The sequence below is a fragment of the Notolepis coatsorum genome, assembly GCF_963971535.1.
Source record: "Notolepis coatsorum genome assembly, chromosome: 17".
NCBI classification, from domain to species: Eukaryota; Metazoa; Chordata; class Actinopteri; order Aulopiformes; family Paralepididae; genus Notolepis; species Notolepis coatsorum.
This window is the reverse complement of record NC_140181.1, coordinates 79,423,859-79,707,776: the sequence shown is the minus strand read 5'-3', so window position 1 is coordinate 79,707,776 and position 283,918 is coordinate 79,423,859. Positions and strand designations below refer to the sequence as shown.

The 283,918-nt window shown below is 45.0% G+C and overlaps 7 protein-coding genes across 7 annotated transcripts in view; 2 read left to right on the top strand and 5 right to left on the bottom strand.

Moving 5' to 3' along the window:
- Positions 1-15,207: 15,207 nt before the first annotated feature.
- LOC311244097 (V-type proton ATPase subunit S1-like protein) lies at positions 15,208-24,880 on the top strand (the record flags this gene model as incomplete). The annotated part of the gene is made up of 4 exons (XM_084333508.1): positions 15,208-15,422; positions 17,476-17,526; positions 21,338-21,581; positions 24,644-24,880. The coding sequence occupies 4 exons, from the start codon at positions 15,208-15,210 to the stop codon at positions 24,878-24,880; spliced, it is 747 nt and encodes a 248-aa protein (XP_084189634.1).
- A 17,003-nt stretch (positions 24,881-41,883) lies between these two features.
- On the bottom strand, positions 41,884-104,112 carry LOC311243849 (acylamino-acid-releasing enzyme). Its single transcript, XM_084333221.1, has 20 exons — positions 103,772-104,112; positions 100,867-101,002; positions 100,469-100,544; positions 92,955-93,030; positions 92,014-92,120; positions 91,743-91,877; positions 91,384-91,475; positions 87,712-87,749; positions 85,824-86,009; positions 84,511-84,605; positions 83,975-84,041; positions 81,487-81,575; positions 79,923-80,076; positions 78,184-78,264; positions 58,265-58,345; positions 58,063-58,151; positions 55,068-55,261; positions 54,558-54,660; positions 42,589-42,695; positions 41,884-42,260 (listed from the first exon to the last, which is right to left on the bottom strand). Exons 1-20 carry the CDS (start codon positions 103,896-103,898, stop codon positions 42,161-42,163), a joined length of 2,133 nt encoding a protein of 710 aa, XP_084189347.1. The 5' UTR covers positions 103,899-104,112; the 3' UTR covers positions 41,884-42,160.
- Positions 104,113-118,918: 14,806 nt separating this feature from the next.
- Positions 118,919-179,577, bottom strand: ifrd2 (interferon-related developmental regulator 2). Its single transcript, XM_084333264.1, has 12 exons — positions 179,092-179,577; positions 146,551-146,667; positions 145,987-146,071; positions 144,265-144,389; positions 143,713-143,870; positions 141,336-141,389; positions 139,956-140,134; positions 138,439-138,547; positions 134,826-134,960; positions 127,111-127,239; positions 126,013-126,108; positions 118,919-121,970 (listed from the first exon to the last, which is right to left on the bottom strand). Exons 1-12 carry the CDS (start codon positions 179,132-179,134, stop codon positions 121,890-121,892), a joined length of 1,311 nt encoding a protein of 436 aa, XP_084189390.1. The 5' UTR covers positions 179,135-179,577; the 3' UTR covers positions 118,919-121,889.
- A 24,901-nt stretch (positions 179,578-204,478) lies between these two features.
- amt (aminomethyltransferase) lies at positions 204,479-247,505 on the bottom strand. Its single transcript, XM_084332880.1, has 9 exons — positions 247,331-247,505; positions 240,577-240,744; positions 239,253-239,333; positions 238,704-238,835; positions 235,322-235,400; positions 232,967-233,112; positions 232,221-232,401; positions 221,787-221,942; positions 204,479-207,375 (listed from the first exon to the last, which is right to left on the bottom strand). Exons 1-9 carry the CDS (start codon positions 247,478-247,480, stop codon positions 207,200-207,202), a joined length of 1,269 nt encoding a protein of 422 aa, XP_084189006.1. The 5' UTR covers positions 247,481-247,505; the 3' UTR covers positions 204,479-207,199.
- Positions 247,506-258,415: 10,910 nt separating this feature from the next.
- Positions 258,416-268,913, top strand: LOC311243612 (uncharacterized protein). The gene is made up of 4 exons (XM_084332903.1): positions 258,416-258,821; positions 263,017-263,178; positions 265,225-265,452; positions 267,408-268,913. Exons 1-4 carry the CDS (start codon positions 258,809-258,811, stop codon positions 267,542-267,544), a joined length of 540 nt encoding a protein of 179 aa, XP_084189029.1. The 5' UTR covers positions 258,416-258,808; the 3' UTR covers positions 267,545-268,913.
- A 27-nt stretch (positions 268,914-268,940) lies between these two features.
- On the bottom strand, positions 268,941-272,870 carry hyal3 (hyaluronidase 3; the record flags this gene model as incomplete). Its single annotated transcript, XM_084333507.1, has 6 exons — positions 268,941-269,255; positions 269,565-269,654; positions 269,837-269,963; positions 270,680-270,827; positions 271,810-272,236; positions 272,643-272,870. The coding sequence occupies 6 exons, from the start codon at positions 272,868-272,870 to the stop codon at positions 268,941-268,943; spliced, it is 1,335 nt and encodes a 444-aa protein (XP_084189633.1).
- A 9,758-nt stretch (positions 272,871-282,628) lies between these two features.
- naa80 (N-alpha-acetyltransferase 80, NatH catalytic subunit) overlaps positions 282,629-283,918 on the bottom strand; it is a gene marked incomplete at its 3' end in the record, with an annotated part of 18,514 nt that continues 17,224 nt past the window's right edge. Inside the window, exons 2-3 of the mRNA XM_084332950.1 lie at positions 283,045-283,799; positions 282,629-282,777 (exon numbers count right to left, since the gene is read on the bottom strand). Coding sequence (XP_084189076.1) covers positions 282,629-282,777; positions 283,045-283,799 — 904 coding nt within the window. The remainder of the gene's footprint in view (positions 282,778-283,044; positions 283,800-283,918) is intronic.

Here is a 283,918-nt window from a genome sequence, read left to right as displayed (position 1 = left end):
TGTCATCTTGAATGTGCATAAACAGTAGGTTATGTATAATGCATACGCTCGTTTGTAATACAAGGGTCTCATTCCAAAACACTACACTCAAAAGTACCCATTAAAAAATAATAATAATAATAATGTTGAAGAATCATCAATCGATTATTCACATTATGCAGATGATTCCACTCTCACGTAATGTCAATATTTTGTAAGCAAAAGTCTTATCCAATAACTGCTATTATGCTCTACTGTCATCCCAGGCATATCATTTTGAGTAAAAGTGGACGTCGCATTTTGGATCAGATTCCTTCATTATGTTTTTGTGCTCATGCTCCAGTTCTTTCATTGTGGGGGCGGGCGGGGCTACACAACAATACACATTTCGGTTGTCTGTTTAGTGTTTACACAAAAGTGCACACAAGTGTGCGTGTGGTGTGTGCACGTGCGTGTGTGTTTGCGTGCATGCAAAGAGTGGGCTAGTGAGAGAGTGAGGTGAGCCAAGGAGTGGCTCTGGCATGGCTTTGATTATATAAAGGGCCTGTTCAGCACCCAGGTACCGTGTGACCAGGCTGAGCCAATGACTGGGCCGCAGCAGCCCTGGGATGCTGACCTCGCGAAACTGGCATAGGAACAAACGACTGGGCTTAGCTAGCACACACACACACACATGCACACAAACACACGCACGCACACAGACTCCTCCAGCCTCTTTCAGCCAGCTGAGGCCTGGATGGGCGCAGGGGAGGGATGGCTTTTTTCACTTGTGTGCATACATGTACATTTGTGTGCATTTGCTCATTCATCTGCGTGTGTGCATATGCATACACAGACGTTATTGACCTTTGGGAATTCGACTGGCGAGGCGCCTATTAAGGTTGTTGAGAGGAAAACTAACACGGTCTTAATTGTCATTACTTGTGTTTACTTACATTCAGAAATACACAGCAGATATGGACCATAAACCAGAAATGACGCCCAGGTTATTGAGCCATTGCGTTGTTGTGACGCGTCTGCTCTTTTGATGCTAAGGCATAGGCTAGACAGTAGATACAGGTGATGATTCACTGACGTCAAGTGCCCCAGCCCGCCAAACCGAGGCCTCGATCGCGACCGCCAGCTGCCCCAGGCTCTCCTGAGACACACAGCATACACCCCAAATTTAATTATACCACAACCTCAGAATTTCACTGGTTTGATTGATTGATTGAAAGGTTTATTAACAGATTGCAGAATGGGTACAGTACAGTACATACAATTGTTAAGGGGATGCAGACCAGAGAAATACTTTCGTCTTGTTTACATCAGGGTCCCCCATGTTCAATTCATCATAACATATATGACACACACGGGCGGCTACGTGGCGTAGTGGGCAAGGCGCTCGCCACGAATGCAGAGACGCTGGGCTCGCCTGTTCGAGCCCAGCGCTCCACATTGCTTTCAGTTTAGCTGGTCGTTCATACTAATACACATTGGCCGTATTAGGGGGTGGGAAACTGATGGGTGGGGATCGGGCGTTGTGGACAGCGACTCCTACATTGGAGGTAGGGGGGGGGGGGGGGGGGGGACGACGACGACGACACTGTACACTGTACATTGGAATACTGACAAAGCCATACTTGGTCATTTACTGTACAACTGGGTATACAAGCGTGTGTGCATGGACAGACAGACAGACAGACAGACAGACAGACAGACAGACAGACAGACAGACAGACATACAGACAGACAGACAGACAGACAGACAGACAGACAGAGACATACATAGCCCCAGGGCAGCCAGTAATTTAGGCTACCATGAGGCTAACGTTCAGGCTAGCTTACACACCCACATGTAGGCTGCAAAACACCCTGGAAACAACAGTGAATGACGTCACGCCCACAGCGCGCCACCTCGCCACTAACGGCTTCCATCGGTGGCCGCGGTCATTTAGCCACCGCCGTCTCTTTAATTAGATCGTCCTTCGTGTACACAACCAAAGCTTTACTCCAAAGCAATTTGATTTACAGTCCACCGGCTAACCCAAGCCAATGTCAGATCCAGAGCTTGAGCTATTGTCACGGTATTAATGAACCGTCCCACCGTCGCGTTATGATGGATTACATGAGCATGTCGGCCTGTCTTCGACAGAATTTAATTATGTTTTTGTCTTCGGGGCTCCGCATGACCGGGATGCCATCCATCTCCACTTTCCGCAAGGATTCTCAAATGTTATTCCTGTGCCCCGGGAGAGTTTGGGGAACATTTGTGGACATTGCACTGCTCCTGCCTACAGCTTACAACAGCACCCCCCCCCCTCCCTCTAATTCTCTGCAGTTTCATAAAACTTCAGGTCAGCTGTCACTCCGGGCACTTCAGGTCAGTTATCACTCAGGACACTTCAGGTCAGTGAGATGAAAGCAGAGTGAAAGATTAGCTGGACGCACATTGGCAGTTCAGATTCAGATTCAGATTCAGATTACTTTATTCACCATATTGTATATACAAATGGAACGTGATTCCACATTTACAGTGCATGATTTTTTTCACAAATAAGAATAATATAATAATAAATAGTTATAAAGTGCAAAACAGGACAGAACAGTGAGACAACGATAAGACAAATAAAGTGCAGTGGTTGGGGACATGTATACAGTGCAGCACAAGGTTCAAGTCCGAAAGTTCAGCCCTAGAAGCTCACCATAGGGGGGGGGGGGGGGGGTGGAGCAGGGGGACACCTGACTTGTGGGTGCTGGGTTGAGTGCAGAACGTGATTCGAAGGTAGAACCCGCACACTGAGGTATCATTTGGACTTGGCTCAGGAGGTAGATCGGTCGTCTGGTAATCAGAAGGTTCCTCCTGTCCTGGGCAGCGTGTCAAAGTGTCCTTGAGCAAGACACTTAACCCCTAATTGCTCCCGATGAGCAGGTTGGCACCTTGCATGGCTGCCTCCGCCGTCGGTGTGTGAATGTGTGAGTGAATGGATGAATGTGAGGAACAAAATTGTAAAGCACTTTGGATAAATGCACCATTTACCATTCTTCTTAATTCATTAGATAACGTTTCCATTCCCGACGGATCAGACAAATCAGACAAATTGACCTGAGTAAGATCCATCATGGATAGAAACGTCTGATTAATAAAGATGTCTAAATTATACCTCACGTGCAAGTTCTACCTTCAAATCATGAAAGCAGATGTTCCCACTATCATTCAGGTCCACGACCAATATTTGTACAAGGAGTAGCCTAAGCTGATGATTGATTCAGGAACCCTGGTGGGTCAAACTCAAAACATCGTTATCCTGAGTACCTGCACAATTGTCTGCAACAACATTGCTACTGGTGACGTCGCCTTGAAGGAGCAATAGGCGGCTGTTGATTTTGGCATAGATTGACTTTTAAAATCATTACATTGAATTTGACAATGCCCTTCTCAATCAGAATGCATCAAGATGCCTCCAAAGCCATGCTCTGCTAGGTAGCTAGCAGGCAGATATGTGTTAGCAGCAGGCCTTTGTGTACGGACGCAACAGTCACTAGAGGGATTGATAGACGGCTTGCTTGTTCATTTGACATGGTCATTCCTTTGATTGGATGTCGTTGTTTTAGCTCCTGCCCCATACCGGAACGACACGAAAAATATCGGTGTCAAATGTCATATCTTTTTGAGGACTATCGATTACTGTCGAGATACAGTATAATAAGACATTTTAAATGTTGCCTAAGATCCTTTAAGGTTACAAATGAGTAAGCAAGGAGCCATACTGTAGCCACACTGTAGTGTCAAAAGGCCAGTCACATTTAGCCTACAGGTAGCAGCAACTTAAATTGAGCCACACCTTTGTTATTGCTGATACAATTGAGCAATCTAGAAGTGAAAAAGTCCAAACGATTACACCAACTTTATTCTTGAAAGATAGCAAACGATTACACCAACTTTATACTTGAAAGATAGCAAACGATTACACCAACTTTATACTTGAAAGATAGCAAACGATTACACCAACTTTACTTGAAAGACAGCAAACGATTACACCAACTTTATCTTAAAAGACAGCAAATGATTACACCAACTTTACTTGAAAGACAGCAAACGATTCTACCAACTTTATCCTTGAAAGATAGCAAACAATTACACCAACTTTACCTTGAAAGACAGCAAACGATTACACCAACCTAATCCTGAAAAACAGCAAACAATTACACCAACTTAATCTTGAAAGACAGCAAACTATTACACCAACTTAATCTTCAAGAGTGCCCCATCTGACCTCCACCAAAAGAGGAAAGACAGCGGCCAAAGGTCGATTAAACCAGGAAGAATAAAGTGCCAAATTATCAGATAAATTCTGTTCTAATAATAATTCAACACTCTGCTGACTCTCAGGAACAGTGGGATGCTGTGACATCATGGCTTAATCTCTTCATCTCATTCTGGGACTGTGTCTCTCTCTCTCTGTATTCTGGCTCTCGTGCTTGTCCTTCAGAGTCATGGCTAATCCTAATCTATCTGCCAGGTTGGCTTTGGAATTGACTGATACAATATGGTTCAGGTGGCATTTGCCAGACTTGTAGATATCTGCCCCTTATTTCCTAACCAGGCCCACTGATACCTGTGACAGATGTTGCTAATTGCTATGTCGGTTAATCATCAGCTGTCTGTGACCTAGTCATTATGACCAGAAGAACTTCCGACTTGAATTTAAAAAGGAGCTTTATTCTTGTGAGGTTTCAATAAGGATGTTATTCTACAGGCCTATAGTTTAGGATTAGTAGCATTTTCACAGATGCCAGTTAACACACACATTAGCGGTCTGCATGTATGGCTTTTAAGTGAATGAACCTACTGCTACATCAAGCTTAATAATCCCTTAAAGGATCTAACTGTGAATAGAACTCCACTGTTGGCAACACATAGCCTACCGTGTTTACCCTCTACAACCTATCATCACAATCCCCACGTAGCCTACCGTGTTTACCCTCTACAACCTATCATCACAAGCCTCACGTAGCCTACCGTGTTTACCCTCTACAACCTATCATCACAAGCCTCACGTAGCCTACCGTGTTTACCCTCTACAACCTATCATCACAAGCCTCACGTAGCCTACCGTGTTTACCCTCTACAACCTATCATCACAAGCCTCACATAGCCTACCGTGTTTACCCTCTACAACCTATCATCACAATCCCCACGTAGCCTACCGTGTTTACCCTCTACAACCTATCATCACAATCCCCACGTAGCCTACCGTGTTTACCCTCTACAACCTATCATCACAAGCCTCACGTAGCCTACCGTGTTTACCCTCTACAACCTATCATCACAATCCCCACGTAGCCTACCGTGTTTACCCTCTACAACCTATCATCACAAGCCTCACGTAGCCTACCGTGTTTACCCTCTACAACCTATCATCACAAGCCTCACGTAGCCTACCGTGTTTACCCTCTACAACCTATCATCACAAGCCACACGTAGCCTACCGTGTTTACCCTCTACAACCTATCATCACAATCCTCACCTAGCCTACCGTGTTTACCCTCTACAACCTATCATCACAATCCTCACCTAGCCTACCGTGTTTACCCTCTACAACCTATCATCACAATCCTCACCTAGCCTACCGTGTTTACCCTCTACAACCTATCATCACAATTCTCAAGTCGAACGACTCCCCAAGTTACTGCTCAGCTGTAGCCGACAAATATAAAATTGCAATACCAGTCATAACTTAGCTTTTAACCTGCACTGTGTCAAGTGTATGTGTAGGATCATTTGTGGGAAAGTTGTTTTAAGATAAGATAAGATAAGATATTCCTTTATTGATGGGGAAAGTCAGGAAAGAATGATGCATTGGCCGGGAAAAGTTTTAAGTTTTAAGTTAAAACCACCTAAACGGTTTCCCTTTAACAGGTTGAGTCTGTTGTAGTCTGGCCTCCTATAAGCCAATTATAACAGACTACCGCTGCCTAGAGAGGAGGGAGCATGAACCAACCAGACAGAGGTCAGAAAGACAGACCAGAGACAGACAAACAGACCCCTGCTTTATACTGTACTGGTAACCTGCTGGACCAATAGTGGGGCAGACAGGACAGGCCAGGCAGCTCTGCTCTGTAAACTCATTGCCGGAGAATTACGTCTTTGATTAGACGATAAATGGATCGGGCCAGGATTAGTCACCAGGAGAGGGGCAGACAGACGAGCAGACACCTTGTTGTGTAGCTATGTAGGCCGGCACTCTCCTTCTCTCAAAGACTGGCGTACATCACACATAGCATTCTTTCTTTTTGACAAAGAAATATGTTGGTAATCGCATTCCGATGTCCGATCCGAGTCTGATTGCGATCCGATTCCCGATTCGTCATTTAATATTGAATATCTGCCGATGTCTCGATCTGATATTTGTATTTTCCTAGATAATATAGCAGCACAGTGCATATTTCAAGTATACTGTATTATAGTTAGTTACAGTAGTTAGTAAAGCCATTTCAATGTAGGTTAGATATGCTTGGTTGGGTGCTCCAGTAGCACACCATGTTACCGCGCTCGCGCGGGACTCCGTGCTGCGTCACGGATCTGGTTGACTCCGAGTTCGATTCCCGGACCCGCCGTCATTTGCCGAATGTCTCCCCCTGCTCTCTCTCCCGTTTCACCCTGCAACTGTCGGTCATGCTTGACCAGGAAAGCGATAAACGCTAAAAAATAAAGTTTAAAAAAAAAAAAAGGATATGCTTTGTAATTGAATAGCTCTGCTTAAAGAAAGAAAATATCACAGTTCTCCCTGGTTTTCATTCGCTTTTTCTTTTTTTTTAAACAAAAAAGGATCTGAATACCGATCAATTAAAATGAGCTGTGATCGGCTCCAATTCCAGTCTGTCCGATCTGATCGGGACATCCATAGTTGTATCTATTATGTCATAGTCTAATTTGTTGGTTAGAACAAAGATGGTGGATGTACTGTAGGTCGATGAGGCATTGCAAGCTATGTGAATGGGATGAAAATCATCATAGTTCCTAAGCAGGTGCTGTCTCTATACACAGGCACTATTGTGGATGCTCTGAAGTGTCAAGCAGGTTTTTCCACAGGATATACAAGTCAGAAATATTTTATTTCATGTTCAGAACATCTTTAGCTTGTACCTCACTTTCTAGGAGGCATACAAAATGAGCCATATTCTGTTCAAATGTCTACATCTTACATTGGTGTGAATGCAACTTGTGCCTGCTATTGTCTCCCAAGGGGGGGGGGGTATGCTTTGTTGCTTTGTGAAACAATTTAAATTGACAAGTTACAACCAGGAGGGGTACATCTCTAGCAGCTAAGCTAAGTGACATTGTTCGACAAATAAAGCTTGAGTGTTACACTCTGAGTGCATAATAGTATAAACATATTATGAAGATAGGTAGTACCATAGATATATATATGGGTAGTACTACCAGTAGAGAAGAGAAGCTATTCTCTGTCCTTGCTCCACAATGGTGGAACAAACTTTCCACCAGTCAAGACAGCTGAAACCCAACCAGTGTTTCCCTTATATGCATTCAGCAGCGGCGCTGCGCCACTGCTGAATTAGGACCGCCGCTGCTATGAACTAGACTATTAATTAATTATTTTTTGTTTTTAATAAAAAAAATTAAAATGTAATTTAAAAAAATCATTTCATTTGGGCTGTGGGGGGTGCTTAATGTAAAAGACTGACCTGAGGAACAGGCTGCAGGGAGACCATCTGGCCGCTTGTATGCGTCTCAGCATCAATGGGCCCCTACCAGTGAATTCCCCACCAAAGATATTTTCTTTCATAAGCCCAGGAAAATGAAATGCTCTAAGGCAGAATGTAGCCTATGCCACTGAGACTTCTTAGGTGTAAAGTGCTGTTGTAGTGTTATGATTTGTGTATGTTAGACAGTTAGTATGTTAGTATTTATATTATCTATTAAATCATCTATATCTATGTTCAATACAAATAGTGTACACGTGTTGAGGCATGTCATTAATCTTGACATTTACTTTGATTACAACTACACTGCAAAAAAATGTATCTTATCAAGTGAACATATCTTGTATTTGGTACAATAAGTCTATATTGAGTAGAATTATCTTGAATTATCTTATCCCACTGGCAGATAATTTAGCTTTTTTCTGATTTTGGTCAAACATTTTCTTAAAACAAGATTAAATTGACCAAAATCAAAAAGAAAATAAGCAAAATTATCTGTGGAATAAAATAATTAAAGATAATTCTACTCAATATTGGACTTATTGTACCAAATATAAGATATTTTCACTTGATACGATTTCTTTTTTTGCAGTGTACAAATATGCAGCTACCTGGGCCTCCAGAGCACTTCTAGTGTCAGCGGACACCAAAAACATCCTAGCAAATTCACACGCACATGACTCCATGAACATGAACATGAATAACCTATCTCGAACAATTCTAAGGTAGTTTTAAATTATTTCTCCGGTCTCTCGCCACTAACGCAGGAAACGCTGGTATCGAGCCCAGCTCTCGGCGTTGCTACCGGCTTGACCGGCCGTCATACTAACACAATTGGCAGTGTTAGAGGGTGGGAAAGCCGGTGGGTGGGGATTGGACGTTGTGGACAGCGACTCCTACAGGTCAGTTGGGTGACGCCGGTGCAGCGGAAACAGGAAGTAGCGGGGGCAGCGTGAGCAGCCACTGAGAGTTCGAGCTGCTGCGGTGAAAAGATGCGACAGGCTGCCTCCTCGCATACCGGAGGGGACACGTGATGCAAGGCTTCTATCCTCACTACAGCCGACCAGTGGGAGGCATAGTCTAGCAACGTTCAAGACAGGGGAGGGAAGAATTGGATAATACGAAATTCGGATGGGAGAAAAATAGAAAATAAGGAGAAAAAGTGGATACAAAAAATATAGTTATTTCTCCGGCAGCATGCGCTAATATGGATTCTGGCAGAGTGCACGCGGCACAGCACTGCTGTTGAATTAATTTTCAGGGGAAACACAACATATTTTCCGCTGTCGACTAAAAACACACTTCTTCACTCAATATCTGAAATTAAAAGACATCGTACTGTCTTGTTAAATGAGTTACTATGTTAAATTATTTCTTTATGCATTCAAGACTGTAGCACCCAAGTTCACCACTGTTTGACGAACATTGTTACTCAGCGGAAAGAGTTGCACCCTTCCTGCTGACCTGTTGTACAGAGCTTGTAATTCGCTTTGGATAAAGGTGTTAGCTAAATTACTAAATGTACATGTAAAAATGTAAATGTGTAAAAAATAGTAGCATAGTAGTAGGGCACATAATAGTAAAAAGCCAATAAGAGGGTTATATATTGTTTTTTCAGATATTGTGAATCCCACATGGTGCATTGGAGATTAGTTGAATCATCTCACTCTATGAAACATCTCTAGTTGGATTCAGTTGGTTGAGTATCGGACAATAGTACAAAGGGAAATTAATAGAGACAGACAGACAGACAGACAGACAGACAGACAGACAGACAGACAGACAGACAGACAGACAGACAGACAGACAGACAGACAGACAGACAGACAGACAGACAGACAGACAGACAGACAGACAGACAGACAGACAGTGTGAGAGATACTGCCTGCTACGTGGTCTGAGTGTGTAGCGGCCCAGTGTGAGCATGAATGAAGTACAACATTAAGTCCTTTCTTTCCCGGTGTGTTTGTCTCTGTTCCGCATCAGCAGACAATGAATTTCACAGACAATAGACATTTCCTACAAACAGAGAAGCCTCGACAACCCCTGAGACTCAACTCAACTCAAAGTTGATTTATAAAGCACATTTAAAACAACCGCAGTTCACCAAAGTGCTGTACAGGTCAATAAAAGGCTAACACAGGCAATGCAATGTGGCACAAAAACATACCATGGTATACAGCACAATACCACAATACAAGAAGTACAGTACAGAGACATTTTATTAATTTGAATGTAAATTAAAATCGGGTACCCAGCTCAACCGGAGTTGAAAGCCAGGGAGAAGAAGTGGGTCTTCAGAAAAGACTTAAACATCTCTAGGGTCTGAGCAGATCTAATGTGCCAGGGCAGGCTATTCCAGAGCCTAGGGGCAGCCGCTCCAAAGGCTCGGTCGCTTCTGGTCTTCAGCCTAGTCCGAGTTTAGACAGATACTGAGGTGCCAGCCCATGTAGAGCTTTAAAAACAAACAACAAAATCTTAAAATCAATTAAACACACTGGGAGCTAATGGAGCGAGGCCAAGACCGGCGCGATGTGGTCATGATTTTGCTTACCAGTGAGGAGACGGGCTGCTGCATTCTGCACAAGTTGCAGGCGATGCAACAGTGACTGATCGATACCAACATACAGTGAGTTGCAATAATCCAGCCGTGTGTTAATAAAAGCATGGACTACCCTCTGGAAGTCACTGGCCTCCATCTTGTACTATCCACAAAAACCGTCTCTTCTTGTGTCTCCCCCCCCCCACAGCCAAGAAAATCCCCACCAGGCAACGAGAGTCATATCAAGTAAGTAACGAATCTGTTATGGTTTGTATGCGACCCCAATAGCACAACACAAGACAGGTATGAGAGTTAGCCAAAAACTGGGTATAATTTATTCACAAAGAAAAAGCGGCACTGTCCCTTTAAGGGAGAAAAAGAATACACTGGTGAATATTCTAGAGTCCATGACTGAAGTGAAAGTTCTGAGTCTGGTCTTGGACAGACTCACCAGAACACTGCCGACGGGCAACTCAGCAAACAGGGGGTCCATGAAAAAGGAGTGAGAACATAGGCATCCGCCCGTGGAAGCATAGAGAGCGATGACGATGTCTCATACCAGGGACGATGTCTCATACCAGGAACGCTGCCGACGGGCAACTCAGCAAACAGGGGGTCCATGAAAAAGGAGTGAGAACATAGGAATCCTCCCGTGGAAGCATAGAGAGCAATGACGATGTCTCACACCAGGAACGAGGCCCACGGAGAGAGAGTAGGGCAGTAGATGGCACGACGTCTCACCCCAGAGACGCGGCGGTAGATGGTAGCAACGAGATGGCACGACGTCTCACCCCAGAGACGCAGCGGTAGATGGTAGCAACAAGATGGCACGACGTCTCACACCCGGAGACGTGGCAGTAGATGGTAGTGTACAGAACGACCTGGCAATGAGTGGAAGGCAGTCTGCGAATGAGTGGAAGGCAGAAGGCAGTCGACGAGCTGATTGCCAACCACTCTCAGGTGCGTGAGGTAGAATGTTCGGCACGCCCCCTTGTTGGGAAGCATGCAGTTCCTTACCCAGCCCTCACAGAATGTCTTGGATCTGGTTTTTGGACACCGATTCAATCAAACCCTGCCGTGGTAATTTCAGTGCAGACGCATCGGTTAGATAATTGTAGACAAAGGCACTGCGTTCTTCACGCCGGAGGTCTGCGCTGCTATGTGTTACGGAAGTATGGAAAGCCGAAAGAGTCATATTTACGCCTCAATTAATAAATAATTGAGGCGTAAATATGATCCTTTCGGCTTTCCATACAGATGGGAGGTGAGACCGTGACGACGTGGACACAACATTAAGTCCTTTCCATGAGCACACCTCTATGTGTGCTCATGCCAGGTTCGGTCCTTTTGACAAAAAGGCAGAAAAGACGTCTCGGGACGACCCGTGGTGGCCTCTAGTGAATCGTGCGTCGCCAAGACAGGGTTATATAACACTAATGCTAAAGACTTAATGGTATCAGACACAGCTGTGAAACAAACTGCAGATAACTCACTGGAAATCGAGATGTGCTTTGTGCAGCCTCTTTACGTCTGTCTGTCTGTCTGCAAAGATTTTTTTTTTTTACCACTAGTGTGTGTGTGTGTGTGTGTGTGTGTGTGTGTGTGTGTGTGTGTGTGTGTGTGTGTGTGTGTGTGTGTGTGTGTGTGTGTGTGTGTGTGTGTGTGTGAGTGTGAATATGTAATGTGTTGTGTTTAGTGTAGTGTGTGATTCCCAGAGAGCACTACGTTTTGTTTGATATCTACTGGTAGTAAAGCAACCATATGGTGTATTGTGTGTTTTCAGGTCAGGATGGTGGGCTGGGCTTAGAAAGCGAAGAGATTCATTTGACCCCCGAAGAAGAAAACCCTTTCAGGAGAATACTGCAGGTAGAGTATCTCTCTCTCTCTCTCTCACTCTCACTCTCACTCTCTCACACACACACACACACACACACACACACACACACACACACACACACACACACACACACACACACACACACACACACACACACACACACACACACACACACACACACACACACACACACACACACACACACACACACACACACACACACACACACACACACACACACACACACCATCATACAAACTCAGCCATATTGCATGACCTTGGACATGGGCATATCGTTGGGCTCTCACTATCAGTCACACTAGTGGTAAAAAAATAACATCTTTGCCACCCACTCCCATAGGACCACTCTCATTGAAAAGGCATTGAGGCCACATGTGATCAGATCCTATATTTACGCTGGGCTATACCTGTTGTTGGCTTGATCTATTTGACAGCCACAATGTAGCAATTACATCCTACAGCACAATAGAGATGGTATATTATCTAGTGTCCAAACTGTCCCAGTAAACAGTATGATAACAGAGCTGGGCCCTATTCCCCGTACCTGGTTCAACTAAGTTGATCAAGAGTCCCATTATCCAGATTCAATTAACCCGATGTTTGAATCCGGGCTTTTCCTGTTCCTCGAAGGTGGATTCAGTCTCGTTCATTTGAACCAGACTTGAGACTCAGGATAATTGCGCGCGCCCGCCTCAGCTGAAAAGACAGCAAGTGTCGATAGCAGAAATCCTGATTTTCTAACGGCATTGATTGATTGATTGATTTAAAACTTTATTAACAGATCGCAGAATGGGTACAATGCAGTACGGCTCACAATAGCCTCGCCGACAAGTTAAATGCATAATCTATAGGCAAATTTTAAGTCCCTCATTACCCCAATCAATCAGATTATATTTCTTTGAATAATCAAATGAGATCTTGCTAGCGAAAATAATTAGTTCAAATCTTTCAGAATAAGGATACGGCTCTCTTATCCATTGATGGATGTATGGTGAATGTTTTATTTATCTGGCACCGTGGTGTGACGGTTGGTCTTTATGGCTTTCACGCGGACGACCCGCGTTCGAATCCCCCCTATTTCTATGTTATTTTTTCCTTCTTGCAATGTAAATACTTCAATTTGGTGCACGTTGAGAGCTATATAAAGAATGACATCCTCAATGCATGTAGATTTATAATATTTTAACTTAAAACTAGGCTACTTTTGCGTATATTCATTAATATTATATTCCAAAAGAATTATATTGAAAACGCGGGGATTCGAACTAGGGTCGTCCAGTTGACAGGAGAGAGCACTAACCATTACACCACTGTGCCAGACGGGATATATCCATTGTGTATCCGTCAATGGACAAGAGACCCGTGTTTCGAATATTTTTCTTTTGAATGAAGTTTTATCTCTTTATTCTCAAATGCATTAATGTGACGTAAACGGCTCATTCAATTGCTCAAATCCGTCAAACAGCGCATCTCATCAGACATTTTAATCCCAGTTACAATATCACAATAACGTGTGAGTGATGATACAATTCAACAATCCTCAGATTCCTCGTAATTCATAATCCACAAAAACCACAATCCACGCATAGACACTTCAATTTTATGCTTGAATGAAACACAATCCGGGCGCTCCGTTAAGCAAATCTACAGCGGAGAATATATGAAACTAATCAGAGCCAAACGGCCGATAGGTTTCATTCATTAAAAATATCCCCGCGGGATTCACATTTGCAATGCGCCGTTATTAAAATAATCACATGCAGCGTGTAGCGCGACTCCGAGCGCCGTATATGACGTGCATTATTTTATTTAGAACAAAGTAAATCTATAGGCTGAATATGATTTATTATCAGCATTTAGTTCTATTATTATACATTTCAAAAGCCCCCTCTAGGAAAACGAAGCACAAAAACATAATTCAGAATGGTATAATGGGATCTAGACTGTGAGAAATATTTCAGGAAGCGAGCTGGCATTTCTTTGCGGGGGCGTGGCCATGGTTCATCCAGCTAACTGAACTTAACCCTGCTCCGGACCAGGTTCAAACTTTCTGATCTGTTACCATGGTGATTTAGAAAATCCGACTTCGGGGAACAGAAAGGTCTGGCTTAAGTCAAGCTATACTGAAAATTATCCGGCTAACTCAGTTAGCCAGGTACGGGGAACGGGGCCCTGGTTTTGAATGTTATCATGTAAATTACAATACATTTATTTAAAAAAAAATTACGGTTACTATGAATCAAAGGTGTGCAAGAATGGTATAGCCCCTGATAGAGGTACATACTGTAGGTAAAGTCTGTGACCGCAGTCAGGCTACAGGCTTTGTACAAATAGTGCTGGATCAGCCCTAATGCTCTCCCATGATATTCAGCTTCTGAATAAGTATCACACTGCCCTCTAGAGGACAGTACAAAAAATGCAACACTCCTACCCCCATTTCATGCTTAGATTAGATTAAAATGTATTGTCATTATACAGCACAAGCAGGGATGTGCACAGGTACGGCCGGGCTATTGTCGCCCGGTAATACAAAATTAATACATGTATACAGGGAGGGGCAAGAAAATATTTTATACTTTATATAAGGGTAGGGGGGGGGGGGGGGGGGGTTAGAGCCACAGCCCCTTAATGTTTGTGCACGGCCCTGAGCACAAGTACAGTACAACAAACAGAAGCCAGAGTGCAAATGTAGCAGTAAAGTGCAACAGCAATATGCAATGTACAGGTTAAACCCATTAAACCCATTTGTACCCATTAAACTGGGTACAAAATATACAAATGAGTGGGCTACTACTGAGTGTAGTGCTAATCAGATGTATGTACAGAGTTGTAATATAATAGATAAAGACAGTATGACTACTACTGGCCAGCAGCACAATAGATATAGATATAGTAAAGGACTATAAGTGCAGGTAAGTACAGACAGGTGAGAATAGGTTGTATAATTATTAATATTATTAATAATAATAATAATTCATTACATTTATATAGCGCTTTGCCTCCTTCACCACCACTGTGATGCCATGTTTGCTGTCGTTCTGTATGCTTATGTTGGTTAAGTTTACTCACTTGAACCCTTTCTCCCGTCTCTCTGCAGCCCTTCGGTTGGCACCAGCCTGGGATGTCCCATAGCAAGAGGAAGCTCCTGCAGTCTCTGATCGGGCCCTACGGCCCCCTGAGTGTGGCCTACAATGGGAAGACTTGCATCCTGTTCAAGGCCAAGCGCCTGGCTATCCGCTATAGGAACCACACCTTCATCGATCTGACGGAGAGAGTCTTCAGTTCCAGCACGCCTGTGGACACTAAGGGCTCCATCTGCACCAAGGAAAAGGCCACGTGAGTCTGTCCGGTCGGAGAGAGATAACTGTGTAGAAATGGTGCAACTGGTGCGGCCGGGTAGCGCAGAGGACTAAGCGTCTGTCTACCACCACAGAGACAGTGGGATCTAATCCAGCTGTGGTGCTTCCGGGTTGGCCGACCGTCCATACTAACACAATTGGCAGTGTTAGCGGGTGGGAAACCCGGCGAGGGTGGGTCCTGGTTGTTGTAAACAGCGACTCCTACAGTTCGGTCGGGGCGCCTGCACAGCAAGGGAAGAATCTAGGAGAGGTAGTGTGACCTTCCACACGTTACACTCTCCCAGTGAGAGTCCGCGCTGCCAGGTGAAAAGAAGCGGTGGGCTGGCTACACATGTGTCGGAGGAAGCATGTGATAGTCTCCGCCCTCCCAGACCGACGGTAGGGGGTAGAGTGCGCAACGACCAGGAAGGGGATTGGGAATTGGCATAACGACTAACATTGGGATGGGAGAAAAACGGAAAAAGAAAGGGGGAAAAAGATAATAAAAAAAAAATAAGAAAATGGTGCAACTGCACAGCCTTAAGTTCCCCACATTTCTAAGATTTCTTTTCACTCAAAATTAGGCCCTATGTTCCCACAGCCCTATGTTCCCACATTTCTAAGATCTCTCTTAAAATGAGGCCCTATGTTTCCACAGCGCTATGTTCCCACATTTCTAAGATTTTTCTCGAAATTAGGCTGTATGTTCCCACAGCCCAATGGTCCCACAGCCCTATGTTCCCGGACGAACCCTCTACTACCAGAGGTCAATTGGATAATAGGTTGGGTGTAATTGGCCACCAAATTAAGAGAAAGGGGGATACAATCAGATACAAATTTATGAAAAAAGGAAATGTGGGAACATAGGGCTGTGGGAACATAGGGCAGTGGGAACATACTGTAGGGCCTAATTTTGAGGAAAATCTTAGAAATGTGGGAACATAGAGCTGTGGGACCATTGGGCTGTGGGAACATACTGAAGGGCCTAATTTTGAGAAAAATCTTAGAAATGTGGGAACATATAGGCCTACTTTTGAGTGAAAAAAAATCTTAGAAATGTGGGACCATTGGGCAGTGGGACCATTGGGCTGTGGGAACTAATAGGGCCTAATTTTGAGTGTGGGAACATACTGTAGGCATGCTCCCAAATATCGAGCATACGGCTACAATGGTTTCTGCTATTATGTCGCATGTGCCACAGTATGTTTATGTTTATTAAAGGATCCCCATTAGAGACACATGAAAGATCCTCCAGTATTCAACCAGTATCGAACCTCTCTCCACTTCCAGCTCTATAGTGGCTTCCAGTTCATAAATAGAATTGATTTCAAGGTCCTGCTGTTCGCTTTCAAAGCCCTGAACCAACTGGCGCGCTCCTATATCTCAGATCTCTTCTCAGAAGCCCTTACTTACAACACCTCCAGGTCTCTAAGGTCTCTTAAGCCCTTACTTAACACTAGAACAGCCATGGAGAAAATGTCGGCTGTGCTAGTGTTAAACCACCACCAGGTCTCTCAGGTCATCTGGGCCTCCTGGCCATCCTGCGCTCAAGACTCAAACTCAGAGGTGACCGCGCTTTTGCAGTTACAGCCCCTAGACTATGGACTAGCCTTCCCTCCTTCATCAGACTCGCCCCATCCGTCGATTAATTCAAGTCTTAAAACATACCTCAATTCACTTGCGTTTGAATCTCCTTAATGGGTTTTGTGCTGCTTGTATATGTGTATATTATGTCTCTATTTTAATGTGTTATTATTCATTATTCATTTTAGCGTTTATCGCTTTTTCCTACTGGGCAGTCCAGTAGAGAGAGAGAGAGGAGGAACGGGAGACAGAGTGGGGGGAAGACATTCGGCAAATAACGACGGGTCCGGGAATCGAACCCGGGTCGGCCGTGCCGTGACTCAGCGCGTTATGTGGTTCGCCACTGGGGCGCCAAACTCTGTTGTTTTTAAACGTGTTTATAAATAAAGTTGACTTGACTTGACTTGACTTGACTTGAACAGATGAATGCATTTGAATGTGTGTCTGGTTTTGTTGTTGTACCACAGGCTCTCGTTGAGGTTTGGTGAAGTGGAGGACCTGAGAGGACTGGTCATCAGGTAGAAGCTGCTCTCTTACCCTTTAACGTTTTCACCCGTCGTTAATAAAAAACCTTTATTTAAACTCGAAAGGCAACCAAAGTTTCCCTCATTTACTTATTTATCCTTTATTTAACCAGGCAGGTCAATTAAGAACAAATTCTTATTCTCAACGACGGCCCAAAGGGTAACAGGGAAAGGGGGAAAAAAAATGTAATACAATTAAATAGAAAAGAGACAGATGGTACATCACAGATAACAAACATCAAATAAATTACATCAATCACACATCAAACAAACAACCAAATAAAATTACAAAGGGACATATATTGAGCATGAAACAGTCAAATTACAGTTAAAAGGCTGGGTGACAGTTGCAGGTGTGTGTAAACAACTCTGTGATAGAGTCCTTAAAAGTAGTGAGGGGGATCAATTTGTCCATTTTCAAAGTCTTTTGCATCTCGTTCCAACTGCTGGGAGCAGCAAATTGGGAGGAGGATTGACCAAAGGATGTGTTTGTTACCACGGGGAACATCTAGCGAGATATGGTGAGCAGCTCTGAGTCACGTTGAGTGTACATACAGAAATAAGCAAAATAATATAAAGCATATAAAATCACAACAGTAAGAGAACAAGGCGAGACAAAAGTAAGGATAACAAATCAATTAAAACATGTACAACTTGATTGACTAAGGTTGGAGATCAAGTAAAAAAAAAAAAAAAAAAAAATTATTATCTTTTCCCCCCTTTTTTCCGTTTTTTTCCGTTAGTCGTTATGCCAATTCCCAATCCCCTTCCTGGTCGTTGCGTGCTCTACCCCCTACCGTCGGTCTGGGAGGGCAGAGACTATCACATGCTTCCTCCGACACATGTGTAGCCAGCCCACCGCTTCTTTTCACCTGGCAGCGCGGACTCTCACTGGGAGAGTGTAACGTGTGGAAGGTCACACTATCTCTCCCAGATCCTTCCCTTGCTGTGCAGGCGCCCCGACCGAACTGTAGGAGTCGCAGTTCACAACGACCAGGACCCACCCACGCCGGCTTCCCACCCGCTAACACTGCCAATTGTGTTAGTATGGACGGTCGGCCAAGCCGGAGGCACCACAGCCGGATTCGTCCCACTGGCTCTGTGGTGGTGGACAGACGCTTAGTCCGCTGCGCTACCTGGCCGCCCTGAGATCAAGTTTTTAAACTTGGGAGAATCTCAAGCTTTAAGGATAGTTGGAGTTCATTCCATGAGCTAGGGGGCATCATAGCAAAATGCAGATGTACCCTGTTCCGAGCAAACTGGTCCTTCTCGACCTATCGGCTGCCTTTGACACGGTTGATCATGTTATCCTCCTGGACTGTATCCATTCCGACGTCGGACTCCGTGACCTAGCCCTGGGCTTGTTCCAGTCCCTCTTGGCTGGTCGGACTGAGTGTGTCTCCCTGGGAGGTGCAACATCCTCTACCCACCCCGTCACCTGTGGTGTCCCCCAGGGATCTGTCCTCGGCCGCATCATCAGCCGGCACGGTGTGTCGTTCCACTGCTATGCTGACGACACCCAGCTGTACATTCAAATTTCACCATCTTCACCATCATCACCCCCCACACTGACTGCTTGCCTGGAGGAGTCTAAGGTGTGGATGAACCACAGGTTTTTACAGGTCAACATCTCCAAAACGGAAGCCATGCTGGTTGGTACCCCACTCCAGGTCCGGTCATCCACCATCACCACCATCTCCTTCTCCGGCCAGGACATTCCTCTCTCCACCCTTGTCACTAACTTGGGCGTGAAAATGGACCCCCACCTCTCATTCGAGACTCACATCAAATACATCTGCAAGACCTCTTTCTTTCACCTCAGGAACATCTCAAAACTCCGCTCCTCACTCACTCTGGCAGATTCAGAGAAACTCATCCACGCCTTCGTCTCCTCCAGGCTGGATTATTGTAATGCACTCCTCATCGGGATCCTTAGTAAAAGCATTCAAAAACTGCAATCCATCCAGAATAGCACTGCTAGGATCCTGATGAGGGTGCGCAAACATGACCACATCACCCCCACCCTCAGATCACTTCAATGGCTCCCCGTGGAACACAGAATCGAGTACAAGGTCTTCCTCCTCACTCACCAGTGTCTACACGGTGGTGCCCCTGCCTACCTCAAGGAACTCCTCACCCCCCAGTCCTCCTCACACTCCCTCCGCTCCGGCACAGCCTACCTCCTCAAAGCCCCCAGGACTAAACTGCACACCATGGGCGATCGAGCCTTCTGCTCGGCCGCGCCCAGACTATGGAATGCTCTTCCCAACCACCTGAGAGCACCACAACCTGTTTTTTTATCCACTTTTTCTCCCATTTTCTATATTTTCTCCCATCCCAATTTCGTATCATCCAATTCAACCCTCCCCTGTCACGGACGCTGTTTCTTGCCTCCCACAAGCCGGCTGCAATGTGGACTAAGTCATACATAGCACAAGTCCCCTCCGGTACTTGAGGTAACAGCAGTCGCATCTTTTCACCTGCGCAGCTCGATTTCTCAGTGGCGAGGAGTAGCGCGTGGGAGGCTCACGCTGCCCCCGACACTTCCTGATTCTACTGCGCAGGCGCACCAACCGACCTGTAGGAGTCGCTGTCCACAACGCCCGATCCCCACCCATCAGTTTCCCACCCCCTAATACGGCCAATGTGTATTAGTACGGACGACCAGCTAAACTGAAAGCAAATGTGGAGCGCTGGGCTCGAACTGACGAGCCCAGCATCTCCAGCATTTCGTGGCGAGCGCCTTGCCCACTACGCCACGTAGCCGCCGCAACCTGTTAATACTTTTAAACATGGACTCAATACATACCTTTTTAGAAAGGCCTTTTATTAGTTTTTATGTCTTATTCATATGTTGTTCTGCTATGTGTTCTTCTTTTTTATATATCCATTTGTATTCTATTCTTTTTAACTCTGTAGCACTCTGAGACTCTCAGGAATGTAGGGTGCGTTATAAATTAAATGAATTATTATTATTATTATTATTATTATTACCTTAAAGGAACACCCCGTTTTTTCAAAAAACAACAGGGCTTTTGAGGTGATTAAATCACTGCGCCCAGGCAGCAGTGGTTCTGCAAAAAAAAATCTAATTTGTCTAAAATGTCTTATTATTTTTTATTTGTATTTCTCCACGTGGCAAATACACAGGAACGTTTTGGAGTTGTATTTGGAGTGTATTTCGTGACTGTTGGGAACTAGGCTACACTGGCACACCTACTTCCAGTGAATGATGCTAAGCTAGGCTAATGGTGCAGCTGTTCCCTAAGCCTAATGCATGCACAGAGAAGAAAAGGGTATGTATCTGCTTGTCTAACTCCAGGGTAGATGGCAAATAAGTAAATTTCCCCAAAAAGTTGGCCTGTTCCTTTAAGGACCAGCCAGTCACTAGGAAGTTAGGTATTCCATAAGTTCCAAAATGTCATTCCAATAATGATGTAGTATAAGGAGGTAGCTTACCAATAAGGGCCTTAAAAATGAACAAATACCAATATTTGCCGATGAGTGTCGTAACTATCATTAGTGATGAATCTGAGGGCAGAGTGACATACAGTCCAGGGTTGTATTTTCACTTGCTGTATTGAATTGCAGGTGTGTGTGTGTGTGTGCTATTATGGTAGTAGATGAGTGCACCGTGTGTGTATGTGACTCTCTCTCTCTCTCTCTCTCTCTCTCTCTCTCTCTCTCTCTCTCTCTCTCTCTCTCTCTCCCCCCCTCTCTCTCTCTCTCTCTCTCTCTCCCTCCCTCCCTCCCTCTCTCCCTCTCTCCCTCTCTCCCTCCCTCCCTCCCTCCCTCCCCCCACCAGGCTTCAGATGTCAAACACCTTCTACGAGGCGGCCGGTCAGAACTGGTTCACCCTGGACAGCGTTCACATCCACTACAACTGGACCCAGGAGGCCACGTTCAACGCCAGCGAGGTCTACGCCCCCGCCACCTCCTCCTACCACTGCCAGCACGTCAGCAGCCTCCACAAATACGACACCCTCCTGGTGCCCAGCTCCCACACCGACACGTCTGCTAACTGGCACATCACGTTCACCGACTTCCAGGTACGTTGCAGTACCGGCCGGCCCGGCGGCTTGAGCGCGTTTGACTCGTCTAGCGATGTTTACGCTGTCTCTCTTTATGACTCATCGATGTCTGTTTACTCTGTCTCTCTTTATGACTCATCGATGTCTGTTTACTCTGTCTCTCTTTATGACTCATCGATGTCTGTTTACTCTGTTTCTCTTTATGACTCATCGATGTCTGTTTACTCTGTCTCTCTTTATGACTCATCGATGTCTGTTTACTCTGTTTCTCTTTATGACTCATCGATGTCTGTTTACTCTGTCTCTCTTTATGACTCATCGATGTCTGTTTACTCTGTCTCTCTTTATGACTCATCTATGTCTGTTTACTCTGTTTCTCTTTATGACTCATCGATGTCTGTTTACTCTGTCTCTCTTTATGACCCGCATTTCATTGTATACTCGTATGCCGTGACAAATACAACTCTTGACTTGACTTGACTATGACTCATCGATGTCTGTTTACTCTGTTTCTCTTTATGACTCATCTAGCGATGTCTGTTTACTCTGTTTCTCTTTATGACTCATTGATGTCTGTTTACTCTGTTTCTCTTTATGACTCATCTAACGATGTCTCTGTTTACTCTGTCTCTTTTTATGACTCATCTAGCGATGTCTGTTTATTCTGTGTCTCTTTATGACTCATCTAGCGATGTCTGTTTACTCTGTCTCTCTTTATGACTTGTCTAACGATGTCTCTGTTTACTCTGTCTCTCTTTATGACTCATCTAGCGATGTCTGTTTACTCTGTCTCTCTTTATGACTCGTCTAACGATGTCTCTGTTTACTCTGTCTCTCTTTATGACTCATCTAGCGATGTCTATTTACTCTGTCTCTCTTTATGACTCGTCTAACGATGTCTCTGTTTACTCTGTCTCTCTTTATGACTCGTCTAGCGATGTCTGTTTACTCTGTCTCTCTTTATGACTCGTCTAGCGATGTCTCGGTTTACTCTGTTTCTCTTTATGACTCATCTAGCGATGTCTGTTTACTCTGTCTCTCTTTATGACTCGTCTAACGATATCTGTTTACTCTGTCTTTCTTTATGACTCGTCTAACGATGTCTCTGTTTACTCTGTCTCTCTTTATGACTCGTCTAACGATGTCTCTGTTTACTCTGTCTCTCTTTATGACTCGTCTAGCGATGTCTGTTTACTCTGTCTCTCTTTATGACTCGTCTAGCGATGTCTCGGTTTACTCTGTTTCTCTTTATGACTCATCTAGCGATGTCTGTTTACTCTGTCTCTCTTTATGACTCGTCTAACGATGTCTGTTTACTCTGTCTTTCTTTATGACTCGTCTAGCGATGTCTGTTTACTCTGTCTCTCTTTATGACTTATCTAGCGATGTCTGTTTACTCTGTCTCTTTATGACTCGTCTAGCGATGTTTACTCTGTCTCTCTTTATGACTGATCTAGCGATGTCTGTTTACTCTGTCTTTCTTTATGACTCATCTAGTGATGTCTGTTTACTCTATCTCTCTTTATGACTCGTCTAGCGATGTTTACTCTGTCTCTCTTTATGACTTATCTAGCGATGTCTGTTTACTCTGTCTCTCTTTATGACTCGTCTAGCGATGTTTACTCTGTCTCTCTTTATGACTCGTCTAACGGTGTCTCTGTTTACTCTGTCTCTCTTTATGACTCATCTAGCGATGTCTGTTTACTCTGTCTCTCTTTATGACTCGTCTAACGATGTCTGTTTACTCTGTCTCTCTTTATGACTCAGCTAGTGATGTCTGTTTACTCTGTCTCTCTTTAGGACTCATCTAACGATGTCTCTGTTTACTCTGTCTCTCTTTATGACTCATCTAGCGATGTCTGTTTACTCTGTCTCTCTTTATGACTCAGCTAGTGATGTCTGTTTACTCTGTCTTTCTTTATAACTCGTCTAACGATGTCTCTGTTTACTCTGTCTTTCTTTATGAGTCGTCTAACGATGTCTCTGTTTACTCTGTCTTTCTTTATAACTCGTCTAACGATGTCTCTGTTTACTCTGTCTTTCTTTATGAGTCGTCTAACGATGTCTCTGTTTACTCTGTCTTTCTTTAAGTCAAGTCAAGAGTTTTATTTGTCACGGCATACAAGTATACAATGAAATGCGGGTGGTCTTGCCCGCAACGATGTGCAATACAGTAGTAACAACATATAACAAAATCCAATAAAACAATATTGTGCAATAAACAAGTAACATAGTAGGGCATATCGGTATTTGTACATAGTTATTTACAGAGCATGAAGGACATGCTAGGTCCTGTGGTAGTGCAATACACTGTTAGCTACGGATGAGGCACTGGGTCTTTCTGTACATTGCTATTTTATACAATCTCAGGTTATACTATACTATTTTTAAAGTGACCTTTCCTTAGTGGCCATAAGTGTGGGCGTGTGCAGCATGAGTGTGTGCTTGCTCATGTTAAAGTGGCTGCTAGTGTGTGAGCGTGTACAGTGTGTGTGTCGTGTGTGTGCTCATGTGTGCTTGTGTGTGGAGAGTTCAGTGTTCAAGGCTCTGATGGCCTGGGGGAAGAAGCTGAGCCGAAGCCTCTCTGTCCTAGTAGCTGGGGTTCGCAGGCGTCTGCCTGACCTCAGCAGCATGAACAGGCTGTTGTTGGGGTGGTGTGGGTCTTTCATTATTCTGCAGGCTCTTTATGACTCGTCTAACGATGTTTCTGTTTACTGTCTTTCTTTATGACTCGTCTAACGATGACTTTATGACTGTCTCTCTTTAAGACTCATCTAATGATGTCTCTGTTTACTCTGTCTCTCTTTATGACTCGTCTAGCGATGTCTGTTTACTCTGTACACAACGTATATTATATCCATACAAACTACACAATACAATTACAAGGTATATGTTAGCAGCAGTGTGGCGTGTAAGTCGCTAAGGTGCTTTTGTGTGTATGCTCGTGTGATGAGTCTGCCCGTCAGTCTTCACTCTTATCAGTTTAGTCTCATCTGCCAGTCTGTCTCCGCCCGTCCGACCCCTGGTAAGTTAGCTCAGCCCCCTAACCTCATCTTCCTGTCCTCCGTCCTCTCCTTCAGATCCAGGCCTTCAACGTACAGTCAGACAAGTTTGCGTCGGCGAGCGACTGTGCCACGTTCCTCACGCCGGCCATCCTGATGGGCCTGGTGACCTCCCTGATCCTGCTCCTGGTTCTGGCCTACGCCCTGCACATGGTGGTCCACCTCAAGCACATCGACCGCTACGAGGAACACAAGGCCACCGTCTACTTCCCCCGCAGTCCAGAGGCCGAGCTGCCGGACAAGAACAGCCTGTGAGGGGAGGCCTGGGGAGGGGGGTGGGGGAGAGAAAGACTGCGGAAGAGAGAGGGAGAGAGGGGGGTGCGAGTTGATAAAAGAGGGGAAAAGTATCCTTAATAGATATTCGTTCATTAGTGATTACAAAACAAAATACTTTTGCCTGTTCATATGAAAACATCTATCAAGCGTTAACTACGTAAAGAAAGACTGCTTGGATACTTTTTATACCCTCTTCATTGACCTGCATCTTGGCATCCGATTTCTTTTTTCGTACAAGGCTACCGGATGTTCTATTCTCTGCCCTAGAGAAGGCTCACGATCGAACCACGTGTCAGAGGTCAAGGACATCACCAGGGGCCTGAAGGGGCGACAGCACATTACCCCAGCCAGACGCCATAAACCTCAACGAGCTAGCGACTGTAGCTAATAAGGCTAATACAAACATCAGATGTTCCCGCTGATGGGTCTGTACGACATGGCTCACGTTTCACACGACAAGTTCCCATCTCGCACACATCGAACCACGTCAATCTCCCACTACAGTGTCTTTCTTCAAATACTACTGCAAGGAATATATAGTTCAAAGAGACGTTTTTTTGTAGCTGAAATAGCCGTATTAGCTGCATGCTATAATAAGTTGATCTATCTTTGGGCTAGCACAGTGTTTTCCTAATATGGATTATGGCCAGGATGCATGAGTTGCAGTTTGAAATAATACGATGTGGAGTGAACAGGGAAATGCTTGGAGAGCGGAATGATGGGGAGCCACTGGCATCTGGCATCTGGCTGGAGGGAATGGAGCAGCACCACTGGCCCCTCAGAGCCTCTGGGGTCTCTCACCCTACCCCTGGACAAGACTGCTGCTTTGGACTTACTGTGAAACGGCCTTTTACAGACCAGTCAGACAAAAGGGGGGTTCTTAGAAATGAGCACAACACTAGTTAGCCGCGCGAGCGCTAACGACAACAAAACTCTCAAATGACTATGCTGCACAAGACGATGGCGCGGAAAGGCGCGGAAAGAAACGCGGGTCTGAGGAAGACCTCGACCCTGAGAGAGTCCAGCGTTTTGGATACAGGAGGACTTGGGTCCTCCGTCCACGTCACTGGGATTGACTGCCAAAGTGAAGACACGACAGAGTTGCCACAACGCACAGTGAAGGACAGAGGAAGGGGGGGCGGGGGGAGGGGGGAGGGGGGGGGCGATGTGAACATGAAAGCTAGGAATAACAGCTATGTATAAAACAAAAACACGTTAATGTACAGAAGTGTCACTCTGCTAAGGTACTTTTTTTTTTATATACAATGTAATCATGAAATACTATTAGGTACAGGATGAATATGCTAATCCTCATAACCAAAAGGATATACAAAGCTGTAGATACGTTAAGATCTCTATATGATCATAGCTGTTTACTATCTTCAGATATTGCACAAGTAATAAACATAGGTACAAGTAAGACATTGTGCTATGGGGATTGGTGAAATCGTCAATGCGTATGAGTTTTTCTACAAAGTATTAACAATACATATTACACTGTCTGTCTTATATTTGTTTTGACCTGGGCCAGAGGAAATACTGGCCCGGCTCCATCTAACTGTAAATTACAGTACAAACTCCAACCATAGAAGGACGATAGTATGGAATGCCGTCCAAACCCACCGGAACATATAGAGGCCGTTATTATCCCAGGAACCACACTATCAGCAGTTAATAACAACAGTTACAACTTCAATAAGGCAACACTACTGTTAAAAACACTCAGCATGACAGTGAATAGATATCTTAACATTCGATATGGCAGTTCTGTCAATCTGTAGCAGTGTGAAATGTGTTCTTTGGTCATACGTGTATCCTGCAAACTATGAAATGAGCGGAGGCGGTTTGTCCAACGGACCGACTGATGTAGATTGAACAATAAATGGTATTCAGAGGAATTGGTACGCTGTGTTGCTGTCTTCCCTTTAGGGCTGACCTCGACTAGTCGACTAATCGATCAAAAGGAGCCGTAGTCGACTGCCAATCTCTCAGTCGAATGCAATTAAAAAATATATTCTCTTTCTCTTCTATCTTTTTTTATTTAAATTTTTTTTATTCCATTTGGGCTGTGGGGGGTGCTTAATGTCTGATTTAACTTAAATCATTCCATTTGGGCTGTGGGGGGTGCTTAATGTCTGATTTAACTTAAATCATTCCATTTGGGCTGTGGGGGGTGCTTAATGTCTGATTTAACTTAAATCATTCCATTTGGGCTGTGGGGGGTGCACTGCTTAATGTCTGATTTAACTTAAATCATTCCATTTGGGCTGTGGGGGATGCTTAATGTCTGATTTAAATTTAATTTAATATTAAATTAAATCAGACATTAATAAGCACCCCCCACAGCCCAAATCAGACATTAAGCACCCCCCACTGCCAGTCGACTATCGGCAAATATTGGCCAATCAAAGTCGACTAAACAAATAGACAAAAAAAAGGCCTACTTCCCTTGCGCTGTATTACACAGGAGCCTGCTGATTATTATAAATTGTTTTAACCGCGGCCCTATTCAAACATTGTCTGGTTTAGTAAATGGTGCATTTTATAACAGCTTTTATCCAAAGCACCTTACAAGTTTTGTTCCTCACATTCACCCATTCACACACTGATGGCGAAGGCAACCATGCAAGGTGCCAACCTGCTCATGAGGAGCAATTAGGGGTTAAGTGTCTTGCTCAAGGACACATCGACACGCTGCCTGGGAGGAGCGGGAATCGAACCGAGAACCTTCCGACTACCAGACTACCGCTCTACCTCCTGAGCCACTGTACCAGCCATAACTTCACCAATCACTTTAGTATTGAGGGACTTAGCACCGTGCTGCGTCCTCTCACCAGGCTCCAACACAGTCCAATGTGTTTTAGCCTTCAGAAACCATGATATTATGTCCTTTTACAAAACAGGAAACTCACAGGGCAGTCGGATGTGTCTTCATTATGTTTTACTTCCATCTACTCCTTCCCATTCGATTGGATTGGAGCCTCATGAGAGGACAGTGGCAGAGCTTCCTATAGGCGACATAGGCGGTTGCCTAGAGCGCCACTCAGAGGGGGGTGCCAAAAACTGCGCCCAGCAAACATTTAAGAAAATACGGTCTGGAAGAGGTAGAGTTGTCAGACGAGGGTGTGTCGAAGCGAGCATTTAGTGTGCACTTTGCATTGTTTTGTTCTTGTTTGTAATAAATAAAAGTGCAGTACTTTACTGTAGAACTGCCAGGGGTGATGCTTGCAGAGGGCACCAAATGTGCTAGGTCCAGCCCCATGTGAGAGGATGTTTCTTAATACCAAAGCCATCAGTAAGATTATAAACATCATGGCAGAAACCTTTTCAATAGTGAACCTTATTTACTATAGTACCATCTTTATCCACCATGCATTTCCCCACTTTTCATCATGTTGATAAACTGGCATTTACCCTCAGCTCCTCGTTAGAGCGGCCTCAGACGGCCCCCTGCCAACTCTCGTCTGCGCTGTGTGCGTCCCCTCCTGAGTGCCATCTGCTCTCTCCTCTCACCTAATAGGTCAGTACCCTCGCTGGGACGGTTAACCTGTCAGCATTCGTCCTATCACACACCTTCATACACACCGTGTAGCCATTCAATGAACAAGAAAGACGGTATGAGTTGTCTTCATCACAAAGCTCCGCTATGATGCCCTCCCCCTCCTCGTGTACTCAGAAAAATGTCCTTCAGCACAGGCTAAATAGATACTGTAGCACAGGCTAAATACTGTAGATACTGTAGCACAGGCTAAATAAATACAGTAGCACAGGCTAAATAGATACTGTAGCACAGGCTAAATAGAGAGAACAGGATAAATAGATAGCACAGGATAAATAGATCCTGGGCTTTATTTTAAATAACAAACTTTCTAACGAAAGAAATTGCACAAAAAGTGATTACTAAGGTCAATAAAAAAAAAAAAAAAAAATTTCCTCGTTCATAAATAGGTACGCTCTGAGGACCCTAGCTGGAGCCCTCATCCAATGTCACTTTGACTATGCTTGCACTTCATGGTACAGCAACATATCCAAACAAATGAAGACAAAGCTCCAGACCTCCCAAAACAAACTAGTGAGACTCCTGCACAACCTTCACTTTAGGACTCACCTAACGCCAGCCCACTTTAGCAGTCTGGGATGGCTTAGGGTTGAGGAAAGGGTACACCAGCTTAAAATGCTACTGGTTTTTAAAGTACTGAAAGAAACGGTCCCCAAGTACCTAGTAAATTATTTTAATAAAGTAGGAGATGTCCACAAACACGCCACAAGAGGAAGCCCCACGGACCTGGTCCCGCCGAGAGTCAGGACATGCATGGGGAAAGATGCATTTTTTACTCGGCTACTGTAATGTGGAATGCCCTGCCAAAACTCCTGAACTCCCCTCTCGGATTTAAATCCGCCCTAAAATCATGGCTCAGCAGCAACTCAAATTGGTCTTAATATGGTTCTCTTTTATCATAACTTGGCTTTTATCTCTCTTTATCATGAGTTGCTTTTAAGGGTTTGCGGATTTTCTTTTAACATTAGTTGACTGTATGCGTTTTCAGGTTAGGTGTTATTGTACTTATTTTTAGGGTGTCCTGTCTAATACATGTCCATTCGTGTTTTTGTGCCTTTTATGTTCCATGTATGGACCACAATGGAAACAAGCCTTGGCTTTATTGTGTTTTATCCATTTTTGACCAGCGTGTTGACTGTTATTGTTTGTTTTTCAAATGTTTGTCCTACGATTGTGTCAAAATAAAGTATTCAATCAATCAATCAAAAGATAGCACAGGTTAAAGTTTAGTTTAGTTTCACTTTATTGTCCACAATGTGGACATTTGTCTTTGGTCTCACCATTGAACAAACTAATAAAACAACAACAATGACAGCAGACATATACAATGGCATTAGGAATGAAGGGGTTTAATATTTTTTTTAAACAAATCGGTTTACAGACGGGCATAAAATGAGCATCATCTACAGTACAACAATCACAGTCTGGATGCAATGAGTCCAAGCAGCAGAGTGTATTAAATTGACATTTTACAATTTTCCTCTGGATTGCTATGTTGACAAATTTGACTAAACTAAAAGACATTTTCTGTATATTTCATTTTAGTTCGTTTTGTAAGTACACCATATCATTTCAGTTAGTAAGTCTAGTAGTTTTATTTTTATTCATGTTTTGTTTTTTTCACACCTAGTTCTAGTTTTTAGTTTACTTTTGGTTAACTATAATATACCCTTGCTGAGAAAGATATCACGGTTCTGCTCTCACACAAAAGTGCCATAGAATCTGCCAGTAAATATTATACAATTAACCATAATGACTAAAGTACATGAAAAAGTCAAACTAAAGTAATTGACTTCAGATGAAAATAATTCCATGTTTGTGTCTCACCTGTTCCCCAATAGAGCCCTGCATATAGCTGACTGACCCAGTATTGGCAGTAGTTGCAGGAGAGACTAGTTTTGCCTCAACAACTCCAATTGTTATTTAAAGTTCAGATTCAATCATGGCCAATTATACAGATGATTACATACTCTTTTATTTGTGCTTAAATATCAATATGTTGCCGTTTGTGGCCCATATGGAAAATGTGTATACAAAGCGTACAGGTTTAATAATCCTTTTCCGCATGAGGCTACACATGGATGTTTGGTGTGCTTATTAAACCCAATATCACATACGACAGACATGTGTCCAAATGTACGTCACAGAACTGTCAAAGCTTTACAGCAACAGCCTGTTGGAAACAGACATATGAGGTGCATTTCCCACAGTCACCACAAGAGGGACCACCATCCTACTAAAAACAGGAGGTACTTCTTGAACCATACATGTGAACTGATTTATACTCGTATACAGCCACTTAAATATTTGGTATGAATTAATTAAAATAATTAGGAAATGCTGTTGAAAATAAAGTTGGAAAAAGTAAAATAACTTTATTTCAGGATGTCTGTGGAGCCTTGTTTATTCACTGTGTCCATGGAAATTATGATAAACGTATGGGTTCCAACACAAAAAAGACATAGCACAATCGTCCATTTACTTTTCTGATAACTACATCATTGCGTAACTATATAATAAATATTTATATTTAGACAAGCTTAATTTTTTGTTATTAGTGATACTCTGTAGGCCTATATACACCCAACTCCTTCAATCTAATGTGATCGAGGATGTCAGGATTAGGTAAAAATGTTTGCTCTCTTGGACAGAGGTGTTTAGCAGGCTGTGATGTACAGGTGTAGAGACAGCTCTGTGTAGGAGGGTGGTGTTTGACAGTTACAGGATCCTGCGCTTGCTGATGTCAGTAGAGTCATCTTATGGCTCACTCACTCTCTCTGAGAGGGTCTTAACATCACAACAAATCACTGTATTCTGCTGGCCCTGCACACAATACACAAAGCATAAACAAAGAGCATGGAATTAAAACACTCACGGCTTAATATTTGTGAATATGTCTCTTTGATTTTCTTATTGGCTTGTGTTTCTATGCCATTATGAACACAACAACCATTTAGTCATTTTTGCTGATGCTTCTATGCAAAGTGACAGAGCATGGTTGCTGCCACCCACTGTTAGTCAGGTTGTTGTTTTTTACACTAAAGAGAATGAAGGAAACACCAGGTGATTGTGATCAACTAGCAGATCATTATTATTAAATAACAACTCCGAGCCCATGGGCTGTGGCATTATGACATTATGAATTGAAAATGGGGGACCCTGATGTAAACAAGACGAAAGTCTTTGTCTGGTCTGCATCCCATTAACATGTATTGAGCCGTACTGTATTGTACCCATTCTACAATCTGTTAATAAAGTTTTCAATCAATCAATCAACCATATTGGTCAGCAAGACTCATCATCAGAATTCTATTAATAGCATATAATTTGCTTAAATCGTAGCAAAGGGTCCTGTACCTTTTTCTGATACTGGGTTCGCTCACAGATCTGTGCAGGAGGCACAGAAGTCAGATCTAGTCAAGAAGTTAACTTTCCATCTGCCAACGTTATGATTTAATGTGAAATAAGTTTGACAGGTATCGTTTGCTAACAGGTAACAAGAATGAAAATACAGACATCTGGTTAGACAGTGGCAATAGAACCCAAAGCTTTGCATACAGTAGCAGTCAAGACAAGACACACAGGTTTACCCCATGAGCTTAGCTTGGCCAATCAGGACAAATAATTCTCCCATGGTCTATTCTAACCATCTGAATATTGTTTTGAAACCAGTTTTGACGTTACGCTCAGACATAGGAATATGATATGACAATTGTTTTGATCAATACTATGTATATATCCACATATCCGAGGACTTGACATGGACCACGGACATAGACAGTGTAGTGAAGAAGGCACGGCAGCGCCTCTACTTCCTTAGGCACCTAAGGAAGTTCAAAGTGAGTCAGAAGATCTTAAAGAACTTATTCTACTTATGCACAATAGAGAGCATCCTGACTGGTAACATCACCTCCTGGTTTGGTAATAGCACTGCACACGACCGCCGCAGACTGCAGAGTGGCTCAATCAGGTGGGCTTTCCACTCTCCAGGACATTTACACCAGGCGTGGCAGGGCCAAGGCTAAGAGAATAGTAAAAGACTCTAGCCACCGAAACAACTGCCTCTTTGCAGTGCTGCGGTCAGGCAAGTGCTATTGGAGTCTCATGGCCAGTACAGAGAGACTCAAAAGTATCTTCTATCCCCAGGCCACCAGGATGCTCAATGACTCTATGCAACACTAACTCATCCATCTACATGCATTGCACACACATCCACATGCACACTCACCTTTAACATTCACTTTAAACACTTAACCATATTTGTATCTATTTATTACAAACATATTTGCACTACATCCATACCTCATTTTTGCATTTGAAAAAGTAAGCATTTTGTACCTCATTGTTTGCATTTTGTACTTTAGGTTGTAGCCTACTTTAGTATATTGTATATTTTGTATAGTGTTTGGACCTGTGGTGGAAATATTATCATGTCTTATTACGTGGCGTTTTAACATTCGCCGAAATGCTTGATTGTGATTAGTCAATAGCCCCCGACAGCGGTGAATCTTTTTTGCAGCTGGAGTAATCAAGCCCACTGACACACACTGTTTCAGCTGCTCAGCATATGCACAGCTGCATTCAGTCATCAGTGCAAGCTGCCGGCGATGACAGCGGGAGCGACAGAACAGAACTGCGTCTGCATTTGATCTCGTAAAATGAATTAGGTATATTGTTAGTACGTTAGCCATGTAATAAGCAGGATAATGTATAGCCTATACTCTGTCATTGTAGCAAAATAATTGACCTTCACTGACGTTTAAAACACCTCGGCGAGGCGCCTCGGTATTTTAAACTCTGTGTCGGTCAATTATTTTGCGACAATGACCTCGTAGCTATACATTATCCCTTACATATAATTCTGTGTTAAAATACATATTATATGTCTTACAGCCTTGACTAGTTAATATGATCAACTAGTATACAGCTCAGACACTAGGACGAGTGTCTGATGAATTGAAAATGGGGGACCCTGATGTAAACAAGACGAAAGTCTTTCTCTGGTCTGCATCCCCTTAATATTGTACCCATTCTGCAATCTGTTAATAAAGTTTTCAATCAATCAATCAAGTCTCTTAACAACGGCCAGTGGCTCGGGAGGTAGAGCAGTCGTCTGGCAATCCAGAGGTTCCCGGTGCTACAGTGAGTTGTCCATTTAAAGTGAGTGTGTACGTGTGGATGTGTGTGTTGTGGGTGTATTTGATAGTCTGTTACATAGTGTTATTGTTCATTGAGCATCCTGATGGCCTGGGGATAGAAGCTCCTTCTGAGTCTCTCTGTGCTTGTCATGAGACTCCGGTATCGCTTGCCTGACCGCAGCAGTTCAAAGAGGCAGTTGTTTGGGTGGCTGGGGTCTTTGATTATTCTCTTAGCCTTCCCCATGCAGCGCTTGTTGTAAATGTCTTGGAGAGTGGGAAGCCCCCCTCCAATTGTGTGTTCGGCTGAACGGGCCACTCTCTGTAGTCTGCTGCGGTCTTGTGCGGTGCTATTCCCAAACCAGGAGGTGATATTGCCAGTCAGGATGCTCTCTATTGTGCATGAGTAGAAGTTTTTAAGGATCTTCTGACTCACTTGGAACTTCCTTAGGCGCCTAAGGAAGTAGAGGTGGTGCCGTGCCTTCTTGATAACACTGTCAATGTGTGTGGTCCATGTCAAGTCCTCGGATATGTGGACTCCGAGGTACTTAAAACTGTTCATTCTCTCAATCGGTGCCCCGTCGATGCTGAGGGGGCTGTAGTCCCTGACCCCCAACCTCATAAAGTCCACAATCATCTCTTTTGTTTTGCTGACGTTCAGGGAGAGGTTGTTCTCTTGACACCATCCCACTAGAACCTTTACCTCTTCCAGGTAGGCCCTCTCGTCGTTTGCAGAGATCAGGCCCACCACTACCACTACTGTAACTCCTTCAAGCACTGCAGACACAAGTGGTTTCCTTTCGACGGGTTTATTAAAGGCTTGGTCCTCCAATCCACCGTGAAAACTTAAACAGAAACATATACGTTGCGTCAGGTCAACACAAACAATAATATACACGATATGAAAACAATACATCAGAAAAGCAAAATACAAATAAACATTAATTACCTCGTTGGCTGCATGCTACATAAAAAAGGGGTCTTGTTCTTCTGTTCTTGGTAACAGTCTTAGTGGTACACTACACATAGTCGTACACTCTTCGAATCTAGAGAGCCTGTACAACTCGTCTCACCATTCCTGCCGCTGCAGGTGTCTTAATGAGTCCCAGTCTCCCAACATCCCTGCCGCTTGCTCGCAGGTGTCTTAATCAGACCCAAATGTAACAACACAACAGCAGCCTAACGGGACACCACATATGACCAGACGTCAAAATGAATATATTATAAATTGTAGCAAATTAAATAATAAAGAAAATAAGAAATGAAACATAAATACATTCTCAAATATTACACTTACAAACTGAAATAACATAAATGATGAAACCATATAATGGCCACAGTTACACTCCCACCAAATCGCACACACGTGGGATTTCTCTGAACATAATTTGGTTATCTTCTAAATTAAACATATCTTGTGGTCATTCAGCCGCTAGTTGTGCCCCTCCTGGGAACTTGTACAGAACTTGTAAGTCGCCCTGTATAAAAGCGTCAGCTAAATGACTAAATGTAAATATTATTATTAACATAAGTTTTAGGCAAAACATTAAATTAGTCTGCTTCGAGTAGCGTTATAACCTTCTGTACAGGTATCAAGGAACACTTTTAGTTATAGGTTTACCTTTTAAGGTGGTGTCACTCACCAGCAATTTCATTTCTCACCCTACCATCTGACCCTGTGTATGGCCCTTAAACATAGACAGGTAAGTAAGAGATCATATATTTTGAGATCCTTCCTTCCTTCTTTAACATGGATCGGACCAATGCAGTCTATGCCAGGATCATCTTCCTTAATTTCTCCCACCTTGAGTTCTCCGACAGGTCGTTTTTTCTTCTTTTTTCTTTTTCCTTTTCTCTTCTTTTCCTTTTCTTTGAATGGTAACGGCATGTCGTAGTGACCATTGTTCTTTTGCGTGATGGTCTCTCTCACCTTCGACAGGCACTTGACATGTTCTTGAGACACAGGGTCATGTTCTCCAGTTTTTTCTGAGAAGTCTGATTCAAGAACTCTTATGTCTGAGGGAGTCATTTCTTTTACTTGTGTTCGGCTCACATAGTGTACTTCAGTCTTGAGATTAACAGAACGTTTCACACCTGCTGTTACTCGTCTCAATACTATGCGATGGCTGATTCCGATGTCGTCGCCGTAGTCTACGCAGGGATTCCCATGGCCAACAATACTCCATCCAAGGTCTGTACGCTGTGCATAAGGCTGACTTTCTTCGCCAGACACAACTTCCCTTGGAAGCAGGGCTTGTGAGCAGTCGTACCCAATGAGCAGACCTACTTTACAGTCCTGCATAGGTGCAATCTTTCCTTGGAGGTGCTCTAGATGGGACCACGCTTTTGCAGTTCCATCTGTTGGTATGTGTGTTCTGTTGGCTGGAATGAAATCCCGAGTATAGACTGGTGGTAACAATATCTTCTTACCAGAGTAAAAGCCACGGATTTGTAAGTTGTCTATTCTTTCAGAGCTTACTACTGTCGTTCTTGAGGTCATAGTAGAGAGCTTGACTTTGACCTTGACTTTGGTTGCTTCCAACGCTTCTGCTGTTGTGTCGCTTTGAGAATCCAACAGAGCGTAAACAAGGACTTCTTGTGTTGGTTGATCTGTGGATGAAAGCCAGACAGGAATTATTGCAGTCGTTTGTGTGTTAGCTTCATGAAGTATTACTCTATGTGAAGTAGAGTTTGTGGTTGTTTCTTTGCATTGTGTCGATTGAGGTCTTTCTTTGTACCATTGTTGACTTGTACTTGGCTTTTCTTCATTTAGCTTTAGCTTGGCTTGTGGTGGTCTTTGTCCTTCTTTGGCTCGCTCCTCATGCAGACATGTAGGATGTTGCTTGTGGCACACGTCGCACACATTCCTACTGTTGCAGCTCTTTGAGTAGTGACCAGACTTGAGACAACCAAAGCATAGCTTTCCAGCTTGAACAAACTTGACTCTGTCTGAAACAGTTTTCTCCATGAACGTCCTGCATTTATGCAAAGTATGCCCTGACTTCTCACAGAAAATACATGTTATGACAGTCTTTTCATTGGAACATGTGGTCAGTGCCTTTGCTTCAAAGCTTTGATATCTTGGGCATTTTGGTTTTTCAGTCTCACCTTGTTTTAGTGACTGTAGTGATGTAACAGGGTTGCAGGCAATTTTCGCTTCTCTTGTCAGAAACTTTACAAATTGGCTGAAGGAGGGGAATTGGTTACGCTCTTCTTCTTCTTGGATAACCATCCTGTTCCATCTCGCTGTTAGCCAATCAGGCAACTTTAAAAGAATTTTCCTGTTTTCATTACAGTCATTTAAAATGTCCAATGCCTTGATGTTGACCATGGCAGCCTCACAACTCCTGAGAAAGTCTGCAAACTCTCTGAGCTCAAAGCTGTCCTTAGATCCCATCTTGGGCCATGCTTGGAGCTTGTCTCTGTATGCTTTTGCTATTGTAAATGGATTACCATATCTCTCCTCCAAAGTCTTCCATGCTGCAACATAGGCAGATTTGGTTCCGAGTAAGAAATAGCCATCAAGTGCTTTCTTAGCTTGTCCACTTACATACCTACGGAGGTAGTATATCTTCTCCTTGTCTTCAATGCTCTTCTGATCAATCAGTATTTCAAAGGAAAGTTTCCAGTCATTGTATTTCAATGGGTCCCCACTGAATGATGAAGGTTCAGGAATTGGAATTCTGTTGACACTCAAAGCACCTGCCAGCATCTTAACAAGCTCTGCTGTACTGTCATTTGAGGAGGTGGTCACAACTTGTGGTACGGGAGACGTATACAGGGACAGAGGACTTGTGGGAGCAGGCACTTTGTTGTCTGCTACCCTCTCATGTTCTAGTACGTCTTTCCGCTCTTCTGTGGCCTCCACTTGATCGTACACAAGAATTCTTGCTCGTGCTGCATTAAGACCTTTCACTGCCTCCAAATGCTGTATCTTTCTCCGCTTTTCCTCCAGAGTCCTTTGTATAGCTCCATGTTCTTCTTCCAGTTGAGCTTTAATTCTAGCTTCCTCTTCCTCTCTCTTTATTCTTCGTTCAACCTCTTCTGTTTCTCTTTCTAAACGTTCTGCTTCTCGTTCTAAACGACGCTTTATGCCTGCTGCCTCTTGCTCAGCTATCTTCTTTTTAGCTTCCGCTTCTAGGCACTGCATTTCCAATTGTTCTTTTTCTTGTTCTTTTAACACTTCCAGAACAGCTTGGCTTGCAGCAGCATCAGCGACAGCATCTCGTCGCTTTACAGAAGAACTGCTTGAATGCACTGAGGTGCCTTTTCTGGAAGAAGTGGCAGAACCAGATTTATAAGCACTTTTCCTGGAAGAAGTGGCAGAACCAGATTTATAGGTGCTTGAGTCAAAGAGAGAGCCTGCTTCTGGCCACTCTTTCTCTCCTTCTTCTAACACACTTCCCCCCAGTCTAAATGTGGCTCTGGACACAATTATCTCAGAAATCCCTGCACACAGATCCACTCTTAGACGCGTGTCCTGGTCTGGAGTTGAGATGTCACGTAGTTGATCATAAATATGCTGCACATCATTAGAAAGACCTGTGACATCTGTAATGATATCAGTAAGCAGCTCATTAGACAAATGTTCTGTTGATTGTGATAACGGACCTTTAGAAGATTTAACTTGTGTCCTCCATTTATTGTAAATGTAATTAAATCTTTGTTGAAGCGCTTTGATCTTATCCTCCTGCATTGCTTTACCCTTCTCTGTTAGAGTTCTGGTTCTTTGAGATCGTTTTGGTACCTCTTGCTGAGCTTCAGCACCTTCTTCCTGACCTTCTTCAGGTCGGTCTTGGGAATTTGCACTATCCCTAACACTGTCCCCTACTTCAATTGCAGGCCTAATTGGCTCTGTCATTGTAAATCACTACTTTTAAATTGACCAAAACTTGTAAAGAAAAAATAGTAAATACACCTTTAAACCTTTAGCCTGTTTTGTACTCAAATTTGAATTAAATGCAGTACTCTCCGAGCAAATCAAATTGCTTAATTCAATTGGCTTTCAAAATAACCTCCACATATATATTAAGCGCTTCAGAACGCTTAGGAACATAAATATTAGATGCCAATAATAGCCTTCACCTATAAATTATACGTGCCTTTTATAGGTTATAATTTCCAAAACACACTTTAAATTAGAAATTAATTCAATCAGAAAATATTTATACTTTAACGTTGACACCTTAATGTGTACAAATGGTTAGCTTCAGTTAAATTATATAGGCAAATAAGTCAAAACGTTTTTAGCACGCACACCACAGTAATTAGAATTCACAGTCAAATATATTATAGAAACGTTTACAAAGCACTCTTCTTGACCTGACCACTCTTAACTTATAATGTCCAAGTCCTTTATGGCTTTATCTTGAAACGCTGCTCATTATACTGTGTGCATCTTCTTACTTCTTTGTGTTTATGCGTGTAGTGCGTATTGTTTGTGACTCATCTGTCCTTTGATGACGGCGCGCCGGCAGCGCAGCAAACAATTGTCGGGGAAGGTCCGCTGGACGCCGGCCTTAAACTTGGACTTGCTTCATCGCCCACTTGCATCGATGAACAGTCGAGTTTTCACTGTAACTCCTTCAAGCACTGCAGACACAAGTGGTTTCCTTTCGACGGGTTTATTAAAGGCTTGGTCCTCCAATCCACCGTGAAAACTTAAACAGAAACATATACGTTGCGTCAGGTCAACACAAACAATAATATACACGATATGAAAACAATACATCAGAAAAGCAAAATACAAATAAACATTAATTACCTCGTTGGCTGCATGCTACATAAAAAAGGGGTCTTGTTCTTCTGTTCTTGGTAACAGTCTTAGTGGTACACTACACATAGTCGTACACTCTTCGAATCTAGAGAGCCTGTACAACTCGTCTCACCATTCCTGCCGCTGCAGGTGTCTTAATGAGTCCCAGTCTCCCAACATCCCTGCCGCTTGCTCGCAGGTGTCTTAATCAGACCCAAATGTAACAACACAACAGCAGCCTAACGGGACACCACATATGACCAGACGTCAAAATGAATATATTATAAATTGTAGCAAATTAAATAATAAAGAAAATAAGAAATGAAACATAAATACATTCTCAAATATTACACTTACAAACTGAAATAACATAAATGATGAAACCATATAATGGCCACAGTTACAACTACCAAGGTTAGGAGATATGGCATTTGGCCTTTTCTCCAGTTCTAGTGTGAAGACATAACAAAGCCCTAGAGCCAATCTGTGTTTTCATTCTCTCACTAGGGCATTTATTTGTTTACCTTTATTATTATATCTGGCATCTCATGTACGTCATGTATTTAATGTTAAGTCTGACCAGACCTCTTTCTCATTTTCTCATTCTCACCCTGTCCGCCAGACTGCTTGTAAACAGTATGTCCCAGACACCAAAGTTGAATCAGTAATCTCTCTTGTATAAAAAAGTTATATCCATTAACAAATGGAGTGGATATTCAGTGTATTTATTAGATCAGGGGTTCTCAAACTGTTTTATACCACAACCATTTTATTTATTTTGTATCTATTTTTTGGCAACCCCACACTTAACTCAATGGCTGCCAACGAGTATACTCGTTATAGCCCGCCAATCGTTGGACGCCAACAACGAGTATACTCGTTATTATGATCGTTATTTCTTTTATTTCAATGACGGATTTTCTCACCATGTGACATACCCAGTTGGTGTAACTGTTCATTGCCTGCTGATAGGGCTTCATATTTCCGCCCCTCTTTTAGTACCTCTTGTAGAGGATGGCCTTTATGTTTGTTGTACAGGTCATTCCTCAGAGCATCGTGGGGTGTGCTGGGAATGATCAGCTCCATTAGACATTCATTGAGCTCTTGATCAATAAACTGGCATTTTTGAGCTAATGTTCTGGCTCTGGTCACAAAATCATCAATGCTTTCACCTGTTTTTTTGTCTATATTGCATTAGTTGGAGCCTATGGATTCTAAAGTTAACATTCAATTTTAACTGACCTTCATAGAATTCCCATAGTTTGGCTGGCTTTTTCTTGTCAGCATCACTGAGTCCACTAGCATTCAGCCGTTTCAGTCCTTCATCTCCAATGCCACGACATATTTTCCGTGCCTGTTTGGCATCGCCAACTATTTCCTCATCATCTAGGTAAAGAGACATTTTTTGTTTAAACAATGAAATAGCCTCACCCTGATCCGGGTCGGCCCAGTTCATTGTTGGCAAGTGTGATGCCATGACCACTTCTCGTTCGGGTTGCGTTTCCAGCGTGTGAACTGCTGCTGTCAGTTGTCAGCTGTCAGATTGCTTCATTAGCGCTGACGGGTTTCCTACATGCAGATGCAGAATTATCCTTGGACAATCTCCCGTCCTGCTTGTAGGCAATCCACTACTGTTACTGCTGTCACCATAAAGTGTTATCGAGACAATGAAGACACTTAGTTGCAGACTGGACTCAAGTTTACTTAGTTTGACATAGACGCTCATACATACTGGTGCACCCATATATATCGTCCGGGTCGCACCCCGGCATTATATAGTACCTACTAGGGGTGGGAATCGCCAGAGACCTCACGATACGATACTATCGCGATACTTGCGTCACAATACAATAGTATTGCGATTCGCGATACTAAATATATCGCGATACGCTGAGTATTGCGTATTTTTTTATCAAATTTAATTTATTACCTTTTTTCAACTGCAAAGTAAAACTTTGTCAACATGTTTTATCTAATAAAATAAAGTTCAGTCTGTTCATCTCACTTCAATCATTTTTATTGCAGAACATGGTATTTTCTCAAGCAGACAGATGTAAACACTGTAATCTGTGTTGCATGTACCTGACAAACTGAACTGTTTGTATTACAGTCATATTCCAACTTAACTGAATGCACATGTGTGTGTGGACTACTGTACTATTACAGGTATTGAAATGAACAATGCAACTTCCTTATACATTTTTTTTTTTTATAATTAAATATCGATACTTGGCGTCCCTGTATCGATACAGTATCGCCACCCAAAGTATCGTGATACTACTACGTATCGATTTTTTCCCCCACCCCTAGTAGCCTACCTACTGCATATCTATACAATAATGTAAAAAGTAAAAAAAAGGTTACTGTATTTGGAGGAGATGAGAAGAAACCGACACAATAATATCTTACAAATTATATCTTGTGGAAATTACTAATAGATAGAAAAAAATTACTAATTGTATTCAGCAAATGGATTTGTCTCTGATTCTGGTGAAGGGCCACTATCTTTACTGCATGTGTCTCTGTGTGTGTGTGTGTGTGTGTGTGTGTGTGTGTGTGTGTGTGTGTGTGTGTGTGTGTGTGTGTGTGTGTGTGTGTGTGTCTGTGTGGTGTGTGTGTGTGTGTGTCTGTGTGGTGTGTGTGTGTGTGTCTGTGTGGTGTGTGTGTGTGTGTCTGTGTGGTGTGTGTGTGTGTGTCTGTGTGGTGTGTGTGTGTGTGTCTGTGTGGTGTGTGTGTGTGTGTGTGTGTGTGTGTGTGTGTGTGTGTGTGTGTGTGTGTGTGTGTGTGTGTGTGTGTGTGTGTGTGTGTGTTCAGAGGTGCTGTTGGAGCCACAGCACGGTGTTGAGGAAGCAGTCTGCCTGTGTGTTCACTCTGGCCAGAGAGTGACCGTCCTCTGGGTACCATAGCAACCTGGAGAGAGAGAGAGAGAGAGAGAGAGAGAGAGAGAGAGAGAGAGAGAGAGAGAGAGAGAGAGAGAGAGAGAGAGAGAGCGAGCAAGAGAGATAGAGAGAAACAAAAAACAGGCAACAGTCAGAGACAGGCGGGCAAGAGAGAGGCAGAGGAGGTGGAAGGGGGCATGGCAAGGGGGGTGGAGGAAAGGAGGAAGGGAGGGAGAGCAAGGGGAGAAGTAGGGAAAGAGGGGAGAGAGAGAGAGAGAGAGAGAGAGAGAGAGAGAGAGAGAGAGAGAGAGAGAGAGAGAGAGAGAGAGAAACTTGAACACACACGCACACACTCCTACCTGACAGGTGTTCCTCTGCTCTTCAGGGCTCTGTGAAGCTCCAGGCCTTGGTGAGGAGACACTCTCCTGTCTCTTCCTCCTAGCATCAGCAACACAGGAGCCCTGATCTGGACACACGCACACACACAACTAGAGATGTGAAGTATGTTGCTATGTGACATAATGTCCATAGGAAGTATAAAAGCCAGGGCCCTCATTTATCAATGCTACGTACGCACAGATATGTGCGTAAACCGTGCGTATGATCATTTCTAAGCAAAGTGTGGGATTTATCAATATGAACGTGTGCTTGAGATTGTGCATACAGACAAGCTGGATGTGGCCAATTACTTGAACATTTTCTTTACAAACATAGCCACAACACTGGTTAATAAACTACCCTCCCACTCAGGGCACTTTGGGGTAGAACACATCCTAGCCTTCTACAAAAACCTAGGGGTCCGCATCCGCAAAGACGACTTCAAACTTGAAATGGTAACAACAGTTGAGGTACTCAACAAACTGAGCGCCCTCCAACCCAACAAGGCCACTGGCCATGACAATATCCAATGACAATATCCCCTCCAAATTCCTCAGCAGCCGCCATCACCCCAGTCAACACCCACATAAGAAACCTCTCCATAAAACAGGATACGTCCCCAAAGACTTCAAAATTGCGAGAGTGACCCCCCCTGCACAAAAAAGGCAGCAAATTAGACCAAGGCAACTACTGCCCTGTTTCTATCCTTACCTCCATCTCGAACAGGTCGAAAAGTACCTCGCGAAAAATCTGGCTTCAGAACATCCCACTCCACTGACACATGCCTTCTCAATTTGAACGACCACATCAAACAAGAGGTGGACGCGGGGAAAATGCTGCGGCATGGTCATGCTGGACCTCCAAAAGGCTTTCGACACTGTCAATCACTCCATTCTGATTGACAAGCAAAAAGCAATTGGTTTTGAATGATAGTTCATCAGTGAGCTGGATGCAATCCTACCTGGAGGGGAAAGAACAGATGGTGGAGGTAAACGGTACACTACCCCCCCCCCCCCCTCCCAGTGAGCTGTGGTGTTCCACAAGGAAGCATACTAGGACCGTTACTTACTTACTTAGGCCTTTTATTCCTTTCGGAACATAGGCCATTGATGAAAAGTTTCCACCCCTGTCTGTCTCCAGCTGTTTCCACGTCAGTCCCCTCGTCTTGAGTTCCTGCTCAGTGTCTCTTCTCCAGGTGTTTTTGGGTCTTCCTCTGCCTCGCTTGCCTTGTGGGTTCCAGGTTAATGCCTGTTTAGTTATTGCGGTTTTGTGTCTTCGAAGTGTGTGCCCAATCCAGCTCCATTTTCTCCTGGTCAGCTGGACCTCCACTGATTGTTGCTTGGTGCATTCCCACAGCTTGATGTTGGTGATTGTGTTTGGCCAGAAGATCCTGAGGATACGTCTCTGACAATGGTTGATGAAGGTCGGCAGTTTATTAATGATGTTAGTGGTGGTTTTCCAGGTTTCAGAGTTTTGTTTAACATGTTGAATGTTGCTCTTGCTTTTCCTATTCTTGCCCTTACAGTACGTCTTCCTCAGTCCCGCCATCCACAGCTATAACACTACCCAAGTATGTGAATTTGTCAACCTCTTCCAGTGTCTGGCCCCCGATGGTTATGGGGTTTGTGCTTTTATTATTGACTCTGATTACTTAGTTTTTGGTCCATTTATTTTGAGCCCAAGTCCAGCTGCCGTTGTTTCTAGCAGCTGGGTTTTGTCTTGCATCTGTTGATGGTTGTGTGAGAGTAGTGCGATGTCATCCGCAAAGTCCCGGTCTTCGAGGTGCTCCGTTAGACTCCACTGGATGCCAGTCTTTTTATTGGTTGTGGTTTGTCTCATGATCCAGTCAATGCATAGGAGGAAGAGGAAGGGGGAAAGTAGGCAGCCCTGTTTCACGCCGGTGAGCACTTTGAAGTGTTCTCGTGCACATCCGTTATGTAACACTTGGCATTTCATGTCCTGATACATGTTCTTGATTATGCTTCTGTATTTTTTAGGGATTCCATAGTGTGCCATGAGTTTCCAAAGCAGCTCGCGGTCTACACACTATCGAATGCCTTTTCAAAATCAATGAAATTGACATAGACAGGTGCGTGCCATTCTATGGATTGCTCGATGATGATCCTGAGGGTGACAATTTGGTCCTGAAACCGGCTTGGTTTTCTCTCAGTTCATCATTGACCCCTTTTCGCAGTCTGTCCAAGATAATGCGGTTGAACACTTTGCCTGGTGTTGAGAGCAACATAATCCCACGATAGTTGTTGCAGTTCTTAAGGTCTCCTTTCTTGGGTATAATAGCAGTCCTTCCAGTCTGTTGGTACATTTCCTTCTTTCTCCCAGATAATTTTGATCAGCTGGTGTAGCATGGTGGCTGAGGTTTCAACGTCTGCCTTTAAAGCTTCTGCTGGAATGTCATCTGGCCCTGCTGGCACAGTTGATCTCCAGCATGTGTGCAGCTGGCGGAATCTCCACCTCTTGGATAGGGGGCTCTCTGTTGAGGAGCTCCCTAAAGTGCTCGGTCCACCTTTGGTGTTGTTCTTCCTTGGTGGTGAGGGAAAACTGGTGTTTTGGGGTGTTTTTCAATGTATGTGATGTATAGATTGGGGGGAGATGGTAGCCTCTAAAGGGGCCAGGTCAGAGAGATCGAAATATGCATGGCTTGCCATAGCAGAGGGTGGTGGAAGAGGTGGTTCAGAGCGAGCAGGGTGTTCGTGTGAGTACCACACTGAGCAGGGCAGAATGTTTTGAATTCCCCAGTACATCAACAAAGATAACGGCGGGGCAGGAGACACAGGAGCAGGGCGATGGAGGTTTTTACAGTAATGAAACGTTTTGATGTGTGTAAAGGTTAAAGCTGTTGTCATGGCAGCGGTACATGACAACCAGAAGGGGGTGGGCCGTCGTTGCTATGTCGAAGATCTATAAATCGAACAGTGGTTCCGGGTAGGGGCAGACTAAAATCTGACTGAGACTAAGAGGGAAGAAACCAGAAGAGACTCTCTCCTCTCATCACGGAGAGGGGGGGGGATGCCACATCATCATTAGCTTCGGCTAACACGAGGATGGTTCAGGCTAACGACCAGGCCTGACCACCATTGGACTGAATAACAGCAGAGACGATAGCAATGAAAATACAATCTGATAACATCTGGGCTGAGGCTTCTGTTTATATCAATAAACAACGCTCTTTCAAGAAAGGTATGCTGTCAAGGTGTCGAATTCTTACGAAGGTGGTGAAACATTATGGTGGCGGATCGCACTAACGGGGAGATAAGGATTGTATCAGCCAGTGTATGAGACGTCAGGATCATTAAAAGTACACAACGCAGAGTGATTGGATGGAGAGAGAATAACACAAGAAGACGTGATACTGGCCGATTGATCAGAATCTAACAGTTGGTTGCCGTGAGCTGGATTTGCAAGAGATAAGAACGACAGAAAAATACTTTTTCAATAATGGGGCGACAGTGAACAACAGTCATTGTGTGTGGGAGAATCATGATCGAGCAAGGCCGGCCAGCCCTGGGAGAGCGCCGAGTCGAGCGGTCATGAGGCGAACCAGCGCTGTAGGAGAAACAGTGCTCAGGAGAAAGATGTGAGTTCAATGTGCACACACGGTTGTTTTGATCTTTTAAGCCAAATAAAAACGAACAGTGCATCCGTAAATAAGTAGCGACGGAGAGGCCAGCTGTAATAATATGAGCAGAGAGCCATGGTGTTTTGAAAATCGAGGGTGTTATCTACAGAGAATGAAAAACAAACGGGCCGGGGTTTTGGGAGTGTAAAGAAATGAGGAGTGGGGGGGATGCTGAACCAGACTGAAAATTGTTATGGCGGGATTGTTATGACAAGACTGTCGCCTGAGACGGCCCACCTTAACCCTTATGCCCCCCTAACGATTTAGCAGAGTTGTCACCTTAGTGCATGAAAAGATTGCATCACGTTCAAGGTCATAAAAAACTTAATTTGTAATATTTCGTTCCAATTCTTTTTTTATGAATACTACTATGAACCTAACTCAACATATCTATCAACGATTCCAAATATTTCCGTTTGTAGGGTTATGGTTAGGGTTGGGGTTAGGGTTGGGGTTAGGGTTGAGGTTAGGTTAGGGGACTGTTGAGCAAGTGTTGGGGTGGGCACGGGCACAGGGATGAGATTTTACCTTCTCCTAATCTTTCTGTCTGGGTAACCCTAACCCTAACCCTAACGGGAAGAAAAAAACACCAAGGTTTTTGCCAGGCTAAAGTGTATAACTTTTTTTTAGAGGTATTCTAATGATGATCTTTTTTTTTTGTATTTTATTTTTTTATAATTTTTTAAACAAACATGACAACACACGATAAGATATACAAGCATTATTAACAGTGCACATCCAATGAAATCCCCATATAGTTAAATGTCTTATACAGGATATACCCCCAATACCTGCTATCTAATACCCTACACACATATTCTCTAGCCTTGTACCCCCCCCCCCCCCCCCTCCCGGACCCCCCATTGGATAATCCATCCATTATCCCTTGCTCCTAACCAGACACTACCATTATATGCTAGCTTTTATTTTCTCCACCACTTCTAACCACATTGTCATTTTGGATTCATTGAGACCCAAAATTCTTGCTGTATATTCAGAGTTAAGAGATTTGATAATTGCTGGGTCACCTCTTTCCAGAATATCTTAACTGGTGGGCAGTCCCAGTACATGTGCATAAATGTCCCCTCGTCCCCATTTGTACATAAGGAGCATTTGGAGTCTTGTTTAAGACCCATTTTTTTCAATCTTATAGGAGTCAAGTATGTCCTGTGAATATAGTTAAGATTTATTTGTTGATGGTCCGGGTTCCTTGATGTAAATCGAACATTTGCCCAGGCTTCTTGCCAATCAAAATCACTTTCCAGGTCTGGTATATCCCTCCTCCAGACGGAGTCTAGGTGGAGGGTTTCATACGAGGACGTTAGTAATTGATGATACAAATCTGAAACAAAACCTCTCGATGTCTCTCTTTCATAGAAGAATTTGTGGTATCTGTGGTGTTCAATTGGTATCTTTAACACTTTGATCGCCATGGGTTAAATTCATAATTTACCATCCCTAGCCAGCTCTATTTGTCTATGGAGAAGTTCCCCTTCTTTGCAGGGCTCTAACTTTTTAAATTCTATTGCTAAATTGCCATTATTATGGCCCATTCAATGTCCTATATCCATTGTTCAGGGTGTAGCAACGATATACTTTTTCATTCACATATTCATACTAAAATATGGTCTAAAGTATCAGTATGTTTTTATCGTTTTCTGCAGCTTTCTCCAGAACTTGATTTATAGCTCCAAATGCATTATATTGATGATCAAATACAGTTTGATAGCAATCGGCGTGAGATAAAAAATTTCAACTGGACGTGGTTCTAGAAGTTACTACGTATCATCCGATATTGACCGGATGGGCGAGGGGGCGTTTATAATTCCGTGGGCAACGTTATACCATTCGTCTAGTGTGGGTCATATGGTCATCAGAGCAGTTTATATGGAATACGTTAGAAAATAACGCTGGATCTTACCATATCTTCCTCGCGCCGTTGGACGATCAGCGCGGAGTAGACAGTTTTCGATTATGGGATGTTGATCCTGATGAACCATTTCCAGGTTGTATAATACTATATACGTCCAAATAACGTTGTTTATTGAGTTAGGGCGAGCGATTGATTATCCAGTGTGTTGAGATGGGGTCCGGCTACCGATCGCGAGTGCCCGGACGGATTATGGATGAGCACTTCCTGTTTGGCGCGCCCCTCCCTCTTGGCCGATCTGCCGATCGGCCACCGGATAGCGCTCTTGAACCGTTAGACAGTTGAGTGGAGCTCACCAGTACATCTCATGTCTCCGGAGGAGAAATATGATTTCGATCACAGATTTTTGAATTATTGATATCAAAGACGAGTTACGGCGTCTTCGGCAGAATGAGCATGGCTAGGAATGACGTCTAAACACGTCATCTGCGATTAAAGTGTTAATGGAACACCGTGAGACTTCAAACATAACAATAACTGTGTGTAAAAAAAATTTGTGGACTCGGTGAGATTACATTTTTTGCGTATTTCTTCATAACTACAAAAACATCACCTAATGAGTGTATGCCTTGCTTTTCCCATATAGGGAATCTTATAGGTCATTTTCCAATAAAGAGTGCATTGTTATTGAATAAGGGAGTATGATTATGCCATTTATGTGGGTTAGAATATCTTTTTTGTGTTTCACGCCATATCCGGATCGCATGAGTAATTATGGGGCCAAATTTCCGTTCGCATTGCTTAATTGATAATTTAGTGTATGCTATGTCCTTCAGTCTATGTGGGGCTACTATATTTTCTTCTCATTTTCTCCAGGATACTAATGCTTGGGGATCAAACCATGTTTTCAATGGTCTTAAAGTGTACGCCTTAAAATAGTGGAAAAAATCTGGAAATGCCATACCACCGTCTGCTTTGTTTCTCTGTGCGGTGGATCTTTTTATACGTGGTGGTTTGTTATTCCAAATAAATGTGTATGTGGAGGAGTGTAATTTTTTGGAGGGGGTAACGGTAGCATTGAGCTGAAAAGTTGATTCTAGGTAGTACGTCCATCTTAACTATTGATATCCGTGCCTGTACTGGGTTTTTAAGTTTTGACCACCTATCAAGGTCGTCTTTGATTTTGTTTTGGATTTTTATGTAATTGTGCTTCACCGTTTGTCTTATGGTGGTGAATATTTCCACTCCCAAACATCTAAAGTGTTTTACCATAGGTATCTCTTCTGGGAGGGTTATATTTTTTTTTGCAGGGGCGTTAAGTGGAAGGAAAGCCGACTTCGGCCAATTTATCTTAAATCCCGATAAATCTCCAAAGTCCTCAATCAACTCGAGCAGATGAGGCAATGTGGTGTTGGGGTTTTGCATGAACAGTATTACGTTGTCCGCATATAAACTAATTTTATGTTGTGTGCCCTTGATTACGATTGATTCTATGGATTGGGATTGTCTTATATATTGTGCTAAAGGCTCTAATGATAGATAGAATAGTCCGGGACTAAGAGGGCAACCCTGTTAGCTAGCTGATATCGGAAAGATTCCGGAGGTGATTATACCTGTTGTAATCATGGCCGATGGGTCTTTGTATACTACTTTAATCATATCAATGAAACCTTTACCTAACCCCATCCTTTCTAATACTGCCCATAGATACGATGGGTCTTTGTATACTACTTTAATCATATCAATGAAACCTTTACCTAACCCCATCCTTTCTAATACTGCCCATAGATACTCTCCCGTTCATGCTCTCCCGACCTGGAACACCTCACGATCCAATGTCGCCCGTTTCATCTTCCGCGCGAATTCACTGCAGTGATCATGACTGCAGTGTACATCCATCCCCAGGCGAACGTCGGCAGAGCGCTAGCGGAACTACACAACCATCTGAACGCGCACCAGATCAAGCATCCGGACGCAGCCATGATCGTAGCCGGGGACTTCAATCAGGCGAATATGAAGAAAGTCATGCCGTCTTTCTTCCAGCACATCGTCTGCTCCACAAGGGGAGGAAATACACTCGACCACTGTTACACCCCGTTCAGAGCCGGATACAAGGCTGTACCGGCTCCACCATTAGCGGGAGCAACAAACACGTCGGATCACGACGCCATCTTTCTTGTCCCAGCATATAAACAGAGATCACGTGACGCCGTCGTGTCACGTGATGTAAAAAAATGGGACGACCAATCAGAGGCCACGTTTCAGGACGCACTAGATGACGCCGACTGGGGAATGTTCAGGAGGAGTAACAGTGACGTCAGCGATTTCACAGACGCTGTGGTGTCATTCATAACAACACTGGCTGATAGTATCGTCCCCACAAAAAAGGCGAGGGTGTTCCCAAACCAGAAACCATGGGTGGACAGTACTATCAGAGCAGCCCTGAACTCTCGCACCACTGCTTATAACCGGGGCAGAGAGTCAGGAAACATGGAAGAGTACAAGACAACAGTCTACACTCTTCGCAAGGCTGTCAAACTTGCTAAGAGGACGTATGCCGACAAGATGGAGGCACAAATGGCACAGAATGACACAAGAGGATTATGGCAAGGACTGAGGGCTATAACTGACTACAAAGTCAGCGCCCCCTCAACACCTTTTACGCTCGGTTTGGTGCAAACAGTGGCACTGCTAGCCCAACGGCTAGTGACGTCACTGGTGCGCCGGCTGCTGTGGAGGGGGGGGGGGGGCATCCGCGGGGGGGCGGGGATGCTCTCTCATTGACGGTACACAGTGTGAGAAGAGCATTTATGCAGGTGAACACCAGGAAGGCTGCTGGCCCAGATGGAATAACAGGACGCATACTTAAGTCCTGTGCCAACCAGCTAGCCCCTGTGTTCACCGCCATATTTAATCAATCCCTGGCGGAGTCGGTGGTCCCTGCCTGCTTCAAGATGTCTACCATCATCCCTGTACCGAAGAAACCCTCCCCAACATGTCCAAATGACTACAGACCGGTGGCACTCACCTCTGTGGTCATGAAATGTTTTGAGAGGCTGGTCAAGGACCACATTTGTGCCTCCCTCCCCAGTGATATGGACCCTATGCAATTTGCATACAGGACAAACAGGTCCACTGACGACGCGGTCTCCCAGGTACTGCACAGCACCCTCTCCCACCTTGACCGTCAGAAGGGGGGCTATGTAAGACTGTTGTTCATTGACTACAGCTCAGCGTTCAACACCATAGTCCCCACCAGACTGGTGGACAAGCTGATCGAGCTGGGTCTGAGCTCCGCCCTGAGCGCCTGGGTACTGGACTTTCTGAGTGAAAGACCCCAGGCGGTCAGGGTGGGGGGTCAGACCTCCAACACCATCACCCTGAGCATCGGGTCCCCCCAGGGCTGTGTTCTAAGCCCCCTGCTGTACTCACTCTACACACACGACTGTGTGGCCAAGTTCAGCTCCAACTCCATAGTGAAGTTCGCTGACGACACGGTGGTGGTGGGGCTGATCTCGGACAACGACGAGAAGGCCTACCGGGAGGAGGTTGAGGTACTGGAACGCTGGTGCCAGGACAACAGCCTGCTCCTGAACATTGGTAAAACCAAGGAGCTGATCGTGGATTATAGGAGAGGACAGCAGGAGACACACACACCACTGATGATTAACGGGGCTACCGTGGACAGGGTGAGCAGCTTTAAGTACCTGGGAGTCCACATCTCAGAGGATCTGACATGGTCAACACACATAGACACAGTAGTAAAGAAGGCGAAACAGCGCCTCTACCACCTGAGACAGTTAAGGAAGTTCAGAGTATCGGGGAAGATACTCCAGTCCTTCTACTCAGGAGCTGTAGAGAGCATCTTGACCGGAAACATCACTGCCTGGTATGGAAACAGCACGGCACAAGACAAGAAGGCCCTACAGAGAGTGGTGCGCTCAGCCGAGCGTACCACGGGTATTGCACTACCTCCCCTGCAGGTTCTATACAACAAGAGGTGCAAATCCAGAGCCTGCAGGATAATGAAAGACCCTCACCACCCCAATAACAGCCTGTTCCAGCTGCTGAGGTCAGGCAGACGCCTGCGAACCCCAGCTACTAGGACAGAGCGGCTTAGGCTCAGCTTCTTCCCCCAGGCCATCAGAGTCCTGCCCACTGCCCACTGCGCCACGTAGCCGCCCAGTATATATTATAGTTATAGTATTCCTATATTTTAGAGCGTCTGCCTTTTAACAACACAACACACATATCGCTGTGGCATCCAAAGTGTTAAAGGAACAGTTTACTGTTCTTGAACCAAAGCCCTATTTAGCCCCCATTTCTGGCATGATTGTCTGGCGTCATTTCTCTGATCGCTTTGCCAGTCAGAGGTTAATAATAATTTATTATTATTATAATTTAGGACCTGCTCCGAGGTCATCAATTGGCACACATGCGATGCATGCATGCAATTCGTATCTGCGATTAACCCATCCCGTCGGCGTGTTGTTTTTTAACAGCGCAGCAGTGCAAGAATGTGACAATTTGACCATGTGACCGCGGCAACGCGGGAGAGCGGCAGTGCGGAAATAGGCTGTCTCTAAGACAAACTCTAACCTTAACCAGCTCCTTAACAGCGCCTAAACTTAACCGTTCTAACCTTAACCAACTCCGAAACAATGCCTAACCTTAACCTTAACCTTAACCTTAACCATGCCTAACCTTAACCATAGAAAGAATATTGCCATTCTCTAAGACAAACTCTAACCTTAACCAGCTCCTTAACAGCGCCTAAACTTAACCGTTCTAACCTTAACCAACTCCGAAACAATGCCTAACCTTAACCTTAACCATGCCTAACCTTAACCGGCGAAAGAATACACGTAAAAAAAAAAATCACGTTAAAAAAGATGGGATTCGAACTCGTCAACAACGGACCGCAGGACCGCAGGACCGCTGCTCTGCCAGGTGAGCTGAAGCGCCGAATGAAAATCATGGCGGACATGACATAATTCCGCTCGCGCTCTACCGCTCCGCTCGCTCTGCCGCTCCGCTCGCTCTGCCGCTCCGCTCTGCGGTTGCCGCGCCTGCCGCGGGGCATGGCGCAGCCAATCAGGGAAAACACGGAAGCAAAAGCAGCACTGCTGCGCTGTTATTAAACAATAGGCATCCCGTCGGCCTTCCCCCCCAAGGGCAGCCGGGAGCAGACAGGCGTCAACGTGAGCTGCGCCAGGGGACCAATCCAAGTGCTCCTGTCCGTCTTCGTCAAGGACGCCACAGCGTTAGCGATCTTGTTGTTGTGCATGTTTTTCCATTGGGTTTATCTTATCGGGGGGGAAACCCTTGCGAGCACGGGGAGAACATGCAAACTCCACACAGAAAGGCCTGGGAGATACCCCACCTGGGTAACTGGCATCATGGAAACCTGGTCCCCAAGCGGGAATCGAACCCTGGACCTTCTTGCTGTGAGGCGACAGTGTTAACCACAACACCACCGTGCCGTTTCATTGTGATGCTGTGCCTGAGACACCTGGCTTAAAGGGACACTTTACCAAAAGACAATGCTAATTTATTTTGCACATAATCTCACACACATACTAAACAGTTTTACACACATGCATGTACTTTATCAACTACGCCCCAAAACTATGGAACAAACTGCCCAAAAACATCAGGGAAGCCAACTCGCTAGACATCTTCAAAAGACAGCTTAAAACTATTTTTTTTGCTCAGGCATTTAAATGAAACATCAGGGACATCCTGACACAAATTGTACTTTACCTGCACTTTTCTTACCCTGCCTACTTTTCTACACTTCCTATCAAATTCATGTGTCGGTTCTATGCCAATTCTATCTCACTACGTCCTCCTATGCACTGTAATTTTAAGAGCGCTGCTCTGTTGTAATTCAAACTGATGCACTGCTCTGTTGTATGTTAGATACCCTGTTGTATGTTAGAACTATTTTATGTCCGTTCTATTTTATTATCTTTAGCCTATTTTTTTACTGAATCAAACCGCACTTTTTTTTTTACTCTGTCTATTCTATTTTTATTATTTGTATTACTGAATGAAACTGTAAACAGAGCCTATTGGGATGCTAGATCCTAATGTGAAACACTGATTTACCTTACCTTGCTACCTCTCTATCTTTTTTATGCTTGCTTATGCCTGTATTTTTTACTGTTGTGAAGCACTTTGAACTGCAACTTCTGTATGAAAAGTGCTATACAAATAAAGTTATTATTATTATTACTGTAGTTTGACAGCTATTGAGAGTAAATTAGTTTGAATATGGCCACCTGTGATGTTATCGGGGACAGTGAATCCTTGTGTTATGTTAATTACAGCTCAATGAAATGATAAGGTAGCAGTCCCTATATTTCTTTCTACAGACACAGAAATGATGGCAGCCTAAAGGTTCCAGAAGCGGGGTTAAATCAATAGTGTGTGTGTCTGACCTGCGCAGCGTGTGTGATGGGTGATTTCGCCAACATGGAAGCCAGAGCTTCAGCCGTAGGGAGCTGGTCATATGAATACTGCAACCCCACACAGGAGTAACGCCTAGAGGGAGATCGAGAGAGAGAAGAGAGAAAGAGAGAGAAAGAGAAAGAGAAAGAGAAAGAGATAGAGAGATAGAGAGAGAGAGAGAGAGAGAGAGAGAGAGAGAGAGAGAGAGAGGGAGAGAGAGGGAGAGAGAGAGAGAGAGAGAGAGAGAGTGCATTTTAGTTCAATTAATTCAACTGTAACTTCCTAGACCAGGCGTATGCATGTATATATGTGTTTGTTTGTTTGTTTGTTTGTTTGTTTGTTTGTGTGTGTGTGTGTGTGTGTGTGTGTGTGTGTGTGTGTGTGCGTGCGTGCGTGTGTGTGTGTGTGTCTGTGTGCGTGCATGTGTGTGTGTGTGTGTGTGTGTGTGTGTGTGTGTGTGTGTGTGTGTGTGTGTGTGTGTGTGTGTGTGTGTGTCTCACCAGTCTACAATATCACTGGTTCCCAGCAGAGTAGCAGCATTGATGACTGGGTTCCTGGCTGCACATGCCTTGTAGAAGTCTGGGTACTGGCCAATCAGATGACAGGACAGGAAACCGCCATGGGAACCACCGATCACAGCCAGGCGTTTGGGGTCAAGGGTCGCATCGCTTTTTAGGGCAGTCAGCACAGCCCTCTGGAATCAATTGTTGAAAAACACAGAAGACCTGAGCAAAGCTTTATTATATATTATACAACAGCATGCAAATTTCTCGATTCTGATTGGCTGAAACAGTCAATTTACACGTACGTATGTATTCTTCACAATTCCACGCTCCTGGTCCCAGGACCCGCCCACAACCGAATTACAATCACTCCGCCGTGCGGATTTTTAGGAAAAAACAAGATGGCGGACAATAATCTTTAACAAATGGATATATTGATAGCGTCATAACGACTAAATATAAACCGATTCTGTCACGGCGAATGTCTTAGTTCTTTAACAATGTTGGATGATGTAATTGATGGGTCATGAGTCATTGTGGAACAAAATAAAAATCACGTGGATTGATTGATTAATTTGCCATTTATTTTTTTAATTTTTCTTCTCCTTTCTATAGAAGCAACTGGGAAGTGCGCTGTTTTAAGTGAGGGTGGACTGAATGGATATGTTGTTAACGACTAAATATAAACCGATTCTGTCACGGCGAATGTCTTGTTGCTTAAACAATGTTGGATGATAGTCATTGTGGAACAAAATAAAAATTGCGCGGATTGATTGATTGATTTACATTTTTTTTACCTACTTTCAAGCAGCTGGGAGGTGCGCTGTTTTAAGTGAGCATGGCCTATTGAATTGATTGATTGATTGATTGATTGCTAATTTTATTACTGTCCGCCTGGTTTCCAACTGGTTAAGTTTAGGCCCTCTTTCGAAGTTGGTTAAGGTTAGAGTTTGTCTTTAGAGCAGGGCGATAGACCACCAGCCCTGGTTCCAAACTCTAACCTTAACCAACTTCGAAAGAGGGCCTAAACTTAACCAGTTGGAAACAAGGCGGACAGTAATAAAATTAGCAATCAATCAATTCAATAACCCACGCTCACTTAAAAAAGCGCACCTCCCAGCTGCTTCTATAGAAAGTAGGTTTAAAAAGAAATTAACTTTTTTTTCCTATAGGGCAAAGAAAACTTTTTTTAATTTGTTTTACCTACTTTCTATAGAAGCATCTAAGAATGAAGTTCTATAGAAAGTAGGTTAAAAACTAAAGAAAAGTTGGATGTGTTAGTTGGTTGGATGTCTAGGTGAAAGACAGTTGGATGTGTTAGTTGGTTGGATGTCTTAGTTGAAAGACAGTTGGATGTGTTAGTTGGTTGGATGTCTTAGTTGAAAGACAGTTGGATGTGTTAGTTGGTTGGATGTCTTAGTTGAAAGACAGTTGGATGTGTTAGTTTGCTGGATGTCTTACTGAGAACAGTTGGATGCACTTCCGAGCTGCTTCCACATGGAGGCAACTTCTCTTTTTTGTTGTTGTGGGAACTACTTTTTCTGGCGGATGGTTTTTTCAATAAATCTTCGATTAATGTGTGTTTATTGTATAGCAATAAGGTTGGATGAATGTGCCAGTTGTATTTAAGCATTACATCACACGCAGGAGTGGTTTGTGACCAATAAACCATGCCTAGGGGTGGTTGTTAGGCCCGAGGCGCAGCCGAGGGTCGTTAGACCCCCCTAGGCATGGTTTATTGGTCACAAATCACGACTGCACGTGGTGTAAAGCTTTTATACAACTGCCAGATTCATCCAACCTTATTTCTATACAATAAACACACATTAATCGAAGATTTATTGAAAAAACCATCCGCCAGAAAAAGTAGTTCCCACAACTCCATGTGGAAGCAGCTTGAAGTGCATCCAACCAAACTAACACATCCAACTGTGTATTATTGGAATGATTGAGAGAAGTTGCCTCATGTGGAAGCAGCTTGAAGTGCATCCAACCAACTAACACATCCAACTGTGTATTATTGGAATGATTGATTGAACATTTTATTACCAGATGCAGAATGGGTACAATACAGTACGGCTCAATACACACAATTGTTAAGGGAATGCATAGGAAAAAAACGTTTTCTTCGCCTTATTTTTTTATTTATTTCTTTTAGCCTAAACTTAACCAGTTGGAAACCAGGGGTACAGTAATAAAATTAGCAATCAACCAATCAATCAATTCAATAGACCATGCTCACTTAAAACAGCGCTGCTTCTCTCTCAGTCTGACTCCCCCGCTGTTGCAGACAGGAGTGTGTGTGTGTGTGTGTGCGTGTGTGTGTGTGTGTGTGTGTGTCACAGTGTGTGTGTGCGTGTGTGTGTGTATGTGTGTGTGTGTGTGTGTGTGTGTGTGTGTGTGTGTATGTGTGTGTGTGTGTTTGTGGGTACGCCAGCGTCGGACAGTGAGAGAGAACGCTGCAGTCAGTAGCAAGAAGGAAGTAGAAATTTAAATCAATCAATTAATCTATCAATCAAACCGCGATTTTTCTTTTGTTCTAGATTGCCTCAAGACCCATCAATTACATCATCCAACATTGTTTAAAGGGCTAACACATTCCCCTTGACAGAATCGCTTCATATTTAGTCGTTTAGTCGCCATTAACATATCCATTTGTAAATATTATTGGCCACCTTCTTGTGATCCGGCGGAGTGATGTGATGTGGGTCGGTTGTGGGCGGGTCCTGGGCCAGCAGCGTGGATTGTTGCCAATAAAGACGTGTAAAATGACTGTTTCAGCCAATCAGAATCGAGAAATTTGCATGCCGTTGTATAAAAAAGCATTACACCACTTGTAGTCGTGGTTTGTGAAAAATAAACCATGCCTAGGGGGGTCTAACGACCACCCCTAGGCATGGTTTATTTTTCACAAACCACTCCTGCGCGTGATGTAATGCTTAATTATATAATGACAAGATAGTGCAGACAGATATAATGGAAGATATAATACCTGTACATCTTTTACATCCTGGTTACCGATCTGACCAATCAGAGATAAGATGCTGTCCTGCCCAAATCCTGTAGAGCCTCTGTAGTTCACTAAGAGCGAGAGAGAGAAGGGAAAAGTCCAGTTTAGCCAGTCCAGTTATGTGCGTGTGTGAGTGTGAGTGTGAGTGAGTGTGAGTGTGAGTGTGTGTGTGTGTGTGTCATACCCATTAGCACAGCATATCCCAATTTAGCCAGTCCTGCTGTAGTGACGTTCCACTCTGCAGGGAACTGGGAGTGGGGACCACCTGAAGACACACAAACACAACAATGATATCCAACATCCAACTAGCATGTCCCATATGCTCTGTAAATAACTATGTACAGATACCGAGATGTCACTCCATGTTACCTGTTACCTGTTTACTGCACAATGTTGTTTTCTTCTTTGATTCTATTATATGTACCACTGTATTGCACATCGTTGCGGGCAAGACCACCCGCATTTCATTGTATACCTGTATGCCGTGACAATTAAAACTCTTGACTTGACTTGAACAAATACAGGAAAACTAATTATCACAATGAAGCGAGCGGTGGTCGCTGATGAGGCAGGAATTCTCTGTCCTCGTCGTGGATCAAGAGGACTATACTAGCGGCCCGTAACCCTCAGGGAAGTTTACAGCTAGTTTCTCTGTCCTCGTCATGGATCAAGAGGATTATGCTAGCGGCCCGTAGCCCTCAGGGAAGTTTACAGCTAGTTTCTCTGTCCTCGTCATGGATCAAGAGGACTATGCTAGCGGCCTGTAGCCCTCAGGGAAGTTTACAGCTAGTTTCTCTGTCCTCGTCATGGATCAAGTGAATGAATGAATGAATGAATGAATGAAAACTTTATTTAACAGATTGCAGAATGGGTACTGTGGTATAATATCTAATGTTCTCATGTAAATATATTCCCCTCCCCTGTATCCCCTTACCTATGCCCCCCCCTCTCTACATTCCCCTCCCCTCTCTCCCCAAACCTGTACCCCCCCCCCCATTCGACCTATCAAATGGGACCACACACCCCCCTTGTTGAACTATAAAGGGCCCCTCCCGACCACAATCGAGGTCTTCTTACCTGGGTCATTTCAGCTGATCACCTGGGGGAAGCCCTCAGCCATTCTCTCTATGTAATTCTATCTGTTTGGTTAATAAACCCTTGTTATTATCCAAGCCTCGGTTGACTGAGAACATTCTTCATCAGGATATCTACAAATATCCCACAATTGGCGTCTACGAACTTGTGACGGACCTTCTTGCGTCCTACCGGCGTGCTGTATTGTTTCAGCTATACAGAGAAAAGTGAGTATAATAGATGGTCGACCAAAAATGTATGGCAAGGAATTAAAACCTTCCCGCTTTTCTCTGTGCCAGGTGAATATTACAGAATGTTGTCAAATATTGAGATCATGGCTGAGTAAGAATAATGTGCATTAATATATCTGATCTGTATTGAGAATCGTTACCAGGGCGCGCGTGCACCTGGGTCCTTAATCAGGCGGTTCTGAGAGGATGGGTTATATGTGCTATTCCCAAAAGTTTAGGCACAAAGGTTGAAGTGCTATTCCAGGTCGAGTCGGAGCCGACCAAAAGCTAAGGCACATAATACAGGTTGTTGAATTGCTAACCCAAGTCTAAGCTGATGCAGACTAAAAATATAGGCAACAAAAGAAGATACGTGAGCTTATTATGATGTGATCCTTGAAAACGCTACTCTGGTAAAAACGTTCTGTGATTCCTTTGCAAAGAGGCGGGAAGTTAGGACCGAGAAGCTGATGAAATCATAATTAGAAATTACCAGAGTAGCGTCATAATATTCATTGTTTCAACCTCAAACTAAGCCCACAATCTCTTCCATTCCTGAAAACGATGTATTTGGATTAAATTAACCAATTGATCATACAGATAGCGGGAAGATGATCACGCGATGTCCTAGTAGTACATGATTACGCGATGCCCCGGGAGTACGTGAATGTACATTAAACGGGACATCAGTCGCGGAAAGTACATTAAACGGGACATTAGTCGCGAGTTGAAGAGACCGAGAGTATGATTAAACGGTATATTCACATCTAATATATCGCTGGTAAATTTCGAAGTCAGGTTCGGTCGTTATGACTTTAATAACGATGTATAGTTATGTCAAGGGATAAATGCCTTGTCGCAGCAGATGCTGGTCGACTAAACGAACAGCGATCCAATACAATCAGATATACAAACACCTTAACTTATATGTATTATTGTTGTTTTGTCTGTTTAAAGTCTCGTCTGTATGTGCACAGTATGCCGACTGATATCGCGCCGAGCATTGAGAGACGAGTTAACATTATGGGAATAACATTGGGGTACAACTCGCGCGACATGCAACGTCCGGTTGGAAATTATAGTTTTATCGTTTCTATTTGTTTACGTTTCACTATGCACAAGTGACGTTCATTCGGTTACAAAACGCTGGTTTAAGTTAAATTCCAGGCTATTGAGAGCTCGCGGAACTAGTACTGCAGGATTGCAAAGCGTTATTTCCGAGGCGAATGGGAACGCACGAACGTCGCTTGGAGCGATGACGTCACGCTATGCGCGCCGTGGAGTTATGGTTTTGTCCCTATCCATAGGCGAACGTAAAGTTTAATATGCCCGAGGGCGAGGGTATATGAAATCCACGTGTAGTATATGTTTTATTTGTATATGTATGTGCGCGCTGCTATTGGAAAATGTTGAGTTGCGGTGGCGAGATGCTGAAGAGTGTTTCCAGAGTTGCATTATCCCAGACCACCGGAGAAACGAACCGAACATTGCATTGACGACACGTAACGTGCTACAGCCTCAGGAACCACTATTCGATTAAAGATACACATGGACAAAAAAGGGGGTAAGTTAATAGGGTTATTCAATAACTGAACTGAACTGTGAGGATCCAACGTCAACACAACAGCTTTCCCCGGTGAGTATGAAAATCATAAATATAGATGCTTTGATTGATTGATTGAAAACTTTATTAACAGATTGCAGAATGGGTACAATACAGTACAGCTCAATAAACACAATTGTTAAGGGGATGCAGACCAGAGAAAGACTTTTGTCTTGTTTACATCAGGGTCCCCCATTTTCAATTCATCAGGACATATATGACATACAAGACATACAGATAGTCAGTACTGCTACATCTATACATTTATGACATACCAGATTTGCAAATTCAGTACTGTTTGTGATACAAAAGGAGTCAAGAAAAGAGAGTATATACATTTGACGTAGAAACGTATACACAATTATCATCTCAGTTACAGTAAATTACAACTATCTCAGATCACTTGAATGTTTATGTTGCTTTAATTTACACATTATAAGTCACATAAAGCTAGTTTTAAATAGGATTCTAATCAACACAACCCAGACAGTCAAAGCGTCACTAACATATTTTTGTGTTTACAGGAAGCAAGCAGACAATCAGGAGAGGCAGACGGATTTACCTCTAAATTGAATTACAAAGCAGTGTTTAAACACACTTGTATCACAAAAGACTGAAACTCCAACAATTTGCATGTCAACCGAAGATGGTGTGGAGCTGAGAGACAATCGATTGACCATTTAAAACAAATCTGCATCCAAACACCCACATGTAAATTGTGTTTACAAGAAGCAAACAGACAATCAAGAGACAGAAAGGGACTGAGTTAATCTACATTAGAACAAAGCAGTTTGGAGCTAAAGGGAAATCAATTGTGAGACGATAGCAGACACTATTTAGGATGGGCACTTGAAACCCACAGGGTATGCCTACACTCTGACCACAGACTTGGTGGACCAACAGAGAACCACTTAGTTAACATGAAATCAGACACAAGTGATGATGTTGCAGTCATGAAAGTCTACCTAATTCCCATACTAACAATAACTAACCAGTTGTTTTCATCATCTCTTTTCAAGAGGCACACGAATTAGAGATATGAATTCTGAATAAAACCAGACAAAGTAGAAGTGCCCGAGATGAAAGATTAATGATGAAAACAACTTCACTTGCAATCTCCTCCTTCTATCCTCTGCTTACAACCACTAACTCCTTGCAATTTCAAGTCTTTCCATGACTGCAAAATATCAACCACAAATTGAAGCACAATTATCTAAATGTACAAGGTATACACATACATTGATCATTTAGCTGACACTTTTATCCAAAAGCGACTCACAGGTTCTGTATGACAGGACATCAAAAAGGGCACAACTCTATCAGCTGAGTAACAATGGTCATCAAAGTGTTGAGTGCTGCCATTCTCTTCGGTTCAAATAACAAACTCAGCAAGACCGACGGCTTCTCAGTTACAGTGGGTGACAATATTGTCACAAGGAAAGAAGATATTACCTACCTGGGTTCCATCCTAGAGGCAAATCTTTCCTGTGACAAAATGGCATCCAATGTAATAAAAAAAGTCAACCAACGAACTCGATTCTTGTACCGGATCTCCTCACTGGTAAACAAGAATACCCTGAAGACTCTAGCAGGAGCACTCATTCAAGGGTACTACGACTATGCTTGCACCTCATGGTACCAAAGCACCTCAAAGGCGCTAAAAACAAAATTACAAACATCTCAAAACAAACTGGTCAGACTACTGCTTGACCTTACTCCTAGAACCCACCTCACCCCTGCCCACTTTGACAACCTAGGATGGCTTAGAGTAGACGACAGAGTACAGCAACTTGCAATGGGCCTGGTCTACAAGATACACTACACGACCAAGGTACCCATGTACATGACAAAATACTTCCCAAAGGTCAGTGAATACCACGATCACAACACCAGAGGGAGCTCCACAAATCATGTTAAACCCAGATTCGGCTCAAACAAGGGACTAAACACGTTTCGCAATTATGCCACATCAATGTGGAACGCCCTACCCAAAGCTGTAAAGGAATGTGAATCACTACCCACTTTCAAAAACACTCTCAAAAAACACCTAAGGGAGACTGCAACCCGAAACTGGCCCCTGTAAATGTCCGAACACAACCCCCTCCAATGTACAGTAAATTACCAAGTATGGTCTTGTCAATAATCCAATGTACAGTGTTGTTTGTACAGTTGTACAGTGTCCCCCACCCACCCCTCCTACCCAACCCCCCCCCCCTACCCAACCCCCCCCCCCCCCACTCCTAACGAACCCCCCCCCCACCCACCCAACCACCTCCAATGTACAGTCCCCCCCACCCCCACCTACCCAATCCAATGTACAGTTTCCACGCCTAATGTACATACTCTTTTCTTTCTGGACTCTTTTTGTATCACAAACAGTACTGTAATTGCAAATCTGGTATGTCATAAATGTATAGATGGAGCAGTACTGTCTATCTGTATGTCATGTATGTCATATATGTTACGATGAATTGAAAATGGGGGACCCTGATGTAAACAAGACGAAAGTCTTTCTCTGGTCTGCATCCCCTTAACAATTGTATGTATTGAGCTGTACTGTACTGTACCCATTCTGCAATCTGTTAATAAAGTTTTCATTCATTCATTCATTCACAGTGTAGGTTAGTTTATTAGGACAAATGCATGACAGTAAGGTTAGCTAGGGTTAGAATTATTTGTATCAGTTGAAAGCAGGATAATCATTTACACAATGATTATCAAAATGCACAAGGTATATTAGAGGTAATTAAATTAATACTACTTAAGAGTAGACGAGAAAATGAATGGATGTATTTCATGCAAAATTAACTGGCTGCCTAGATTTTATGTTTTTTCCCCATGCTAAATTATGACGAGCCACACTGAGGTGTGAGGAAAGCCAGAGAAGTCGTGACGAGGTAAGTATCCTGAGGTACACCCATCGCACGCATCCTGAGGTAAGATCAACTTCAATTTGACATCACAGATTATAAAGATAAAAAGAAATTTTCTGATTCCATGCAAAGATCGGATCCAAACGATATCAAATGCATGATGGTATTACACAATGAAATGAATTAACCCAAAATGATTTTCCTCTTTAGCAGAAAGGCGTTGAATCATTTATGTGAGGAGGTTTTCTAAGGCAGTTTTTTTATCATCCTCAGATCATAAATTGGTGAGAGGACAGGACGAGTGAGACGACGCGTGACCTGAACCACGAACGACGACAGCAACCGTGGGAGAGCCGCCATCTAACCCAGCCCACAGACGTCCCCAAGAAAGTGGAGCAGGGGACCACGAAGGAGACTGACCAAGGAGACACTGACGAAGAGGAGATCAACCTTTGACGGCCTCCACCCCGGCACTGCAGACCACGGCAAACCAAACCCATCACCTGCAGATGGGAACCAAAGCCCCGACCATCAAGGTGGATTCCCATGACAAGATTCTCATCCGGTGAGAGAGACCGTCCTACTGACTAACCACTACACCGGCGGGCCCTCGCCCTCCATCAAGTGGTACCGCAATGACGAGGAGAGGACAGCGAAACCAGCACAACACATTTAAAAACGCCCTACCGCCATGTCTCAAGGCCTGAAAAAGGTCAAGCATGAGCACAGTGGCAGACATGTGATGGTGGTGGAGAACAACATAGGCTCCAGGAAAAGAGTCTGCAAGGCCACTATAGTTGACTGCTACCGGTGACCCTTGACAAGGTACACAGGGAGTGGACGGCGACCTCAAGTAGGCCCCCTCTGAATGATGGACCAGTGAATGTTCCCGACTGCATCGTCAACAAGAGACACATCATCAGAGACCTGTGAACCAAGAGACTTCTGAACACACAGTGTCCACATTGTTATGTATTTATTTAATTTGTATGTGTTACTGTTTGGCCCTGCCACACGACCGACAGAGAACACCTTGTCAACAACGACGCAACATCATTCAGATTAATACCTTCACAAGCAGGAAACTTTTCACACAATTGTATGTATCTGCAAAACGATGAACTAGGGATGTGATGAAAAGAAATCAATGAGAAAGCATTAACAATGGTTAGTAATAATGAGCTAAAATGTATTGCTGAAAGAAGAAGTGGTCACATGATCACATTACATCACATTTGAATTACTTAGGTTACAAAATTGCCTGATTCTAAGTAAAGATCAATCTTTCAATCACAGATGAAAGTGACACTCAAACTCAGGTTAAATACAACTGGATCCTAAGTAATTTCATCAAGAATCATTATAAATTGTGCATATATATATTTTTGAACAGTTTCCCATAATCAATCATGTTAGTTTTATTAACCACTAGGTTAACGGTTGTTTAAATGTTTTTGTACACATTAGCCAATAAGTTAATGCTTATGTGTAAATCCTATTCCTAATAATTATGCACACGATTTTGTGTTTTCACCCTGTGCACTCTGATCACACAGAGACAGTGCATGTATTTAATTGGTTTATTACGATGCCTGTATGCACAACCATCACATTAGCTCCCCTGAGTCACGACATGAACGACTGAAGGTATGCCAAGATATTTGCACAGCGATAGCTTCTAATGATTATGTTAATTGTTGTTTGATATCAGAGTTGAGGACCACTCATTGATATAGGTATTTTGAGCGATAAATAAAAGAAAAGGGTGATATCTATTCCCACATCTCTGATATCAAAATAACACAGACCGCAGTCCAGTCGATCATGTCATGAATCATGTATATAAATAATACTATTTTAAACTGTTATGCCAACCAACACATTGGCCAACATTTTCATTATTTTAATTATTTTCTATTTTATTCATTATCTGATAACCGATGGATTACATCGGTCCCCACTTTTACCTGTTCCAAACAACCCTGGTATATTATACATTAATCTCACCCACATTATAAGAAAGAAAAGTGAGTATTGTGGTATAATATCTAATGTTCTCTTGTAAATATATTCCCCTCCCCTGTATCCCCTTACCTATGCCCCCCCCTCTCTCCCCAAACCTGTACCCCCCCCCCCCCCCCATTCGACCTATCAAATGGGACCACACACCCCCCTTGTTGAACTATAAAGGGCCCCTCCCGACCACAATCGAGGTCTTCTCACCTGGGTCATTTCAGCTGATCACCTGGGGGAAGCCCTCAGCCATTCTCTCTATGTAATCTATCTGTTTGGTTAATAAACCTTGTTATTATCCAAACCTCGGTTGACTGAGAACATTCTTCATCAGGATATCTACAAATATCCCACAATTGGCGTCACGACTTCTCTGGCTTTCCTCACACCTCAGTGTGGCTCGTCATAATTTAGCATGGGGAAAAAACATAAAATCTAGGCAGCCAGTTAATTTTGCATGAAATACATCCATTCATTTTCTCGTCTACTCTTAAGTAGTATTAATTTAATTACCTCTAATATACCTTGTGCATTTTGATAATCATTGTGTAAATGATTATCCTGCTTTCAACTGATACAAATAATTCTAACCCTAGCTAACCTTACTGTCATGCATTTGTCCTAATAAACTAACCTACACTGTAGCACTCAACACTTTGATGACCATTGTTACTCAGCTGATAGAGTTGTGCCCTTTTTGATGTCCTGTCATACAGAACCTGTGAGTCGCTTTTGGATAAAAGTGTCAGCTAAATGATCAATGTATGTGTATACCTTGTACATACAGTACGGCTCAATACATACAATTGTTAAGGGGATGCAGACCAGAGAAAGACGTTTGTCTTGTTTACATCAGGGTCCCCCATTTTCAATTCATAGTGGACTATGCTAGCGGCCTGTAGCCCTCAGGGAAGTTTACGGCTAGTTTCTCCCTGCTCTTTTCAATAATTACAGGCCCATATCCAAACTACCCTTCCTATCTAAGATTTTAGAAAAGGCTGTCCTGGCACAGCTCCTCCCCTTCCTACATCACAACAACCTCCTAGACAAATTCCAGTCAGGCTTCAGGGCAGGGCACAGCACTGAGACAGCGCTAGTCAAAATCTACAATGACCTGCTTCTCACCATCGACTCAGGTAGCTGTGCCATGCTCCTCCTCCTGGACCTCTCTGCCGCGTTCGACACGGTCGACCACTCCACCCTGGTCGATCGTCTCGAACACAGGCTAGGTATTGGGGGGTCTGCCCTAAACTGGTTCGCATCCTACTTGAGCGGCCGCTCCTTTTCGGTCAGTTTGGGTGGACACTCCTCCCCCACAGCTAGTCTACCGTATGGGGTCCCCCAAGGTTCCATCCTGGCCCCCATACTCTTCTCCATCTACATGCTCCCTCTGGCCGAAATCATCCAGAAACACAACATTTCATATCACTTTTATGCCGATGACTCCCAAATCTACCTTCCCCTCAACCCCTCTGACACAGCTAACCTAGACTCTCTTAAAAACTGTCTTAGGGACATAAAAAGCTGGATGGCCCTCAACTTCTTACAGCTAAATGAAAATAAAACGGAGATCATTTTGTTTGGCCCCCCCTCTTCCACCAAAACACTCTCCAACAGCCTAGGACAACTCTCCACCCACCTCAAACCCCACGTCAAGAGCCTGGGTGTAATCTTTGACCCAGAGCTCAAATTCGACCGGCAGGTAAATGCCGTAGTCAAATCATGCTTCTTCCAACTCCGCAACATCAGTAAAATAAAACCAATCCTTTCACCCGTCGACCTGGAAACGGTAGTCAATGCATTCATCACTTCATGCCTTGACTACTGCAATGCCCTCTACACCGGCATCAGTCAGGCAGCCATGTCCCGCCTCAAAATGGTCCAGCACTCTGCAACTAGGTTCCTTACCGGCACCAGAAAGAGAGAGCACATCACACCAGTCCTAGCCTCCCTACACTGGCTCCCAGTCCCACTTAGAATAGACTTCAAAATCCTCCTCCTCACCTTTAAGGCACTATCGGGTGCAGCACCCCTATACATCACCGAGCTCATCACCCCCTACACAGCACCCAGGTCACTAAGATCCTCCAACCAGGCTCGGCTGGTCCCCCCCTGCACCAGACTCAAAAAGAGAGGCGATCGCTCCTTCAAGGCCGTGGCCCCCAAGCTATGGAACCAGCTTCCCCTGGAGATCCGATCTGCCCCCTCGCTGGAGACATTTAAGGCCAGTCTAAAAACCCACTTCTATTCCCTGGCTTTCAATAAACCCTGATTCTCCCACACCCTAACTCACACACTCCCATGTAATTTTATCCTGCCCCCTCCCTCTTGTATCTCTTCTTATGCTCCTCTGTCCCCTGTGTGCTACTGTACTTTGTGTTCCCCTATCCGTGTGTTGTCCTACTGTCCTATTCTCTGAATGTACCGTCTTGTCCTGCTGTGCCTTTTTGTATTTTTGTATTTGTGTATTTTATATTAGGACATTGATTTTAATCTTTGATTGTACAGCACTTTGGTTGGCTCTTGTGCTTTTAAATGTGCTATATAAATAAATTACTTGACTTGACTTGACTTCTCTGTCCTTATCTGGTCTTTCACCCTGAGCCCCTATATAACCTGACCTTCTGCCCACCATGGTCTCGTTCCCTGACTTGGAGACAACGTACAAGGCTCCAAGGACCGTGGTTATAGGAAGGGGAGAGGGGAGCAGGAGCAGCTTTTCCCCCACTGGCCTTAGCGTGTAGCGTGTAGGCTCACAAAACCTGCCCCGGTACCTCCGGCTAGAGAGTCTCTTTCAGGATTTCTATTTTATTTTCAAAATAACTTCAAGTTGATCTTAACACATTCCCGCCCGGCCACGGACATGTCCGTGTTTCGAATCCAACGGTAGAGGGCCGGCACGGTTGTTTGGGATTTTATTCCATTTTAATAACCTACTCAATGTCACCGAGCGGTACTGCAGATTTACCCCACTCTTGGAATTCTGAAAAGTGCATTACCGGCCAGATCCTCGTATGGGGCGCTGTCTCGATAATGCAGTGTGCCCTGTGGCAGAACGGTGCCTTCTTTTTATTTTTGGAATGGAGTTTACTGTTAGTTGGAATCTATACATGTAGCCTGTAGCTTGGAATACCTTTAGCGACGCCGAATTCACTATGCAGTAAAGGAATATATCATCAGCCAATGGACATATCGATCTACCAGATGGTGATCGATAACTGGGAAATCCTTTTGGGGATCCAACTGGCCCACGGTAGAGCTTTTTCACGTAAATTACATGCTGATCGGGCCTTGCTTTGATAGCCAACCAGGCGATCAGCGAATGTGGCTACTGAGGCTAACGCGGTTATTGGTAATCAATCATCAGAAACGACGTCCCCCGCCCTCCCCTTTCATGCATTCATGGTGGACCATGAATACCGACAATATGCATTTTGCGTTTTAGCTCTAGCTTCTGTAGGGCCGAAACGCTGTTCGATTTAATGTTATTAGCTTAGCGCCCTGTATCTCGCCTTCCAGGAAATATACTAGACCGAATCCCATATAACGCTTATATTCACGAGGCTATAAAATGAGAACGTATTGATGAAAAAAATATTTCTTTAAGCAATTTTGAAGGGACGGTTTATGGTCTCAATTGACAATGAGAATGGACAGATAGCAATAATATAAAGTATAGATTTAGCTCTACAAACAGCCTCACACACGGCACAATGCAAGTCTGTTTTAAAATTCTGGCCTTATAGCGTGAGATTAGACGGCCCCCAATGGCCCCGAATGTGTTAAAATGTTGAATTTATATTGATTAGAATTAATATAGAAATTAATTGGATTAAATTAAACTAGCCTTTTCTCCTTCTCCTTATCCCGTTTAACTTTTTTTGACTAATCAATTTATAAATAAATAGTTAAATTAAATTAACTATTAATAAATAGACAATGACCATTTATCACCATTAAAGTCACTTCAAGTCAGGTTCCTTAAAACAGGACCTATCTAAATGTGTTTTCACACGTCTCATCATTAGTCTACCTCTAGCTAGCCTATAGATCAGTTGTGAATACTTACCTCTCGGGGGCATAATAATAATAATAATAATAATAATAATAATAATAATAATAATAATAATAATAATAATAATAATAATAATAATAATAATAATAATAAAAATAATAATAATAATTCATTACATTTAGGGTTCACAACGTAGGGTTAGGGAAATTGCCTCCTTCACCACCACTTGTAGCACCCAACCTTGGGCTACACAGGCTCAATGGCTGCCATACACTGGCACCAGGCACACATCACACTGCACAATGGCTGAACAGCTCAGGAGACAGGGATTGATAATAGCCAATTAAGGGAGGGATGATTAGGTGGCCTTGATGTCAGAGACCTGATTGGCAATTTGGTCAAGAACGTCGGGGAACCCCCTTCTCTTTACGAAGAGGTTTATGTGGTTTTTAAACTCACTTTAACTTCACATTCTCTCAATCAGGCTTTATATGTATATATATGTATGTATGGGCTGGGGGGGAAAAATCGATACGTAGTAGTATCGCGATACTTTGCGTGGCGATACTGTATCGATACCAGAGCATGTGAGCGGCGCGGGCGGTTTTGAAGTGAGCGACGGAGTGGGTTTTAAAATCGGTCGGCGCGACTTCCGGAGCGAGTGTTCTCCTCCGCTCCAATCCGCTCCGGGCCGCTCAGACACTGATGTAATATACATGTAGTACAATGCCAAAGCAACAGGTGGCGATGTACAAACATGAAGGCCATTTTCAACCAATGAGAAGGGTGAACCGTCACTCACATCCTGCTAAGACCAAAGTAGAATCCGCCATTGTTGTTGTTGTTAGCTTACATGCTAATGTGAATGGCATCGACCATAGCAGTGTGGCTAGGCTAGCTACCATGGCTTAGTAGAGCTAGTTGAATGGATAAACGTTATTTAACATTGCAGAATGGGTAAAATTACAATACGGCTCAATACAAACAATTGTTAAGGGGCCCAGGGGGTGTAGACTGTTCAAATCAAGCTAATTTACATCATGCTCAAAAAAAAATTCTGCTGAGCGAGCTGGAGCGGGGAGCGCTTGATTCGTAAATGAAGGTGAGCGGTGAGCGGCGTGGCGGCGGGATCAACATGAACGATTAGCGGAGCGGAACAAGCCGTCTAGAGCGAAGAGCGGATTTCTCGTCCGCGCCGCTCCGCTCACATGCTCTGATCGATACAGAGACGCCAAGTATCGATATTTAATTATTCATAAAAAAAAGATATAATAATTTTTAAGTTGCATTGTTCATTTCAATACCTGTAATAGTACAGTAGTCCACACACACACACACACACACACACACACACACACACACACACACGTGCATTCAGTTAAGTTGGAATATGACTGTAATACAAACAGTTCAGTTTGTCAGGTACATGCAACACAGATTACAGCTGGACCCGCTGCAGTTCGCGTACAGAGCCAACAGATCCACAGAGGATGCTGTGAACATGGCTCTGCACTACACGCTGGAACATCTGGACTGCGCGGGCAACTATGTCAGGATATTGTATGTGGACTTCAGCTCGGCCTTTAACACCATCCTTCCACCCATCCTGGAGCACCAGCTATCCCTGCTGCAGGTGCCGGCCTCCACTCGCAGGTGGATTACGGACTTCCTGTCCAACAGGTCTCAGCGGGTGAGGCTGGGGAAGAGCATTTCCAGCTCTAGGTCCACCAGCACCGGTTCCCCGCAGGGCTGCGTCCTGTCCCTACTACTGTTCTCCCTGTGCCTCTCTACACCCTACTACTACAGAGGCTGCAGAGCTGGTGCAGCTGCAACAACCTGGAGCTCAATGCTCAAAAGACAGTGGAGATGGTAGTGGACTTCAGGAAGAAAGCAGCCCTGCCCCCTCCCAGCATGACCATCTCCCGGGATTTGAAGTGGGAGCTCAACATCACGGGCCTGCTCAAGAAGGCCCAGGGGAGGATGTTCTTCCTCCGGCAGTTAAACAAATATAAACTGCAGAGGACCATGATGGCCCAATTCTACACGGCCATCATTGAGTCCATCCTTACCCACTCCATCATCTCCTGGTTCCCCGCTGCAGCGGCAAAAGATCTCGCCAAGCTGCAGCGGGTGATTCGCTCCACGGAGAGGGTGATCGGCTGTCCCCTGCCCTCCCTCAGGTCCCTGCACGACTCCAGGGCGCTGAAGAGGGCGAGGAAGATCATGGCCGACCCATCCCACCCTGGTCACAGCCTCTTCACCCTGCTCCCCTCTGGGAGAAGGCTGAGGATCCCAAAGGCTATGAAAGCTCGTCACAGACTGAGCTTCTTCCCCTCAGCCGCCAGGCTGATCAATGCCTCAGGTCCCCCCCCCCCCCCCCCCCCCAAGTGACACTGGCACAATGACACTGACTGCACTGCACTAGTCCGTACTGGAACTCTGCACTTTATATATATATATGTATTTTATTGATTAATCCTCCACTGCACTGTTTCGTTTCTTGTCATGTGTTTGTGTTGTTTACTGTGAAAAAAGAAAAGAAAATGCATACACTGTATTGCTGCAACAATTACCAATGTGTTTTTACACAAATGGCTCAATAAAAGAATCTGAATCTGAACATCTGTCTGCTTGAGAAAATACCATGTTCTGCAATAAAAATTATTGAAGTGAGATGAACAGACTGAACTTTATTTTATTAGATAAAACATGTTGACAAAGTTTTACTTTGCAGTTGAAAAAAGGTAATAAATAAAATTTGATTAAAAATATATATATATGGGCGGGGGCGGCTACGTGGCGCAGTGGGCAAGGCGCTCGCAACGAATGCTGGAGACTGGGCTCGAACAGAATGCCTCCTGTTCGAGCCCCGCTCTCCACATTGCTTTCAGTTTAGCTGGTCGTCCACAGTAATACACATTGGCCGTATTACGGGGAGGGAAACTGAAGGGTGGGGATCGGGCGTTGTGGACAGCGACTCCTACAGGTCGGTTGGTGCGCCTGCGCAGTAGAATCAAGAAGCGACGGGGGCGGGGCCCCTCCGAAGCCCAGACCCCCGACGCTGAAAGATCGAGCTGCGCAGGTGAAAAGATGCGACGGCTGTTACCTCGAGTATCGGAGGGGACTCGTGCTATGTATGACTTAGTCCACATTGCAGCCGGCTTGTGGGAGGCAAGAAACAACGTTCGAAGACAGGGGAGGGTTGAATTGGACGATATGAAAAATTGGGATGGGAGAAAAAATTGAAAATGGGAGAAAAAGTGGATAAAAAAAAATATATATATATATATATATATATGGGCGGCTAGGTGGTGTAGTGGGCAAGGCACTCACCACCAACGCAGGAGACGCTGGGTTCGAGCCCAGCTCTCGGCGTTGCTACCAGCTTGGCTGGTCGCTCATACTAACACAATTGGCAGTGTTAGGGGTGGGAAAGTTGGTGGGTGGGTCCTGGTCGTTGTAAACAGCGACTCCTACAGTTTAGTCGGGGCGCCTGCACAGCGAGGGAAGGATCTGGAGGGAGGTAGTGTGACCTTCCACACGTTACATTCTCCCAGTGAGAGTCTGCGCTGCCAGGCTGGCTGCCGGCTGGCTGCACATGTGTCGGAGGAAAGCATGCGATAGTCTCCGGCCTCCCCGACCAACAGTAGGAGGGGTGCGCAACAACCAGGAAGGGGGTTGGGAATTGGCATAACAACTAACAGTGGGATGGGAGACAAATCGGAAAAAAAGGAGGGGGGAAAAAAGATAATAAAAAAAAAAATATATATATATAAAAAAATCGCAATATTAATATCGCAATACTCAGCGTACCGCGATATATTTAGTATCGCGATACTATCGTATCGTGACGCAAGTATCGCGATCGTATCGTGAGGTCTCTGGCGATTCCCACCCCTAGTATATATATATATTCATTCTCTCGCATATATATCTATCCACACCTGTCTGTACTTACCAGCACAGTCCTTTTTAGATATCTGTAAATACTATATATCTGTACATATCCTACTCTTACTAGTTACACTGCTCACTAGTATGACTACTACTATACTGTCTTTACACCTGTATATATTAATTAACTAATTTGTATATTTTGTACCCAGTTTAATCACCTGTACATTGTATATTGCACTGTTACATTTGCAATTAGATGTGAGTCAAGGACACCTTAATTAGTATTCGGATCAGCCATCATCAAGGTTGGACATGCTGATGAGTTTGACCCCGGGCTGATTGACTGCAATGATTTCCTTCATTTCACAGGGAAAACAGTGTGGGAATGAGAGATCCCCCCCATCTCCTGAGTCAGGAGGAGAGAGACTTTCCGCACAGTTCATCCATTATTAATAGATATAAGAGGAAAGTTCTATTTTTCCAGCTTGTATTTTTGAGGTAATGTTGGCAAAATTTCACCCATTTGGAAACTCAATGAATAAAACATATGGCCCCATCAATTTCTTCACAATTGAGAGACTACTTATAATGATAATTATTTATTACCATGAAACGGTCCATATGACTAGAGCGATTTTCATTGCCTTGACGTTTCGACTGTGAAATCTTCCGCCTTCTTCCGAAGCATTGTCACAGGTGGAGGAAATAGACACATTTCCTCAGATTCCCAACACAGTCGTAGATATAACAGAGGTACATAATTTTTATTTTTTTTATCCACTTTTTCTCCCATTTTTCTATATTTTCTCCCATCCCAATTTCGTATCATCCAATTCAACCCTCCCCTGTCACGAACGCTGTTTCTTGCCTCCCACAAGCCGGCTGCAATGTGGACTAAGTCATACATTAGCACAAGTCCCCTCCGGTACTTGAGGTAACAGCAGTCGCATCTTTTCACCTGCGCAGCTCGATCTCTCAGTGGCGAGGAGTAACGCGTGGGAGGCTCACGCTGCCCCCGACACTTCCTGATTCTACTGCGCAGGCGCACCAACCGACCTGTAGGAGTCGCTGTCCACAACGCCCGATCCCCACCCATCAGTTTCCCACCCCCTAATACGGCCAATGTGTATTAGTATGAACGACCAGCTAAACTGAAAGCAATGTGGAGCGCTGGGCTCGAACAGGCGAGCCCAGCGTCTCCGCATTTGTGGCGAGCGCCTTGCCCACTACGCCACGTAGCCGCCCAGAGGTACATCATTTTATTACAGAGCGAACAGGAAAAATAGCAGATGTCCTTTTGATAAAAACCAGCTTGCCAGTGGCCAAACTTGGTGCTGGAGTAACCGAGTGGTTTTGAACCTGGGACCATAGGATCCACAGGTAGCCACACCAACCAGCTGAGATATGCTCAGATACATTAGCAGGTGCCGGTTGACTGCAACCGACTCCTAAGTAGTTTACACTGGTATGGTGTCGGTAGCCCTCACACACCACATAGCAGCCTGTAGGGGGGAAAGGGGAGGTGCCCTGACCTACCAGCCGTCTGAGCAAAAGACACCTGTCTGTCAGCAGGTCCACATGCCCATACATGGTCTCCTTCCTGTTCCCGTCTCACCATCATCCTACTCACCTGCTGGCTATCACCCCATCACCGAACCAGGATAAGAGGCCTGCACCCCTGCCACTCCTTGTCCGAGTGTTGTTTACACCTCCCTTGGTATAAGGACTCCATAGTACTCCTAGTTTATGTGCCCAGTGACCTAGATGTCCAGGACATCCGATGTCACCCCTCCAGCCTATACCTCGACCCCGGATCCCAACCGTACATACAGTACCCACGCCATCGGCCTGTCTCTCCTACACTCCTTGTTCCCCATCTCCAGCCCCTCTCCCGACCCTTGGACCTCCCCCTTCTGCTTAATTAAACATTCTAAACCGCTCCATTCTCCTGTGCCTGTGTTCTGCTCTTGGGTTCTAGAAACACCCCCCAATAACAACGTATTTCCGTTGTACTGTACTTGTGTAATTCAATACATTTGAATCTAATCTATAATATTGGGCCTTAATCATTTTAAAGATTAATTTTTTTGGCGTTTTATCGCTTTATTTCTACTGGGCAGTCCAGTAGGGAGAGACAGAGGAGGAATGGGAGACAGAGTGGGGGGAAGACATTCGGCAAATAACGACGGGTTCGGGAGTCGAACCCGGGTCGGCCGTGTCGCGGCTGAGCGCGCTATGTGGTTCGCCACTGGGGCGCCCGGCCTTAATCATTTTAGTTCTCTATTTCATTATTCTTTTTAGACGACTGAGGTCAGTTCGTACACTTCCGCTCTGCTGTGTGTGTGTGTGTGTGTGTATGTGCACCCTTGTATGTGTGTGTGTATGTGTGTGCATGCATGTGCGTGTATGTGTGTGTGTGTGTGTGTGTGTGTGTGTGTGTGTGTGTGTGTGTGTGTGTGTGAGCATGTGAGTATGTGAGCGTGTATGTGGTTATGTGTCATGTGTGTGTGTGAGCGTGTATGTGGTTATGTGTCATGTGTGTGTGTGTGTGTGTGTGTGTGTGTGTGTGTGTGTGTGTGTGTGTGTGTGTGTGTGTGTGTGTGTGTGTGTGTGTGTGTGTGTGTGTGTTTAGGGCTGTCCCCGACTAAGGATTTGGATGGTCGACTATGATTGGCCAAAATTTGCCGTTAGTCGACTATTGGTCGACAAAAAAAATATATATATATATATATTTTTTATCATTCCATTTGTGCTTAATGTCTGAAGGAGTCGACTGAAGGCTTCTTGTCCTCTGCAAAAGCATGCAATTGGTCCACTGATGGATACATCTTGATATTTGTCTAGTCTACTGTGTTCATTAGATGGGTGAAATCCTCTTTCAGTGCCTCTGTGCCTGTTTTCATAGGCAGTCAGCCTCTGGTATGCGTGCCATTAGCGTTAACCATGCTTCTAGGCCTCTTTTCTTTTGGAAAGAATGATAAAAAATAAAAATAAAAATAATTATTTACAAAAAAATAAATTGTTGTCGACTAAGAGGTTGGCAGTCGACTACGGCTCCTTTTGACTGATTAGTCGACTAATCGACTAATAGGGGTCAGCCCTAATGTGGTTATGTGTCGTGTGTGTTTACATGTAGAGGAAGAGAGTGTTTGAAACAAGCAAGTACATTTTCAGATTTCAAAGTATTCAAAATGACTTATTAAAAACAGAATTTAATTGTCTGGCTCCACAACAGTGGGCAGGAAGCGCTGCCAGCAGCCGGAGAACTAACGGTGCCAGAACTCGAGAACTACTAGGAATGTCTTTTTTATCTACTTTTTCTCCTCCTTTTTTCTGTGATTTTTCTCCCATCCCAATTTACCTCTCGTGCCAATTCTCCCTCCCCTGTCTTGAAAGTTGCCCGTTGCCCACTGGTCAGTTGTACGGAGGATAGAAGCCTTGCATCACGTGTCCCCTCCGATACACGTGGAGGCAGCCTGTCACATCTTTTCACCTGCCAGCGTGGACTCTCAGTGGCGAGGTGTAACGTGTGGGAGGCTCACACTACCCCCGCCATTTCCTGTCTCTGCTGTGCAGGCGTCCCCCAACCAACCTGTAGGAGTCGCTGTCCACAATGTCCAGATTACCACCCACCGACTTCCACCCGCTAACTCTGCCAATGAGTTAGTATGACGGCCGGCCCAAGCCGGAGGCAACGCAGACAGCCGGAGTCGAACCCGGTGTCTCTTGCGTTGGTGACGAGCGCAATGTCCGCTGCGCCACCCAGCCGCCCTACTAGGAATGTCTGATCACTAAGTGTGTCTGACTCTTAACCACCTAACCTGCACTACAACGTATATATAACGTATGACGTATATCATGCCAGTTAGGGTATGTATTCTGCACCTGTGTATACTGTTTACTTTACTGACTCATAGTATATATTCAGTTTCAAAGTGTTATTGACCATATTAATTGTGTACGAATAATATAACTTATGGGGCATACAGACCCTCATCTGCACCTTTGATTACATTGTTTACTTGCTCACATGCTTATATTCAGTTAATTATATTGTTTACAGTGCTTATTTTATATTTGTATCTTTACTATAATTGTATTGCCTATATTTATGTCTTTCTACTATTACCCTGCTCATACCTGTACCTCCCCTCCCCCCTCCTGCTATGACGCCTGCATTTCCCCAAGGGGATCAATAAAGGAATATCTTATCTTATCATAACTTATCATAAGACACAGGAAACATATTGAGGCAATGTAAGGGGGAAACATTCTTAGTTTACATTCTAGATTTTCTTTTATACGAATTTCATGTAATCTACTACATTATTCATATTGATTTTGTTCCCATATTAATCCTCATAAAGCACAACTATAATCATAACCATAAACACTGACCATGGATGAAGACCACCAGAGGGCTTCTGGCTCCAGGGAGAGGATGAGGTTTAACCAGCACAGCGCCAAAATCTAGACCAGCTGGGCAGAAAGACAAAGAGAGAGAGAGAGAGAGAGGCAGAGAAACAGAGAGAGAATGATTAGGGCGTGTTCACACACACACATCAAAAGTGCTGCTGTGTATGGATCCGAGAGCATCGCGCTCCATCGAATAGGATGGCAGAAAATAAATAAATAAATACACAATAAGACCAAACTCAGATTCTGGGTTAACCCTTTCTCCGCCAATAACGTCATACGACGGGTTTCAAGTTCATGCGAATTCTGCCAATAACGGCGTACGACGTGATTCTGATCATAATTTCATATTTTCGCCATGGTATTCATATTTCACTCACGGAGCCTTGTCGGATGCTGTGTGAGCCAGCACAACTCTGCAACGCTTCAATACTGCCACCTGGTGGCTGATCGGCGAGTTGCAACCGGAAGTGGATCTCTTGTGATCCCGGTGCGTCTCCCTATTCCGTCCGGCCACTCGTTTATCGTCGCGGGACTCAATACACACACCGTGGATATGGATCTTTGCCATAACTCAATAATCTACATGATTTGGGCGTGTATTAGTAATATACAAACCGGAAATGTTTTTGTTTTTAATTTTCGATACAAACTGCTCTGATCAATATATCACCCATACTACATAAATCATTTAATGTCGGTCACGGAATTATAAACGACCCCCCCCCCCCCCCCCCCTCCGTTCACCCACGCATGATCAGTCATAACGTTTAGGACCATGTACAGTTGAAATTTGTTATATAGCGTGCATCGGTATCAAACAGCATTTGATAATCTAATATATGCATTTATGTCTATATCTCACGTTCTAGGAAATACTGCAGAAAACGATAAAAACGTATTTATACTCTAGACGGTATTTTCGTATGAATGTGTGAATGAAAAAGTAAAACGTTCCCACATCCTGAACGATAGATAATCGATGTTGAATGGGCCATAGTAATGTCAATTTAGCAATACAATTTAAAAAGTTATAGCCCTGCAAAGAAGGTGAACATCTCCATAGACTTACAGTACTGGCAGAGAATGGTATAAGATGATCAAAGTGGTGGCAGGGAATGGGTTAACAGGGCGTTAACTGCAAATAAATAATATTTTATGAAATTTCTTTCTTTCTACCATTTTCTCCCATCCCCAATGTAGTCGTTATGCCAATTCGCTGTTTGCAACGACCAGGACTCATACCCCACCGGCTTCCCACCCGCTAACACTGCCAATTGTGTTCATAGAGACGACTGACCAAGCCGAAGGTACCACTGACAGCTGGATTCAATCCCAGAGTCTCTGCGGTGGTAGGAGAGTGCTTAGTCCACTGCGCTACCCAGCCGCACACCAAATACAACCCTTCTTATTAAGTGCAGGAATCTTAACATCTATCTGCCAACGGGAAAAGTTTCTTTGTCAACAATGAAAAACAGTAAAAAATTTGACCATATTACAAATAAACGTTCATGGAAGACCAAGTCGTTCTCACTTCCTGTAATGTGTCACATGACCTACACTGGAGTCAGTAGCTGTTCCGTTTCCATCCCATTTGCGCAGCTTGCGATGCTTCGTCTTCCTCTATTAGAATATCTTTGGTTTACCCAGCGCCTCAGTTACTACGACAACGTTGCTTTAGAAGTCATCGTTATTACGTTTATTGTATTATCATCACTCACAGTAGAGTGCGTTGTTCTCATTCGGTGATGGGGTCACATCCATAACCTTCCACTGGAGGTCAAAGCTCTCTGTGGTCTGGTAGCGAGTCCTGTCTGAGTCTGGTAGAGTCATCCAGTCCACACTCTCACGACGATAAGGGAGGAAACCCACCCTCTACACACACACACACACACACACACACACACACACACACACACACACACACACACACACACACACACACACACACACACACACACACACACACACACACACACACACACACACACAATTAACAGATGATGCATATAAAATAGCTATCTGGCTACATGTTAGCCTAGCTTAGCACAATGAATGGAGGCATTGTCCAACTAACACCTCTCCCGAAGGCTAACCGGACATGTCCGCTTCCATTCATTGTGCTAAGCTAGGCTAACATGCAGCCAGATAGCTTGCTACTGAACGCACAGAGAGGAAACTGGTATCTATCTTCTTGTCCCTCTCTGGAGAAGACGGTAAGTTAATTTCCAAAAATGTTGGCGTGTTCCTTTAACAAGCAGAGGAAGGGTCCTGATCCTCAGTCCTCTCTGTTTGTACCCCCCTTTTATACAGAATGAGTTATCTAAAAGTAGCCTGCTTTTAACCTCTTTAAGTCCCTACCCATATATTGTAACCTTTCACTGACCTTTGACCTGAAGGTCTATTCTTCCTACCCCACCACTGACCATAACTACTGGGGTCTGTCGGCGTATCATTGTACACATATGGTATTGTACACCTACAGTGCCGATCTTACTGGACCATGCTACTGTATAACAAAGATTATTGAGGGTTGACCATTTTAGAAGACGGACCTTTAGACCTTACTGCTGAGACAAGAGTAACATAATTGTCAATTGTTTGACTCATCTGCTGTCTCCTATTATCCTATGTGTAGCTGTGACATGAAGATCTAGTGAACACCACAAGCGAGGTCAGATGTCATCTGAAGATGAACTAGGTGGAATGTTTCAACCTGACACTAGAGCAAGAGATACAATTGACTCTAGTTGTCTCTGTAGGGAGGAAATGATCAGGCTACATTACTAATGAAACATAGATAAAGATGCTATAATTCTATAGTTATTCTGGTTACATCAACAGATAACAAAAGAAATGTATATATTTATTGATATCTTCTCTCTTCTCTCTCCTCTCTTTTCCTCTACTCTTTTCCTTTCCTCTCCTCTTCTTTCCTCTTATATAAATATTTCTATCGAGGGCCATTCTCATTTAAGGCCCGTGTGTGTGTGTGTTTCGCATAGCGATAATGTTTTTGTGCGTCTGTGCGTGAGTGTGAGTATCAATATGTGCATGTATGAATGCGACAAATCCTTCAGTCATTCATGCAGCAAGTATAGCTTGCTCTCTCAGGCCTCGACCAGGTCTCAAATCAAAATGAGTTCTGTGCTTGATAACATGAAAGGCACCAGTGGTACCAAATCAAGAGCACACTGTCGGTTTGGTCAAATGGCAGTATATCTAGGAGACTTCTCCAGCTCTGGTACATGTGCATGTATGTTGTTCTAGCATGGGGTCTCTCACCAGACAGGGTGGTGAGCCTGGGGAGGAACAACAAACCACCATCAGATCCTTCTCTATGGTCAGCAACTTCCAACTACCCCACACCTCATCTGGATGCAAGGAGGGAGAGAAGGAAGGCGGGGAGAGGAGAGGAGAGGAGGGGAGGGAAGAGGAGGAGAGGAGAGGATAGGAGAGAAGAAGAGAGGAGAGGAGAGGAGAGGAGAGGAGAGGAGAGGAGAGGAGAGGAGAGGAGAGGAGAGGAGAGGAGAGGAGAGGAGAGGAGGGAAGAGGAGAGGAGAGGAGGAGGAGAGGAGAGGAGGAGGAGAGGAGAGGATAGGAGAGGCGAGGCGAGGAGGGAAGAGGAGAGGAGAGGAGAGGAGAGAGGAGAGGAGGGGGGAGGTGGGGAGAGGAGAGGAGATAATAGTTAGGACTTGTAGACATGTAATGAAACATTTGAACTTGGTGCTCATGGGCATTGAGGTAAAAATGGGTCATTTAAAGTTGTGTATGAAATGTTTTTTAAGTTGTGTATGAAATGTTTTTAAAGTTGTGTATCAAATGTTTTTAAAGTTATGTATCAAATGTTTTTTAAAGTTGTGTATGAAATGTTTTTAAAGTTGTGTATGAAATGTTTTTAAAGTTGTGTATCAAATGTTTGAAAAGTTGTGTATGAAATGTTTTTAAAGGGGCTATGTATTGCTATTCCTAGCACTATTTGGGCAACTTTACACAATTCCTGTGAGTCTATGTAACACATCTGTAAGGTTTATTCCAAAAATAATCATTGTTTTATATTTCTAATCAAGTACTCAAAACCAGCATTTTTCTGTTTTAGGATTTCAAGCTGTTATTGGCTTGGCTCCACCCATACTAGCAGAATGCTTTGAGTGACAGCCACCCACCAAATAGCTCCGCCCATCTCCCCGTCCTTCCCTCTCAGGTCTCAGGTGAAGGGTTTTTATTTCGACACGCAAAACATATACCGATTTTACTAACTAATACAACATGGCTGTACATTATGTTTGGGATCCAGAGAGCGACCCACAGTATGATTCAGAAGAAGAAGTCGAGTTGCAACAGCGAGGCTTGCAAATAGTTTCCGATTGGTAAGTTTTTTACACCGTTAGTATAATGGCTTGCCAAAAAGAGCGAGTAACGTTACTTACTTGATCGATCAGCCAGCTTTTGCTTCGATAGCTTGCTATAAGTAATGTTACCTTGTTTACCTCTGACTAGTTGTGTTTGTATTGAGCAGTTTTTAATTATGACTAGCTTGCTTCAATAGTTTGCTATAACGTTACTTTATAAAGAGCAGCAGTTATATACAGTGTACTTCTGTCGCGTCCCGTCGAACACACACACACTAGACGTTAGATTGTACTCACCCCCCAAACAATGGTTCCCCACACACACACACGTGAACGACATATCTACTTACTACTTCTGTCGGGTCCCGAATAGTAGGCACAACACCTTTCTTTAGAAGAATCCAGGATGTCACCCCAGCATCAAAAAGACCTTGATTGACAACGTCTTCGGCGGAAAAATGTGCAGTACAAACCCGAGTATGAGACGTTGCGACAGAACTAGGAGGGTCCCCAAAAACGAACTTTGTCCATTGCTGGCGAAGTTCGGCATCCACGGGAAAAGCGTGCAAAGACGTATTAGTAGTACTAGCTTTACAGCCAGGAACAGAACATGTCCTGTAAGGCCTGCGGGGTTTGCTGGGTTTGCTCATCGTGGAAGATATGAAGATATGAAGATGCAAGTGACCGCACTCCCGTTTTCTCGGCACCTCTGTATTCTCGATAGAATGGGGGCGGGCGTTAGGGGGCGGGCATTAGCTCCAACCACAGAGCCAATCGCATCACTGTGCGCTACCCAGCGGCTGTGTGACGCGTATTGGCCGTTCAAAAAAAATATGACCTGATTTACTAGACCAGGAAAGGGGCTGGGCTGAATCTCAGCAATCCGCCAATATGGTATTTAGACCCTAAAACACATTGATACAAACTCCTATTACTATAATACAATGCTAGAGACTGAAAAATGACATTTATAATACATAGCCCCTTTAAAGTTGTGTATCAAATATTTTCAAAGTTGTGTATCAAATGTTTTCAAAGTTGTGTACAGTGTGTCAAATGTTTTCAAAGTTGTGTATCAAATGTTTTTAAAGTTGTGTATCAAATGTTTTTAAAGTTGTGTATAAGCATATCTACAGTGCCACCACATGGATTCAATTGTAACTGCAGGATTCAGGTGAGTGTGTGCAAAGTGTGAATAGTTGAGTAAGTGGTAATTAAACAAGTACTCGATTACTCGTCCACATTCCTAGTAAGGATTGTATTCAGCTTGTAGATAAAGTAGGGCTGCACAATACAGTATCAATATTTATCCTATATCATCCATCTGTGTTATTATATTGTGTTTTGTTTTTTATATTGTGAAACGTGATACATTGCTCTGAATTTATGCACAACGGTAAATATTTTGTCAGATTTCTCACTTTTCTGATATGAACTATTGGAGAGGCAGGTTACGATCCTTGTTGTTACATCCACCTCGAAGAGATTCTGTGAGAGAGAGAGAGAGAGAGAGAGAGAGAGAGAGAGAGAGAGAGAGAGAGAGAGAGAGAGAGAGAGAGAGAGAGAGAGAGAGAGAGAGAGAGAGAGATGGGATGCGAGAGAGAGATGGGGTGCGAGAGAGAGAGAGAGACAGAGAGAGAGAGAGAGAGAGAGAGAGAGAGAGAGAGAGAGAGAGAGAGAGAGAGAGAGAGAGAGAGAGATAGGGGAAATATAACACAAGGAAGGATTACTGGCTCTGTGTATAATATGATGTAATGTAAATACATGACCACCACCACAAATAACCTAAGAACTTAATGCTCCCCGGTCAGCCGCCACCACAAATAACCTAAGAACCTAACACACCCCGGCCAGCCACCACCACTAATAATAACCTAAGAATCTAACGCACCCCGGCCAGCCACCACCACTAATAACCTGAGATCCTAACACATTGTGGCCAGTGTGTGTGTGTTACCTTCCAGTTCCTGTGTGCACTGCTGAAGACCACTCTCTTGCTGTCTGTGGACCAGCAATGAGATGGAAGGGCTTCATATATACCTGCAAACTCACCTAGAGAGAGAGAGAGAGAGAGAGAGAGAGAGAGAGAGAGAGAGAGAGAGAGAGAGAGAGAGAGAGAGAGAGATGGGATGACAGAGCAAGAGAGAGAGAGAAACTACGAGGGAGGACATGCTGCGTGTATAATATGACAGAAATCTACACCAATCCTGGGGTCAATTCAATTTCCAATTCAATGATGAACTAAATGTGAACATTGAAAATCGTTCTTCACCAGGTTCTTCTAATATTGGCACATGATAGTATGTTGACTGAATTGAAAATGTATTCCAAAACCGGCAATGTACGGTTCAAGAGAATACATGAGAAAATGTAGTACTACTGTATATGGCCGACTATACGACTACTATATGTATATATATATACTGTATATACTACTACATTCCAGTAGGGGTGGGAATCACCAGAGGCCTCACCATACGATATTATCACGATACTTAAGTCACGATACAATAGTATTGCGATTCAAAATATATTGCGATATGCTGAGTATTGCGATATTAATATTGCACGTGTGTGTGTGAGTGTGTGTGTGTGTGTGTGTGTGTGTGTGTGTGTGTGTGTGTGTGTGTGTGTGTGTGTGTGTGTGTGTGTGTGTGTGTGTGTGTGTGTGTGTGTGTGTGTGTGTGTGTGTGTGTGTGTGTGTGTGTGTGTGTGTGTGTGTGTGTGTGTGTGTGTGTGTGTGTGTGTGTGTGTTGTGGCAACCCCAAGCCACCACTGGGCTTGGTGATTGAAGGACGCTACGTAGCGACCCAATGGCTGGGCGCTGCCTGTCGCTAGAAGGTCATAAAGAGTGATTATCTAATCACGGCGCGGTGCACCTGTTGAGGAGGGGGAACTTAATGGAGCCGAAGAGCACCCTCTCAGTCTCTCATAGCAGCGCAAGGAGACAGGCCACAGAGCGGAGACGCCGCTCGGCCGACAGATTAATCGCTATAAAGCCATTATTGTTTATTAGAAAATAAAGAGTATGATTTTGGGAACTGCAACCTGTCTGTGTGTTGTTTATTCTGCCACCCCTACACCTGGAATTGCCACAGTGTGTGTGTGTGCGTGTGCGCGTGCGCGTGTGTGTGTGTGGACTACTGTACTATTACAGGTATTGAAATGAACAATGCAACTTCCTTATACAAAACAATAAATAAGTTATGCAGCCCCAGAGCCCTTCAACAACTGGGGGGTATGCTATGTAGTACTATATTATCAGCCTACCAGTCTGTGATGGTCTGTTGACAACGTCTAGCACTGTGGTGGTCTTCCTGCTCTCCAGCCTGTACAGCTGCAGACTGAGACACTGGCTGTGAGGCCCAAAGACCTGTCCCTGGAGGAACACCAGACTGGCTCTGTCTGGGCTGAGACGAGGACACGACACAGACATGTTGTCCCTGGATAGACATTCTGAAAGAGGAGGGACAGGTGTAAGAGAGGAGGGGGGAGGAGGGGGGAGAGGAGAGGGGAGGAGAGGAGAGGAGAAAGGAGGAGATGAGAGGAGAGGGGAGGAGAGAAGAGGAGGGAGGAGAATAGAGGAGAGGAGAGGAGGGGAGAGGAAGAGAGGGGAGGAGGGGAGATTAGAGGAGAGAAGAGGGGAGAGGGGAGTAGAGGATAGGAGGAGAGGAGGGGGAGGAAAGGAGTGGAGGGGAGAGGGGAGGAGAGGAAAGGAAAATAGTAGAGGAAAAGAGAGGAGGAGAGAGACGAGGAGAGAAGATATCAATATTGTCCCCATAGAGACATGTGTCATTTCAGCCCCATCCATCCCTCCAACCATAATGCTGTGTAGGCTAGTAGACATGTGACCACAATCTTGAGAGAAGAACTGTGTGTGTGTGTGTGTGTGTGTGTGTGTGTGTGTGTGTGTGTGTGTGTGTGTGTGTGTGTGTGTGTGTGTGTTAAGGCTGAGCCCGAACCCTGTTTTTAGGGTTCGAACGTTCGCCAGGGTTTATCGAACGAACGTTCGAACGTTCGTTTAAAAAAAAAATTTAATAAAGAAAATTTTTAATAAATTCTTTTTTTTCATTTTTTTTAATAATACATTTTTTTTTATTGTATTATTATAGATCCTACAGAGGGCGGCATTGCATAGTCTATTGGTGAAAAACATGTTTACAGTGGTGGCTGTTCATGTAAACATGTAATTAAACAAAGCACTCAGAAGAAAATAAACAAGCTACTGAATCAAAGTTACTATGATAAACAATAGCCCTTGCAGTCACGTAAGGGGCTAGATAAACAACGGCATTCGTTTTGTGGCATTAACGTTATATAGTTAGTGTTACACGTTCAATAACAGGTATTCACTCTTGGTCGACGGGGAGGGGAGCCGGGAGGAGAGGCGCACGCTCCTCAACAGACCCGTCCACCGTCTACCTCGGAACGACCGGGCTCCCAACACGCCTGCCGCCCGTCCGCCCTACCACCGTTCCGAGGTAGACGGTGGACGGGTCTGTCCACCGTGCGCCTGCTGTTGTTTCCAACGCAACCACCTCCCGCCATGAAGCTCGCGCTCCGTGGCCGAAAAAGGCTGGTATTCATTAATGATCCTTCTGCAGGTTCACCTACGGAAACCTTGTTACCGATTACTTCCTCGGCGGGGAGCTAACTACGGCTCCCCGGTAGCTACGGTAAGTCTGTTGAGGCTTCAAGCAAGCAGATCAATGGCGGCGTTGCCTGAAGTTAAAAACGAATAAACGCTTGCCGATTGGTGGTAACAGCAGAGGCGGGTGCAAGCGGTGTGACGTAATTGGCAGAATCGCCTGTCAATCAAAATAGAGCTCTGGTTGAGAAATAGTATCCCGCTGCAGCCCGGCAGACCATACTGGTTGAGCCGAGCGCCTGACGCGCCGCTTCACATCACCTCAACCCCGTGCGCATCCTTTATTTTTTTTTCACCGAACGTTCGAACCTATTAATTAAAGTCCGAATGTCAGCGTAACGAACGAACGTTCGGGCTCAGCCTTAGTGTGTGTGTGTGTGTGTGTGTGTGTGTGTGTGTGTGTGTGTGTGTGTGTGTGTGTGTGTGTGTGTGTGTGTGTGTGTGTGTGTGTGTGTGTGTATCGGTCAAATCATCAAATCAGAGAGAATATGAAGATGAACAATAACATACCACAGTGTCCATCCAGGTCAAGTTTGAACACAGCAGATCTGAAAGAAAGATTATAGATGTAAGGAAGTTAATCAATAGCATCACATTTACATTTACAGTAGTCATTTAGCTGACGCTTATATCCAAAGCGACTTACAAGTTCTGTACGACAAGTCATCAGGAAGGGCACAACTCTATCAGCTGAGTAGTAACAATGTTTATCAAAGTGTTGAGTGCTACAATGTAGGTTAGTATATTAGGACAAGTGCATGACAGTAAGGTTAGTTAGGGTAAGATTTTATTTAATTTCAGATAATGGTTGAAGAAGTGCGTCTTTATTCGACTGCGAAAGATTGGACGGGTTTTGGCTGTCCTAACTGTGGTGGGCAGTTCGTTCCACCATCACTTGAATTGAAGGGCTATTTTAACCATGTGATCTCTGTTTTGAACTGTCCACTGTTCTGTGAGATAATTAATGAGTGTAGTAAATCTGCACTGGCTGAAGTGTCCATTTAGATACTGATTAGGCACAAGCATGGAGGCTAAACATCAATATAAAGGCCTCCCTAAAGCTGGAAAGCTTGCTACTAGTTAGCCTCACTCGTTGGAACAGGTATATCCTATTAGAACAGTAATCTCCTATTAGAACAGTAATCTCCTATTAGAACAGTAATCTCCTATTAGAACAGTAATCTCCTATTGGAACAGTAATCTCCTATTAGAACAGTAATCTCCTATTAGAACAGTAATCTCCTATTAGAATAGTAATCTCCTATTGGAACAGTAATCTCCTATTAGAACAGTAATCTCCTATTAGAACAGTAATCTCCTATTAGAACAGTAATCTCCTATTAAGTTTCAAGTTTCTTTAATAGTTGTCATACAGAAGTACAGAATACTTTTATACAAAATGCTTCTTACTGTTACGCTCCAGAGACTGTGCAAGACAAGATAAGTATGAAATAAAATAACATAGTATAGTATGTAAATTAGAAGTAAAAAAATGAGGTCACAGTGTTCAGTATAGACATATGTACAATGTTCGATGCAGAATAGACGTAACTGAGTTACCATATAATATACAATACTATGCAGTGTACTAATATACAATACTATATAGTGCAAGGCAGAAATGGGATGAGGTGCAATTTAGGTACAATTTACAGTAGGTGTACGAGTTGTAGTGCAAATCCTTTATCAATAAATATAAAGTGTGTTTGTGTGATCTAAAGTGTGGAGAGTGGGTGCTGCAGTGTGTTGTTTGTTTAAGTGAGTGCGTGCGTGTGGGTGTGTGTGCTGTGTGCATTTGATGGTTGTTGTATAGTGTTTATTGTTCGTTTAGCAGCTTGATGGCCTGGGGATAGAAGCTTCTTCTGAGTCTTTCTGTGCTCGCCTTAAGACTCCGGTATCGCTTGCCTGACCGCAGCAGTTCAAAGAGGCAGTTGTTCGGGTGGCTCGAGTCCTTAATAATTCTCTTAGCCTTCCCCCTACACCGCTTGTTGTAAATGTTCTGGAGGGTGGGAAGCCCCCCTCCAATTGTGCGTTCGGCTGAACGTGTCACTCTTTGTAGTCTGCTACGGTCTTGTGCAGTGCTATTCCCAAACCAGGAGGTGATGTTGCCAGTCAGGATGCTCTCTATTGTACATGAGTAGAAGTTCCTAAGGATCTTCTGACTGACTTGGAACTTCCTTAGGCGCCTGAGGAAGTAGAGGCGTTGTCGTGCCTTCTTCACAACACTGTTAATGTGTGTGGTCCATGTCAAGTCCTCGGATATGTGGGCTCCGAGGTACTTGAAACTGTTCACTCTCTCAACCGGTGCCCCGTCGATGCTGAGGGGGCTGTAGTCCTTGACCCCCGACCTCCTGAAGTCCACAATCATCTCTTTTGTTTTGCTGACGTTCAGGGAGAGGCAGTTCTCCTGACACCACTGTGACAGATTTTCTACCTCTTCCAGGTAGGCCCTCTCGTCGTTGGCAGAGATCAGGCCCACCACTACTGTGTCATCAGCAAATTTGATGATTGTGTTGTTGTTCCGCTGTGCCACGCAGTCATGTGTGTACAGGGAGTAGAGGAGGGGGCTCAGAACACAGCCCTGGGGGGCCCCTATGTTGAGCGTGATGGATGAGGAGGTGCAGTTGCCTGCTCTTACCACCTGGGGTCTGCCCGTCAGGAAGTCCAAGACCCACTGGCAGAGGTCATAGTTCAAGCCCAGGTCTCTGAGCTTGGCTATGAGTTTGGAGGGGACTATGGTATTGAATGCTGAGCTGTAGTCGATGAACAGCATTCTCACATAGTTCCCCTGCCTCTTGTCCAGGTGTGATGCTGCTGTGTGCAGCACATGGGCTATGGCGTCCTCCGTGGACCTGTTGGGGCGATATGCAAATTGCAGGGGGTCCAGGTTGATGGGGAGGGAGGAACAGATGTAGCCCTTCACTAGCTTCTCAAAGCACTTCATGGCTATGGAGGTGAGGGCTACAGGGCGGTAGTCGTTGAGGCAAGCGGGCGTAGATTTTTTGGGTACAGGGATGACGGTGGACTTCTTCAGACAGGTGGGGATGACAGCCTGTTCCAAGGACAGGTTGAAGATGTCAGTGAATACCGGGGCCAGTTGGTCGGCACAGACTTTTAGGACGCGGCCGGGGATGCCGTCCGGTCCTGCTGCCTTCCTGATATTCACTTTTTTAAAGATCCGTCTCACCTCATGCTCTGTTACCCTGAACACTGAGTCTCCATCAGCAGACCCCCCCCCCCCCCTCATTGCTGTGGTTTGTAGGCTGGTGTTGTTATTCACAGCCTCAAACCTCGCATAGAAGGAGTTGAGATCATTTGCTAAGGATATGTCACTGTTCAGCTTGAGGGAGGTGCCTTTGTAATCTGTCATTGTTCTGAGGCCCTGCCACATGCCTCTAGAGTCAGCCTGTTCAAACTGAAGTTCAACAGTAATCTCCTATTGGAACAGTAATCTCCTATTAGAACCGTAATCTCCTATTAGAACAGTAATCTCCTACATGAACAGTTACCTCCTATTGGTACAGTTATCCCCCTATTGGAACAGTTACCTCCTATTGGAACAGTTACCTCCTATTGGAGCAGTTATCCCCCTATATGAACAGTAGTCTCCTATTGGAACAGTAATCTCATTATTGGATTAGTAGTCTCCTATTGGAACAGATATATTTTATTAGAACAGTTACCTCCTATTGGAACAGTTATCTCTTATTAGAACAGTAGTCTCCTATTGGAACAGAAATCTCCTATTGGTGGCACAGTGGTGTAGTGGTTAACACAGTCGCCTCACAGCAAGAAGGTCCTGGGTTCGATTCCCGCTTGGGGACCAGGTTGCTGTGTTGCCAGGTACCCAGGTGGGGTATCTCCTTAGATAAACTTGGAAAAACATGCACAACAGATCGCTAACGCTGTCGCGTTCCTGAAGAAGACGGACAGGAGCACTTGGATTGGTTCCCGGGGCGCGGCCCCATGCTGCAGCCCATGTCTGCTCCCGGGTGCCCTTGGGGGAAAGGACGACGGGATGGGTCAAGCGCAGAGAGACTTTTCATCTGCGACTCAGTGCATGTGTGTGTGTGTGTGTGTGTGTGTGTTCCTGTGGGTCGCCCATCTCACATGTGTGTGTGTTAATCGTATTAAAGACTTCTTCTTCTACTTGGAACAGTAGTCTCCTATTGGAACAGGTACCTCCTATTAGAACAGAACTTGAGGCCCAGTCTGAAGGGTTCATGCCACCAGCCGACAAACACCACCGCCTGACCCCCTGGAGCCCACAGTGCCTGTGGAAAGGTGCGCGCACATACACGCACACGCACACACACACACGCACACACACAAATCAACATAAGGACACGCAAGCAGGCATGACATTTGACCATGCATATACTGTACACACATACATTGAAATTAGTTTATATGTCAGAGCACAATAGGACAATTACTTTTCATATGCATGTGTGTTTTCATGCACTTGTGTGTATTTGTCCGTCTTTCTGTGTTTTCATGTCTGTGTGTGTATATTTGTGAGTGTGTGTGGGAGTCCTGACCTGTCCAGGTGAGACATGTGACGGCATCCCCTGCAGGACGTTGAGCGTCCCTCTCTCTACGTCCAACACACACACCACTGGAGTGCTCTTACCCGTCAGACCCTCCCCCCAGTCCTCACAATACACACTCTTGTCCTGGAGAGAAAAACACAACCTTGCTTTGGCTCCTGAAGATACATTCTGTGTGGCTGAACCTTTGTTAGCATATGTGTGTGTGTGTGTGTGACTGTGTGTGTGTGTGTGTGTGTGTGTGTGTGTGTGTGTGTGTTACCTTCCCATTAGTGGATGGTCCATCCTGTGATTCTGCGCTCCTGCTCCTCTCAGCTATATAAAGTAACCTGCTCTGACACTCTGACCATTCCAGACAACCAAACTGAGCTGGAGAGAGAGAGAGAGAGAGAGAGAGAGAGAGAGAGAGAGAGAGAGAGAGAGAGAGAGAGAGAGACAGACAGACAGACAGACAGACAGACAGACAGACAGACAGACAGACAGACAGACAGACAGACAGACAGACAGACAGACAGACAGACAGACAGACAGACAGACAGACAGACAGACAGACAGACAGAGAGAGAGAGAGAGACAGACAGACAGACAGACAGACAGACAGACAGACAGACAGACAGACAGACAGACAGACAGACGCACACGCACACGCACACGCACACACACAGCACACATCAACACCACAAAAAGAAGTTGGCATCTAACCAGGGTGCAAATGTAGCAGTAAAGTGCATAACAATGTACAGGTCAGGTGTGTAATATACAGTGGATATACAGTAATATACAGTGTAACAAGTGATTACATGGAATATATACAGTATAATAAAGCTAGTAAATATGTTAATCTGATGTATGTACAGAATTATTATGATACAAGTATAAATATAGTAATATACTATGGTAGTAAGTAAGCCATACTGGTCAGCGGTATTACTAATAAGAGTAGGTATGGGATATATACAGATATAGATAACGTGCAGCGTCTCCAGTGCAGAGTGGATATATATCCAGATATATTCATACAAAATATCTCTACATTTGTCCTTTAGTTAGCGTTCCTCAATGGAACCAAGGCCTTAGGCTAGCCACAAGCTAAGAGTAGTTGGTATGACAAGTGTCTGGTGTGAGATATACTGTAAGATAAATTATATTATAAATCAAAATTCTAACTGTCAGGGTATTCCCTCTGATACGATCCACTCTTACCATCCTCGTAGACTCCGCCATGTTTGTTGACTGCCGTCAGGTCAAGGCATTTACTGAGGCCCTGGCAGCCCCATATCTAAACAACAATATAGGAAAAGAATAATACATCTTACCTGATCAGTGATGAAGAGGTGGCTGAAAAGTTATGTGACTATACCACCCTGTAAAGATGCGTTTACATTCCTGTGGTTACATGTATTATTTATTACAGACTTTTAGTTTTGTAAAGCACATTGTAACTACGTACAAAATACATAAATAAATCTGTATTGATTGATTTATTGATTTATTGACTGATAGCCACCATCCACCATATTTCTTAAAGTGGGGCAACAGTGGCTCGGGAGGTAGAGCATTCGTCTGGTAATCCGGAGGTTCCTGGTTCGATTCCCGCTCCTCCCAGGCAGTGTGTCATAGTGTCCTTGAGCGAGACACTTAACCCCTAATTGCTCTCGATGAGCAGGTTGGCACCTTGCATGGTCGCCTCTGCCGTTTGGTGTGTGAATGTGTGAGTGAATGGGTGAAATGTGAGGAACAAGTAGAAAAAAGGGTAGGGACCGCACTCTAGGAATATCGTTTGTTTTAATACGCACAAAACGTTTTCGACCGTCCGGCCTTCATCAGTGTGCAATGAAGAATGGTTGCAACAAACAAGCCTTAACTAGGCTGTGATCGACATCATGACAGGTGGAAACAATCACTAATTAATTAGCACAGCCTAGGTTGACATCATGACAGGTGGAAACAATCAGTAATTAGCATAGGATAGGTTGACAACATGACAGGTGGATCCAATCAGTAATTAGCACAGGCTAGGTTGATGGGTAGACTTCTCATCACAGTGACCATGAATGCGTAATGGGGGAAGTGTTTGTTGAGGAGAGCCGCGGTGTTTGAAAGTTGGCAACAGTTAAATTATACCGGGGGTATGGAGTCAGCACCAGTGTGGGAGGCTGGCTCCCGCTGTCGTGCTGTGTATACGGGGGACGGCAAGGAGTATGTGGGATATGTTTGCTGGGTCGGAGGTGAAAATTGCCTGGTCAAGTTTGACGGCCATAAAAGTGACGTGACGATGAAAGTGTCTGACTTGCGGGTCCTTGGTGGGCTGATCTCGACGTCGGGAGCTAAGGCAGGTAGTGGCAGTGAGGGAGGTGACGAAAGGGACGGGGACGGTCGTGATAGGGGAAGGGAGTCGGATAGTGGCAGTATGGAGTGTGGTGCGGGGGGTGAGAGAGCAGGGGAGAAGGGTGGAGTAAGGTGGAGAAGGGGAGCAGGGACAGTGAGGGGAAGGGGCTTAAGAGGAAGAAGGGTAGGGGAGATAGCTCAAGTGGGTCAGAAGGCGAGGGTAGAGGGAATGATATTGCAGAAGTGATTCATATAGTGGTTAGGTTTGAGGGGGAGGGGGGAGTGAGGAAATTAGGGATGTTCGAGTTGCCCAAACTCATTGATGAGCAATTAGGTGAGGTAAAGTTTGCAAGAGTTTTGGGAGATGGGAATCTGGCCATAGGGTGTGTAAGTGTGGAGCAGGTGGAGAAGGCTAGGAAGATGAGGAGCATTGGAGGAGTTGGTATAAGTAAGGTAGTGAGAGTAGGGGAGAAGAGGGAGGGGGGGTGTAAGGGGGTGATAGCTAGGGTACCGGTCGAGGTTAGCGTAGAGCAGCTGGTGGGAGATTTGAGGAGAAACGTGCGTAATGGGAAAGTTAAGAGTGCAGAAAGGATGAAGAGGGGAGCAGATAGGATAGAGACGGAGACAGTAGTAATTCAGTTTGAAGGTGAGGTTTTTCCTAGTGAGGTGTTTGTAGGGTATATGGTGTATAGGGTTGGGGAGTTTGTTCAGAGGGGAGCATGTCTATGTTCCCCGGGTCCTATGTTCCCCCGTAGCGATAGATAGTCAGACCACCAGCCCTGATTCCAAACTCTAACCTTAACCAACTTCGAAAGAGGGCCTAAGCTTAACCAGTTCGAAACAAGGCGGACATTAATAATTAATAAAATAATAAAAATTAATCAAATGTTCAATCAATCAATCAATCAATCGGGAACATAGGACCCGGGGAACATAGAACCCGGGGAACATAGGGATGACCCCGTTCAGAATCCTCTGAGGTGTTATAGGTGCCAGGAGTTTGGGCATATAGCCGTTACGTGTAGGAAGGGACAGAGGTGTGCGAGGTGTGGCAGGGAACATGACTATGGGAAGTGTGGAGAGGGAGTGAAGCTGAAGTGTTGTAGTTGTGGTGGGGAGCATAGTGTAGCGTTTAGGGGTTGTGAGGTGATGAAGAGGGAGGTTGTGGTTCAGAGAGTGAGAAGGGAGGGTAAGTTATCGTATGCAGAGGCGGCTAGGAGGGTAGGACAGGGAAGTCAAGATAGGGTGCAGGGGTTTGGAGAAGGGCATTTGGCAGAAAGGGTAGGACAGGAGGATAGAGAGAGGGTGTGGGAGGAGACATTTAGTATTGTGGCCTTCGTGGCAGGGGTAGTTAATGCTACGGCAATGATTAAGGGCAAAACAGAGAGAATAAAGATGATTGTTAGGGTAGCGGTTCAACATTTGGGCATGGAAGGTTTGGAATGGGAGGAGGTGGTTAGGGAATTGGAGAAGGGTGTTGTGAGTAACCAAGAAGTCCAGAGTCAGCCCACAGGAGGCAAGGAGTGTCTCACAGAGGGGGGCTCAGTCAGGAAGTAGCAGCATTAGCTGCACTTCATGATGGTGAAGGGAAACGGACATTGTAGGAGGTAAAGGATACCAGAAGATGGCGGTAATGCCCCAAACAATTGGTGGCCAACTGCCGTAAAACCTCAAAAAGAAGAAGAAGAAGATGAATGCGTAATGGCTATAGGCTATGATGTAGAAACGATGCCATCCTGGATAGATATATTATGCAACAATATACACATATTACAATACAACATTTAAAAGTCTGTATGGAAATCAAGCCTGCCTGTAAGCCAATTATAGACTCAAACAATAATTGATGGTGCCTGGTGTTCTGTTCCTTTCTTTCTTACGGAACAGTTATTTTCTTTCAACTTGATTTACAGTGGCCATGGCTGAGTTAAGGCACTGCTTTGGGTAGCCCTTTTCACCAAATCTTCCCAACATACTCTCACTTCTCGGAGTGGAACTCCTTACTTATGTCCTTACTTATGATCCATTTAGTTCCGTTATTAAGTCCACAGTCTTGAAACACTGGCACATTCTATCATCAGATACAACCTTAAATCACCGCTTTCAACACCCTCCGCGCTTCACGCATAAAAGGGCTACTAACCTGAGGGACCACCTCGGTAGAGTGGACTCTAGTCATATTCACTTTTATTTATGGAAGCTTCCCATGTAGAGCATGCATATCTTGTCAAAACATGGTCAAAACAAACACATTCCACGACTCCTATACTGGGAAGAATTACAAGATCAGATCTCTAATAACGTGCAATTCCACACATATAAGTGTATTTATTATTCTGTCAGTGTAAAAATATTATGTCGGACAGACATCCCGCAAATAAAAAAAATCAGATTGAACAAACACAGAAGCAATATAAAACGGGCCGACATTAATTCTCCCGTGGCACGACATTTTTACGAAATGGATCATAAAATCAGTGACAGTGAAGTGTATAGGTTTGGAGATGGTATATCTTAATAGAAGGGGTGGCAACCATGAACAACTCCTTTTGCAGCATGAATGTGTCTGGATTCATCGGCTCAAATCGATGTTTCCATCTGGTATGAACGAAGAGTTTAATTTGGCTCCATTCGTGTAGGTGGAGTCTTAGCCTACTAACCGGTCTACTCTATAAACACTCAATGACTAGTGCACTGATTTATGAACGGTCTAAACAACCTGATACTCCCAGTGTATGTGCTACAGTCTTTTAAATGTTGTATACGTGTATATTATTTGTTGCATAATATATCTATCTATGATAACACTGTCGCCTCACAGCAAGAAGGTCCAGGGTTCGATTCCCGCTTGGGGACCAGGTTTCCATGATGCCAGTTACCCAGGTGGGGTATCTCCCAGGCCTTTCTGTGTGGAGTTTGCATGTTCTCCCCGTGCTCGCAAGGATCCCCCCCCCCCCCCCCGATAAGATAAACCCAATGGAAAAACATGCACAACAATAGATCGCTAACACTGTGGCGTCCTTGACGAAGACGGACAGGAGCACTTGGATTGGTCCCCTGGCGCGGCTCATGTTGACGCCTGTCTGCTCCCGGCTGCCCTTGGGGGGGAAGGACGACGGGATGGGTTAATCGCAGATACGAATCGCATGCGTGCCGATTGATGACCTCTGAGCTCTGAGCAGGTCCTAAATTTTTTTTTTATTATTTTATCCAGGATGGCATCGTTTCTACATCATAGCCTATAGCCATTACGCATTCATGGTCACTGTGATGAGAAAAAAGTCTACCCGTCAACCTAGCCTGTGCTAATTACTGATTGTTTCCACCTGTCATGATGTTAACCTAGCCTGTGCTAATTACTGATTGTTTCCACCTGTCATGATGTTAACCTAGCCTGTGCTAATTACTGATGGTTTCCACCTGTCATGATGTCAACCTAGGCTGTACTAATTACTGATTGTTTCCACCTGTCATGTTGTCGGTCACAGCCTAGTTAAGGCTTGTTTGTTGCAACCATTATTCATTGCACACTGATGAAGGCCGGACGGTCGAAAACGTTTTGTGCGTATTAAAACAAACAATATTCCTTGAGTGCGGTCCCTACCCTTTTTTCTACTTGTGAGTGACTTACTATTTTTGGACTACGCACCTGTCTGAGTGCAGTGGTTACCTTCTCTACTTCTAAAATGTGAGGAACAAATTGTAAAGCGCTTTGGATAAAAGCACTATATAAATGCGCCATTTATTTACCATTTAAAGTGTAAATGGAAATGAGGCTCTTGAGTGCCATATATCTAGCCTGGATCCAGTGCCATGAATCACACACTTCTGCAGAATCCTTTCCAAATTCCATAATTATATCATTCAATTCATGTGATTCTGGGGAATCCCTGTATCGCCTGAACTGAATCATAGAACACAGTGCTACTTCCACCGGGCAAACAGACTACTGACAGACAGACTCTAAATTATCACACAAGCAGACACCTTGTGACTTATAAACCACACAAGCACATTTATTACACACACCGCTGCTAACATATAATGTACCTTGTATAGTATAGTTTGTATAGATAGAATATATGTTGTGTATTATGTTTAGTCTATTATGTTTAGTTTTAGTTTATAATTTAAAGTTTATAGTTTAGTATAATTTGTATAGAATATGTGTATTATGTTTAGTTTATAGTTTATTTATAGCTTATCTAGTTTATAGTTATAGTTTATAATTCATAGTTATAGCTTATAGTTATAGTGTGTGTGTATATAGATAGAATACATTGTGTATTATGTTTACAAATCTACTACGGTTGAGGAGCCGGGAAAAACAAGCATCTCAGGTTTTTCCGAATGCATGCACATTTAAAAAAGCTGTGACAATAAAATAATCTGAATCTGAATCTGTATCTGAATCTGAATTATACAAATTTTGGAAAATGGGCAGAAGTGGGAAAATCAGGGGAGTGGATCCATCCTATCATCCAGTACATCCAGACACACCACTGATCCTCACCTCCAGGAGCTGGTGACCCCCTGTCTCCCAGTACATCCAGACACACCACTGATCCTCACCTCCAGGAGCAGGTGACCCCCTGTCTCCCAGTACATCCAGACACACCACTGATCCTCACCTCCAGGAGCAGGTGACCCCCTGTCTCCCAGTACATCCAGACACACCACTGATCCTCACCTCCAGGAGCAGGTGACCCCGTCTCCCAGTACATCCACCAGACACACCACTGATCCTCACCTCCAGGAGCAGGTGACCCCCTGTCTCCCAGTACATCCACCAGACACACCACTGATCCTCACCTCCAGGAGCAGGTGACCCCCTGTCTCCCAGTACATCCACCAGACACACCACTGATCCTCACCTCCAGGAGCTGGTGACCCCCTGTCTCCCAGTACATCCAGACACACCACTGATCCTCACCTCCAGGAGCTGGTGACCCCCTGTCTCCCAGTACATCCAGACACACCACTGATCCTCACCTCCAGGAGCTGGTGACCCCCTGTCTCCCAGTACATCCAGACACACCACTGATCCTCACCTCCAGGAGCAGGTGACCCCCTGTCTCCCAGTACATCCAGACACACCACTGATCCTCACCTCCAGGAGCTGGTGACCCCCTGTCTCCCAGTACATCCAGACACATGACACTGATCCTCACCTCCAGGAGCAGGTGACCCCCTGTCTCCCAGTACATCCAGACACACCACTGATCCTCACCTCCAGGAGCAGGTGACCCCCTGTCTCCCAGTACATCCAGACACACCACTGATCCTCACCTCCAGGAGCAGGTGACCCCCTGTCTCCCAGTACATCCAGACACACCACTGATCCTCACCTCCAGGAGCAGGTGACCCCCTGTCTCCCAGTACATCCAGACACACCACTGATCCTCACCTCCAGGAGCAGGTGACCCCCTGTCTCCCAGTACATCCACCAGACACACCACTGATCCTCACCTCCAGGAGCTGGTGACCCCCTGTCTCCCAGTACATCCAGACACACCACTGATCCTCACCTCCAGGAGCAGGTGACCCCCTGTCTCCCAGTACATCCACCAGACACACCACTGATCCTCACCTCCAGGAGCAGGTGACCCCCTGTCTCCCAGTACATCCAGACACATGACACTGATCCTCACCTCCAGGAGCAGGTGACCCCCTGTCTCCCAGTACATCCAGACACACCACTGATCCTCACCTCCAGGAGCAGGTGATCCCCTGTCTCCCAGTACATCCAGACACACCACTGATCCTCACCTCCAGGAGCAGGTGACCCCCTGTCTCCCAGTACATCCACCAGACACACCACTGATCCTCACCTCCAGGAGCAGGTGACCCCCTGTCTCCCAGTACATCCAGATTCCAGACACATGACACTGATCCTCACCTCCAGGAGCAGGTGACCCCCTGTCTCCCAGTACATCCACCAGACACACCACTGATCCTCACCTCCAGGAGCAGGTGACCCCCTGTCTCCCAGTACATCCAGACACACCACTGATCCTCACCTCCAGGAGCTGGTGACCCCCTGTCTCCCAGTACATCCAGACACACCACTGATCCTCACCTCCAGGAGCAGGTGACCCCCTGTCTCCCAGTACATCCACCAGACACACCACTGATCCTCACCTCCAGGAGCAGGTGACCCCCTGTCTCCCAGTACATCCACCAGACACACCACTGATCCTCACCTCCAGGAGCAGGTGACCCCCTGTCTCCCAGTACATCCACCAGACACACCACTGATCCTCACCTCCAGGAGCTGGTGACCCCCTGTCTCCCAGTACATCCACCAGACACACCACTGATCCTCACCTCCAGGAGCTGGTGACCCCCTGTCTCCCAGTACATCCACCAGACACACCACTGATCCTCACCTCCAGGAGCTGGTGACCACCCGTCTCCCTGATAACAGCCCTCAGCTCCCCAGATGGAGAGTACTGGCTCAGCAATCTGGTTACAACGGAGAGAGGAGCAACGCTGTAACTCACTTCACACCAAAGACATCAATACATTTATTTTCCATGTCTATTCCATTACCTTCCTATCTGCGTCAATGTTTATGTTCACTTGATCATTTTAGAGTTGAATAGTTGATTTATCGCGAGTCACAACAATCACTTAACCAGGAAATGAAGCCTAGTAGGCCTAATATCTCTCTTGACCTGAAGCCTAGTAAGCGTTGATATCTCCCTTGGCCTGAAGCCTAATATCTCCCTTGGTCTCATGGGGGTTCTCCGTTGTCTGACCAGTACATTTTATATAGTGTACTTACTCTCCGTGTGCAGGTATGCAGGGGCCTGGTGTGCTGACTACTATGATGTGATGTGAGTCGTTGGCATCTTCTTTCACAGTCCACTGCTGGCTGTAGCGTAGCCTAGAGCCCCGGACCAGGTCTGTCTGACTCCATTCTGCGACAGAGAAACGTGGTGAATGGGTGGACAGGCAAATGTATTTACAGTCGGGTCCATAAATATTTGGACATTGACACAATTTTCACAATTTTGTCTCTGTACACCACCACAATGGACTTGAAATTAAACAATGTGCTTTAAGTGCAGACTGTCCGCTTTAATTTGAGGGTATTTACATCCAAATCAGGTGAACCGTGTACTGTAGGAATTACAAGTTTCTACATGTGCACCCCTCTTTTTAAGGGACCAAAAGTAGTCACTTTAAATAATACTTGGTTGCAAATCCTTTGCAGTCAATGACAGCCTGAAGTCTGGAACCCATAGACATCCCCAGACGCTGGTGATGCTCTGCCAGGCTTCTACTGCAACTGTCTTCAGTTCCTGCTTGTTCTTACATTTACATTTAGTCATCTAGCTGACGCTTTTATCCAAAGTGACTTACAAGTTCTGTACGACAAGTCAGCAGGAAGGGTTCAACTCTTTCAGCTGAGTAACAATGTTCATCAAACAAAGTTGAAACATGGGTGCTGCAGTGGAAGAGTGCATCATAGTAGAAGACAATAAGGTTAGTGTTTTGTTTTTTTCCTTCTTTCATTTCAGATATTGATTGAAGAAGTGTGTTTTTAGTCAACGGCGAAAGATTGGTCGTGTTTCGGCTGTCCTAACTGTGGTGGGAAGTTCGTTCCACCATTGTGGAGCTCGGACCGAGAATAGGCGGCTTCTCTTTGATGACCGTCCCGGAGCTTGGATAGGAGCTCCCTTCAGTTTTGTCTTCAGCAAGTGAAATGCATGCTCAATTGGATCCAGGTCAGGTGATTGCAAATACTGCGGCATGGTCATGCTGGACCTACAAAAGGCCTTCGACACTGTCAATCACACCATTCTGATTGACAAGCTAAAAGCAATTGGTTTTGATAGTCTATCAGTGAGCTGGATGCAATCCTACCTGGAGGGGAGAGAGCAGATGGTGGAGGTAAACGGGACCCTATCCCCCCCCCCTCACAGTAAGCTGTGGTGTTCCACAAGGAAGCATACTAGGTCCGCTACTGTTCCTAATTTATGCAAATGACATGTCGTCAGCTTGTGACTGCAACTTGTTCCTGTTTGCGGACGACTCAGCCCTGCTGGTCTCTGACAAGAACAAGTTACAGGTTGAAAAAACCCTCAGCTCAGAACTAGGCAAAATCTGCATATGGCTCGCTGATAACAAACTATCATTACACATGGGCAAAACAGAGTCCATTCTCTTCGGTTCAAATAACAAACTCAGCAAGACCGACGGCTTCTCAGTTACAGTGGGTGACAATATTGTCACAAGGAAAGAAGATATTACCTACCTGGGTTCCATCCAGAGGCAAATCTTTCCTGTGACAAAATGGCATCCAATGTAATAAAAAAAGTCAACCAACGAACTCGATTCTTGTACCGGATCTCCTCACTGGTAAACAAGAATACCCTGAAGACTCTGGCAGGAGCACTCATTCAAGGGTACTACGACTATGCTTGCACCTCATGGTACCAAAGCACCTCAAAGGCGCTAAAAACAAAATTACAAACATCTCAAAACAAACTGGTCAGACTACTGCTTGACCTTACTCCTAGAACCCACCTCACCCCTGCCCACTTTGACAACCTAGGATGGCTTAGAGTAGACGACAGAGTACAGCAACTTGCAATGGGCCTGGTCTACAAGATACACTACACGACCAAGGTACCCATGTACATGTCAAAATACTTCCCAAAGGTCAGTGAATACCACGATCACAACACCAGAGGGAGCTCCACAAATCATGTTAAACCCAGATTCGGCTCAAACAAGGGACTAAACACGTTTCGCAATTATGCCACATCAATGTGGAACGCCCTACCAAAAGCTGTAAAGGAATTGTGAATTACTACCCACTTTCAAAAACACTCTCAAAAAACACCTACGGGAGACTGCAATTCGAAACTGGCCCCTGTAAATGTCCTAACAACCCCCTCCAATGTACAGTAAATTACCAAGTATGGTCTTGTCAATATTCCAATGTACAGTTTTGTTTGTACAGTTGTACAGTGTCCCCCACCCACCCCTCATACCCAACCTCCCCCCCTCACTCCTACCCAACCCCCCCCCCACCCACCTCCAATGTACAGTCCCCCCCCACCTACCCAATCCAATGTACAGTTTCTACGTCAAATGTATATACTTTTTTTTCTGGACTCTTTTGGTATCACAAACAGTACTGTATTTGCAAATCTGGTATGTCATAAATGTATAGATGTAGCAGTACTGTCTATCTGTATGTCATGTATGTCATATATGTTACGATGAATTGAAAATGGGGGACCCTGATGTAAACAAGACGAAAGTCTTTCTCTGGTCTGCATCCCCTTAACAATTGTATGTATTGAGCTGTACTGTACCCATTCTGCAATCTGTTAATAAAGTTTTCAATCAATCTAGACCTTTTATCTAGGAATAACACACCTGGCCATGTAACAGCTGAGCAGCCAATTGTGCAATTACTTTTGGTCCCATAAAAAGGAAGAAGCACATATAGAAATTGTTGTAATTCCTACATCTTTCACCAGATTTTGATGTAAATAAATACACTCAAAATGAAAGCTGAAAGTCTGCACTTAAAGCATCTTGATTGTTTCATTTAAAATCCATTATGGTGGTGTAGAGCCAACATGATGAAAATGTTGTTGATGTCCAAATATTTATGGCCCGACAACCAACCATGTGCTCGTGCGTGTGTTTGTGTACCCTGCACTGTTTACCTGCGGTGACGGTGGATATTGGAACCATGCGCCCATCCACGAGTTGTCGTTCATTAACATTGGCAGACACTAGGATTGGGAAAGCGCTACACTTGGCGTAGATTCCACTAATCACATCTGGCTCCATTCTTGTCTATTTATGGGCATGCAGAGTTTATGCAAAAGTGTCAAGCTTTCGACACTGCTTTCGGTACTAGACTAAAAAGTGCAAAGTCGTGTATCATGCAAGCAAATGACGGTTCGCTTTGTGCATACTGCTGTACAAAGTTAATCAATGCACGTGTTTTATCTAACGCCTGCCCTGGCTTGTGATTCAAAATAGTTTTTACTCTACCAGCGCCTCCATGTTGAATCCGCGAATGGATTGGATTATACACCACTTTGGTCTACTCTAGGTTACAGGAGGTGTAATAAGAGAGTACTGACGGCAGGGGGCGATAGAAACTCATAAATCAACACCTTTCTTATTTTAAGATTAGGGAGGATCATCATATCATTTACATCTTGGTAGTGGTATGGCAAAACTGAGTCTGTAGTGCGTAGGTCCTTGAGGGGGGTGTTCCAGGGGGTCCCCATCGAAAATTAATTCACTTCAATTCAATTAAAAAACAATGTACTTGCAAATCTGGTATGTCATAAATGTATAGATGTAGCAGTAGCCTACTGTCTATCTGTATGTCATATGTCCTGATGAATTGAACATGGGGGACCCTGATGTAAACAAGACGAAAGTATTTCTCTGGTCTGCATCCCCTTAACAATTGTGTGTATTGAGCTGTACTGTATTGTACCCATTCTGCAATCTGTTAATAAAGTTTTCAATCAATCAATCAATCATGTATTATACATATTCGCCCAAAAACACTTAGTGGACACAATTGTGCAACACTAGCTGTCTTAAGAGTGGAGTGTGCAACACATAGTAGGCTTATAGCTACAGTACGAATGAAATTACATGATGATAAACAATAAACTCCCAGTTCTAAAGACAAAAAAACATCTGACCAGTAATGAACTAGAATTCAAGCAATGATAAATTAATCAATAATTTTTTTTTTTTAGATTTACATTTATTCATTTTATCCAAAGCGACTTACAAATTGTGTACAAGTGAGCAGAAAGCACGTCCTGACAGCACGACGGCCCTATCCTGTGTTTTCCTCGTCTCGTGACAGCGGACCGAGGGACGTCGCGCGACGGTTAGCAGTTGAGCTAAGTCACGCACAGGTAGGGCCTGCGCTAAGCAGGCATTGGTAATGGCATGTGTGATACTGCTTGTTGTCTCGTGAGACGACCGAGTGATGTATTGGCGCAGGGGGCGGGATATTTGGGAAAACATGGTCGTCATGACTCTCTTTTGAATGTTTTTCCAGGTATCCTAGCGCGCGCAGCTAATGCTAATTCTACAATGTTGGGGCGCCGTTCCCCATGTACCCCGCCGAGGGCTGTCTTTACTGTCTTCCCTCCTCTTAACCATTCATGCTGACGGTCAATCGGTGTCTAATGTTGGGGGTTTAGCGGGGGCTTTTTTACTCTTTCAGGGCTCAGGGCAGGTGTGCTTTTTGTGAATCTATGCATTGAAAATGGGGGTCCCTGATGTAGACAGCACTAGCGTTTTCTCTGGTCTGCATCCCCTTAACAATTGTGTGTATTGGGCTACGCCATTCGCGTAAATACTTTACCCAAGGCAGTTGTCCTTCCGCGTTCGGTTTGCGCGCCCTGATTGGCCTCTCAGCGCCCAATCGCGTTAGCCCTACTATCGCTGCACTACTCGCTCAATATACTACTATCACTCAACTCGCTACCGCCGTGCATCAGCTTTCAGTTCCACAGCCCAAGTCCTCGCCCATTTCCTCGTATTGTTTTCATCTCCGCCGTGCATCATATAAAACTAACTATCACTCAACTCACTATCACTCAACTCGCTACCACCGTGCATCATATTGTAATGATCTGGGGTCTTGTGTGTCACTGAGAGATAGGAGGTGGCACCGGAAGTTACGTTGTGTTCGTGAAATATACGTGAAGGAGGGAGCTGTGTGTGTTCCTAACGAGTGAGGTATTGACCTGTATGTTACTCATTGAAGTGGAATTAAATAACCAAAAGAAACATAAACCTCTCCTCATTCTTCCTAACAATACGGGTACGACAGAACACTACATTTGGTGTCTGAAGTGGGATAAGTGAACTCGGATTGACGCGCACTGTGTACCCTGTGGAGCTCCGCTGTTTGGCTAGCTACGTCACGTTAGCTTAGCAATGACGGCAAAAGAAGAGCCACGCCACGAGATTAAACAGGAGAGGGAGGATGAAGGTCTGTCAAGTGGACTTCCAGACCTGGAAAGAATGCAGGTCTTTGCCGAAGTCGGGGTTGGCAATCTCGGAGGACGGGAGAGTGACGGCCACGCAACGGCGGCGCTGGTACTCCACCCGGCGGCGTCCGGTAGGAATCACATGCAGAGCGTGGCACCATGTGGAGGTGCACACGGCGGATGGAGAGCAGACCAGGCGCTGAAATATTCGGGTAAAGGCAGTCTGGAGGCGTTTTTTATGCAATTTGAGCTGGCAGCCGAACTGAATGGCTGGCCGATGGACAATAAAAAAAAAGGCTGCCCGTCTCGTTTTGTCCCTCACGGATGATGCCCTGGCATGTTTGAGTGCACTGGGACCGGAAGAGCTGAGAGACTATGGAGCTGTGGTGGGGGCGCTGCAGAGGCGTTTCGGTCGATGTGACAATAAAAGCATCGTGGTCACAGAGCTATGTAACCGGCACAGACGGCCCGGTGAGTCCCTTCGTGTACTGGCAACTGACATTGAGACACTCACTCATTGAGACACTCACGAGACGAAGACACGAGACATGCCCCCCGCGGTGTTGAGTGAGTACGCCAGGGATCAGTTTGTCCGCGCCATCGAGCCGCGAGACCTGCGTGAGCGGGTTCAGCTGCGGCACCCGAGCACGCTGCAGGGGGCCTTGGAGCTGGCACTGGAGAGAGAAGACCTGCGGGGCGAGACCACACAGGAGGGCGTGAGGGAGGCCCCTCCCACGGTGAGGGTTGTGAGGGAGAGCGGCCCAAGGGAGCCGGAGTGGGTGGGCGCAATGATGGAGCGGATGACAGAGCTGGTGCGTGCCGTAACATTGCAACCACAAGGAGGTGCGGCTCATTCACCGGGGCCCATGCGCTGCTGGGGGTGTGGCCAACCCGGGCATCTCCGCAGGGACTATCGCCAGGAGAGGCAGGGAAACGGCAGGGGGTCCGTGTAGATGGGGCGGAGCGGATCCCTGGCGCCATGTCCCATGCTGCTCTGCCTCCAGCGGAGGGAGCCAATCAGCACAGCCGGGGGGGTGGGGCTCTACTCCCCCCAGAAGCAGACGTTGACACTGAATCAGTCATAGTAGTGGGCTGGACGCATGCAGGCAATTTTTGCTATGTTCCCGTTACCCTGGCTGGGGCGCCGTGTTCGGCCCTGGTGGACACGGGTTCGACTGCGACGCTGATGAGGCCCGACGTGGTCCCGGTGGGGACACAGCTGGAGCAGACGTCGGTGCAGCTGAGGACAGTGACTGGTGAGCTAGCCCCCATGTTGGGGAAGGGAAAGGTGGTCATAACAGTGGGGGGCCTGTCGGTGGAGTTCCGGGTGTGGGTGGCAGAGGTGCAGGACCCCTGCATATTGGGGCTAGACTTTTTGAAGTTTGCCCGATGCCTGCTGGACCTGGGGGAGAACACATTGAGTTTCCCTGGGGGCCCCACTGTTGAGATGATATCCCCCCCACTTCCTCCGAGGTCAGCGCCACTGGCAGTGAGGGCAGCAGAGACACAGTTTAATTCTGCAAGCCCCCTGGACAGTCACGGTAGCTCCCGCTCCCGGAATACCCGCCTGAGATATTCCCCTGCCCACTCGACGGCTGAACGCTCACCCCCCATGCCCATTGCCCCTGACAGGCAGCTCCCTTCACCTGCTGGCAGTACGCCCCTGTCCCCATCTACACCCCCATTTACACCCGGGGGCTCCCTCCCCCTGGCGCAGCCTAACATGGAGGAAGAGGCTGACAGGCTAGCAATTGTGAGGGGCATATGGGAACGCAACGGTGGCCACTTGGAGCCGGAACAGCGAGAGGAGCTGTGGCAGTTGCTAAATGAGTTCAAGGACATTTTTGCACTGACAGATGCTGAAATTGGCTGCACTCACTTGGTGCATCACCAAATAGACACAGGGGACGCCCGGCCTATCAGATCACCAGCCCGCTGCCTTCCCATGGCATACAGAGAAGCTGCAGAGTGCGCCATTGATGAGATGCAGCGGGCGGGCATCATAGAGCCCTCTGCCAGTCCCTGGGCTTCGGGAGTGGTGATGGTAAAGAAGAAGAACACTCCCAAAATGAGATTCTGCGTCGACTACAGACCACTGAACAAGGTGACAAAGAAAGACTCTTACCCGATGCCCCATGTTGATGAGGCACTGGACACAGTGGCTGGGTCGTCCTGGTTCTCCTCACTAGACTTACGGGCTGGCAGGTGCCCCTCGACCCAGAGTCTAAACCTAAGACAGCCTTCTGCACACCGAGGGGGCTGTGGCAATTCCGTGTCCTCAGCTTCGGGCTGTGTAACGCCCCAGCCACATTTGAAAGGCTAATGGAGAGCGTGTTGGCTGGCATTCCTCCAGAGGAGTGCGTGGTGTACCTGGACGACATACTGGCCCACGGCAGCTCCTTCCAGGCGGCCCTCCAGACGCTGAGACGGGTCCTGGGGAGGATAGCCGAGGCAGGACTGAAACTTCACCCCGACAAGTGCCACTTCATGAGGAGAGAAGTAGAGTTCTTGGGACACAAACTGACGGGAGAGGGCATCAGCACGCAGGAGGGGAAGATAAAGGCGGTCAAAGAGTGGCCCACCCCCGCAGACAAAGAGCAGCTCGAGAGCTTTGTGGGGCTCGCCTCATACTACAGGAGGTTTGTGAGGGGGTTCTCCTGCATCGCTGAGCCCCTATTTCGACTGAAGGAGAAAGGCGCTGACTTCACCTGGACGCCTGAGTGTCAGCAGGCGTTTGACCTCCTAAAAAAAGGACTAACAGAAGCACCTGTGCTTCGACCCCCAGACCCCTCCCTGCCGTTTGTCCTGGACACGGATGCCAGCAACGTGGGTATGGGGGCCGTGCTGTCTCAGGTGGGGCCGGACGGAGAAAGAGCGGTGGCTTACTTCAGCCACACATTCAACAAAGCGGAGCGGAATTACTGCGTCACCCGCCGGGAGCTTCTGGCTATCGTTGAGGCAGTTAAACACTTCAGGTACTACCTCTGTGGGCCCCCGTTTACAATCAGAACTGACCACTCCGCTCTCCAGTGGCTGATGTCCTTTCGAGAGCCGGAGGGGCAAGTGTGCCGCTGGCTGGAGAGGCTGGCAGACTTCAACTTCACCGTTGAGCACAGGGCCGGCGTCCGCCACACCAACGCTGACGCCCTGTCCCGACGGCCCTGTGCTCCGGAGGGGTGTCGATACTGTGAGAAGAGGGAGGCAAGAGAGAGAGAGCTCCGGGAGGAGGTAACAATATGCCCCGAGCACGAGGGCGACGGGCCGGTCTGCAGGGAGCTGCAGGTGATCGGAGAAGCGGAGTGGCGAACGCAGCAAGAGCAGGACCCTGATTTAAAACCTGTTTTGCAATGGGTAGTCAGGTCAGAAGCCACCCTGGGGGGAGGTGGCAGGGGGCACCACTGCTACAAAGGGACTGTGGGCAGACTTTGCGGCTCTGCGGGTGTGGGACGGGGTTCTACAGAGAGCGTGGAGGGAGCCGGCTACGGGAGAGAACAGGTGGCGGGTGGTGGTCCCCAAAGCAATGAGAGAGACTGTTAAAAAGTTCCCATGGCACCGTGGGGGCTGGGCACTTTGGCATCACAAAGACTCTCCGCCACCTCCGTCAGGGGTTCTACTGGGGACGGATTAAAAGGGACGTAGAGGATTTCTGTCGCCGCTGCGACCTCTGCGTAGCATACAAGGGCCCACCTGATCAGTCCCACGCACTACTCCAACAGCTGGGGGTGGGAGCCCCCATGGAGAGAGTGGCGGTGGATGTTATGGGGCCGTTTCCGTGCACGGACAATGGCAATCGCTACGTGCTGGTCGCCATGGACTATTTCACCAAATGGCCGGAGGCATATGCGTTGCCGGATCAGGAGGCCAAGACTGTGGTTGACGCGCTGGTGGAGGGCATGTTCAGTCGGTTCGGCGCAGCGGAAACCCTCCACAGCGATCAAGGGAGACATTTTGAGTCACATGTCTTTGCCACCATGTGCGAGCAGCTAGGCACCAAGAAGACCCGAACCACTGCTCTGCACCCACAAAGTGACGGGTTAGTGGAAAGGTTCAATAGGACTCTGGGCAAGCAGCTAGCCATTCTCACAGCAGAGCACCAGCGAGACTGGGACACGCACCTCCCCCTCGTTCTCATGGCATACCGATCCGCTGTACAGGAGTCCACCTCCTGCACGCCAGCACTGCTCATGCTGGGCCGGGAGCTCCGGACGCCGACGGAGGTGGCGTTTGGCAAGCCCCCTGACACTCCCCCCGTTCCCCCGGGGAGGGAGTATGCCAGGAGACTCCAGGATCGAATGGAGTCCGCCCACAACTTTGCCCGGGGTCAGCTGGAAAAGGCGGGCATGAGACAAAAAAGGAACTATGATGTGCGGGCTAAGGGGAGGCATTTCCAGGCCAGGGAACTGGTCTGGGTGTATAGCCCTCGGAGGAAGAGGGGGCGGTGCCCTAAACTGGACTGTCACTGGCAAGGGCCATGTAGGGTGCTAGAGAGGGTGGGGGAGGTGGTATACAGGGTACAATTGCCGCTCAGGGGGAGGAAAGTTGCTCTTCACAGAGACAGACTGGCCCCGTACAGAGGGGATTGCCTCCCACTGCAAGACCCAGCCCTCCCAGCGGCCTCACCTAGAGACAGTGTTCCGACCACCACTGGGGCCGGATGTAACCGCCGTTCGAGGGGAGTGCACCGTGGTCCACCAGCGGGGGGTGTCCCCTCTTCCCATATGGGGGGCCCCTCAGAATCACAGACTGTGTCCCCGGTGCGGGACAGACATGGCACTCCCCGGACGGTTCCTGTTCAGCAGCAGCAGGTCGATTCAGTCCTTCGGGCAGGGACAACGCGTCCGCAGAGGCGGAGGCTGCCGCCAGGTCGTTTCAAGGACTTTGTGTAAAAAAGAGAAAAAAAAGTGTGTTCTGCTTGAAATGGAAAATGTTATTGTGAATGTGCTATTGTTGATGTGTCTCTCGGGGCGAGAGCTCAGAAGGGGGGGGATAGTGTAATGATCTGGGGTCTTGTGTGTCACTGTACCCGGGGGGTGTGTTTCCGCGAAAAAACCGAACGCGGAAGGACAACTGCCTTGGGTAAAGTATTCACGCAGCCCATTCTGCAATATGTTAATAGAGTTTTCGTTCATTCTTTCATTTATCCCTTCATGGGTGCACACCGCAGTGGAGGTTGTTACATGACTACTAGTGGAGCAGTGCTTCACTAGTAGTAGACTTTGGTGAGCAGCCACCACTGGTGTTCCGTGCTTAGTGAAGCAGGTGGCATCAGTCCTTTGCCCTGACATGGTGGAACGGCGTCCTGCCCGGCCGACGCCATGAGGCGAGTCGGCCCAGCAGGTGGCTGGTGGGCTGATGAAGCCTATAGCGCCGCGGTACAGAATTTAGCAGCGACTGGCAACATTGCTCAATTGGCTGATTTTCTGTCAAAAATGTTGTCGGGTGGTGGGGCCTTAGGGCCAGCCGACGTCAAAACCATCGCTCGTGGTTTTGAGGTTATTCAGCTTTTGACCTAGCCGCAAGCTATAACCGCAGGGAGGGCTAGGATGCTGTCAACGGTTGTTCACAGGCATCTTGGTTGGAGCCATCTCCCCTTGAGGAGGGGAGGGGTCTCCTCCTCAGGGCTCCCCTCTCCGCGGGTGGACCTTGGTCTGTCCACGGAGGCGCGGGCGGTATTTGACCTGGGCCCCACGCTGCCCCACACCGCGCAGCCAGAGGTGAGAGCACGGCCTCGCCGGCGAGGCCCCCGGCCATGTTTCCCCCACCTGAGATACCCTGGACACAAAGAAAACAGGTGATCACAAGGCCGACAGCCTGAGGGATCGGCTATATTAGATGGGCACGCCCTAAAAAAACGTTGCCATCTAGCTGTCTAGCACGCTCTCCGGTTACTCCCCCCCGCTACACTACGGGACACAGGGCTCTGATTTGTTCCCTTTGGCTGCGGGCCGCGTTCTTCCAGTGAAGAGCAAGTGGCCCCACATTTCACTTCTCATGGAGACAGGGGCTGACACCCAGTTGCTAGCTAGGCCTGGGTCTGTCTATGAGAATGCTGTGCTGTCAAGCGGCTCCCACACCACACGTCCTGCATCTGTGTTTGGTGAGCCTGGTGTTGTATCTGTCGACGGAGCAGGGTTCCCTGTATCTAAACATTTTTGTCAGAGGGGGAACTCTAGGCCCAGGAGGTCGCAGCGTGGGTTCCCCCCAGCCCCGCCCTCGCCAGGCCGGGTATTACGTTAGTGCCTCCCCCGTCTGGACTTCCGATCCTGCGGTGGTCAGCAGGCACGCGTAATTTGGGTGGTAGTAATATCACTACAGGGCTACGGTGTGTAGAGACCCACCCTATCGGGCAGTGTGAGGACCACACACCATGCATGTCCAGCTGCAGAGCAGGCTGTCCTCAGCAAGCTAAGCCGGGAAGATGCTCAGCGGGGGAGCCTATGTCACCAGGGGTGATGGCCGCTCCCCCCGTATCAGACCGCCCCTTCTGTCAGGGTCCCCCCCTTGGGTGAGATTGCCTCGTTGGTAGAGTCAGGGTGCGATATCCCGGCTCCACGAGACACCCTGCTTGCGCGGTTGGCAAGACCAGGGTTGACGACGCACAGCGGGAGGGACCGGGCCACCTATCTACGATTCCTAGCGGACCAGCGGCAGTTGGCGGCAGGGGCGCTTTGGAGTTTTACCACGTATGGCTGCAGTGGTAGCCATATGTCGGTGTGGATGGAGAGAATGCTGATATGCTATTGATATGCAAAGTAGCCCAGTGCACGCGCTTCTGCTCAAATCTTTGGCAGCCGAGTCCCATGAAGAACACATCCCTGGGTGTCAGACCCATACTGGACCTGTCCCATGGAAGGTTCAGAATGTTGACCGTCACCCACCTGTTAAGTGCTGTCAGGTGGGGGACTGGTTCACCTCCATAGACCTGTAGGATGCATATTCGCATCCCGATCCTCCCTCCTAGGACATGCCTACGCTTCCTTTTCAGGGCTTAGCGTACGAGTACCAGAGGCTGCCGTTCGGCTACTATCTGGCTCCTTGCATCTTCACCAAGTGCGTGGAGACCGCGCTGGGGTCTCTGCGTCGTCAGGGGATACGAATTTGATTCTACCCTGGACGACGTTCTGGTCCTCGGCCGGTCAGATCGCCAGGTCTCATACCAAGCAGGTGGTGGAATTCCTCACCAGCCTGGGTTTTGCTGTAGACTGGAAGTAGAGTACTCCTCTTCCCAGTCAATGGGTGGAGGACTTGGGCTTATTTCTAAGCTCAAGGTCTATATGGGCATCCCTCTCAGAGCGGCGGCAAGTGGATGTTCTCTGCGTGCTCGGGAGGTTCCATCCTAGGACGGTTACGGCGCTGTCCGTGATGCGCCTGCTCGGTATGATGGCATCTGCTCACTCCGTGGTCCCTCTTGGCCTCCTCTTCATGAGGAGGATACAAAGGTGGTTTTCCAGTATGGAAATAGACCTGGTGAGAGACAAGTGGAAGCGGCTGAAGGTTCCCATGTCAGTACTGGGGGACCTCACCAGCGGGGTCCCCATGGGCAGCAGGCTGTCACACGTCACGGTCTTCACCGACGCCTCCCTCACAGGATGGGGGGGGGGTGTGTCGGGCCAACGCAGTAGGGGGCAGCTGGCAGGTCCATGCTGGCCGGTCTGCACTACATTTCAATGTGTTGGAATTGAAGGCAGTCCTTCTGGTCCTCAAACGGCTCAACCACCTTGTGGTGGGGGCAAGCATGTTTTGATCAGGATGGACAACATGACGTCAGCGTCGTATATCGACAGACAGGGAGGAGTGCGCTCCTCCCGTCTGCACCGGGCGGCGGTCGAGCTCTAGCTATGGGCGTTTCTCAATCTGCGCAGCGCAGCCTGAGGGCTCTCCACATCCCCGGTGGGGCGGGTATGTCAGGAGCGCAAGACTTTGATCCTGGTCGCGCCGGGCCGGGGCTCAGCTGTGTGGTTCCCGGCCCTGATTCAGCTCTTGGTGGCCCCGCCGTGGCCTGTTCCACAGGCTTGGCGCACGGCGTCTCAAGCCTGTGGAACGTTCTCTGTCTCCGAGTCGGGACCTCCAACTGTTCTGGAAAGGCTGTTGGGGGCCCCGTTTGGCCTCTTGAACAGGCGCCATTGGATCGTCTGTCTTACGACCATGTTCCTTTTTTGGGCCAGCACCTCCGCTAAATGCGTGGGTGAGCCGTGTGCTCTCTCGGTGCGGCCTAAGTGCCTGTCTGTTCGGGCCGGTAACGGGGCGATTCTGAGGCCTAATCCGGTCTTCGTGCCAAAGAATATCCGGAGCTCTTTTCACTCCAGGGATATTGTCATTTGGGCGTTTCATCCCCCTCCTCACGCTAGTGGGTTGGAGTCGAGCCTTCACCTGTCGTGTCCTGTCCGTACACTGGGAGTTTACCTTAGTCGCACGCAGGTTCTCAGGGCTTCCGATCAACTGTTTGTTTGTTACGGTGGCCCTTGCGCGGGTCACATTGGTTGTGCGAGGGCATTGCCCTTTGCTACATGTTGGCTGGACAGGTTCCCCCCGGGGGCATCAGGGCGCACTCCATTCGTGGTGTGGCGGCCTCTGCTCCCCTGTTAGGGGGGGCCTCGGTGGAGGACATTGTGCTGCTGCCTCCTGGTCCTCCCCGAGTCCCTTTGTTAGGTTTTACCTCATGGACGTGACTGGGGGTTCTGTGAAACTCCCAGGCAGTCCTGAGGTCCGGGACCTCTCCTGCGTCCCGCCATCAGGTGTGTGGCGGGAGTGTGTGGGTGTGGACCGCGGGGTGGTGTCACACGTGGTCCCGCTTGCGCTGTGCGTTCAGGGGTGCCTGGTTCCCCCCCTTTTCGCACTTTGGTGGAGTTGACTGCCTCCCCCCCTTGTTAGGACGGGCGGGTGGACGGGACTCCCCTCCTCCCTGGCTGGGGCTTACAAGCCCTCAGGGGGTGCATTTGTCCGGGCCACACGTCTGCTCTGCCCTTATCTCAGTAGGCAGAGCGGGACGTGAGGCCAGTTGATATGTAAAGTCAAGATAGACTGCGCTCACAAATTATAACACTGGGTGCTGAAATCCCGTCGAGTATAATAGAAAAAGAAAGCAATACGCTTGGACCAGCACTCACAGATTTTGGTATATTTAATGGCAGCCTGAAACAAACATGTTTCGGAACAATTGTTCCTTCCTCAGTGTTGATGGCTAGCAAATGTTCTCACCGACAATATTGTTTTTATACCAAGAAAAGCAGGAAGTGACATCATCCACAGGTGTGTTGAGAATTGCTATAAGGTCTAATTTGACCCAGGAAGTACTTTGATGTCAAGAGTCCATTCTTAAGTCGAAATTACCTAAATATACAAATAAAAAATGTAGATCTAAATGTAGATAATAGATACATAAACATAAAATTGTTATACTAGAAACAAAACCAAAATTAACATCTAGTATGTATGGCTAGATAGGTACATTCTAATGCCTTATTCATTTAAAATATAAACAATAAACATTAAACAAGAACCCTAGGGTAAATAAGTCCGCCCTTTGGCGTACAGTCAAACTCTTTTTTTGAGCCTCGTAATAAAGAGGAAAACCGATGAAAAAACTAAAGTCAAAATTACCACAATATACAGATGGTAAATGTATATATAAGATTAAAATTAAAATTGTTGTTATACTGGAAACAAAAAACATAAATCAAAATAGCAATAACATCTAGTATGTATGGCTAGATAGATACACTCTAATGCCTTATTCATTTTATATAAATAAACCATAAACAATAAAAAGTAAACAAGAAACCCATTGGGTAAATAAGTCTGCCATTGTGTATGGCTATATAGATACACTCTAATGCCTTATTCATTTTATATAAATAAACAATAAACAATAAAAAGTAAACCAGAAACCCTTGGGTAAATAAGTCCGCCATTATGTATGGCTAGATAGATACACTCTAATGCCTTATTCATTTTATATAAATAAACAAACAATAAACAATAAAAACCCTTGGGTAAATAAGTCCGCCATTATGTATGGCTAGATAGATACACTCTAATGCCTTATTCATTTTATATAAATAAACAATAAACAATCAAAAGTAAACAAGAAACCCTAGGGTAAATAAGTCTGCCATTAGGCGTAAATTGAAACTCTTTTTTTGAGCCTCGTAATAAAGCGGAAAAAAAGGAAAATAAGGAAAAAACTACACCTGTTCGGTGTGTCTGAAGGTTGTTAGACTTACTAATGGCTCTTTAAAATAGATCTATAGTCTAATCATTAATACTCCCTTGTATACTTAGATACCTGTTGCTTAAAATAAACGTATTTGTTGGGCTAAATTGATCTTACTCGTATTTACTGAACCCGGCATACTTCTTTCTTTTTTTTTTTGATCCACTTTTTCTCCCATTTTTCTATATTTTCTCCCATCCCAATTTCGTATCATCCAATTCAACCCTCCCCTGTCACGAACGCTGTTTCTTGCCTCCCACAAGCCGGCTGCAATGTGGACTAAGTCATACATAGCACAAGTCCCCTCCGGTACTTGAGGTAACAGCAGTCGCATCTTTTCACCTGCGCAGCTCGAACTCTCAGTGTCGAGGAGTAACGCGTGGGAGGCTCACGCTGCCCCCGACACTTCCTGATTCTACTGCGCAGGCGCACCAACCGACTTGTAGGAGTCGCTTGTTCACAACGTTCGATCCCCACCCTTCAGTTTTCCCTCCCCGTAATACGGCCAATGTGTATTACTGCGGACGACCAGCCAAACTGAAAAACAATGTGGAGAGCTGGATTCGAACACGCGAATCCTAGCGTCTCCACACTGGTGGCGAGTGCCTTAGACCACTACACCACCTAGCCGCCCCCGGCATACTTCTTTCTAAGGATACTAAAACTAATAATCGGCCTTAATGGGAAAAGTAATTAAAGGAAGCAGGTCAACAAGTTCTCTTCATTCATACCTCTTGGTTCTATACAGTTAAAGAGGTGAATAAAATAACATTCCCTTTGCAAAAGTAGCTTATGTCTGTCACCTCCCCTGGCGGGCCTATGAACTAACTCTAGACCCACACGTGGTCCCGCTTGCGCTGTGCGTTCAGGGGTGCCTGGTTCCCCCCCTTTTCGCACTTTGGTGGAGTTGACTGCCTCCCCCCCTTGTTAGGACGGGCGGGTGGACGGGACTCCCCTCCTCCCTGGCTGGGGCTTACAAGCCCTCAGGGGGTGCATTTGTCCGGGCCACACGTCTGCTCTGCCCTTATCTCAGTAGGCAGAGCGGGACGTGAGGCCAGTTGATATGTAACATATGGTTATTCTATAACCCTAGTTACATGATACTGGCTGAGCGTCCCGCTCTTAGCGCCCTGACGTCCCTTGGATGTTTTCCGCTTATGGAAATCGAACTGGGAAGGGTGAGGCGTGACCACTTCCGGTGTAATACAGGGCACATGGGAGTGGCATGGTCACATGCAAGTGGGTGCATTTGTTTTTGTTTCTCGTGCACGCTAGGTGCATGGAGATAAGGGGTTATCTCAGTAGGCAGAGCGGGACACTCAGCCAGTATCATGTAACTAGGGTTATAGAATAACCATACGGTCCCCAGTTTGCTCTGAACAGGGTAAATCTGCATTTTTCTATGATGCCTCTCTAGCTCATGGAATGAACTCCCAACAGTCCTTAGAGCTTAAGATTCTCCCCTCCGTTGTAGTTTAAAACCTTGATTTCCAACCTTTGTCAACCAAGTTGTACGTGTTTTAATTGATTTGTTAAATGAACATTGTTACTCAGGTGATAGAGTTGTACCCTTCCTGCTGTCTTGTTGTACAAAACTTGTAAGTCGCTTTGGATAAAAGCGTCAGCTAAATGACAAAATGTAAATGTACATATATACATAGTAGGTACTAGGTAGTAGTATAGACATAGTAGCATAGTACATAATAGTAAGACACTAAGTTCATATTTTTTATAACCACATATAATATACTATAATAGTATCTTCTTTCGGCTTTTCCCGTCAGGGGTCGCCACAGCGGATCATCCGTTTCCATCTGTTTCTGTCATCTGCGTCGTCCTCCGTCACTCCCACTGCCTGCATGTCCTCCTTCACTGTCCATAAACCTCCTCTTGGGCCTTCCCCTCCTCCTCTTTCCTGGCAGCTCCATCTCCAGCATCCTCCTCCCGATATACCCCACCTCCCTCCTCCGCACATGTCCAAACCATCTCAGTCTTGCTTCTCACTTTCTGCCCCAACTGCTCAACATGGGCCGTTCCTCTGATGTAGACATTTTCGATTTTGTCCAACCTTGTTACTCCCAGAGAGAACATTAACATCTTCATCTCTGCCACCTCCAGCTCCGCCACCTGCTTGTTGGTCAGCGCCACTGTTTCTAGACCATACAGCATAGCTGGTCTCACTACCGTGGTGTATACCTTTCCATTTACTCTTGCTGGTACCCTTCTATCGCAGATCACCCGTCATCCTTCTCCACACGCACCACCCGGCCTGCACTCTCTTCTTCACCTCCCTACCACAGTCCCCATTACTTTGGACTGTTGACCCCAAGTACTTAAACTCGTATAATAGTATATTAGTTTAAATTGTTCCATTTTCATAGCATTAATTTTATAATTATATATATCAATTGTTTATTTGTCCTGTTCTGTCTTGTGACCCCAAATGTTATTGTCTGTTGATCTGCTAATTATTATATATATTTTATTTTATTAAATATTATTGTGCTCTGGTATGTGTATCTGCTATCTTGTTGTATGTTATGAAAAAAAAATAAAAAATAATGGTTCCGTTTTGGTATTTCTCTAGGAATGATTGGACACAAAGCAGTTATGAGTGTTTTAATACTCTTTATTTAATATGATCCACATGTCTTACCCATGTCTGGGGTAATGCTGCACAAGAGCCATTGATAGGTGTGTTAACCCTGTGTGTACAGTACCATGGGCACTTTATTGCTTCCCCTTTCTCTAAGATCCGAGTGTCAAACACTCAGGCGAGTATGAAGCGGAACTTCTAAAACAAAACCTCTTTTCCCCAACAACGGAAAAAAGAGATGTTGGCCTAGAACTGGGCTTAATACAGGTTTATGCAACATACTTGTACTAACTTAGCCCTTGACTAAGTGTCGCAGTATGAAAATGAGCTCAATTAGCCCGGGGGAAACTTGCCAAGTGTCACAAATATGCATGAGTGTTAAAAAAAGAAAAGGCCATTGTTTGTTGCAAATCCAGAATAAGGCCCTCTATGGAGCAGGGTTGAATAGCACTGAAAACGTCAATGACCAAACTCTTTTACTCAATGGCTCTTTTACTCTGGTAAAATCACATTTAGCACACCGCTCTTCAAAGAGTGAGTCATTCAACTTCATCACATCATAATATAATAGCCCGTTATTCAAGTACACCTCCATAATACATCTATATGTATGTCTCCTACAGATACGTCACTGCCGTCGAGGTGAAAACATCATGAATCATTCCATTCTCACATTTGTACTAAAATCTGAAGTTTACACAGTCCTCTAATTTTATGAACATGGTTTCACAATGAAACCAACTCAAAATTCAATGTAAAACTCGATTTGGAAGAGGATGTCGTTCTCCTCAATTTGCTGAAAAGTCGACCCTTCTAGAGATACAAGGTTTCCCCATGACAGCAGCGACCAGTATAAATTATAACCCCTGCCAACCCGCATAAAAATATACAAAAAGAAAAAAAAATAGTACAAATTCTCCTCTTTAGTTGTCTTCATCCCATGATTGACCTAACTCAAGCCCTGCCCTCTTTAATCAATCTCCAATTGAGGGAAGCGACAGTTGTGACAGGAGGATCGATAAAAGTGGGCATGGCTTGCTATTAGGTCCAGTGAAGTCTGTACAGAACAGTTTCTCTCCCGCTTTCAATAAATTAGAAAGTAAAATACACACAAATCAACCGGAAATGGTTAAAAGTGTTGTTTTTCCTCTTTCAAAAATATCAATTAATACAAAGATAACAATAATAAGCCGTCATGATTTCAGGCATCTTCTCTTTTGCATTTTATTCATTTGTGTGTTTTTATTTAATGATGATTTAAATAAAAATACAAAACACACACCTCTCGCGCAAAAAACACAACACACTGTTTTTTAGGTTGCATTGTTTGCAAAAGTCATTTCATGGTTTGGCAGTTCAAGTATCCATTCTGGATCATGTGAGAGAGAGAGAGAGAGAGCGAGCGAGCATAGGAGCAATCGTTGGACTGGTTCCCACTGCGGGGCAAGACAGGACTAGTCATGCTTTAAAAAGGGGAACTACACTCAATTTAAGAATTCCTACATGTTATTTCTATAGTCAGTCCAAGAATTAGTGAACATGAGAAATTCTCTCAAATCAAATAGCATTTGTGATGTCATCAGGTATTAAGGTATTATAAATGTATAAGTATAACTGTTGATTGATATGTACTGTCCCTGATCAAATAAACTGAGTAAACTAAACTAAACCACTGACAATTAATTGGGAAAGATGGTATACAGTAGGTGGCACTGAGAGCACCCAGAGGAATATTCTGACTATATAGGTAAATTACTACTGTAGAATAAAGCTCATTTGGGTATAAAACTGAAAAAACATTGTGTCCACAAATCAGTCTCAAATTCACTGTCAAAGGAGCAGCTCCAGGCTTTATACAAGGGAACACATTTGAGTATTACATCACCGGTTTCTGGCTTCAGTACAGGAGAGTGTAGCCCGTGTTCACAAATATTGATTGAACTTTCCTAGGCCATGGAAATAACATATTGGAATTCTTAATTTGGGTGGTGTTCCCCTTTAATTACAGAATCAAGAAGGGCTGATATGTAATCATTCAGCCTGGATTCCGTTAGCCATGTAGTGTTAAAGTGTCTATAGTCATCCCTGGCGTCAGAAACGGGATCTTAATCAAGTCAGTCTTTCTAACCAAGTGGATAAAACAAGCCACTGTGAAGATATTGCAGCCCAGAGGGTTTCTTCCATTCACGCCATGTTGTGTTCCCAGATGAATGAGAGCAATGCATACTAGGCAGAAACACAAAATGGCCACTACCAAACGGTTGCCAAGTGGGAGTTGTGAGAACTCCGCCTTCTCCTTTCCTTCAGGGTGAAAACTGCACTTGTGGGACCTGGGAAATCTCCAAATGCAGACTTCCGAGTGGGAAAGTTGGGACGTTTTCGAATACTCCGGTATCTCCGAATTTAAGTTCATTGGGGTCATGTTGACAAAAAAAATACATGGTGGCATTTGTAGTCTCAATTTTAAAAACACTGATTTGGGTATAGTATACACTTTTTAAAACACTGTTTTGGGGTATAGTATACAAATTCTGTGTTTTGGGTATAGTATACATTTTTAAAACACTTGTTTTGTGTATAGTATACACTTTTTAAAACACTGTTTTGGGTATAGTATACTAGTATACACTTTTTAAAACAAAATGTTTTGGATCAAGTTGGAAACTTCCCAGGTCCAAGAGGCAGCCATTTATGAAGGGGAACAGACCTAACATCTGTGGACACCTACTGTATGGAAGTGACAAGCAAATGGTGGGAGAGCAGGAAATAAGAAAGAAAGGGGTAAAAATAAAATGTAATCTCTGAGGTTGGAGGAAGAATTTAATTCCATTTTCTGTGCCTGTATCCTCCTTTGAACACTTCGTAGTCGGATAGGCAATAGCCGCTCTGCTTCACCTCTCAATGGTCTCCCCCACCTCTCATCCTCCCCTCGTCTTCCTCTCCTCTTGAATCCTCCGGCTTTCCTCTTCTCCGCTCTTTAGGCTGCTCCCCCCTCGTCACATGACGTCGGCTCGTTTGTCCCTCACTTTGTTCCTTAGCTTCGTCCGGGCCTTGAAGGCAGCAGAGTTGAACAAATGCTGTTGGTGGATGAGAGACAGAGACAGAGAGACGGAAAGAGACAGAAAGGAGACAGAAAGAGACAGAAAGATAGAGACAGAAAGAGAGCAGACCAGACAAGGTCAGAGGAGTTTGATAATATTTACTGAAGATGGCCAGATGATATTTAAACATTTAAAAACATAATACATGATCATGCGATTTAGTTTGTGTGGTGTGTTACAACAATAAATAACAAATGTTCTAAATAAATAACTGTTGAAATTGAGAAGTTTGGACAGAAAATGTGTTCAAGTCAAGAGTTTTATTTGTCACGGCATACAAGCATACAATGAAATGCGGGAGGTCATGCCCGCAGCGATTGTGCAATAATACAAGTAATAAGAATAAGACATTTGTGCAATAATACAAGTAATAAGAATAAGACATAACAGGTATAATATAATGTACATAAAGTTTACAAAAAGCATGGTAAAAGACATGCTAAGGTCCTGTGATAGTGCAATATAATGTTAGCTACTGATGAGGCACTGGGTCTTATGTACACTACTATACAATATACAATCTACAGTTACACTATATATCCTTATGCTATCTTGCTATATCCATCCATTTACTATACAAGAACCACTCTCGTTCTTTAAAAAAAAAATTAAGTGACCTTTTCATTGTGTAAAGTGACCGTTGAGTGTGAGCGTGTGCAGCATGTGTGTTGTGTGTGTGCTCATGTGTGCTTGTGTGTGGAGAGTTCAGTGTTCAAGACTCTGATGGCCTGGAGGAAGAAGCTGAGCCGAAGTCTCTGTCCTAGTTGCTGGTGTGCGCAGGCGTTTGCCTGACCGCAGCAGCTTGAACAGGCTGTTCAGTGTTTCCCCTGAACAAAAATTCAACAGCGGTGCTGTTGGGGTGGTGAGGGTCTTTCATTATTCTGCAGGCTCTGGATTTGCACCTCTTGTTATATAAGACCTGCAGGGGTGGTAGTGCAATACCCATAGTATGCTCAGCTGAGCGCACCACTCTCTGTAGGGCCTTCTTGTCCTGTGCCTTGCTGTTTCCATACCAGGCAGTGATGTTTCCAGTCAAGATGCTCTCTACAGCTCCGGAGTAGAAGGACTGGAGTATCTCCCCCGATACTCTGAACTTCCTTAACTGTCTCAGGTAGGGATGCACCGAAATTTCGGCACCGAAAGTTTTCGGCCGAAAATATGTCATTGAAACAGAAACAACCTAACAACCTTGCGTGTTGTTGTGATGATGTCGCGCTGTCGGGAGTCGCGCTTTTTCTATGTAAACTGCGCGCAATGCGTCCAATAAATGCGTCTTTAACATGCTTTATATCCTTATTTGCTATATGCCGCGGTTAATCACTGAGTGATCTAATATGCATATTATTCACATGTTGTTGTGATGATGTCGCGCTGTCGGGAGTCTCGCTGTTTCTATGTAAACTGCGCGCAACGCATCCAATAAATGCGTCTTTAACATGCTTTATATCCTTATTTACTATATGCCGCGGTTAATCACTGAGTGATCTAATATGCATATTATTCAGAGCGAGAGGGGGGGATTGTGTTTCTGCCTATGTTATGTAGTTACTCTCCCTCGTCCCCGCTGTCGTTCACACTCAGCTGTGAGAGAATTGTTGAATAGATACACAAATGTTCTAGAATGTTTGATTATGACATCATACTGAGCTGGACCTGTACTTTGTGACGTTATGTTATTTCGGGCATTCATAACATTATTTCGTGCGACTGTACATTGTAACGTTAACACAGCCCAGCTGTCAACTGTACTTTGTAATGCTATGTTATTTCGGGCATTCATAACGTTATTTCGCGCGACTGTACATTGTAACGTTAACACAGCCCAGCTGTCAACTGTACTTTGCAATGCTATGTTATTTCGGGCATTCATAACGTTATTTCGCGCGACTGTACATTGGAATGTTAACACAGCCCAGCTGTCTGTCTGTCGCGCGTCTACTGTGCCGAGTCAAGCGAGCACATTCAGCTGGGGACTAGAAAGGTGCGCTCAGTAGAGCACAGATGTCCGCTGCGCAGCCAGAGAAAAGATGGAATTAATGTACTGTATGCATTCAGAAGTGCTGAATAAATGTTTTATGGACCCATAATAGTGATTATTTATTATTTAAGTTAAGTTTTGCCATAATCATATATTTTTCCATAATCATAATGTTCCACAACATTGGTAAAAAAAAAATTCTATTCTATGAATCATTTTCGGCCTTTCGGCTTTCGGTTTTCGGCCAACTGTTTTCTATTTTCGGTATCGGTTTCGGCCAAGAATTTCCCATTCGGTGCATCCCTAGTCTCAGGTGGTAGAGGCGCTGTTTCGCCTTCTTTACGACTGAGTCTATGTGTGTTGTCCATGTCAGGTCTTCTGAGATGTGGACCCCCAGGTACTTAAAGCTACTCACCCTGTCCACGGTAGCCCTGTTTATCCACAGTGGTGTGTGTGTCCCCTGCTGTGTTCTCCTAAAATCCACAATCAGCTCATTGGTTTTACCAATGTTCAGGAGCAGGCTGTTGTCCTGACACCAGCGTGCCAGTGCATCAACCTCCTCCCGGTAGGCCTTCTCGTCGTTGTCAGAGATCAGCCCCACCACCACTGTGTCTTCCGCAAACTTCACTATGGAGTTGGAGCTGAACTTGGCCACACAGTCATGTGTGTAGAGTGAATACAGCAGGGGGCTCAGAACACAGCCCTGGGGGGACCCGATACTCAGGGTGATGGTGTTAGAGGTCTGACCCCCCACCCTGACCGCCTGAGGCCTTTCACTCAGAAAGTCCAGTATCCAGGCGCTCAGAGCGGAGCTCAGACCCAGCTCGATCAGCTTGTACACCAACAACAGTCTCACATAGCCCCCCTTCTGGCTGTCTAGGTGAGAGAGGGTGCTGTGTAGTACCTGAGAGACCGCATCGTCAGTGGACCTGTTTGGCCTGTATGCAAATTGCAAAGGGTCCATATCACTGGGTAGGGAGGCACAAATGTAATCCTTAACCAGCCTCTCAAAACATTTCATGACCACAGAGGTGAGTGCCACCGGTCTGTAGTCATTAAGACCTGCTGGGGAGGATTTCTTTGGTACCGGGATTATAGTGGACACCTTGAAGCAGGCAGAGACCACGGACTCAGCCAGGGATAGATTAAATATGGTGGTGAACACTGGGGCTAGCTGGTTAGCACAGGACTTAAGTATCCGTCCTGTTATCTAGAGCCATATGAAATCCGTTTTATTATTTTCCAAATTCCGTTTAATTTTTTTCCAAATTCAGTTTTTTCTGTTTTAATATTTCAGAATTCTGTATTTTGCTTTTTATGCTCATTTTACCATCAGAAATAGTGTCTAATAAGTGGGAATGAATAAATGTCCACAATTGAATAAGATATAACAGTCCATTTAATGTTTTTAAGTGCTGCAACTCAGAAATACAGTTACATTTTACACAATATCTTTAAAATTATATTGTGACAAATAAAAATGCACACAAAATAAAAATACACATTTCAAGTGTAAACAATAGATACAGCTAGCTACAGTACTACTGACATTATCACAATGACAATGTCAGTAGCCTAGCTATATCTATTATATTGTGATGAAAGTAATGCATAATTTAGGCACCTTTAGCCGGTGAGCTAGCGTCGCTACTGTTTGCACCGAAACCGTGCGTAAAAGGAGTCGAGTTGGTCCGCGAGAGAGGTGTCGGCACTCCCCATTGAGGGGGCGCTGACTTTGTAGTCAGTTATCGTCCGTAGTCCTCGCCATAAACCTCCTGTGTCATTCTGGGCCATTTGTGCCTCTATCTTGCCAGCGTATGTCCTCTTAGCAAGCTTTACAGCCTTGCGCAGAGTATAGACTGTAGCCTTATACTCGTCCATATTTCCTGACACTCTGCCCAGGTTATAAGCAGTGGTTATTACAGTACATTAAGCACCGAAAAAAGGTACCGCTGTGTACCGATACCAAATTCCAGGAACCGATACTGGTACCGGTTCAAATGTGAATCGTACCAAACACTAACTTCTACGTTACTGTACCTTTTCAAAACGTGAGATCTTGCTGCCTTTGACAGCAGAAGCGTCCAGAATGAGGGGCGGACCCAGCCCAAAGATGTCTCTCAACAACGGGTTGAACTGGAACCACACAGAAAATATTTATTTAGCAGATAATCTCATACTGTATCCCACATAACTGTCTTGCACAAATGTGTTTGGTTAGAGAGTTATTAAATTAGAATAATTAGAATGTGTGATGTCATTAGATTAGATTCAAATGTATTGTCATCATACAGCACATGTACAGTACAATGACAATAAGTTTGGCATCCAACCAGAGTGCAAATGTAACAGTAAAGTGTAACAGCAATATACAATGTACAGGTGATTAAACTGGGCATAAAATATATAAAGTTGTACTAATGAGATGTGTGTACAGAGTTGTAGTATAAGATGTACAATGATACAGGTATAAACACAGTATGGTAGTAAGTCATACTGGCCAGCAGCATCACTAGTAAGAGTAGGTAAGGGATATGTACAGATATAGATATAGTATCTACAGATATGTAAAAGGGCTATGTGCAGGTAAGTACAGACAGGTGTAGATAGATATATGTGCAGTGAGATATATATATATATATATATATATATATATATATATATATATATATATATATATATATATATATATATATACATTATATATACAGCATTATTGTACATGCTATCATACAGAGCTATGGGTTATATGCAGGTGTATAAGTAAATATATAGAGCGGTTATATGCAGGTATATTCAGACAAATATGGATATTTATGTATATATATGCTGTAAATATAGAAATATAAATGTAAATATGCGGTATACACAACACTGTTGTACATGCTATCATACAGAGTATATGGGTAGACTATAGTATGAGGTGGGTACGGTAGTTAAGATTATTATGATTACTATGATTACAGTATTTGATTTTATTTTATTTTATTAGGGATCAGTTGTAGACCGTGAAAGCAGTAGGTAAGTATAAATTGAGTAAGTATGATGACACATATCCGGGAAGTATTAAATATGGCTCATTGAGATAATGAAAATGAAAATACAAGTGTGTGTGTCTGTGTTTCTATATGTCCTAACCTGTAGATGGTGTCTGACTCCAGATTCCAGGATTTCTTTGAAGGCATCATAGATTTTCCTCCTCATCCAGCTGTCAATGTAAATACCCTCCACACCAAACCGGATCTTCTCCTCTGTGAAGTCCTCATTCTGGATGGAGAGGGAGGGAGGAATGGAAAGAGAAAATGCTGAAACCCTCAGGCATACAGTACAAGAGGAGTTCAAATGTGCATATCCACCACCTAGGCCAGGTGCTGGATACACAGACTTGAACAATAAATACAACTAGGGTTGGGTACTGTTCATGTTTGAACTGATACCGGTACCAGTTCCTGGAATTCGGTATCGGTACCCAACGGTACCTTTTTTTGGTACTCAACACTTTCAGTGCCCACCATCCACTTCAATGTTAGCATTAATATCGCCTAATCTATGTTTTAAATTATGGCTATGTGTCTAATCTGCCCGTTGCTTATCAATGACTCATTTCCAGTCAACATTGTCGAAGCGGATTGTTTTTTTATCGGTTCATTTCCGTTTTATAGCATTTTGAAAAGCCCTCGTTTTCAAGAAGAAAAAAAAAGATTCCATGATAGTCGCCCTGTACTGTAATATTCTAGAACGTTGTCATTTTTCGGCCTATTTATGTTTTCAAATAAACGCTAGATTATCGATAGTATATGTGTACGTGTGCACGCTGGTGCCGCAAGCTGAAAATCGATTCTCTCAGTTCCTGATCGATCTTACAGTCAAACAGCCATATCAACATATAGGGGAAAAGCTTATATCTCCGTGAAAACAGGTCTGATTATCCTAAGACTGGTCAAATAGATTCCTTACCTGAGATCAGATGGTATCCAAATGGATTATTCCAATTCCTGATCGCCATTCCAAAAATCGATCCTTTTATTTATCCAACGTGTATACTGTAAAACACATACCGTACTTTTCGGACTATAAGCCGCAGCTTTTCCCCCCATTTTTCGACCCTGCGGCTTATATAACGGTGCAGCTAATCTATGGATTTTTACAGCTAACTGGGCGCACTCCCTCAGCTCTGTGAGCGCCAGATCAAACTCCTAAATCTGCTGCAGCAGTGCACGACGTCAACCACGTCAACAAACCATTACGGCAAGAGTCTAGTGCATGAGCAGCTCAGGGCTCCTCTTTCAACATGCTGCCTACCTACTGTACCCGGCGCTGCTAACTGGCTAACGTTATGAGAGCTAACGTTGCTACCTACTGTACCCGGAGCTGCAAACTGGGAGCTGCTAACTGGCTAACATTATGAGAGCTAACGTTGCTACCTACTGTACCCGGAGCTGCAAACTGGGAGCTGCTAACTGGCTAACGTTATGAGCTAACGTTGCTACCTACTGTACCCGGCACTGCTAACTGGCTAACGTTATGAGAGCTAACGTTGCTACCTACTGTACCCGGCGCTGCTAACTGGCTAACGTTATGAGAGCTAACGTTGCTACCTACTGTACCCGGCACTGCTAACTGGCTAACGTTATGAGAGCTAACGTTGCTACCTACTGTACCCGGCGCTGCTAACTGGCTAACGTTATGAGAGCTAACGTTGCTACCTACTGTACCCGGCGCTAACTGGCTAACGTTATGAGAGCTAACGTTGCTACCTACTGTACCCAGCGCTGCTAACTGGCTAACGTTATGAGAGCTAACGTTGCTACCTACTGTACCCGGCGCTGCTAACGTTATGAGCTAACGTTGCTACCTACTGTACCCGGCGCTGCTAACTGGCTATCGTTCCTGTTTAAACAAAAATGTTAATAAATGGGAGCATCCTCAAACAGCCATCTCTTTCCCGACAATCCCCTCTGTGCACGAACCCTTACATATGGTAATTAAACATTAAAACACCTGCGGCTTATAGTCCAGTGCGGCTTATATATGTACACATCATTCAATTTAGCTGCTGCGGCTTATATTCAGGTGCGGCTTATAGTGCGAAAAGTACGGTATTACACGCTGTGCTGAGGGTCCAGAATGAATCTGATCGGCTCCGGTTACATGCGTGAGAAGTAAAATGTGGATTCCGGAGTTTTTTTTTCTCATCCATTTTCATTGACTCCAATCCAAAAGGGTGCATTACCATCTGGGAGACGATAGGGGGCGCTTTTTCACATCTGAGCGCCTGGCGGGGCAGGTTTACCAACGATAGACTCAGTTGATGAAATATGAATTCAGATCGCTAATAAAAAAAAAAAAAAAAAATCTCGTGATGGGCATTCAGGGGGCGGGCTGATAACCCGAGATATCTCGTGATGGGCATTCAAAGTGTTAATGTACTGTAATAAAAATAATTCTGTCCAAACTTCTCAATTTATTTTGAACTTTGTTTCTTTATTGTTGTAACACCACACAAACTAAATCGTATGATCATGTTTTATGTTTTTAAATGTTTTAAATATCAACATTATCTGGCCATCCTCAGTAAATACTATCAAACTCCTCTGATCTCGTCTGGTCTTTCTAAAGACCCAAGAGATGGGACAGTAATGTATATATATTTGTGGAAAAGGCTCCCTCTTGTCTAGTATATTACACTCTTATACTAAACATGTAAAGGTATTGAAATTTGGTACAGATTGATCTAGCGTGAATCGGTACTCTGTAGTACCAATGTAATTCCGTCAGTACCCTTAAAAGTAGGGCTGCACGATTCTTGCTCAAATGTGAATCACGATTTTTCTCCCTAAGAATTTAGATCACGATTATCTCTTTATTATCTTCTTTTTTTTTTAATAAAAACATTTATTGCACTCTTTCTTAAACTTAAACATAACATATATGAAAGTGCTTGACTTAAACTTAAACATAACATATATGAAAGTGCTTGACTTAAACTTAAAAGTCTGTTGTAATATACAACATAACTCAAGTCTCTTTTCCTCTCTTATGCACGTGCGCGGGACACGCATGCACTTTGCTCTCATCAGTCAGATCAGGGAGTTATGACAAGCGCACGTCATTTGACAAACGCTCCGTCAAATGACCACTTTGTCCCGACTCTAGCGTCAGAATGTTATGTGGATGGCCATTTTGGATAATCACGCTGTAAATACTTTTAAAAAAGCCTTGCTACCGGTACATACATTACAAAATTCATTCACAAATTTTCCGTGGGACTTTGGACTGTATTTGTTCAAGTTCAAGTTCAAGTTCTTTAATAGTTGTCATACAGAAGTACAGAATACTTTCATACAAAATGCTTCTTACTGTTACGCTCCAGAGACTGTGCTAGACAAGATAGTATCAAATAACATAATAACATAATATAGCATGAATTTAGAAGAAAAAAAAATGAGGTCACAGTGTTCGGTATAGACATATGTACAATGTTCTGAGTTACCATATAATATACAATACACAATACTATGCAGTGTACTAATGTACAGTACTATCTAGTGCAAAGCAGAAATGGGATGAGGTACAATTTTAGGTACAATTTACAGTAAGGTGTACGAGTTGTAGTGCAATCCTTCATCCATAAATATAAATATAAAGTGTGGGGAGTGGGTGCTACAGTGTGTTTGTTTAAAGTGGGTGTGTGCTATAAAGTGTGTGGAGTGGGTGCTACAGTGTGTTTGTTTAAAGTGAGTGTGTGCGTGTGGATGTGTGTGCTATGTGCGTTTGGTGGTTGTTGTTGTGTAGTGTTCATTCATTGTTCGTTTAGCAGCCTGATGGCCTGGGGATAGAAGCTACTTCTGAGTCTTTCTGTGCTCGCCTTGAGACTCCGGTATCGCTTGCCTGACCGCAGCAGTTCAAAGAGGCAGTTGTTCGGGTGACTGGAGTCTTTAATGATTCTCTTAGCCTTGCCCTTGCAACGCTTGTAGTAAATGTTCTGGAGGGTGGGGAGCCCCCCTCCAATTGTGCGTTCGGCTGAACGTGTCACTCTTTGTAGTCTGCTTCGGTCTTTTGCAGTGCTATTCCCAAACCAGGAGGTGATGTTGCCGGTCAAGATGCTCTCTATTGTACATGAGTAGAAGTTCTTAAGGATCTTCTGGCTGACTTGGAACTTCCTTAGGCGCCTGAGGAAGTAGAGGCGTTGTCGTGCCTTCTTCACCACACTGTTAATGTGTGTGGTCCATGTCAAGTCCTCGGATATGTAGGCTCCGAGGTACTTGAAGCTGTTGACTCTCTCAACCGGTGCCCCGTCGATGCTGAGGGGGCTGTAGTCCTTGACCCCCGACCTCCTGAAGTCCACAATCATCTCCTTTGTTTTGCTGACGTTCAGGGAGAGGCTGTTTTCCTGGCACCATCCCGCCAGGACCTTGACCTCTTCCAGGTAGGCCCTCTCGTCGTTGGCAGAGATCAGGCCCACCACCACTGTGTCGTCAGCAAATTTGACGATTGTATTGCTACTCCGCTGAGCCACACAGTCGTGTGTGTACAGGGAGTAGAGGAGGGGACTCAGAACACAGCCCTGGGGGGCCCCTATGTTGAGGGTGATGGATGAGGAGGTGCAGTTGCCTGCTCTCACCACCTGGGGTCTGCCAGTCAGGAAGTATGTATGTATTGTATGACTGTAAGACTTCAGGCTATGGAACCGTTGTTTTGTCCAGCCCCTACCTCTCATCTGGAACCCAAAAACAGGAATCTGGCGACAAGTCAACACAAAACTGATCTCCATTTTGACACAAATTCAATTACATCAGAATCGTCGTCATTTAGAAATGAGATCGCATTTATTTTTTTATTTTTTACGATTAATCGTGCAGCCCTACTTAAAAGTACTGTAAAGAGTTCGGTACCCAACCCTAATTTGCACACTGTATTCAAGCTCCAAATATTTAGTTTTGACCAACAAGGTCTACATGCTAACACTTTGACAGTCAAGTATTGTGAGCTTGAATACCGGTACATATACTGTGCATTTTGTAATGCATTTTGTGCATTATACATTTCTGCAGGTCAAAATTATATTACTTGACTATTCCATGACGTAGAGCGCAATTTCCGTGACCAATATGTCCGTGTTGAATGTCCACACATGTCCAGGTCTTGTTTTGGCTTTAGCTGAAACTAGATCTACCAGCAGAACAGCTCCCTTAACAAGCTGGTAACTAGATCTACCAGCAGAAGAGCTCCCCTAACAAGCTGGTAACTAGATCTACCAGCAGAAGAGCTCTCCTAACAAGCTGGTAACTAGATCTACCAGCAGAACAGCTCCCTTAACAAGCTGGTAACTAGATCTACCAGCAGAAGAGATCTCCTAACAAGCTGGTAACTAGATCTACCAGCAGAACAGCTCCCTTAACAAGCTGGTAACTAGATCTACCAGCAGAACAGCTCCCTTAACAAGCTGGTAACTAGATCTACCAGCAGAACAGCTCCCTTAACAAGCTGGTAACTAGATCTACCAGCAGAACAGCTCCCTTAACAAGCTGGTAACTAGATCTACCAGCAGAAGAGATCTCCTAACAAGCTGGTAACTAGATCTACCAGCAGAACAGCTCCCTTAACAAGCTGGTAACTAGATCTACCAGCAGAAGAGCTCCCCTAACAAGCTGGTAACTAGATCTACCAGCAGAACAGCTCCCTTAACAAGCTGGTAACTAGATCTACCAGCAGAAGAGCTCCCTTAACAAGCTGGTAACTAGATCTACCAGCAGAAGAGCTCTCCTAACAAGCTGGTAACTAGATCTACCAGCAGAAGAGCTCCCTTAACAAGCTGGTAACTAGATCTACCAGCAGAACAGCTCCCTTAACAAGCTGGTAACTAGATCTACCAGCAGAACAGCTCCCTTAACAAGCTGGTAACTAGATCTACCAGCAGAAGAGCTCTCCTAACAAGCTGGTAACTAGATCTACCAGCAGAAGAGCTCCCCTAACAAGCTGGGGGGTAAAAAGATTCTCAACAAAACATAACGATTAACGTTTGTATGACACTCTGTACCTAAAAAAAACGATTTGTTATGTCCTTTTTTGAAGCATTTATCAACATGGGCGCCGCCATTTTGTTTGGTGACGTCACAGTGTTGGTTTGGTCTGGCTCCTGCTGGGTAGCTGCCTAGTAAACATGGTGTCAGAAAATGCAACGTTGCCTACCAAACAACGGGACCGCGGTGGTTCTTTTTGTATTGCTCCTGGCTGTTCAAACAAATTTTACCGTGTGAAAGAGAGGAAAGTTGGTTCATTTCCACAAACTACCAGTGAAAAAAACAGTGTTGTTCAACCACCGTCGCGGGGCATTTAGCTACCTGGCTACCTAGCTCCAGTTCAGCTAACTAGCTACATGCAGCATTTAGCGAGATGGGTTAGCCGGCTAGTTGGCTTTGAATCCCGGCTGCGGCTAGGTAGCCAGGTAGCTAAATGCCCTGCGACGGTGGTTGAACTGGAGCTAGGTAGCCAGGTAGCTAAATGCCCCGCGACGGTGGTTGAACAACACTTTTTTTCACTGGTAGTTTGTGGAAATGAACCAACTTTCCTCTCTTTCACACGGTAAAATTAGTTTGAACAGCCAGGAGCAATACAAAAAGAACCACCGCGGTCCCGTTGTTTGGTAGGCAACGTTGCATTTACTGACACTCCATGTTTACTAGGCAGCTACCCAGCAGGAGCCAGACCAAACCAACACTGTGACGTCAGCAACAAAATGGCGGCGCCCATGGGGAAAACAGGGAAATTATATTTGGTTTTTCAGACAAATACCGGTAAGCAGGATTTCACATTTGATTATAGGACCCTGTCTTACACAAGGTACACAACAAACAAACAAGGATCACATTGTTCAATGCTTCATCTCGCCTTTATTAGACACCTCTGACTGTACCTCTATGTAATGTGTTAATAGACACCTCTGTACCTCTATGTAATGTGTTATTAGACACCTCTGTACCTCTATGTAATGTGTTTCTATTAGACACTATGTACCACTATGTACCTCTATGTAATGTGTTAATAGACACCTCTGTACCTCTATGTAATGTGTTAATAGACACCTCTGTACCTCTATGTAATGTGTTAATAGACACCTCTGTACCTCTATGTAATGTGTTAATAGACACCTCTGTACCTCTATGTAGTAATGTGTTATTAGACACCTCTGTACCTCTATGTAATGTGTTTCTATTAGACACTATGTACCTCTATGTAATGTGTTAATAGACACCTCTGTACCTCTATGTAATGTGTTAATAGACACCTCTGTACCTCTATGTAATGTGTAATAGACACCTCTGTACCTCTATGTAATGTGTTAATAGACACCTCTGTACCTCTATGTAATGTGTTAATAGACACCTCTGTACATCTATGTAATGTGTTAATAGACACCTCTGTACCTTTATGTAATGTGTTATTAGACACCTCTGTACCTCTATGTAATGTGTTAATAGACACCTCTGTACCTCTATGTAATGTGTTAATAGACACCTCTGTACCTCTATGTAATGTGTTATTAGACACCTCTGTACCTCTATGTAATGTGTTAATAGACACCTCTGTACCTCTATGTAATGTGTAATAGACACCTCTGTACCTCTATGTAATGTGTAATAGACACCTCTGTACCTCTATGTAATGTGTTATTAGACACCTCTGTACCTCTATGTAATGTGTTAATAGACACCTCTGTACCTCTATGTAATGTGTTATTAGACACCGCTGTACCTCTATGTAATGTGTTAATAGACACCTCTGGACCTCTATGTAATGTGTTAATAGACACCTCTGGACCTCTATGTAATGTGTAATAGACACCTCTGTACCTCTATGTAATGCAGAACCTCTCTGAAGATGGATCTCTGTTTCCTCCTGTCGTTCTTGGCTCTGTGTTTGTTCCCGTCAGTCGCCAGGCCCTTCAGAGACTCACACAGACTGTCACCTTCGTCCACCTCAAAGTCCTGCACAACAGACACCAATAGACAGACAGACTGTAACCTTTACTTTACACACAAACCACAGTAGGGAAAATAACAGACAGACTGTAACCGTTCCTTTACACACAAACCACAGCAGGGGAAAATAACAGAAATACAGTAACCGTTCCTTTACACACAAACCACAGCAGGTACCCAAGAGGGGATACTCATGCTGGCCACTAGCCATACGGTTAAAGCATGGCCGTGGCTGTACATCCGTCTTGTCCACCAGACACTTTGGCAGATAGTTTAAAGCATGGCCGTGGCTGTACATCCGTCTTGTCCACCAGACACTTTGGCAGATAGTTTAAAGCATGGCCGTGGCTGTACATCTGTCTTGTCTACCAGACACTTTGGCAGATAGGTTAAAGCATGGCCGTGGCTGTACATCTGTCTTGTCTACCAGACACTTTGGCAGATAGGTTAAAGCATGGCCGTGGCTGTACATCTGTCTTGTCTACCAGACACTTTGGCAGATAGGTTAAAGCATGGCCGTGGCTGTACATCTGTCTTGTCTACCAGACACTTTGGCAGATAGGTTAAAGCATGGCCGTGGCTGTACATCTGTCTTGTCCACCAGACACTTTGGCAGATAGTTTAAAGCATGGCCGTGGCTGTACATCTGTCTTGTCTACCAGACACTTTGGCAGATAGGTTAAAGCATGGCCGTGGCTGTACATCTGTCTTGTCTACCAGACACTTTGGCAGATAGGTTAAAGCATGGCCGTGGCTGTACATCTGTACACTTTGGCAGATAGCCAACAGTCATTCAGATGTTCTCTAAGTCTCTAAGGGTGCTTTCACGACTATCGGACCAGAGTTCGTTTTCTCGGATAGTCCGCTTTTTCTGGGGTGGTGTGAATGCTCAGTCGAACTCTGGTGCGGACCAAACACGCAAACTCTGGTCCGCCTGAAAACGTAGGTCTCGGTTCGCTTCATCGGACCAAACCAAATATAAGGGAAGTCACGACTCTCACGAGCAGAGCGCTAAATTACTACCTAACCAATCAGATCTGCGATATGAGGTAGCGTCACGAGCAGAGGCGGGTTGCTAGCTACGTTTACTGTAGGGAGGGGCTTTTAGACCCATGTTTTTTTTTTGCTTTGAAAAGAAGGACATCCTCTCAATATGCGGGACATTCGGTCAAATGGTGGGACAGTCAGGGGCGTAGCTGGGGGGGGGGGGGGGGGGGGGGGGTAGCTTAGGATGATTCCAAGGGCCCAGCACTGGGGGGGGGGGGGGGGGCCAAAAAATATCACTCGGTGTATTATTGATGCTCTCATTTATACTATGTTTGTTTCTGAAGTGTGTGTGTGTGTGTGTGTGTGTGAGATATATAGAGAGAGAGGGGGGGCTTTGGTAGACTATTGCATTGGTCCATTCATTGAAGATGAACGCAATGCGACATCCTTTACTAGGCTCACCCACCAACAGTGCAGGTGCTGAACTGCTGATCCGAATGTATAGGTAAAAACCATATTATGCGTTTTCATCAATAAAAAAATTTCCAATTTTTTTTTCGCTCACGCGCTTACGCGCGCATTCACTGGAGGCCTACAAATACATTCTTTCATGGGGCCCAGAATCTGGAGCTACACCCCTGGGGACAGTACAACCAAAAGCGGGACACCTGGTCACCCTACCACCGACTGAAAATTGTGACGCTTCCGCTGATCTGGAGTCAGACAGGGCTCGCAGTCACACACATGTGCGCGTGCACACACGTTAGGGCTCGCAGTCACACACACACATTTCCACTCTATTGTGTCCAATAGAGTAGACGAGCGCCCTTTTCGACCGCGTGACATTGTTCAGAAAGTTTAGTGCGCTTGACAAATTGCAATGTGAATGCAGACGAACCAAATGAAGAATGCAACAATGTTGCAACTTCACCCCCCGAACTACACAGAGTCCGCACCGAGTCCACCAAAACTATATGTGAAAGCGCCCTAACTCTAAAGTGGTCCGCACACGGCGGGCGAGCGACGTCGCCTGGCGATGCGATCGTCTGTCGCTCAATGACAATCGCTTGGCCCCCCACACCAGAGGCGACCGTCGCTCTGTCTAGCTGGGGGTGTGGTTACTTGTTTCCCCGGCCCGGAGGGAGATATGGGAGGACGGATCGGACGTTAGGTTGTTGTGAAGCGAGCGTATTAGCCGGTAGCCGTGTTGTGCATTACGAGGGAACTAAACCCATATTGAGCTGGAATTAAACCACCTATACAAATACAACCTTTCCTCATTCTTCCTGACATTACTGCATGACTAATCGCTACAATACGTTCATTACCACCGATTGGACAAGTATTGTTATGCACCTGCTGAGAGAGAATGTTTTTTCACTGAAGACGCTGTTCTGTTCTCAAACATCATTTTCTTTGGACAATAAACATTATAAACTACATTAGCTGCAGCCTGGACATTAAACTCTGCCAACACCCACAACTTATTTTGTTACCCGAGTATAAAAACACTAGTAGGTGCATCGTGGCGCATTGTTCATTTATTAGTTAATGACAAGCGGGCACTATAGCTTCTCCAACTAACGTTATTTATTTAAATTGTTCCTGTTAATAATAATTAACATAAGTAGCATGGTAATAATACGTAGGTTATTGATCAATGAATGTATTGATACATTAATGGTGTACAAATGATACACCAGTAGAACTTCTGTACTACTTCTACTGTAGAAGTCATGTTATTTCCTCATTGTCCTTGCTGTGTCGCCTGCCGTCGCCTCAAAAAATAGGATCGAGGTGATTTTTTGCCAGGCGACAGAAATTGCTGCGCGACCGTCGCCATGTGGGTTCTCTCATTCATAACAATGGAGGCTTAAAAAATCGGTCGCCTGGCAAAAATCACCCACCGTGTGCGGACCACTTAAGTGTCTGCTGGCTGGTGACATAATGAAGGCTGGTGGATTCTGTGGTTTACCAGCCACTATGACCGGTAGACAGAATACTTGGTGTCCTGTCCTGCAGATAATCCAGTGTTAATCCAGACCACATCTGTTGCATATGTGTGTGTGTGTGTGTGTGTGTGTGTGTGTGTGTGTGTGTGTGTGTGTGTGTGTGCAAATTAACATATGGGCTTCAAAGCTTCATTCCCACCGTGCGCAAACTTTCAGTACGGTGAGTAAATGAGAGCTATGGGGTTGATGGGTTTTCTCATGTTCTCATGACTAAATGTTCTTGTCGGAGAAGAAATTATTTTCAAAATGAATGTTGGATTATTTCTATAACCTTCTTCTCATGCTGATGGAGGCTAATCTTCAGAATAGTAAATAAGCCCTTCGTGTGTGTGTTTCTACTGTATACAGCGCCTACATGTGTGTGTGTTTCTACTGTGTATACAGAGCCTACATGTGTGTGTGTGTTCCTACTGTGTATAAAGAGCCTACATGTGTGTGTGTTCCTACTGCGTATACAGCACCTACATGTGTTTACATGTTCCTACCTCGTCTATGTCTCTTCCCAGTTCAACCAGCAGAGCGATGGTCTCTCCCACTGCGATCCTGTAGTTGACATCACTGCTCTCCAGACAGGCCTGCAGCTTAGGGAGATGGCTGAGAGAGATAGAGAAAGGGAGATAGAGACAGAGAGAGAGAAAAAGATGATGGAGGAATCAAGTTAAGATTGTGAAATGTGTGTATTTGTATTACTCAGGGATGTGATTGCGCCTTAAGAAAAAAACCTGAACATTTTCTAAACATTTTTTTTTATAAACACTCCATTTGAATGAATGAACACATTTTATTTGTATAGATTGAACTGTTCACAGGGAAGAGGAAGGTGGGAGAGGAAAGGGACAAAGAAAATGAATAATATATCTCAGTGTCCCCCTAAAAAATTTAAAGGGGGTCATCTAGACCCCTCCCAAGTCATCCTGGCTCAAACACTAACGTTAGGACCTTATCTCTTCTTCTTTGCAACCAGATTGTGCAAACACCTGTAACCGCCTCCTCTCGAAGTCTTGCCTACTGCGAAGGGCTGCAGTTGGACTAATGGACTCTTTTGCTTTTCTTTTGCTCTCAGGTGGATTTTGAGAATGAAGGTGATGACATTTCTCCATCTCAGCTTCTTGGTTATGTCTAGGTTGGCTTCTGTACCTCATGCTTGAGAGTTTGATGTTTCTACAGAGCTTCACATTAACTGGACAATGCTTGCTCTCCTTTGAGTAGTGTTGAGTGGCAGACTGCTGCACTGCTTGCAAGTAACCTTCCCTGGTTGGTCAGTTATACAAAAGCAAGCCAGTGTTGGTGTGTTTCCTAGTGTGTTGACGTCTTTACAGCATCTCGCGCCACTCAACAAAACTGCTAACATTATCGATAGCCAATGCAAATCTGCAAGAATAGCAGGTCTGATAAATGTTGCTTTCGCGTTTCGCTTAGACCAGGTGAGGAAATAATCCAAACATACATAAATCAATATATATACATATATATATATAAAATAAAATTTTTACAATTATAATTTCTTTTTTATGAATATTCTTTTATCGTGATTTTAGGTCCGAAAAAAACAGAAATCAGTTTAAAAACGGAGAAATCACATTCCTGATTACTATACATGCGAGGACCATCTTGGGTTACATCTAGGGTTACTTTAAAGGTAGGCTAAAGGTAGAATCTATAATGCCGTCAAACAACAACCTCTAGGCAAAGGAGCCCCGCTTGGTGTTACACTTTGTTAAAAGAAATGGTTTTGGTCTGATGTGTGGGTTGGAGTTGAGTGGGGATAGGCAGAAGGGTTGCTACTGCTGGCCACATCTCAGGCTCTGCCAAGAGAGGTCAGGAGAAATTCACAGTATAATAATAGCTATATTTATACATCTTATATAATATATATAAAGCTATATACGGTAGTTACTTATTATACTGCAAATTTCTCCAGACATCTCTTGGCAGAACACATAAACAAACAATAAATGAATTAAATTAAATAATTTCCATAATATATGTACACATCACTTACAGGTCTAGCAGAACAGACAGGCGTGATGCAGGACAGAGGGTGACCAGCAGGGCCCAGGCCTGCAGGGCGGCGCTGTAGAGGCCGGGGCAGCCTGGTTTGGGTGTAGGCAGAACGCCCTCTCTGTTAGGGTAGGACGACATGAAGACACTCTCCAGATGACTCATAGACTTCACCAAGTCCTGAGGGAGAGAGAAAGAGATAGAGAAGGAGAGAGAGAGACACACAGGGAGTTTTAACAAACCTGTATTACAATCAACAAATAAAAATAACTAGGCTACATAATCAATAGCACACACTGAAGAAGAAAAAAAGGCATATACCCATCCTTAGCAACTACTTAGCAACAACAAAAAGCAACACTATAAAAGACAGCAAAAGAAGAGAAAAAGACAAGATAGAAACAGAGAGAACAGTCCAGCAAATACGATGGCTGACCATCTCCATAACCACTATGAATTCACCATAATCTATATTACATATTAGGGCTGTACCGAATGCTTCAAAGCTTCGATCAAAATGTTGACATTCGAATTCTAAATCAACATTCGAATTTTTAATCATTTTTTTTTTCAATGTTTAAACCAATGGGGGTTTTCTTCACAGTTGCGGTTGAAGATTAGGCTACACTAAAATTATAATATTATACTATAAGACGTCACCATCACTTTCATACCAACCGTGCCCTTATTGGATTATTTATGTTGATGAAACTGATGAGTTACATTCATTAAAGAAAGTTGATTTAATAAAAGAAAAATACTAATTTAATCAGATTAATCACTTTATTCAAATTGAGGATTTAGTTAGACAAAAAAATTAATAAATGTGAAGTAAATATTTTTTTTATAGACATTCGAAGCTTCGTTCGAATACTTCGATCGAAGCTTCGAATGTTAAAAAATTACATTCGGTACAGCCCTACATAATATATTAACCTACTACAATCAATTAAAGATAAAAAGATAAGATAAAAATCCCATGATGTGGGATTTCTTTGTCTGCACCTAGTTCTCATCTATTTATTCACGTGCCAAGAAATACACAAAAACGTCACTCTGCACTTGAGGGCGAACACCAGAATAAATGGCCAATATAATTTAGATGTTGAACCACGCCCTCCAACGCGTGGGTACATTAGGATGTTGGTCCAATCGACCTCCCGCCCAAAGGTCTGGCGCAATCAGAAATACATCAAACCGTTTCCGTGGATCTTTAAAGAAAGTAACGGTGGCGTTTTTCGTTAGCAGTTTTGAGATGTACAGTAGGTCGCCATCGTGTTTCCCTGAACACTGCACTATATACAACATACAAACATATACAGAGCGGCGAGCAAAGCGCCTCAGTGGCTGAAACGTGAACGGAAGAGAGAGCGGTCCTCACCTCTCCTTCCTCGGCAGCAGAAACATAACAGCACACCCCGAGGGCTCTGGCACACTGGAGAAACACAGACATGGCATTCAGTTAGGAAACAAATGACATAACATTTACATTTAGTCATTTAGCTGACGCTTTTATCCAAAGCGACTTACAAGTTTTGTACAACAAGACAGCAGGAAGGGTACAACTCCATCAGCTGAGTAACAATGTTCATCAAAGTGTTGAGTGCTATAGTGTTGGTTAGTATATTAGGACAAGTGCATGACAGTAAGGTTAGTTAAGGTTACAGTTTTTTTTTTAATTACAGATAATGATTGAAGAAGTGCGTCGACAGCGAAAGATTGGACGGGTTTCGGCTGTCCTAACTGTGGTGGGAAGTTCGTTCCACCATTGTGGAGCAAGGACCGAGAATAGGGGATTTCTCTTTGAATGATGACCCTCCCGGAGCTCGGATAGGAGTGGGTCTGAGGCGGCCAGAGGATGCAGAGTGTAGGGGTCTTGAGGGTGTGTAGTTAGAGACCATTGACCGGAGGTAGGCGGGAGCCGTTCCGCACAAACAAACCAATAAAACTAATTAAACAGAACTGACAAACAAACACATTCATCAACTCAAACTTCCTCCCACAGCGACCACAGCATCTCCATGTCGGTCAGAACTACATTTCTCACGAGCTGCACCCCGACTCTGGAACACCCTCCCTCAGACCATGAGAGACTCTCCCTCACTCTCCACCTTTAAATCCCAGACTAAAAACCTACCTGTTCTCCCAAGCATTCCACCTTCCCTAAACCCATACCCATAACCACCCTCCTTCAACCTACCACCTCCCTTTTCCCTTCCCTACTTTCTCTGTCTCCTGAGATTTTATTGCCTGAAGCCTATTTTCCGTATACTCGAGTATAGACATATACACGGGTAATTGCGATGGCGATGCGATCATGTGTAGAAATGAACTGATTAGTCAGTAATGGACTATGAACAATGCCTGTCAAATGAGCCATACTATTGTCTCCATAGCTATAATACAGAACACACAATGGGTCTGCAAACATCGCTAAAATGGTCAATAGTGCTGGCGCCAGGCGGTACAGATGGGGAATAACGCTAGCGCCCAAAGAGTTAAGGAAAACACTAAATGGAATGTTAAAAATGTTATTATATTTATATTGTTTTACATTAATTATATTATATTGACTTAACATGTCAGTGACAGCATTGTGTTGTATATTTGTATTAGTTGCAGTCAGAAAGTGAGGAACATCTGATGATAATAAAACATGTTTTCAAAGTCATTGTTTGAACTGTAATGATATATTAAGTACTCATATCAGTACTATGTATGTAAGTACTTGTACTTGTTCTGAAAAAAGTGGTATCACGACATCCCTATAAATAATAATAATAATACACAAGTAAATAAGTATGAGCACATTAACTACAATGGCAACAAGTGTGTGTGTGTGTGTCCTTGATTTTAAACTTTAAAGTGAGGTCATATGCTGGTTTCTAGCTGTGGTTTATTATTATTATTAATTATTAGGGCTGGGCAATATGACAAAAATATCACATCGCAATATTTGTCTTAGTTTTGATGATATAAGGGTATTTGACGGTATAGTTTTCCAGTACAAATTACAGTGTGATGTGACATCTTTTTAATGTATTTATCTTGTAATACAATTGTCATGGTGCCATTTAATTCAAAACAGTCTATATAGGAACAGCTAAAGAATCGAGTACTGCTGACCTAGAGTTAGCTTTAGTCCGTTTATGTTTGAACTCACTGACCCCAGATGCCTGATTACTTTTACCAACGGATTTCCAGTTCCGCGTTCGCGTTCTGTGATCTGATTGGCCACTGACGTTTCTGGTCGAGCCAATCGTGTGACGCCTGTTTCTATCACCGGTTAAGCTTAGGCACTCTTTCGAAGTTGGTTAAGGTTAGAGTTTGTCTTAGAGCAGGACGATAGAACACCAGCCCTGATTCCAAACTCTAACCTTAACCAACTTCGAAAGAGTCGCCTAAGCTTAACCAGTGATAAACTAGGCGTTAGGTAGTTTGCAGGCTGTTAGAGCCGGAAATGGGCGCGTCACGCGATTGGGCGCACATGTCACATGACCAGAAACGTCAGTGGCCAATCAGATCGCACCAGAAACGTCAGTGGCCAATCATATCGCAGAACGCGAAAGCGGAACTGGAAATCTGTTGGTAAAAAACTAGACGCACCTCAGATCAGAAGACTTGTGTCATTGGTTAGCTACAAAACAGAGTCCCAGGAAGTAAAAGGTAAATGCAGTCTTAAACTAGTTCCAGACCACTCAATGTCACAACTGCTATTGACACAACTGACAAGCCTTTGGACTCAAGAGGTCACTCACGCTCTGGCGTGCGGATACGCTGGCGCAGCCGTCAATCAGGATGGTGCTGAGGATGGGGCGGAGCATCTTAAAGCCCTCCTCCCCCTCGTCGCCTCCTCCCAGCTGGACACACAGCAGGGAGAAGACCGTGGCCGCTGCCGCCTGCTCCTCTCCTCCTCCTGGAGAGACGGACCGAAACATTATATATATATATATATATATATATATATATATATATATATATATATAGTGGTATATCCTCATTTGCATTGTGACACACATGCTTCTGTCCTCTCTCCGTTTTAGCATTTAACTGATGCTTTTATCAAAAGCGACGTACAAAGGATGCCAGCAGGGCATGCACTCCCTGCAGTCAACAAGTGGTATCGATTGTCTAATCAGTGAGATGGAGTTTAAATAAGTGTTTAGCAGGTCTCAGCCGCCTTGACTGACTCTCTCACCTTAGACATGTTCTCTCTCTCTCATTCTCTCTCGCCCTCCCTCTCTCTCACACACACACACTGACTGCGCCCTCTCTCAAACTAAGACGCACCTCTGCTCTCTCCCTCTCACCTTTTTTCAGGCTCCTCTCCAGACAGTCGCTGACAGTGAGGCGTCTCTCTATGAGGAAGTCATACAGCACTCTGGATGAAAAGGCCAGTCTCAGAGACTCCAGGGCTGCTAGACGAGTCTTAGCACTGAGAGAGAGAGAGAGAGAGCGAGCGCGCGAGAGAGCGAGAGAGAGAGAGACAGACAGACAGACAGAGAGGGGCAAGAGTGAGACAAGACAAAAACTAAAAGAGACAGAAAGAGAGAGAGATCTTTTGTGAGTTGAGGACCCATTAAAAGTAGACCAGTGACCCAGTTTAGGTTTCCAACCCAATCAAACTCTGGGTCTCATTTATTAATTATTCTTAAGCACAAGTTTTGCGTTCACCACCAAATTCAAGCAAAATCAGAGGTTTACATAACATTTCTCAGATTTTCTGTGATTATATCATAGGGCTTGGCGATAAAACGATAACGATAATTATTGCGATAAATTATTTCCTCAAAATAAACATGAAACGTGGTCGCAAAGTTTCGATATATCGATTTTCCAAGCTTGGATATCAGCACACGCACTAACAACCAATCAGGAATAGAGCTACGTTACGTGATGACGCGCTTACGCACCACAGCTCCAGATGTGCTACTGTTTTGGTTTAGATTTCCGAGGAGATTAGTTTAGCAACTTTAGTTAGGAAAATGCATGAAAATTCCAGCGACAGCAAAGGAGATGACAACCCTACGCCTACTGCCACCGCAAGCCTTAGCGCCTCAAATGTAGAGGAAATTGTTAATAAGAAAGGTGTTACGACGTCGGCAGTATGGACACATTTTGGCTTTTTTAAGTCAGACAAAAATCAGAGCAGCGTTCGCTGCAAACTGTGTCGACGACCGGTGCTAACAAACACAGGGAACACAACAAACATGTTCTATCACCTAAAAGTGTATCACTCATTAGAGTACACTGAATGCAAACGGAAAGGAGTGGTGGCGTTAGCCGACAGCCACGAACAAGAACCATTGAAGTTCGTGCTGCGCCTGGAACTGATTATTATGATTATGATTATTATTATGATCCAGTGGCGGTAGGCTGCCCCCTGGTGGAATATAATAATCTATGCACTGGGGTGTTTACTGCGTAGAAGAAGGTGTGCGGACTGATGATGACATCAACTCGAGACGAGACATTCAGTTGTTTTGGTGGTTTGAAATCACGCGGCATAATCACAAGAAACATTCATTCAGACTGTGTTGGATATAACAAAATGGATTTATATGGATTATGGACTTGGGACACATTCATGGAGAATTCAAGCCGGGACCACAACGCTTCTCAAAGGGTTGGCTCGACACGGCTCTCCAACTCGTCTCGTAGTGACGTCTTCGTTCTACCGCAGCAAAACAAGTGAGTCTATTAATAGCCCGTCGGCGCCGGGCATAAGACGTTAATTAAACTTGACAGAAATAATTATTTCATGTATATCGACAATAATTATCGATATCGAGTGATATGAAAATTATTTTATTATTTTATCGCGATAACGTTTTTGGCCATATCGCCCAGCCCTATTATATCATAAGAAAGATGTTCCATCATTATCCAAAGTATGAAAGTTATAAATATTTTCATTCATTTTCTTTAGTTTTCATTCGATTTCTTTACGATTGTGTGATGGAATCTAGGATTAAGTCAAAGGATGTTCTCCTGAATGTGGACCCAGTGGACCGGACGATGAGAGCTCTCACCTCTTGTCCGTTAGATTATCGATGCACTGTTTGAGTTTATCTTCCGTTTCCTCCTGGGCTGTCAGTTCGTCCACCTGCTCCACTCCTGGAGTTTTATTAAGACAGAGGTCAGTCACCTCAAAAACACAGGTAGGGAAGTTATAATTACCTTTGAAACCCTTTCAGTACCACACTACAAAGGGTTAACCGTATGTAGTGTGGTAGTGAAAGGGTTAACCTTCTATAGTGTTGTAGTGAAAGGGTTTACCTTCTGTAGTGTGGTAGTGAAACGTTAACCTTCTGTAATGTGGTAGTGAAAGGGTCAAGCTTCTGTAATGTGGTAGTGAAAGGGTTAACCTTCTATAGTGTGGTAGTGAAAGGGTTAACACATTTATATATAGTTTTCCGTTGGGGACATAAAAAAAGGAAAAGATTTGAAATATCACAATATTGTGACTCTAGTGTTGTGATAATGTTGTATGGTGGAGCCTCTGGTGATTCCCAGCCCTAGTGTGTACATGTAGCCCTAGTGTGTGTGTGTATGTGTGTATATATGTGTGTGTGTGTGTATGTGTGTGTGTTCACCTGTGCCGTCGTCCAACACAGAGGCCGTCTCGCTGGTGCTGCTGTAGTGGCTCAGGACGTCCGATGCCAAGTCGTCATCACTGGCACCAGACTCTCCCTTCACTCCATTCTTCCCTCCTGGGAAAAGAGCATATTGTAACACAGGCTCTCTCAAACCTTGGGGTCAAAATGAATAACATGACACCGAAAACTAAACTGAAAAATATATCCAAAATACAAGCAAGAAGGGCTCAAGAGAGGTGCCTACACCCACACTGTACTGCTGCCCCAATATTAATTCAAACTAAATACTTGTCATGGACCAATTTGAAAAATATGTAGGAATCCAGGCCTGCTGTAAACGCATTTGCAAGGTTCAAATCGGATCAGAACTGTAGGAATAATGCCTGGCGGAGTCAGACACACAGACAACACTAACCCATCCATCTACATTCATTGCACACATATCCACATGCACTCACCTTTAACATTCACTTTAGACACTTCAAATACTTTTTAACAATACACCATATTTTATCTATGCCAGTGTAGCCTAGTTCCCAACAGTCACGAAATACACTACAAATACAACTCCAAAACGTTCCTGTAAACATGTTGTGACCTGTGTATTTACCACGTGGAGAAATACACAAAAATAATTAGACATTTTCGTTTTCTAAGCAGATATATACTCGGAACTATTTTTTGCAGAATCACTGCTGCCTGGAGTGGGCGCAGTGATTTCATCACATCAAAAGCCCTGTTGATTTCTGTATTTGGAGTGTGACTGTTGGGAACTAGGCTACACTGGCACACCTACTTCCAGTGAATGATGCTAAGCTAGGCTAAGCGGTGCAGCTGTTTCCTAAAGGCCTCTACATGCTACAGCAACTGCAACGCAACTGCAACACAACATCAGCACGACTTCAACGCAACATGTTGCAGAGGGTGTTGTAGAGTGTGTTGTGAGGATGTTGCGTACCTCTCCCCAAAATCGAATCTGAACAACCTTGCGTTGATGTTGCGTAGCAGTGATTGGTTGGTTAGTGAATGGGGGCGGGGCTGTCATAGAATAATATTGGTCCCGCAGGGAGGAATACCATCCTCGAGTTAACGTAATTTATACAAATGGAAGTATTGATTTCGCCGTAACAAATCATTAAAAAAATATACTGTTAACTGGAATATGTTGTTTCTTTACACATATGTTGGATTATGTAATTGGTTTGTCATGACAAACCAATAAAAAATCTCGATTTAACCGGTGGTTATCCTATTAACATAGCTACAACAACACACAGTAACGTTAATATAATTACATGCATCATTGTTTACAATGAACGGTGGGGCTAATCGAAAGGACTGGACACGGACAAGTTAAACAGCAATCAATTAATTTAATATAACAGGTAGTTCGAGCTGCATTTTCGTGCCTATCCGGCTTTGACAAGCTCTCTCTCTCCTGCCGATTAAATTCAGCAGCTCTTCCACCTCGAGTGCCTGTAGCTGCTTGCATTTGCACAAATGCGTCCATCCATGCTGCTAGCTACCATTAAAACTAACCTAAAGTTAGTTGTTCAACAATCTACACAGACACCAACAAACACAGAACCGGACTAAGTTACACAAGCAGAAAAGCATCACAAATACTTCCGGTCGGGGGGTTTCAAAATAAAAGAGCGATGTCTAAAGTACCAGAAATACGTTTATTTTGTACATTATCCAACGTTAAAACGAACCTAAACTAACGTTACAACTAACCGAAAGTTAGTTTCGGTTCCTGTTAACAAATCTTTCCTGTGACAAAATGGCATCCAATGTAATAAAAAAAGTCAACCAACGAACGCGATTCTTGTACCGGATCTCCTCTCTGGTAAACAAGAATACCCTGAAGACTCTAGCAGGAGCACTCATTCAAGGGTACTACGACTATGCTTGCACCTCATGGTACCAAAGCACCTCAAAGGCACTAAAAAACAAATTACAAACATCTCAAAACAAGCTAGTCAGACTACTACTTGACCTGACTCCTAGAACCCACCTCACCCCTGCCCACTTTGACAACCTAGGATGGCTTAGAGTAGACGACAGAGTACAGCAACTTGCAATGGGCCTGGTCTACAAGATACACTACGCGACCAAGGTACCCATGTACATGTCAAAATACTTCCCAAAGGTCAGTGAATACCACGATCACAACACCAGAGGGAGCTCCACAAATCATGTAAAACCCAGATTCGGCTCAAACAAGGGACTAAACACGTTTCGCAATTATGCCACATCAATGTGGAACGCCCTGCCTAAAGCTGTAAAGGAATGTGAATCACTACCCACCTTCAAAAACACTCTCAAAAAACACCTACGTGAGACTGCAATTCGAAACTGGCCCCTACAAATGTCCTAACCTAGTTGTACAGTAAATGACCAAGTAAGGCTTTGTCAACATTCCAATGTACAGTGTAAAATGTGTATGTGTCCCCTACCCAACCCCCCCCCCCCCCCCCCCACCTCCAATGTACAGCCCTCACCCAACCCACCCAACCCCACCCCACCAACCTCCTCCAATGTACAGTTTCTACGCCAAATGTATATACACTCCTTTTCTGGACACTTTTGTATCACAAACAGTACTGCATTTGCAAATCTGATATGTCATAAATGTATAGATGTAGCAGTACTGTCTATCTGTATGTCATGTATGTCATATATGTTATGATGAATTGAAAATGGGGGACCCTGGTGGAAACAAGACGAAAGTCTTTCTCTGGTCTGCATCCCCTTAACAATTGTATGTATTGAGATGTACTGTACTGTACCCATTCTGCAATCTGTTAATAAACTTTTCAATCAATCAATCAAAACGTTAGATAATGTACAAAATAAACGTATTTCCGGTGCTTTAGACGTCGCTCTTTTATTTTGAAACCCCCCGACCGGAAGTATAAATTATGCTTCTTTTTCTGCTTGTTATCAATGGGTTGGTTAAGAAGGGAAGTTTCAACTATCTAGGGAACCTAGCTACATCCGGGGTACAATGTTGCATAGGCTGCACATCGATGTTGCAGAAGCATAAAGGCAGAGTGTCTGCAACACTGTTGCGTTGTCGATGTTGTGTTGCAGTTGCTTCGCAGTTGCTGTAGCATGTAGGTAGAGCCATATGAAATCCGTTTTATTATTTTCCAAATTCCATTTTATTTTTTCCCAAATTCCGTTTTTTCCGTTTTAATATTTCAGAATTCTGTATTTTGCTTTTTATGCTCATTTTACCATCAGAAATAGTGTCTAATAAGTGGGAATGAATAAATGTCTACAATTGAATATGATATAACAGTCCATTTAATGTTTTTAAGTGCTGCAACTCAGAAATACAGTTACATTTTACACAATACTTTTCAAATAATATTGTGACAAAATAAAAATACACATTTCAAGTGTAAACAATAGATACAGCTAGCTACTACTGACATTATCACAATGTCAGTAGCCTAGCTATATCTATTTTATTGTGATGAAATATAGTAATGCATAATTTAGGCACCTTTAGTTTAGTTTATTTCGTTTATAAAGGACAGTGTATAATGACAATCGTTTGCATTAAACAAATGGATTGCACCAGATTTAGCAAGAAGCTATCATTTCCATCTATAGTCCTATGTACTGTAAAACGTTTCATAGCTATTTAAGTGTATTTAGTTTATAAAGGGCAGTGTATATAGACTCGTTTGCATTAAACAAATGGATGGGTGCACTAGATTTAGCAAGAAGCGATCATGTCCTAACGTTATAGCTATTTAATCACAATAGTGTCGCAAGTGTTTTTGTGGCTCCAGTCCACGGAACGTTGACAGAATTAGCAAAACACCTTATCGCCGGAGGCATAAAAGTCATTAGGATACTGTTCTGCTCTGAATTGAGGGCTTATTGGGGAATTTATTAGCTTCTTGACGATGTAAACACCGAGGCAGCGAGACGCTTGGGAGACTGCCTGTGTTGTGTGTAACCCGCTCTAGCGTCCGCCTCCCCGGTCGCGTGTGCACCAAGCGTTCCACCCAAAAACGGAATTTCAGTCCAGATTAGGCCAAATTCTGCAATATTCCACGTTTTGCAGTTGATTCCATTTTTATTGGTCAATTCCGCGATTCCGTGAACGCGGATTTCTTATGGCTCTACATGTAGGCCTTAAGCCTAATGCATGGGTATGTAAAAGGGTATGTATCTGCTCGTCTAACTCCAGGGTAGATGGTAAATAAGCTAATTTCCCAAAAAGTTGGCGTGTTCCTTTAACCCAATAAACAAACTCCATTTTCCTAAAACAAAAGCCTCATTGTGTATAAACATAAAAATGCCTTACTGGCACAATCTTGTTGTAACCAAGAGATTTGCTGAAAAATATATGTAATTTTTACATGGATTACAAGATTTCAACTACAAAACAACGTTCTCTTGGGCATTTCCTGGTTGTTAAACAAGGTAGGTAAATACTTCACCTACAAACACAATAGTGTTCTGATGGCACAATATTGATGTAATTAAGAAAGGTGGAAAACACTTTTTAAATGCATAGGTTTATGAAGTAGGCAGAGCTAAAGCACGGGCCACTGGGGTTGTCAACAAAGAAAATAAATGATGGAACAGACTAGTGGCGCAGGGTTGTTTGAGTAGGACACCATGACTCAATGAGACCTTCTGATGGTAGGTGGTCATAAGAAGTTCACAGACATCATCGGACTCTCTTCCCTCAATATAGGATGGAAACAACGTTGGGCACCCCTGCTTAATAATAGTTGATACTGTAATACTTGCTTTGGTTTGGTAACGTATGTTTAAAACTAAACTTACAGTTTAGTAAGTTTAGTACAGGCTACATCAGCAAAAGATAGAAATAATAATTAATAAAAATTATTGATAAATGTTTTTCTCAGACAAGGACTTTTAAGAAGCCACAAGACCTTTCAGAAAACCTATATCTCTACCCCGTAGGTCTCATTTGCCAGCTGCACTGAAACTTTGCACACGGTGCAAGTTAAAACTGTAATGTTTTAACAGCCTTACAACCAAGGGGGAAATCCTGGAGTACAAGGGTTAATGAAGGTGACGTTAGTGCAGGCTAGCTCTGTTCAGCTGTCCTGTCCCGTCAGTAACTCTACACCACCAGGACTCTCCTTAGATAGCCACACACACTGGGAATCAGTGGCCGTCAAAGCTATAGCTGGGTTTGCAAGGCGACTATACAGTATAGGCTGTGGTTTGGCCTGAACTGACTGAAGCTTTTGCTTCGAAAACATGTTTGTTCAAGGCTGCGATTAAAACTTTTTTGAATCTTGAGTGCTGGTCCGGCTTCCTCCTGCTTTTTTTCTATACCACACATCCTGACATACAGACACTACAAACACCCACGTCCACACACCAGTACATAAATCCACTGACACCAATGATGGAAGGACCACAATGGAAACAAGCCTATGGCTTTATTGTGTTTATTTTGAATCCTGGTAAATGGTGATATGTATACCTGTTCATCTTGTGTTCAAATGTATACGTGTCAGGGTTCGAAATTAAGGGGGGCTTGGGGCAAAATGCCCTTGAAAATTGACCAAATGCCCTCGAAAATCAGTTAAGGGGGGCAAGAAAAGCCCCAGACAGTTTACTAATTATATATATGCTCTACAGTGCGAGCATTTCTCGTATTTGCCCCTAATAATATGTGTGCGAGAACCGGAAAAATCATTTACTCGCAGTGTGCAAGTGAAGATTACAAACAGCTCCGCTGTTAATAGTTCAGAAACTACAGGTCCCACATTCCACAAGGCGCAGGCATAAACGTCCAATCACAGTAGTTTCCTGCAGTGACGCGGCTGGTTTCATGAGAGTGAAAGGAAATGAGAACAGTACGCGCTGGAAAACAAAGTCACAGTACCGGCATAGGCAATTTATGTATTCAGAATCAGACAACGCAAAAAAATCAGCCAGCCATGAAGCCCATTCATTTTTATTTTGATCAAAAGAGAGACGAGGAGAAAGAGGAATCCGGCGAGGCAGCTAATGTTACTAGGGCTATAAATCACTGCAGAAAACGATAAAAACATATTTATACTTTAGACCGTATTTTAGTATGAATATGTGAATGAAGTATAACGTTGCTACATCCTGAACGATAGATAATTGACATTGAATAGGCCATCGTAATGTCAATTTAGCAATACAATTTAAAAAGTTATAGCCCTGCAAAGAAGGGGAACTTCTCCATAGACAAATAGAGCTGGCAGAGGATGGTATAATGATGTACATAAGCCTGGCAAAGAAAGTGTTAATACATTTTGTCCAGGGAGCCGTGGCTAAAGAGCCGCATGCGGCTCCGGAGCCACAGGTTGCCGACCCCTGGATTAGCCCCACCGTTCATTGTAAACAATGATGCATGTAATTATATTAACGTTACTGTGTGTTGTTGTAGCTATGTTAATAAATTCTGAATGGCATTAACGTTAGTTGGGTGGCTACAACGAATTCTCACAAGCTGGCATCGTAAAATATCAACACCAGCCATGGGTATACTGTTTACTAAATTGTGGAGGCTTTTAATCGTCAAGGTAAGAGGATTTGAAGGCGTATGCTATGGAAGTCTTCCCCTGCAGCTCCACTTTGTTGAAATGATAACTAGGGCTATAGGGCCTAACAAAAATAATAGTTGGTTTCAGGTTGGTTGTCAGTTTGGCCATGGGTAGGTAGGGAATTTTTTTTATTTTTTATTTTTTTTATTCTTTCCCACGGCGACTATGGATAGGGAATTTCTTTATTTAATTAACCCTTTCACTGCCACACGACAGAAGGTTAGCCCTTTACTATCACACAACCGACGGCGATGCTCCATCATTAGCATCATTAGCTCCGCGGATGCGGAGCTAATGATGCTAATGATGGAGCATCGCCGTCGGTTGTGTGATAGTAAAGGGCTAACCTTCTGTATTGTCACAGTGAAAGGGTTAACCGGCTGTCGTGTGGCAGTGAAAGGGTTAAAATGTTCACAACAACATGGATGCATGTACTCTGCCAGCATGTTTAATATCCATAATACTAAATGTTTGACTAAGATTTCTATGAAACTTTATTCTATAAAAAAAAAAAAAAAAAAAAAAATTTAATATATAATTTTTTTTTTAAACTCATAAAATATATTGGGTCGCACCTAAATCGGCAGGGTCGGTCGGCAACCTGAAACCAACCATTATTTTTGTTAGGCCTAGGATAACCACCGGTTAATTCGCGATTTTTTATTGGTTTGTCATGACAAACCAATTACATAATCCAACATAGCCTATGTGTAAAAGACTAACATATTCCAGTTGACCGGATTTTTTGTTAATGATTTGTTACGAATAAATCAATAGTTCCATTACGTTAACTATCGAGGATAGTATTCCTGCCAATATTATATAACAGCCCGCCCCCATTCGCTAACCAACCAATCAATGCTACGCAACGTCAACGCAACGTTAGATTTTGTTGAAAGGTACACAACATCCTCGCAACACACTCTACAACACCCTCTGAAACATCTGCAACCATGTTGTGTTGCAGTCGCGTCGCAGTTGCTCGAGCATGTAGAGCCCTTTAGGTTAGCCACGTTAACGTGAGCTATATGGAAAAACAATGTAACGTTACTGGTGAAAAAGTGATTTACCTTGGAATACTTCTTTGCCAACTTGCTGTACTTTGCTTGCAGGTCTGCAGCCATTATTGCTGGATTATGAATAGCCCCAACTTTAGCCAAGGTAACGTTAAGCTAAAACTAGCTTTTCAGCTAGTTCTTCAGCTAATGCTAATAAGACCAGCAAGCAAGCACATCAGAGCTCCCTGTCACACCACTCTGTCGGGACGATGGCATTTAAGAAAGTATCTGCGGTTAAAATGACAAACAGCATTGACACTTTAATTCACGGTCGATTAAAAACACGTTTGTTTTATAATGCTCACTCTCAGCAGGAGGATACCGCACGTGTTGTTGATAAATTACGTCATATGGGATCGGAGCATAGAATTGAAGCATACTCGCCAGCATTTTAGGCTGTATCGGAGGCATTTCCGATACTGGTATCGGTATCGGAACAACTCTAGTAAGAGTCATTAACAGCACCTGTGAGCAGGCTGCTCTGTAGTAAGTCATTAACAGCACCTGTGAGCAGGCTGCACTGTAGTAAGAGTCATTAACAGCACCTGTGAGCAGGCTGCTCTGTAGTAAGAGTCATTAACAGAACCTGTGAGCAGGCTGCTCTGTAGTAAGAGTCATTAACAGAACCTGTGAGCAGGCTGCTCTGTAGTAAGTCATTAACAGCACCTGTGAGCTGGCTGCTCTGTAGTAAGTCATTAACAGAACCTGTGAGCAGGCTGCTCTGTAGTAAGAGTCATTAACAGAACCTGTGAGCAGGCTGCTCTGTAGTAAGAGTCATTAACAGAACCTGTGAGCAGGCTGCACTGTAGTAAGAGTCATTAACAGCACCTGTGAGCAGGCTGCACTGTAGTAAGAGTCATTAACAGAACCTGTGAGCAGGCTGCTCTGTAGTAAGAGTCATTAACAGCACCTGTGAGCAGGCTGCTCTGTAGTAAGTCATTAACAGCACCTGTGAGCAGGCTGCTCTGTAGTAAGAGTCATTAACAGCACCTGTGAGCAGGCTGCTCTGTAGTAAGAGTCATTAACAGCACCTGTGAGCAGGCTGCTCTGTAGTAAGAGTCATTAACAGCACCTGTGAGCAGGCTGCTCTGTAGTAAGTCATTAACAGCACCTGTGAGCAGGCTGCTCTGTAGTACAGTAAGTCATTAACAGCACCTGTGAGCAGGCTGCTCTGTAGTAAGAGTCATTAACAGCACCTGTGAGCAGGCTGCTCTGTAGTAAGTCATTAACAGCACCTGTGAGCTGGCTGCTCTGTAGTACAGTAAGTCATTAACAGCACCTGTGAGCAGGCTGCTCTGTAGTAAGTCATTAACATTAAAGGGGAACTATTTTACTATTTCTTTCACTATTTGGGCACTTTTACACAATTCCTGTGAGTCTATGGAACACCTCTGTAATATATATATTTTTTTTATTCATTGTTTTGTATTTCTAATCAAGTCCTCAAAAACAGCATTTTTCTACCTCAAGATCTCGAGCTGTTTTGAGCCGTGTGTGCTTTTCGTCGCCCCCCGGGGTCCAGCCACTGTGTGGAGCTCATCTTGTATCTCAACATTAACATGCAGCAGTGACTATATGACATCACATATAGGCACATTTTCAAACGACTCAGTTCAGTGAGGGTGAATATTGTGAGAGGAGAATTGGAAGAATGCGCCAATATGAGAATTTTGAGACATAGATCATATTAATATAAGTTCACATAGCTAGGAAACAATGCTAAACACTCAAAAAGGCCATTTATAAGATAGTTCCCCTTTAAGAGTGGAACCCTCGATGATTTTGGAATAGAAATTATATATATATATATATATATAAGAGCTGGGCCGTTAACGCCGTTACCGGGCTAAGTTAACGGCGGACTGTTATCGCGTGATAAATAAATTGCCGCCGTTAATCTATTTTCCAAGTTGGGTCTCCTCTCCTCTCTCTGTCTGCACGAGAAGCGAGCTGCAGCGACTCAGCAAGCCACACACCCAAAATACACATACGGGTACTTAACACTTTGGATGCCCAACCCGAGGTCTCGTTTTTTTTTTATTAGCGATCTGAATTCATATTTCATCAACCGAGTCTACCGTTGGAAAATCAGCCACCCCAGGCGCTCGGATGTGGAAAAAAAGCGCCCCCTATCGTCTCCCAGATGGTAATTCACCCTTTTGGATTGGACTCAGTGAAAATGAATGAGAAAAAAAGACCCGGACTCCACATTTTACTTCTCACTCATGTAACCGGGGTCGATCAGCTTCATGCTGGACCCTCAGAGCAGCGGGGATTATGTGTTTTACTGTATACGCGAATTTTCGAATGGCGATCAGGAATTGGAATAATCCATTTGGATACCATCTGATCTCAGGTAAGGAATCTATGTTACCAGTCTTAGGATAATCAGACCCGTTTTCACGGAGATATAAGCTTTTTCTTTTTTTGTGATATGGCTGTTTGACTCTAAGAGCGATCAGGAGGAACTGAGAGAATCGATTTTCAGCGCGCGGCACTAGCGTGCACACGTACACATATACTATCGATAATCTAGCGTTTATTTGAAAACAATTCATAAATAGGCCGACAAATGACAACGTTCTAGAATATTACAGTACGGGGCGATTATCATGGAATCCTCTTTTTTTCCCGTGAAAACGAGGGGTTTTCTAAATGCTATGAAACGGAAATTAACCGATAAAAAAACAATCTGCTTCGACAATGTTGACTGGAAATAGGTCATTGATAATGCGACGGGCAGATTAGACACATAGCCATAATTTAAAACATAGATTAGGCGATATTAATGCTAACATTGAAGTGGATGTGGGCATTCAAGCACTAAATGTGCGGCCCCTGCTGGGCATTCAAAGTGTTAAGGGAGGGGCCTGTCCGTGGCTCCGTGTTGAAGCGCGGAGGACAGAGACCGAGCTCTGCGATCATCATGGCGGAGAGAACAAAACGAAAGTCTGGGTACACTTTACGAAAGTCGATGCCGACAACGCACGTTGCCACAAGTGCAATAAAACATTTGCAAGTAAGGGTGGCAATACAAGCAATTTGTCAAAACATCCGTTGTCAAAACATAACATTAGTCTGCAGAAATGCGCCGTTTTCGACTGCTTTGCTCGCAGTGTTCCATCTCCATCCACGTCCACTGCAGGTAAGCCAAGATACAGAGTTAGCTAGGCTAATAACGAATTATTACGAATAGGCTAATAAATAAAATTATTGCTTAGCTACAAATATATTTGAAAAATGACAACTTTTTATAGAGGCTGCAGCCACCATGTCCCAGCCCACCCCTCCTCCCTCTACCACCACCGGGGTCCCAGCTAGGCTTGGGCGGTATGACGGTATACCAGGGTATTTCGAAATCCCGTCGGTATGATTTTCAATACCGTGACGTCACAGACTGTGCGCCAATGGTTGTAGTGCACAGCACGCACCAGCAGAGGGCAGGGCAGTCTGTCTTTCCCTCTCTCTGAGCTCAGCAGAGCCACACGCGTGTTCGGTCGGTCTTCCATCTCGCGTGTGTGTTAATCTGCACAACAAATAAAGACTTATTCTTCTATAGAATGCGGTTATGGACCGGTGGCAGTCTGTTTATTAAGATCGAATGGATGGACCATGGGTCCACTAACTTCCAGACATTGGATGATTGAGGAATCGGGAAAGAGCGTTTTTCTAACGTTTTGAAATGGATTCGTGCATGAGTGGACTCGGGGACACGTTGTTTGGGTAAGTAAGTTATGTTATGTTGCTGGGATATAAGATATGATGGGATATAAGATATTCATATAAGATATGAATGCTGAGAGTGTATGTTTGGTAAAATGTTCCAGTTCGACTGTGTGTGTGCGTATTGGCTTCGCGATTCACTACATGGGTTTAACGGCTTAAACTGGGTTTTGATTATCACTTAATCAATGCAGAATCAATTTTGTGCGTCTGTATGTGTAGTTGTGTACTACTGTCGTGAGTTTGTGACTCACATTGCTCTAATTTCAGCCTCCGTTATACGTTATTTGTTCCGTATAACTCGTTTCATATCCGTGTCTCAAATGTGCGCGCTGTTTTTTTTACTTTGGCAACACAGGTTGCTAAGGAATTTAGGTTTGAGGTTGAAGAAAGTGCACTTTTAAGTTGAAAGAACGGCCCTGATGTCAACATGTTTCAATATAAGCATTATGTATGGTGATAACGAGTATATTGTTAACTTAGCTCTGCCTTCGGCAGACTTCAAATGAGCCATTTTAATCTAGATTAACTCCAGGATTGCAGATAGATTAATCTAGATAAAAAAATGTATCTAAGCCCACCTCTAATATATATATATATCAATATCCTAGTTGTACAGTTCCATGTTCCAGACAACTCATGTAGCAATGCTTCAGCTGCAAGGCTTTGGGGCAGGGCTGGGCAGGTTGGCTAAAGCTAAGCTAACCCTATAGCTCCTGCTGGCTCAGGACTTTCTACTGTTTGCAGGATTACTGCGACTAGAGACCATTCATTCAGATGTGCGTGCGTTTGCGTGTGTGTGTGCATGTACGTGCATGTGTGTGCATGTGTCTCCAGAATGGTCACTCATTCAGTATGAGTGTTTGTGTCCAGAATGGTCATTGTGCGTTTGTGTGTGTGTGTGACGTGTGTGTCTGTGTGGGTCAGCCAGTTTATGTCAGGGTGATCCTGAGGTCACAGTGATTGTTGCGGTAGTGCAACATGGTAAATGCATTCTGTCCCGTGGATCAATTCTAATTGATCAATTCTTTAATGTTGGCTTTAACCAGGTTGCCATGCAAGTTGGCCTCCTCTTATACATTACATTTACATTTTGTCATTTAGCTGGCGCTTTTATCCAAAGCGACTTACAAGATTTGTACGACAATCAGTAGGAAGTAGGGGTGTAACGGTACACAAAAACCACGGTACAATACGTACCTCGGTTTTGAAGTCAAGGTTCGGTACGGGTTATCGGTATAGTGGGGGAAAGTTTGGCTTTCCATGTTCCACTCAGGGGTGATGTAGTGTGCAGTAACTAATTGTACTTGTAGGGCTGTCAACGAATATTCTATATTGAAATTAATAATCGACTTGTAATTTTTTTTTATAATAATAATTATATTAGATTGTGAAAAAAAACGGTACGGTACACACTGAAATGGTTCGGTACGGATACGTGTACCTTTACACCCTAGGAAGGGTACAACTCTATCAGCTGAGTAACAATGTTCATCAAAGTGTTAAGACTTGAGTGCTAGTGTATAGAGTGTATATTAGGAAGAGTGCATGACAGTAAGAAGGTTACACTACTTACGTTCACGGTGGTTCATCACTGACGACATTGACATTCTACACTTTGCACAGAGACTGTAAAATCACTTTAGATAACAGGGACAGTTAAATGCCTGAAGGTTAAATGTAAAACCAGGTTACTGGTTTAATTAAACCGGTTCAAAGTTGGCAGGCAAGAGAAATCCATCCCAGAGATGCATTTGAATACATTTTCAAAACGGCAACTGGACCCCGGCATGAACTGCTGGTGCAAACAGCGACTAGACCCCCAGAGCGCAGTTCAAAGCTGGCCTGTGTGACTGTAAACTGGGCTAAAGTTGAGCCGGCTGACCTGAGCAGAACCAGCTGTACAATCAGACCCACTGTTCCCCGTCCCTCTCACCTCTTCACTAGAAGCGCTGTTGAAAGGAAACAGTAACAGCTGTGAGGTATCATGGTTCTTTGCATTCATGAGGAAGTAATGTAAAATCTCTCAACATCTGTAATGGATATCACCAGCTGGCTACCAGACAAACAAGTTATTAAACTAGTTTGCTACAATTGCATTTTAACCCAAATCCTGTTGTTATGTGGTGAGGATACAAAACATACAAAACACTAACATTAACCGAGTTCACATGGAGAACAGGCGTCTAGTGAACTGCAGACACCATTTCCTCAACAATTTTCAACAACATTTATTAAGTAAAACATTTATTAATTAATTAAAGGTTGAGAAAATAGTAAACCTCCTCCAGGTGACGCCATTGGGTGGCCGAGCTCTCGAGAAACAGAACATGTCAGGGCTCCAGACTAACTTTTTACATTGGTTGCACCAGCACATAATTTAGGTGCACCCAAAAATGTCCACTGCGCCTTTTGCCGCTGCAATAATACATTTTAAGCGTTACCTTTACCATTACCTTTTTTGTCAGTTTCCATACACATAAATTATTGTAAAAAATAACATTGTATTACAGTTAGCTCGCAAAGTCCAATCCTTCACCTTTTTATGTCTATTACATTCAGCTCAGCTCCAGTTAGAGCTGTCCCAAGCCTGTTTTTGGGATTCGAACATTCGCCAGGGTTTTTCGAACGGATGTTCGAACCATCGTTTTTAATCACGCAAACAATTTGCTCCTAATTAGGGAGGTGTAGTCTGACGTCACTTTGGACCGCCTGCGAGGTCCACCCGTATAGGGATTTATCTTTGGGAAAATGGATTATCGGCTATTTTAACAATTCTACCTCATGAACATTTGGAAAGCTTTCCATTTTTGCACAAAACGAGTTCCCTTTTATCACTAACATTATTTGTTAAGCATTTTGGTTGAAATAAAATTCAGCGATTATTTTTTTTACAATTAATTGCGAATATTTTCATGTTGAGCTATAGATTGTGGATGAACAAGCACAGAAAGGTACATCATGCAAATGTTGATGCTTTATTTGTTTTAAACGAGACAATTTAGAAATGGGCAATTACATTGTGTTTTCAAGATGATGGGCTGGCCGGAAACAGCAATCATGTAACCACTACACCTCCCTATAGACCAGGAAGTAACCACTACACCTCCCTATACATAGAACACTAGATAGCTTAAGACTTAGTCACCAGCATCACTGAACCGCCGCCATCTTGCCCCAGTCAGCCTTGAGTGAGGGTGAGTGATCTGCACAGACAGAAATACTCATAACTCGCTGAAATATTGACGGATTTACAAACGGTTGGTTTATTACAAGCATTATTAACGTGGCTATGATTCAATCGGTTTGTAAAAAAACATCTTTAACATTTTTTATAAGTATGCAGTATCATAACTACATATTTGATGTTTATAGCAAACCAACCCGTTTGAAAATCGGTAAAGAATTGAGCAATCTATGGTTATTTAAATAGTACATGCACCAGACATTAATGTTATCAGTAGCTGAGCTGCCTGGGGCAAGATGGCCGCCCTACGACGACGTCGCTCTCCATTGGCCGGCAGCACGGGTAAGCTATCTAGTGTTCTATATATATCTAGGTCCCTATAGACCAGGAAGTAACCACTACACCTCCCTATAGACCAGGAAGTAACCACTACACCTCCCTATAGACCAGGAAGTAACCACTACACCTCCCTATAGACCAGGAAGTAACCACTACACCTCCCTATACTAATAGTCTTTCTGGTATTTTATTTTGAAAAATGGCCACTTCCGCCGCGCCTCAACCCAGCGTAAGCGTACTGTCGAGTCTTGACTAGCAAAGTTTAAGCACATAGCGCACATTGCTGCGGTTGAGTAGTAGATGTACCTACTTACTGGTCATGGAAGGCTTGAATAACGTTTAAATGATAATCCATTTTGTGAATACTTGTTGAAACAGCTTTGTTGGCCGACGGCTCCTGCTATCTTAACGTTAGCTAAAGCTAAAGGGCTGCGCCTGCGGTCTAACGTTACATAGCTTAATTAACGTGTATAACATACCTGTGTAACGTTAAGCAGCTTGTGTTCCGCTGGGAAAGCATCACTGCATACACTTTGTTTAATCCAAACGTCCATTCGGAAACGTTGTATTATGAAACCAGTATGAGACGCTGTGTTTTTTTTATCGTTTCAATTCTCACATGGCTTTTTTGTTCATCCCGTCATTCAGCGAATAATAATGGCAGGGTGATGATCAGAGCCAATCAGAGCCAGATCGGGGCTGGTCTTTGCATAATGCACGTGTTATAGCAGAGTTTTTTTTTTTTTAGAACGCACATGGCCACGGGGGAAAAAACGATACACACACAGACAGACCTGCTGGGAGCTGGGAGCACCAGTGCGACAAGGGAAAACATCCAGTCGCACAGCTCTGAGATTTGGTCGCAAAATGCGACCAAAACGGGCGCACCCTGAAGCCCTGCCATGTCGTTAAGTTTCATGTCCAATTATCACAGTCCTTGTGAAAAACCATAGGGAGTACAGGGAAGCTTAGCTTGTTGTGCTTCACAGAGTCTTGGCTGAATGACAACATCCTGGACAGCACCAATCGATCAGGATGGCTTCATGGTAGTGCGTACCGACAGGAATAAGCTAAGTGGCAAAAGGAAAGGGTTCATTCCAGTTGGTGTCATCCTGGTCACATCACCATCCTGGTCACATCACCGTTAAAGAATGCCTCTGTTTCCCGGACATTGAAGTATTTGTGCTACAGTAAGTACGACACCATGACCATATTATCTACCGGGAGAGGTAACATGTGTTAGTGTTGACCGTTTACATCCCACTGAGCGCAGTGGTGGCGCAGGAGAGTGACGTTGTTCACTCCACGGTCGCAGGACTTCAGACAAAACACCCAGATGCACTCATCCTCATCAATGAACAACAAATTAAGACTGGTCGGACAACACAGAAGCCCTCTACAGGAAAGGACAGAGCAGGCTGTTCTTCCTGAGGAGACTCGGGTCCTTCAATGTGTGCAATAGACTGTAGTAGCAAGTGTCCTCTTTTTATGCCGTTGTATGCTGGGAGGGGGGGGGGGGGCTACATCAACTCAAGGGACACCAACAAACTGAACAAGCTGGTGAGGAAGGCTAGCTCCGTGGTGGGAGTCAAGCTGGACAAACTAGAGGTGGTGGCAGAGAGGAGGATGAGAAGGAAGCTGGCAGCTATCCTGGAGATACCCTCAAACTAGGGCTGGGCGATATATCGAGTATACTCGATGTATCGCGGCTTGTTCTACGTGAGATGTAGTAAATTACTATATCGTGAACATCGAGTATTATGTTGTCACTTCGCGGCTGATATGAGACTTGCTTTAGTGCAGATCGTTCCTCTCATTTCATTATAGACAGACCAGCGCGGACCTTAAATGATATGCAATTGTAATTTCATTACACAGACCAGCGCGGAGCTTCAATGACATGCAATGGGCTAACGTTAGCTGATAAGTTAAACCATAATAGGCTAAGCTAACTAGCGTTAGCTCTTAGCTGCTAGCGTTAGCTCAAAGCGGACTCCACGATACTAGTTCCATTAGTGAGAAAAGGGGGTGAGTTATATTGACGACGCTTGACAACAGAGGTTTAAAGATAACTTCATATGTATTGGTTATTCGTTTCTTTCATCCAGTTTCAATCTCCGTGTGTTCAACTTCCTGTTTACATTTGAGTGTGACATCATCGCCTACGGCAGCTTATACGCTCAAAACGCAAACGCGTTCCCTCTCTCTCTCTCTCTCTCTCTCTCTCTCTCTCTCCCCCTTCTCCCCCTTCTCTCCCTCTCTCTCTATCCTTCAACTCCACTCCTTCTCTGTCTTCCTTCTTTCTCTTTGGACCTGAGATGTTAAGTTATCTCAGTATTCAGTAGGCATTGATGTAATACCTGAAATATTCTAAAATCATTAAGTCTGCTATAAGCCATTATCACTTTGTAAGGCTTTGTGTGTGATTATTATTTTCTCACAGTAGTGTGTATATATCTATACATATCTATATATGTGTGTGTGTTTGGCTAAAGTGGATAGAAAACACAGTACTGTGCAAAAGTCTTTGGCACCCAATAGTTTGTATATAAATTGTCTTAGATGTAAATAAAAATTTTTATTAGTGTGTTAGTAGACTACTCTTAGTACATTTTCATTTAATAATTTTTTAAAGCATCTTCATGGTTTAATAATGGAAACATATTTTTCAGGGACTTATTATAATCATCATATTGGCATGACTGTATGCATCAAAGGTAGAGCCATATGAAATCCGTTTTATTTTTTTCCAAATTGCATTTTATTCTTTTCCAAATTCCGTTTTTTCCGTTTTAATATTTCAGAATTCTGTATTTTGCTTTGTACGCCCATTTTACCATCATAAATAGTGTCTAATAAGTGGGAATGAATAAATGTCCACAATTTAATAAGATATAACAGTCCATTTAATAGGGCTGTCTTAAATACTTCAAAGCTTCGTTCGATGGGCATGGGATTCGAATATGAAAATAAAATTTGATTATTAAAAAATATAAAAATATAAATGATATATATATATTTTTTTGCAAAATCAACTCTGCCTCTCTTTGTTAATTACAACAAGCAATGCTGTTTGTTATTTAAGATGAGGTCGGACTCGGCACTGACAGATTTGTGTTCATTGTGCTGCTTTTATAAAGCCTCAAATGACGGCTTACAATATTTCATGAAAGCAAAGTGTTTTGTTTGTCTAAGATTTAAAAAGGTTTAAACTTTACAGCACTGACAAAGTTGAACAAAGTGATGTACAAGTCCCACAACATTAAAAAAAAATATTGCTCAATTCCGCGATTCCGTCCGCGATTCCGTGATCGCGGATTTCATATGGCTCTAATCAAAGGGTTAAATCAAGCATTTTTAAGTGCTTTAGAGGAAATGTCAAAATATCGCGATATATATCGTGTATCGTGATATGGCCAAAAAATATCGCGATATCATTTAGAGGCCATATCGCCCAGCCCTACCTCAAACCCCCTCTATGAGGAACTAGCCAAGATGAGAAGCACGAGTAGGGATGGGAATCGAAATTCCTAATTGGCCGATGCCTGGAACCGTGTGCCTCCCGTGACTTTCGATTCCCTTATCGCTGCCAGGTTTTCAAAACAACGTTAGCGTTAGCATGTAGCCATGGCAGACTTATTTGATTTCTTAAGGGCTCGAAATTGCCTGGATTTTGGTAATATGCTCCCGAAATGCTCCCGCTGTTTGGCTACTTCTATGTGCAGTGAAAACTACTTGAATGCTTTAGAACCTAGTCATTGATTTAGGTCAGGGTGAGCTAAAATTAGCCGCGGAGCTAACGCTATCTAGCATGAGCTAACGCTATTTAATCAAGCTCACAAAGAGAGATAAACAGCTGACAGCGGATAGTACAGGTACAAATACAATAAAACAGCAGGTGGGGGCTGTTGTGTAAACCTTGTACTCTTTAGTTCACATATAATAAGAGCTGCAGTGTTTATTTACAAGTCTACACTGTAAGCCAGGAAGTACCATGGTGGTGCAACATACAAATGTGTCCGTGTAGCAACACAAGCCAATAACTTAAAGGACAGGGGCCCGGGGAGGGAGCTCTGTCTCTGTGTCTGTGTGTGTGTGTGTGTGTGTGTGTGTGTGTGTGTGTGTGTGTGTGTGTGTGTGTGAGACAGAAGTCGGAGGAATAACAACCTGTTATTCAATAGATTAAATTAGTTTAAGAATAAAAAAATAAATACATTTTAAGAGAATCTCAAATACATTATTTTATTTAAGTGTAGGCTATAGTTAATGTTTTATTTTTTACAGTTTTTGTATTTTTCTGACATGGGGGCTCAACAATAAATGACAATCAGAAATGTCAAGTTGCATGTTGTTATTCTAACCAGCTTAGACCCCTACGCTCTGCATCTTCTGGCCGCCTCAAACCTACTCCTATCCAAGCTCCGGGAGGGTCATCAAAGAGAAGTCGCCTATTCTCAGTCCTTGCCCCACAATGGTGGAATGAACTACCCACCCCAGTTAGGACAGCCGAATCACGTCCAATCTTTCGCCGTCGACTAAAGACGCACTTCTTCAACCATTATCTGAATAAAAAAAAATATATCTAACCCTAACTAACCGTACTGTCATGCACTTGTCCTAATAAACTAACCTACACTGTAGCACTCAACACTTTGATGAACATTGTTGCTCAGCTGATAGAGTTGTGCCCTTCCTGATGGCTTGTCGTACAGAACTTGTAAGTCGCTTTGGATAAAAGCGTCAGCTAAATGACTAAATGTAAATGTAGTTCTGTTGCATTTCCAATTTATTTATGTAAATTATAAATTGATCAGGTATCGATAAGGGTATCGATAAAGAATCGAATCGATAAGCAGAATCGATAATGGAATCGTATCGATAAAATCCTATCAATTCCCATCCCTAAGCACGAGTCAGCCAGAATCATACACCCAGACACTCCACCAACCGCCTTTTTTCTCATATTCAGATTATTTTATTGCCTATATTTATGTATTTCTTCTAGTACCCTGACCATACCTGTACCTCCTCTCCCCCATGCTTCAGACACTGGAATATCTTATTTTACATGACCTCCTCACAACAGAACCATAGGATTAAGGATTAAAAATCAGCTAAATGCCTTTTTGAGTTAATTTGAATGGTTCAAAAACATCTACAGCAACCGTGAAATGCAGGAGGTTAAGCTAATGTTAATCTCTTTTCAATAGTGCTTTAGACTTCTACGAGTGCTGCCAAATCCATTAGTTGCCAAATCTGTTCCAAGTCCCACGTATTAGATTAGAGTAAAGTTTATTGCCATTGGACAGGGTACAAGTACAGAGTACAACTACATTAAGTAAGCAAGTGCAAAGGAGCAGCAAAGTGCATTGTAATGTACATACTGTATGTGTATAACTTGTGTAGTGTATATACAAAATAGATATATGAAGTATATTATATGAAAAAGTATATACTTATGGGTTGACACTACCGTGATAAACTAACACTATGGGTAACACTGCCCTTCCAAATGGCAATGTCAATCTGTCATCAGTTTCCACTGTATTTAGAAGCACAAACACAGGTGTAACCAGAGATATAGAATAATGAACTATGTGGGAGCAGGGAGGTGTAGGTCATTTTGTCAATGGTGGTGGTGGGTGTGTCTGTCTGGAGGTGTGGGAAGAAGGGTAATTAATATCACCTGTGTCTGGGAACCACTCAGTGTTTGTTTGTTACAGAGAGAGGGTGAGGCAGGGTGCCTATATTTCTGTTGACCGCATTACGTTACCCAGTTACCATCGAAATCATATAACATCTGCAAGAGCATGTAACCGAAGGCTGAAATAAACACCCTTGAATTGCAGCTACGGACTCAGGCTCATTCATTGGACTCGCGTGTCGGACAGATCTCCCTGCCCAAGCCCTCTCAGCGGCTTTTTACTTGTCACTTTAAAATAGTCGCGTTACAAACTACCTATCTATTCATTATTATATATCTATGGTTATACCTGTGAATACCCAGAGCCATTTATTAACAATCATAATCTTTACCCATCTGTAACAGGACAAAATTAAATACTTTCTTGAGTCCTTGAGTTCCCCTCAGAACAGCCCAAACCCACCCAATTTTCTGTTGTCGACTAAATACACACTTCTTCAATCTATATCTGAAAGAAAAAAAGAAAACGTAAAAATAATATCCTATCCTTTGTACTGCATAATACTATTAAGGCTGAGACGATATGCCATTTGGAAGAATTGATAAATCGGGACAAAATCATCGATAAATATCAATATTTTATACACATTTTATAATAATAATAATGTAATTTAAACAACAAATGTATGTTTATTTTGCAGCAATTATGTCGTTCCCGCCATCTTCTTTAGTGTTACAGATTTCCCCATTCAAAACTACCACAGTGATCCTTCTCATTTTATAGTCGGTGGTCTCTGGATGTGATGGAGGAGTGCACTGCATATTGAATGCACAGTGCAGAGTTTGCAATTCAACTGAATTTAAATGAAATGGGGATGTTTTAAGTAAAACATGCCACAATACCTAGTATTTCCTAGTATTTTAGTATAGTATAAAGTAGGGATGCCCCGATCGATCGGCCACCGATCGTTATCGGCCGATAATCAGTATAAATATGCGATCGGGGAATTCCGATAATGAGTCATATTCGCCGATCGCGGAAACTGATCAAGTGGATATCTCACTCGCTTGTCTCAGACGCACAGGACCTGCAAACTGCTCCTCCTCCCTAGCCCCGCCCGCCTCCGTGTAGAGTTTGTAAACAAAGAGGTGCGGCTCCTCTGCTCGAGTCTGTAGTGCATTCGACCTGCGCTAACGTTAGCTACCTAGCTATCGTTACTGTTTAAACAAAATTACCCAGTCAACTATTCACGTTTAGTAGGCATTGTCTAACGGTATTTAGCCGGCTAGCTACCGATAGCTCCTGATATCAACAAATGATCCAGAAAATCTAGTAGTCCATGTTCATACCTCCGGTAGCTTGCGTTAGCTTGCGTTAGCTGACGTTAGTTTACTGTTCAAAACGAAATGTCCCATTGAACTAAAGTTCTGTCTTAACACTTTGACTGCCAGGGGGCGTCTTTAGACGTCTTTGCTGGCCATGCTAAAGTTGCCGGGGGACGCTGTACGTCGTCTTTATATCAATATTTCAAAAATCTGCGATCGGATTCATAATGTCCCTCCGCTGGCCTGAGACACAAGTGTGATCTCCTCTCAATCCTCTAGCGGTTCAAGACCGCCATCTGGTGGCCGATCGGCAGATCGAAACCGGATGTCAACCTTTAACCCGGTAGGACTCACTCCATATGGGGTCCGGGCACTCGCTAATGTTAGAGAGACTCCGTCTTCACACAGTGAACATCGATCGCTGCAAATAACTCGAAAAAACAACATGATTTGGACGTATATATTATTATACAACCTGGAAATGGACCGACTATTTCAACATCCCATAATGGAAAACTGTCTACCCCACGCTGATCGCCCAACGGCCCGCGGAGACTGGGGTGAGTTTTAGCGTGTAATATTACCGTGTTCGACACTAACTGCTATGATGAACATTTGACCCACATTAGATGATTGGTATAACGCTGCCCACGGAATTATAAACGCCCCCTCGCCCATCCGGTCAACATCAGATGACGTGTAGTAACTTCTAGAAGTACGTCTAGTTGGAATTTTTTATATCGCGCTGATTGCCATCAAACTGTATTTCATCATCAATATAATGCATTTGGGGCTATATATCACGTTCTGGAGAAAGCTGCAGAAAGAGATGAAAACATACTTATACATTAGACCATACTTTACTATGAATATGTGAATGAAAAAGTTTAACGTTGCTACACAATGAACAATACATATAGGACTTTGAATGGGCCCTAATAATGGCAATGTAGCAATAGAATTTAAAAAGTTATAGCCCTGCAAAGAAGGGGACTTTCTCCATAGACAAATAGCGCTGGCAATCTATGGTATATCATTAATTTAACCTTAGGCAACCAAAGTGTTAACGTCATCTAGCCGGCTAGCAGTAGCTACAGATAGCTCTTGATATCAATGTCTTATAACATTGATTTAATGCGTATTCGAGCTGAGGGCTTGCTGAATGTGAAATGACCAAAGCATAACGTTACCAATAGGGTCCCGCTGCAGCACAGGAGAATCCTTTTTGGAGCTGGAGGCTACTAGAGTACACACAGACAGTGGAGCTGTTTGCAGATAGCGAGCATTTTGACTTGTTGCGTGGTGGCGATGTCTCGCAGATAATACAAGTACAAGTCTAATTATATAATATATATATTTTATTAAAAAAAAAGAAAAAATTTATATATAATCTTTAATTTCTTTTTAATCAAAAACGATCGTATCGGATCGGTATCGGCCGATATGGCTCACGACGATCGGTGATCGGTATCGGTGGCAAAAAACGTGATCGGGGCATCCCTAGTATAAAGTATTAAAAAAAATTATAAAAAAGGAAAATTCACTCTTTTTTTTATACACATGCAAACAAATCATTAGGTAATGCCACTTATCGATTTCACGCAGTTGTTATCGATAAGTGGTCTGAGCCTTAAATACTATTATGTACTAAGGAATCTACCTTGCCTAAATTACTACCTAGTACCTACTATGCCAATATGCACTCAAGTTTGACACTGTTTGACGAACAGAGCGGTCTCTTCCTGCTGACTTGTTGTACAGAACTTGTAAGTCGTTTTGGATAAAAGCGTCAGCTAGATGACTAAATGTAAATGTCCTAACATTCTTTAACAGTTCCTTTCAGTTGTAATTCCTTGTGGCAAAATAAACATGTCAGTCACCATAGATCTATTCTCTACTTTACTTCCAGGAGCCAAAGCATTGACCCGGCAGGACTTCACTAAGGAGAGCGACGAATGGGAGAGCGGATGCCGAGAGGAATGTAGCCTACAAAGAGGGAACATTATGGAGCTTTCCGGGGCAAAGAGCCGACGTCATAGCTAGTAGGGGTGGGACGATACATCGATCCAGATCGATCTATTATCAATAATCAAATAGGATCGATGCCACGTAAAAAGATCGATTCATATTGCGATACTCTTATTTTGAAAATCCGGCGACGGCGACGTCATCGCCCCGCGCCCAGTGTTGTGAAACTCAAACTCCGTTTAACATCAACAGCTGCCAGTAGCGTCTAGAGCGTCACTACTAGAGCAAGACTAGTGTGCCTATTCTGTGACCCAAAACATGTCCCTGCTGTTTTATTCCACAACGGGTCCAATGCATCTAACCTGCTTTGCAATCCTCGTCACTCCATTATGCCCACGTCGCGTTAAAGATCGAAGATAACGTTACTTTAGCGTGAGCTAACAAGCTAACCCAGAGCCATAGGCAGAGAGAAGTGGGGACTGGGAGGGTGCATTCTCGGGGATAGCCCCACTAACAGGATCTGGCCGGTACTGCACCTTGGGACTCCCAATATGCTTTTCCAGCCAAAATACAGCTCTGTGACAGTGAATAGGATATTAATATCGAGAAAAAAAAGAAATGAACCAAAAACAGTGAACAGGAGGTCTATTTGTATTAAAAACAATAGATTGTTTTTCATTTAAATGTCTGGAAGAGCTCAAAAAAAAAAATGTCATGATATTTCCATTGCCTTTTTTGTTTGTTGATTTAAATGTTACTGATTGTATTAAATGGGCACATAATATCATCTCATATCGATCGCAGGCACCTGAATCGAATCGTATCGTATCGTGGCAGACTGTGTGATATCGGATAATATCGTATCTTTGTCCAAAGAATCGATATCGTATCGTATCGTGATTAAACTGGTGATTCCCACCCCTAATAGCTAGACAAGCTTTCTTGGTCATTTAATATCCAGGGATATTTAGGGTGTCGGCACACTAGACGGGGATCTGGTAGAGACCAATGGGAAGACGCACCCCTGCTGGTCAGAGTTCAGCCTCTTGGTGCAGAAACTCATCTTCAGATCCCTGGCTTTTAAAGTGCTTTACGTGGCAACGTAGCCGGTGGGTTCCAGCCAGGGTTAAAGGAACACGCCAACTTTTTGGGAAATTCGCTTATTTGCCATCTACCCTGGAGTTAGACAAGCAGATACATCAGGGCTGTACGCTAAGCTTTTTCACTAGGGGCACACTTGCCCCTAAATGAGAAATTTAGGGGCAAAAAATATTTTTTAGGGGCAAAATTTTAAATAACAATTTTACCATTATTTATATTGATTGTTTTTAATTTTAAAAAAAAACGAAAAAAAATTATTTTATATAATTTTTTTTTAATAAAATATATATATTATATAATCATACTTGTAGTTGTATTATCTGCGAGACATCGCCACCACGCAACAAGTCTAAATGCTCGCTATATGCAACCAGCTCCACTGTCTGTGTGTACTCGAGTAGCCTCCAGCTACGGCCAGGATTCCCCGGAGATGCAGCTGGACCCTATACTGTAGCCTCCAGCTACGGCCAGGATTCTCCGGCGCTGCAGCTGGTCCCTATTGACTATATTCAGCGTGCCCTCAGCTCGAATACGCATCGACTCAGTGTTATAACTAGACATTGATATCAGGAGCTATCTGAACTATTTAGTTTAATGGGACGTTTCGTTTTGAACAGTAAAGCTAACGTGAGCTATCATGCACTACTAGACTTACTGGAGCATTTGTTGATAGCTATCAGTAGCTAGCCGGCTGGCAGGCTCACCGAGGTTCCAGTGTCCCACTAGAGACTAGTGTTTACAACAGCGGGAGGGAGGAGGAGCAGCAGACGCCGCAGCTCTCTCCGTGTGTCTGAGTTCAGTTCAGTTCGGCTCACTATAGGAGGTCGAACGCGTCGAAAATATGAAGCAATACTAACGTTACTTTTCTTCATAGCTAAATCAGACAGTCAGCCAGTCTATCAGAGTGAGTGCTCAGTCGATTGTTCCCGCTGATCATACCTGCTGAGTGCTCACTGCTCAGCTCGCGTGAGTGACGTCATCGCGTCATCACACTGCCTTGGATAATTTAGGAGTGAAATGCGAATGCAAGGCTTGAAAGCACTACTCGCAAGCCCGCCCCCAGATAATATTTACCAATCGCAACGGCCAATTAAAGGGGCAATTCGCGACGAGATCATCGCAGTGTACAGCCCTGTACATACCCTTTTCTTCTCTGTGCATGAATTAGGCTTAGGGAACAGCCGCACAGTTAGCCTAGCGTAGCGTCATTCACTGGAAGTAGGTGTGCCAGTGTAGCCTAGTTCCCAACAGTCACGAAATACACTCCAAAACGTTCCTGTAAACATGTTGTGAACTGTGTATTTACCACGTGGAGAAAATAAATTTACGTTTTCGTTTTCTAAGCAGATATATACTCAGAACTATTTTTCGCCAAATCACTGCTGCCTGGGTGCAGTGATTTAACCCTTTAATCGCCAAGGACGAGTTAACAGTCTGTTGTGGCCAGCATCCTCTTCTATGCTGTGGCATGCTGGGGAGGCTACATCAACTCAAGGGACACCAACAAGCTCAACAAGCTGGTGAGGAAGGCTAGCTCCGTGGTGGGAGTCGAGCTACCTAGACTTGAGGTGATGGTAGAGAGGGGGATGATAAGTTAGCTGGATGCCATCATGGAGAACCCCTACCACCCCCTCTACGACGAGCTAGTCAAGATGAGAAGCTCGTTCAGCCACAGACTCATTCCCCCCCGACACTCAACTAACCGCCTCGGACAGTCCTTCATACCAGCGGCCATCAGGCTCCACAACAGTGGGCAGCGACTAGCAGCCTCCAGGCCCCACAACAGGGGGCAGCGACAGCGACTGCTACCAGACATTGACCTGGGACTTATAGGAACCCAAGGGGGACAAAGTAGACTACCCTGGTACTTTGATTAATGTATACTCAGTAGATAGTAAATTATAACACTACCTCATGCATACTGCACCTTATGTGACACTGTGAATAATGTGAATATTCCTCAGCTAGTCAGATAGTAAATTATATTGACCATATTGATCAAATTGTTTACACTGCCTGTGTTGTCTTTTACTACCTGTATACTGTGTTGTTTTACTACCTGTACCCCCCCCCTCCCCCCCATGCTGCTATGATGCCTGAATTTCCCCAAGGGGATCAATAAAGGAATATCTTATCTTAACACGCCATGCGTAATCTGCCAATGACGCCGTAACACGTCATTGAGATCAATATTTCAAAAATCTGTGATGGCAATCATATTTCACCCGCGGAGACTTGAGATCTCCTGTTGATCTCCTCTCAACTCTCAAACGGTTCAAGAGCGCCATCTGGTGGCCGATCGGCGGATCGCCCAAACAGCAAACCGGAAACCGAAAGTGGTGCTCATCCAAATTCCGTCCGGCCACTCGCTATAGCTCCCGGGGCTCCATCTCGACACACTGGATAATCAATCGCTCGCCCTAACTCAATAAACAACGTTATTTGGACGTATATAGTATTATACAACCTGGAAATGGTTCATCTAGAATGGATCAACATCCCATAATAGAAAACGTTCTACTCCAAGCTGATCGCCCAACGGCCCGAGGAGACTGGGGTAAGTTTCAGCGTTTATTATTACTGTGTTCGATACAAACTGCTCTGATGATCATATCACCCACACTACATGAATCATCTAACGTTGGCCACGGAATTATAAACGACCCCCCCCCCCATCCGGTCAACATCAGATGATGAGTAGTAACTTCTAGAAGCACGTACATTTGAAATTTTTTATCTGGCGCCGATCGCTATCAAACTGTATTTGATCATCAATATAATGCATTTTTGGCAATAACTCACGTTCTGCAGAATGCTGCAGAAAACGATAAAAACATATTTATACTTTAGACCATATTTTAGTATGAATATGTGAATGAAAAAGTAGAACGTTGCTACATCCTAAACGATAGATACTTGACATTGAATGGGCCATAGTAATATCAATTTAGCAATACAATTTAAAAAGTTATAGCCCTGCAAAGAAGGGGAACATCTCCATAGACTTTCAACAGTGGCAGAGAGGGGTATATGATCAGAATAATCCCTGGCAGATAAAGGGTTAATCACTTCAAAAGCCCTGTTAAAAAAAAAAAAAAAAACAGGGCTTTTGAAGTGATGAAATCCCTGTCATGATAGCCCGAAAAACTTTGCATTTACACCAGACCTCAAACTTGAGATAAGTCACTCTTGTAACTAAGTCGGTATCAGTCATCCAGTTTCCCAGTGATCAACCTTCACACTCGTGCTCCCACACACACAGGCAGATCTTGGTTACGTGGAAGGGTGTGCTCCCAGATCACATGGTTCGCCTCCACTCAGTTACTGTATACTTTTTTTTGTTTTTACCAAATCTTTTTTCAAGAGTTACTGTATACTGTGAGAAATCATTCAAACGCTTGACAGTCGAACCGGAGGCATGCCTAGGGGTTAGGACAGACTTGCCTCTTGTCTATTAGAAGAACAAGGGGGGCGGGAACTCTTCCAAGCCATGGCATGCGGGTGCAAATTTCCTTGAACAGATGAGAAATATAACAGGCGGCTCATACTATATGAGAGCTTTAATGGTGACAGAATACAAGAGCGACAACTACAGTATGACAAAGAAAAGAATAACGGTTGTAAATAATCGAGGCAAGACGGAAAGCATGAAAACAGGAATCTCAATTATGACTGACGTAATGATACTGGGCACCCGAAAAAGAATGATAATGTTAAGAAACTTTTTATTAATAATAATTAAATAAATAAAATAGAAATGTAGTGGGAGGGGCGCCAGGGTGGTGCACCACCTAACTGCGCTGCAGTGCAACCCGGCCATCCCGGGTTCGACTCCCGGACCCAGTGACCTTTGCCGCATGTCCTCCCCCCATATCTTCTCCCATCCTTCCTCTCTGCCGGTCTGTCCAATAAAGCAATACAATCAGGGACCGAAACTAGAGCGCCGACCGCCATTTGCGGGCAGTTTTTACGTTTGGCGCCTCCCACTTAGAGGACTGACCGCTGTGTGGCGGCCAATCAAATGGTCATGTGAAAACCGAAAATCATGATCCAATTCTGAGCGGAGTTCTCACTCGCTGTCTGAGCACAGACACGTAGCGCATTGCTGCTCCTAAACCTCCCCTACCTGTTTCTGTATGCTGCATGTAAACAGTCACCGTGACTGATGTTAGTCTAGTCAGAGAGACCTCCGTGAGCTGATGTTAGCTACTGTTACAAAATGACCCAGTCAACTATTCACTTTTAGTTTAATACATGAGGCATTGTGTAACGTTATCCAGCTGGCTAGCTTCTGATAGCTCCCGACATAAACAACTGCAAGTGTCCAGTTACATCGCATGAGGGCTGCAGCGCTGCTGACTAGGGTCCAGGTGCAGGGCAGGTGAATCCTTTCATGCTGAATGTAAGAGTTTAGGGTCCAGCTGTAGCGCCGGAGAATCCTTGCTGGAGCTGGAGGCCACTAGAGTATACACACAGACAGTGGAGCTGTTTGCAGACAGCGAGGTGGCGATGTCTCGCAGATAATACAACTACAAGTATGATTATATAATATATATATTTTATTTAAAAAAAAATTATATAAAATAATAATAATTTTTTTTTATCAAACAAAAGTTGGCAGGTAAGAAATCTGCTTGGCGGGTAGATTCTTCCCATCTACCCGCCACTGGCCGGTGAGTCAAAAAGTTAATTTCGCTCCCTGAATACAATGTAATTTTTGTGGGAAATGGGAATAAATAAATGTCATTAATTAATTAATTAATTAATTAATTAATTAATTAATTAATTAATTAATTAATTAATTAATGGAAATACAGCAACGGCAGGATGAACAAGGATTAACAAATTGGAAGTCACTGGTTATTACTGGTGTTGATGATGACAGCCTCAGAATATATTATTAGACTAGCATGCAGCCGGATAGCACCCCTTACACATAAGAGTATTATTAGACTAGCAATGCAGCATGATAGCACCCCTCACACATTGAGCAATGAGGTCAGACTAGCGCGACGGAAGTGCTATATCAAATGCATGAGGTGAATGTCTTCCCACTGACACATGGTGGAAAGCTATCCAGCGGGACTCGTCGGTGCCAGACTTAGCCTGTCGGATCCAAGTGACAATGAGGTCAGTGGAAGATGATGAATGGATGGATGGATGGATGGATGGATGGATGGATGGATGGATGGATGGATGGATGGATGGATGCAGGAGTTCAAGCAGGGTGAACAGCCATCGGCCGTGCTCTTTTGAATGAGAAATTAACATCACGTCTTCAAGGTCCAAGCCGGGGCGGAGGGTTCAGCATTTTGGATGGAGTTTAAGCTTGGCATGTGAAAGAGTCAAAACTCAAAAGTCAGAACAAATTCAGAAGATAAACGGAGAGCATTTGGTGCTCTCTCTCTCTCTCATAGACTTCATATTGTTTCACACAGCCTACCTGTAGGAAGGAACCAGGAAGAGTTGGCAACCCAAAGAAAGCCATGTGCGAGAGTGGCGTTTCAAGTTGTGTGAGGGTGAATGCCAGGGGATGGAAATGAAGCTTTGCATGAACCTTTGAACAAGGGTTAAAGCCGGCTTGCTGTGGTTGCATTAGCCGTGTGCGTGGCTGGTGGGGTTAATGACTGCGGAATGGCATTTGAGCTTGATCTGAGGTTAGAATTCAAGTTCAGGTTCAAGCGATTAATGCATTGTAGATGGGGTTAATCTTCAGTTCAGCTTACTCTGCTGCACACACACACACAAAGAACACTATTGGTAATGGTATTGGGTCAATTCAGCGTCAGAGTTCTTCTTAGAAAGCTGGAGCCACTGCCAGTGTGGGGTACAATTTGAGGACGGACAGGGTTCAAGGACAGGAAGAGGAGTTACCTTTCAACGACTGAGGGCTTTTAGCTGACAGGTGCAGCTGAAGAACCTCCTGTCGAAGAGAACCTGGCAGGGAGGAAGGGATGGAGAGGGAGAGAGAGAGAGAGAGAGAGAGAGAGCGGATGGAAGGAGGGGTGTATTGTAAGGATGGTTGGAGAGAGAGGATGGAAGGAGGGGTGTATGTATGGATGGATGGGTTGATGGACAGAGAGAGGATGGAGGGTAGGTGGATGAATGGATGGAGAAAGAGAGGATGGAGGGTGGGTGAATGGAAAGAGGGTGGATGGTTGTATGAATTATGGATGGAGAGAGAGAGGATGGAAGGAGGGAGTGGGTGTGTGCATGGATGGAGAGATGACGGAAGGAGGGGTGTATGGATGGATATAAAGAGGACAGAAGGAGAGGGTCGGTAGGATGAAAGGCAAAATAATGATCATGTTGATGGAGAAGAAATTCAAGAAAACATCAGACTAGAACTCCGATATCCCATTCAAAACACCAATGTCCTGCTTTCGCACAATACTTCAAGCACTGGTTTATAACGCAGCAGCACCTTGAAAACATGATTCAATATGAATGTAGCCCACATTCTTGCATTCTACATCAAAATAGCAGCAAACACTTGACTCAAAACTGTCAGCCCAAATGGGCTAGGCTATGGACCTCTCTCTCTGCCATCATTATCTATTTTTTGCTGCAGGCATGTACAGGGAGCCGAGTGTGTGTAGGCGCTGTGCACGTGATATGTGCATGCATCCCAACCCACAGCACTCCACAGGTGGGGGGGGGGGGCGAAACGCCCTGTCAGGCACATGCAGGATCCGCACTGTGGCCCCCCGATCTGAGCGGCTGCCCAATCACCACTACTGTACAATGTCACGAATGCACTCAACACCCACTCACATGCAGCAAACTGTATTCGTTTCCATGTTATGTCATCATGTGTCATCATGTCATGTGAAAATGGGACCCGGGCCACGGATCCGTGCAAAGAAAGAATAAGCCTTTCATTGCATGTGTCAGGCCAGGGCACCTCACAGCGATTTTTGTTTTTTACCTGACATAAGCTATTTTTCAGAGACAGGACAGTGGACACCAACTACTAAAAATAACGCCCGGTTTGCTTTACATGTGATCAGCAATTACTGAGGCAAAGTCAGCTACTACTACTACTACCACTACTAACAATCAGCAAGCAAACGCTGCTGTGGTCTCTATAGTTTAACTACTGTAACTAGCCACACCTTTACAACAACTTTATATCACATGGATCACGTTTTATGTCCAAATTAGTAAAAAGCGGCTATCATATCGCAAAGTTGTCATCATCATAGCTGTTAGAACATGCACCGCAGAAACAAGGAGATCCCATAATACGAGCGGATCATTACATTATTTTCTAAGCAGACAGTCCCCAAAACTATTCTCATAATAACAAGTTAAACGTCATGGGGGGAGCAACAAAGTCTGACACTTGTTTATCTTCTGCCGCCATATGGCAGGAGGAGTACGTTGCTGGAGTTGACAGCTAGTAGCAACAACAACAGGCCTAATGTTAGATATGATCAGCCTTGCTCGTTCGAGGTGTGGCGAGAATCGATCAAACTGTACATCCTCATCTCTTACATGTTTAACTGTCAATTCAAAGTAGTTAGCTCTTCGAAGACTGACGATTTCTTGGCGGAAAGTAAATAATCGCTTAGCTAAGCTGTCTCGCCCGACATAATTGCCACTTACCCGGCTTACTTGAGCCACGTTTCCCCTTTTTATTCCGTGGCATTCTGGAGCAATGTGCTCTGAGCACAAGTCACAACAACAAGCGAGCCGCCGGTAGGTGACCAGTGGAGCTGTCAGATCCCCTCGACAGGTCGTGCGAAGGCAGCAGCAGGCGACCAGATGATCTTCAGGGTCTTTTCTTCTCCCAAAACTCAACCCCGGCCCGGACACCTGCTTTGTGTTGTTTACACTTTAAGCTAACGTTTAGTTAGCTTCTCCAGCTAACACCACCACCACGTTTACAACTCTTCCCGTATTCCGTCTTCTTGGCATTAGAGTTGTCCCGCGGCGAGGGGAAAGTCAGTTTCTTTCACGTATCTCACTATCTATTATCTGTGAGTGTCCCCGGGTAATCTATATCTAATACCAGGTTGAGAAGGTAAGTATTTTTCAAAAAGTTTAGAGCGGAGTTTCGAGCACGTTGCTGTTGCGAAGTCCACCATCTTCTCCTCGGTAACCACTGATCAGACCGGGAGCCGTGGTTGCCAGGTTTATTTCCGTACCACCCCCTCTCGACACTGCAGCTAAAAGCGACTTCCCTCCGAGGCGATAGTATGCAGCTGCAGAGCCGCAGAGCCAGCGTTGCTCTCAGGGCCGCGCTGTGAGGGCCGCTCAGCAGAGCCACCCACCGTATTGCACTGTGCGGGCACAGCTGTGAGATCCGCGCGAGGCCAGATATCTTGAATGAATGCGTTTATTTATTTCGAACATAAATTGAAAAAAAATAATAATAAAAAAAACTAGAAGACAATTCCGCGCAGGGAAATTGTGAAAGTGTGGGTGATGCCTGTGCACCACCGGCCAACAGGATAGGGTCTGTATTGTCTCTGTATTGTCTCTTTCCACAAAACGGTAGGCAAGGCACCTTGGTTTAGAAATGCAGGCTTCATTATCTATGTTGTTTAGTCTATCTGTTCAGTACTGTTCAGTACTGTTTCAAGATGCACAATGAGATCTTCTGAGAGAATTGTTGAATAGATACACAAATGTTCTAGAATGTTTGATTATGACATCATACTGTGACATCACAAATGTTCTAGAATGTCCTATTATGACATCATACTGTGACATCACAAATGTTCTAGAATGTTTGATTATGACATCATACTGTGACATCACAAATGTTCTAGAATGTTCTATTATGACATCATACTGTGACATCACAAATGTTCTAGAAAGTTCTATTATGACATCATACTGTGACGTCACAACGGAACATGTTTGAGGTCCATTTGAATAATATAAATAATATGTTTGGTAAGGCTGTCCCCGAAGCCTGTTATTGGGATTCAAACTTCGTAAGGGTTCTTCCAACGGACCTTCGAACCTTTGTTTTTAATTAAAAAATTAAAATAAAAAAAACGTAATTTATAAAAAGAAAAAAGAAATTATCCTCAAACTAAATCCTCAATTTGAATAAAGTGATTCAAACTTCATCAGGGTTTTTCGAACGGATGTTCGAACCTTCGTTTTGATGTTTCTTCTTGACTTGTTTAAAGAAGACATGTCCGGCCCATGGGGACATTAACGTGTGTTGTCGGGCCTTACAAATACATTTGATTTTGATTTGATTATCAATAAGGTAGGATATCTGGAACACACAAACACACTATTTTTTAAATCACATGCCATGAAACTCGGGACCTGGCTGAATTTAAGACTGCACAAATCATGTTTAAAGCACGAAACAATTCACTCCCGGGTAACATCCAAAAATTCTGTTATAGAGAGGGGGGTTACAATTTAGAGGAGAGTCTAACTTCAAGAAACAGGCTGTTCATTCAACAATGTATGTATATTTCAGTTTGTGGAGTGAATATGAGTTGCATAAGATAATAGAGTGTGAAGGTATACTGAATCCTGTCTATGTATGTCATGTATGTCATTATATGTTATGATGAATTGAAAATGGGGGACCCTGATGTAAACAAGACGAAAGTCTTTCTCTGGTCTGCATTTGTGTGTATTGAGCCGTACTGTATTGTACCCATTCTGCAATCTGTTAATAACGTTTTCAATCAATCAATCAATCAATCAATCAATCAATCAATCAATCAATCAATCAATCAATCAATCAAGGGGGTAGGAATACATACGTTTACACTTCATCCTCCTACTCCTATATTTGTTTTTTAATCTGTTTATTACTTGTTTTTTATTATTATTTATTTTCAATTTATGTTTGAAATAAATAAACGCATTCATGTATTGTGTGAGCAAAAGTATAGTTAATTTACTCATACAGTATGTACATCCTCTGGGCTGGCCTCGCGCGGATCTCACAGCTGTGCCCGCACAGTGCAATACTCCAATTCAGCCATTAGTGGCGCTGGCTCTGCGGCTCTGCAGCTGCATGCTTCTCCTCTGAGTGAAGGGTTGGAATTCCATAAGTACAGTTACTCTTTCAAAATTAGCATCTTCTCACCAGCCCAGTTTTTTACAGATATTCTACACCTGACAAGGGAAACCTTTGTTGATTCTGTTAAACACTATGTGACAGGAATCTTGTTTAGATGATATATTTTAATCAAGCAATATAAATTAAACTAAATGTATCATACATGATTGGCAGGAACGCTATACAGCAACGCTATACATTGAAAATGCTTCTAATTAGATTAGATTAAAATGTAAATGTTAATGTCATTATACACATACACAGTACAACGGAAATATGTTGGCATCTAACCAGAGTGCAAATGTAACAGTAAAAAAAAAAAAAAAAAAAAAAATTGACAATTCATCATTGTTACATGAAAATATGTTTGCACCAGATTTAGCAGAAGCTAATTTCCATCTGTAGTCTATCCAGCTGCTAACTGTATTTGAGTGAGTTAAGTCTTGGTGTTATGGTAGACTCAGACCTAAGCTTTAAATCACAATCAACAAGTTGACAAAAACATAATTCTTCCACCTTAGAAACATAGCTAAAGTACGGCCATTTATAAATCAAAAGGACGCTGAAAACCAGATCCATGCCTTTATCTCAAGCCGACTCGACTACTGTAATGCACTCCTTACCGGCCTCCCGAAAAAATACGATGATAACTATTTTATTGCAATGCACTATTGCATTATTTTATTCTATTTTACTAACTATTTTATTGCACTGCACTATTTTACTTTGTATCAGTGATAATCAAACCGTAAACAAAGACGCATATTAACACTTTCAAGGTGGTGGTATAAGTTAAAAATTGTGGTGTCGAAGTAAAAAAAATCCTATCTGGGCTAAGCCCCGGATCTCCTACAATCCTAAATCCGCCCCTGGTTATAACTAAGAGTAGGTAAGGGATATATACATATATAGGTATAGTATATACAGGTATGTAAAAAATATTATATGCAGGTATATTCAGACAGATGTGAATAAATATATACAGTACATATATATATATATTTTAAAGATATGGTATACAGCATTATTGTACATGCTATCACAGAGTTATATGGGTAGACTATTAGTTTGAGGTAGGTAGTTATGATTACAGTGTAAGGCAGGTGTTGACAGTGAAGGCAGTAAGGCAGGTATAAATGAAGTATAGGCAACAGAGTTCAGAGTTCATACCATATGGATAACAGACCCTAGACTCGAGTATAGGCAATGGGGTTCAGGGTGTATATGTGTATATGGGGGTGGGGCTGTTATCGTGGTACTGAGCCTACAGTACATCACCACCCTCTGCATTGCTTTCTGGTCTGAGGCAGTGCAGTTGCCACACCAGACTGTGATGCAGTTGGTGAGTATGCTTTCTATGGCGCACCAGTAAAAGTTCACCAGAATCTGTGGAGACAGGAGGGCCTCAGCAAGAAGAGATGCTGGTGAGCCTTCTTGACCAGTGACAAGGTGTTGAGGGTCCAAGAGAGGTCCTTGGAGATGTGGATACCCAGGAATTCGAAGCTGGAGACACGCTTGACCTCCGTCTGGTCTTCTTGAAGTCCATGGTGAGCTCCTTGGTGTTGAGGGCCAGGGCCCTGTTCCTTGTACCTGGTTCAACTAAGTCGATCAAGAGTCCCATTATCCAGCTTCAGTTAACCCGATGTTTGAAGCCGGGATTTTCATGTTCCTCGAAGGTGGATTCAGTCTCGTTAACTAGAACCAGACTTGAGACCCAGGATAAGTGCGCGCGGCCGCTTCAGTTGAAAAGCCATCACGTATAGATAGCAGAGATCCTGATTTTTTAACGGCATTGATTGATTAATTGATTTAAAACTTTATTAACAGATTGCATTACGGCTCAATCGCCTCGCCGACAAGTTAAATGCGTTATCTATAGGCTAATTTTAAGTCCCTCATTACCCCAATCAATCAGATTATATTTCTTTAAACTTGCCTGCTGGCAGTAGGTTTATGGAATGGATAATCAAATGAGATCTTGCTAGCGAAAATAATTAGTTAAACTGTTATACGGAATAAGGACACGGCTCTCTTACCCATTGATTGATGTATGGTGGATCTTTTACTTATCTACACTGTGGTGTAACGGTGTCTGCTTTTGACTTTCACACAGGCGGCCCGGGTTCGAATCCCACTTCTCCTAGTCTTTTCCTTCTTTTTGCAATGTAGGAATAATTCAATTTGGTGCACGTTGAGAGCTATATAAAATTTATAATATTTTAACTTAAAACTAGGCTACTTCTGCGTATAATCATTAATATTATATTCCAAAAAATTATATTGGAAACACGGGGTTTCGAACACCGGTCGCCCGGTTGCCAGGATTGTGCACTACCGCTGCGCCACTGTGCCAGATGGGATAAATTCATTGTTTATACATTAATGAACGAGAGACCCGTGTTTAGAATATTCTTTATTTTGAATGAAGTTTTATCTCTTTATTCTCATTCATTAATGTGACGTCAACGGCTCATTCAATTTCTCAAATCCGTCAAACAGCGCATCTCATCAGACATTTTAATCCCAGTTACAATATCACACAAAATCCACAATCCACGCATAGACACTTCAATTTTATGCTTGAATGAAACAAAATCCAGGCGCTCCTCTCCTTCCTCGCTCCTCATCCACAGCGGAGAATATGAAAGGAATCAGAGCCAAACGAGCGATAGGTTTCAATCATTAAGGATATCCCCGCGGGATTCACATTTGCAATGCTGCGCGTTGTTAAAATAACCACATAATGTGTACATCGCACCGAGCGAGCGCCACGGTATAATATAACGTGCATTATTTAGGACAAAGTTAATTTAGTATCAGCATTTTGGGTCTATTTTACATTTCAAAAGCCCCCTCTGGAAGAATGGAGCACAAAAACGTAATTCAGAATGGTATAATGCAGATCGTAGACTGGGAATAATTTCCGGAAACGGGCTGTCACTTCTTTGCGGGGGCGTGGCTATGGTTCATCCGGCTAACTTGAACTTAAACCCTGCTCTCGACCAGGCTCAAACTTTTTGATCTGTTGTCATGGTGATTTAGACAATCCAGCTTCGGGGAATGGGAAAGTCCGGCTTAAGTCAGACTTGACCGAAAGTTATCCGGCTAACTCAGTTATCCAGGTACGGGGAACGGGGCCCAGGTTGTTGTCCTTGGTGTTGAGGGCCAGGTTGTTGTCCTTGGTGTTGAGGGCCAGGTTGTTGTCCTTGGTGTTGAGGGCCAGGTTGTTGTCCTTGGTGTTGAGGGCCAGGTTGTTGTCCTTGGTGTTGAGGGCCAGGTTGTTGTCCTTGGTGTTGAGGGCCAGGTTGTTGTCCTTGGTTTTGAGGGCCAGGTTGTTGTCCTTGGTTTTGAGGGCCAGGTTGTTGTCCTTGGTGTTGAGGGCCAGGTTGTTGTCCTTGGTTTTGAGGGCCAGGTTGTTGTCCTTGATTTTGAGGGCCAGGTTGTTGTCCAGGTGCTGGACCTCCTCTCTGTAGGCTAACTAGTCATTGTTTTTTATCCCACCACTGTTGTGTTCTCTGCAAACGGGATAACAGTGTTGGTGTTGGTACCATGTACAGGAGTGCACTTGTGGGTGAAGAGGTAGTAGAGAAGGGGGCTCAGCACACAGTCTTGTGGGACGCCAGTGTTCAGGGTGAGGGTGGAGGAGGTGGGATTGTCTATCCTAACAAACTGGGGTCTGTTAGTTAGGAAGTCTAGTATCCAGTTGCAGACAGAGGGGTTGATGTCGAGGTCCTTGGTTTCCACAAGGTCACCAAGTTTGGAGATGAGTTTGGAGGGGATGATGGTGTTGAATGCTGAGCTGAACTCGAAAAACATCATTCTCACATGGGTGTTGCTCTCATCCAGGTGGGAGAGGGAGGAATGTAGCGCTGAGGGGATGGCGTCCTCCGTGCTCCTCTTCTCATGGTAGACAAATTGGTGTTTATCCAGTGAGGGTGAGATTTGAGGTGAACCAGGACCAGCCTCTCGAAGCACTTCATGATAATGGGGGTGAGTGCAACAGGGTGGAAGTCATTGAGGCTTGTGGCAGAGGAGTGTTTCTGCACTGACAAACTGATGATGGGACGGGGCGCCCGAGTGGCGCACCACGTTACTGCGCTGCAGACCTACACGGTCGACCCGGGTTCGTCTCCCGAGCCCGGGCGTACATTTGCAGCATGTCCTTCCCCCATATCTTCTCCCGTCCTTCATCTCCTCTGCTCTCTATCGGTCATGTCTGACCAGAATAAAGCTGTAAAAATGCTCAAATAAATCTTTAAAACATTTTATTAAAAAACGATGGGACAACTGCCTAGGCAGGTTGAAGATGTCAGTTAATTAAGACCTTGGGCAGCTGTTCAGCACAGTTCTTTGAGCACACGGCCGGGGATGCCATCAGGGCCAGCTGCCTTACGTGCATTAGTCCTGCTCAGTGCGACATACATGTCGTTGGGGGAGTAGGGTATATCTGCAGAGCCACAGAGCCCAACGTCTGGGCGGGGCTTCGTGACGTGGACGGGTTTGAGGCGGGGCTTCGTGGCGTGGACAAGTATTGTGGCCTGGACAAGTCTTTGCACTACTGCGCATGCGGATGAGGGGGGGGGCTCTCTCTCTCTCTCTCTCTCTCTCGTTTACGACATACACAACTTTCGTCTTGTTTACATCAGGGTCCCCCATTTTCAATTCATCATACATCTAGACATTTATGACATACCAGATCTACAAATATACTAGACATTTATGACATACCAGATCTACAAATATACTAGACATTTATGACATACCAGATCTACAAATATACTAGACATTTATGACATACCAGATCTACAAATATACAGCACTGTTTGTGATACAAAAATAGTAGAGTATATATAGTAATAATAGTGTATATACATTTGAGGGGGAATAAACTGTACATATACAGCACTGTTTGTGATACAAAAATAGTAGAGTACATTAATTAACCTGGCACACAACATACTTGTTCACATGTCATTTTTCTTTCACTCTAAAGGAAATATGTCTCACATACAGTAGACCCCCCAGTACTTTGTGGAGACGAAGATGATGAGTACCAGTCTTCTCCTCAGACATATAAAATCAGTTTTTCAATACAAGTACGACTCAAGACACATAACATTAGTATGCAAAATAAAAAATGAACACAGATTTGAGTGTGAATGAAAACTTTATTTTAACAGATTGCAGAATGGGTACAATACAGTACGGCTCAATACACACAATTGTTAAGGGGATGCAGACCAGAGAAAGACGTTTGTCTTGTTTACATCAGGATCCCCCATTTTCAATTCATATCGACATAGGGACATACAGGTATTTAGTACCGATACATGTGACATATACGGTATTCAAATATACATATACTGTAAGTTGTTGAGCCACAGTTTCTAACCTGTAACATATTCCTCAAGAAAAGGCACAAGGGTAGATCAAGGAGAACATTGTCGTTGAAGTTGTGAAGAGAGAGCGAGCGAGCGAGAGAGCCCCCCCCCCCTCATCCGCATGCGCAGTAGTGCAAAGACTTGTCCAGGCCACAATACTTGTCCACGCCACGAAGCCCCGCCTCAAACCCGTCCACGTCACGAAGCCCCGCCCAGACATTGGGCTCTGTGGCTCTGCAGATATACCCTATTGCGTTGGGGAGAGAGTGAGGGGTTGGAGGTTAGCAGGGAGAGCAGCCTTGATGGGCGCCTCCTGCTTGTCCCTGTCAATGCGGGTATATAAGTTATTGAGCTCAGGGAGGGGTCAGTGGTCATAAAATATGTTGTCACAGAAAAACAGACTACTGACGGATAGACTCACAAAGCACCTCAAGTGACTTACACACAAGCACACTCATTACACACACACACTGCTGCTACTTACACTGTAGAATCATTTATATTTCTCTTTTTAATTGATCAACATATACCTTGTATTGTCGTTTGTATAGATAGAATATATGTTGTGTATTATGTTTAGTTTATAGTGTATTCTGTTTACAAATCTACTACGGTTGAGCCAGGAAAAACAAGCATCTCACGTTTTTTCTGAATGCATGTACATTTAAAAAAGCTGTGACAATGAAATTATCTGAATCTGAATTAAAAAAAAATTATAATAAAAAAAAACATATTTAGCTTATTGATTGATTGATTGATTGAAAACTTTATTAACAGATTGCAGAATGGGTACAATACAGTACAGCTCAATACACACAATTGTTAAGGGGATGCAGACCAGAGAAAGACTTTCGTCTTGTTTACATCAGGGTCCCCAAAACAAAATTGTCAATGAGCATTTGGTCTTTTTATGAGGGATTGGACACTTACACACCACCCAGATAATCCACCTCAACAACAACCTGCTGACCTGTAAACCCACCCTCTAGTTTCTCGCTGCATTTAAGTATTAATTTGCACCTGTTGACTTCACTGGAAAGCATTCAGGTATCCAGTTACAAGCATTGGGGGAAAGAAGGGCTTCCTTCTTCTTCTTCTTCTTCTTCTTCTTCTTCTTCTTCTTCTTCTTCTTCTTCTTCTTCTTCTTCTTCTTCTTCTTCTTCTTCTTCTTCTTCTTCTTCTTCTTCTTCTTCTTCTTCTTCTTCTTCTTCTTCTTCTTCTTCTTCTTTCTTTTTCCAGGGATGGGCAGGTCACTTATTGCTATTATCAGTGGGTGCTCTTCTTTCATTCTCTGTACACGACCAGACCATCTTATACAGGCTTTACTTCAATGATCCCACCCACTCCTGCCATCTGTTTCACCTCCTCGTTTGTCCTTTTTCCTTTGAGTGAGATGCATTGAGTCATAACATTAACATTCTCATCTTTGCCCTTGTGTCTTAACATTAACATTCTCATCTCTGCCCTTGTGTCTTAACATTAACGATAGGTTATGTATATAACCTAGTTATATGAGTATTGGCTGAGCGTCCCGCTCAAGCCTATTGAGATACCCCTTATCTCCTTGTACCTACTGTACACCACCACAAACACAACTTATACACCCACACCTGACCGGGTCCCGCCTCTATGGAGGCGTAGCCTATAAGACCATGGTCCTGGTCACCAAACACCCTTCCTCGCCAAAATCCTGTTCCAGTAAAAGATCCCTCAAAAGGGAACTCAGGGCCGCTTAGAGCGGGACGCTCAGCCAATACTCATATAACTAGGTTATATACATAACCTATCGTTATATTTCGTATGGCTTATCGCGTCCCGCTCAAGCCTATTGAGATATGGGTTAGAGCGGACGCGAGACCCGACAGATGTACCCCCTGAGGACCCGTAAGCCCACATCAAGGGGTGCGGGGAGCCCTGTCACCCCATCCTTCCTAACGAAGGGGGGGCGCAGTCAACTCCACCTGAGTGCGAACAAGAGGGAACTAGAACCCCTTGAACACACAGCACAGGCGGAACCACGTGTGACCTAACACACTGTGGCCCATACCCACACACTCCTGCTACCCTACCAAAGGACAGGAAGCAGGAAAGGCCACAGACCCCAGAACCGCCAGGGAGACAGAACCCCCGGTCATGTCCATGAGGTAAAACCTTACAAAGGGACCCGGGGAGGACCATGATCCTCCACCGAAGCCCCACCCAGGAGAGCGGCAGAGGCAGCCACCCCACGAGTGGAGTGCGCCCTGACGCCCCCAGGGAGATCCTGCCCAGCCAACGTGTAGCAGAGGGCAATGCCCTCGCACAACCAATGGGACAGGCGTTGTTCGATAGTGCCTTACCGGCATGAGAACCACTGTGACAGACAAAAAGCTGAACGGTGACCCCGAGGTCCTGAGTACGGCTGAGGTAATTCCCAAAGCACGGACCGGACATGACAGGTGAAGGCCCGCAACTAACTCACTACCGTGAGGAGGCGGATGAAACGCCTGAACCACAATATCCCTGGAGCGGAAGAACTCCGGATATTTACAGGCACGAAGGCAGGATTAGGCCGCAGAGTGGCACCGCAATCGGACGAAAGACAGGCACTCTGGACGTACCGAGAGAGCACAAAGCACACCCACGCGTCAGCGGAGGTCACGGCCAGCAAGAACGCGGTCTTGAACGACAGCTGTTCCAACGGCGCCTGCTCGAGCGGCTCAAACGGGGCCAAGGACAACCGACCGAGGACCAATTGAAGATCCCAAGTCGGAGCCAAGGAGCGTTGCACCGGCTTAACGCGTCGAGCGCCAAGCAGGAAACGCTTCACAAGAGGGTGGCTGAACAAGACATCCCCTCAAATGCCTCATGATAGGAGGATATAGCTGCTGCATATACCCACACCGTCGAAGCCGACAGTCTATCAAGGAGAGACTGGAGGTAACTAAGGACAGCATCCAGGGGGCAGGAGACTGGGTCCCGGCCCCCCGCCTTACACCACACTTGGAACATATGTCATCTGCCCGCGTAAGCACGACAGTGGAGGGAGCATGCGCATTCCGGATGGTAACACCATCAGGATCAAGAACCTGCGCCCCTCAACGTACCCGTCCCAACAACTGACCTAACAGATGTATGGGGAAGAATCCCAGGCGGCACGGCATCGGTCCCAGACCTGCCTGGCTATGTCCGGACGTAATCCCCACCTGTCAGGATGAGGACCGCCCGCGACAGTACACCTGTATCCACATTCTCCCTGCCTGGGATGTGGGGAGCCCTCAAGCAGCGCAGATGGAGGACGCCCATAGCCAGCCGCCCGCCGCCTGGTGCAGACGGGGGGAGCGTACTCCTCCCTGTCTGTCGATACACGACACTGACGTTGTATCGTCCGTCCTGATCAACACCGTTTGAGGACCAGAAGGACCGCTTTCAACACCAACACATTGAACGTAGCGCAGACCGGGCAGCATGGTTTGCCAGCTGCCCCCTACTGCGTTGGCCCGACGCGTCACCAGCGAGGGAGGCGTCGGTGAAAAACATGACGTGAGACAGCGCCGTAACCGTCCTAGGACGGAACCTCCAGAGCGTGTTGACAACACGCTCTGAGAGGGATGCCCATAGCCCTCCAACCGTTGACTGGGAAGAGGAGTACTCTACTTCCAGTCTACAGCAACCCCAGGCTGGTAGGGACCTGCCTGGTACGAGACCTGACGATCCACCTTGACCGCGAAGGACCAGAACGTCGTCAGGGCAGACTACACTCCGTAACCCCTGACGACGCAGAGGCCCCAGTGCGGCCTTCACGCACTTGGTGAAGATGCGGGGAGCCAGAGAAAACCGAACGGCAGCCTCTGGTACTCATACGCTAATCCTGCAAAGGAAGCGTAGGTAAGCCCTAGGATGGAAGATCGGAGATGCGCATACGCATCCTACAGGTCTATGGAGGAGAACCAGACCCCCACCTGACAGTGTTCAACAGGTAGGAGACGATCCAAAAAATGCTGAACCTTCGCATGGGACAGGTCCAGCCTGGGTCTGACACCCCCCCCTCCCGATTTCTCAGGCACCAGAGAACACCGGGAGGAGAACGCCACGACGATGGCTTGCTTCGTCCACAGAGATTGGATCTCGTTGACCAGAGCTGTCACTGCTGGAGACCCTGACAATAGGGTCTGTACCAAACCCGAAAACAGGTGGGGTTGTGTAAACACAAGTCCCCGCCTCAGCGTTCTCTCCATCCACCTCGACATATGGTACTGCCGTAGTCATTTGTGATGACACTCCCAATGCACCCGCCGCCATGTGGCGCAGGTCCGCCAGGAACTGTAGATAGTTGGCCCGGTCCCACCCGCTGTGCGTAGCCAACCCTGGAACCGTGCGAGCAGAGCGTTCCGTGTCGGGACATCTGACCCTGACACCACCCATGAGGCAATCGCACCCAAGGGGGGACCCCGACAGAAAGGGCCGGTTTGATACGGGGGGCTTTCTAGGTGAAAAAAGCCCCCCCACTGAACACCCCTCCAGAACATGCTGAGGAGTTGTTCTGCAGCCGGACATGCAAGGTGTAAGGACCCCATGGCTTCCTACACACCGTAGCCCTGCAGTGATATTACTACCACCCAAATCACGCGTGCCTGCGAGACCACTGCCAATCTTTCAGGAGTGGGAGGCACCAACATGATACCTGGCCTGCCGAAGGCGAGGCCGGGGAAGCCCGCACTGTGTGCCTCAAAAGGTTTCGAGCCCCCCTGCTGACAACACTTATAGTTGACAGACGTAACACCAGGCTCAACCAACACAGCTTATGGTGTGGGAGCCGCTTGACAGCACAACATTCTCACGGACAGACCCAGGCTCAGCCATCAACTGGGTGTCAGCCCCTGTCCCCATGAGAAGCGAAAAGTGGGGCCGCCCGCGCTTCAACGAAGGCACGCGGCCCGCAGCCAAAGGAAACAATCAGAGCCCACTTTTTCCGCTGGTGTTGGGGAAGGGAGTGATCGGAGAGCGAGCTGCTCGCGGCAGGACGGTGACGACTTGTTGTTCAAGCCGAACCCATCCAACATGGCCGATCCCTCGGCCGCCAAGGCTGTCGGCCTTGTGGACACCTGTCGATTCAACGCCCAGGATACCTCCGGCGGGGGAAAACATGGCCGCCTGTCGAGGGCCTCGTCATCGCCGCTGACGAGGCCGTGCTCTCTCTTCTTCTGGCTGCGCGGTGTGAGGCGGTGTGGGGCCTAGGACAATACCGCCCGCGCTCCAGCAGAAGACCAAAATCCCCTGCGGAGAGGGGAACCCTGAGCGGTTATAGGTTGCGGCTGGGTCAAAGCTAATAACGTCAACAACCTTGCGCGATGTGTCGACGTCGGCTGGCCCTCAAGGCCCCGCCACCAGACACCATTTTTTTAATAGAAAAAACAGCAATTCGAACACAGTTCTAATCGCTGCCAATTCCATACCGTGGCGGTACAGGCTTTAGCAGCCCACCAGCCACTCGCCAGGCCGACCCACCCAAGGCTGTCGGCCGGGCGGGGCACTGTTTCAATATGTCAAAAGCAAAGGACTGATGTTAACACGGAGCACCATTGGTGGTTGCAAACAGCAACCTCCACTGTGGTGTGCACCATGAAAGGGTTAAATGAATAAAAGAACTAAACCACAAAATACTGTAGAATGAGCAACCCCATATACACAACGTTAAGGGGAGGCGGACCAGAGCGAACTAGTCCCGCCTTCATTCAAAATATTCACAACAGCACACCAGCCCTAGCTTAGCCCATTTACCAAAAAAGGTAAACAAAGCCCCCCCCCCCCGCATACTCCCCCAATAGACACCGATTGACCGTCAGCATGAATGGTTGAGAGGAGAGAAAGCTGTAGCATAGACAGACCTTCTCATAGCAGAGTGACAGAACAAAACAGTAGCCCACTACACTACTACAGCCTAGCGTGAGGCGATGTGGAACCCAGATCAACAACCGCCTGCGCACAACACGCAACATGTTTACAATGTCGGCTGGACCCATAGCCCCACTACCCGACGCCAATGTGGATAGGAACTAGCCAGCTGAGCCCTAACCCGCCGTTAAGTCCCATCCTGCAGTAGTATAGCTCTACTGCTACACCGCCGAGCTCACGCATCGGCTCCCAGATGGGGACACCGTTCAACAGACCCCGCCGGAACACAAAGGTAACGTACCTGGCTAGGCTACCTAGCCACGGCCTACCCTGTTGTCAACCCATTTACCCGTAAAAAGGTAAATAGGACTCAGCAAAACCCCCACATCAGCTACCGACTGACCTTCATTGATGAACCGGGCAAGAAGAGGGAGAAGTGACAACATCTCACGGCGGAGACATTAGAACAGCGTAGCAGTAGAGTTCAGCATGTAGCATTAGTATTAGCATGTAGCTAGCATTAGTTGTTTAACAGCACACTTGCAGGACCGTTTGGAACCCGTTCACCGCAGTGAACGTTCACCAAACCATCCCCCCCTGGCGCCGACACACAACATGGTTGTGTAACAACAACCCAGCATTACTAACACTAATACCCGTGCCTAATGACACAGGGCTCACCGTTGTACAACCCGGCTCGATAGCCAACCTTGTACGCTGCACCTTGATCTGGCTGCCGACAGATGAGGAACATCAACATAGGCCCGTCGTGTCGCTGAAACATGCCTCGAAGATGCCAGGGGCACGCAACCTCCGGTAAGCTTTCAACATTACGCAATTCCTCCAATCTTTTTCATACTACTAGTTACATAAGGTGCATTGCATCCAATATGATGGAACGAAAATAGAGGAAGGGTGTTTGGTGACCAGGACCATGGTCTTATAGGCTACGCCTCCATAGAGGCGGGACCCGGTCAGGTGTGGGTGTATAAGTTGTGTTTGTGGTGGTGTACAGTAGGTACAAGGAGATAAGGGGTATCTCAATAGGCTTGAGCGGGACGCGATAAGCCATACGAAATATAGCATGCTCATCTTGCCCTTGTGTCTTAACCATAACATTATCATCTCTGCCCTTGTGTCTTAAGTAACATTAACATTCTCATCTCTGCCCTTGTGTCTTAAGTAACATTAACATTCTCATCTCTGCCCTTGTGTCTTAACCTTAACATTCTCATCTCTTCTTCCTTCATTCGTAGGCCCCAAGTTTATGCACCGTACAGCAAAACCGGTCGTAACATGGTCTTGTACGTATATCTTGACTTTCAGTTTAACTGGTAACTTCTCATCACATATTACTCCAGCCACCTCACGCCACTTCAGCCACCTGGCCTTAATTGTAGCTCATATCGCTTTCTCGCAGCCTCTTCCATCACACTGCCAAGATACTTAAACTCATCGACCTGTAGCCTTTCTCCTAAATCTTAATTTTCGACTTGGGTCCTCTTGTGCTTACCATGATCTCACTTTTGTTTTACAGCATTCACTCTCAGGCTCAGCCCTCTCTCCTTCAGTGCGTCTTGCCATCCCGCTAGCTTTTCTTTTAGCTTCCTTACTCCACCGATGTAACCACATCATCTCTCAGATCATCTCATGTCCCTCGAGTTTGCTCGGAACAGGGTAAATCTGCATTAATTGCTATGATGCCCCCTAGCTCATGGAATGAACTCAAACAGTCCTTAAAGCTCGAGATTCTCCCCTCTGTTGCAGAGTTTAAAACCTTGATCTCCAACCTTTGTCAATCAAGTTGTACATGTTTTAATGTTTAATTTGTTATCCTCACCTTTTGTCTCACCTTGTTGTTTTATTGTTATGATTTCTTTTTTTTCCCTTATTTCGGCGTGACTGTAAATGAGGGAAACCTCAGTTGCCTTTTGAGTTTAAATAACGGTTTGAAATAAAATAAAATCTGCATATACTGTGTAGGATCTCCATTGGTAGCCTTTTCACTGATCACATCGTTGACCACTTGAAACAAGGGCTTCCAAAATACCCAAAATAGTAACAAACAAGCTGTTATGGTTTGACACCGACCCCAAACGCAACGACACAAGAGAGTAGGATTCAGAGTTGCCAAAAACAAGGGCTTGTTTATTTACACTAAATAAACAGCATAGAACTGGTAGAGTTCAAACAAAGACTGGAATACAAGCAAGGATGAATGTTGCTGCTCTGCAGCTTCTCCCGGGATGGTAGTCTGGGGAAGCAGACGATGACGTCAGAGCCGCTCTGCAGACTTCTCTCGGCAGAATCTCCGAGGTGGTTGCGGGACCGAGAGGGAGAGAGGGAGCGAGTTAGCTCAGAGTGCAGTTGGAACAGAGCAGGTGACAGGAGAGGTGACTTGTACCCAAAAACAGAGTTATCCAAGTGACTGAATCTTCGGTGTATATACACACTGTGAGTAACGTTCCAAACACAATCCCACGTGATAGAAATCTTCGGTGCAAAATAAACACTGTGAGCGAAGTCCCAAAATACAAATCCAAGTGATAATATCTTCGGTGTGTAAACACACAGTGGGCGATGTTAGGCCAAAATATTATCCCAATGAAACAATCCAAAAAGGGCTAAACGCTGGGTGAGTGACTGTCTGATAAAGCAGGAAATCTTCAGTGTTATATAACACACGAAAAACGGAATAGGATCAAAGACAGTCATAAAAACTCACCCAGGCACTGTGCGTAAAGAGCGTTGGAAACAGAACGGAGCGAGCGCGTCGCCACGGGAAAAGGGTGTCCAAGAGGAATGCTTCTTGAATATCCTGGAGGCAAAGCACAGGGAAAAAACAGCAGGCAAGGCAGGAACGGCGAATGCAACTGAAATATCAAAACGATCCAACAAAACTTGAATGGGGAAACGGGGTATAAATAATCAGGGAATGCTTAATTGACAAGCAGTGACAGCTGAGGGATGTGATTGACAAGCGTGTGGTTGGGGGAGAACCAATCAACGACGTCTATGGGAAGAAGCGTGTGAATAGGGGAATGCAATGATTAACAGAAAACTAAAGGAAACAGAGCGAGTAGGCTTAAAGGAACAGAGCGAGTAAGTGAGCAATGGACAAAAACCTCACAGTACCCCCCCCTCCACGGGAGCCACCCGGCGACCAGGCCGACCCGGCTCGTCAGGATGGGCACGATGGAAGTCAGTGATCAAGCCGGGATCCACGATGAGCTGCCGGGAGACCCAGCTACGCTCCTCAGGGCCGTAACCCTCCCAGTCCACCAGGTATTGGAACCCCCGGCCCCGCCGACGAACGCCCATCAACCGGCGGACCTGCCACTGGGGGTGACCATCCACCAACACGGGAGGTGGAGGATCAGGAGCTGGAGGCATCAGGGGACTGAGGGAGACGGGCTTAACCCGGGAGACATGGAACACGGGGTGAATGTGCATGGACGCAGGAAGTTTCAGGCGTAGGGCCGCCGGACTGAGTACCTTCAGGACCTCGAAAGGTCCGACGAAACGGGGGTTGAGCTTCTTGGCCGAGGACCGAAGCGGGAGGTCCTTTGCGGAGAGCCACACCCTCTGCCCAGGGCGGTAAGTCGGCGCAGGAACCCGGCGCCGGTCGGCCCCACGACAGTCGCGTTCAGATGTCCGGAGCAGCGCGTTCCTGGTGATCTCCCAAACTCGTCGGCAGCGGTCGAGGTGGTCCTGCACGGAGGGAACTGCCACTTCCGCCTCCTGTGCGGGGAAAAGAGGGGGCTGGTAGCCCAGGGAAACCTCAAATGGTGAGAGGCCGGTGGCGGAACTGACCATTGAATTGATGGAGTACTCAACCCAGGGAAGGAAACGGCTCCAGGATGCCGGTCTCTCGGCTGCCACACACCGAAGAGCAGACTCCACGCTCTGGTTCATCCTCTCCGTCTGTCCGTTAGTCTGGGGATGATAACCAGAGGAAAGACTGACCGTCGCCCCCAATCCCTTGCAAAAGGCCATACCTGGGAGGTGAACTGGGGCCCCCGGTCAGAGACGATGTCCTGGGGAAACCCATGAAGGCGGAACACGTGGTGAGTCAGGAGGTCCGCCGTCTCGGCCGCCGAGGGAAGCTTGGAAAGGGCCACGAGGTGAACCCCCTTGCTGAATCGATCCACCACGGTCAGAAGGCAAGTGTTCCCCTGGGAGGAGGGAAGACCGGTGACGAAGTCTAGCGCCACATGTGACCAAGGACGGCTTGGAACGGGAAGTGGCTGTAAGAGTCCGGAGGGTGCCTGGTGCGAGGCCTTGCTGCGGGCACAGACCGCGCAGGCCAATACGAACTCCTTGACGTCGTTCCGCATGGTGGGCCACCAGAAACGACGAGCCAGGAAGGAGAACGTGCGATGGACGCCCGGGTGGCAGGCGAACCGGCTGGTATGGCCCCAAAGCAGCACCCGGGACCGGACAGAGTCGGGGACGAAGAGACGATGAATCGGAACGTTGCTTGGAGCACGCTGGAAGCGTAGGGCACGTCTAACCACACCCTCGATGCCCAAGGTGATGGCTCCAACCACTCGGGCCTCCGGGAGGATGGGAGTCGGGTCCTCAGAGGGTGGAGCCCCCTTGGAGTGTAACCGGGACAGGGAGTCGGCCTTCGTGTTGCGGGAACCGGGGCGGAAGGTCAGCGAGAAGTCGAACCGACTGAGGAAGCTGGCCCATCTTGCCTGCCGACCGTTGAGGCGCCTGGAAGCGCGGATGAACGTCAGGTTCTTGTGGTCCGTCCAGATGGTAAAAGGCTCCTCGGCCCCCTCTAGCCAATGACGCCACTCCTCCAACGCAGCCACGACCGCCAGCAGCTCCCGATTGCCGGTGTCGTAGTTCCTCTCGGCAGGGAGGAACCGACGCGAGTAGAAGGCACAAGGATGTACCTTCTGGTCCGAAAGCGAACGTTGGGATAAGACAGCGCCCAGTCCAGTATCCGAGGCGTCCACCTCTACAATGAACTGTCTCTTGGGGTCAGGGTGGAGCAGGATAGGGGCGGAAGTGAACCTCTTCTTGAGGGAGCGGAACGCAGCACATGCCGCTGGGGACCAGTCGAACGGCAGAGCGGGAGAGGTCAGTCTGGTAAGTGGCTCCGCCACTTGACTGTAGTTCCGGATGAACCTTCGGTAGAAGTTGGCGAACCCGAGGAAACTCTGTAACTCCTTCCGAGTGGTGGGTTCAGGCCAATCCTCCACAGCTTGGATCTTGCGAGGATCCGCTCGGGTCAAGCCCTTCTCAACGATGAAGCCCAGGTAGTCGACGGAGTCGGAGTGGAAACGGCACTTCTCCGCCTTGACGAAGAGCCGATTGTGGAGGAGGCGCTCCAGCACACGGCGGACATGCTGGATGTGTTCCTCGAGGGTCCTGGAGAAGATGAGGATGTCGTCCAGGTACACCACCACGAACACCTCCAGCATGTCACGAAGGACGTCGTTCATGAGTGCCTGGAATACCGCCGGGGCGTTGGTGAGGCCGAACGGCATCACTAGGTACTCGTAGTGGCCCCTGGGGGTCTTGAAGGCGGTCTTCCATTCATCGCCCTCACGGATACGGACAAGATGGTAGGCACTCCGGAGGTCCAGCTTGGTGAAGACGGTAGCCTGGGTCAGTGGCTCGAAGGTGGAGTTCATGAGAGGTAGAGGGTACTTGTTCTTGATGGTGATCTCGTTGAGCTGGCGATAGTCGATGCAGGGTCGCAGGTCCCCATCCTTCTTCCCAACAAAGAAGAAACCGGCCGCCACCGGGGAGGAGGAAGGCCGAATGAGTCCTGCTTCCAATGACTCAGAGATGTACAGATCCATCGCCTTCTTCTCCGGAACGGTCAGACTGTAAAGGCGGCTGCCGGGAAGGGGAACCCCTTGGCGGAGGTTGATGGCGCAGTCGTAGGGGCGGTGAGGTGGAAGGGCCTGAGCCCTGGATTTACTAAAAACCTCCAAGAGGTCGTGGTACTCGGGAGGTATGGAAGAGAGGTCCGGAGGCGACTCACCAGCGGACCTCCGGGGCGGGGGACAGGAGGCCGCCTGCAGGCACAGGGCGTGACAGGAGTGACGTCATGCGTCCGGGGAATCCGGGGTACCTCAGGAGGTAACAGTCGGGTCCTCTCGCGCCTTCTCTCCTGGAGGCGTCCGTCGATGCGGATGACGAGGCTAAACAGGTCCTCGAGGGAGTCGGGCACCTCCCTGGTAGCGAGCTGGTCCCTGACCGCGTCACTGAGCCCCCTCAGGAAGGTTAGGCGAAGTGCAGGGTCGTTCCATCCACTCTCCACCGCCGCCAGTCGAAACTCCAGGACGTAGTCAGTCACCCCGCCGCTCCCCTGTCGGAAGGTCCCCAACCGGGCTCCAGGGTCCAGACCACGGGCTGGATGGTGGAACACTCTGCGGAGCTCCGCCACGAAGTCTGGATAGGAGAAAACAAAATCTGCATCCATTGCCCAGGAGGAAGTGACCCACTGGGCAGCCCGGCCTGAAAGCAAGTTTGTCATATAGGCCACTTGGGACCCTCTAGCAGTAAATCGGCTTGGTTGATGACGGAAAACCAACTCACATTGCATGATGAATGTGGCACACTCCTCGGGATTGCCGTCGAACAGCCGTGGGACGGAGAGACGGGGTTCCCGAGGTGCGGGATCGGGGTACGTGGGAACTGCTGGGGCTGCGGGGAATGCTCCTGAAGGAAGTGAGGGGAGTAAAGCGTTAACGGTGTCGCTCAGCGAGTGAAGCTGAACGAGAATACCAGATTGTTGTCCTGCCAGAGCGGCCAGTGACCCTTGAATAGGCTGGACTTGTTCCCTGAGATCCTGCACCGCAGCCGCAGCCCTCTCTAGTTGGTGACTGTGATCCTTGGTCAACTCGATCTGATTAGCTAGTGCGGTTCTGACCCTCTCTGTGTCGGCTGGGGTCGTCATTTTGGTTGGATCGTAATGTTATGGTTTGACACCGACCCCAAACGCAACGACACAAGAGAGTAGGATTCAGAGTTGCCAAAAACAAGGGCTTGTTTATTTACACAAAATAAACAGCATAGAACTGGTAGAGTTCAAACAAAGACTGGAATACAAGCAAGGATGAATGTTGCTGCTCTGCAGCTTCTCCCGGGATGGTAGTCTGGGGAAGCAGACGATGACGTCAGAGCCGCTCTGCAGACTTCTCTCGGCAGAATCTCCGAGGTGGTTGCGGGACCGAGAGGGAGAGAGGGAGCGAGTTAGCTCAGAGTGCAGTTGGAACAGAGCAGGTGACAGGAGAGGTGACTTGTACCCAAAAACAGAGTTATCCAAGTGACTGAATCTTCGGTGTATATACACACTGTGAGTAACGTTCCAAACACAATCCCACGTGATAGAAATCTTCGGTGCAAAATAAACACTGTGAGCGAAGTCCCAAAATACAAATCCAAGTGATAATATCTTCGGTGTGTAAACACACAGTGGGCGATGTTAGGCCAAAATATTATCCCAATGAAACAATCCAAAAAGGGCTAAACGCTGGGTGAGTGACTGTCTGATAAAGCAGGAAATCTTCAGTGTTATATAACACACGAAAAACGGAATAGGATCAAAGACAGTCATAAAAACTCACCCAGGCGCTGTGCGTAAAGAGCGTTGGAAACAGAACGGAGCGAGCGCGTCGCCACGGGAATAGGGTGTCCAAGAGGAATGCTTCTTGAATATCCTGGAGGCAAAGCACAGGGAAAAAACAGCAGGCAAGGCAGGAACGGCGAATGCAACTGAAATATCAAAACGATCCAACAAAACTTGAATGGGGAAACAGGGTATAAATAATCAGGGAATGCTTAATTGACAAGCAGTGACAGCTGAGGGATGTGATTGACAAGCGTGTGGTTGGGGGAGAACCAATCAACGACGTCTATGGGAAGAAGCGTGTGAATAGGGGAATGCAATGATTAACAGAAAACTAAAGGAAACAGAGCGAGTAGGCTTAAAGGAACAGAGCGAGTAAGTGAGCAATGGACAAAAACCTCACACAAGCACCCTTTAGCCAATTGGCATGAACACACACACACACACACTTGACCTCTATGCCAAATTCCAACCTCCTAGGGCGAAACTGTGGCCGCTAGAGGGTGGGGACATCTTTGTGGACATAATATAGAGCTGCTGGTCACAGCTGAAAAAAGGCTAGTATGTAATGAATGTGTAACAACATTTCTGTTGTTCTGTAAAGTAATTCAGAACTGCAATTGTTACCCTTGTGCACCCCTAGTCGCTTTTTCTACTTTTTTGAAATATTTTGAGTGTGTGTGTGAGCACAGCGGTGTCTGTGTTTATTATTATTTCATGAAATTGGGTAAATATCTTAATTTTACATATATGTTCATTGTGTGAAAAGCTTATAACATGAAACACTCTAGAAATAGTAGTTACAGATTTAGTGACTCGTTCACCCCTAGTTACTTTTTCTACTCCCATCCACTTCAACGTTAAAACGGCATTTTTAAGCATTTTTAAATCTGCTCTTATTCGTTCAATTCTCTCTATATCTTGCCATCCTTTGCATATTCCACGAGATAAGGACCTTGTAATTGCCGGGATGTGCTGTTACCGATGTAAAACTCATGGTGGCGTCATCGCTCCACAGATAACTTTGCCACAAGTCAGGGGGAGGTGAATTAGGCTGAAGCGGGCTGCTGGTGATTGAAACTCGGCACACAGGTTTTGTGGTGGTGGGGGGGGGGGGGCGAGTGGATTTTCAAGACAGAACCAGAGGCGAACCGGACCGCGCCGTCCACAGCGCGCCACACGCCGAAAAACAAGACCCCCATAGCCGGCACGCGCCAACGAGGAAGTGTACTGCGCGGATCACCTCTGGTTCTTGTTTCACCAGCGAGCCGGGCCGAATATTCCTGCCGGAGCAGCACATCGACGCGCCCGGAGCATAATGCAGGTCAGTTGACCACTTGGTAAAGTTTCGCCTCAACGCCGTTTCTGGTCGAACTAGTCATCGAATCTTTAATATTTTTTTTTATTCGTATTCAGAGGTAATTCGTCGAGATATTTCTAATTGGTATTTATCAAAAAGAAATATTAGAAATATGGTCAAACAACATGTATCCGTTTTTTTCGAACTGCTGAGCGCTTCGTAACGTTCGCCTCAACGCCGTTTCTGGTCGAACTAGTCATCGAATCTTTAATATTTTTTTTGATTCGTATTCAGAGGTAATTCGTCGAGATATTTCTAATTGGTATTTATCAAAAATAAATATTAGAAATATGGTCAAAAACAACATGTATCCGTTTCTTTTGAACCGCCCTCGCAGTTGACCACTTGGTAAAGTTTCGCCTCAACTCCGTTTCTGGTCGAACTAGTCATCGAATCTTTAATATTTTTTTTAATTCGTATTCAGAGGTAATTCGTCGAGATATTTCTAATTGGTATGGTCAAAACAAACATTTATCCGTCTTTTTCGATGAAAAACTCCGTGGTGGTGGGGGGGGGGTGACTCGGGGAGTGAGTGGATTTTCAAGACAGAACCTTCGCCTCAACGCCGTTTCTGGTCGAACTAGTCATCGAATCTTTAATATTTTTTTTTATTCGTATTCAGAGGTAATTCGTCGAGATATTTCTAATTGGTATTTATCAAAAATAAATATTAGAAATATGGTCAAAAACAACATGTATCCGTTTCTTTTGAACCGCCCTCGCAGTTGACCACTTGGTAAAGTTTCGCCTCAACTCCGTTTCTGGTCGAACTAGTCATTGAATCTTTAATATTTCTTTTGATTCGTATTCAGAGGTAATTCGTCGAGATATTTCTAATTGGTATTTATCAAAAATAAATATTGGAAATATGGTCAAAAACAACATTTATCCGTCTTTTTCGATGAAAATTTTTTTTTTTTCAATAAAAACTGGCGTGGTATCAAACAAACACTAATTTAAGTGGTTAAAATTCGAAAATATGTGTAATTTTTTACAGATATCTTGAGAATAGGCTATGAATGTTAAACATGGGTAAAAAAATGTTTTAAAAATAGTAAACAGTTAAAATTATATGGCTTTAAACATGATGTATCTTTTCCTCTCCCTTAAGCCCAGTGAGCTCCCTCATCGTTAGGACAGCACAATTAATAAGGGGGAAAAGGCGTAGGAGTATATGAGGACAGTAATAAACATCTGAAATACTGCTGTGCTGAAGCACTTCGTTTTTTACCCTTTTTGTATCAACCATATTAACATCTAAAATACTGGATTGATACGTGTATTTTATGTGTATCTGCCAATTTCATGATTCTGTCTATTTTATGTGTATCAGTGACAATCAAACTGTAAACAAAGAGGCTGATTAAGATGTTAGATCCTAATATGAAAGATTATGTGCTATGCCTTATCTTGACTTTGTCTATTTTATGCTCATTTGATGCTTATTTTATACCAAATGTTATGTCTGCACTTTATGCATTGCTCTTGATCTGCCAATCCTGTGCTCATTTGATGCCTGTCTTTTTTTACTGCTGTGAAGCACTTTGAGCTGCAATTATTGTATGAAAGGTGCTATACAAATACAGTTTATTATTATTATTATGTTAAATGCATGTGGTTAATAAGGGCATTATTTAAAACAATTGTAATTGCACCTTTAACGATTCTGTCTCTTTAGATTGTTTGTATGGACGGTTTCAGTGTAATTGTGTTGCTAGGTAACAGCTTGAACCTTATGTTTATTCCCTGGTAGATTTGATATTAGCAGAGACATTTAAAAAGCTTACCAGGTCCTTCTCACTTCCTGCAATTTGTCATGTGAGCTACACAAGGTTGGCTGCCCCCTGACCTTAGGAGTCTATAGAGCGGGCACAGACTCCATTCACCCCCAATGACACATGTAGAGGTTTTGGTTGTACAGTATGTGGATATTGTTTTCTTTACCATAGGAATCAAGGTGTTCCCATACAAGTTAAAGGTGTTTTTTGACACTAAATCTATTTTCCTGACCTGTCGATCCAGCAAAAACATGTTTGTTTGAGACGTGTCCAGCAATCTCAGTGATGACGATATCGCCAGTGTAAAGGTCCCAACCACTTAGGAGACCCGGAACCAATCCATTTTGACCCCGTTGGCACTGCTTTGAATGCATTATCTTTTCTTATCTACCATCTTTGATCAGCAGACACTGCAACAGGAAGTAAACTCCATTTAGAATGTTTATGTTGTCAAGTTGAAGCCTCCTATCTGACGCTTGATTCTTCTCTCAGACCAACACGGTATTGTGGCTGTTACTAGCCTATTTTGTTTCTTGGAGAAGCCAGCGTATTACTACGCATTGGGGGGCAACTAGCTAACTAGTTCCAAGATATTGCATCAGTCTAAGAGAATAATCAAGCATTCTGTTGTGGATGGTTAAAACATTTGCTTGCATGCTGTGGTGTGTGGATTAAATGTTTTCTGTTACCCTGTGTGCTGCCTCTCTGAATGTCTCCATAAGTCAGCTAATGGCTATGCATTGATTGTACTACTGGCCAGTATTTAATACCGCTTTTAGTAAAAAATTATAAAATCTGAACTATCCCTTTAAGGCCCAAGATACGGGTGGGTGATATGGCCAAAATATCATCACAATATTTCTACACATTTTCACAATTCATGATATACATGTATCGAACCAGCTGGTAACAATATAGTACTTGAATTACAGCTTTTAATAGGTGTACAATTATTATGTTTTTTTTAATGATTACAAACATTTGAGCTTATCAAACACAAGCTGCCTAACAGTAATGTATCAGCATCAGGAGTGTCAGAGCGGCTGTGGCAGCAGCTATGAATATAAATGAAGCGTGGATTGTGCAAGAATAGAACATCATCTCCCCGTGAAATACAATTTGAACCGTTGGCGATCTAAGATTGTCAACCATCTGTAGTGTGGTAGTGAAAGGGTTAACCGTCTGTAGTGTGGTTGTGAAAGGGTTAACCGTCTGTAGTGTGGTAGTGAAAGGGTTAACCGTCTGTAGTGTGGTTGTGAAAGGAACCATCAAGATGAGAGAAAAAAAATATTCAATAGAAAACACATTTTCTAATGATGTGTAATTCATTTCAAATATCTGATTACATGGGGGTGAAATCTGAAATGGAAGTTAGAGAAACATTAAATCCTTCAATCCACAAAAGTACAAACCCTATTCAGCCACACAGTTGGTCTTTTTACAGCAGGGTAAAAAGTTGGTTGACAATACAACCAACAAATGACAACATATAAATTAGTAGCATTATTTAAATATAAAAAATCTACATAATTACTTTGATAAATTAAGGCATTCAGCAGTGCATAGTCCAAAACTATATTATTTGGTGAAATGAAAAGTATCAATACATTATAGTTGCAGTAGTAGGACACAGAAGATAAAGGCCAGTTAACAACAGTAGAAGAGCAGCAAAGAGTCGTTACACCATAGAACTGAATGGGAGAGACTTTCCTCGTCACGGTAACGTCCTGCGGTACACCCAAGAAGGCTGCCATCCAATTCAATAATGTTGTCATGAAAATTTGCTTTTCACAGCAGCCATTTTGACTCGTCATAGATGGGTAAACTTACAAAAGGTGTATCAGGAGATACAGAATATTCATTCTTCTTTATAGATATAGAATATTTGATATATTATTATTATTATTATTATTATTATTATTATTATTATTATTATTATTATTATTATTATTATTATTATATAATCTATGGTTACACCTTTGTTCACCCATCTATGACACGTCAACATGGCTACTATGAAGAGAGCAGTGAGAACTCAAATTCAAGAAAGTGGACCTAAAATGTGAATGGACATTCTAGCCATTACATTTCAGTGCATTACACCTGTACCCTAAGCTTTGTTTACTGTAAGGTACAAGATGTTGTAAATAGCCTGGTTTCCCCCAAAGATAATGTTTGCTTTTCTGCATGCATTGTAAATAGTTTGATTGACTGCCCCGTTGAGGAAAACCAGCTAATGATTAAATTAAATTTGGTCCCATAATACTATCTCAGTAATAATAATACAATAGACACAATACAGCAGTGGTGTAGTCACAGTTAAGGAGCTTTACATACAGTGTGATCCCAACGTTTCTATAATTATGCCGACGGTAATTAGACTCATACTAGACAGGGTTGTGCTCAAATAAATTTCGATTAAAAATGTAAACAGATATTGTGATTCATTGGCTAATGATAGAATCTTCATTCTCACTTGTTTCTTAATATATGGATATGACAACCTTCTCATAACAAAGGTTTTCCAATATTAGACATTTTAATAAAACCCCACTTCCTGAATTGAGTGAATTGGAGTCAACCTGCTCATAGGTGAGTGTACAGTATACTCTCAAAATCAGTGCTTTTCAAAACTGTGGATCGGGACCCACGTGTGAGTCTGGGGAAGATAAAAATGGATCCCCAGATTCTTCCTCTGGAAGTAGTATCATATGAATTTAAACTCCACTGAAAAGTAGACATGCAGAACAAAACACAGTATGCTAGTAGTTTAGCAGCAGTCTAAAGGCAAATGTTGTTCTGTTAGACTAGCCTACACGATAATCTGCCTAATTTAGTCGTAAGAAAACAACTCCTTGTTCTAAACACCCAGAGAAAGAGGCGGGTATACAACGTACACCCTTGACTTCACCACTCCAAAAAAGGTCCGTGTCTCGACGGCGGGTGCACCAGCATCAAAACAACCATTTGGAATCATCTCATTTTGGTCCAGATTGGTTAATATCATCATTAGTAAACATCTATTCAACACAATTGTCAAAATTCGATAGACTGTTTTACATCCAGAATTCTTGTAAAATCTAAGATCTCACTCTCTCTCTCCCTTCCACACCACACACACACACACACACACACACACACACACACACACACACACACACACACACACACACACACACACACACACACACACACACAGCTATATTAAAACATTGTGTCATTCTTGTGTTTATGTAGCCAGGGTTATTTTGCAGAGCGTAGGGGACAATCCGTCTTTAGCAAGGACCTCTTGCAGGCGGGTGTCTAAATGTGTAATGGAGTTGAGACCAGGGAATAATAAACTCACACTGGTGTGTCATCGCTGGAAGTAAACACAAGGGGGCAGCATGGCTGAACACGCAAATAGTCTCAGCATGGAATGTATAAGCCTGCTCCAGTGTGTGTGTGTCTGTGTGAGTGTGAGTGTGTGTTGCGTATGTCTTTGTGTTTATGTGTACGTGTGTGTCTCCTTGTGCGATTGTGTGTTGTGCATGTGAGTGTATGTCTTTGTGTTTATGTGTATGTGTGTCTCCTTGTGCGATTGTGTGTTGTGCATGTGTGTGCATGCTTTTGTTTGTGTCTCATTGTGAGTGTGTGTTGTGCACGTGTGCGTATGTCTTTGTGTTTATGTGTACATGTGCTCTCCTAGCCAGTGTAGTAGTTGGTGGGTACGAAGGGCATCTTGGTGACGACGGCGGGCAGCGACTTCTTCCTGACCTCCACCTGCAGGGCCGTCCCGTTCTTGGCGAACGCAGCGTCCACGTAACCCATGGCAACGTTCTGCTTCAGGCAGGGGGAGGGGCAGCCGCTGGTCACCTCACCTGGGGCAACAGGAAAATACAACACAATAAAAATCAGACACAATAATAAAGGAGATAAGACTAAGAGAAGAGAAATAAATATGAATAATAAATGTTTCACATAATATGATGTTGCATAACCAGACCTTTATCCGGTTCAGGAGAAAAGGGTCTGGATGTTAGCTAACGTTTATCCTCTGTGTCCCCAGTGGAACACAGACAATGATGTGGGGATGCAGGTTGTGTGTGAAGGGTAAGGAGTTCCCTCTTCATCACTCACAAAACAACCAGAGTTCACTCTCTTCATCACTCACAAAACAACCAGAGTTCCCTCTCTTCATCACCCACTCACAAAACAACCAGAGTTCCCTCTCTTCATCACCCACTCACAAAACAACCAGAGTTCCCTCTCTTCATCACCCACTCACAAAACAACCAGAGTTCCCTCTCTTCATCACTCACAAAAACAACCAGAGTTCACTCTCTTCATCACTCACAAAACAACCAGAGTTCACTCTCTTCATCACTCACAAAACAACCAGAGTTCCCTCTCTTCATCACCCACTCACAAAACAACCAGAGTTCCCTCTCTTCATCACCCACTCACAAAACAACCAGAGTTCCCTCTCTTCATCACCCACTCACAAAACAACCAGAGTTCCCTCTCTTCATCACTCACAAAAACAACCAGAGTTCACTCTCTTCATCACTCACAAAAACAACCAGAGTTCCCTCTCTTTATCACTCACAAAAACAACCAGTTCCCTCTCTTCATCACTCACAAAAACAACCAGAGTTCACTCTCTTCATCACTCACAAAAACAACCAGAGTTCCCTCTCCTCATCACCCACTCACAAAAACAACCAGAATTCACTCTCTTCATCACTCACAAAACAACCAGAGTTCCCCCTCTTCATCACACAAAAACAACCAGAGTTCCCTCTCTTCATCACTCACAAAAACAACTAGAGTTCACTCTCTTCATCACTCACAAAAACAACCAGAGTTCCCTCTCTTCATCACTCACAAAAACAACCAGAGTTCCCTCTCTTCATCACTCACAAAAACAACCAGAGTTCACTCTCTTCATCACTCACAAAAACAACTAGAGTTCCCTCTCTTCATCACTCACAAAAACAACCAGAGTTCCCTCTTCATCACTCACAAAACAACCAGAGTTCCCTCTCTTCATCACTCACAAAAACAACTAGAGTTCCCTCTCTTCATCACTCACAAAACAACCAGAGTTCACTCTCTTCATCACTCACAAAAACAACAAGAGTTCCCCCTCTTCATCACTCACAAAACAACCAGAGTTCACTCTCTTCATCACTCACAAAAACAACTAGAGTTCCCTCTCTTCATCACTCACAAAAACAACCAGAGTTCCCTCTCTTCATCACTCACAAAACAACTAGAGTTCCCTCTCTTCCTCACTCACAAAACAACCAGAGTTCCCCCTCTTCATCACACAAAAACAACCAGAGTTCCCTCTCTTCATCACTCACAAAAACAACTAGAGTTCACTCTCTTCATCACTCACAAAAACAACCAGAGTTCCCTCTCTTCATCACTCACAAAAACAACCAGAGTTCCCTCTCTTCATCACTCACAAAAACAAACTAGAGTTCCCTCTCTTCATCACTCACAAAAACAACTAGAGTTCCCTCTCTTCATCACTCACAAAAACAACCAGAGTTCACTCTCTTCATCACTCACAAAAACAACTAGAGTTCCCTCTCTTCATCACTCACAAAAACAACCAGAGTTCCCTCTTCATCACTCACAAAACAACCAGAGTTCCCTCTCTTCATCACTCACAAAAACAACCAGAGTTCCCTCTCTTCATCACTCACAAAACAACTAGAGTTCACTCTCTTCATCACTCACAAAAACAACCAGAGTTCCCTCTCTTCATCACTCACAAAAACAACCAGAGTTCACTCTCTTCATCACTCACAAAAACAACCAGAGTTCACTCTCTTCATCACTCACAAAACAACCAGAGTTCACTCTCTTCATCACTCACAAAAACAACCAGAGTTCACTCTCTTCATCACTCACAAAAACAACCAGAGTTCACTCTCTTCATCACTCACAAAACAACCAGAGTTGTTTGTGTCTCATTGTGAGTGTGTGTTGTGCACGTGTGCGTATGTCTGTGTAACTATAGGGTCCAGCTGTAGCGTCGCGGGTGTATATATGAATTATGAATGCCATGGCGAAAAAATTAAATATTGATCTAAAAAACGCTGGACAGCGATATTGGCAGAATGCGCATGGCGGCCAATAACGCTGGAGAAAGTGTTAACGTTTTTGGTGGAGAAAGTGTTAAGATCATCTCCTTTGTGTTGTTGTTGTTTACTTTTAATTTTGTCTTGCTTATTTTAACTGTTACTCGTAGATACCCACACTTGACGAGGTTGTTTAGTTGAAGAAAGTTGATACGTGTTTAAATTGATTCAACCTCAATTATTTTACAAGTTTTAAATAAAGGTTTGATGATGATGATTATTATTATGACGATTCAAAGAGGAGTTATTCTCTGACCTATGACCTCTCGGTCTTAAATAATTTGTCTGACAGGGGCGGCTACGTGGCGTAGTGGGGCAAGGGGAGATGCTGGGCTTGCCTGTTCGAGCCCAGCGCTCCACATTGCTTTCAGTTTAGCTGGTCGTTCATACTAATACACATTGGCCGTATTAGGGGGTGGGAAACTGATGGGTGGGGATCGGGCGTTGTGGACAGCGACTCCTACAGGTCGGTTGGTGCGCCTGCGCAGTAGAATCAGGAAGTGTTGGGGGCAGCGTGAGCCTCCCACGCATTACTCCTCGCCACTGAGAGATCGAGCTGCGCAGGTGAAAAGATGCGACTGCTGTTACCTCAAGTACCGGAGGGGGCTTGTGCTATGTATGACTTAGTCCACATTGCAGCCGGCTTGTGGGAGGCAAGAAACAGCGTTCGTGACAGGGGAGGGTTGAATTGGATGATACGAAATTGGGATGGGAGAAAATATAGAAAATGGGAGAAAAAGTGGATACAAAAAAAAAGAAAATTGTCTGACAGGAGGACAGAGACCAGACCAATAGTTACAGTATGTCCAGAACAGTGTCCTCAACTCAACACATCACCCCAGTCCTCCACTCCCTTCACTGGCTGCCAATAAACCAGCAGATAAACTTTAAGGTTCTCCTGCTGGTCTACAAGGCCATTAACCACTCCGGCCCGGCCTACAGTACCTCCAGGACCTCCTCTCCCCTCAACCTGCATCTAGGTCACTTAGGTCTGGCAGCCAAAACCTTCTCGTCATGCCACGCGCCAGGCTGTCAACCATGGGGCACCGTGGTTTTTCCACACTGGGGCCACGCCTGTGGAATCAGCTGCCAGGATCCATCAAGGCCTCAAGACTCCTTTGCTGCCTTCAAGGCCAGCCTGAAGACTCATTTATTTTACTCTGCCTTCCACTAAGGCCTGTTTCTACTGCTCCTATGTTTTTACTTTTAACCTTTTATTTTCCCTTTAGCTGTGAAGCAACTTGAGATCACGTTTGAGTTTTCTATATAAATTAAATGTATTATTATTATGAATAATAATAATAATAAGACACAGGCCTTAACCCTTTCACTACCACACTGCAGAAGGTTAACCCTTTCACTACCACACTACAGAAGGTTAACCTTTCACTACCACACTACAGAAGGTTAACCTTTCACTACCACACTGCAGGTTAACCTTTCACTACCACACTACAGAAGGTTCTGTATCGTTAGGGGCTCAGCTTGGCTTCGCCTTCTGCACTATCTCGCGTACGTGCACGCGTACTGAATAAACCACAAATGTACCTCTAATACCAGTATTAGTCTGACCACACCCCTCATCAGCTTACCTTCATAAGCAGGTGTGTGGTCACCTGCTCTCCTCCTTCTCGCTTTCACCACAAGGAAGTGCCTCGGTAGTACCCCACTTGACGTGTCGTTGATAAGTTGAAAAGAGTTGTGACTAGGTTTACATTGTGCCTAACCTTTTTCTTCTCTCACTTGTTTATATAAGAAAAAGGTTTGGGTCATAATGTATTCCGCGGAGAGTAGACCCGCTAGACCTACTCTTCACCACCGATTCTCCATTCCCGCCTCCGTCGTGCGTTCCGGTGCTGGGCTGTTGCCACTCTCGTGGTTGCCGACCCAGCCCGGGAGACTGCCGGTGGATAGTTTTCCTCACCGACGAGCCGAGGGTTCGGAGCCGTCGCTCCGGCGATGGCCTGATCTCGACTCTGGTTCCTCTGTTTCTGGGGAATCGCCCGTTGATGAACGGGGGATTGTCTTAGAGCCAGGGGATTTGCGACGAAAACTTTTTGCGTCTGCTCGCTCACGTCGTCACATGGTGGCGTGCAGACGCGAACGGCCTGGGTTTGGGGAATTGCTGGAGACCAGCGAGGCCGCGTCCGACTCTGGATTTCTGATGGAAACTGAAGACTTCATGGAGGAGGCGGACGGGTTCTTGTATGATGGTCCCGTGGAGGAGAGTATCCCTCCTCCGGAGACCCCGGGGTGGGGGGAAATGGCTCCACGGGGCGCCTTGTTCGAGGATGTCGGGGAACCACCTTGGCCTCATCAACAGGATGCCCTACTGTCGGCCGCATCGGATTGTGGCTCCTTGACCAGTCGCAGCCTGCTGTATGCGAGGGATGCGGGGTCGGTGGAGGAGGGTCCGCAGGGGGAACTGCGGGCCTTGTTTCCCGAGCTCATGGCGGTAGCCGCCGCTGCAAACGGTGTGCCGCTGCCGCAGCCATTGCCTGCTCCTGTCCCTGATGACCTCATAGGCCATCCCTGGCAGCGTCCCCCGGTGAGAGGGGTGGACGTTGTCTACCCATTTTTCCCATCGATGGGGGCCTATGTTCGTCGGGGCCAGGCGGTCTCCAACATCATGGGACTGACTCCCGCCTACGTACCAGTTACGCGGGTGTCGGGGTTGGTCAAAGGTATGGGGGAGGGCGTACCTCGGCTTGACAATCCGATGGCCGCGCTCCTCTGTCCGGATATGGTGTGGGAGCCCCTATGCAAGCCGGTCCTCCAGGGGAGGTCGGCTAGGCGATTGGCTTATTGGGGTGACCAGTCATTTATCGCCGGTACACAGTCGCTGGCTGCGGCTTCTAACATCGCCCACCTGGCTAGATTTGTATCGGGGATAATGACGGGCGGCGCGGATCTGAACGAGGTGAGGTGCGATCAGATCACCCAGGCTGCGGGAGCTGTGCTGCACCTCTCCCAGGTGCTAGCCATAGCCATGGGTAAAGTGCGCGCCCTGGCCACCCTGGGCCAGCGTCACCTTTGGCTGGAGCAGGCTCGTGTACCTGAGAAGAAGAGAGCCCCTCTTCTGACGGCCGACCTCTCCGACGCTGGCCTGTTCGGGAAGGCCCTGCTATTGATGACCTCAACATGCAGAGAGATGGCAGAGGAGAGATCCATCCTCCAACCCCATTTTCCGCCTCCCGTCCTTGCCGGTGGGGGCAGAAGGCTTCCGCGACGTCGAGCTGTCTCCGTCGCCGCTACCACTGCTCCCGCCGCCGCTGCTGGCCCTGCCAAGAGGGCTAGGAGACGAGGCGACGCTTCAGCCACCGCCGGCCCATCCCAGACCGGAGGAGACGGTAGGGAACGTCGTGTCCAGCAGACTGTAAACTACCGTCCCTCCGGGGCTCCCCGGGGTGGCCAGACTCGAGCGGCGCGAGGTGGCAGGCGCCGCTGAGTGACTTTTCCCCCTCTGTGTCCCCTCCTCTACACCCTCCCCGGCCCCCCTATGATTTTGTGCCTTGATCACATATTATTTATTTAATAAAAAAGTTCCCTGATATAAGGGGGACTGTGGTTGGCCGAACAAACTGTGTGTTTCTTCAATACAAATCATGTGGTGGGGTTGTGTTTTATGAATCTACCCTGTTACGTTGGGGGAATGAGTTGTGTTGTGTTACGAGTTTTTAAGCAAGGTCTGCAACTTACACTCGGTAATAGGTTCTATTAGCTTGATGCTCCACATGCAATTAGAACTGGTGATATTCCATTGCTTTAACTAAGTATGTGTTCACAACGCTGTGTTGTTAGTTGCAGTAATGCTCGTACACACTTTTCATGGCCTCGCCATTACTCTCGTTCAACGTCTTCCTATAGCTTAGGCTGCGGGTATGGGATTCACGCACAGGCGACTTGTGTTTTTTGTTGTAATCCCTTTTACACTTTGTGGGTAGCTAACATTGTATTAGCTTATGCTATATGTGTTTTGTTCTACCAGAGGTTTTCAAAATGGCTACGGTTGTTTTCTGTGTGTAGGGATAGAAGGTGTGTTTTTCGGGAGGGGGTGTCGGATAAACCCCTCCTTTACCCACTTGATTGGTTTAGAGGTTGTTGACCCTCCTGCTAAGCCAGTCAGGGCCAAGCCAGTGCTTGGCGGGGGAGGGGGGGGGGGGGAGGGGTATTCTACCGACTCCTGTTATGACAGGATCCGGTGGGTTTTCCCCGCCCGTTATAGCGTTGTTGCTATGGCGACGCCTTCCATGAGCTGGTGTCGTAAAGATGTCGAGGGTAGAGCGCAGGACTTAACCTGCTGCGCTCGTTTTTGTGTCAAACTTGAGTCTGTTGGTCACGTGTCTCACAGTTTACATATCTTTTTCTTGACCGTGGTCTCATGTGGGAAGGTGTTTCTGGGGGAATCTGGTCTTACACTCTGATTAAGAGGAGTGACTGGATTAAAATCATGTGAAAACACAGGGTTTTTTACTCCCAGCTGTGCAGTTAGGTCATACATGTGATGCCTTTTCTTTATTTTATAAAGAGTTGAATGTTCATTCATGGAGTTGATTGCATCTCGCCCCTCTTGTCGTTTCCCTGGGCGTCTTGGGGATTCAATATGGTGGTCTAGCCGGCCTATTGTTGATGTGGGTATGTCCAAACGCACACATAGTGCTGGCTCAGGATGTGCTTTGGCCGTTGCTGACTGGCGCGCCTCGTTTGCTTTGGTGAAACAGCGTTTTTATGGAGCAATTGGGATGGGGGTTTTTCCTCTTCCGACATCCTGTGTGTTGTCGATGGGTTCCCGTTCATGTCAGGGGATGATGACGGAATGGGTCTGGGCATATGGGAAGGGTCTCACGCCCTAGGGGTGGGCCGCCGGACGCGGTTCATACCGACACGTCTGGGTGGCGCCTTCTTTTTATGTTGGGATCAGACGCGCATATCTGCCCCTTCTCCTGGGGTTGGCAGGTCGGCGTGGTTAGGGCACGGGACTGGTTCTGGTCGCGCTGGTCCAGATCAGTGCACCCGTTGTCCGCTGGGGATGCAGATCTGCTGTTCTGGTACCCTGAGGGACTTAGGGTTTTTTCGGGGGGAAAAATGCTAGGTCGATCCGGGTGTCACAGGGTTGTGCGTTATGGGACCCCTTGTTGGTACCGAGTGCGGGGTGCTGGGGGCTGGTCTTCCATATTACGCTCTTCTCTTGCGTTTTGGCGCTGAGGAGCCTGTTGGGTGGGGTTAACCTCCTTTGGGATCCTGTGCTCCCCGTATCGCCGGGCCCGGTCCGGGGTGATGCCCGTTGACCTGTAGGCCCGGGATGGCCCTGTTGGGAACCGGAACGCGGGCTGCGGTGGTACCGCCGGTGCGTTTCGGGGTTTTCCTGAGGGGTTATGGGACCAACCGTTGCATGGGGTGATGCCTGGGTGGTTGGTTCTCTGGTGTGTTGCTGCAGTGTCAACTCCCGGTTCTCCGGTTGAGGGTGCCCCTGCACGTTCATGACGTCTGCCGATCGTATGGGCTTTTCTGTGGGCAGCTGTCAGGGGCCGTGTGGTCTACGGATCCCGCTCCTGACGTGCTGTTGAAAGCTTGGTTATGCGACAACGCCAGCATACGCCCCTTCCGCCGGGGCGGCTGTTTCGGCTGTCCTTTCTGGCGCCTGCCTCGTCCGCAGTTGTTCCAGGCTTGGGTTGACAGCCTGTTGCCTGGTCTTCCCCGGTGCACTGCCTGTTCCGTTGGTTAACTCTTGTGTGTTATGGCCATGCTGTCTGCCTGTTGCAGGGCTTGTGTTCCAGGCGGTGTGCTGTTGAGGGGGACAGGGCCCGCTCGGCTGAGGGGCCTTTGTCCGAATACGCTGGCGATGTGAGGGGCGGGGTCACTAGGTGCCCCCCTGGTGGGGTCTTGATGCTGGCATCATGGACTTCTCCGGGCCCCCATTCCGGGGGTCCAGTCCCTTTGGTGGGTCTGGGTCTTCCTTCGCGCTCCGCTGCTACGGCCTTGCCACGGGGTTGGGTTTGCCCTTGACCCCGTGATTCTGGGGGCAGTAACGAGGTTGTTCCTCCGTTCGTTCCCGGGTGGCATGCGGGTTGTGCGTGTGTGTAGTCGTGGGGTCAAGCCACGGTCTGCTCACCCTGTGCGTTAAGTTGCTTGAGAGCTCTTCGCACGGTCGGGTCCGTCGCCTTCCCGTGAAGCCTCTAATAGGGGGGATACCCTCCATTAGGGGGGGTCGGGGGGGCTCGGCCCTCCCTGTTCTGATGGTTTTGGGGGGCTGTCAGCGGGGTGTATTTGTCAGCCAAGTGGCTCCGCTTGGCCTCCCTTGTGCAGAAGGCGAAGCCAAGCTGAGCCCCTAACGATACAGAACGTTAGGTTATGACTATAACCAAGTTCTGTTAGTTAGGGGCGATGCTTGGCTTCGGACGGCCGCTGCAGCCCTTGACCTCACCTTGTGGTGAAAGCTTGGGAAGGAGGAGAGCAGGTGACCACACACCTGCTTATGAAGGTAAGCTGATGAGGGGTGTGGTCAGACTAATACTGGTATTAGAGGTACATTTGTGGTTTATTCAGTACGCGTGCACGTACGCGAGATAGTGCAGAAGGCGAAGCCAAGCATCGCCCCTAACTAACAGAACTTGGTTATAGTCATAACCTAACGTTCTATTTCATTCTGGCCTCCGCTCAGCGTCAGTCTGCACTAACCTCACTTCGTGCACATGCACTGAATAAAAAATCCACAATGTACCTTTACATACCAACATTCGTCTGGCCACACCCCTATCCGCTTACCTTCATAAGCAGGTGTGTGGTCACCTACTCGCCTCCTTCTTCACTTTCACCACAAGGAAGTGCCTTCGGTAGATACCCACACTTGACAAGGTTGTTTAGTTGAAGAAAGTTGATACGTGTTTAAATTTTTTCTTGCTTTTTTCTTCTCTCATATATTTAAAAAGAAAAAAGCTAAGTCATAATGTTTACCTCGGAGGGTCGCGCTCGCAACGTCACCCTTCACCAGCGGTTCTCTGTCGTACGTCTTGGAGCGGGGTTGAGGCCTCTCTCGTGGTCGGCAGCCACGCCCGGTAGGCGTCCGATGGATAGTTTGCCTCTCCAAGGAGCTGGTGCACCAGCGCCGTCTCCTGTGGGATGGCCTGGTTCCGGCTCTGGTTCCTCTGCTTCCGGGGAGTCGTCCGCTGTTGGGCGGCCGGCGCCTTTGGTTGCGGGGGATTTGAGACGCAAACTTTTTGCATCAGCTCGCTTCCGTCGCAAGATGGTGGCTTGTAGACGCGAATGGCCTAGCTTTGGTGAGTTGCTGGAGCCGGATGAGGATGCGTCTGATTCTACATGGCCGATGGAAACAGAGGACTACATGATAGAAGCGGACGGGTTCTTGTTCGAAGGCCCGGTGGAGACATGTCTCCCGCCCATCCAGGTAACACTGGAGGGGGGTGAGATATCTCCTTGGGGTTCCTCGTCCGCAGATGTTGGGTTAGAACCTCCGACTTGGCGGCGGGATGCCCTGCTATCAGCCACATCAGAATGTGGCTCCTTAACCAGTAGTCTGCTGCATGTGAGGGACGCGGGCTCGGTGGGGGAAAGTATGCAGGGGGAACTGCGTGCTTTGTTCCCCGAGCTCATGGCGGCGGCGGCAGTCGCAAACGGCGTGCCGCTGCCGCAGCCACTGCCTGTTCCTATCCCTGACGATCTCATAGGTCATCTATGGCAACGTCGCCCGGTGAGAGGGGTGGACGTTGTCTGCCCATTTTTCCCCTCAATGGAGGCCTATGTCCGTCAGGGACAGGTGGTCTCTCACATCATGGGCCTTACTCCCGCCTACGTGCAAGTCACGCGGGTGGTGGGTTTGGTAGAAGGCATGAAGGAGGGCGTGCCTCGGCTTGATAGGCCGATGGCGGCGCTCCTTTGTCCTGAGGTGGTGTGGGAGCCGTTACGGAAGCCGGTTCCCCAAGGGAAATCGGCGAGGCGGTTGGCGTTTTGGAGTGACCAGTCATTTATCTCTGCGACGCAATCTCTAGCTGCGATTTCCAACATCGCGCAGCTGGCGAGATTCATGTCCGGGATACTGACGGGCGGCACGGAGCTGACTGATTTACAACATGATCAGCTCGCCCAGGCGGCAGGAGCCATCCTGCATCTGATTCAGCCGCAGGCTATAGCCGCTGGGAAAGTGCGTGCCCTGGCCACTCTAATCCAGCGCCACCTTTGGCTGGAGCAGGCGCGTGTGCCGGAGAAGAGGACTCCACTTCTGACGGCACCCCTCTCCGATGCTGGACTATTCGGGTCGGCACTGCAGCTGATGACCTCAACCTGCAGGGAGATGCAGGAGGAGCGCTCCGTGCTCCAGCCTCATTTCCCCCCGCCCGATGTCGCCGGTGGAGTCAGACGGCCGCCGCGTCGTCGAGGTTCCTCCGCCGTGGCCGCCGCTGCTACCACTGCCACTGCTGGACCTTCTGCGAAGAAGGCCAGGAGGAGAGAGGGCGCCTCCGCCACTGCAGCCGGCCCATCTACGCCCGGAGGTGACGGTAGGGATCGTCGTGACCAGCCGCCGATCGTTTACCGTCCCTCCGGGGCTCCACGGGGTGGCAAATCCCGAGCGGCTCGTGGCAGGCGTCGCTAAAAATAATTGACTTTTTCCCTCTGTGGTCCCTCCCTGTTCCCTTCCCGGCCCTAATATGATTGTGTTGAACGAAATAAAGAGTCCCTCCTAAAGGAGGGACTGTATTTTTTGTTACAAACTGTGTGTTTATTCACCAAACATATGATGGGGATGCAACGTGTGAATCTTTCGCTAGTATGGGTTTGATAGAAGGGCTAGACGTTACATTCATGTTAGAGCTTAAGCAAGGCCTGCAACCTACACTTGGTTGAAGACGTTTTTTTTCTGCTTCTACCTGAATCTTCACATAAAGGTAGAGGTTAGTTGTGTGCTCTGTTGCTTAAACAGTGATATTGAGCTGCAACACTATTGTGTTGGTTGCAGTAATGCTCGTATGAAAACGTACCGCGGCTCAGCCGCTCTCTCTCTCTATCAGATTTTCTGTGTCTTACAACATAGATACGGGTGTCGGGTTCACACATACACAACTTGGCCTTGCTATAAACCCTGTTCACAGATGTGTCTGTTCATTAGCATTTGCTACTGAAGGTATCATATGGCTGTTTGTTGTTGTCGTATGCAAGGGTTGGGCTTGCGAGGGGGTACCGGATAAACTCCTCCTTCCCTCTTCTGATGGTCAGGGGGTTATTGGACTTTCTTTTCATTCGGTTAGGGCCAAGCTGTTAGGCAGCTTGGCACGGGGGGGGGGGGGGGGGGGGAGGGTTTCCCAGACTCCGCACCTATCACAGGCGGTTGAGTCTTGGGTTTCCCCCCGTCATAGCAAACGTCACTAGGCACGTTTCTATTGGACGACGGCTTCCGTGAGTTTTAGACCCGTATGTAGGGTCTGTTGTTGTCAAGTTGTTGGGGCAGAGCGTAAGAACTTACTGTTCTACTACGCTCGATATACGTGTAACTTGAGTCTGTTGGTCATGTGACTCAATGTTACCGTGACTTTTTAATCTATGGCTCACGTGGGAAGTCTCTCTGAGGAGTCCCGTCTCTCCTCTGTGGTGAGGGTGGCGGGATGTAAAAATGTAAAAAAAAATTACCCTCGGCTGCGTCACGTGGGATTCATGTCAGTCGGTGTTTCTTTCTTTTTTAATAAAAAAAAAGAGAGTGGAGAATATGAAGCACGACAAACTTCTTGTCGTTCTCCCAGGCGACTTGAAGGAACAATGTTGGGGTCTGGTTAGACTATCCATTGATGTGTTTGGGTCCCGATGCATACATAGTGCTGGCTCGGGGGGTTTCTGTTAAGAATCATGCGGGAGGCTAGTACGCCTTGGTTGCTCGTTATTAAAACAGCGTTTTTATAGGGCAACTGGGATGGGGGATTTTTTTCCTCTTCCGAGAGCCTGTTACTGGGTCTCGACGGATTCTCGTTCATATCTGGGGGATGTTAACGGAATAGATCAGAACATAGGTAGAGGGGTCTCACGCCCTTGGGGTGGGCCACTGAGCGCGGTACAAATGGGACCATCTGGGTGGCGTCCTCTTTTCATGTTTTAGATCGACACGCATACCTACCCCCTCTCCTGGAGTGGGCATGTCGGCGTGGTTAGGGCACGGGACTGGTTCTGGTCGCGCTGGTCCAGGTCAGTTAACCCGTTGTCCGCCGGGGACTCAGATCTGATGTTCTGGTACCCTGAGGGACTTGTGCTTTTTTCGGGGGGGAAAATGCCGGGTCGGCCCGGGTGTCACAGGGTTAGGCGTTATGGAGACCCTTTGTTGGGTACACGTTGTACCTGGCACTATCATAAGGGGCTGGTTCTCCTTTCTTTCGCTCCTCTCTCACACATGGCGAAGAGGGGGCTGTTGGGGTGGTCTTCTGGACCTCCTCTGGTAACCCTGTGTGCTTCCCGAGCCGCCGGGCCCGGTCCGAAGTAATGTTTAGTTGAAACCGTAGGCCTGGGATAACCCTTTTTTGGAAACTGAAACACTTGTACTGCGGTATAGCTGGTGTATACCCGCAGGTGTGTTTTGGAGTTTTTTCTAGAGGGGATATGGGAACAACCACTGTATGTGGTACCAAGAGGGTGGTTGATTCCCTGGTGTGTTGGAGCAGAGTCAACTCCCGGGTTACCCGGTTGAGTGTGCCCCTGCACACTCAAGTGACTGCCTGGTGAGGTCTTGATGCCTGGCGTCATTGACCTCTCCGGGCCCCCTTTTTCCGGGGAATCCAGTCCCTTCAGTGGGTCTGGGTCTTCCTTCGCGCTCCGCTGCTACGGCCTTGCCACAGGGTTGAGTTTGCTTTTGACCCCGTGATTTCTGGGGGCAGTAACGAGGTTTGTTCCTTCCGTTCGTTCCCTGGTGGCATGCGGGTTGTGCGTGTGCGTAGTCGTGGGGTCAAGCCACGGTCTGCTCACCCTGTGCGCTGAGTTGCTGGAGTTCCTTTTCGCACGGTCGGATCCGTCTCCCTCCCATCCTCCAATAGGGAGGGTATCCCTCCATTAGGGAGGGTCGGGGGGCTCGGTCCTCCCCGGTCTGATGGTTGTGGGGGGCCTCAGCGGGGTACATTTGTCGAGCTTCTGGCTTCCGCTCAGCTCCTCTTGTGCAGACTGACGCTGAACGGAGGCCAGAATGAAATAGAACGTAAGGTTATGTATATAACCAAGTTCTATGAATTCTGGTGACGCTCAGCGTCAGGACGCCACTGCGGCCCTTGATCTCGCCTTGTGGTGAAAGTTTGGGAAGGAGGCGAGTAGGTGACCACACACCTGCTTATGAAGGTAAGCGGATAGGGGTGTGGCCAGACGAATGTTGGTATGTAAAGGTACATTGTGGATTTTTTATTCAGTGCATGTGAGGTTAGTGCAGACTGACGCTGAGCGTCACCAGAATTCATAGAACTTGGTTATATACATAACCTTACGTTAACTCTTTCACTACCACTACAGAAGGTTAACCTTTCACTACCACACTACAGAAGGTTAACTCTTTCACAACCACACTACAGAAGGTTAACCCTTTCACTACCACACTACAGAAGGTTAACTCTTTCACTACCACACTACAGAAGGTTAACCTTTCACTACCACACTACAGAAGGTTAACTCTTTCACTACCACACTACAGAAGGTTAACCTTTCACTACCACACTACAGAAGGTTAACTCTTTCACAACCACACTACAGAAGGTTAACCCTTTCACTACCACACTACAGAAGGTTAACCTTTCACTACCACACTACAGAAGGTTAACCTTTCACTACCACACTACAGAAGGTTAACTCTTTCACAACCACACTACATAAGATTAACCTTGGATGTGTAGTCATGCAATTCATTTTTCCTACATGCTCTTGTTGGTTATTTTGTTGTGCATACCTTCAAAACTCCAATTTTAGAAATTATTAAAAATAATGTAATCAACCCCAAATTGGATGATGTAAAAAGAAAAATAAAAAAAAATAAAAAGGGCTCTTTTCAGCCCATAGACACCCATACACACCCCCCCCCCCCGCAAAATTGGCCCAGCAGCTACGTAAACAAACTGGGTGGGACCTCTGTAATCTATATGGATTCACACAGTGGGTCATTCTCTGACCTATGACCTCTCCGGCGGGGTTGAGGATAGGTGTGTGTTGTCTGACCGGGGGTCCCGTGGACACCAGACCAACTCTCTTCCTGGCCGTCTTGGCCTTGATCTGAGGAATGATGATGTCGGCACCTGGGAAGTCCTTCGCCTGACGACGACGCTTTCCTGCATGAAGAGGATCCATTGATTAAACAAACACAGAGAGGATAATATAGTATAGGTCTACAGGAATAACTAACACAGAGAGGATAGTATAGTATAGGTCTACAGGAATAACTAACACAGAGAGGATAGTATAGTATAGGTCTACAGGAATAACTAACACAGAGAGGATAGTATAGTATAGGTCTACAGGAATAACTAGCAGAGAGGATAGTATAGGTCTACAGGAATAACTAACACAGAGAGGATAGTATAGTATAGGTCTACAGGAATAACTAACACAGAGAGGATAGTATAGGTCTACAGGAATAACTAGCAGAGATGATAGTATAGGTCTAGAGGAATAACTAACAGAGATGATAGTATAGGTCTACAGGAATAACTAGCAGAGAGGATAGTATAGGTCTACAGGAATAACTAGCAGAGAGGATAGTATAGTATAGGTCTACAGGAATAACTAACACAGAGATGATAGTATAGTATACTGTAGGATGGTCTACAGGGATAACAAAGAGATAGTATAGTATACTGTAAGTCTACAGGAATGATGCCCCCTAGCTCATGGAATGAACTCCAACTGTCCTTAAAGCTTGAGATTCTCCCCTCTGTTGCAGAGTTTAAAACCTTGATCTCCAACCATTATCAATCAAGTTGTACGTGTTTTAATTGATGTTAACCTTACTTGTCTTATTGTTATGATTTTATATGCCTTTTTTGCTTAACTATGTATGTACACTCGACGTGAATGTAAATGAGGGAAACCTCAGTTGCCTTTCGAGTTTAAATAAAGATTTACATTTACATTTAGTCATTTAGCTGACGCTTTTATCCAAAGCGACTTACAAGTTCTGTACGACAAGCCATCAGGAAGGGCACAACTCTATCAGCTGAGCAACAATGTTCATCAAAGTGTTGAGTGCTACAGTGTAGGTTAGTTTATTAGGACAAGTGCATGACAGTACGGTTAGTTAGGGTTAGCCCTTGTGGCTTCCTGGTCATGAAAACTACTTTCTTGTGTGTGTGTGAGCACAGCGGTGTCTGTGTTTATTATTATTTCATGAAATTGGGAAAATATCTTCATTTTACATATATGTTCATTATGTCAAAGGCTTATAATTTGAAACACTCTAAAAAAAAAGTTATAGTGGTTAGAACCAACGGTGGACCTGGGATCACTTTTCCTCTCCACCGCTCACATGTTAAAAGGCATTTTTAATCTGCTCTCATTCGTGGGGTGCGAGCGAGTTTTCAACACAAGTGCACCATGAGAACCACCTCTGATCCACTCCCCCTGGTATATAGCGTGTCACACGCTGAAACACGAGCCCCCCTGGCCCGCCTCGCTTCTATGAGGAAGTGAATTTCACGGAGGACCTCTGGTCGTCTGCCGACCAGCGACCAGTGTTCAGCATTCTACCGGGAGATTTACTAATGCTTGCCCGCAGGACTTTCTGGTAATAATAAGCGCCTACTAACGTTTAGCGTCTCCGCTATTTCTGACCGAATTAGTCAACCTTTCTTTTTTCTAATGGCAGATTCTTATTCAGAGGTATTTCGTCGAGTTTACATACGCTGTAATGTGGTATCAGAAATGTATAGAAATATGATAAATATGGCTATTTATCCGGGTTTTTTTCGATAAAAACGGACGTGGTATCAAACAAACACAGATTTAAGTGGTTACAATTCCGAAATATATGTAATTTGTTACAGATATATTGAGATTAGGCTATTACTGTTAATCATGGGGGAATTTTTTTTTTAAATAGTAAACAGTTAAAGTTATATGGCTTTGATCCAAGGCCCATTTTTGTCAAAATCCTTCAAAATCCTTAGGGAGCCAAATTTCTTTTTTAATAATTGTATTTTTTTTTATTCAGATAATGGTTGAAGAAGTGAGTCTTTAGTCGACGGCGAAAGATTGGACGTGATTCGGCTGTCCTAACTGGGGTGGGTAGTTCATTCCACCATTGTGGGGCAAGGACTGAGAATAGGCGACTTCTCTTTGATGACCCTCCCGGAGCTTGGATAGGAGTAGGTCTGAGGCGGCCAGAAGATGCAGAGAGTAGGGGTCTTGAGGGTGTGTAGTTAGAGACCATTGACCGGAGGTTTGAAATGAAATTAAGTAAGTACTTGTTGAAGTCCCACAAACAACTAGTGACACTTTTTATTATGACATCCTGTTCTCTCTGTCACTTGTAGGATATAAAGGATTAAGCATATGTTTATTGTATATATCTGTTTTAAATCTAAGCATATGTTAAGAGATGACTTAAGCGTCAGTGATTATGAAGAATGTCTGTGTATTCTTCCTCCTACTTGTGTAAAACTGTAAGAACTATAACTATAGACTCTAAAACAGTAACTTGTGTAAACTACCATATCTTGTGTAGTCCTGGAGAATGGATAGAGAAGGGGCCTCTTCTCTTACTGTTCTGTGATGCCAGGAATGTGGCCTGACCTTGACGGTGGGTGAATCGCTGCTGCAGGGTTAACCCTTGCAGTTATGGGGCAGAGAGCTATTATACACTTTAAAAAATTACATATATGATGTGTAAACATATCAATCAGTGTTTAAGTATATGAGTATTGAATTGTACATGTATATATATGCTATATCTGCTTTCTGTAAAATTTAGATCATTGCAAACATGCATAAAACATGACGTAATAGGGGCTTTCCACAGCCACAAGGAATCTATTACTTTCCCAGTTACTGTAACAACTAGAAGGGGAGGAGAGTTCATCCTTGCTGAATTGTGTGTTGATTGGCTGGTGGAGTAGACAGGAGCCAATGGCAAAGATACAAGTTGGAAGGAGGAGTGTTTTTCTGTGATACTATATGACGCTACGGACCTGTGTATATAAGTGACTGCTCCAGTCTCGTCGGGTCAGATTTTCGATTTTTAGACTTATGACACCATTCTTAAAGCGGCAGACACTGTTGAGCGATGTATTGGAACAGAGTCTGTCTATTTTTCAGAGTGGAGTCCCTATGACAAAACTCTGTTTTTTAGATGCTATGCTATGCTAGAGAGAGATGTTTTGTTTTATACTTATTTTTACTGAATTGGACATTTCCAAGACAGAATCTTTGTAACTTACTTTTTCTAATTAAACCAACTTTGTTAAAATACTTATTGAATTCGTGGACTGCTTTCTTTCGTGCTGTTCTATCACAATGGGTCACGACGCTGGCCTCGCCCTGCTCTCATCTGAGGTAACTCGGTATAGCTATATTCTGGAAGCCATGCAGATCGAATCAATTGCTGGTTACTGCTTTTAGCTAAAGTTATATAAAGGATATAATATATATATATATGGCACTGTTTGTTGTTTGCAGGCGCCGGTATCTCTGTGTTCGACGGGCTCCATTGGATTTGTGGGAAACTGAGAGTCTAGCCACTGCAGGGCCTGACGATCGGGCCACGGATTGATGGACCTGTCGAACTGATAAGAGGTTATGGGGCTTGCAAATGATTATTAGTGTTATTGCGCTAATATTACACTATGGGCAGTAGTAATACTTATTAAAAGAGTAGTAATATCATCAGGCTTACAAATGATTAGCATTACAGGCTTTTCCTAAAAAATTATGATAATGGTGATGATAATGATAATGATAATATAATGACTATTATTATAGGCAGAGTTCTCCCAGACATACATTCGGTTTATTACAAACAAAGAAGAGGTTAACAACTCTTCTACGCTTATATTTCATATCAACTGGATATAACTAACTAGTGACTATGAAGTAAGCGTGATTAGGAATAGTAATTGACCCGAGAACTTGGCGAGTTTAGCACCTCGCTTGGGGGATATCGGGCGGCCACAGGGCTCCATCTCGAGTAGGTGATTTGAGATAGATAAGAGACACCCGTAGGCTTTCAACATGGCGTCCCTGAGTTCGGGCTGAGATCGGTATGAGATACAGCCAAATAAAAGAAACTAGAATATTGATAACGGAGAACCCTGAAATGAACAGATTACAAAAGTGAGTTTAAACCTTACTTACCAGACAAAGGATATTGATCTGTATGGCCCTCAGTGGAAAGCAGTGGCAAATTAAAAGGCATCTGCGTTTTTGTGGGCATTGCTGGTGGAGCGGTTAAGGCCGCAAAGTTGGATTAAAGAAAAAGAAGTAAAAGAAAACCCCCTCTCTAATGTCTGGAGACGGCTTAAAGAGACATCAGCGCAGCCATACAGGCTGGCATTGTCGGCTAACGAGCCAGTGCTGACTGGAAGCTAACTGGCCCGAGTCTACAGGAGGCTACCTAGCCGGAGTCAACAGCCGGCTAACGAGCCAGTGCTAACTGGAAGCTAACTGGCCCGAGTCTACAGGAGGCTACCTAGCCGGAGTCAACAGCCGGCTAACGAGCCAGTGCTAACTGGAAGCTAACTGGCCCGAGTCTACAGGAGGCTACCTAGCCGGAGTCAACAGCCGGCTAACGAGCCAGTGCTAACTGGAAGCTAACTGGCCCGAGTCTACAGGAGGCTACCTAGCCAGAGTCAACAGCCGGCAAAACGAGCCAGTGCTAACTGGAAGCTAACTGGCCCGAGTCTACAGGAGGCTACCTAGTCGGAGTTAACAGCCGGCTAACGAGCCAGAGCTAACTGGAAGTGAACTGGCCCTAGCCAAACAGGAGCTAACAGCCGGCTAACGAGCCAGAGCTAACTGGAAGTGAACTGGCCCTAGCTAACAGGAGCTAATTGGAGGCTCCCTAGCCAGAGCTAATTGAAGGCTAACTAGCCCGAGCTAACAGCAGGCTAAATAGCCGGAGCTAACAGCAGACGCTAGCTCATGAGAAGCTGGCACATGAGATGCTAGCTCAGGAGAAGCTAGCACAAGAGACGCTAGCTCAGGAGAAGCTGGCACAACCGACGCTAGCTCAGGAGGAGCTGGCGCAGCAGATGCTAGCTCAAGAGAAGCTAGCACAGGAGATGCTAGCTCAGGAGGAGCTGGCACAGCAGATGCTAGCTCAAGAGAAGCTAGCACAGGAGATGCTAGCACAGCAGATGCTAGTGCAACAGACGCTAGCTCAGGAGAAGCTGGCGCAACCGATGCTAGCTCAGAAGAAGCTGGCGCAACCAACGCTAGCTCAGGAGAAGCTAGCACATGAGAAGCTGGCACATGAGACGCTAGCTCAGGAGAAGCTAGCACAAGAGACGCTAGCTCAGGAGGAGCTGGCGCAGCAGATGCTAGCTCAGGAGAAGCTAGCACAAGAAAAGCTAGCACAAGAGATGCTAGCACAGAAAATGCTAGCACAGCAGATGCTAGTGCAACAGACGCTAGCTCAGGAGAAGCTGGCGCAACCGACGCTAGCTCAAGAGAAGCTAGCACAAGAGAAGCTAGCACAAGAGATGCTAGCACAGAAGACGCTAGCACAGCAGATGCTAGTGCAACAGACGCTAACTCAGGAGAAGCTGGCGCAACCGACGCTAGCTCAGGAGAAGCTAGCACAAGAGAAGCTAGCACAAGAGATGCTAGCACAGAAGATGCTAGCACAGCAGATGCTAGTGCAACAGACGCTAGCTCAGGAGAAGCTAGCACAAGAGACGCTAGCTCATGAGAAGCTGGCACAGCAGACGCTAGCCCATGAGACGCTAGCTCAACAGATGCTAGCTCAGGAGAAGCTGGCGCAACCGACGCTAGCTCAGGAGAAGCTAGCACAAGAGAAGCTTAAACGACACCACATGGTACACACAGGAGAGAAACCTTACTGCTGTGGCCAGTGTGGAAAGAGCTTCAAGAGAAAGACTCACCTTAAACGACACCACATGGTACACACAGGAGAGAAACCTTACTGCTGTGCCCAGTGTGGGAAGACCTTCAAGGCGAAGGAAGAGCTTAAAAGTCACCACATGGTACACACAGGAGAGAGACCTTACTGCTGTGACCAGTGTGACATTAGCTTCAAGAGAAAAACTCACCTTAAACAACACCACATGGTACACACAGGAGAGAAACCGTACTGCTGTGCCCAGTGTGGGAAGACCTTCACGGCAAAGTCAGAACTTAAAATACATCACATGATACACACAAGAGAGAAACCTTACTGCTGTGACCAGTGTGGAAGGAGCTTCAAGACGAAGGCAGAACTTAAACAACACCACATGGTACACACAGAGGAGAAACCTTACTGCTGTAACCAGTGTGGGAAGAGCTTCAAGAGGGGCAAAACTTAAAACACATCACATGATACACACAGGAGAGAAACCTTGCTGCTGTGACAAGTGTGACAAGAGCTTCAAGACGAAGACATAACTAAAAAGTCACCACATGGTACACACAGGAGAGAAACCTTACTGCTGTGACCAGTGTGGGAAGAGCTTCAAGAGAAAGGCATACCTTAACCGACACCACATGATACACACAGGAGAGAGACCGTACTACTGTGACCCGTGTGGGAAGAGCTTCAAGAGAAGGTCAGAACTTAACCGACACCACATGATACACACAGGAGAGAAACCTTACTACTGTGACCAGTGTTACATGAGCTTCAGGGGAGAGGAAGAGCTTAAAAAACACAGATGGCAGAAACAGCCATGCAAGGTGCCAACCTGCTTAACGGGAGCAGTCAGGGGTTATGTGTCTTGCTCAAGGACACTTCGACACACTGCCTGGGACGAGCTGGAATCGAAGCGGGAACCTTCTGATTGCCAGACGACCGCTCTACCTCCTGAGACACTGTTTATGCAGTGTGAAAGTGCGGTCAAGACTGAAGCTTCACTTAAGGAGCAAGGGTTGAATCATGAAGATTTTCAACGTGAACAATCCATAGATCCAGACCACAGGGAACTGACGGTGGAGGAATCACCACAAAATGAGGAGGAGGACGCAGACATTCAGACCGGGGATCAGAACCCGAGGCCACAGATGACACCTTCAGGTGAAACTGAGTCTGAGCCTGAACATGATGGGGAGCTAAGTACCACTGAAACTGAACACAGTTCTGATTACTCAACATCTTCACCAAAATATCAGCCGCGTCCATGGCGGTGGTCTCGCTGATCCCGGATAAATACCAAGCAAACACGGTGCGCACAGCTCAAATGGAAGCATGGCCACCACACTATCGTAATGGCTGGGGAAACCTGTTCGAGGAACCCGAGCCCACTATGGTCAGAGACCTCCGTGTTGTAGCACGTCGGTACAAGAGAAGAGACCTCACTGTTGTAGTGCTTACGTCAGAACACAAGAGGAGACCTCCGTGTTGTAGCACGTCGGTACAAGAGAAGAGACCTCACTGTTGTAGTGCTTACGTCAGAACACAAGAGGAGACCTCCGTGTTGTAGCACGTCGGTACAAGAGAAGAGACCTCACTGTTGTAGTGCTTACGTCAGAACACAAGAGGAGACCTCAGTGTTGTAGCACGTCGGTACAAGAGAAGAGACCTCACTGTTGTAGTGCTTACGTCAGAACACAAGAGGAGACCTCCGTGTTGTAGCACGTCGATACAAGAGAAGAGACCTCACTGTTGTAGTGCTTACGTCAGAACACAAGAGGAGACCTCCGTGTTGTAGCACATCGGTACAACAGATGCAAGTCTTCCCGCCGGCTACCAAGCAACGACGTGGCCCCTATCCTGTCGGGCTGTCCAGCCAGGGAACAACAGATGCAAGTCTTCCCGCCGGCTACCAAGCAACGACGTGGCCCCTATCCTGTCGGGCCGTCCAGCCAGGGTACCAGGGAACCAAGATGACAGAGGGGGTGTTGAGAGTCACAGCCATCATGACCCCGCAATTGCCATCTCGTCCCCCCGTACAGACGCTATTAGGACAGTGGAAAGTGACCGACCAGGATGACAGAGGGGGTGTTGAAGTCCCACAAACAACTAGTGACACTTTTTATTATGACATCCTGTTCTCTATGTCACTTGTAGGATATAAAGGATTAAGCATATGTTTATTGTATATATCTGTTTTAAATCTAAGCATATGTTAAGAGATGACTTAAGCGTCAGTGATTATGAAGAATGTCTTTGTGTATTCTTCCTCCTACTTGTGTAAAACTGTAAGAACTATAACTATAGACTCTAAAACAGTAACTTGTGTAAACTACCATATCTTGTGTAGTCCTGGAGAATGGATAGAGAAGGGGCCTCTTCTCTTACTGTTCTGTGACGCCAGGAATGTGGCCTGACCTTGACGGTGGGTGAATCGCTGCTGCAGGGTTAACCCTTGCAGTTATGGGGCAGAGAGCTATTATACACTTTAAAAAATTACATATATGATGTGTAAACATATCAATCAGTGTTTAAGTATATGAGTATTGAATTGAATATGCTATATCTGCTTTCTGTAAAATTTTGATCATTGCAAACATGCATAAAACATGACCACAGCCACAAGGAATCTATTACTTTCCCAGTTACTGTAACAACTAGAAGGGGAGGAGAGTTCATCCTTGCTGAATTGTGTGTTGATTGGCTGGTGGAGTAGACAGGAGCCAATGGCAAAGATACAAGTTGGAAGGAGGAGTGTTTTTCTGTGATTACTATATGACGCTACGGACCTGTGTATATAAGTGACTGCTCCAGTCTCGTCGGGTCAGATTTTAGATTTTTAGACTTATGACACCATTTTTATAGCGGCAGACACTGTTGAGCGATGTATTGGAACAGAGTCTGTCTATTTTTATTGAATTCGTGGACTGCTTTCTTTCGTGCTGTTCTATCACAATGGGTCACGACGCTGGCCTCGCCCTGCTCTCATCTGAGGTAACTCGGTATAGCTATATTCTGGAAGCCATGCAGATCGAATCAATTGCTGGTTACTGCTTTTAGCTAAAGTTATATAAATGATTTTTTTTTATCCACTTTTTCTCCCATTTTCTATATTTTCTCCCATCCCAATTTCGTATCATCCAATTCAACCCTCCCCTGTCACGAACGCTGTTTCTTGCCTCCCACAAGCCGGCTGCAATGTGGACTAAGTCATACATAGCACAAGTCCCCTCCGGTACTTGAGGTAACAGCAGTCGCATCTTGTCACGTGCGCAGCTCGATATCTCAGTGGCGAGGAGTAACGCGTGGGAGGCTCACGCTGCCCCCGACACTTCCTGATTCTACTGCGCAGGCGCACCAACCGACCTGTAGGAGTCGCTGTCCACAACGCCCGATCCCCACCCATCAGTTTCCCACCCCCTAATACGGCCAATGTGTATTAGTATGAACGACCAGCTAAACTGAAAGCAATGTGGAGCGCTGGGCTCGAACAGGCAAGCCCAGCGTCTCCGTCATTCGTGGGCGAGCGCCTTGCCCACTACGCCACGTAGCCGCCTTAAATAAATAATATAATATATATATATATGGCACTGTTTGTTGTTTGCAGGCGCCGGTATCTCTGTGTTCGACGCGCTCCATTGGATTTGTGGGAAACTGAGAGTCTAGCCACTGCAGGGCCTGACGATCGGGCCACGGATTGATGGACCTGTCGAACTGATAAGAGGTTATGGGGCTTGCAAATGATTATTAGTGTTATTGCGCTAATATTACACTATGGGCAGTAGTAATACTTATTAAAAGAGTAGTAATATCATCAGGCTTACAAATGATTAGCATTACAGGCTTTTCCTAAAAAATTATGATAATGGTGATGATAATGATAATGATAATATAATTACTATTATTATAGGCAAAGAGTTCTCCCAGACATACATTCGGTTTATTACAAACAAAGAAGAGGTTAACAACTCTTCTACGCTTATATTTCATATCAACTGGATATAACTAACTAGTGACTATGAAGTAAGCGTGATTAGGAATAGAAATTGACCCGAGAACTTGGCGAGTTTAGCACCTCGCTGGGGGATATCGGGCGGCCACAGGGCTCTATCTCGAGTAGGTGATTTGAGATAGATAAGAGACACCCGTAGGCTTTCAACAGTACTGTATGTATGTATGCATGTATGTATGTATGTATATATGTATGCATGTATGCATGTATGCATGTATGCATGTATGTATGTATGTATGTATGTATGTATGTATGTATGTATGTATGTATGTATGTATGTATGTACAGTTTTATAGGAATGATGGCCACTGTGTTTTTATTTGCTCTGTTCTGAAACAAATACCCTGAATGCAGTGAATGCAGTTTCTAGCATTCTAGTGTGTTGAAGAGGATAGCAGAAAGAAAATAATTTAAATAAGGATGCTGCTCTTTACAAGTAGAATGATTCCTGTTGTTATTCAGTCTTATGGTGAGATATGAACAGTCTCCAATGTATCCTACCTCCCAGGATAAATGTGAATTTAAACTCTAAACACTCACCTAAGGTCCAGACCAGGGTGGCCTCCACAGGTGTGGTGTTCTCATCAATGTCGTTGCCGTAGAGACAGAGCCCCGCCTCCAGCCTCAGGCTGTCCCTCGAACCCAGACCGGCCAACTTCACCTCGCTGTTGGCCAGTAGCTTCTCTGTCAATTCAACCACCTTGCTCTGAGGCACTGAGATCTGGGGGGGAAGAAGAATCAATATATAATGACTGACTTAGAGAGAAAGAGAGAAAGAGAGAAAGAGAGAGAGAGAGAAACAGACAGAGAGAGAGAGACAGACAGAGAGACGGACAGACAGACAGACAGACAGACAGAGAGACAGAGAGACAGATAGACAGACAGACATAGAGAGACAGAGAGAGATACAGAAAGAGAGAGAGAGAGAGAGGAACAGAATGGACACTTGGGCAGAAAGAAATAGTCTGAACGAGAAAGATTAATGATGAACAACAGACACCTTCCACGGAATGTTTAGAACACCCATTTTTCCACCATCTTGGAAGAAACAACAGTTGCTACTGTATGTGCGAAACGACAGTTGCTATGTGTTGATGTATGAGAAATATATCAACAAAGGTGTAATATTTTGATGTCTTATTATTGGATCTTCAAGTCACAGTGGAACAGTAATATCATGCTTTTCCGATGTTTTACCTACTCTACCACTGCATGGAAATTAGGCATTTCCTTTTGAAAGTGGTCAAATGATCATGAACATTAAAGAAACAGAAAGACAAACGGACCTCCACCCCGTCCTCTCCAGTGTAGCCACAGCGGGTCACCCTGCAGCCCTGGATGCCAAACAACGTGGCCAGGGTAGAGGTCATGAAGGTCAGCTTACTCAGGTCCTCCTTTAGCCCTGCCTGGAGCACCTGAGACATCGACGGACCTGGCAACAGGCAGTCAATAATAATCAGTCAGCCAGTCATTCAATAATAATAATAATAATAATACATTTGATATACGCTTTCCACAGTGCTCAAGGACGCTTTACATTGTGGGTTAAAAACAGCAAAACAACAAACAAAACAATTATGGGTCAAAGCAAGAGTGAAAAGGTGGGTTTTGAGGCTTTTTTAAAGGGGACATGCATTGCTATTCCTAGCACTATTTGGGCAACTTTACACAATTCCTGTGAGTCTATTGAACACATCTGTAAGCTTTTATTTAAAAAAAATTCATTGTTTTATATTTCTAATCAAGTACTCAAAAGCCAAATTTTTCTCACTTTGGATTTCAGGCTGTGTTGGCCCCGCCCATAAGCACTTTGAGTGACAGTCATCCACACAGTCTGCGACTGGCACAGAGAGAAATAGAGAGACTGAGGGAGATACTAATTAATTTCGCCGCGGGGGAGCATAATCCCACGGGACAATGCATTGGTAACTTGTTTCAAATGACAATATATACCCCTGTGATTATTATTGTACGGATCGGAATACGGGCGTGCGTGTGGGAGCATGCGCAAAGATATTACAGTGATATGCTGGTGCTCGACTGCGAGGGAGATAGAGAGAGAGAGAGAGGGAGAGAGAGAGAGGGACACACGGAGGCACGGAGCATGGGTCCCCCTCTCTATCTCTCCCTCTCTCCCTCTATCTCTCTCTCTCCCTCGCAGAGTCGCAGTCGAGCACTTTCTCGTTTGAGGAAGTGTCGGGTTACACTATCTGCCTCGCTCTGTTTGAGGAAGTGAAGATTTTCCACTCGCTCTGCTGTCGCTGTCAACCATAGTTAGTTCTGCAAATCAGTGCTATATTAACGTCAGCAAAACCGTCAAATCAGAACAGCTTAGGCGCTCCAGTAGCACACCACATAGTGCGCTGAGTCGCGAAGCGGTCGCCCCGGGTTCGATTCCCCGACCCGTTGGCCATATGCCGCATGTCTTCCCCTCTTCTCCTCCCGTTTCACCCTCTCTCCTCTATCGGTCTTGTGTGGCCGCTGTCGGTCCTGCGTGGCCAAAAGGTCCTGCATTGAACAAAAAAGCTGAAAATGCTATAAATAAAATCTTTAATTTAAAAAAAAATCAGAACAGCTTAGTTGAGTGAGGGAAGATCTTGTGAACTCGAGACTAGACTGATTAGTCAATATGGTAATTAGAGACACAGACCCATTGATACTAACCCCTATTACTATAAAACCATGCTAATGCATGTCCCCTTTAAAGGACAGTAGGGTGTTGGCAGGTGGGTTTTGGGGGCTGTTTTAAAGGACAGTAGGTTGTTGGCAGGTGGGTTTTGGGGCCTGTTTTAAAGGACAGTAGAGTGTTGGCAGGTGGGTTTTGGGGGCTGTTTTAAAGGACAGTAGGGTGTTGGCAGGTGGGTTTTGGGGCCTGTTTTAAAGGACAGTAGGGTGTTGGCAGGTGGGTTTTGGGGGCTGTTTTAAAGGACAGTAGGGTTTTGGCAGGTGGGTTTTGGGGGCTGTTTTAAAGGACAGTAGGGTGTTGGCAGGTGGGTTTTGGGGGCTGTTTTAAAGGACAGTAGGGTGTTGGCATTGTGGATGTGGCTGGGGAGGGCATTTCGGAGGAAGAGGGCAGCTGCAGCAAAGGCCCTGTCGCCCCAGGACTGGAGCTTGGTCCTGATGGGATGTAAGAGGTTGGCGTCAGCAGACCTGAGACAACAGGGAGGGGTGTGGTGGTGGTGGAGGTCAGATGGGGAGCCAAAGGAGGTCGTGAAGGACAGGGGTCATGTGGTCAGAGCAGCGGGTGGAGATGAGAATGCGGGCAGCGGACTGACTAACTAACCAACTAACCAACAAGACATGGGCAGACCTAACGACAGGCAGTCAATCAACCTATTAACTAACTAAATAACAAGACATGGACAGGCCTTAACATGAACTAACTACATGGATGGGTGTAATGGCAGGCAGAAAGTTAGTTTGTTAGTTCATTTGTTTGTTCGTTTGTGTGCATAAACTCTGCATAATATCAAAATGATGTAAGTAAACCACTATGATTTACAGTACAAAAGGTTGGTCTATTTTTATAAAACTAATGCCAGGTAGTCGATCATTAACCCTTTAGGCTCCGTCTATAACTGTAGTATAAGATATCAAGCTAACCGGGACGAGGTGACTCATAAGGACGTGACAGACGTTACCTTGCAGAGCAATTAGAGCTTCGTCCAGGAACTCCAGATCCACATCATAACCTGCTGCCTTGAAGTCTGCCAGCCTGGCCTACAGTACAACACACACACACACGCACATTATATATATATATATATATATATTCAATGGATCAATAGATTAGATTAGATTCAAATGTATTGTCCTTATACAGCATAAGAGTACAGTACAACGAAAAGAAGTTTGGCATCCAACCAACGTTCAAATGTTTTTTTCTTTTTTTATTATGTTTTTTGGTAGGTTTTTATTGGTTTTTACTACCGGGCAGTCCGGTAGAGAGAGAGAGAGGAAGAATGGGAAATAGGCGGGGGAAGACATTCGGCAAAGGTCGCCGGGTCGCGTCTATGCTTTTACCAAACGGTTCGTGTTTCCGCGTTCCCGTTTTGCGCTCTGATTGGCCACGCACGTTTCTGGTCATGTGACATGTGCGCCCAATTGCATGACGAGCAGTGTCTTAGCCCATTTCCGCATTGAACAGCCTGCAAACGACCTAACGCCTAGTTTATCACTGGTTAAGCTTAGGCGACTCTTTCGCAGTTGGTTAAGGTTAGAGTTTGGAATCAGGGCTGGCGTTCTATCGCCATGCTCTAAGACAAACTCTAACCTTGTCCTTAACCAACTTCGAAAGAGCGCCTAAGCTTAACCGTCCAAAGAACTTGCCGTCACACGATTGGGCGCACATGTCACATGACCAGAAACGTCAGAGGCCAATCAGATTAGCAAAACGCACAAACCGTTTGGTAAAAGTAATGAGGCCGCCGGGTCCGGGAGTCGAACACAGGACGGCCATGTTGCGACGCAGCGCAGTAAGTGGTGCGCCACTCGGGCGCCGCGCCCCGTAGTGCAAATGTAACAGTAAAGTGCAACAGTAATCTACAATGTACAGGTGATTAAACTGGGTATAACATATATAGATTAGTATTACTGAGTAATAGTAAATAGTTGTAGTATTAATATGTAGTGATACAGGTATAGTATCTACAGATATGTAAAAATGATTATGCAGGTATGTACATCTGTCTGTCTACCATCATATGAGCAGAATCGAATTCACCACGGCCAGCATTAGTCGACATTGAAGTAAACCTTGCCCCATCTGTCTGTCAGTGTCTATCCATCTACACCAGTGGTCCCCAAACTATGGCTTTTTTTTTTTAAGATGGCAGCATCCCCATTGTCTGTGCTGAATGTTTGTTAGTGTTTGATATTTTTTGTTGGTTTTTAGTACTTTTAAACATCCATTTTTAGTAAGTAGTAGTTTTCATTTTATCCTGTAATTTTTTCATTCACCGATTTGTGGACTTTTTTTTGTGTCCTGAAAGGCGCCTTATAAATAAAATGCATTATTATTATTATTATTATTATTATTATTATTATTATTATTATTATTATTATTATTATTATTATTATTATTATTATTATTATTATTATTATCATCATCCAGGAGGTAAAAGACACTTTGGATAGTAGGGACTGCATCTCTGCCTGTCCTGACCAGGAAACACTTTGCAACTGTGATCTCCTCTGGCAGTAGTTGGATATTGTAATGTGTGGCGAGGGGTTGCAGGAATTCCACTGGGGGAAACTGGTCTGAGGCTGGATAACATGCCTGTATGCCTCTCATAAATTGTTCTCCAACTCATGATAACCTGCTCTCAAGCTCTTGCAGCATTCTGTTGAGGACTGGATAGAACAGTCTCTGTCTCAGCTGATCTCCTGAGCTGAGGTCTGAGCTTGTGCCACAAGATGACTCAACTACATACTCGTCCATCCTTTTCTGCTTCCTCCTTTGGCTGGTAGTATGTTCCTCAATCCCAAGGCTATTACCTATGGCCTTTGTCCTGTCATACATGTCCACTGCCATCTCTGAGGTGCGATAACCTTTTTTTCTTTTTTCTTAACTTTTATTTATAGCATTTCAGCTTTTTCTGGCCATGCAGGACCGACAGAGGGAGAGAGGGAGAACGGGAGGAGAGGTAGGGAAGACATGCGGCAAATGGTCGCCGGGACTGGGAAACAAACCCGGGGCAACCGCTTCGCGACTCAGCGCGCTATGTGGTGTGCTACTGGAGCGCCCCAGGTGCGATAACCTTTGAGTGTGTCCTGGGTGGTCTGTAGGTACTGTATATTTATTTCATAAATAGTGTTATTTATTTCATTAATAGTGTTATTATTTATTTCCTGTTTTTTTCTGTTACAAACTGACCCTGGCCCCCACCAGAGAAGGGAAAAGTTATGTGGCCCTCACAGGAAAAAGTTTGGGGACCCCTGATCTAGCGTCTCTACCACCTGAGACAGTTAAGGAAGTTCAGAGTATCGGGAAAGATACTCCAGTCCTTCTACTCAGGAGCTGTAGAGAGCATCCTGACCGGAAACATCACTGCCTGGTATGGAAACAGCACGGCACAGGACAAGAAGGCCCTACAGAGAGTGGTGCGCTCAGCCGAGCGTACCACGGGTATTGCACTACCCCCCCTGCAGGTTCTATACAACAAGAGGTGCAAATCCAGAGCCTGCAGGATAATGAAAGACCCTCACCACCCCAATAACAGCCTGTTTCAGCTGCTGAGGTCAGGCAGACGCCTGCGAACCCCAGCTACTAGGACAGAGCGGCTTAGGCTCAGCTTCTTCCCCCAGGCCATCAGAGCCATGAACAATGAACATTGAGTGCTCAGAACATTGAACTGTCCACACACAAGCACACATGAACACACACACGACACGCACACTGTGCACGCTCACACACGAGCAGCCACTTAACACTTTAACATGAGCGGGCACACACTCATGTCGCACACACGCACACTTATGGCCAAAGGAAAGGACACTTTAAATTAGAATAACAGGAACAGTGTATTGCACTACCAAAGCTAACTAGCATGTCCCATATGCTCTGTAAATAACTATGTACAGATACCGAGATGTCACTCCATGTTACCTGCTACCTGTTACTGCACAATGTTGTTTTCTTCTTTTGATTCTATTATATGTACCACTGTATTGCACATCGTTGCGGGCAAGACCACCCGCATTTCATTGTATACCTGTATGCCGTGACAATTAAAACTCTTGACTTGACTTGACTTGATCTACACTATCTAGACATGTCTGCCTGTCTCCCTGTCTCCCTGTCTGTCTGTCTGTCTGTCTGTCTGTCTGTCTGTCTGTCTGTCTGTCTGTCTGTATGTCTGTCTATCCATCTATAGACATGTCTGCCTGTCTCCCTGTCTGTCTGCCTACGTTCACAAGAGAGCAGTCTTTGTTGGCACAGCCGGTGTTGAAGCTCTAACCTGTCTGTCTGTCTGTCTACAAACCTGTCTGTCTGTCTGTCTGTCTATCTGCCTGTCTCTGTACCTTCATGTGGGCGGAGTCTTTATCAGCACAGCCAGCGTTGGAGACCACATACAGGTAGCCCTGGTCTGTCTTGGTGACGATGAGGTCGTCCATGATCCCTCCCTTCTCATTGGTGAAGAGGGACAGCGTGCCCTGTGGGGTGGAGGGAGGGAGGGAGGGAGATAGAGAGATAGAGAGAGAGAGAGAGAGAGAGAGAGAGAGAGAGAGAGAGAGAGAGAGAGAGAGAGAGAGAGAGAGAGAGAGAGAGAGAGAGAGAGAGAGAGAGAGAGATGTTCACTGACTGGTGTGTATCAGGCTGTGTACGTGTGACCCATGTGTCAGGCCATGGACAGGTGTATCTGTGTTGTGTGAACATAATACATGTAACCCAGGGTTTCTCAGACAGCACATACACACTGATGACGGGTCACTCTATTCGGACACGTTGCGGACGGTGCGAGAGGCTCTGGATGTAGTAGTCGTCTCCTGGAGCAACACAGTTTTGACCAACCTTCTCATAAAGGACACAGTGATGAGAAATAAGAGTTCAGAGTTCATCATTATTCTCACCTGGTTGTCCTTTAGCTCTGCGATGTCCGCGACCACCAGAGACTCCATGAACCTCACCCTGTCTCTGCCGTGCACTTTGGACTGGGAGGGAGAACGAAGACAAGGGTACAGTTACTGTATATACAGTCTTATGATACGACCTAGTATTACTGTACTTGGCATTCTGATGTGTGCACGATCTTTTTTTTTTTTTTTTTTGCACATGCAACTTCCCCCGAATAATTCTTAGCCTATTAATCCCTACATGCTTATTTCTGCACTTTGATAAGTGTTGTTCTTAAAGCTCTGTTATGTTGTGTCGTGTCCTGTGTTGTGCTGTTTGTGTTCATGTTGATGATTGCATGGTACAGCCTGCATGGGGGCGACAGTGGCTCAGGAGGTAGAGTGGTCGTCTGGTAATCAGAAGGTTGCCGGGTAGATTCCGTCTCCGCCGGCAGCGGTGTCTTTTAAGAGCTTTGGATAAAAGCGCTATATAAATGCAGTCCATTGCAGTCCATAAAGCCAAAGACACCTTTCCATAAATGGATAATAACGTTTTTTAAATTCTAATTCTAATGAATGTACAGTATGCCATCAAGGTTGAGATGAATGTGTGCACGTGTGTGTGTGTATGTGTGATCATGCTTGTGTATGCATGTGTGATCATGCTTGTGTATGCATGTGTGATCATGCTTGTTTATGCATGTGTGATCATGCTTGTGTATGCGTGTGTGATCATGCTTGTGTATGCGTGTGTGTGTGTGTGTATGTGTGTGTGTATGCATGTGTGTGTGTGTGTGTGTGATCATGCTTGTGTATGCATGTGTGTGTGTGTGATCATGCTTGTGTATGCATGTGTGTGTGTGTGATCATGCTTGTGTATGCATGTGTGATCATGCTTGTGTATGCGTGTGTGATCATGCTTGTGTATGCGTGTGTGATCATGCTTGTGTATGTGTGTGTGTGTGTGTGATCATGCTTGTGTATGTGTGTGATCATGCTTGTGTATGCGTGTGTGTGTGATCATGCTTGTGTATACGTGTGTGTGTGTGATCATGCTTGTGTATGCGTGTGTGTGTGATCATGCTTGTGTATGCGTGTGTGTGTGTGATCATGCTTGTGTATGCGTGTGTGTGTGTGTGATCATGCTTGTGTATGCGTGTGTGTGTGATCATGCTTGTGTGTGATCATGTGTGTGTGTGTGTGTGATCATGCTTGTGTATGCGTGTGTGTGTGTGATCATGCTTGTGTATGCGTGTGTGTGTGTGTGATCATGCTTGTGTATGCGTGTGTGTGTGTGTGTGATCATGCTAGCTCGTGCACGCCTAGCACCCCCTCCCCTCACCTGTAGCATGTGGCTGACGTCGAAGATGGAGCAGTGCTCTCTGGTGTGCATGTGTGAAGCGATGTGACTGTCTCTGTACTGGACGGGCATACTCCAGCCTGCAAACTCCACCATCTTCCCGCCCTGGGCTTTGTGGAAGTCATACAGAGCAGTCTTCCTCCAGGGGTCCTGGGGACACAGGGGCAGTATGAACTACAGGGATCATAGGGGGGGGTCTTAGCCATGGTCTTTAGAAAGTAAAGGTCTGGGCGCCCTCGTGGCGCACCGCATAGTGCCTCGCACACCTACGCGGCCGTCCCGGGTTCGCCTCCCGCTCCCGGTGACATTTGTCGCATGTCTTCCCCCACCTCTTCTCCCGCTCATCCTCTCCTCCTCTGTTGGTCATGTCTGACCATGAAAAAGCAATAAATGCAAAAAAAATTATCTTAAAAAAAGAAAGTAAAGGTCTAGACGTTGATGTTGTTTCCTCTACAACAATGCGTAGATTCAGCGCCATGACAGTGCTGGGACTAGGATTCTATTTCAGTGAATGAAACGGTTAGAATGCTGGTGCCAGTCAGCACTGCAGTGGTCGTTTATTTCCGAATCTGTGACCAAACCGTCCTTATCTAATAACCCCCCCCCCCCCCCCCCCCACCCTAAATAAACAATACTCCGTAGTCTATGTCCTGGGTCACTCGGCTGCCTTTTAAAAACAGAGCCACCCCCCCATGACAAGTGGTATAATTTACACACCGATAGGGATTCATAGAAATATTCATGAAATAGCTTAATTGTGATTCTGCATCGATTTCCTATTCCAGGTGTACAGTGTACACAATTGCATCAAATCAAAGATTGCAACGTATCGAGAATCACTTGATAAATATACTGTACTGTGGAACTGCAGTGTCGTCCTTACAATGTACAGTAGGTATGTCATACATTTTGTGCAACAGGTGCAATGCTGTTTAGACAGTGAGGTGGAATGAATGAATGGGATGAATTAATGAATGCATGAATGGGATGAATTAATTAATTAATGCATGAATGGGATGAATGCTTGTGGGCCAACTTCACTCTATTCAATTCAATTCTGGATTTCTGTCCTAACCTTTGAACCGGCCAGCGCAGGGGGGGCTTATCAGGGTAGCAGCAATGCATCATAGGACAGAGTGACAGCGATTTCTAATAGGTTTGTTACGAAACCATCAAGTCCAAAGTCAGCTGTCTCATGTTCTGAATGAAGCGTGTGTGTGTGTGTGTGTGTGTGTGTGTAAGTGTAATCAGCATGTACCAGTCATATACCTAAGCAGGACACTGTAATAGATAGAAGGGGTGCGAGTGGTGTGACACTACAGGGATTCATACATCTCCTTTATCTCCTCAGTGTTAGACTAAGACTCCCAAGATGCAACACTGAACGTCACAGGAAGTCCTTCATTCCAACAGCCATCAGACTATACAACGCCTCACTGAGCACAGAGTAACAGTACAAACCTTTTCTGCCTGGACTTTTTACATTTTACATCTACATTTTACATTTTCTTACTGTACATTTTACTGTATATTTTTGGCTGAATATTTTAGAATGTATATCCTTGACTGTATTTGTATTCTTATTTGTGACTTTTGACTACCTAAATGTTTATTGTTTACTGTAGTGCTGAACTTCCCTCGGGATCAATAAAGTACTTCTATTCTATTCTATTCTATTCTATTTATTCAACTAGGCTACTGACTCTGGAGCAATGGACATTCAGTGCCAAGGAATTTACAGCAGCTCTTTCACCTTGATCTCTGTGTAGCGGTGGTCACTAGTTACCAGGAGGGACTTCACAACTCTGCACCTGGCCTCCCGACAGCCCTCATGCTCACCATGTGACCACGTATGTTAAATAGCACGGCCTTATCCATTCTGCCACCCGAAAAGGATCCAATTTAGGTGGTAAAGTATTTAACTCAGGAGTGAGTTTACACCAAGGGGAGGGTATTTAACTCAGGAGTGAGTTTACACCAAGTGGAGGGTATTTAACTCAGGAGTGAGTTTACACCAAGGGGAGGGTATTTAACTCAGGAGTGAGTTTACACCAAGTGGGGGGTATTTAACTCAGGAGTGAGTTTACACCAAGGGGAGGGTATTTAACCCTCACTGTCCCGTCATCCAAACTCAAACGTTTTGGTGACCGGGCATTCTCACGAGCTGCACCCCGACTCTGGAACTCCCTCCCTCAGACCATCAGACTCTCCCTCACTCTCCACCTTCAATTCCAGACTCAAAACCTACCTGTTCTCCCTAGCATTCAACCTTCCTTACCCATAACCACCCTCCTCCAACCCACCACCATTTTCCCCTGCCCTACTTCTCTCCTCTCCTGCCCCCCCCCACCCCCCTTGGTTTTCCCTTACTCTCTTCCCGACTGTCTCCCCTACTCACTCCCGTATTTGTTATCCGTTACTCGTGGTTTTATGTTCCTGTGTATTCTTATTGTTCTCCGTTTCCCTGTGGTTCTATGTTTCTTTGTTTCTTTTTTGCCTATTGTCAGCGACTTTGGGTCTTTGAAAAGCGCTATACAAAATAAATGAATTATTATTATTATTATTATTAGTTGACACCAAGTGGAGGGTATTTAACTCAGGAGTGTGAGGACACCGAGGGGAGGGTATTTAACTCAGCAGTGAGGTTACACCAAGGGGAGGGTATTTAATTCTACCTTGTTACATCTGCACACTGCAGATCTCTGACCTGAAACGACGGACCTCAGTTGCTGCAAGTGTATACTGTATGTGCGGTATAGCTAATGCTATATTGATGATTATTTCAGTAATCGATTCATAAAGCGATGATTTTATTGATTAATCAGTGCATCATGTAAACAATAACGTTTCATTCAAAGAAACAGAGATTTTTGGGCGGCTAGGTGGTGTAGTGGGCAAGGTGCTCGCCATCAACGCTGGAGACGCTGGGTTCGAATCCAGCTCTCGGCGTTGCTATCAGCTTGGCTGGTCGTTCATACTAACACAATTGGCAGTGTTAGGGGTGGGAAAGCTGATGGGTGGGTCCTGGGCGTTGTGGACAGCGACCCCTACAGTTCGGTCGGGGCGCCTGCACAGCGAGGGTAGGATCTGGAGAGAGGTAGTGTGACCTTCCACACGTTACACTCTCCCGGTGAGAATCTGCGCGGCCAGGCTGGCTGCCGGCTGGCTGCACATGCGTCGGAGGAAAGCATGCGACAGTCTCCGGCCTCCCGGACCAACAGTAGGGGGGAGTGCGCAACAACCAGGAAGGGGGTTGGGAATTGGCATAACGACTAACAGTGGGATGGGAGAAAAATCGGAAAAAGGAGGGGGGGAAAAACATTTTTATAAAAGAAAATTTAAACAGATATTTACAAGTTAAAACGTTTTATTTTCTAATGAACTTCAACAGAGTCTTTCCAGAACATGTTTGAACAATCTTAGTCCTTCTGAATGAAATGATTCTTCTTCTTTTGTATTTCTGTCAAATTAGACGCTTTGGAACACGGTGGTGTAGTGGTTAACACTGTTGCCTCACAGCAATCTGTTAAATAAAGCTTTCATTCATTCATTCAAGAAGGTCCTGGGTTCGCCTGAGGACCAGGTTGCTGGGTTGCCAGGTACCCAGGTGGGGTCTCTCCCGGGCCTTTCTGTGTGGAGTTTCCATGTTTCCTCTGTGCTCACAAGGGTTTCCCCTCCAGAAAAAGAGATAAACCCAATGGGAAATAAAGACATGCAGAACAGATCGCTAATGCTGTCGCATCCCTGATGAAGATGGACAGGAGCCTATGTCTGCTCCCGGCTGCCCCTGGGGGGAAGGATGATGGGATGGGTCAAGTGCAGAGAGGCCCAATGCATGTGTGTTCCTGTGCGTCTTACATGTGTGTGTTGCTGCATGACAAATAAAGACTTCTTCTTCTTCTTCTTCTTAACTGCCACCAGTGAAATGGTTCGAAGCATTGGCGATGAAGTTATTTTTAAATCGGTTAGTTTTTGTAATGTAATTATTTGATCAGTCGATACATTTTTCGGGGTCAGATTCTATACAGTACATTGCAGATCTTATCATGCACTGTTTTCCATCATCTGTTTGTGGCAGCACACCACAAGATGTCTCAAACTGACACAATAACATATTAACAGTTCTTAGCTTAGCACAAATTTATGGAAGCGGATATGGACCAGCTAGCCTAGCTGCTGGCCAAAAACACCTCTCCCGGAGTTTTAAGCTAGGCTAGTGGTCCGTATCCACTTCCATTAATTTGTGCTGCTAAGCTAGGCTAGCTTGCAGCCGGATAGCTTTTTACTAAAATACACAGAGAGGACATTGGTATCTATCTTCTCATCTGACTCTGGAGTAGACGGTAAACCCAATTTCCCATAATCTATAAGCGTGTTCCTGGTATTTCAAGGACAACCCTACATTCAACCTTTTGAATATTTCAAAACAATTACACTACGACACATCCTTGGAGTATGTCTCCTCTGGTATACTGTAACATACTGATGGGTGAGAGGATAGATGGAATGGCTGCTACAAATCCGAGACCTTGTCGACAGTTATATGGTTTGGCGGCTGGAATCCACACGTTGCTCTGGATTTCAGATTCAGATTATTTTATTGTCAGAGCTTTTTTAAATGTACATACATTCATAAAAACGTGAGATGCTTGTTATTCCCGGACCCTCACCTGTAGTAGTTTGGTAGACAACAATACACAACAATCTATACAATACAAGGTAAAAAAAAAAAAATACAAATAAAAAACAGTGGATAAAATATTAAAAATGTATTGGGTTGTTCCTTTAGGAAAACAGCAGACTTTCATTTGGGTCACGTTGGTAGCTGGTGGGCGGGAACAAGCTGACGCAGTAAGGTCTCTAAAAGTTACTTAATTTGAAGCCCAAATAAAAAAGACATTAGCAACTTCAGAGGCCAGAGGGCATCCAATAGCATTGTGAGGCTGAACAACAAGAGCCATTGACTATGTAAATGTATTTAATTTTTTTTTTAACATTTGAATAGCTCAAAGCTAAACTAGATGTTGTAATTATGCGCTGAAATTTTACTGAAATCATCTACTAATCCTCCACTGTTGCTGTGCTCAAATGTAAACTGAAATCAACTACTAATCATCCACTGTTTCTGTGCTGAAATGTAAACTGAAATCAACTACTAATCATCCACTGTTTCTGTGCTAAAATGTAAAGTGAAATCAACTACTAACCATCCACTGTTTCTGTGCTGAAATGTAAACTGAAATCAACTACTAATCCTCCACTGTTTCTGTGCTGAACTGTAAACTGAGATCAACTACTAATCCTCCACTGTTTCTGTGCTGAACTGTATACTGAATTCAACTACTAATTATCCAGTGTTTGTTCTGAAATGTAAACTGAAATCAACTACTAATCCTCCACTGTTTCTTTGCTGAAATGTTGTGGACCTGATGGACTTTACTACCAGAGGAGTTAAGACTCTTATGTGTCTAATGTGACATGCGTGCACGGTGCATGTCAAGGTCAAGGTGGTCTGCATGTGTATCCAGCCTGTTGGTGTGTGGGAGCCTGTGGATTTAAAAGGCTTTGATAGAGGACTGCTGTTTACATTGTACAGTGGCTTCCCTCTCCACTCTTAACATCGTGGGGCAGTTGTTAGAATAGAACAAGGTGGTTGGTACCTTGCATTTATTTACCTTGCTTATGCTGAATGAGTTAAGACTAGTCATTCATGTACATTAATGGTGAGCAGATCTCTGGTATTATATAAAATATATGCTACACAATAGTATATAATAATTACACAATATTATATGTTGGCACTGGCAGTACAGTGTTTTTAATCCTTAAAAAGTCTGGAAATTATGGGCGAGAATCTTGTCCATATCCCATGCTGCGCTGCCACCACAAACAACCTGAGAGCCTGTGGAACCATATTAGGCTATAGTAGTCATCCATGACTAGATAATTGCTCAGTGGAGTCATAATTTAGGATATTGTTGATTTAATTGACAAGCTTAACTATAGTGCCAAAGGACACTTTTTTTTATTATTACAAATTTGTTTATGCAGTACAACAACTAATGACTAATAACTCATTCTGTATAAAACGTTATATAACGTTCTTCTAACTGACCTTAGTGCGCTATCAGGACAGCCATAATCTGCCTGGTGGGATAGCCAGCAGGAATGAATGTTCATCTGAACGGAGACTCCCAGGCAGAATCACATTACAAGAGATTTCCTGAATGAATCTAATAGAAGACTGACTAACACAGTCATCAGAAGTCAGTCACTCGTGGTTTTATTAAAATCATCTGATGCCCAATGGAGCACGTCGTAGGGGAAGGGGGAAGGGGGCGGGCAGCTTGCCTTGGACAGATGTACATTAGAGTTGCATGAGCAAACTGCTGTGACACAAATACAAAAGGACAATGTAAGGCTAATAGTCATCGTTATTACAACGTCACTCACACTAGGGCTTATGATGTAGTAGTAGTTGTTGTTGTTGTTGTTGTTGTTGTTGTTGTTGTTTACTGTTTACTGTAGAATAAACATGCAATTATGGCTTGTTTAGTTGATCCTCACACACAGTCTATCTACAAACAATCTAATCATTTTGAGTGCAATTATAATTGTTTTCAATCATGCCGTCATTAATCACGTGCATTACATGTGTGTGCATTAAAAACTATTAACTTTATGGATTGGACACACGCGTCATTCATTGCAATGTGGCTGGTTGATGGTCCAGTACCTCGGAACTTGAAGCATGTCTCTGCTGCTGCTGCTGTTGCTGCTGCTGTTGCTGCGCCGCGGGTCCGAGTCCAGCGACCCGCACACACTCCGTCGGAACCCGGGACCCGAACCCCAACCGCCCTCCCCGACCCAGCATCCGTGTCCACATCGTTCCGTCCTCTCGAACCGGTGAAATCCCCCAAACACGTTATACTTATACTTCGTGGTGTTGTTCAACTCTCTGGACTCTGCACTTTCCCTCGAATTTCTGCTTTCACGGCAAAACATCAAACAATGAAACAACCGTGAACACCAGAGAGAAGCAAGGGATTTTGGGAGGTGTAGTTCATGAGGGGGGTGTCCTGCTCTAACGTTAGCCTACACGCAGAGTTAACGTTTCCTGGAGAGAGTTAAATAAATCATTTTCTGTCCTGTACTGTGCAGGACAGTGATTAAACAGTAGCAGGACAGTACATCACAGTGATTAAACAGTGCAGGCCAGTGATTAAACAGTAGCAGCGCCAGCAGGACAGTGCAGGACAGTGATATAAACAGTAGCAGGACAGTGCAGGACAGTGCATCACAGTGATTCAACAGTAGCAGGACAGTGCATCACAGTGATTCAACAGTAGCAGGACAGTGCATCACAGTGATTAAACAGTGTTAAACCACTCTAGTCTATAAACCAGCTGAATAATTATGTTCATTTCACGCAGTGGTGGAAAGTAACTACGTATTTTTTATTCAAGCACTGTACAATTTGGAATTTGTTACTCAGCTGATAGAGTTGTGCCCTTCCTGATGACTTGTTTGTCATACAGAACTTGTAAGTCGCTTTGGATAAAAGCGTCAGCTAAATGACTAAATGTAAATGTAGCGTACTTTACTTGAACACTTTAGGGGACTTTTACTGTACTTTTACTCCATTACATTTCAAATGAAATATGATAGCCTACTTTTTACCTCACTATTTATCTGAACTCTGCAGTTACTACTATAAAAAAAAAAGATTGCACCAAAAACATGGTATACATTAATTCAAACCTTTATTTATACTAGGAAGGCAACTGAAGTTTCCATAATTTACAGTCACGTCGAGTTTACATACAGAGATAAGCAATCATAAATATAGCATATAAAATCACACAGCATATAAAATCATAGAGAGAGAGAGACACACACAGAGAGAGAAAGAGAGAGAGAGAGAGAGAGAGAGAGAGAGAGAGAGAGAGAGAGAGAGAGAGAGAGAGAGAGAGAGAGAGAGAGAGAGAGCAAGAGAGAGAGAGACACACACAGAGACAGAGAGAGATATAAATCAAAAGGATGAATGAATGAATGAAAACTTTATTTAACAGATTGCAGAATGGGTACAATACAGTATGGCTCAATACACACAATTGTTCCTCTGGTGTTGTGATCGTGGTATTCACTGACCTTTGGGAAGTATTTTGACATGTACATGGGTATCTTAGTCGTATAGTGTATCTTGTAGACCAGGTCCATTGCAAGTTGCTGTACTCTGTCGTCTACTCTAAGCCATCCTAGGTTGTCAAAGTGGGCAGGGGTGAGGTGGGTTCTAGGGGTAAGGTCAAGTAGACGTCTGACCAGTTTGTTTTGTGATGTTGGTAATCTTGTTTTTAACGCCTTTGAGGTGCTTTGGTACCATGAGGTCCAAGCATAGTCGTAGTACCCTTGAATGAGTAATTTGCATAAATTAGGAACAGTAGCGGTCCTAGTATGCTTCCTTGTGGAACACCACAGCTCACTGTGATGGGGGGGATAGAGTACTGTTTACCTCCACCATCTGTTCTCTCCCCTCCAGGTAGGATTGCATCCAGCTCACTGATAAACTATCAAAACCAATTGCTTTTAGCTTGTCAATCAGAATGGAGTGATTGAAAGTGTCGAAGGCCTTTTGTAGGTCCAGCATGACCATGCCACAGTATTTGCCTGCGTCCACCTCTTGTTTGATGTGGTTGTTCAAATAGAGAAGGCATGTGTCAGTGGAGTGGGATGTTCTGAAGCCAGATTGGAATTCGTAGATTCGATTTTTTTCCCGCCAGGTACTTTTCGACCTGTTCGTAGACTATTTTCTCCATGACTTTCGAGATGGAGGTAAGAATAGAAACAGGGCGGTAGTTGCCTGGGTCTAATTTGCTGCCCTTTTTGTGCAGAGGGGTCACTCTCGCAATTTTGAAGTCCTTGGGGACGTGTCCCTGTTTTATGGAGAGGTTTATTATGTGGTTCTGACTGGGGTGATGGCGGCTGCTGAGTCTCTGAGGAATTTGGAGGGGATGTTGTCATGGCCAGTGGCCTTGTTAGGTTGGAGGGCGCTCAGTTTTTTGAGTACCTCATTGGTTGTTACCATTTCTAGTTTGAAGTCGTCTTTGCGGACCCCTAGGTTTTTGTAGTATGCTACTATGTGTTCTACCCCATAATGCCCTGAGTGGGAGGGTAGTTTGTTTACCAGTGTTGTGGCTATGTTTGTGAAGAAGATGTTTAAGTAATTGGCTACATCCAGCTTGTCTGTGATGAGCGTGTTGTCCGTCTTTATGTTTATGTTTGAGAATCTGGTTTAAATTTTTTACTGCAGCCTAGTTGATTATTGAGTAATTCACGTGGTTTGTTTTTGTTTTCCTCAGTTTTGCATTGATGAAATTTTTTTTGCGGTTTTGATCATGGTGTTTTTACGTCATTTCTTAGTCTGTTTCTTTGAATTTTTTGTTCAACCACGTGGGCTTGGAGTTCACTGTTTGAGCTTTTGGAAAGCTTTGTCTGACTTTTATGAAGTTCAGAGCATTTTTTGTCTCTGGTTTTCATAGCGGCCAGTATTTCAGTGTGCATCCATGGCTCAAGGAACATCAAGCTAGACATTCCCATTCAAATCTGGCTCAAAATATTAGACTCCGTCATAGAACCCATTTCCCTGTATTGTTGCGAGGTCCGGGCCATCATGCAAACCAAGATTTCACAAAATGGGAGAAACACCAAATTGAGACTCTGCATGCAGAATTGTGCAAATCCATTCTCTGCACCCAACAGAAAACACCAAATAATGCATGCAGAGCAGAACTAGGAAGATACCCACTAATTATCAAAATCCAAAAAAGAGCATTTATATTCTATAATCACCTAAAAGAAAGTGACCCAGACACACTCCATAACAAAGCCCTCACCTACAGAGAGACCATTGAGAGATGCCCACTCAGCCAGTTGGTTCTGGGACTCTGCTCACAAACACAAGCAGAGCCACCAGACAGAAACCACACTGGACTGAACCAAATTATAAGAAAACAAAAAGAAAACTATCTGACACATTGGAAAGAATCAACCCAAAACCAGAGCACATTGGAATGCTATTTGGCCCTAAACAGAGAATAAACAGGGACCCTGATGTAAACAAGACAAACGTATTTCTCAAGTTTCAAGTTTCTTTAATAGTTGTCATACAGAAGTACAGAATACTTTTATACAAAATGCTTCTTACTGTTACGCTCCAGAGACTGTGCAAGACAAGATAAGTATGAAATAAAATAACATAGTATAGCATGTAAATTAGAAGTAAAAAAAATGAGGTCACAGTGTTCAGTATAGACATATGTACAATGTTCGATGCAGAATAGACGTAACTGAGTTACCATATAATATACAATACTATGCAGTGTACTAATATACAATACTATATAGTGCAAGGCAGAAATGGGATGAGGTGCAATTTAGGTACAATTTACAGTAGGTGTACGAGTTGTAGTGCAAATCCTTTATCAATAAATATAAAGTGTGTTTGTGTGATCTAAAGTGTGGAGAGTGGGTGCTGCAGTGTGTTGTTTGTTTAAGTGAGTGTGTGCGTGTGGGTGTGTGTGCTGTGTGCATTTGATGGTTGTTGCATAGTGTTTATTGTTCGTTTAGCAGCCTGATGGCCTGGGGATAGAAGCTTCTTCTGAGTCTTTCTGTGCTCGCCTTAAGACTCCGGTATCGCTTGCCTGACCGCAGCAGTTCAAAGAGGCAGTTGTTCGGGTGGCTCGAGTCCTTAATAATTCTCTTAGCCTTCCCCCTGCACCGCTTGTTGTAAATGTTCTGGAGGGTGGGAAGCCCCCCTCCAATTGTGCGTTCGGCTGAACGTGTCACTCTTTGTAGTCTGCTACGGTCTTGTGCAGTGCTATTCCCAAACCAGGAGGTGATGTTGCCAGTCAGGATGCTCTCTATTGTACATGAGTAGAAGTTCCTTCTGACTGACTTGGAACTTCCTTAGGCGCCTGAGGAAGTAGAGGCGTTGTCGTGCCTTCTTCACAACACTGTCAATGTGTGTGGTCCATGTCAAGTCCTCGGATATGTGGGCTCCAAGGTACTTGAAACTGTTCACTCTCTCAACCGGTGCCCCGTCGATGCTGAGGGGGCTGTAGTCCTTGACCCCCGACCTCCTGAAGTCCACAATCATCTCTTTTGTTTTGCTGACGTTCAGGGAGAGGCAGTTCTCCTGACACCACTGTGACAGATTCTCTACCTCTTCCAGGTAGGCCCTCTCGTCGTTGGCAGAGATCAGGCCCACCACTACTGTGTCATCAGCAAATTTGATGATTGTGTTGTTGTTCCGCTGTGCCACGCAGTCATGTGTGTACAGGGAGTAGAGGAGGGGGCTCAGAACACAGCCCTGGGGGGCCCCTATGTTGAGCGTGATGGATGAGGAGGTGCAGTTGCCTGCTCTTACCACCTGGGGTCTGCCCGTCAGGAAGTCCAAGACCCACTGGCAGAGGTCATAGTTCAAGCCCAGGTCCCTGAGCTTGGCTATGAGTTTGGAGGGGACTATGGTATTGAATGCTGAGCTGTAGTCGATGAACAGCATTCTCACATAGTTCCCCTGCCTCTTGTCCAGGTGTGATGCTGCTGTGTGCAGCACATGGGCTATGGCGTCCTCCGTGGACCTGTTGGGGCGATATGCAAATTGCAGGGGGTCCAGGTTGATGGGGAGGGAGGAACAGATGTAGCCCTTCACTAGCTTCTCAAAGCACTTCATGGCTATGGAGGTGAGGGCTACAGGGCGGTAGTCGTTGAGGCAAGCGGGCATAGATTTTTTGGGTACAGGGATGATGGTGGACTTCTTCAGACAGGTGGGGATGACAGCCTGTTCCAAGGACAGGTTGAAGATGTCAGTGAATACCGGGGCCAGTTGGTCGGCACAGACTTTTAGGACGCGGCCGGGGATGCCGTCCGGTCCTGCTGCCTTCCTGATATTCACTTTTTTAAAGATCCGTCTCACCTCAGGTCTGCATCCCCTTAACAATTGTGTGTATTGAGCCGTACTGTATTGTACCCATTCTGCAATCTGTTAAATAAAGTTTTCATTCATTCATTCTGAGCACTGTAACTGACCCAAAACTAAGAAGATCCTTGACTTATAGGTACAGACTAGCGAGCACAGCCTAGCCATCGAGAAAGGCTGCCATAGGCAGACCTGGCTCCCAAGAGAAGACAGACAGAGCTCCACTTCTTAACAACCTGCCCACTATACCAAGACATCAGAGACATATACTTCCCACAAATTGTAAACACCCAAAGAGACTTAGAAAACATGGCAAATAACTCAAAACTCCCATACCTGCTGGGAGAAATACAACAATGTGCAAACACAGCAGCACGATTTGTGAGCTGCTGTGAAAAGAAAAGGACATCTAATCGAATACAACCACCATAAACACTGTCAATCACACAAAAAAATCCTTCTGTACTGAACTGATTTATTCTGATTTCTCTGTTTGATTGTTTTGTTTTGTTTGGCTTTGGCAATGTAAATGTTTCCCATGTCAATAAAGCCCATTTGAATTGAATTGATTTTGATTAATAGAGAGACAGAGAGAGAGAGGGGGAGAGAGAGAGACAGAGGGGGGAGGGAGAGAGAGAGAGACAGAGAGAGAGAGCAAGAGAGAGGGAGAGAGAAGAGAGAGAGCGAGAGAGGGAGAGAGAGAGAGAGAGACAATTGGGTCAGACAGAGTCATTAATACATTTGCTATCGCACCAGCTAATGGGGATCCCTAATAAAATCAAATCAAATCAAATACATTTGGTGAAGAGGTGAGATTTGAGTAGTGATTTGAAGGAGTCCAGGGATGTAGCGTTGCGGATGTCTGGAGGGAGGGAGTTAGAGAGGGTGGGGGCGAGAAGGCTCTGGGACCGACAGTGCGCAGGTTGGTGGTGGGGATGGAGAGGATAGATAGAGAGATAGATAGAGAAAGAGAGAGAAAGAAAGAGAGAGGGAGGGAGATAGATAGACAGAGAGAGAGACAACTCACAGACTGTGTCACACATTAAGCATTTTTATTTCTTACGTTTTTAAACCACTAAGAACCTCATCCAATTAAACTAAATCAACTTAATCAAATAAAATGTCCCCCACATTTGAGGATAATGACTTCACAAAGATGTAAACAAATGTAAATAATAATAATAACACAAGTGTAACACTACAAAGTAGGTCTACCTACTGTGTGGCTACCAGGGCTCCCAGAGGTAGAGAGGCTGAGCAGTGCTAGTTCAAACCCTGGTACCGGCAGGAGGGTGTATTCCAGCTATAGCAACTGGAGGGTGGCTGGTATCTATGCTGTGCCCACCTTGAGCAAGACACTGAGCTCTTATGTCTTACCCTGGGGTGATATTTTTAAGTGCTCAGGATAATCACTGTGGGTGGCTGGGTGGGTGGCTTGTTTGGTTGGTATGTACAGTACGTGCATGGGTGGCTTTGCTCAGTCTCTTCCTCAGTCACATGGTTGGCAAAGCTGCAAAGCCAGATTCATGGTTCACACACACCCCGCGACTGCACAGTGCACCCTACCAAAGCACAACACCGCTAGTGCACTTGCTGAAGTATGAAAGCAGCTGGCGGTGGTTCTGAAAGCAGGTCTGTTATTTTATCATAGTGGTTCCTGAAATCAAGATGTCAGCAAATGGGAATATCGGCACAGCGTCGCTCATCTCCAATCAGTAATACAGTACAGATGGTTGTATGTTCGCTCAAGGCTCTATCCATATAACTCTGTATGATAGCATGTACAATAATGCTGTATATACCATATATATTTGTTCTTACCGTACTGTATATATATATATATATATATATCCCACTCTGTACATACCTGCATATAATCCTTTTTACATATCTGTAGATAGTATATCTAAATGGTAAATGGCTGCATTTATATAGCACTTTACAATTAGTTCCTCACATTTGATCCATTCACTCACAGGCGGCACCGCAGAGGCAACCATGTGTAGCACCCTGAATATTCGACTATTATTCAGAAGTGCTGACTTGCTTTTTATCTCCCCTTTGTGCACAAAGACATATTAACTAGTTTCCATTGATATTCCCTCGAACAATGACGCAGGTTTCTCCTTCTCTCACCGGCTGGAATATGGATTATAAACAGCAAACTGAATCATATTCTATCCACCCAGTGCTTCCTGTGGGGCTAGTTGGCGGTACCAGCAGGGGGCGGCGGTGGCAGGCGGAGCGTACGAGAGAAGCAGTGGAGAGAAGCAAGCAACGAGGAAGAGGGAATCACCTGGAGGTGAGGGGAACAGGAAGACCTCTTCGGCGTGGGATGTAGCCATGAACGGTCGCAGCTACAACGGGAGGTGCTTTGGAATAGCCCCGTTAAAGAAGTGAAGCCAGAGAGCCCCGCCGGAGCGAGCGACGGGTGATGAGACATACTTGCTAGTGACGGGTTATCCTAGAAGTATCCGTGATAGTGTGTGAGTAAGAGAAACCGAACCCAACGACTAACGTCTAAGCTAACGAGACTAACATCTAACGTTATCGGGTTATAGTAGTTACTGTGTGCGGTATATTAGCATGCCGCTAACGGCTCCGTCTGACTTGAGTAGACTACCGGGCGAGAGGCGCTGAAGAGACCGGTGGTGTAGCCAGCCACGTTGCGTTAACAGTATAACCGAATAGCAGGAGGGCTGTCTAGGACCCACAGAGTAGCTTCAGTTAAGGTAGGGCCAGATTATTGTCGCGCGTCGACCCAGCACCGGCCATCAGCAGTCTGTCTTCGCCGGCGTTCTGCATCTGCTCTGCACCGGCGGTCGTCAGCCCAGCACAGGAGTTCGTCCCGTCCAGCAGAGGTCGCCATCACCCAGCACGCGCTCTCAGCCCGCTACTGCTCCTTCTGCCCCACCCCGCTTGCTAGCGCCCGTGACGAGAGCGTTCGACGCCATCTTACCACCCGGACAGTGGTGGTGCGGCGAGGCCGCCATCTTGGTTGAGTACATTAGAGCTTCGGTGCTCAGGATCCTATTGCACAGTACACAGTGTGTCGCGGCCTACGGGCGAAGCTAATGGTTGCTAACCACAGTTCATAGGGGTACCCCATAAACATTACATGCCGGCATTAGTTTAGGACTTTTGTTAGGTAAAGTGGGCCCACCTTTTCATTTCCTTTGAGTGTGATAACGTGTATGGTCATGCCTCTTAATTTCCCGTCTCGTTGAACCTGTTTCTTCCTGGGGTACATTAATGCTGCCGTAATATGCAAAGCCTTAGAGGAAGGTATTATTGTATAAGTGTTATATATGTTATTATTATAATTATTAGTAATTAGGAATAATGATAGTATGGGGCGGCTAGGTGGTGTAGTGGGCAAGGCACTCGCCACCAGTGTGGAGACGCTAGGATTCGCGTGTTCGAATCCAGCTCTCCACATTGTTTTCAGTTTAGCTGGTCGTCCGCAGTAATACACATTGGCCGTATTACGGGGAGGGAAAACTGAAGGGTGGGGATCGAACGTTGTGAACAAGCGACTCCTACAAGTCGGTTGGTGCGCCTGCGCAGTAGAATCAGGAAGTGTCGGGGGCAGCATGAGCCTCCCACGCGTTACTCCTCGACACTGAGAGATCGAGCTGCGCAGGTGAAAAGATGCGACTGCTGTTACCTCAAGTACCGGAGGGGACTTGTGCTATGTATGACTTAGTCCACATTGCAGCCGGCTTGTGGGAGGCAAGAAACAGCGTTCGTGACAGGGGAGGGTTGAATTGGATGATACGAAATTGGGATGGGAGAAAAATATAGAAACGTGGGAGAAAAAGTGGATAAAAAAAAAAAGGGAATAATGATAGTATATGCCATTTGACTCACTGCCAGTAATACTTGTCACTGCCCAGTATAAGTAACACTAAACGAACTAAGACGGGAATTGTGTGTGTGCGTGTCCATTATTGAGTCTAACCCTAACCCTTTTTGATGCGGGTAATATTATTATTATTTAACCCTTTCTCCTTCCAGTCATTAAGGTCTCTAGTGGTTGTCGAGGGAGGGTACTGCTTGCGGGAGGAACGAATCTATTTATGCATATCAGTCACTAGGTGTGGGAGGGTTAACGGAGGTATTGAGGGAAGTGAGAGCGAGTGGGGGAGTACTGCTGACCGCCCCGGAGAGGCGAGGAAGACCAGAGTACCAAACCAGGTAAATCCCGGGCCCCATTCACTCCCACTACCAGGCCCCAGTTTGACGCTCCAGGCCCAAAGACGAGGGTGCAGTCAGACGGAGCTCTACTGCGTCCAGCTACCTTGTGACTGCCAGCAACCGTTCCCACAAAGCAGGGATAATCCACCCTGCTACACATGCAAGGTGCCAACCATCTGTAGAATTTTGGGGTTAAGTGTCTTGCTCAAGGACACTTCGACACACTGCCCGGGAGGAGCGGGAATCAAACCGCTAACCTCCGGATTACCAGACGACTGCTCTACCTCCCAAGCCAGTACTGTACATATCCCTTACCTACTCTACTAAATTTAGTTACACTACTGCCAGTATGACTACTATGATACAGTCTTTACACCTGTATCACTGTACATATTGGTATTACAACACTGTACATCTCATTAGCACTACACCCATCAGTACTAATTTATATATTTTATACCCAGTTGAATCACCTAATATGTCTTTACTACTATGCACTCAAGACTGTAGCACCCAAGTTCAACACTGTTTACATTGTTACTCAGCTGAAAGAGTTGTACCCTTCCTGCTGACCTGTTGTACAGAACTTGTAAGTCGCTTTGGATAAAAGCATCAGCTAAATGACAAAATGTAAATGTAAATGTAAACAGTAAATTAAGTTTGAGTAAAATGTACGCAGTTTGAGTAAAATTTACTCTGCGAAATTTACTGTACATTGTGTATTGCTGTTGCACTTTACTGTTACATTTGCACTCTGGTTGGATGCCAAACTTATTTCCGTTGTATTGTACATGTGCTGTATAATGACAATACATTTGAATCTAATTGAAAGTATTAAATTGTCCATTCTATACTCTGTCTATTCTAATTTACTGTCTATTCTATTTTACTAACTATTGTATTGCACTGCACTTTATTTCACCCCACTATTGCACTATTGTCTATTATATTTTACTCTTTTATTACTGTCTATTTATGTGTATCAGTGATAATCAAACCGTAAACAAAGAGGCCTAATATGAAAAACGATGCGCTTTAATGTTCTATGCCTTTTCTTGACTTTGTCTATTTTATGCTTGTTTTATACTTATTCTATGTCTGCACTTTATGCATTGCTCTTGATCTGCCAATTTTGTGCTCATTTTATGCCTGTCTTTTTTTATTTATATTTTTTACTGCTGGGAAGCACTTTGAGCTGCAATTCTTGTATGAAAGGTGCTATAAAGTTTTATTATATTATTATTATTATAATATGTGAAGTTCCAGTCTAAACCGTATGGTGACTGTGTTGGTGTTCCTACCACTCACAGCTACAGTACTGTTTACTTCTTTTCACCCCTCCCTAATGATTGAGTCATCCTTTGGACCAGTGTCTAATAATATACCCTGGTCTCTGCTGCTATTCAGGGCTGCCAGGTGGCGGGTAGGGTGGGAGAGGGAAGAGGGTATTCTCTCTCTCTCTCTCTCTCTCTCTCTCTCTCTCTCTCTCTCTCTCTCTCTCTCTCTCTCTCTCTCTCTCTCGCTCTCTCACACACACATCTCTCTCATATCTCTGAAGGATAGGAGAGGGGCTTGGGTTGGGCACTGGGGCGCTACTAGGGCGCACAAATACACACACATACTGTAGAGTGGGTGGGGGTTTGGGAACGGCAGTAAGTCGCTGCTATACAGTAGTTGCTCGCTGTCTCACCCCACACAAACACACACAAAGTCTGGGAGAGAGACGCTGGTACGTCATGAGACGTTGGGAGAGTTTGCTTTAAATCCTGGAGCTGTTTCTGTGCTACAACAAGACATATTCTGGAATATCTCAACTGGAATAACTATTCAGAAGAAGATCAAACAAGACGACCAAAGGATTGTTTTCTTCTGCTACTGTGTGGGTCTTGGGTCTCGTACTTGTGGCCTGAGATTAACTCCTAAATGTATTTTGGGTTGGTTGACATGTTTGGAGACCTGGGTGCTGCTAGCTGACACAGTTCAGGAGCTACAGTGAAGTGGACATTTAGAAACTGACAGCCTGTCTCTCCTGTAGGTGTCATGGTGAGAGAAGGTGAGTGCTGCAGCAGAGATGACACTGAGATAGGTGGTTCTGGTTCAGTTCATTGTTGATGATCTGTTGGCTCTATTCATAATCCTATATTCATACAAAAGTGTTGGACAGTCGACAGTGTCTCCCGTGGGTACACAGTGTTTCCATGAACCTGGGACATTGTCAAGTGTCAAAAGAAAGTGTATTTTGAGAGTCAGATGATGCGATGCACTGTATCCTGTCTAGTGGGATGCACTTGTACACAGGGGTGGAAAGTAACTAAGTATTTTTACTCAAGTACAGTACAATTTCGAGCTACTTGTACTTTACATGAGTATTTTCATTTTAGCAAACTTTATACTATATATTCACTCTACTATAATTCAAAGGAAATATTGTACTTTTTACTCCACTACATTTATCTGAACCCAGTTACTTTGAAGAAAATGATTTTGCATTGAAAACATGGCAAACATTTATGAAGATTATGTACTTTCACATTTGAAATTTAAATTTCAAGAGCAGCATAACTAGACCACATACCACTTTAACATAACCTTTAATCAGAGCAGTATAACCGGACCACATACCACTTTAACATACATTTTAGAGGTCAATGGATCGAGGGTTGAAAGCTCCCAAGCACTGGAATACAAAAACGTTATGTAGAATGCATACTTTTAGATACTTAAGTACATTCAATAGAAAATACTTCTCTACTTTTACTTAAGTAGAATTTGAATTATGGAGGACTTTTACTTTCACCAGAGTACTCATTTATCTGGGTACTTCTACTTTTACTTGAGTAAAGGAACTGTGTACTTCTTCCACCACTGCTTGTACACCTACTTCACTCCACAGATACAGCCATTCTGCCCTACTAAGGCCTTAACTTCAGTTCCTATAGTTTGCCTTTGTAGGGTAGTACTGATATAGTAGTATTAGTACATACACATTTAGAGTATTCATATACAATTATTATACATGTAGAGTGGTACATACAGTATAGCCTATAGTGGTAAAAAATCTAAATACACAGATCGAGGGGTAGGCTACTCTGCTGTAGAAAGGCACACGACGGTAACAGAAGTTACAGCTTTTTGCCTTTGTAGATCAGTATCGCCTCGTGACTCGTGAGCCAGCCATCTTAGCTCAAACTACACGTACCTGACAACTTGTTTACCTACTATTACAGTAAGTCAGGCTGGGAAATGAACACCAGACAAATGCTGGTACATTTAGACAGTGACCGGTAAGTGTGTCACCCTACCAGGCTGGTAACCACCGTCGTTGAGAGATCCTGCTCTATTCTAAAACCCTAGGATGGCATCATAGCAAAAGTGTCTGGTTAACTTAGGGACTTACCGCTTACGGAGAGTACCTCCGTGGAACACGCCAACATTATGGGAAATGTAGAGGTGTTTTTGGCCAACAGCTAGGTTAGCTGGTTTGTATCCGCTTCCATTCATTTGTGCTAAGCTAGGCTAGCCTGCAGCCGGGGGAGCATGTCTATGTTCCCCGGGTCCTATGTTCCCCGGGTCCTATGTTCCCCGATTGATTGATTGATTGATTGATTGATTGATTGATTGATTGATTGATTGATTGAAAATGTCAGACCACCAGCCCTGATTCCAAACTCTAACCTCAACCAACTTCGAAAGAGGGCCTAAGCTTAACCAGTTCGAAACAAGGCGGACATTAATAATTAATAAAATAATAAAAATGTATAAAATTTTCAATCAATTAATCAATCAATCGGGGAACATAGGACCCGGGGAACATAGGACCCGGGGAACATAATTTATGGATGATCCCGCAGCCGGATAGCTTTCTACTGAACGCACAGAGAGAAAATTGGCATCGATCTTCTTGTCTGAAGTATATTTCCCATAATGTTGGCATGTAAAACCAAGATATTCTACATTTTCTTCATGAAGTATAATGAAATCAGCATATAGCAATACTTTCCCCCATCAAAGTTAATCAATTTAGCTCCTTAGCTGCTCATCTTGTTATCTCCATTTGTATGATAAATCTACACTTTATAATGACATTCACAAGCTCTATTATTAGGTTATACAGTTTAAGCGCCACGGCAAGGGCATCAACTACTGCTGTAGAGCGTGAGGAAATAAATTAGTTTCCTGCCTTGAAGATCTACAGTAAGTCCAGGATTTCCTTGAAGACCTAAGTCCAGGATTTCCTTGAAGACCTACTGTATGTTCATGCCTTCCATGAAGACCTTAGTCCGGGCCATCCTTGAAGACCTTAGATCAGGCTTTCCTTGAAGACCTTAGTTGAGACTTTCTTTAAAGACTTTAGTTCAGGCATACTGTACCTTGAATACCCAAGTTAAGGATTTCTTTGAAGATCTTAATTCAGGATTTCTTTGAAGATCTTAGTTCAGGATTTCCTTGAAGATCCATGTTAAGGATTTCTTTGAAGATCTTAGTTCAGACTTTCCTTGGAGACCTAAGTTGAGGCGTTCCATGAAGACCTTAGTTCAGGCTTTCCACGAAGACCTTAGTTCAGGCTTCCCCAACCTTGGAATCAGGACCCCTCATATAAAAATAAAAAAAATAAAAATAAGAGTTATTTGAAAGTTGTAATCAGACAAAAATTACTAATAATATTTGGTCAATTCTGTTTGGGGGGGTGGGCTGTCTTTTTGGAGTTGTTCTCCCTGTGTTTGCAGGGGTTTCCTCAAGGCACTCTGGTTTCCTCCCACACCATAAAAGACTTGCATGGTAGGTACAGACTTCCACTGCATTAGAACTGGAGTTGGTCCCTGGACACAGGACTACGGATGCCCACTGCTCCCAATGAGTTAGAATGGGTTAAATGCTCCTGGTATATGTAAAGATGTACTTTATTCTAATTATAATCCTTTGAGTCAGTTAACTGTCTAGTCATGTACCCAGCCAACCTTCTTCTGTGCCATGGGTTCACATTCCTGGAGCCTGTTGACATCATGGGCTTGATAACCTGCACTAAGAATAGCTGTGGATAAGTAGGCTGGACATAACTGGCCTGCTGTCTGTCTGTCTGTCTGTCTGTCTGTCTGTCTGTCTGTCTGTCTGTCTGTCTGTCTCTCTGCCTGCCTGTCTGTCTCTATCTGACTGTCTGTATCTATCTATCTATCTATCTATCTATCTATCTATCTATCTATCTATCTATCTATCTATCTATCTATCTATCTATCTATCTATCTATCTATCTATCTATCTATCTATCTATCTATCTATCTATCTATCTATCTATCTATCTATCTATCTATCTGTCTGTCTGTCTGTCTGTCTGTCTGTCTGTCTGTCTGTCTGTCTGTCTGTCTCTATGTGTCTGTCTCTATCTGTCTATCTGTATCTGTCTGTCTCTATGTGTCTGTCTCTGTGTCTGTCTCTATCTGTCTGTCTCTATGTGTCTGTCTCTATCTGTCTGTCTGTATCTGTCTGTCTCTATCTGTCTGTCTCTATGTGTCTGTCTGTATCTGTATGTCTGTATCCGTCTCTCGTCCTCCTTCTCTCACTCATTAACACTCAGCTCTGCTCATAAATTATTGTACAGTGAAGATTAGCAGCAGCTCCTGTTGCTTTTGTAGTTTTATGGTTTATTCTTCCTGTTTCATTCTCTTTCTTTCTTTCTCTGCGTCACAGAGACAGACTGATGGACACGCAGACAGACAGACACACACACACACACACACACACACACACACACACACACACACACACACACACACACAGACTGATGGACACGCAGACAGACAGACAGACAGACAGACAGACAGACAGACAGACAGACAGACAGACAGACAGACAGACAGACAGACAGACAGACACACACACACACACACACACACACACACACACACACACACACACACACACACACACACACACACACTCCTTCAGTGTCTCTTACCACCCCTGTTTTTCAAACATGCAGAATATCTTCCATCTTCCATCCCTACCTTTTAATTCCGTAACTCCCTCCCTCTCTCCCTTCTTTCTCTCTCTCCTCTCCTGTCCTCCTTTCTCGTCCCAACCCCTCTCTTCCAGAGGAGCAGAGGACAAAGCCAGGTCTTCCTCTGACCACACTCCACTAGCTCTGCATTCATCCCTCCTCAGAAATTATTTTTATTTTATTTTACGTCGTAGAGAAAAAAAGTGGTCATCTCTTTATCTCCGACAGACATCTTCTACCTCCCTCTCCACAGGACCAGGAGAAGACCAGGACCAGGACCAGGAGAAGCCTTCTTCCTCCCCAGGCACGCCTCCTTTCTACAGAGTTAGCGAGAGAGACATGACGGAGATCGAGCTGCACACCGTGGACTCCATCAACGACCTCCACCGCATACACTCAGAACACAGCCACAAAGGTACATACACACATACACACACACACACACACACACACGCAAACTCATATACATACATACACACACATACACTGACTCATCATTGTTTTTGATGAGGCCCACCACTATTGTCTGCAAACTTTTTTTCTTTATCCACTTTTTCTCCTATTTTTCTATTTTTCTCCCATCGCAATTTCGTGATTCCAATTCTTCCCTCCCCTGTCTTGAACGTTGCTAGACTATGCCTCCCACTGGTCGGCTGTAGTGAGGATAGAAGCCTTGCCTCACGTGTCCCCTCCGGTACACGAGGAGGCAGCCTGTCGCATCTTTTCACCAGACAGCTCGAACTCTCAGTGGCGAGGAGTAACGCGTGGGAGGCTCACGCTGCCCCCGATACTTCCTGATTCTGCTTCACCCAACTGACCTGTAGGAGTCGCTGTCCACAACGTCCAATCCCCACCCACCGGCTTTCCCACCCTCTAACATTGCCAATTGTTTTAGTATGACGGCCGGCCAAGCCGGTAGCAACGCCGAGAGCTGGGCTCGATACCAGCATCTCCTGCGTTAGTGGCGAGTGCCTTGCCCACTGCGCCACTCAGCCACCTATTGTCTGCAAACTTGATAATGGTGTTGGTGCCATGTATAGGAGTGCAGTCATGGGTGAATAGGGAGGAGAGGAGAGGGCTCAGCACACAGCGGTGTTCAGGGTGAGAGTGGAGGAGGTGAGATTCTCTAATCTTACATACTGGGATCTGTTGGTTAGGAAGTCTAGTTGCAGACAGAGGGGTTAATGTTGAGGTCCTTGGTTTCCACAAGGTCACCAAGTTTGGACATGAGTTTGGAGGGGATGATGGTGTTGAATGCGGAGCTGAAGTCGATGAACAGCATTCTCACATGGGTGTTGCTCATATCCAGGTGGGAGAGGGTGGAATGTAGCGCTGAGGAGATAGCGTCCTCCGTGCTCCTGTTCTCACGGTAGGCGAATTGGTGTCTGTCCAGTGAGGGTGAAAGGCCAGATTTGAGGTGAGCCAGGAGCAGCCTCTCGAAGCACTTCATGATGATGGAGGTGAGTGCAACAGGGCGGAAGTCATTGAGGCTCGTGGCAGAGGAGTGTTTCAGCACTGGCACGATGGAGGTGGTTTTAAAGCACGCTGCCACTGCCTGGGCTAGTGACAGGTTGAAGATGACAGTTAAGACCCCGGACAGCTGCTCAGTGCAGTCAGTGCTTGAGCACATGGCCGGGGATGCCATCAGGTGAGGTGGGTTTATAGTGTGTGATGCTCTGCCATTATGCGTCGGGGGTCAGAGTTCTTCAACCCTTGGCTTGTGGCCGTGCTTGGCTCGCTTGATTTCCCTATTCAGGTTAGCCGTAAACCAGATCTAAAAGCGATGACATCCGTTATATACAACCTACCTATCTGGTTAACATCAGCTATATACAGTACATGTGTTATTAGGATAGCCATGGAGCAAGACACCTCACTAGAATTGACCTCAACTGTGGAACTGCTATCTGACAGCTGTGCACACTGTTCCAATTCTACTTCTACAGTTGTGAATGATCTCTTAAATTGGCACAGGTATTTCATGCCAAACTTCTTTTCATTGTACTGTACTTGTGCTGTATGATGAGAATACATCTTAATCTAATCTAAAACCATATTGGTGTAACAGGAGAGTCACTCTTCCAAAAACAACATATTCATATGAAACATATTCCCACATGTTCATCCTTGCCCAGCTGTGTCTTTGTTCATCCAAGAACAGGCTGATTGGCCCTGTAGTACGAGTGATATAACACACACGCACGTTGCACGTCGCACTGACCTGACCTGACCTCCGGGCTGCGCTCTCTGGCGGACATAATACCTCTCAGACATAATAAAACAATAACAAAATAATAATAACAATATTTCTGTAATCTGATCCTTATTATTTATCTGTGTCCATCCTCTTCCGAACATTACTGTGTAGTGCTATTGAAAACAGTCCCCCCGGGGATGATGTCTTATCTTACCTAAATGAGAAGATTCAGTAAAAACATTGTTTTTATGTCATTCATTCCAGGCAACAAGCACTCGCGCCCGTCCACCCAAACACCCTCCCCCAATGGAAACCTCCACAGACCTGGACTGACAGGTGTCGAACACAGACACCATCCAATCAGCAGCAAATGGCAGAGCCGCTTGCAGGATATGTTGAGGCCCAGCTCGTCTCGTTCTTACATGTACGCGATGGGCTGTGGAATCATTGCTCTACTGCTCCTGGCAGTAATACTCATCTTCTACTTTCTAGGTGAGAGATGGCTTGAGTATTAAAGGAACACGGCAACATTATGGGAAATGCGCTTACTGTTTTCTCCAGAGACAGACAAAAAGATACCAGTTTCCTCTCTGTGCATTCAGTAGAGAGCAAGCTAGCCTAGCGTAGCACAAATGAAAGGAAACGGATAATGGACCATTAGCATAGCTTAAAACCTTTGGAGAGGTGTATTTGGCCAATGGCTAGGCTAGGTGGTCTGTATCCACTTCCTTTAATTTGTGCTAGGCTAGGCTAGGCTAGCTTGCAGCCGGATAGCTTTCTACTGAATGCATAGAGAGGAAATTGATATCTATCTTCTTGTCTGACTCTGGAGAAGACGGTAAACGCATTTCCCATAATGTTGGCATGTTCCTTTAACCCTTTCACTACCACACTACAAAGGGTTAACCTTTCACTACCACACTACATGAGGTTAACCCTTTCACTACCACATTACATAAGGTTAACCTTTCACTACCACACTACAAAGGGTTAACCCTTTCACTACCAGCTACATAAGGTTAACCTTTCACTACCACACTACAAAGGATTAACCCTTTCACTACCACACTACATACGGTTAACCCTTTCACTACCACACTATAGAAGGTTATCCCTTTCACTACCACACTACAGAAGGTTAACCCTTTCACTACCACACTACAGAAGGTTAACCTTTCACTACCACACTACAGATGGTTAACCTTTCATTACCACACTACCGACGGTTAACCCTTCACTACCACACTACAGAAGGTTAACCTTTCACTACCACACTACAGAAGATTAACCTTTCACTACCACACTACAGAAGGTTAACCCTTCACTACCACACTACAGCAGATTAACCCTTCACTACCACACTACAGAAGGTTAACCTTTCACTACCACACTACAAAGGGTTAATCTTTCACTACCACACTACATAAGGTTAACCTTTCACTACCACACTACAACGGGTTAACCCTTTCACTACCACATTACATAAGGTTAACCTTTCACTACCACTACAAAGGGTTAACCCTTTCACTACCACACTACAGGTTAACCTTTCACTACCACACTACATAAGGTTAACCCTTTGACTACCACATTACATAAGGTTAACTTTTCACTACAGAAGGTTAAACTTTCACTACCACACTACAGAAGGTTAACCTTTCACCCCCCCTCATCCGCAGTAGTGCAAAACAAGGTACAAGCCACGACGCCCCGCCCACGCACAGTAAAACCTAGTCCAAGCCACGAAGCCCCGCCTCAAACCTAGTCCAAGCCACGAAGCCCCGCCCAGACGTTGGGCTTGCGGCTCTGCAGATATACCCTATGCCTCTACTTTAAAGGCAGCGCAAGAGTCCTTCTGCGTTTCTCTGATTGGCCGCGACGCCCCACGCGACAACGCCGCCGCGCGAGAGAGCGGCAGTGCGGAAATAGGCTGCATTCTATTGCCATGCTCTGTGACAAACTCTAACCTTAACCAACTCCGAAACAATGCCTAAACTTAACCTTAACCAACTCCGAAACAATGCCTAAACTTAACCCTAACCTTAACCAACTCCGAAACAATGCCTAAACTTAACCCTAACCTTAACCAACTCCGAAACAATGCCTAAACTTAACCCTAACCTTAACCAACTCCGAAACAATGCCTAAACTTAACCGGCGAAAGAATGCAAGTTAAAGGGATTCGAACTTGTCACCAACAAGCGGTGCGCAGGTTCCACAGCAAGGCGGCAAGCAAGTTGAGCTAACCGTCGATGTTAAAAGAGGGGGGATTACGGCTGCATAATGCCGCGGCAGACGCGCGGCGGCGTTGTCACGTGGGGCGTCGCGGCCAATCAGAGAAACGCGGAAGGACTCTTGCGCTGCCTTTAAAGTAGAGGCATACCCTATTATTGGATAGTTTGACTGAGACAGATAACTGAATGTTTCACTATGTGTTCCCTCTCCAGTCCAGCAGGGCGGCGCTCTCCAGACTCTGACTGAGGCAGTGAGAGAGAAGCAGGCTGTTTCCATGACGTTAACACAGCTGATCCAGGAACTACAAGCACTGAGACACAACCTGACCACCCTGAGAGGAGGCACCTGAGCAACACACACACACACAGACTCAGATAGATAGATACATACATTGCATGCACAGCACACACACACACAAACTCACATATAGATAGATAGATACATGCATGCACACACACACGCACACACTCACATATAGATACATGCATGCACGCACGCACGCACGCACACACACACACACATTGGGGGGAGCAGTTGTCTGGTAGTCCGAAGGTTCCCGGTTTGATTCCTGCTCCTCCCGGGCAGCGTGTCGATGTGTCCTTGAGCAAGACACTTAACCCCTAATTGCTCCCACACATGCCACAGACACATGCACAATCTACTGTGTTACTGAATCAACATGCTTGATTTGCCAAAGAAATATGAGAAGCAGTGACAATATGAGATTGTGGTGGGAGGTGTCTGAAAACTTTATTAGCAAACATTTCAATCGGTCTCTTATCCTCTACAGTGCCACTGATGTGACTATGTGTTGACTGCGTAGAGATACTGTAGATGGATAGAATAATTGTCACATTGAACAATTATACATATTCTGATTGCATTTGAAACTGGTTTATGATCAGAATTGTGAAAGAATACACGTTTGTACACAGGAAATACACTGTTAAAACAAGCCTTTTTGTTGGAAATACACTGTTAAAACATGCCTTTTTGTTGGAACTTCACTGTTAAAACATGCCTTTTTGTTAGAAATACACTGTTAAAACATGCCTTTTTGTTGGTTAAATGTATTCATGTCAGGAAATGTTCGTTTCTTCTGAGAAAATAGTCACAGGGTGATTATAAAGGGGATGAATTAAGCAAATAAGTAAGCAAAGCAAGCAATACGTTTCTTCCAATTATCTGAATGTGAAACTATGGCAGACTGTCAGAGAGAGTTTAATATGGTTTATAATATTGTTGTATAGTTAGTATATAACTCCAGATGTCCTTACCTCCAGCGGTACACACTTAATATGCATTGTTCAGTGTGGTTCATTAATAACATTTAATTGAAATTCACTTCTTGTTATCACATTCATTCAGACTCGCGAAAGACCAAAATGTTTGACGAATACATTGTATGATAATGAATCTCTATGTCTTTGCTGTCTATGAGAGATGCACTGGTACACAATCCACACGGGGAAACACCAAACTATTACACTAGATCAACCCAGAATGACTAGCCTCAACTGATGTGTTGCGTCTGCCTGCCTAGGTTGATTTTTAATAATCTTTCATTGAGGAATATCCATTTATTAGACAGGGCTGATGATGAGTCTGTCTCCGCCTCCATCGCCGTTGTCCTTTAATAAAGCTGTTGTTTCTGCTCTAATTAAAAACAAACCAACAGTACCTCCCGTCTGTTTTCTCTGTCTTGTGATGGATCAGTGTGGCTGCTCCCTGCCCTCAAACACACTCTAGTAGTTGTTGTCGGAGGAATATCGCCACTGACACCGTTCGCCGGTCCAGCCGGGGTAACACTGGCACAGGAAGTGGTCGTGGAACCCTCGACGTTCGCGGTGGTCGTCAGGGATGAAGTTGATCCGATCGGGGTCGGGGGTCGCGGGCGACGCCACCGAAGAGAACAGGCGACCGGAGCTGGGGCGGCGCCTGGCGCAGCGTCCGTTGCCATGGCAACGCTGCAGGCCACAGCGCCACGCGGCGCTTTTCAGGCTCTGGATGTAGCGGCCGAGGACAGAATGGATGTAGTCTCTTAACTGGATACAGTGACGCTGAGGGGAGAGAGGGTTTATAAGATATGTACACACACATACATACATATAGAAGTACATTCTAACAGCTAAATTATTCCCCTGGTACATCCACGACTTTATATACATACGGCTTATATACATACACACATAATGTACAACGTATACACACTTAAATAATTTAAAACACAGATCACACACATACATATAGAAGTAAATACCCACATGTATAACTCAACGCATAACTGATAAAGGGTTTATATACATACAGACATAACGTACAGGTAATACACTTATATAAATCATTTAAAACACACAGATCACACACACCTTTGACTTAGCAAACTTCAGTTCTCCCCACAGCACCACTCCTGCTGCTCCTAGCGCTGCACTCTCTCCTAGCGTGTGCTCCAGGTCTGTCTGCACGCACACACACACACACACACACACACACACACAGACACACACACAGGCAGGCAGACATACACAAACACACATATGTGGGAAAAAAACATTTGAAGCAAGCTTTATTCATCAAGGATAAACACAATACAGCTAAAAGCTCGTTTTCATTAAATGTGTGTGTGTGTGTGTCAACATACCTTACTGAGGAAGTTATGTGTGTGTATAAAAGCCAGTCTGGAGTAGGGCAGGACGGGCGTGGCGTGGGTGGTATTGTTGCTATGGCGCCACCGCGATGCCACTCTCAGAGCCTCCCGCAGCCGGTGTCTGTCAGAACAGAACCCAGAAACAACCCCATTCATTCACGTCTCATTCCTAATCAAAACGGTTGATCATGTGACCGAACAGATCGAGGTGACGTGGGACCAGTCAGCCAGAGGGGAATGTGTGTAATGTGTTCCTCTGAGTCTTGGTACCAGTCCAGAGACGCGCAGCAGCGTTCTGCACCAGCTGCAGGCGCCGCAGGGAGGCTGGTCTAGACCCACATATAAGGTAGGCCTGTCCCCGACTAAGGATTTGTATAGTCGACTTTGATTGGCCAAAATGTGCAGATAGTCGACTGGCTGTGGGGGGTGCTTAATGTCTGATAAAAAAATTGCATTCGACTGAGAGATTGGCAGTCGACTACGGCTCCTTTTGATCGATTAGTCGAGGTCAGCCCTAATATAAGGCATTACAGTAATCCAGCCTAGATGATACCAGAGCATGGATAACCCTCTCCAAAGCACTGGGAGAGAGGTAGGGCTTCACTTTGGCCAGGAGCCTCAGCTGGAAAAAGGACCCTTTTGCCGCGAGGGGGCCCTAAAACACCAGCAGAATCATTTAAGAAGGACTGATGTCCAAACACAATAACCTCCGTCTTATCATCATTCAGATGAAGGACATTCAAATGAGCATAAGCCAATGAATTTCTCGCAGAGAGTGTAACGATGGCCAATTTACAGACGTGTACAAGTGATGACAAGGTGTGTGTTGTTTTCTACCTGACCATCAGCGCTGCGTCCCGGGACCGCTCCAGGCGCGCAGGGAGGTAGATACTGGGGTAGAGGGCGGTGGACCGGCGCCACAGCCACGCCAGCCGGTCGTTCCGCTCACTGGTCCCCGGGTGACACAGTCCTGTGTAGTTACCTACTGTAGAACAGAGCAGGAATACTTCTGATGAAGCAATTAAAAGGCACAACCTGACAGCTTTAATTGGATGCATGTGGTCGTCTCATGTCATGGCCAGTCAGCGAGAAAGCTTAGACATCTGGTTGCAGATTACGTTTATTTTTATTATTTTTTTTACCCAGGGACAGTGCCCATTAATCAACATCTTCAGTTTCCACATCAATGTAAATGTGCCAGAATTAGCTAATGAGCTAGTTTCCATCTGTAGTCCCTGCCTACCATGCATGTCTTCATGGTGTGGGGGGAAACCGGAGTACCCAGAGGAAACCCACGTGAACACAGGGAGAACATGTACTCCACACAGAAATGCCCCCTGCTGGGGTTCGAACCCAGGACCTTCTTGCTCTCAGGCAGCAGTGCTAACCACTCTCATCAGGTAACGGACCTCCTGTTATACAGTTGTTGTGGCAGGCGTCATCGGTTAAAGGTGCTGTAGGTGGTATTTTTTGTTGTTGTTCAAATAATTGGTCTACGTGTTAAAATGATAGCTCTACACTCCGACAGCCATCACTGATATAGAGTGTCTGGTCAGTAACACAGGTCTACCAGTTCCTCCACTCTGCAGTAAACGGAAAATGTATTGTCTGGTATCTCGTTCTCACTTTATCCAATCAGGAGAGAGATTGGATAATGGTCTGACAAAAATACGAAATAAATTCAAATTCTAAGCAAATTGGGCTTTGGAAGATTTCTTGATATAAGTAAAAAATATCTAGAGTTCTAGTTCTAGATTGGATAAAGTGGGAAGGGATACCAGAACATGCAATCTTCTTTTTACTGCAGAGCGGAGAGACTGGGAGACCCATGTTACTGACTAAACACTCAATATCAGTGATGGCTGTCGTAATGTAGGGCTACTTGACACTGATTTTAACAATAAAACAGCACCTTTAATTGACCATGGTACCTGTGATGATTGTGAAAAGGGCTCATCACGGACTACCTGTCAGGTGACTGTTGTAGCAGTAGGGGAACCCGTAGTAACCCCAGAGACCCCGGGGGCGCTCCCTGGTCGCCAGGCGCAGCGTGTCCGACATGAACCCCCTCGCCGCCTCCTGGAACTCCCTCCGAGCCGCGGACGACACCTTCCACTCCGGCAGGTCCCCCCTCTCCCTGACCAGGGCCTTGGACTGCCGCCGGTACGCGTCCTTGGCGCCGAAGTTGTGTTCCCACAGGGGGCGCCACTCCTCCCAGTCGATGACGGCCAGCCCCTCGAAACCCGGACGGAGGAGGGCGGAGATCTGCGCCTCCGCGAGGGCGAGGTGAGCGTCGAGGTCGCCGAGCTGGGGCAGCCCCCCGTTGACCCTTTCGCCGTCCCGGGTCAGGTATGGATACTTCCCGAGGTGGTCCCGGTAGAAGATGGTCATTTTCTGGAACGTTTTCAAGGAGTTTAACATGAATGGGGTTATGTGTTCTTCCCGTGTCCACAGGGCTCGGATTTTTATGAGGCCATAAAATGTTTGTGTGAGCTCTTACACCCAAATGAGGTTTTAATTCTGGTGCAGACCTTCAAGCAATGCTAGAATATGAAGCTCATTTGGGTGTAAGAGCTCACACAAACATTGTATGGCCTCATAAAGTCAGAGCCCCATTCATTGTCTATGGAGCAGAGCAGGGTTCCCCGGGTTCCTGCTCGGATGTCTAGCTTTAGGAGAGTGGTGCGTGTTCACAAATACTGACTGCACTGTCAAGGGTAAGATCCCACAATTCCTCCCTGAGATAGAGACCGATAGAGACCAACACACACACACACACAGTCTCTCTCTCGTGAGTCACCTGCCCCTGGAAGTCCTGTCTCTGGTTGGCCACGATGTCGAAGTCGTGCAGGTCAAGGTGGACGTCGTACAGCCTGCTGCAGCGCTCGGTGGGCATGTTCCACACCACCACGAAGGGCCTCCCCTGGAGCACGGGCTCTGCTGCCGCCAGGGCGGGCTGGGGGAGGGAGGCCTGGGACGGGGGAGAGGTGAGGAGGAGGAGGAGGAGGAGGAGGGGGGACAGCACCATGGCTGCTCACACAATGATGGGCCCTGAGAGAGAGGGATAGAGAGAGAGATAGAGGGGTGATAGAGAGATGAGACCAGAGAGAGATATGAGACCAGAGAGATGAGACCAGAGAGAGAGAGAGAGGGATAGATAGAGATATATATATATATATATATATATAGAGAGAGAGATAGAGAGAGGGAGCGAGGGATAAAGAGGGGGTGGGGGAAAGAGATACACAAGCATAAACAGGATGAATAATCTTGTTTGAAGTCTTCACTAAACTTGATTATCTTACACACATTGTGTTCTACTGCAGTCTGTGTTGGGTAGTAATTCAAATAAATTAAGTTAGATTAAGCTGAGTTAAGTTCAGCCTTTATTAATCCTCTTGCATTTGACCCATCCTAACCATTCAGGAGCAGTAATGCGGAAACTCGACTAAACATGGAGAACAGTATGACGGAGATGAGAGGAAGAAACTGGCCACACAGCTACAGAGATCGCTAATGTCCCAGCAAAGTATTTTTAGAAAAGCCACAGAGGATGCTGCAGTTGAAGCAAGTTATGTGGTGAGTGAACCCCTTAATACGGACTGTATTAATCCATTTATGACGTGAAATAAATCCCGGCCCGATACAGTCAGGTTTAATCGCCAAAGCAGGAAAGCCATTCACGGAAGGACAGTTTCTCAAGGATTCCATGTTGAAAGTCACTGACATTTTATGTCCAGAAAAAAAGTTTGTTCCAAAATATCTCCCTATCACTGAACACAGTGGCAGGGCAGATTGGCGAGTTATCTGGTAACATTTACAATCAGCTACGCGACAAAGCTAGAATGTTCATTGCAATGCGGTTTCCCCCGGAGACCAACTCCAACTGTAATGCGAGGAGGAGGTAGAGCCGTCACCTGGTAATTGGAAGGTTCCCGGGTTAGATTCCAGCACCTGCCGGCAATGTGTCGAAGTGTCCTTGAGCAAGACACTTAACCCTTAACTGCTTCCGATAAGCAGGTTGGCACCTTGCATGGTTGCCTCCGCCATATGGTGTGTGAATGTGTGAGTGAATGTGAGGCATGAGTTGTAAAACGCTTTGGATAAAAGCGCTATATAAATGCAATCCATTTACCATTTAATGCCAGTACCTTGGTCAAGGGCAATGGCAGGAAGCCTAGCATGCATGTCTTAAAGGGGAACTATTTTACAATTTCTTTCACTATTTGGTTACTTTTACACAATTCCTGTGAGTCTATGGAACACCTCTGTAATTTGTTTTATTTTTTTTATTCATCGTTTTGTATTTCTAATCAAGTACTCAAAAACAGCATTTTTCTACCTCAAGATCTTAAGCCGTTTTGAGCCTGGGCTCCAACCAGTGGTGTGGGCTGGGCTGAACTCCCTGTGGTGTGGGCTAGACTGCCACATTATTATGCAGCTGAGACATCTGACATCACAGATCAGCACATTTTCAGATGACTCAGTTCAGTGAGGGTGAATATTGTGAGAGGAGAATTGGAAGAATGCGCCAATATAAGAATTAGAGACATAGATCCTATTAATATAAGTCCACATAGCTAGGAAACAATGCTAAACACTGAAAAAGGCCATTTATAAGATAGTTCCCCTTTAATGGTGTGGGAGGAAACCGGAGTACCCAGAGGAAACCCACACAAACACGGGGAGAACATGTAAACTCCACATAGAAAGTGTTACGAGGCTGGGGGGGAAGTAGAACCCAATATGCGGATTGACAGGAGAGCACCGAAACTGCGGGATGACAGATGAAGGAGACAGTGGTTGCTCTTCTCAACGTGGTGTTCTTTTAATATCAGAACTCAGGAGCAAGGCAGGAATATATACAAATCAAAAGGCACAGCTGGCGCTAAATACAAACACGGACTGATACACGAAAACAAAGATGAACAAAACAGAATATTAATAAAACTTACTAAGACTTAACAAACAGCAGGGCAAGGCAGACGACAGCAAGGAACGGGAACACGGAGGTATGACGCCACACAGGAAGTGGGAACAGGACACACTAATATACACAGACTAATTACAATTGAAAACACCTGGCAGGCCAGTCTAAAACACAGAAACAATTAACACCAACTAAACACAAAAGCAATAACACAACAACAACCAAAGCAATCTCACAAACAACCAGACAGGAGGACGACATTTAACACAATGGGGACCGGCCACGTATATATACGGCTTTCGGTGCCATGCGTTGTGGACCAGAGGCACGTATATAGCTGTGGCAAGTTGTTATTGTTTTATTCCATATTAATAACTGGATCAAGATCCCCGACCGGCTCTGCAGATCTACCCTCGTCTGTGGAATCGCGAACATGCAATACCGGCCAGATCCTCTTAGGGGCGCCATCGCTCCACTGCAGTATACCATGTGGGCGAATGGAATTTTTTTTTTTGCCTTCCAATGGCGTTTCATATTACCCTGATCCCGAACCAACAGCATGCACCATTGATTACGTTTCGAATCGCAGATTTCACCATGGAATAAGGGGATTTATCATCAACCAATGGATATATCGATCTACCAGATGCCGATCGATAACGGGGAAATGCTGGGGGGTATCCCACGGGCTGACGGTAAGACTAAATTACAGTCGGATCGGACCTTGCTGTGTAACGCAAGCAGCCGATCGGTGAATGTGGCAGTTACACGGACACTGTTATTGGTGATCAATAATACTAAACGACCTCCTCCGCCGCCCCCCTTTCATCCATACATGCTTTGGGAGAGCCCGGATCATATGCAGTTTGTGTTATTTCTTTAGCATATATAAAACGGAAATGCCGTTGAATATAACGTTAGTAGCCTTTAGCTCCATAACTAGCTTTCCAGAAAATAGATGAGACGAAATCTGCGATAAAGCTTATATTCACGGCGCTATAAAATGACAACCTATTGATGGATTTTTTTTCTTCTTTAAGCCATTTTGAAGGGACGGTTTATGAACTCAAGTGACAATGAGAATGGACAGATAGCAATACTATAAAGTATAGATATAGCTCTACAAAAAGACATCGGTGTGTTGACAAACCTTGGTCCTCTACCACCATATTAGACGGGTCCCAGCGGTCGTCAAAGTGTTACACAAAGGAAGGAAAAGCCCAGGATAACAAACAAGTGGAAATTAACTCAATAACATGTAACCAACACAAAATGGTCGCCATGGAAGGAGGTAGGATACTGCAACGGTCACCATTGTTCATATTGTGGCTACTGTTCATATTGTCCTGTCTGGGACCGTTACAAGAAAGGCCCCCCTGCTGGGGTTTGAACCCAGGACCTTCTTGCTGTGAGGCAACAGTGCTAACGACTGTGCCACAGCATACTCTTTGGATTATGCAGTGAGATTACAAAATGAACACATTTTTATATAAGATCGTGAAAGAAACACAGATTCAACCCAACTTGGCTCAATAGAAGTATCTTTATTTCAACATGAACATGGTTTGAAACAGGCAGAGTTGCATCGGTTTTACAGTAATATCAGCACAATTTATGTTCATTAGCCCTTTCACTACCACACTACAAAGGGTTAACCCTTTCACTACCATACTACAGACGGTTAACCCTTTCACTAACGCATCTGTAGTGTGGTAGTGAAAGGTTAACCTTTTGTAGCGTGGTAGCGAACGTGTTAAAGACAATAACCAGTTATATTATGAGTACTTTGGCATTTTCAGCAAGGCACATTGGAATATATGGTTTCAACCTGTCAACCTAGTCTCATGTAGGCCACAAATGGAGACATAGCAAAACACACACAACTGTTGCCAATACAACCTTAAAAATGTAATGGTACTCGCTTGGAATTGACCATATTCACACTAGGGGTGGGACGATACTGACGATATTTGGCCCTTGATAACGATAATATCACAAAATCTGTGATAATCGATATATTGCAAGAAATGTCATCTACGATGCATCACGATATCGGTGTAACTGAAGAAAAAAACTAAAAACATAAAAAGGCAAAAAGCAGGAATTATGTATTTATTCACAGATTGACATGAAAGCGTATGAGATTCTTTAGTGTGCATCACAAACTGGCCAATTACATGAAACAATGTACAACAATTGCCAAGTACCCCTTTAACCCTTTCACTACCACACTACAGAATGTTAACCCTTTCACTACCACACTATAGCAGGTTAACCCTTTCACTACCACCCTTCAAAGGGTTAACACTTTCACTACCACACTACAGAAGTTGAACCCTTTTACTGCCACACTACAAAGGGTTAACCCTTTCACTTCCACACTACAGAAGGCTAACCTTTCACTATCAATACAGACGGTTAACCCTTTCACTCCCACTACAAACGGTTAACCACGTTACTCATTAACCATGTCAGTGTATTGATACAATACCAACAAACAAAATAGCGTGATATATCGCTGTATCGATTCCTCCCCCCACCCCTAGTTTACACGGCAGCCATTTTGCTCTTATGTCATGCTCAGGTCTTTCCTGACATAAGAGCAAACTCAGCAGGCAAAATCAATATACCTAGTTTGTAGTATTAGCCATGCTAACACAGATACTGTATCTTAACCACACATGTTCCGTCCAGGGGTTTGGTGTAAGTAATAAATAACTTTCTACATTCAAAACATTTGTTCTGTACAAATTAATAGTGTATTTTTTTTTGTATTATACAGTATATATATTAGTGCTGTCAATAGATTAACAAAAATTTACTAATTAATCTCACAATTTTCTGTAATTAATCTAGATTAAAAATAGCATTTTTCTACTTAAGACCAAAGCTTGTAACAGATATTTACTTGAGTAAAATCATGGAATTAATGTAAAATCAACACAAAGAAAGTATATTTAGATTCAAAGATTATTTTAATAGCTTTCTTTGAATAGTTTCTCTCGCAAAAAAAGAACAAGCAAATATACTGGTGAAAGTTCAGAACATTGAAGATTTTTCACTCCATAGATTAGAACGTACTGTACGCACAGCGTCAAAAATCATCGGCTGTGAGCTCCCCTCTGTGGCCTCCATTTATGCCACACAAATCCGGCGGAAAGGGGAAAAGGTGATCAGGGACCCTTCTCACCCTGCTTACGACCTCTTTAACCCCCTTCCCTCTGGCAGAAGACTCCAAAGTCTCAGGTGCAGGACATCCCGTTTTAAAAACAGTACATATCCCGAGGCTGTCCGTCACCTGAACTCGAGTACAAATGTACAGGCACTTTGCACAACAAGGGCTAGCACCAGCCAACATTCACTTTAAGGCAATATGCACTTTAAAACTGGAACACTGAGCAATTTATTTTAGGTATTGTAGCATTTTTTCTTTTTAATTGTTTGTGTAAAACTCTTTATTGTGGGGATTGTACTCTTGTTTTTATATTGTATTCTTGTGTTTTTATATTGTATTCTTGTGTTTTTATATTGTATGTTTTTAACATTGTCTGTACTGTACATGGCACCAAGACAAATCCCAATCAACAGTGTTGAAATGGCAATAAAGTTTCTATACTATATACTATACTAATCTAGATTAATTTATTTTAATGCTTTAAATCATTTAAATTAATATCCAAAGTTAAAGCATTAATTTAGACAGCCCTAATATATATATATATTGTAGCTATTTTAAAACACAATCTTAGGGGGCTCATACAGAACCAAGCATTTCACTGTAATGTACATTATATGTGACAAATAAAACAAAACTTGAAAATGTTAGCACCATCCTTCAGAATCGGGGGTCAAGGAGAATTATATTGTCTATCTTGTTTAAGAACTAGTGCTGTCAGGCGATTAACATTTTTTATCTAATTAGTTACAGGATTTGTAATTAATTAATCTAATTAATCACATTTTAATCGCATAACCATGTTATGCCTGATATTCTATATTCTATAATCATATTTCAAATTGCATATGTCCGGATGGCAGAATTCAGTACTGTATCTACAAAACCTTCTATTTAATCATCTTCCATCTATTAATTTGCTTAGATTTTTCAGGTCTGAACAATTTGAGCATAGTGTTATTCACAGTCAAAGATTACATTTTTTTTTAATTGATATTCTCATTTGGTTCATTACAATTTACTCAAGCCTAGTAACAGACACAGTATTTCTGACACTGGGAATACATTCCCTGAGATCCATAGATGGCCCTAGAATCAGATACCAAGAACATGCAAATGGACCATATAAAAAAGAGTCTGTAAATGTGTATTCTACGTTCTTATGGATTTTCTTTTTGTAATTAATTTTGAGTTAATTTTCATAACGCGATAATTTGCTGTGTAATTAATTAATCTAATTAACGCAATAAACTGACAGCCCTATTAAGAACCTTTGATTTTACAAAGGTAGAGTTGCTACATAGTACTCTGTGTATGTGTGAGTCTGAGTGTTGTATGGACCTCCCCCTTCATGTGTTCAACAAAGAATCAAAACAAACGGCGCAGAATGACCACTCAACATCCTTTGGCACATAGTCTTTCATGTGTGTGTATTTGCATATGCACATTTTGTCTAAATGTGATAGGTGTGGCTGACACGTACCCATCTGTGGCTAACCAAATGTACCTCTTGATGTGGTGCCCTGTAGTGTGTGTGTGTGTCTACAGGTGGTTGTACATGCCTGCATTGTGGCCGTTTGTCACACAAACGTGACCTTGTTTCATTTTTTAATAAAAGGCGTTTGTTTATGTATGAATGTGACGGATTATACTGTTATTTGCTCTCTGATGTCTGTATTTTTTATTAAATTCTTTTTACCCAGGGACAGTGCACATTAATGAACATCTTCAGTTTCAATGTAAATGTGCCAGATTTGAGCTAATGAGCTAGTTTCCATCTGTAGTGCCTGCCTTCCTACCATGCATGTCTTTATGGTGTGGGAGGAAACCCTGGCGAACACAGGGAGAACATGCAAACTCCACACAGAAAGGCCCCCTGCTGGGGTTCGAACCAAGGACCTTCTTGCTGTCAGGCAGCAGTGCTAACCACTGTTCCACCGTGCCGCCCATAATGTCTGTCTCTAACGCTCCTATATGCATTCCTACATAGTGTACGTGTGCATTCTTCAACACAGGGATGTTCTTCCTATGTCAGCTGAGGAAGTTCAGGCTGCCGAGGACCAGGGGCGGATTTAGGATTGTAGGAGATCCGGGGCTTAGCCCAGATGGGCCCCCCTTTTTTTTTAATTTTTTAATTTTTTTTTAAATTTTTTTTTTTTTGGCAGGCAAGGGGTGGTTTGGAGGCGGTCAGGCACGACCCCCTCCACGACAGATTTTTTTTGAATTTAATGAACTTGTACGTGCAATTTCCTGCAATATAGAGCCTTCAATCTTGACCAATAAAGCTGCTCTTTTCACTATAAAACTCAGTTAACCATAACGTAGTTATGGTTAGATTTATATATTGGGGGGGGGATATATCATATTTTTCATATAATCAAAAAGTGGTGGAGCAAGATCATACCTTTGCTCCCCCAAGTTCAATAGTGGGAGAGCAGAGATGCTCCGAATGCTCTTATGGCCAGGCGTCTATGATTCACTGATACAAAGTAAAATAGTGCAGTGCAATAAAATAGTTAGTAAAATAGAATAAAATAATGCAATAGTGCATTGCAATAAAATAGTTATCATCGTATTTTTTCGGGAGGCCGGTAAGGAGTGCATTACAGTAGTCGAGTTGGCTTGAGATAAAGGCATGGATCTGGTTTTCAGCGTCCTTTTGATTTATAAATGGCCGTACTTTAGCTATGTTTCTAAGGTGGAAGAATTAAGTTTTTGTCAACTTGTTGATTGTGATTTAAAGCTTAGGTCTGAGTCTACCATAACACCAAGACTTAACTCACTCAAATACAGTTAGCAGCTGGATAGACCACAGATGGAAATTAGCTTCTGCTAAATCTGGTGCAAACATATTTTCATGTAACAATGATGAATTGTAAAAAAAAAAAAAAAAAAAAAAAAAAAAAAATTTAAATAGATTCGGGGCTTTTCAGAATACATCCGGGGCTTGAGCCCAGGTAGCCACCCCCTAGCTCCGCCCCTGCCGAGGACCATGATGGTTCAGTTTTACACCGCCATCATCCAGTCCATCCTCACCCTCTCCATCATCACCTGGTTCCCTGCAGCCACGGTCAGGGACAAGCTGCAGCGGGTGATACGCTCGGCGGAGAGGGTGATCGGCTGCCCCCTTCCCTCCCTCGAGTCCCTACACTCCACCAGGGCCTTGAGGAGGGCGAGGAAGATCATGGCAGACCCCGCCCACCCGGGTCACAACCTCTTCAACATGCTCCCCCACGGCAGGCGGCTACGGCTGCCCAAGACATTAAAGTCCCGCCATAGACTCAGTTTCTTCCCCTCAGCAGCTCGCCTGGTAAAAGTCAGTGTCCCCCTGCCCCCCCCCCCCCCCTCTATGTCGAGCTGCTAGTGCTGGACCTCTGGACTTGAACTGTGCTGCACTGTATCCATGTCCCCAACCACTGCACTTTTACAGTCTTATTGTTGTCTCACTGTTCTGTCCTGTTTTGCACTTATTTATTATTATAATATTATGTTATTCTTATTTGTGAAAAAAATATCATGGACTGTAATTTCGAATCACGTTCCATTTGTATATACAATATGGTGAATAAAGTAATCTGAATCTGAAGACATGTTACGCTGTGACCAGCAGCTCTATAGGTCGCTCTGTTGGTATTTTCCCACAGACCGACATTTTGCATGGAGGTCAAGTGTACAGTATGTGTGTGTGCTCATGACAATGGGCTAAAAGGGGGCATGGCAATAGGAGTGGCCTATCGCTAAAAGGTGCATAACTTCCAAATGGATTCACAGATTTGCACAGGTCTTTGTGGAAAGATTGGTCATGAGCCAAAGGAACAGCTGATTAACTGGTCAGGCCAATTGGCCAACAAGGGGAGTGGCCTATAACTAAAAGGCACATAACCCCTAAACAGATTTACGTAACATGAATCTGTTTAGCGGTTATGTGCCTTTTTGTTATAGGCCACTCCCCATGTTGTTATAGGCCACTCCCTATGTTGTTATAGGCCACTCCCCATGTTGTTATAGGCCACTCCCTATGTTGTTATAGGCCACTCCCTATGTTGTTATAGGCCACTCCCCATGTTGTTATAGGCCACTCCCTATGTTGTTATAGGCCACTCCCCCTTTGTTTGCCAATTAGCCTGAACTGTAAATCATGACCAAACGTTGTGAATAGCTTGATCATGGGGCAAGCATACACACATAGCCACGCCCCCATATTTGGTGAAATTCTCTTTACATCCGAGTAGCTACCAATAAACAAAATGCTCTGAGAAACAAAATTTGTCTGAGAAAGAGATCTCGTCAATGTGACCGTCTGACTGTTCCAGGCCGTCGTCATCATCATCCAACACCTCAGGCTGGCCTGTATCCTAACAACCAATCATATATATCTTTTTTATAAAAAAACATTATACATTTACATACATACATAAAAGTACAGTGTGCAAAACTGCCTGCTGAAATATTTCTTATTTATTAAACAAAAAAACACTTGAAGCTGCTGAGAGTCGTGCATGACACCTGGAGATGTATGACAAGATTGCTCTATTTTGACTAAGACATGTGCATTCCTGTGTCTTTGCGTGACTGAGTGTGTGTTTGTCTGTGTGTGTGTGTGTGTGTGTGTGTGTGTGTGTGTGTGTGTGTGCGTGCATGACTGAGTGTGTGTGTGTGTGTGTGTGTGTGCATCCGTCTGTCAGATGTCCTTGTGCATCCAGAATATTGGGACTCCCTTGGCATCTCTGTAGGGAGTGACATCCAGAGTCTGAACTACCTGCTGTCCTACAGACTGAGGAGGAGGGGGGATGGAGGGAGGAGGAGGGGGGATGGAGGGAGGAGGAGGGATACCAGGAGGAGGAGGAGGAGGAGGAGGGAGAGAGATAGATGGAGGGGGAGGAGGAGGAAGGATGCCAGGAGGAGGAGGAGGAGGAGGGAGAGAGATAGATGGAGGAGGAGGAGGAAGGATGCCAGGAGGAGGAGGGAGAGAGATAGATGGAGGAGGGGGGAGAGAAGGAAGGATGCCAGGAGGAGGATGTGGTTGTGAAGAGGAAGGAGGAGGAGGTGGGAGAGAGATAGATGGAGGAGGGGGTGGAGGAGGAGGAGCAAGGATACCAGGAGGAGGAGGTGGTGGTGAAGAGCAAGGAGGAGGAGGAGGTAGTGATACACTAGAAGGACCGCCACCTGAAGCTCCTGAGTCTTCATTCACATGTCCATGTGTCTGTGCCGCTGTCTGTCCATGTGTCCCTGTGTCCCCTCCCGGCATCCTGGAGAACCTCAGCAGCGTCTCCATGGGAACGAACGACGCCATGGAGCCCGCGCTCTGCACGGGCGTCGACAGCGAGTACCCCACGTGGGCGTAGAAGTGTTGCTTATCGTGGGTGGTCAGACACAGGCGCTTGAACCCGCGGCTCCCGGCGTAGCGCTCCGTCTCCTCCATCAGCGTGCGCCCGTAGCCCTTCCCCCGCTCGCTCCGCGACACCACCACCGACTCCACGAAGAGGCTCCCCCCGTGACCCACCACCCGGGACAGGCGGGCGTGGCCCAGCAGACGCTCGGACTCCCCGCGCCCCAGGAGCAGCACCAGGCAGATGGGGAAGTCCAGGGAGGACTTCTGGAGGGAGTGGATCCGGGCCACCCGGCTGCGCCGCCACTCCGCGTTGACCAGGTCGGCGCAGGGGACCAGGAGTTCCGGCCGCCGGTGGATCGGTACCGCGCGGACCTTTTCCGGAGCGTCTGAGAGTTTCGCCGCGTTTCCCGCCTCTGCGCTTGTCGTCGGGGCTGCGCCGGCCTTCCCTGGAGCTTCCGTATCCGACGTTGGAGCGGCGCGCCGGTCGTCTGAAGTGGACTCTGGTGCTGCCGGGTCACACCTGCAGCGGTCAGGGTTTAACTGAGGTCAATTCTCAGAAGGTTTCCTCGTCATTGTTATCAAGGCCTTATCGGGAGAATGGCAACAGGAATCTAACGGGTTTACGAGAACATGCTCTTT

Bases quoted from the DNA above. Each gene is read 5' to 3' on its own strand.
- LOC311243612 (XM_084332903.1), top strand. The intron at 263,179-265,224 runs GTACATACACAC...CATTCATTCCAG, and splicing joins CTCAGAACACAGCCACAAAG to GCAACAAGCACTCGCGCCCG. The intron at 265,453-267,407 runs GTGAGAGATGGC...TTCCCTCTCCAG, and splicing joins ACTCATCTTCTACTTTCTAG to TCCAGCAGGGCGGCGCTCTC.
- amt (XM_084332880.1), bottom strand. From the start codon at position 247,480: ATGTGGACACGGATGCTGGGTCGGGGAGGGCGGTTGGGGTTCGGGTCC. The intron at 240,745-247,330 runs GTACTGGACCAT...CTGTGTCCCCAG, and splicing joins GACATGCTTCAAGTTCCGAG to GACCCCTGGAGGAAGACTGC. The intron at 221,943-232,220 runs GTGAGTGTTTAG...CTCTTCATGCAG, and splicing joins CACCCTGGTCTGGACCTTAG to GAAAGCGTCGTCGTCAGGCG.
- ifrd2 (XM_084333264.1), bottom strand. From the start codon at position 179,134: ATGCCACGGAATAAAAAGGGGAAACGTGGCTCAAGTAAGCCGG. The intron at 134,961-138,438 runs GTAGGAACATGT...TCTGTTGTGCAG, and splicing joins TGGGAAGAGACATAGACGAG to GACTTTGAGGTGGACGAAGG. The intron at 121,971-126,012 runs GTACAGTAACGT...ATCCACCAACAG, and splicing joins AGATCTCACGTTTTGAAAAG to CATTTGTTCAACTCTGCTGC.
- LOC311243849 (XM_084333221.1), bottom strand. From the start codon at position 103,898: ATGGAGCCAGATGTGATTAGTGGAATCTACGCCAAGTGTAGCGCTTTC. The intron at 91,878-92,013 runs GTAACACACACA...TTTTCTCTCCAG, and splicing joins GACCATCCACTAATGGGAAG to GACAAGAGTGTGTATTGTGA. The intron at 42,261-42,588 runs GTAGGAGTGTGT...CTCTCTCTCCAG, and splicing joins AGCAGAGGAACACCTGTCAG to GTTGCTATGGTACCCAGAGG.